The sequence below is a fragment of the Astatotilapia calliptera genome, chromosome 7, assembly GCF_964374335.1.
Source record: "Astatotilapia calliptera chromosome 7, fAstCal68.1, whole genome shotgun sequence".
NCBI classification, from domain to species: Eukaryota; Metazoa; Chordata; class Actinopteri; order Cichliformes; family Cichlidae; genus Astatotilapia; species Astatotilapia calliptera.
The window spans coordinates 15,786,880-15,996,076 of NC_137428.1; the positions used below are offsets into that span (position 1 = coordinate 15,786,880).

General features: G+C 39.9%; 5 protein-coding genes and 1 long non-coding RNA gene across 20 annotated transcripts; 2 read left to right on the forward strand and 4 right to left on the reverse strand.

Annotated features, from left to right (window-relative positions):
- Positions 1 to 633: 633 nt before the first annotated feature.
- On the reverse strand, positions 634 to 21,332 carry pik3r1 (phosphoinositide-3-kinase, regulatory subunit 1 (alpha)). 2 transcript variants are annotated; one of them, XM_026173191.2, is made up of 15 exons: positions 21,069 to 21,332; positions 19,405 to 20,036; positions 10,903 to 10,995; positions 10,739 to 10,813; positions 10,406 to 10,537; positions 9,542 to 9,743; positions 9,143 to 9,225; positions 4,645 to 4,846; positions 4,369 to 4,549; positions 4,139 to 4,264; positions 3,912 to 4,054; positions 3,646 to 3,822; positions 3,457 to 3,531; positions 3,200 to 3,370; positions 634 to 3,048 (listed from the first exon to the last, which is right to left on the reverse strand). In XM_026173191.2, exons 2-15 carry the CDS (start codon positions 19,742 to 19,744, stop codon positions 2,859 to 2,861), a joined length of 2,190 nt encoding a protein of 729 aa, XP_026028976.1. In that variant the 5' UTR covers positions 19,745 to 20,036; positions 21,069 to 21,332; the 3' UTR covers positions 634 to 2,858. The 2 variants fall into 2 exon arrangements, with proteins under 2 accessions (XP_026028976.1, XP_026028978.1); XM_026173193.2 differs by having other exon boundaries at positions 21,272 to 21,309.
- A 27,661-nt stretch (positions 21,333 to 48,993) lies between these two features.
- LOC113025459 (TOG array regulator of axonemal microtubules protein 1-like) lies at positions 48,994 to 51,351 on the reverse strand. The gene is made up of 3 exons (XM_080304147.1): positions 49,583 to 51,351; positions 49,332 to 49,487; positions 48,994 to 49,234 (listed from the first exon to the last, which is right to left on the reverse strand). The coding sequence occupies exons 1-3, from the start codon at positions 49,741 to 49,743 to the stop codon at positions 48,994 to 48,996; spliced, it is 558 nt and encodes a 185-aa protein (XP_080160273.1). The 5' UTR covers positions 49,744 to 51,351.
- Positions 51,352 to 66,127: 14,776 nt separating this feature from the next.
- LOC145429682 (uncharacterized) lies at positions 66,128 to 80,209 on the forward strand. The gene is made up of 3 exons (XR_013909954.1): positions 66,128 to 66,267; positions 68,971 to 69,055; positions 79,916 to 80,209. It is a non-coding gene; the product is annotated as an uncharacterized LOC145429682 (long non-coding RNA).
- Positions 72,778 to 167,885, reverse strand: mast4 (microtubule associated serine/threonine kinase family member 4). 8 transcript variants are annotated; one of them, XM_080303493.1, is made up of 30 exons: positions 167,324 to 167,885; positions 148,578 to 148,731; positions 142,772 to 142,899; positions 120,191 to 120,222; positions 99,455 to 99,543; positions 96,786 to 96,855; positions 96,514 to 96,534; positions 95,338 to 95,416; positions 94,036 to 94,172; positions 93,858 to 93,933; positions 93,565 to 93,774; positions 93,341 to 93,442; positions 92,374 to 92,506; positions 90,953 to 91,014; positions 90,741 to 90,832; positions 90,350 to 90,558; positions 90,122 to 90,260; positions 87,912 to 88,044; positions 87,665 to 87,830; positions 85,194 to 85,295; positions 84,448 to 84,570; positions 82,487 to 82,596; positions 81,743 to 81,864; positions 80,486 to 80,697; positions 79,910 to 80,110; positions 79,219 to 79,445; positions 78,593 to 78,715; positions 78,100 to 78,236; positions 77,235 to 77,419; positions 72,778 to 77,140 (listed from the first exon to the last, which is right to left on the reverse strand). In XM_080303493.1, the coding sequence occupies exons 1-30, from the start codon at positions 167,570 to 167,572 to the stop codon at positions 73,503 to 73,505; spliced, it is 7,461 nt and encodes a 2,486-aa protein (XP_080159619.1). In that variant the 5' UTR covers positions 167,573 to 167,885; the 3' UTR covers positions 72,778 to 73,502. The 8 variants fall into 8 exon arrangements, with proteins under 8 accessions (XP_080159619.1, XP_080159621.1, XP_026028986.2 ...); XM_080303495.1 differs by having other exon boundaries at positions 77,325 to 77,419; positions 94,036 to 94,190; XM_026173201.2 differs by having other exon boundaries at positions 94,036 to 94,190.
- Positions 167,886 to 177,715: 9,830 nt separating this feature from the next.
- Positions 177,716 to 192,976, forward strand: LOC113025463 (interleukin-31 receptor subunit alpha). The gene is made up of 16 exons (XM_026173212.2): positions 177,716 to 177,919; positions 178,051 to 178,104; positions 180,187 to 180,243; positions 180,366 to 180,477; positions 180,582 to 180,739; positions 180,856 to 181,001; positions 185,790 to 185,931; positions 186,036 to 186,124; positions 186,947 to 187,154; positions 187,235 to 187,420; positions 188,757 to 188,888; positions 188,996 to 189,157; positions 189,907 to 190,050; positions 190,139 to 190,220; positions 190,325 to 190,406; positions 190,563 to 192,976. The coding sequence occupies exons 1-16, from the start codon at positions 177,838 to 177,840 to the stop codon at positions 191,031 to 191,033; spliced, it is 2,307 nt and encodes a 768-aa protein (XP_026028997.2). The 5' UTR covers positions 177,716 to 177,837; the 3' UTR covers positions 191,034 to 192,976.
- On the reverse strand, positions 192,284 to 203,703 carry srek1 (splicing regulatory glutamine/lysine-rich protein 1). 7 transcript variants are annotated; one of them, XM_026173219.2, is made up of 12 exons: positions 203,106 to 203,239; positions 201,917 to 202,433; positions 201,331 to 201,460; positions 200,833 to 200,948; positions 198,163 to 198,309; positions 197,533 to 197,711; positions 197,318 to 197,448; positions 197,116 to 197,227; positions 196,923 to 197,030; positions 196,491 to 196,574; positions 196,264 to 196,378; positions 192,284 to 194,730 (listed from the first exon to the last, which is right to left on the reverse strand). In XM_026173219.2, the coding sequence occupies exons 3-12, from the start codon at positions 201,359 to 201,361 to the stop codon at positions 194,578 to 194,580; spliced, it is 1,176 nt and encodes a 391-aa protein (XP_026029004.1). In that variant the 5' UTR covers positions 201,362 to 201,460; positions 201,917 to 202,433; positions 203,106 to 203,239; the 3' UTR covers positions 192,284 to 194,577. The 7 variants fall into 7 exon arrangements, with proteins under 7 accessions (XP_026029004.1, XP_026029001.1, XP_026028999.1 ...); XM_080303499.1 differs by lacking the exons at positions 201,331 to 201,460; positions 201,917 to 202,433 and adding exons at positions 196,097 to 196,155; positions 203,416 to 203,703 and having other exon boundaries at positions 194,590 to 194,730; XM_026173216.2 differs by lacking the exons at positions 201,331 to 201,460; positions 201,917 to 202,433 and adding an exon at positions 203,416 to 203,700 and having other exon boundaries at positions 196,491 to 196,562; positions 196,923 to 197,027.
- Between the last annotated feature and the right edge of the window lie 5,494 nt (positions 203,704 to 209,197).

Genomic DNA, 209,197 nt, shown 5'->3' on the forward strand with positions numbered 1-209,197 from the left:
AAGCTACAGTTGTAGCCACAGCTGCCCTGGGGCAGACTGACAGAAGCGAGGTTGCCATATCACGCCATCGGCCCCTCTGGCCAACACCAGTAGGCGGTAGGGTAAAGTGTCTTGCCCAAGGACACAACGACCAGGTCAGAGTCCAGGGATCGAACCTGCGACCTTCCAGTTACAGATACGCTTCCCAACCCCCTGAGCCACGGTCGCCCATATACAAATGTTCCTTTACAGTTAAATGGCTTTCCTGCAGCAACTGCACCACTATTTGTTGAGGAATGTGTTTCTAGTAGTGGGAATTTCCATGTATGGATATGGCAAAGGATTTGTGATTTCCATGAATTTAAAGTTAATTGCTGTATTATCACAGACAGATGTGTAGATGTAATTGCCAACATTCAATAGTAGACCGACTTCATCTTGTTTTAACATCAGTTTACCAAATCTGCAGCACTAATCTCTGTTTTTGAAGCAACTGTTTCAGAGCAATAAGTTCATTGCAGTAATTGTAGTTGTCAACCACCCTCTTAAGCTACAGTTACTCTAGTTAAGAGAATAGAATCAGTTACATGGCCAAAACTGCCAACAGAGCAACACCACTAACATGAACTCATTTTACTCGTCAAAACAAAGCCATTGTTTCGTAAAAAGAAGAGTTTTATTTCATTTTTAACAAAGCCCAATACAGATTCAAAGCAAAACTGGGGAACACTGGCAATCTCAATCCAATCGTTTTTGGGACGCCAACACCAAAGAGGAGCTTCAAATAAAAAGGACAACAATAAAACAACAATACTACCCAGAAATGGGGTAAAGAAATAATGGTGCACGTTGTCAGACTTAAGAAAAATTGACAAAGGGAATCAAAATGTTCATGCCAGCAGCTGCTGAGGATCTAAATGTCAAATATGAGACACCTGTTAACAGCTTTGGAGGAAGGGAGGGGAAGAAAAAAGAAAAAAAGACAACTCCTATAAATGTGTTACATTTAAAGTTGTGAATGAGTAATTTGGTCAAATGTGTTAAAACTAGTCTGTGTGTAAATAACGAAAATTGTGAATTAAAACTAAGCTTTCCTCTGTGGTTTGTACATGTAGACCGTTCCCAAGAGAACAAGTTGTGTCCAAGATGGGAATTAAAGTAAACTGTCACGCCAACAAAAAAAACGGGAAACTATCAAAATCAGATTCTGTTAATGTCTCTACAACTAGTTTTCTACAGATACGTTCAACAGGTTCACCTGACAGCTGTGATGACATGTTGAAGGGTTACAAAATATATTGTGAGTAATACAGTTTGTGATTTTTTACGTCATAGTTTACGTAGTCTGGCGCACTTGTATCGTAGACTTGTAAAAGCCAAATTTAGGGTGTGGGAATAGAGCACGTGGCTTTGTTTTCCTTCTTTTAGGGGTTATGAAATATTAGGTTACCGTCTGAAATGAGCCGATCCACCCATGTAAACAGTGATTTTCTGATACAGAAAAAATAGTAAGTGTACAATGCATATTGATCTTTAATAGCAATATCCACCAGTTGAAAACACCAGTCTGCTTTGATATATTCTCATATGGGAACAAATATATTTTATAACAAAATAAATCTATACTGTTGTTTCTGTGATGGTAGATAAGGGTCGTACAATCCCATCAGCCTGACCTTCTTTGTCCATTTTAACAAAGAACTGCATGTAGGCTTAGCTCTGTCGGAAATAGTACTTGTGACTAAAGCAGCTCAAATACTCAAAAGGCTCTGCCTGAGAAGAAAAAATTAGTTTGAAGCCAAAAAAAAAAAAAAAGAAAAAAAAAAAACCTTTTCATCTGTATACCAGTTGTTAAAGTAATTTATAATAAAGTATGTTTCTATCATCTTCTAAAAATCATAAGCATTTTTTAAACTGTATCTTGGCATTTTGACAAAATATCCTCTTGGATATTTACACAGGAACAAAAAAATACTTTTCAAGCACTAAAACAAGCTTATATTGTGGGTTTGCAACAGAATAAAACAATTCTGAAATAAAAATGGAGAAAGGTTTGCATAGCAGATCAGGATACAACTAAAGAGGAACAAATCCTTTTTGGTACGAGTCATGACTGCACATTTTCACATATGTACATGAAAGAATAGTCCATTCATAGTTTCTCCCTGCCCACAGTTCAAATCAAGTTTACGTATGCACTGTAATGCTCATCAGTGAGAAGGCAGAGTGTGGGTACTTGTCCTCTCTGCTCTTCTAATAAAAGTCCATAGGAGTTTCTTTTGTGAAACTTTGTTTTGTTTTTTAAAAAGTGCCATTTTGCTACATTTGTCAGCTGATCCATGGTCTGCTACTGAACAGTTAATACAAGCAAAGTGTTACACAGCCCTCCAATATCACAGAGTTTCCTGATTCTATGAGATTTGGTCACATGGACAGTCACACACACACACACACACACACACACACACCAGGGGAAGAAGGGGAAAAAGGAAAAACAAAATTTGTAGCCGGTGAGTTCTGTTGCGATTTGATAATCCAGCTGGTAAAGCTTTTGGGAACAGGGGGAAAAAACAAAACAAAAACAAGCACCATAAGGAGAAGGCCTCAAATGTCCTCCGCTGGGCGAGTTCAGCAGTGTTCGCTCGATTCTGTGCTCCCACAAAAAGCAGAAAGGGGGGAAAAAAATAAAATAAAATCTACATTCAGACTCGCCTCAGGCTCATGGTTTAGGCAAAGTCACTGAAATGTTTCAGGCTTTGTTGTGACTTTTCCTCCAACTTCAAGTCCAATTCCGGCTATCGAAGCCTTAATCATGGTGGTCGAAACATGTCTCCAACTTCCATGGGGCCTTAATCGTCAATATGGATACGTCCGGGTCCTCATCGTCTCTGTTGAGCGTACACAGGGTACGCTAGTGTCACATTCAGAGAGTCATTGTGCTGGACCAAAGACGTGTGCTGGTAGTGAAGAACGAGTTCTTTTAATGAGTTGTACAGGTTATAAGGTTCAGCGAAGCCGTACCCTGTGGGGGTCTTGTTGATGACGCAGTGTTTCACCTCGCCGTCCACACTGCAAAGAGAGGACAGGAGTCACAACCTGCTGTGATGCTCTCCATCAACTTTAAAAGTAGTTCATTCAGTGGTGGCTGAAGCCGTAACAGCAGGAAGACATTTCAACACTAAAACTGCAATTCTTTGCTACGTAACAGCCAGATACGTACACCACACTGCAGGCGTAGCATCCCGCTTTGCTGCTGTCTCGAACCAGGAATGTTCCGTCTCTCTTGCCCTGGAGGATCGCCTCCGCCTGTAAGCGATTGATGTTGCCCAGCTTCCAGGTTCGCTCATCATGATGAGGAAGGTCTTCATCATCGTCCACCATAGAATATTGACTAAAAACACAAAACAAATATAAGTTGTCATGAAAAATGCACATTTTTTTGTCCAGCGAGTGGATGATTGACACTCGCTAACTTACTCTTCTGTGCTCTCGTTCTTGATTCCCAGCCACTCGTTGAGTTTTTTCTGCCTGACTCCCTTCTGGGTCAACCACCTACAAAGAGAAAAGTCATGGACATTAGAAAGCAGGACAGACCAATTTTGATTTCCCTCAGAGGGAAGACTAGTTTCCGATGTAGCCAGGATGCTGTTCAGGCGCTGCACTTACATGAGATACTGGTCTCTGGTCTTGCGGAGCTGGATGAGGTCAGGCTTGATGCTGTTCATCCTCTTGTCGATCTCCCTGTAGTCTGCTGCCTGTTTCTTCAAGTCTTCTTCCAGCCTGCGCTTGCTGTCTACTATTTCACTAATCCTCGATTTCAACTTCTCGTAATTTCCCATGATCCTGGAAGGAGAGGAAAAAAAGGATGAGTTCTGAGCAGAGCAAGCATTTCGTTATCAGCTGATGCACAACAAAGTGTGGTCTGCTCTTACCTCTGAATCTCTTTTTCATTGCCTTCTCTCCTGAATTTCTCAATATACTCCTTGCTGTAGCGCTCTTGTGTTTGGCATTGCTCCTCGAATATTTTGATAGTTTCATTGAAAGCCTCTATCGCCGTCCTTTTCATTTGGATTTCCTGCGAGCAGAAGCACAGTGTTAAGCACTTGACCTACAAACACTGCAGTAACACTCTTGATCCTAGGTGTGGGGTGGTACTCACTTGTGATGTTCTGGTGTACTCTTCATAGAGACGGTCGTACTCTTTGTTCTTTTCTTGGTATTGCTGGTGGTACTCGCAGAGCTTCCTGCCCACAGCTTCGATGTTGTCCTCTTTTACCACTTGATCCTGAAGAAAGAGTCATAGTCAAATACAGGAAAAAGTTGAGGTTCAACTGCTTTAAACACGCAGGTGTTTTAATTCTGCTGGGATGCATTGAGCTGCCACCTCACCTGCTGGTGTTTAGACACGGGGTACAGCAGCTTGACGTCTAGCTTGGGGTTGTACTGAGCCAGGGACTCGTTGCGATAGTGGTTGATGAGCTCGACGACTGAGTTGAAGGTTAGTGGATCAGAGAAGCCATATTTACCATCTCGATGGAATATCTTGATAAGCTTGTTGTTTCCTCCTTTCCTGTAGACGAAACAGCAGCGGCGGTTAAACCAACAGGTCACTAACTACAAATGGATAAACAGTCAATTTGAGGAAACAGAAGACAAGACACTTACCTCAAAGTCAGAGTGTAGTCTCCGTGCATTTTTGTAGAGGCGTCCCGCACCAAAAACGTACCATCTGCAGTGTCCCTCAGTTTCTCATTGACCTCCTCCCTTGAGATGTCTCCCCAGTACCATTCAGCATCTTGTAGCGCCATGTTGTTGTTCATACCGTTGTTAATCACAGATGTGGGCTTGGGTGGCTTTGGAGGTAGAGCTGCAGGAAAAGGCAGAGAACACAGAATGTAAATAAATCGACTACAACGCGATTAGGCTTATGAGTGTTTGTGTTAAAATAAAGCCGACTCAGAGCTCGAGATCTGGACATTTTAAGGCAGATTTTTAGGGGAACGCTTGCACTGCCTTTAAAATGTTTACTTGATCTTCTTGTAAATAATTAAAAATACAAAAAAAAAAAAATTGCTCTTTGAATTTATTTAATATTTCAAAAGAATGAACCCTCATCTGGATAGGCACGTAGGCACACATGCTCGTTCGCATGCATCCTTTTCCATGAATTGGGTTGTGGGGAAAGGAAAAAAAAAAAAAAAAAAAAAAGGCTTCCCATGTCTAACAGAGGCAGCATTGGTGAGGCAGTGGGAGGAGAACTGAAGCGTGAGTCAGGGAGAATGAATTTCATTCAAGAAATGGAGCCATCTATAAATATTTCCAGCTCCTAACGCAGCAGTGAAGCCTTTTTCATGCAGGAAAAAAAATGCAGAGAACAGCAGAAAAAGATGGCTGCACAACATTTTACAGTAAAATAGGACAGACTGAAATCCTAATGACCCTTTAAGCCTTTACCAGCAGGAAAGGCTGCGCTTTAACGCAGGATAACCAGATTCTCTTCTACCATCAGTAAATCAATTAAACTCTTAAAGCTGGAGCTCACCGTGAAGCTACCAGTAGCAGAGATAAGGCAGTCGGCTATTTTTAAACCCCACAAATCTGCACTGCTGTTGTTCGCTGCCACTGCATTCACAACCCTCCTGCTGCAATGGACCTTGCAGAACTTTGCACGCTGAAACCACAAGCACTGTGCACACAGCTACAACCGTGACATAGATTTCAAATGTTTCCATTCTGCGCAAATGCAACCTACCAATCCGACCACAGCGCTTCTCTGCATACCGCCTGCCTTCCAACCTGATCACACTTTGTCTCCAGATTACTAGAAATTTCTAACTCGCGTGAAGAAACCAGGCTTCTAAAACCAGAGCCAAACACCTCCACAGACAGACAACTTGCGCTGATCCAATCTCGCCTCTGCTCCACACAAATACTTTATTACAGCCACTTAAACACGTACTTGAAAAGCCATTAAGGGCAGCTTGCTCAGTAACGTGTTACATCACTTACCACAGCCAATCACACAGGGGGTCTGTCACCAACCGCTCCTGCATCTTTCATTTCCTGTGAGCGATGAGGTCATTGTAAAAGTGTCGCCTTTTTAGAACTCTAAATAGATAACTGAAACGACTGCGTCTCTGCATCAACCAGCACTGCGTCCCGGTGTGCATCCATCTGCGAAAGCAAGCGCGCCGCATCTCTCTGCTAGCAGAGGAGAGAGAAAGGACCTGCTCCCTGTTCCATGCTTCTCCTCTGTCATCCTCTCGCTCTCTGTTCAGCTTGTCCACTTGCTCCCCTGCAGGTTACTCGGCCCCTCCTCCCCGCGAGTGTCGTGCGGACATTTAGTCCGTCCCACTGCTTGCACTCGTAAAGCCTACTCTGCTGCAGCAGCACGTACGCAGCTAAATTATAATGCCTGGCCCGGTCAGCGGCACCCAGAGCTCCAAAATACGTCTATAATCCCACAGCGTGACGCTCAGCACGACAGGGATAGCTCCCTTGATTTCCTGAGTGAAATTAAAATAGCCCCAGTTCTTGGTAAAGGTAGAAGATTCAAGTGAAAGCAATCGTTGTCCTTAGTTCAATTGAGGAACAGTTGGTGGAAATTTTAGACGCTTAAGTTATATAGTTCACATCAACTACAAATGAGGAAAAAAAGAACAGGTTTTAATGTTTGAGTAAGACCTAAGTGAACAAACCTGTTCCACCGCACTTGGATAGAAAAAAAAAATACAACAGTGGATTTAAAAAGACTTTAACATCAACTAGCCATTGTCCACCATAGCTATAAACTACTTAAATGTTCAAGAGCCTCTTTTGTCTGATCTTAATGCAGAGGTTCATGCGCACTCTCCAAGTATGGCCCATAACTCATAAGCATGAGCAGTTGCCCGAGGCAAGTTTGCTGCTAGCAAAGATTGAAGTCTTACTAAAACACAAACCTATTATTCCTGTTCTGTCTTTTCTAAGCTGTGACATTTGTGTCTTAATCTTACGCACGAGGCCCATTTCGTTATAGCCTGAAGGCAAACGCAGCAGAACACACAATGTTCCACTTTTGACACCTTTATAAGACAAGACCTGAAACATCAAACTTACGTTGCAAGTTGTGCATGTCTCGAGGAATCAGTTCTCTCTTCTTTGCAGCTTCTCTTTTATTCCCAAACAATAAAGTAAATCCAACAGAGTTAGTTTCAAGTCCTTCTGTAAAGCTCCATTTCATAGTTTAGACCAGTGAGTACATGGACGTGGTCTGTTTTAATTCTTAAAAGGTCACGGCTTTGTGTGCCTCTTAATGAAATCCAGGTAATCCGCTCGACGTGAAGCAGGTGCCGCATGCGACTGTCTCACTGACTGACTGCTCAGTTCCTGCTGAAGGTGCGGTAAAGGGCTGAGTCTCTCTGTCTTTCCCTTTCTGAGCCCTGTGAGGCGGAGGCCTGCTCACGTGTAGTCACAAAGTTAATGATTAGCAGGAGCCGCTCCAGTGTCGATGCAGCCTGTTCTGAAAGCAGCCACTTGTGCCAGCTGCGTTGGTTTGTGTGTCTCTCTATGCTCTTTGGTCACTCCCTCTTTCTGTTTGTAAAGGCGGAGGCTTGGGGGTGGGGAAGGAGGGGGGCAGTCTTATGATTAACTTGCAAAGTTTCAAATATTTGCTGAGTTGAGCACTTTGAGACAGGGAGGACATGTGGACATCCACTGAAGGGGGAGGCAAGTGGCCCTAGAACTACAAGCAGTGCTCTGTGGAGCAGGCCGACTTTCCAGCCAACCAAATCTAAGTGGGCCTTTTGTCGCTTACTTAAAATAGGAACGCAGTAACTGGGAGGCACACACACACACACACACACACACACACACGCGCGCATACAGGTCATTCACAGAAATGCATGCATGTTCCGTACATGTGTGTTTAGAAATTAGGTTATTTACCCGTACTATTTGCATTAGACAGGTGACTGAAACCAGTCTGGCCCGACTAAACATTGCCATGTGTTACACTGGGTACAGTCTTTATGGGTATGTGCAGAACCAACAAAAAGCATTTCAGGGTTTCTCTCTTGCCTGCCCGACCATTCAGTCAGCCATCCATCAAGCCTACAGCCAAAGAGCTCCCTGCAGGTGCAAATCACTGACAGCTGAGAGCAGACCATGCACAGGAGCCTTATAAATAGTCCTAACAGGTAATAAAAAGTTTAAGCAGCCACAGTCAGTGCTGGGCCTGCCAATGACACCGCTCCCAACTAGAGCTGTAAAAACAGAACTGCCATGCAATGCTCTGCTGTCTCAAATCACCAGACCAGCTTTGTCTGTATGCAGTCCACTGCAGTAACACGAACAAAATCAGACTTGCACGAATCTGTCATCTATACCGTTGGAGGCACATGCTACATAACAGCAAAAGCCAGAGTAGAGACAAAAAAAAAAATAAAAATGTGCTCCAAGAACCACCCAGAATCTTACTGAAGATTTTACATCACATGCAAATTCCCCAATGTTCATATTCATGAGGCTGACAAAAATAAAGCTAGACAGAGAAATACTGTTCTAACACAAGTTGCTACTTTGTAGTCATTAAATTCCAGTGAGAACCTTTTACATAATACATAATACCATTTCATTGCATATAAAAAAAAATTTAAAAAAAACATTCATCTGCAACATGGAAATATGCTAGTTCAGAAAGAAAACTTTTCATGCTTTACAAACTGAGAAGACCTAATTCAAACCACTCCACAAAGACTCAACTAAGAACACTTGTTTCTACTAATAAGCACATGCTAAAAAAAAAATCAACTCGCTTTAGCGCCATAATATGAGTAACTTTCCAATCACTGGGTACTTTGTGGTTCCCTACAACTGCAGCAGCACTAAGTCTCGACCCTCCTCTTCAAGCTATTAATAGCTCAGGTCTCAGTCAGTGCTGTGCACAGTCAATGCAGAGCAAATTTATGTTCTCCTTTCAATGTAAATCCTGCACAAGTTCCTTACAGCTTTCAGTTAGATCAGTAATGCAAAGCACAACATCCTTTCCATCTACTTTTCCTTTTTAACTGAATGCATTTTTTTTTTAACCGTTTACTTTCATGCCCTGAGCACCCACAGTAGTAGGAACAGCAGTAGTTTTGTGATGGGTGAAAAATCGAGCGAAAATACAGCAGTCAATTACCTGGTGCAGCTTGACTGTCACTCCACTCACTGGTCACCAGAACCTCAATGATCTTGATGTGAGAATCCAGACTGGGTTCACAACTGTGAGGGGGACAAAAAAGCAAGGTAAACAAAGTTTGTTTCAGAGCCAAGGTGACAGTCACTGCTGCTCTGTGCGGTTTTCAATCAGATAGCAATTCAGGCTTAGCTACTTTAATTGTGCCGCACAGCTGGTAAGCAGAAAAGCTCCAACCTACATCCGTGTACAGCTAAAACACATGAATGTGTGATACACTGCAGTGCGTGTCTTGCCATTTCTTGACTAAGCCTGCATGCTTATCTGTCTGCTGACTGAGTGCCTATCTTTTACAAACCAAAATATGCAGTGCAGCATAAGCCTTACACTCCCAATACCCACCTGGTGGCCTGTTGTCTGAAAAACACAGGGCTGAAGATCTCGCCCAGCGATCTGGCACTGAGCAGGTTCTTGGAACCGTTTTGGCACACTCTAGCAAAATGCCTTAGCAGACAGTGGAGAGTCAGCCAGTACTGGGGAGGACGGCCTGGGGCGCTAGCAAAGCGACGTAGTAGCTGGGCACATTCCTCAGGATTCACCACCTCTGTTGAAGATGAGAATAGCCAAAACGTTCAGGAAGACAGGAGATAAAGTGCCCTACTTTAAAGTCTTCTGCAGTTGAAAAGCAGCACAAAATGAAAGCTCTCTTTACACAGTAAAGAAATGGAAAAAGGAGTCATGTGCAATAAAGACTTGGAAACCGCAGAGACACTGTGTGGTTGACAATGAGCATAAGGTACACTGGCAGGTGATTGGCTGCTCAGAGATGCTAGAGATAAACTTTCAGGCTTGTTTTAGTTCCTATTAACCGCAGATATCCTGTTTCTGGCCATGTGACAGCAAGAGAATGCATAACACTGAGAATTTCTTCTTTTCCCCTCTGCTTGCAACAGACAGCAAGACTAAGGTTAAGGAAATGTGCTAAAATACACAATTAGAAATAAATACATAGATTTCTATTTCTTATTTTCTTAAAGGACCCATAGATGTTTTAGAAAATAAAAGCTAATTTTACACAAACAAAAAACAAAGAAAAAAGAAGTCCTCAGACACAATGGGTACTGATGAGGTCTTGTGGTTTAGTGTTCATGAGTACATGATGTTCAGCAGCAGGGCACGAGTACATTACGTCAGCACTTCTCTTTAGGCCAACCTGTACAATCAACAAATGACCACTGAAACTGTGAGGGAACCTTCTGTTCTCACCTTTAGCACTGTGAACCATCTGAGCATATATTGCAGTGGGAATGATGGGTTGGGGAAGATCCTGCAAGTACCTACGCAGACCGTCACACAGGACTGGAAGCTCCAGGTGATCCAAGTCTGCAGATGGGGGGTCTGAAATGCAGAACGGCACAAAGACGCACGCTTGAACTCACTTCAGTAAAGTTAGGTTTAACTATAGCACAGACTCTTCTGGGCCAACAGACTCTTATGCACACACTTAGAAACCTTTTTTTATGCACCCCACTCATTTTTTCCACTCAGACTTCCTCTTCATATAGGCTTATAAAACACATGATAAAAAGAGCTACTTACCACAATCAAAATACTGCCTGACTTCAAGTCCAGCACCAGCGTTAAATGTTCTATATAATGTGGGGTTATCCAGACCTACAAAATAATTAACGAAACATACTGTAGAAACATAACATGCCAAATAAATGCCAACAAAAATATGAAATTGATTCAGTCAAGCTCACCTTTCCTCTCAATTGCTTCAAGCAGTTTGATCAAAATGGGTGGAGCAATCTCTGGAAGGGAAAACTGCTCCGTCAAGTCGGGCAAGAAGAAACCTAAAGATCGTTAAAAAAATAAAATAAAATATTTTTTAAATAAATAAAACAAGCAATTTCAGTTTGTGTAAACGGAGTGAAAATCCTCCCACCAAGGCTTAGTACAAATCCAGCGTCATACCTGTGAACCAAATTACTCAGTCCAATAAATATGCTGGCACCACACAATTTGCTAATAACAGTTGAATAATTCCATTTTAGCACCCCTGCCCTTCCCAAAACACAAAAGCCAGCAAAGCAAGAAGAGAAAATGTTTCTACATCCAACCTATGCTTTCCAAATCAAACAACACAATCACGACCAAGACAATCAGTTGCCCTATGCTGTTGGCTGTTTGCAAAACAGACACGGCTTTAAGGGGATTTCACTAAGCTCATTTCTTCGAGGTGAGTGCTGACAATGGCTGGTTTTACTTTCAAAACTGAGTCCCACACAGCAGAATTTAGTTACACTTTTTGGAGATTGTTCTATTTTTTACTCTTATGCTACTGTACCACAACGAATTCCCTTTGTAAGATCAAAAAAGTATCTATAGTTTATGTGTAACTAAATAAAGATATCAACTGGCCAGTCAGTTAAATACAGTTAATCCTGTGATGACTGTTCATGTGACCTTAAATGGTAAGGGGCTGCCATTCATCTGAACCAGCAAAGACTCATTAGATTCTTGACTCCTCAGAACTTCAAAGGAAGCAGGTACAAGACCAATGAAGTGGCTTCAAAAGTAAAATGTGAGTATTTATAAAAGGCTGTTTCAACAGGAGGTACTGAGCACTGAAGTTAAGGTTTGGCAGACCAAGGAACTAAGCAAATATCCTGTGATATGAGGTAAGCCAGGTCTGACTTTTTTTTTTTTTTTTTTTTTACTTATTTTTCCTTCAGAACTTTGCACCCAGGTGTGGACATGAAAGCAGGAGGGGAGTTGGCAAATCTAAATAAAATCTTCGCCAAGGCATATTTTGAAAAGGCTTTTTTCCTGAAAGGCTCAACTGTTCAACATCAGGTCTGCAGTTTCAAAATGCTGCAAAACTATGAATGGGACCCTTTCTCTTAACATTATTTTTTCTTTCCACCTAAAAGTGATTACTTTTTTGAATCAGGCATTAAAGGCCAAGTACTGGTGTGGCTAATACATAGACGCATAGGGGTTATTGAAAAGCTACCCTTTTGCATGAAAGAGGGTTCAGTCAGTTAAATAATAAATTCTGAACCACATTCTCTGGCTAGGGCAGGACCCAGGCTGCCTTGTTGTGTGTCAAGTACATGTATTAGTAAAGCCTTTCAAACCAGAGAACACACAAAAATCCACTTTGGACAACTGGTCATCTGGAAGATGTTATTGGAAATACAAACTGAAAGGGAATGGAGGGGGGAGGAAGGTTTCTCAGAAGTTGGTGTTCCATCTCAGACTTTGCAAAGTTTCCTGAAATAGAGATCGAGACATGCAGTGCAGCCATCACACACCTTGGAAATGTAATCTTTCTCCCAGACAAGATATCCAACACGATCTTCCTTCTACAGCCAAAAGGTTTTCTGAGAAACCAAATTCACAACCTGAAGTTAAATTTAGAACACTGACCCACCCGTTGTCACAATGTTCAAAAAGCACATGACAGCACGATGCCTGGAATTTTTAAACAATAAATCACAAATATGTGTAAGGAACAAGCAAATTTTCACACATTTACTTAGATTAAAAAACACTCAACACTTGAAAATGATTAATACATTGATATACAAACAGCTGCTCGTACTTCTGCACAGCTTGGAAACAAACCAAAAAACAAGGAGAATCTTCCAAGTGATCCTCCAGCCTATTTATTCCTACCACAGTCAGCCTCTGAGGGACACGGGTCAGGAAGGATATAGAGTTGCTTCTTGGTACTGTCGACAATGTGATAGTTTCGGCACCAATGGAATTGTATCAAGTAGCCGAAGAAATATGGCGGAAATGCCACAAGGTATCAGTGATGATTTCTGAGATGCCTTGGCATGAGATCAAGGCTCAACGTGCCCATACAGGCCAAACCACAGAAACATAAAGGGGAAAGGAAAAGAAAGAAGAAGAAACCTATAATTGATGTGTTCATGGAAGGCAAATTAATTCTAGAAAAACTTTGTAAAAATTGGTAATAAGTAAAAATTAGCTACAGTAAAAGCTATCCATTTCTTTTCTACTGCACATAGGTATACCTAACTGTGATAATGGCACAAGGTGAATGCAGGTTCTGCAAAACTCCTTACTGCAGCTTATGCAAACTGAATCTCCAACTCTCTCTGGAAAGGTAATTTTAATTCTATTAAACAAACAGGGCCCTCTATGTTTTACAGTAGCATTACGGCACTATTAACACAATGTGCTGGCATTTTGCTCCATTTACAACAGCTGACAGGCTACACTTCCTCAGACTCTCTCCAAGACTTGAATAGAAGCTGGTTTCTGTGGTAACTAGGGTATGGAGACAGAGGCCCCTTGGACGTGCCTCTACACGTCTGCATGTTTGGCAGACCTCATGATATCCCCCAAGGCCTCAGCCCGTCAGTAGTCAGTTAGACAACCGCAGGTTGAGGAAGTCGATGCAGCTGCCACTGGTTCTGCTGTGGTGTGGGGAACAATCTGTCCGGCTCAAACGGCACGTCTGAGCCGAAAGGACTGTGGGCAGAACAGAGCTGGGGCACTACCAGTGCACTAAAGATAGCGCTCACTTTGGATAAATTTAGAAGGCTGGAAAAAAGGTCTAGCCAAGGCACATTGGTGATAGATCACCACCTAACACATTTTAAAGTAAAAATTGTGCAAAATGTACAAAAAAAATTTCAAAGTTGTTTGTCTCTACAGTAGCATTTAGTAAGACTAGGTGCAGCTAGTTTATAGTATTACCAAAACCTAAAACCTTTGCAATGCCAAATTCTCTGGATTTTCTGTTGGCATGGGCAGCACTAACATGTCTGAGCATGACTGTGCTGAATAGTGAAGCCCTGAGCTGAATTAGGAAAAAGGGCAGGCAATGTCTCCTCCTGCAGGCTGGGAGATGAAGTGCAAAAGCAAAGTAACAGCCAATGAGGAGACTGTTGCTACAGCTTGGCAATTAACCCTATGAAGCACAGAGCATCAGTGAATCGCAAAAGTAATGCAAGCAGCCAGTTTCCCAATGTGAGATCAAATTTAAGAACCAATGAAGCCTCTCACATCAAATTAAAATAAACCAACTCCAAATCTGATAACTTAAATGGCTTGAGCACAATTGTACAACCTGCACTACTGCCTCACTTTAAATTATAAAGTAAAAGGATGATTAAACAGTGTCTTCATTCAAAGATTAGCCACTTTCAATGTGAACTAGCTTGTAATAGTGCACGGATTTATTAAAACCACAGCTAAAGTATATTATTTAATTTGAGAATATATTTAAGTTATCAAAAGGTCAAATCAAAACAGGACTAAAACTTTTTATTTTTGTTTGTTCTGATGCAAAAAGCCAAATGTCACCAGGGACCATAACAATCATAATCAAATTATTTTTGTTGGTTGGCAAATGACTTATTCAAGAACTTCACCAAGTTGGGCTTGAGCATTTCCAAGAAGAGATCATCTTAGCCTTGCACCTCTAATAGTATGAAAGTGGGGCATATCATGATGGCTGCTTAACCGCAATAGTTTTGAGATATGCAACTGCAAAGGCTCTTTTTCTGATGACACATTAAGAGGCACAGGAGGGAAAACACAAATATAGCAATTCTTGCCTTAACAGAAGTGACCAGGACTTTTGATGCAAAACAATGCAAACAAACTTCCAGGACAGATATAACTGAATGGAGGAGATGATTTATTGTGTCCACTCCTTAATGCAATGCAACATCTCCAGTGCACAAGAGCTGCCCGCACACCACACACATAACTTTCCTGGCACCAATGAAATTGTGTTACTCTCCAATCTCACCTTTGTTTAATTGCACAGAGTCTGTCTGCTCCTCCCTGCCTTATTTGCTTGCTCCATTTCTTAATCCTGCTAGCAGACATGCTCCGACTCCCGTAAAGAAGATTTGGCAATTCAGACTTCAGCCTCTGAACGGCCTCATGCAATGAAACAGTTATGCACACTTTGATGCACACAAGTCTCACTTGCTTAAACACACAATTTTTTTTTTTAATGAATCTGTTATTTTTTGAGTCCTAGTCTTTTTCCCTGTCATATACTGAGCAGCAGTAGAGTTGTCCCCTTAACTGTAGTGTCTATAACCTCAGTCTGACATTCTCTGAGGCAGACAGAAGGGGAAAAAAAAAATAAATAATTGTCATGTCTGGCACATCCACACAGATTAAGAACAGGTCAACCCCCCCCCCCCCCCCCACACACACACACACACACACACACACACACACACACACGTGTCACTGTTATTTAAAGCAGTTTAACAGTTTTAAGCAATGCTTAAAGTTCCTCTTAATTTTACATTTTAAACCGACCAGAGGAAAAATTAAATGCAAACAGTTATTGAAGCTACTACATTATTTGTCTCTGCATCATATCAGTTTACAATACAAACCACCCATGGAGAAGGCTACAAGAAAAAAATTAATTGATGAACACTAGATGGGAAAGGGTAGCCGGTTAATACAGACTAAACTTTAAAATGAAAAATGAAGGGACTGCTCAAAAGTAAACTGATAACAAATGGAAAAACTAAAAATGTGAGAGGAAAAACAACTTCGTCATCTTAGGTTTGAATCGGGATGCTAAAACAAACAAAAAACTAACAAATCGCCTTTCTTTAAGGACAGTCAAAACTAAATTTTATTATATCTGCAATTTAATGATGTGGATGCAAATTTCCTTTGTCACGTGGGCTGCTTTAAACACACTGCATGTGACAAGGCTCCCCTCCCCATTCTGGAAACTATGACAAGTCATAATATATTTAAATCCAGCTCAAGTCTGAGATTCACAGGCACTGAATTTGTCAATGACACGCTTCTCACCTCTGACTAAAGCTTTTTTTTCCTCTCCTCTCAACAGCTTCTAAACATACTAATATTCCACCTAGTACAAAAGTCAAATACATTTCCTTTTGCCAGCAGCTTGTCCACTCATAACAATGACAGCACAGAGCAATCGCTAGGGTGCTATTCATCATCCACCCATTTGTTGTATAGCTGTATTGTGCGTCGAGATACAGCAATCAGCACTTAGCACAATACAGATTCATCACAAAGGTACAAATCAGTCCACTATGCAGTCTGTACGTACCCCCGACTACCAAATTCCTGGCCCCAGCTGCCTTTAGTCCCACAGAGGAACACTACATCAGAGGAAACTATCACACGATAAACTTCTGCTGTGCTTATTCTGCTGCTGACTTGGATGGATTTAACGAACTGTGACTGTGCTCTGGACAAATGAAAAGAGCATACCAATTTGAAACCTACGCCAAGGCCATTACATGTATAATTTAAGAGAAAAGTGAGCTCTTAGCAGGGGGGGGGGGGGGAAGCAAAAAAATAAAAAAAAATAAAAAAAAAATAAAAAAAATAAAAAAATGACACTACCAACAGAAAGTGTATTCAATCCAGCAGATGTCAGCCTGAGTGCTAAAGAGGCCCCGAGAAGGAGAGCTGCATTATCTCAAACTCCAGCTATGCAGAGTGCTCTCCCTGAAACGTCTCCTCTGTACAGGCTGCACTCAGCCTTCCTGTAGCCAGCACAGATGCTCCATTAAGTACATCCATTACTAGTTATAAAATCCACATTTCATTTTTTGTAACCAAAAAAAGTCTGCATACACACCAGGAGGCATATTTAGCAGAAAGCTATAAAACATTTCACTGCATTTTTTTTTTGGATAAATACTGCGTACTATAATGTTGTGCACATGAAAACTTCAAACATACTGATAAGGCTCAGACAAGCAGGGGAACACAGCCTGCCATCAAATATATCCTTAAACAAGACCGAGCGTGTAGGCTGTACCTAGTGATAGCGTGCAGAGCAACAACCGGTTATTCATACTTATCTAACGTTTTGGGAAAAGAGGGGGGAAAAATGCTGATGCTGGCCAACAGATGGGAGGAGAAAAATAAAGTAATTACACACTGAAAACACAGAACTGAAAACACAGAGGTTAATATTAGGCCATAACATAGTCACTGTCTAAACAAATTTAACATGCAACGTGCTTGTTGGGCATCAGGAATTACACAATTGGCTACAGACTAAAAGTAGCTGCTTGTATTTTTTCTTTTAGTACTATGACTCAGTTAGCTTATTCGAAATTCCACCTCAATTACTTCTTTTTCACCATTAAAAGCAACATACTAGACGTGAAAGGTGTGAGAAGTTTTTAAACTTGGAGAATTTCAGTTTGGGAACCAACTGTGGATTTTTTAAATTAAATCAAATAAGCAAATTGAGCTCTGAGCTGGTTATTTGCTTTCCAAGTTCTTCTGCTTGGCAGCACCACACATGTATATTCAGTTAACTGAGAGGCCTAGTAAAAGGAGCAACACTTTAATGTTGTTTTTTTTTAAAGAAAGGCTGAATGCTGGAATGAGGACTAATAGTTTCCCAGCCCAGCCCTTTAGTCTCTCTCTTTCCCTCTCCACATCTGCTGCACTCATGTAAACCCCCCCTGTGGCTAAGGGAGGAGAGGCCCCTTTCCAAGCCCTCCATTCTCCACCCTTTTCCTGGGACCAGAGCTGATGGTAGGAGCTATCAAAACATTAAAAAAAAAAAAAAAAAAAAAAAAAGGAGGAAGAAGGAGAAAAAAAAAATCTGGAGTAGGAGGAAGGGAGCAGGATCCCTTGGTGGTGGGCAATAAATCACAAACACTCCGAGCAGAAGACCCTCTTCAAAGCCCCCTTGAGCATGCAGATCCCAAGCTCCTCCCAAAGCCTGCAACCTACCCCAATCCCAGCTGCAGCCCCTCTGCCAAGCCCCCAGCTCCACTTCAGCCTGATCCTCATGCACCCATCCTGAAACTAGCACAGGGACTCTCTTCCCCTTTCACCCACAACTCTGGGCCCTTTCTCTCTCCCCCCCCCCCCCACCCAGCTCACACCACCACCCAGGACACAGCAACTTTTCTTCTCTCAGTGCTACATTCACACTTGGCAGTGCTGCCACTCAACCACAACACATCCATTCAACATATGCCCCTTTTTTAACAAAAAAAAAAAAAAAAAAAAAAAAAAAAACAACAGCTCCTCATTCGCACTGTAGACCACAGCAAAGAATTTCACAACAGCACCACAAATGGCCTAAAAACTAGAAACCTGGCGACTACAGCTGCTCTTTAGGTGAGCAAAAAGCTTCAAGTGCACATTAACAAGCCACAGAGTCTTTAAAAAGACGAGTTTTAACTGCAGTTCATAGTTGCGGCCTGAGCTGTAACACTGACTCACATTTCAAAGGGTCATTTTGAACTGCAAACATCTCGAAATAATTTTTTTTTTTACCCACCAAAAGAAAAAAATTTAATTAAAAAATTTAAAAAAAAAAATAATAATAATAATAATATGGAGACACACCCCCCCCCCCCACCACCACCAAAATATTTCAGCTATAACTTAGATATTCTGTGATGTTAGTAATATGTGATTGATATTTTTACAGATTTAACGAGGTGTTTAAAAAAAAGACCAGAAAATTATTGGTTACATTACTTTTTTTTTTAAGCAAATTATAGTTTAAATGATGACACAATCGATCAATTTAGCTTGAGCTAGCTTAACTGCCCCCCTGCTACCAGTGTATACATTGAGCTACACAGGTACGAGAATTGCATTCCCTTAAGATGCAGTTTGAGGACAAAAATGGATGATCTCGGCTGGTAACATATGGCTTGCAGAAAATGCTCTGGTGTACTATATCCAGCATAAACACCAGAGCCCGTGTCCTCTGGGACTGAGCATGGTTCACATTCAGTGCAGCTGTACCGCACCAGGCAGAGTTGTTAAACAAAACCCTGTTTTGCAGCATCAGCATCCTGCTGATAACAGATTCACAACTCTGACTTGCTAAGGTTTTACTTTAACACTTAACTAGTTGTCTGTGTCAGTGGACTACCAGAGAATGCACAAAGCGACATAACAGGTTGTTTTTTTTGTTTTTTTTGGGGGGGGGGGGGGGGTTAATATTGCTAACATCAGTTTACACCCTCAGGATTTTAATACATTCAAATTGTCACAATTAATAATAATGTTAAGACAGATTATGAAAACTGTTGTAGCTTAAACTAGCAAGTTATACAGATAGCTCATGCATTTGTCCCCTTTTTCGTACAGAAATCACACTGCCGTGTATTATGCTGGTAATCCAGGAAAAAAAAAACCTTCAGAACTTTGAGATAAAGGAGAACACCCATGAATTTGATACCAATAAACATGGTTTAACAGCTCTTGTTTAAACTCACCTTGTTCTGAGTCCGAGTCCATCTCTGACTTGAAGGAGGAGGCTGGAGCTACAGGTAAGGGTCTCAGGGGCCTTGGCTTGGGTGTAGGGGGAGAGATCCATTTCTTCCCAATGTACTCTACATAGGTGCCAGGAAAGTCCCCTTTTTCCTGAGTGGTCTCGTTAAAGCCTGGCAACCAGCCAATCTCATCTGGCCGCTGCTCCAGGCCATCGGTGACCCCAAGAGCCACCAGCTCTCCTTTGCTTACCAACAATATATCCCCAACATGCAGATCAATGTCCTCCTCCCTCTCTTTTTTATAATCATAAAGTGCTCTGTACTGATACCCTTCAGCACTCATGTTTGTGTGTTTAATGTTCACTTGTAAAGATGAGTCTGAACCAGTCTTGTTATTTTTAAGGGTTTTTTCTGAGTAACTTAAGCCCAGCTACTCATTTGCTGGTTAAAATGGCTGTTGCTCCAACAAAGCTACAATTTATGATTTTACAGTGAAAACAGTCTCTAGCTTGTCTTCATTCTTTCACAGTTCCCGTCTCTCGCGAATAATTTGCAGCTCTCTTGGTGTGTTGCCTCGCAGTATGTACCCATCAGTAAATGGCCTGCAGCCGTGATCTTGATAATGCTGCCCAGACCTGTAAGATGAGAGGAAAGAGCATTTACAACAGGCAGCACAAGACTATGATGGGCTCCTTACAATGCCCAATGTGAATGAAATGGGTTATGCCAAGATTTTACAATATAAATACTGTAGAAGTCTGCAACTTCTCACAGTAGGCCCACAGTATACAGTAAATACATTTAAAATGTACACTTTTATAATGATACGCCATAATGCATTTGTGGCCCTACTTTGTCACATGGCTTCCAAATCATGTCTGCAACAGTTTTAATGTGTGCCATCACTGACCCACTCAGTATTTTTTTTTCTTAAATCAGCTGCCAACAAAATAACTATTAAAAAGTAAATAATTTACTGAAGAGCAGACTCCATATTGATGACAGTGTAGTTTTATTGGAACATTTACAGTTTCTGGCACACTGAAATCGACTTCTCTGCTGCCCTGCCAACATATAGTGGGCTAGCGTTAGCATTATACTTGACAGCTTTATTCTAATGCCGACAGAGTTATATAAATAAACATCACCCTTATTCATAGGTTTAGAGTTTTAAAACGCGCAGGGAGCGAATTTGTGCGTTTAAAAACGTATGCATGGGTCCAGTTTATTCTGCTGGCGGCTTTACAGCCCTGCGGTGCAACTTTACAGCCGCTGCAAAAATGTCGGGGGAGTAGTCAGCTAAGTTAGCTAGCCAACATCAGCCTGCTGCTAAACTAAACCACCACCTAATTAGCCATCAGCTAGAGGAAAACAGGATAAGGGTTTACTAAACGTCTCTATTTAAAACCAGAATCAGATAGCTTAGGCTATTAGCAAGGTTAGAGTTGTAACGAAAAAGTTAGCAGAACAGGGAATTGGAAAAAAAAATAAACTTCAATGAAAAAAAAGGAGTGCATGTTAAACCGAGGATGATGATGAGTCGCTTTAAGTAGTTTTAAATAACTCAACAAAATTTAAGTACTTAACAAGAACACGCTTTAATTGTAACTTCATAAGAAATAAATTCTTTGTAGCGAGGTTAAAAACACTGGAGAGCAATAACTTACTCGTACACGGATCCGCAGACGAATGCAACGAGCCCTCTTTCTTCCACACTAAAACACTTCCAATTCGTTATTAAGCTTTAGATCTGCGATGTGCGAAGATTTAATTGCAGCCGTTGGTGGATCTCTTACGCGCACGGTTGAAAAAGAAAAACTCTCGGCTCGACTTTAAATCCGATTTAATGAGAAGAACAAAATGTTACGACCTACACCCTGCCGACGTGACGGAACAGCTTCACCATCCAGAACAAATGTTCCCTTGAACGTCGCCTCTACGACCAAGAAGGGGGCAAGCACAGAGCGGCATCTCATTGGTCCATCTTTCTGTCAATCAAAAACGCCTCATAATCTATCCAATCGTATTCCTGTTGTGGTGGGCACTCCCCTCTCCGTGTACTCTTGCAACTTGAAACACCTGTGGAAATTACATAACTTTTGCACGCAGTCCTGCCATTACCTATGTTCTGTTGGCTGGTGAAATTAAACATCTAGCATATTTTTTCCAGAGCTGTATGATTTTAAATCATGCACACTAAAACAGTGTGAAACTAAAGCATAAAAGAGCAAAAATATATTGGGCTGGCCATATTCTTTATTGGCTTATTTTTTAATCCACATCTTGAACCTGAAAACTGAAATCCACTGAAAGATATAATTGGTATATGGTAGAGTTAAACTTGGTGTTTCGTCACCATAGTTTCACTTTTTTGTTTCTATAAATCATGATATCTCCTCAGAATGGAAGGTCCCATAATCTCAGTCACCATTAGAAACACATGACTGTGAATGTGGGTGGCCTAATTATGACAGGGAAAGAAATCCCTTATCAAGCATAAACCCTACTGTCCCGATTGCGCTAAAAAGAGACTGTAAGCAGCTTTGTGCAGGGCTAGGTGCCTGTAAGTGTTTCCACTGTCACACAGACATCAGGGGCCATGACCATTCAGAAAAGAGGAAGTAGTGTAGAAATCAGGAGTTGATGGTGTTGAAACTAACAGTAACTCGGAACTTCAAGCTGCTGATTGACATCTTTTTGACATCTTTCCTTGAGTCATATTAACATGCAAAAACAAGCTTTAAAAGTACAAAATTTCAGTCCACTATTACAACACTAACAGGAAATGTAGCTTTCTTCCTTTTCAATGCAAAAGTAACTAACCTGTGTCCACTGAATATTAAAGATGGGTTTTATATTTCTGCTGCAGATGACAGAAATGAATATTTGAACCACCAGACCATATAATCCCTCACTGTGCCAGCACCACACCTCATCCCCTGATTAAATAGTCAGGCTCTGGTGACCCATCTGCTCCCCCTGCAGATAACCAAACTACACCTCTGCCATAGCACATTTGCTGGACCGGAACTTGTTGATATTTTCCCAAAAGAAAAATTAAGAGTAAACCATGCAAATGTGGATTTCATGGTTCCCATAAATGCCTTATGGCTTATTGGCTTGTTTATGCAGCAGAATATCACACAAACATGCCAAGTGGTGTTTGCTCCGAATGAGTAGTTATTCATTATATGTTCTTCACTGCCACAAAAAGCAAGTGGTAGTGTAAATTTAGCAACCATGTTTTAGTAAAGACATAGTTAGAATTTAAGCCTTTAAACTTGTTTAAACTCGTGTTTCCTTTTTCACAGGGAATATTTGCCTGTCATTACAAACTGCTGATATTTCATTTGTTTTCAGTTCAACTTTTAATTCAGTTCAATTTAGTTTTATTTGTACAATATCAAATTACAACAACAAAATTTGCCTTAAAGCGTTTCATATTGTAAAGACGTAACAATAATGTATAGAAAACCCCAACAATCAGATGACCCCCTATGAGCAAACACTTGGTGACAGTGGGAAAGAAAAACTCTCTTTAAACAGGAAGAAGCTCAGGATCAGGGAGTGGCAGCCATTTGTTACAACCAGCATAAAACAAAAGCTTATCTTTTTCCAGCTTATCATCACTATCATCATTTGCATCTAGTTTGACCCACTGTTGATCTTTTCCGCTTTTTAGGGACTGTTTTCCCTTTATGCAAAGCTCAGAAGCTCAGAATACAAACCCTCTTTATTATTCATGACAACCTGCTCTTTAAATGGATACTGAATACTAGGTAATTATTGTGAACTTGATCGGTTCTGCTTTGAATATTTTGCATTTATATTGTATCCTTTGAACAGTTAAAAATATATGAGAGAAACTTTGCTCATTTTGTACTCAAGGTCCAAGCAGTCATTTTACCAGGGCTGGACTGGGATAAAAAAATCGGCTCAGGCATTTTGACTAGAGACCGGCCCACCAGGTATTAAAGCCATAAAGCCTTTGAATGAAAACAAAGGCTGTTGTGACAGTGATGCACGCTGTCTTGTTGGTATATGTATGATTTCTATACATTTTATGTCAGATAAAAACTTTGGTTGTAAGATTCAGATAATTATTTAATAAAAGCAAGACATTTTAAATTAGAATAAGAAAGAAAAGTATTTCTTTGTGCCCCCCTTTCCCTGTTAATGCCCTACCTGCCCCCCCTGGCAAAACTTTGCTAGATCTGCCCCTGCACAGTTACAAGCTGTCAGCTACTTAGAAAAGGATCCTGGTGTCATTTGTCTCTCAGAAACAGTTCATAACTTCCCTTCAACTCATTCCTGTCACCTAAAAGGTAAACCTGTTTCTCCATCACCTGTTCAGCTCTGATGATTCAGTAAGGACGTCTCCTGGTTTCATCTTCATGTTTCCCTCTCACCACCAGAGATGGGCAGTAACGCGTTACTTGTGACGCGTTACTGTAATCTGATTACTTTTTTCGAGTAACGAGTAAAGTAAGGGATTACTATTGCAAAAACGGTAATTAGATTACCGGTACTTTCCCGTAGGAACGCTGCGTTACTGCGTTACTAAAACCCTGATTTTTTGCAAGAATGTCTCATGACAGTGACGTAAGCGAGTGCGCCATTAGTGACAACAGCTGTGTGCAGATCAACAATGGATCATATATCGAGTGTGGAGAGAGTATGAGCGTGCAGCGTTTAAAGTGTGGAAGTACTGACCTTACTTTGAGTTTGATTCCATAAAAAGTGACAAAAACATTAGTGTCCGTTGTGCGTGGGAAGAAAACTTCTTTTTACAGCGGAAAAAAAAAACCCTAAACTTCCAAGCAAGCAGGAGTGTGCAACGATGTAATGGGAAACTCACAAAGAAGCTCGCGGATTCTTCAACTGACCGCGGCACACCTACACCAGGGTAAACCTCCGCCTACCGTAGTCCTGCTTTACAGGTGAAAATAGAGCAACAGGACCGCTGAGTCTTTGACTTTATTTATGTTCTGCTGTGTTTTACTTGCATCTATTTGAAAGAGTGAGTGTAAACACAAAAAATATTTTATTTTATGTGCTGGAATGTGCAGAAAATAGGTTTAAATGTTAAACTAATTTATTCAACTCAGAGAATGTTGCATATAATTAAATTTTTGCTTGATGCATAAAGTTAAAAGATTAAAACTGATAAAACAAGTTAAAAAAAAGAGACTTTTCCATTTGATTACATTTTGTATGATGGATTATGCAGAAAAAGTAGAATTGGGCTGAAAGATCTATCGCTTTATCACCTTTTCAGGTTGTAAATCGGAAGATGCCCCGGAGGCATCTTCCTTGGGGGGCTCAACCCGGGGTAGCGGTCACGTCCGGTTGTGGGCTCTGTTGGCTCTCAGGTGACTGTTTCCTCGCGGCTGCGTGCAGCTGGGCTAGGGGAGGGTCTGTGCTGGCGGACGTGGGTTACTGACCTGGCAACCTGGCTGCCCCTGGGTGGGTCCGGGATGGGCGTGAGGTTCTGGGGGCGCTCCGTCTCTGGGCTGGGGCCCGGGCCGGGCCTCGGGGGCTTGGGTCCTGGTTGGTGTGTTGCCGGGGTTGTGGGCGGGTGGGTGCATGGGGGCCCGGCCCTGGAGCAGGGTGCCGCCGGTGCGTCGAGCCACCTGGGGGGCTCTTCAACTGGTGGGGGGGATGGTCACATCTTGCAGGAGCTTTCTTCTCTTCAGGAACTCTCTGCAGGAGGGGGAGATACAGGAGAGGTGGAGGAAGATCTCAGCCTGGGCGTTTACCGTCTTATGTAGTCTGGAAGATGTGTGGATGGTGGGGTGGGTGCAGTTTTCTCTGTGGTGGGGTTGGGTGGACTGTCCCGGGCTCTGTGGAGCCGGAGGGCGCTACTGCACTGGGCCCCGGTCTGATGGGCCTGGGCCCCCCTTCCCTGGCGGGTCGCGAAGGGTGGGAGTGCCTACTGGGGTCAGCGGGGGAGCTGGCCCCAGGGAGGGGTTACCTGCCCCTCCCTTCCTTCCCTCCCCATCTCCAGCTGCCTCCCTCTTCCCGCTCCTCCACAACCACTCACACATGCAGGGCCTTGGAGTGGGGGTATGTCACCAGGGTGCAGAGGAGGCTACCCCCCCCCCCCCCCCCTGTCCCCTTCTGGCTGCCTCTGCCTCAATTTTATCCCACAACTTAGACATTCACATTATTCACACTCTCATTACACATACATATAGGATCTTGGGGGTGGGCACAATCACGGAGTCCAAATTACCATCAGGGTGTATACCTCACCCCTGACGTCGTTGCCCACCTCTCAATTTTAAATACACTTAGTCATTGAGGGCTAGCAGGAGGGACTATGCGCTTACCTGCTGCTCCTTGGCAGGTAGCTCCATGCCCTCCTGGGTTTTAATTGCACCTTAGAACACATATGCATCAACACTACAATGAGCGGGTGGAGGGAGGTTTGGAGTCTTCTCTCACCCCCATTCTCTGCGGCCTGCTGGAGCGGGAGGGCTAGTAGGAGGAGTTGGCCGTCCGACTGCGGTCTGGGGTGTGGGGCCTCCCTGCTGCTGCGGAGTCGGGGTGGTCTGCCTCTCCCCACCGCAGGGAAAAGGGTACCACCTGGGTCTGGGTGCAATTCCCCCCTCCAGGGGCAAGGGTACCTAGACCTGGTTTGTAGAGTACGCTTGGGGAGTGTGATTGTGTGTACAGCGTCTCTTTATGTCTGTCTCCACGTTGGTTGAGTGTGGAGTGAGTGCATATGAGAGCATGAGGGTGGGAATGGATGTTTGTGTCTGTGTGTGCCCGTATGTCTGTGTCTATATGTCAGGTTGGGTATCAGACGCCACCTCTCTGGGGACACCTCAGGCCCTCCAAGGTTTGGAGGCCTATCTCCACCCACCACCACTTCCCCTGCCGGTGGCGGACTCCCTCAGGTGTCGGTGTGTTGGTGGTTCTTTGTATCTGGGGGTGGGCGTCCGGGTACACACCGGCTCACTCCTTGGCGGCCGCTTGTCGGGGCCTGGGGCCTGGGGCTCGCTCGGGCCCCTTTGGAGGTGGGGTGCCCCCGGCCTCTCGGCCTGGGGCTCGGTCACTCAGGCACAGCTGGGGGCCGGCGGAGCTCACGGGCGCGTCACTGCAACTCCCCCTGACTTCTGCTCCGCGGCTGCTGGGCGAGCCCTCATCTGGGACTCTCCTCAGCTCTTACTGGAACAGTGGCGCGGCTGCCCCTCTGTTGGTCTTCCATGGTCTCTTGTGTTCTGGGGGCCTCTGGATGTCTGGAGTTTTGATCTCCTCCATACCCACTTCACACCCTGGAGGACGGGGCTGTGGCCCCCCCACACTCCCTAGCAGATCATTACATGGAGAAACCTTTGGAATGCAAGCATGCTGATCCACACAGGTATGCACACATGGGTATTCACAGACGCGGACTAAAAGCTTTCTTGGCTGCTGCCTAAAAGCACACTGTGCGCTGTCTATCTTGCGTGCTGCACAATATCATTTATTATTTAGTAAATATTGATATCTATGACTAGCTAGTTTATTGTGATGGTGCTTTGTTTTCTCTATTATTATCTTGCTCTTTGTTGTTTGCTGTCTCCTCTGTTTGTTTTTTTTGTTTGTTTGTTTTTTTTCTCCATACAGGTGACCCAGGAGTTCTTTTTTTTTTTTCTCTCTCTTCCCCCCCCTTCTCACCGTCTCTTCTCCCCTTTGGTTTTCTTTCTTTCTCTCCCCCTCTTTCTCTCATTCATTCCCCCTGTCCTATTTATTAAAAAAAAAAAAAAAAAAGACAAAGGATGAACTGAAGCTCTGCCATCACGTAATGTCGCATACTGCTGTTTCTGATGTCATTTAGAAAAAAAAAAAACAAACAAAAAAAAAAAACTGATAAAACAAGTTAAAAAAAAGAGACTTTTCCATTTGATTACATTTTGTATGATGGATTATGCAGAAAAAGTAGAATTGGGCTGAAAGATCTATCGCTTTATCACCTTTTCAGGTTGTAAATCGTGTTTTTAAAAAGTAACTAAGTAATTAATTACTTTTGAAAATAAGTAATCAGTAAAGTAACAGGATTACTTTGGGGGGGAAGTAATCAGTAATTAGTTACTGATTACTTTTTTCAAGTAACTTGACCAACACTGCTCACCACATATCCAAACCAATATCAGGACCAGCAGCTTTACAGCTGTGGCTCCAGCAAACATCAGCTGATACTAGAAATTGATATTAAATAAATTCTAACAACAGCTGATCAAGCTTAAACGTGCTGCTGTTGTTTAGCGCGACATCTGCTGGTTTCTGCTTTCTGGCGCAAAGTGGGCGATAAACAAACAAGAGAGAAAAGCCGATCAGCTGATCATTGATCAGTTTCATGATTGAAGTAGCAACAGGAGAGGGAGGGGAGAGAATGAGAGAAGAAGAAACAGCTGCAGCATAAAGACACAGAATAACTCCAGCTTTGTGTCTTTTTCTATCCTAGCTGAAGTCCGGGACAAACTGTGTTCCTTTTCAGCTCAATACGAAACGCGTAATATTTTCTCTGAATACGGGACGATTCCGTTTTTTACAGGACGGTTGGCAATTCTACTAACTAAACTTATGAATAAAATAAAGTTCACTATCTGTAACATCATAGCACCCACACAGCTGTATAGAAACTCTGTCTTTCTAGCTAGTACGCAGTAAGACTTATTGTAACTGACGGTAAAAAGTCAGCACAACAAAAATAAATTCCACCTAAACTTGGTTTCTATCTGACCCAGATAGACTGCAGGTCATAACTTCTTACCTGAAGTTCAGTTCACCTGACACTCGGACCGGCAGCCGCCTCGGGTCTCTCCTCCTCCTGCCTCCCCTTTGCCTCATCCACCTGTTGCCTCTGTGGAAGCTCCGCCATAGCCACCACCAAACAACTGAGTTATTTTTACACATCGACCAACATCTGGCCAATCTACCACCCGCATGCTTCTCATAACCCACTTCCAACCCCCGCTTAACTTAGCGTAAAAATTTAAAGGGAGGATGGAAGCCTAGGTATTTTTGTGTGTTTGTTTACTCTTAATGTTAAAATAATTAGCTACTAACTGGAACTTCCAAATGTAGTGAAGATTATCTAATTTCACACTTAAAGGAAGTCATAATTTTTGATTTCCAAAAAAATCCAGGCATATAGCAGAGGGGATTATTTCATGCTTCAACAGCACACTTCATTTTTAAACAGTCACCTCTGCTTGCACTGGGGCCCATAAACCAAGACTATGCAGTTTTATCAAAATCCTGCTCCTCACATACAAGGTCTTAAATAATCAGGCCCCAATCAGGCCCCCATTATCTTAATGACCTTGTAGCACCATATCACCCTATTAGAGCACTTTGCTCTCGCTCTGCAGGCCTACTTGTTGTTCCTAGAGTATTTAAAAGTAGAATGGGAGGCAGAGCCTTCAGTTTTCAGGCCCCTCTTCTGTGGAACCAGCTTCCAGTTTGGATTCAGGAGACAGAAACTATCTCTACTTTTAAGATTAGGCTTAAAACTTTCCTTTTTGCTAAAGCATATAGTTAGAGCTGGACCAGGTGACCCTGAATCCTCCCTTAGTTATGCTGCAATAGACGTAGGCTGCTGGGAGATTCCCATGATGCATTGAGTTTTTCCTTTCCAGTCACCTTTCTCACTCACTATGTGTTAATAGACCTCTCTGCAGTGAATCATATCTGTTATTAATCTCTGTCTCTCTTCCACAGCATGTCTTTTATCCTGTCTTCCTTCTCTCACCCCAACCGGTCGCAGCAGATGGCCCCGCCCCTCCCTGAGCCTGGTTCTGCTGGAGGTTTCTTCCTGTTAAAAGGGAGTTTTTCCTTCCCACTGTCGCCAAAGTGCTTGCTCATAGGGGGTCATATGATTGTTGGGTTTTTCTCTGTATCTATTATTGTACGATCTACTGTACAATATAAAGCGCCTTGAGGCGACTGTTGTTGTGATTTGGCGCTATATAAATAAAACTGAATTGAATTTTATCAACACACACTGCAGTGTGCAGCACTTCAGCTTTAAGCTTTTTCTTTCATTCTGTGCTCCCTACTCAGTTTTGCTTTTACTTTTGTGAGCAAGCTGAGAATTTTCACATGGATAATCCCATAATACTCACTAACATAAGATGAACTTGTGAAATGCATCACCCTTCTAGAAAAAAGGGAGGGGGGATACTTTCTCTTTATGATTTGGATCTGATTTTTATGATTTTTTTCAGAATATAAGAGAAAACATGAATGTAACATTCCCATCTAAACCCAGTGGCATGAAATATGCATGATGATTAAAACATTTTTCATCAACATGTAATTAAAATATTGATTAGACACTTTATCTAGATTTTAATCATGAATGGTTGCATGCTTAATCCAGATGGGATTTCATATCAGTTGCTTATCAAACAGATCATCAAAGTTGTCATTTTCTCATTGTTTTCATTACAGTTTGAAATGATTCCAGATCCTATACATTCCCCTCTGCTGCTCGGAAGTTTTCCCCAGCACTCCTGACATAGTGTAATTCACACTATAAGGATTTGGTCACTCACGAGTTGATGGTTTTCTGCTGCTAATTCCATATCCTGCAGTTCTAGGAATCCTCTGCAGATTCTTCAACAAAAGCACAGTCCTGCCTGTGTACTTGTCAGGAACAGCATTCCTCTGGCATGAAAGAACACTTCTCTCTACTCAACCATCAACTCATAAGATGTGGCAGGCAGTGACCTTCTCCCGACTACACTGTAAATCATTCATTTTCAATATTAGCCACACTTGAAGTGCTTTATGGCCTGAGAAGTTCTTATGTGCCTTGCAGAAGCATGCACTAGCTCTCTTCGTGGATCAGAGATAGGCAACTGAGGTTAGCATAAATGAGGAAAGCAATTTATTTATTTATTGTTACCTCTTTAAAAAAGAAGAATCTACTGTATATCCAAAAAGTAGAACTTAAACTAATACGAGTGTTGGTTGAAGTAGAAGTACCAAACAGCATTCAAGGAAGGCTCTAAAAGGAAGTCAGTACTCAAAGGATACTAAGTACTTAACTTTATAGGAGAAATAGGCTAAGTGTGTATACAGCCCAATTTTGGTACTTGTAGTAATATCCTCTTCAAATTGTGCATGGATAAATTATTATATAACCAACTAATTTAAACTGTATTAAGACTTGCATAGTTAGAAGCATGGCGATTTTGAGTTACGCTACTATTTCATGTTGTCCAGCATTTGGCTGCCTGCAAAGACACTGTACATATAACAGATTGCTGTGTAGGAACTCCAGTTTATGCATTTAGTTTTTAACCCCATTTTTCACGTACACTTTAATATCACCCTGAATTTATTACAAAGGCGCCTCGTGAGAAAGCTAGTGCTAGCATTAGCTGTGAACACCACACCTTTATCCTCCCGGCCAAATATGGTCATGTTCCTTCTAAAAATAAATAAATAAAAAGTAGTCTTGTATAAAGCCTGGATTATATTCAGTTGCAGACACTAACATGGAGAGCTGGAGACCTGACAACCGAGTAGTAATTCCTGTTATACTTCTTTGCAGTCTGGTTGAAGTCAGCTGCCTTCATGCAGATTTGCTTCACTGTAATGAAGTCTTTGCTGATAAGTCAACTCGGTCACAAAAAAAAGCCAGGCACGGACCCTCATACCTACTGTGAGATGATGAAATCTACGTCACTGGGACCAAAGTGGACCCTACTCACAGACAAAGGAAGTATAAAATCCATTTGAGACTGGAAGTCTTTTTGCATGGCCTCTAAAAGATTGCAGGTTTAGGACGCTTCTGTTTTAGCTTCACTTTTTAGACCCCGAAGCTACGTCCATCTTTTATACTGTCTATATCTACAGACTGTATTACTAAACAGCTGTAGCTCTAGTATTGTTAATTACACTATTTAAGTATCTTGAATTAGCAATTCAATAGCTAGCGCTATTAGCTAATGCTAATCTGTCACTGAATTAACCCAGACTTACTTTTGTAACGAGGAGTCCATTTTATTCTATTTTTTGTAGATCTTAAGTTAAATGCACTAATCGTGTGGTATTGTCTTACAACAAAAAACTTCATTATTGCTTTTGTTTACATGCAGACATTAAGATACCTGGGCCCTGTGCTTCGTACGTCGCTTACTACATCCAAGATCAAATGAAACATCCAAGACCAAATCATCGCGCTAACTCTGAGCTCGCTATTCCGGTTCCCCGAACACACCTGTTGTTGACGATTAGTATAGCTGGATGAAGTAATGTGAGATCACTGGGTGGCCCAACAGGGGCTACGCATCGATAGTAGAAACATTGATCGGCAACCCTTTGATTGGTCGGCGAAAATGTCGAAGGAGCGCGCTCGGTATTTTTCGGCAGCAGAGCAAGAACTCTTGAGTGAGGGATTTCAGGAGTTTCAGAGTTTAATTAAAACGCAAGGGAACACTGCAAAGGCTGCAAAAGCAAGGAGAGAGGGCTGGCAGAAAGTTGCTGACAAATCAAACTCGTAAGTAATTCAATAATAATAATAATAATGGATTGGATTTATATGCCACTATTCATTCACTCTCACATTCACACACTGGTGGAGGCAGCTACGGTTGTAGCCACAGCTGCCCTGGGGCAGACTGACAGAAGCCAGGCTGCCATATTGCGCCATCGGCCCCTCTGGCCAACACCAGTAGGCGGTAGGGTAGATTTATCATATCACACCATATTATCCAATATTATATTACATTATATTATATTATATTATATTATAATATGTTATATTATATCCCCTTTCACATTAGAGCCACAACAGGACCCACTAGAACATGGGAACAAGTAAAAGTGAAATATAAGAATATTCTACAGAATGGTAATATTTATCACTTATACTGCTTTTCGTCTCTTGGAAAGAGACCCTGAAATAATCTGTTTGTTTGTTTATAACAGCAACCAAGAAAAGGGCAGAGCAAAAAAAGACAGGTGGTGGTCCTGCACCCCCTCGTCAACAAGTTGGTTAAGTGAATAATACCCTCACGGGAAAATCGATATCTCTCTATGAGCACACTGTCGCGCTGAGCTAAAGGATCCTGTCTGTCCCGCAATATACGCTGAATTCTGAGGACTCTCCTTATCAATCTTGCACCTTCCGCAATGGGTTGCTCGCGTAAACGGACAGGACATGGCTGCGACAGACTTCCCAAATCCACCTTCGCTTTTATAGCCGTGGTCTTTCATCTTGATTACACGAAGTAATTTACAATTACTACTCTGAAATATGAATTACATCTGTAATAATCACATACATGTAATAGAATGTTAATAGTACATTTCCCTTTTTTAGGGAATGACCTGTATGTATCTGTGTGTGTTACACCCCGGCCTAGGCAACCGGGGTGCAACGTAGAAAAACAAAGATAAGGAAAATAAAACCACGAAGGCTCTCCACCAAAATCCCAAAACGAAAATATCCCATGACGAAAGTATTAACAAACCCATTCACAACTATTTACAACAGACTATTTACAACAAACCAACAGACTATTTACAACAAAACACCAAACTATTTACAACACGGGGGAGATCGCGACCATGACACACTGAAACACAGGGTTTAAATACCTAGAGGGAGCAATCAGGAAAATGGACAACAAGAGGGAAACACAGCTGGGGCAACGCAGAACTGACGAGACAGGGAAACGTAAACTGAAAAGACTAAGATAACACAGACTTTCAAAGTAAAACAGGAAACACATAACAGTCACGCCAAAAACAACACACTGACAACACCGAAACGTAACAGTTCCCCCCACCCAAAAATCAAACATTTAACACCAAGTGAAAAGTTTGATCCAGACAGACGAAGCCGATGAAGGCTGGAGCGGTCCCACTGACCCTCCAGCAGACGACGAAGGCTGGGGCGGTCCCACGGACCCTCCCCTCAGCGAAGGCAGACGAAGCTGATGAAGGCTGGAGCGGTCCCACCGACCCTCCAGCGAAGGCGGATGAAGGCTGGAGCGGTCCCACGGACCCTCCAGCGAAGGCGGATGAAGGCTGGAGCGGTCCCACGGACCCTCCAGCGACGACAAAGGCTGGGGCGGTCCCACGGACCCTCCCCTCAGCGAAGGCAGACGAAGCTGATGAAGGCTGGAGTGGTCCCACGGACCCTCCAACGAAGGCGGATGAAGGCTGGAGCGGTCCCCGGGCCCTCCAGCGAAGACAGAAGGCCGAAGCTGTCCCTCCTTCGGACCCTCCAGCAGACGACAAAGGCTGGGGCAGTCCCCGGACCCCCCAGCGAAGGCAATCCCGGACGAGCCCCCATATGTTACACCCCGGCCTAGGCAACCGGGGTGCAACGTAGAAAAACAAAGATAAGGAAAATAAAACCACGAAGGCTCTCCACCAAAATCCCAAAACGAAAATATCCCATGACGAAAGTATTAACAAACCCATTCACAACTATTTACAACAGACTATTTACAACAAACCAACAGACTATTTACAACAAAACACCAAACTATTTACAACACGGGGGAGATCGCGACCATGACACACTGAAACACAGGGTTTAAATACCTAGAGGGAGCAATCAGGAAAATGGACAACAAGAGGGAAACACAGCTGGGGCAACTCAGAACTGACGAGACAGGGAAACGTAAACTGAAAAGACTAAGATAACACAGACTTTCAAAGTAAAACAGGAAACACATAACAGTCACGCCAAAAACAACACACTGACAACACCGAAACGTAACAGTGTGACATCAATAAAAGGATCAAGTGCTGCATTATCTTTAGTTACATTGATGTTATTTATTTATGGTGAAACAGTGGTGGAATATCGCTGTTGCTTTCGTATAAATGAAGCGGACATACCTGCGTGGCCGCGATCTAATCCTGTTTACATAAAGTAAACCTGCTCCCCAGCAGGTTTACGCTTACGGCTCTGTTGCTATGACAGCAAGTCCCAGATGGGCTTCGGGGAACCGAACGATCCAGGATCACGCGAAATCGTCAACAATCTAATCCAGCTGACTCACTTAGCGCGGTACGAAGAACAGGCCCATGGGCTACAAGTATACTGCATTAGTATACTGAATGCTAAACAGTGTAGAGTTTGTGCATTTAAGCTGATGGTGTGTTTGTAGCTGACATGTTTGTGTCAGCTACATTTCTGTGCTGTTAAAGGTTAAACTAATTGTGCACTCAGGACGGAGCATGTGAGCTCATGTAACGCACGATGTGACAGTGACAAAGTTAAATACTGACTAAGAAGCTCCTAAATGCATTTAAAAGATTCTAAAGGTCAAAATACTCCAGCTGTGTATGTGTGTGTGTGTGCTTGTGTGTGTTTTAAATTGTGCAAATTTTAAAGGAGTAGTTCCTATAATTTGGAAACTGCTTTTTTATTTAAAAAAAAAAAAGAAGTTGCATGATTTCAAATGGAGGTTTTTATGCTGCCAGCGGATCAAATGTCAGTGGACTCTGTTCCAAAAATGCTCTAACTTCTTCCTTGCATTAACAAGATGTCTTGGAACAAAGTATGGCAAGGTGATTAATGAATGATGTTGGCAAGCTTTTGTGGAGACTTCTGGGAAATCAGTGACACAGATAGAAACCTGGAACATCATATACTCTGAGTGTTTATGATTTTTCTTTGTCGTTCTCTCTTAAGTTCTTATGTTCAACCATGGCAACTTTTTATGTGGATCTCTCAGTCCTCCTTAAGCTTGATTTAGACTTGTGTGGAAATCTATGTCTTAACTAACAATGTAACTTGAAGCCCCTCTTAACCCTACACTGCAGCCTTCCACACCATTCAAGTCGTTGTGGGCTGTGTTGAACTGATGTGTACTTACATTTCCCAGGAGGTGCACATCAGGTTACGTTGAAGGTTAAGGCGATGGGTTAAAAGGAGTTTTTGGTTATGGTTCAGAACACATTAGCTAGGCTGCTAATAACAATTAGCACACCAGCACTCTTGATTTCTTTCACTAGTTTCTAGTGAAATTCAGAATCCACATTACAATAGCAATTAAACTTTCCGAACAGCTGATCAGAGATCCTAACATTTCCACGCTCTTATTTTGTTTGTCTTATTGTAGCTTTTCATAGTCTTTCTTTTATTAATTCTGGGCATAGTCTACATCTACAGTTTGCATGTACATCTGAATGTTGGAATAAATGTAAGACTGCATGTTGAAGCACTTCATAACTGTGTGAAAGTGTTATAAAAATATACTATTATTATTATTATTGTCACTAATTTAATGTGCAGAGATTTTGGTAGTTAAGAAGATTAGCGGACTTGGCCATTATGAAGAAAAAGTTAATGATCTTTTTCCACAGTAGGCAATTTCCATGTGTTATGTAAGCAAGTCTTCCTGTTTCAGTTCCTCTAAGTTTCTCTTTATTCTCGCCATTTTGTCATACACACACACACACACACACACACACACACACACACACACACACACACACACACACACACACACACACATAAATAAATATGTATAACATAGAGATCCTCTCTTCCTCATTTACTGTAGCTGTCAAACTCTGCCTGTCTGGAGAACTTGTTAGTGTCCCCTCCCTTCTCTGTGCATGCCGTGAGAGCGTGAGGTGACATGTCACATAAGAGGAAAAATAGGCCACATCGTGTGGAGGTACAGCACAGAAAGTCGCAGAGCCTGCCATTGCTGCACTAGAGGACTCCGTTTGATGTGCATACACAGAGAACAGTGACCTAGTTGGGCAGTGACATGTTTATGGCTGATGAGCACAGGCCAGTGATTTTGCCAACAGAGATTGCACCCTTGCTTCAGGGCCCTTTCATTTAGAGCAGTTGGGCTTGAAAGTATTCCAAAAGACGAGACACGACTCTTGTCGAGTGAAACCTGAGCTCTCCACCTTCAAGCCAGTCCCCTTAACTTTTTCTTCTAGCTCTGTTTTTAAGTCACTCACATTTTTATCCATGCTTGCAGCATGACTCTAGAGATGGTATATGATGGTCAGTTTGGTAGTCAAACTACTGTAGGCTCAAATATCTGTGATGCAGAGGGAAAGTCCTTTGAAGTCATGAAGTTTAGTGTGAATGTTCATGTGCCCCAAACTTTGCTTTGATTGTACCACCTTCAGATCAAAAGTGAAAAGTTCTCTGTTGAAAACAACAAAAAAGAACTCAGCCATGAGCTGTAAGTAAGTCCTGTATGTTACACTGTAACAAACTGCTCTAGAAATACAGAAAATATAGTGCAGTAAACTCTGTGAATTCGTCGGAATATTGTAAATGCTCGTGGTGTTAAGGGTAAAATATTAACAGCAAGCTTCTGTATAATCTTACAGCTAAGATACTTTTCCTAGGATGTGGTTCCTCAGATTATGGACAGTTTGTAGACAGCGGGCGAGTGCAGAGACTCATGGGAATGTAAATGTTTAAAATGGATGTGGTTTCTAGTGTTTGTGTGGCCGAGAATATTGTTAGGTTTTAGCTAGCAATGGGTCCCCCACGCCTGAGACTCCTGAAGGGATTACTCACATCCAACCGACATTCATCTTCAGGGTTATTGGGTTCAGGGTAAAAAATACAAATGGATACAAGAGGCTGAATACAACAGAGTTCCTGCATCCATGCAGTGCACGGGTCAGGACATTTTGGGACAAAAGCAGATATGTGATGAAAGACATGAGACTGAGCACCCGTAGAGAATAGCGAATGGTGGTTTTATACATACAGCAACTTAATATGTTTTACAGCAATAGTATGCACATTATAATAGGAACACTGAAATAATAACATATTAGCAACCATTAAACACATAATTCCTTTCGCACAGTTCTGGCATATTTTGCTACATTAAGAAACTGTAAAATAACAGTTTCAAGCTTGGAAGCTAGCTGCAGGGACTTTTTTCCATAACGCACTGCACTGAATTGATGCCATTTTTACACAGTAAGACACAACAATTCAATGGAAACGATTGGGCAAGTACTGTACTGTGCTATTGTTTATGACTGCATACTTGCAAACGGCTTTGCGTTTGTTGTTAGTTAATAAATCCCGCCATATCAGAGAATGACTTTTATCACGTTTCAGTTTCTCAATTTTCTTTTTTTTCTCCTGGCAAAAGTTCTTCTTCATCCTTCCTCCTCACTACACCTCCTGCATGGTAGTTTTCTTAAGTGCCTGTGCAGAGAACTTCTCTACTAGCTTAAATTATTCATTTTTTCCCCTGAACATGAGACAAACACATCAGGCTGCCTTTCTAAGTTTACATGCAGTTGAACAATAAACTTACTGACCCTTTTAGTTGCTCAGTTCTTTTATTTGTCAAAATGAATCTCTTCTTTTCATATGAAACTGTAGAAATAAGTGATATCCATTGGCCTGTTTCGCTCTTTTTTTTCTTTTTCTTTTTTCTTCTTTTTAGAAAAAAGATACTTAAAGCTCATTTCAAAAGATCACAAGTTCAAGAGCAACAATGAGTCTTAATTCCTCTGGTCGCTCCCAAATGGTGTCCAAGGCCATGTGTGAGTTGCCACAGGGCCTTTATGACAGCCTGCACATATTCATTTTTCTGATTAGAGCCTCAGATCAAGAGGCCTGCTCTATAATTACAGCCAACTCCACACTCTTTGTGAGACTCAAGTTGCCAAGGAAACAGCCAAATTAAGTATGTCTCCAGGGTGGGGGTGGGGGGGGGGGGGTGGGGGGGGGGTAAATATACCCTAGCTCTATATATGTAATCTTGTTTGATGTGTTTGCCACAGCTCTCTGCCTGTGAAGGAGGAAATAATTCACAGACATTGGATGGGTAGAGGGCTGAGGTGGGCGAGACCATTGTGTTACTCTGTCATATAATCAGCCAGAGAACAGGAAAGACATTTTGCCCAGTTTTCTTTTGACATTAATAATACAGTTACAAAACCACAGAGAAAGGCCACTCCGTGCGATTGAATCAGCCTCAAGATCAATTTCCACTTGGTATTCAGTGGCAAGATTGTTAACCCTCTGAATGAACATCATGCGGGGAATTCTGAGGAATATGAAGTAATCAGCAAAAGTACTCCTTGGAAATATTTGTGAGACATCTGCTGCATGTGAAGCATTTTGGTAATAACTTCATCCCTAATAATTGCTATGTATCCATCCAGGATGCCCTTCAGTACTCAGGGAAGAACACACGCTGCTCTGTTCCACTCTCTGCATTGACACAGAGGATCTGTCCAGCTATTTCTCACCTGCGCTTCAAATTCGTCATCAACACATAGCAAGGGTTTCAAACTGTCTATTTGAATTACATGAGGGAGCTATAAGATCTGGCTGCAAATTGAATTTCCTGGTAGATGCCCATCCATCCCCCTGTCACTAACACTGTGGGTCTACTGTTACAGTTTCAATAAGATTACAAGATGCATACATTCCTGGAGAGACGCTGCAATCCAGCTTTATTAATGTTAACTTCTCCTTTCCTGAGTGAGGACACAAACATTCTAGAACTTCAAGTAAAAATACATTGCTATAGTTGATTTTCTATTGCTTTCTTAGTATAGATATTTTATCCTGAAGAATAGCAGAGGTCGCAATCAAACTGCTTAGATGTACAGAGAGTTCTAATTGAAGACTTCTGGCATAATGCTTGCTGAATATTTGATCACTCTTCTTGGCAGAATTGGATTCATTTCCTAGCACAGACATGGCTTGTAATCATTCCACAAGTTTTCATCAGGGTTAAAGTCAGGACTTTGGGAAGGCCAGAAGCTTAATGTTAGTCTGCTTTATGCTGTCCAAAACCCAGTTTTTCTATAAGCTTGCCATCTTTGTCCCATTGGAACACCCATTTGTGTCCAAGTTTCAACCATAGCTGTTGATTTGAGATGAAGCTGAAGAATCTGGAAGTAGTTCTCTGTCTTTATTACTCTATCCACTTTGTGCACGGTACCCTAAATCCCCGAGCATGATGCAACCACCACTATGCTTGACAGCTGGTACAAACTTCTTAGATTTGAAATCCTCACCTTTACTCCTCCAAATGGCTCAGTCTTGCAAATTTGCAAAAAGTGCAATTATCAGTGGATATTAATGGTCTCAGTTTTGTTCAGGGGCTTCCTTGTTGGTTATCACCCTCTCAGTCAACGGTGAAAACTGGCCTAACTGTGGAAAGTGACACTGGTGTTCCAGTTCCACTGCCAGTTCATAGCAGACTTGAGCCTTGGTCATGAATGTGTGTTCATAAACATCCTAACCAATTTTCTCTCATCTGAGGCTGACAATTTGGCTCTTCTTTCAAAGTGGTGACACTTCAGGCTTATATTGATGTACAGTTACTTGAAGTGATGATCTTGGATTTACAGTTGTTTAGAAATGGCTTCAAGAGACCTTCCCAACTTGTCTAAATCTACAATTCTCCTTCTTAGATCTTCGCTGAGTTCCTTGGACTCTCCCATTGTTTTAAAAATTGATAAATCCAATAAGTGCTGTCAAACAAATCCTTTTAATGCCAGCAAAGCAAAACTACTAGCTGTAGTCAATGAGAAGTTAATAGGCCTTGATCATGTCAAGTTGAAGGATGTTGTAGAACCTTCAGCATCACCTATTAGAAGATTGTGAAGTGAACACATGCAGACATGTATATGTATATGTGTGTGTGTGTGTGTGTGTGTGTGTGTGTGTGTGTGTGTGTGTGTGTGTGTGTGTGTGTGTGTGTGTGTGTGTGTGTGTGTGTGTGTGCAAATTCTCGTTTTTTTAAATCATGAAAGATGTATGCTGTGCAATCTTTTTATCCATCCATTCTCTTCTGTGGGGAAAGGGGGTACACCCTATAAAGGTCGCCAATCTGTCACTTTCCTAACACAGTGCCGTGACTAACACAGAGACCAACAACCATTTGCACCTATTGACAATTTAGAATTACAGATTAACTCCACTAACTAGAGGTCTTTGGACTGTGGGAGGAAGCCAGAGTACCTGGAGAGAACCCACTCAAATATGGAGACCGTGCAAACTTCAGAAAACACAAAAAGGTCCCAGCCAGAAGCCGGATTCAAACCCAGGACCTTCTTGTAACAGTGCTAACCATCATGCCACCTCACTCCACTGCAATCATCACACTCTGAAAAAAACAACAGCTCAAAAAATAATTAAAAGCCTAAAATTACCATGACATTCATGCCCATTTATGAGTATACGTGAACTTCTGACCTCAGCCGAATGTGTGGAAAAGATGATCTGAGATGACTGCAGTAGCTCATAACTGTTTTCTTTGTTTTTAATTTAATTGAAGGAACATAGACTTCATAATATCAAAGAACAAAACCCACTCTCACTGAACACAGACATCAGGACAAAAACAAAATATCACAGAAATGGTAAATGGCCTGTATTTGTATAGCACTTTACTAATCCCCTAAGGACCCCAAAGCTCTTTACATATCCAGTCATCCACACATGGTGATGGCAAGCTACATTGTAGCCACAGCCACCCTGGGGCGCACTGACAGAGGTGAGGCTGCCGGACACTGGCGCCACCGGGCCCTCTGACCACCACCAGTAGGCAACGGGTGAAGTGTCTTGCCCAAGGACACGATGACTGAGACTGTCCAAGCCGGGGCTCGAACCAGCAACCTTCCGATTACAAGGCGAACTCCCAACTCTTGAGCCACAATCGCCCTCAGAAGGAAGTGAAAAAAGAAACAAGGCTTAGTACGCATCACTGAAACAAAGATCTGCTCGACAAGCTGGTACTCTACCACACATGCAGTTACCAGGATAAGGTATCAGTGTACAGGAAATGATGGAATGGGCACTGCATTGTGCTTAAGGTCAACTATCTGGCATCATTCAAATAAAACTGGGAGCAATGAGACCCAACAGAGTGTCAATCACAGAAGGCAAGCACAAGCTAGACTGAACAGCAACTGTCAAGATTGACTTGTGGGTCTGCTTTAGCAACAATCTCTCATATATTATTCCATTAACCAAGACGGTAGTCAATTAATGTTTCTTAGCACAATGTGTTAAAACAGATAGCTAGCTGGCTCTGACCAGAGACAAGAAATTCATCCCAAAAACAAAAAGAGGAAGAGGTTGTGGTTTTGTTAGGCCTGCGCCAGTTTCATGACTTAAAGCAACAGCTTCCTCAAAGCATACTGTCAATGGGAGGTTACCAGGCAACCAGCTGTCCACTTCACTTACATACCTACCAATTAAGGATGTTAAGAAACGCTGAAGAAGATGGCTATTAATGATTTAGCAGAACTGAAGAAACCTATAACTAGCAGTTACAATAATCAGTCCATCATTTCTCACTCCAGTTTCTCAAATGTGAAAACAAGTTGTCTTTTTCTTTATATTTTTTGATTGAAAATGGCTTTGTCAGGCAAAATGACCAGACATCGTGCAAATGTAAATGAGTTGCATTTACATTTGCATGATGTACAGTGGGGCAAAAAAGTATTTAGTCAGCCACCGATTGTGCAAGTTCCCCCCCCTAAAATGATGACAGAGGTCAGTAATTTGCACCAGAGGTACACTTCAACTGTGAGAGACAGAATGTGAAAAAAAAATCCATGAATCCACATGGTAGGATTTGTAAAGAATTTATTCGTAAATCAGGGTGGAAAATAAGTATTTGATCAATAACAAAAATACAACTCAATACTTTGTAACATAACCTTTGTTGGCAATAACAGAGGTCTTTACCAGGTTTGCACACACAGTAGCTGGTATTTTGGCCCATTCCTCCATGCAGATCTTCTCGAGAGCAGTGATGTTTTGGGGCTGTCGCCGAGCAACACGGACTTTCAACTCCTGCCACAGATTTTCTATGGGGTTGAGGTCTGGAGACTGGCTGGGCCACTCCAGGACTTTCAAATGCTTCTTACGGAGCCACTCCTTTGTTGCCCGGGCGGTGTGTTTTGGATCATTGTCATGTTGGAAGACCCAGCCTCGTTTCATCTTCAAAGTTCTCACTGATGGAAGGAGGTTTTGGCTCAAAATCTCACGATACATGGCCCCATTCATTCTGTCCTTAACACGGATCAGTCGTCCTGTCCCCTTGGCAGAAAAACAGCCCCATAGCATGATGTTTCCACCCCCATGCTTCACAGTAGGTATGGTGTTCTTGGGATGCAACTCAGTATTCTTCTTCCTCCAAACACGACGAGTTGAGTTTATACCAAAAAGTTCTACTTTGGTTTCATCTGACCACATGACATTCTCCCAATCCTCTGCTGTATCATCCATGTGCTCTCTGGCAAACTTCAGACGGGCCTGGACATGCACTGGCTTCAGCAGCGGAACACGTCTGGCACTGCGGGATTTGATTCCCTGCCGTTGTAGTGTGTTACTGATGGTGACCTTTGTTACTTTGGTCCCAGCTCTCTGCAGGTCATTCACCAGGTCCCCCCGTGTGGTTCTGGGATCTTTGCTCACCGTTCTCATGATCATTTTGACCCCACGGGATGAGATCTTGCGTGGAGCCCCAGATCGAGGGAGATTATCAGTGGTCTTGTATGTCTTCCATTTTCTGATGATTGCTCCCACAGTTGATTTTTTCACACCAAGCTGCTTGCCTATTGTAGATTCACTCTTCCCAGTCTGGTGCAGGTCTACAATACTTTTCCTGGTGTCCTTCGAAAGCTCTTTGGTCTTGGCCATGGCGGAGTTTGGAGTCTGGCTGTTTGAGGCTGTGGACAGGTGTCTTTTATACAGATGATGAGTTCAAACAGGTGCCATTTATACAGGTAACGAGTGGGGGACAGAAAAGCTTCTTACAGAAGACGTTACAGGTTTGTGAGAGCCAGAGATTTTCCTTGTTTGAGGTGATCAAATACTTATTTTCCACCCTGATTTACGAATAAATTCTTTACAAATCCTACCATGTGGATTCATGGATTTTTTTTTCACATTCTGTCTCTCACAGTTGAAGTGTACCTCTGGTGCAAATTACTGACCTCTGTCATCATTTTAAGTGGGGGAACTTGCACAATCGGTGGCTGACTAAATACTTTTTTGCCCCACTGTAGATGCAACTCAGTGACAAGTAGTGACCAAGTAGGTGATTTGAAACAGTAATCCATGCTTTTATTTCATCTCGTTTGGATTACTGTAATGCTCTGTATTTTAGAGTTAGTCAGTGTCTTCTCTCTCGTCTGCAGCTGGTCCAAAATGCTGCTGCACGACTTTTAACCAGAACTCATAAAAGAGAGCACATAACTCCCATCCTCGCCTAACTCCATTGGCTGCCTGTATAATTTACAGAGTGGGTCATTTATATGGATACACCGTAATAACATGGGAATGGTTGGTGATATTAAAGTCCTGTTTGTGGCACATTAGTATATGTGAGGGGGCAAACTCCTCAAGATGGGTGGTGACCATGGTGGCCATTTAGAAGTCGGCCATCTTGGATACAACTTTTGTTTTTTCAATAGGAAGAGGGCCATGTGACACATCAAACTTATTGGTAATGTCACAAGAAAAACAATGGTGTGCTTGGTTTCAACGTAACTTTATTCTTTCATGAGTTATTTATAAGTGTCTCATTGTTCACAGCCATTGACATGTCGAGGAGGTTAACACGTGAGGAGCAGATCAAAATTGTGTTGATATCTGGTGAACGCAGTAACCGGGTCATTGCAGCAGATTTCAATGCAAGACACCCTACGAGACCACCCATCTCCCATACTACAGTTAGCAAACTGTTTGCTACGTTTTGTGAAACTGGTTCAGTGTTGGATTTGCCAAAATGTGGAGGCAAGAAAACTGTCACTAATGAAGAAACATCAGTGGCTGTCCTAGCTTCATTCAGCAAGAGCCCACAGCGTAGCACTTACCGCATGTCACTGGAGAGTGGCATTAGTTGAACATCCCTTCGGCGGATATTAGCTCCTCACAAATGGCACCCTTACAAACTCCAGCTACTGCAGCATCTAAACGAGGATGACCCAGATCGGCGCACAAAATTTGCAGAATGGGCAAAACAAAATTGGAACAGGACCCTCAGTTCACGCAGAAGATTTTGTTCAGCGATGAGGCAAACTTTTATGTGAATGGTGAAGTTAACAAACAAAACCACCGTTATTGGTCTGACACTAACCCACATTGGATGGATCCCTCCAAGACTGTTGGAACAACAAAAGTGATGGTTTGGTGTGGTATATGGGGTACAACGATAGTGGGTCCATTCTTCATCAATGGAAACCTCAAGGCCACTGGATATTTGAAATTGCTACATGATGATGTGTTTCCCTCTTTATGCACTGAAGCTGGCACGTTCCCTGAGTTTTTCCAGCAAGATGGTGCACCACCACATTATGGGTGCCAGGTCCGAGCATTCCTAGATGAACAGTTTCCTGGAAAGTGGATTGGTCGTCATGGGCCAGTTGAATGGCCCCCAAGATCTCCCGATCTGACCCCCTTAGAGTTTTATCTTTGGGGTCATCTGAAGGCAATTGTCTATGGTGTGAAGATACGAGATGTGCAGCACCTGAAACTATGGATACTGGATGCCTGTGCTGGCATTTCTCCTGCGGTGTTGCTATCAGTGTGTGAAGAGTGGGAGAAGAGGGTTGCATTGACAATCCAACACAATGGGCAGCACATTGAACACAGTTTATAAGTGGTCAGAAACTTGTAAATAACTCATAAAAGAATAAAGTTACGTTGAAACCAAGCACACCATTGTTTTTCTTGTGACATTACCAATAAGTTTGATGTGTCACATGGCCCTCTTCCTATTGAAAAAACAAAAGTTGTATCCAAGATGGCCGACTTCTAAATGGCCACCATGGTCACCACCCATCTTGAGGAGTTTGCCCCCTCACATATACTAATGTGCCACAAACAGGACTTTAATATCACCAACCATTCCCATTTTATTACAATGTATCCATATAAATGGCCCACCCTGTAATTAAGTGTGCCTATGCCAAGAGGCACACTTATTACTATTCGTCGGATTTATTATTATTCTTCTTATTATTATTATTTTCCTTTTTCCACCTAAAATTTTGCAGCGTAACTCACCCCGTACTTTTGGTGTTTATGACTTTTATAGTTTTTTAAATATTAATATTTTAGTGCAAATTTTCCCGCGCTTGTGTACCGCACAGTTTTGAGACAAGGGTTACATATGTTATATCATTTTGTGCGGCTGGGTCTGGACTAGTATGCTATGACTTTTGGTGTTTATGACTTTTGTAGTTTTTTAAATATTTAGATTTTAGTGCAAATTTTGGCCCATTTCTAGGCAACTTTTGGCCCCATAGAAACAAATTTCAAACTTCATTTGTGGTGTGTTGGCTCTCTCTAGTGGTATGCCGGGAGTAGTACGGCCTGTCTACCCGTATTTGGATTACCGTAATGACAACAATATCAACGGCTCGCACAGCGTCGCTGCTTTCAGGAACCATTGGAATTTTTAAGGTTGCGCAAACCGTTGAATAGTTACGGTAACCGCAAGGGTATGCTTGGTGGAAAACTCCATATCCCACAATTCATAGCACACCTCTGCCGAGTAAAACAATGGCGGCTACCTCTTCGTTTTATTAGTTTTTCTAGGTCACAAAATAAACTTTTAAGATATTTTCAGGCGAGAATGTAGGTGTGTAAACTTCAAATAGCTGCTCGTTTTCAAGACATCCCATATTAGCAAGTTCTCTTACGTGCTAGCTAGCTAGCCGGCTAGCAGCAACACGCGGCTAGCTAGCTAGCCGGCTAGCAGCAACACGCGGCTAGCTAGCTAGCCGGCTAGCAGCAACACGCGGCTAGCTAGCTAGCCGGCTAGCAGCAACACGCGGCTAGCTAGCTAGCCGGCTAGCAGCAACACGCGGCTAGCTAGCTAGCCGGCTAGCAGCAACACGCGGCTAGCTAGCTAGCCGGCTAGCAGCAACACGCGGCTAGCTAGCTAGCGCGGCTAGCGACCCTTCGCTAAAAAGCACCCGGGCTTCGCTTACAGTGAGGCGTCTCTAACTCCTTTCGCCCCCCCATCGCTCGCAAACAGTCTGTGTTTCAGTGGACTTATATTTCGTTTATATGGGCCGATGATGCTGGTCGATGTGGGAAAAATAACTGAGTTGTTTGGTGGTGGCTAACGCGGAGCTACAACAGAGGGCAGCTGGCCACCGGTGTATGTCTCTTTCCCCTCCTATGCGGGGAAAGAGACATACACCGGTGGCGAGGCGGCCGCCGATCGACCGGTGGTGGCTAACGTGGAGCTCAATCGTGGATAAGGGAAACCGAAGGCAGGAGAAGCAGGCGGCTGCCGGTCCGAGCGTGAGGTGAACTGAATTTCAGGTAAGAAGTTATGAACTGCACTCTATTTGGGTCAGATATAAACCGAGTTTAGGTGTAGTTTATTTTCATTGTGCTGACAGTTACAATAACTGGTTCTGCGCACGACAGCTGTGTTACTGATGTTGAACTTTATGACAGCCTCCCCTGTCATTCTCTCGCCTGTTGAAACTTCAATCATGAAACTGATCAATGATCGGCTTTTCTCTCGTGTGTTTATTGCGCTAAACTACGGAGCCCCCCAGTGGACATGGGAGAAAAAAAAATTACGGAGGAAAAAAAAAATTACGGAGGAAAAAAAAAAATTAAGACGGACTTTTGCGAGATCTCGCAAAAGTATTGCGAGCGCTGGCAAAAGTATTGCGAGATCTCGCAAAAGTTTTAGCCGCATTCTTCGGAGGCCGCCAGCTCGAAGCCGACCGGGAGGTCGAGGCACGATGTGCCGGGAAACGGTGTTCCTCCCGGCTGTAGTAGGTCTCGACTTCCCGTTAGCTTCGAGCTAGTGGCCGCCAGCTCGAAGCCGACCGGGAGGTCGAGGCACGATGTGCCGGGAAAGCGGTGTTCCTCCCGGCTGTAGTAGGTCTCGACCTCCCGTTAGCTTCGAGCTAGTGGGTGTCAGATCTCCAAAAACGTCGGAGCTCTTTTGCAAATATGTGATGTCTTGTAAACCGAGCAGTTATCTGACGTTTACACAACTAAATTCACGCCTCAAAATATTTTAAAAGTGTATTTTGTGACCCAGAAAGAGTAATATTACAACTAAGTAGCTGCCGCATTGGTTGGAGATCTCGCAAAAGTCCGTCTTAATTTTTTTTTCTCCCTAATTTTCTTTTTTTTCCTCCCTAATTTTTTTTTTCCCATGTCCCCTGGGGGGCTCCGTACTAAACAACAGCACCATGGTTAAGCTTGATCAGCTGTTGTTAGAATTCATTAAATTTTAATTTCTAGTATCAGCTGATGTTTGCTGGAGCCACAGCTGTAAAAAAGGGCTGATCGAAACCAGGAGATGTCCTTACTGAATCATCAGAGCTGAACTGGTGATGGAGAAACAGGTTTACCTTTTAGGTGACATGAATGAGTTGAAGGAAAGTTATCAACTGTTTCTGAGAGACAACTAACACCAAGCTCCTTTTTTTGTGTAGCTGACAGCTGGTAACTGTGCAGGGGCGGATCTAGCAAAGCTTTTGCCAGGGGGCCAGGTAGGGCATTAACAGGGAAAGGGGGACGCAAAGATATACTTTTCTTTCTTATTCTCATATAAAATATTTACCTTTTATTAAATAGTTATCTGAATCTTACAACCAAAGTTTGTATAATAATACACAAGATTGGCTGTAGACCATTGTTAATCATTCAGAACATTGTGTAAAAATAACAAAAAACAAAAAGTGAATGCAAAAGTGCATAAATATTTATTTTACGTGTTTGATGTGTGTGGCAGGGCGTGGTCTGCAGTGCCGCTGCAGGGGAGGTGGACCCACGGGCATAAAGTCTGTGCTCTCTCGGCTGTTTTTTTTTTTTTGGTGTGTGTTGGGCTGTGAGTTGAAAAGCTACAGCCGGCTGTGTGGGTACACCAACCATGTGTGAAAAGTGGTCCATAACGTAGTGCTTCAAAGCATGTTCATGCAAACATTGTTGGGTCTGCCGTGGTACAATGGGACTTCTGCTCATGAACCTCTGTGCACAGCGTCTGCAAATCGGGGCTGTATGAAGTCACCTCATCTTTACACAAAACTGTAAGCTGTCATCTGTGATGTGCGAGCAGTGTTTGTTTTTACCATAGTTCATGGTGGAGAATGGCTGCTCTGCTGAGTTTTGCTCTCTGTAGCCGTATGAATGGCAAACTACACTGATTAGCAGCGGCATAGGCACACTTCTGAAATTTTCGCTTTCTAGTATTTATTTAATATTTCTTTATGTTATAAAAATGACTTTGAATCCTGATAAAAATGCAAAATCATGGGTTAAAAATGAAAACAAGAGAACTAAGAATGTATTAATATTTGTTGACAGAAAAATAGAAACTGTATATGTGCCAACCAAAGTGCCATTTTAATTCAGATGAAAAAAAAAAGGGATTTATTCATTCATTGTCCATTCAGGATCTTAAAAATGTGACAATAATAATGAAATAATACAAATAATGTAACAATAAGAATGCTGTAATAATAATTAATGTAAATCTAAATAATATTGTCCTTCAGAGAAATAGTTTGTAGTCCTGGAGAAGTTTACTCCTGCAGAGCAACTGGGACTGTCTGTGGTCATGATGGTTGAACCTCCAACCACTTTCCCAGCTTAGCCTCAGAGTGCTGCTGCTACTGTAGCAGCCGCTCTTCTCCTCTGTACTTGTCAGGACTTGCATTGTCACATCTGGGGATCCCAGGCCGTGCTGGAGAGGAGAGCCTAGTCTGGATGCTGACCTGCTGCCTGTAATTATTAGCCTTTTTCAGGCTCTTCACCACAGGACGCCTGTCTTTTTCAGGGACAATCTTCATCCACAAATTCATAAAGTCCTTGTGAAGGGTCAGTTTATTGATGATTGTTCGCCCATGGTACCTGTGGAAGATTACAGTTGTCATTAATTTTCATTAATTGTGTAAACTCACAGAAAATAAAACATTGATGCACTTCAAACCCATTTAAAAGTACCCACCTGGCTTCAGATGCAGCATCCCCTGCCATTCTAGAGGCAGCAATTAGAAACCTTTCAGTGAAGCTTCCTGCTTTCAGGATGACGGCTGCTCCAAGTTTGTCAGCCAGCTGGTGCAGGTGTTGAGCCGTGCTATTCCTCACTGCGACACAGCGATGGCTGAGCAAGGACAATATTAGACACACAACTCAGTGAACATGATCTCTCTTTCATGTCTTCTAATAAAATCACTACAGCTTCTTCTCTCCTCTTACGTCAGTCCTGTGTTAAACAGAGCGCTCAGAATCCGTCCATGGCTGCAATTTTCCACCATGGCATCAAGTGCCAGATTGACCTCCTGATGAAGAAAGTTGTTGTTGGGCTGTGCAAGCTTCAGCAATAGAGCTCGGCCTGTTGTTTCAACTTCTGGGTCCATTGTTTTCTGGAGCTGAATGTAGAGCTCATCGATGGTATGTATGGCCTCACAGGCTACTGCTGAGCGTTGGTTTTTCACCTAAAATGTGAGTGAAAATCATCAGTTGAGGCTGTAGTATGCACTTGAAGGGAAACTAGCTGCATGAAACACATATAAGAAACATAAAGTGTGCAATACCTCCTCAATGAGGACCAGACACACTTCATGCAGTTTAGTCTTCAGGATGTCCAAGTGGTGCTTTGCCAGAGACTGAATAGTTTGCAACCCCTGTCTTTTCTTAATCCTGTATTTACACAACACAACATTGAACACGACTTCAGGAACACCACAAATAACACAGCCACATTATGCAGCACTGTTTCTGTGCAGTATTTAATGTCTCCTTACTACGTTTCTTACCAGTCGTCTGAAGACAGCAGACTAAAGCTGTGGGACAGGCTCGCTACAGGTGTAGCTAGAGGCGGGAGTTTGACCCTGCCCTCTCTTGGATTATTCTGACTGCACTGACTGTCTGCTTTCTTGTCTGATAATCAATGAGGTTAGGAAAGAGAAACTGTAATTTCTTCTAATTCGAAGCATTGTACATGTTGCAGTGATTAATTGTTCATTAAAATCTTTTTAAAAAATCTCTTAATTTAAAGTTTGATTATTCAGCATCTTCTACAGTTACTGAGGAAAACCACTTACCGTCTATAGGGACGACTTTTGCACGGCGCAGCATCGTCCCAAGCCGAGGTCCTCGTTTTTGCGGTATGGGAACTGTTGGAGGTTTTGGAGTCAAAGGCTTTACTGCAGTAAATGCTTTGGTTGGTACTGTGTGTCCAGGTGAGGTTACAATCCCATCCTGGAAATGCTGCAGTTTTTCCAAAATAGGCCCAAATTTGTCTTTTACCGTCAAGACTCTTATTCCACGAATGACCTTCGTGTCTGTTTAGACAAAAAATAACTACAAATTGACATCTTACTAAAAAAACCCAACAACAATAAACATTTTTCTTCCTGATTTTTTTTTTCTTCAAAAAAGCATATAAAATGAATGGACAGCAAGAATATGTGTAATTTAGCATTAAAATAGATAATCTACAGTGTCAAATTTTAAAATCTAAACTAACTGATTAACAGCAGGTGTAACCACTAAAGAAAAGCATCACCTTTGAACCGACCTTCTCCTGAATGTTTAGCAGAGAAAACAGGCAATTGCGATGGACAAGCTGCTCGAGGAGGTGGAGGAACTGGAGTGAGCGGTGTCATCTCATCAGGGCTAACAATGAGAGGAATGGCCCTCAGCTCACTTGGTGTGTGTGTGTCTACAGAGCTGAGGCTACACAGACTTCTGTTAGGGTCCTCCTGATTCCAAAAGGGGTCATCCAACCAGGGACTTAAGTTCCAGCTTCTCTGGACTCTCTGTGGAGAGCCTGGGCATTGCTTAGGTAAAGGTGGGAGTCGCACAGCATAATCTCTGGGTCTCTGTGCGGTATGCAATCTGTCTGCCTGTTGAAAGAACACATTTGTCTTACTGCTCTGAGCTTTGTGAAAGTCCAGGATCCTGGACTCTGTGGTGAAGCGCTGACAGTTGCTCTGTCTACAGTGACTTACACAAAAATTACACTGTGCAAAGCAGCAAAATATAACACATCTCTCAGAAACGTTTACATTTGAACAGCAGAGAAGTCAAAAATGAGTATGTTTAGTTACTTACATCTCCATTTGTGCGTTTTCTCTGACTCAAATCTTGAAAGCAATGGAAAAAGGTATCTGATGTCTTTTCAGGCATGACTGAGATAAAAAAAAGTGAACAAATTGTTTAGAAACAGAAAGTTTTTGAGTGCTTCTCAGTGTGTGAGTGACAAGTTCTAACTCAGCTGCTCAGTAAATCAGTTATGATGATGTCATATGGAACTCACGGTGCATTTTTTGAAAATATTCATATATATACACTATTTTGTGTTTTTACAAAAATATCAGACATGTCTAAATCAAAGGCAGCTTATGATCTCTAATTATGATCTTTAATCAACAAATTTAAATAGACGTCCTAATCACAGCTTCTAAAACTAGACAACACTATACTGATAAATTCATATAAAACAGCAAAAAGGAGATAAAAGCACCATCATAAATAGAGAAATAAGTACAGTAAATAAATAAATACAGTTTTTAAAAAATACAGAAAAAAACGTGTCATTTGCTACAACAACAACAACAAAATAGCAGTTTGGACAAAGCTGTTTCTTCAAGCTTCGCCTGCATTTAGGGGCTGCAAACCTCTGTCCCAAAGGAAGAAGCTGAAATCCTCCAATAAGGGGTGGGAGTCATTTAAAGTAGAGTAACTCATCCTCTACAACTGCCTAGTATTCAAGGACTCTATGTTAAGACGCTCTAACATGGTACAGTACCTTCAGAAACGCCCCAAATTTCTTATATACTGAAAATGAAATCTCTTCTCAGGAACCTTTTCTCGATTCAGTAGAAGTAGATCTAGTATTCATTTTAAAGTTCTAATGTTCGTTTTTAAATGTTTAAATGGTCTTGCCCCACCTTATCTCTCTGGACTTCTTCATCCTTACTCCTCCCCCAGGTTTCTCAGGTCAGCTGACAAGCCGCTCCTGGAGGTACCCAGGTCCAAGAAAAAGCTCAGAGGGGACAGGGCCCTCTCTATTGCTGCTCCTAATCTCTGGAACAATCTGCCCCAGCACATTAGGCCCCTTCACTGTCCACTTTTAAAATGCGTCTTAAAACCCATTTTGACTCCTTGGCATATGACACTGTATGACCCTGAGTTTATTGTTTTTAATCTATTGTACTCATTTTATTGTTTTTAATTCTAAAGATCATTTTATACTTTTTATTTTGCGCTATTTGTGCTCATTTTATTATTTGCTGTCACTCTTATTTATTTATTTTGGGTAAATCTTTTTATTCATGTATTATTTTTGGCATGCCAAGTGTACAGCACTTTGTGTTCAGCTGTGTTGTTCTGAAAGTGCTATATAAATAAATTGCTTGCTTGCTATAGTGACACATGCTGGGCAGTTTTGTGGTTAAGCCTTTCTCAACCCCGAGGCAAGTTATTGAAATGGCAACGGGAGGAAACAACCCGGCAAAATAACACATGACAGCGAGATAAATTTATATTGGCATGTGTATTCAGAGTGTTACCACTATTCTAGGATTTCTATTGTCAGAATAATATTGGTGACTTTAGACCTTTATTTAAACTGTAGACTTGCTTGAACTTAAGAAAGTAGAAGGTTGGTTTGTTATGCTTCAAGGTTGGATTTTATTAATGAAAACATTAAAGGGAAAAATGTTAACAAGCAAACAAACCTTACTAAAAATGTTCATGTTATTCATTGCATTATACAACATAGTGAAGAAAGCTGCAAGCTTGACTAAAATTCAAGTATTAGGGAGCTCCATTAGCATCTAGTCTGGCTTCACTCTACAAGCCAGGACAGGTTTGCGTGACTGGAGGCTCAGACTGTGTATGCAACCGGAATAGACCCATAAAACTGGATGGAGCATTGTTTGACATATAATATTAATTCAGCAGTGGAGTTCTCTGCCAGGGCATGACTGACATTTATGAACATCGCTGTGAGGCATTTTATCACTCTTGGAGCCATATAGAAAATATTGCAGCTCCTCTCCCTGTCAGATAATGGCACTAATTTCACCAGCGTGGTTTAAACCTCTGTGACTGCTGAAGGGCAAGAATTACTGGTTCTTTGTGCGTCTTAATCCTTACCAAATAATGAGAAAAAGTCTGTCATTTTTCACGGCTTATAATTCAAAAGGTGGGCTTTTTCAAACCCCACATTAAAACAAATGTTTCTTTTTTGGCATGTATTCATTTATTTATTTATTTTTGATGCATCATTCCAAAGTAGTTATGCAATATAGAAAAAAATCTGCAATGAGGTAACCAAGCAGGTCACCAAGGGACAGTCGCCATGGCATTTTGTCCTGATTGTGTCAAGAGCGTGGCTGTAAGCATAAAGGAAGAGAAATTCCATCCATCCATTCGCTTCCGCTTATCCTTTTCAGGGTCGCGGGGGGCGCTGGAGCCTATCCCAGCTGTCATAGGGTGAGAGGCGGGGTAGACCCTGGACAGGTCGCCAGTCTCTCGCAGGGCCAACACACAGGGACAGACAACCATTCGCACTCACTTTCACTCGCACATTCACACCTAGTGACAATTTGGATTTAACCTATCCCCACAAGCTGCATGTCTTTGGACGGTGGGAGGAAGCCGGAGTACCCGGAGGGAACCCACGCAAACACGGGGAGAACATGCAAACTCCACACAGAAAGACCCCGGCCTGATGGTGGAATTGAACTCAGGACCTTCTTGCTGTGTGGCAACAGTGCTAACCACCGTGCCCCACTCTGAGAACTGCAATAAGAAAAAAAAAATTCTTATTGCAGTTCTCAGAGTTACGAGATAATCTGAGAGAGCTACAGGAAGTAAATAAACCACTTTTTTTTTCTAGATATGTAATTACCTGAAAGAGTTGCTGAGACATGAACTCGCTTCCTGTTTAGTGGCTTCGCACACTGTTTCAGCTTACCGTAAGCCTGATAAGTTTTGTGAGGCTTTAAAACTCAAAATCATTTCTGACTGTGAAAATTTTTTCAGTTTTTCCAAAACTCCAAAATGTGGGAAGCTGAATATAATAGAAGCTAATTTCCTACGGTTATGTGGAAAAGAAAGCTGTCACAGGACTGTGAAAAACTAAATACACTTCATTATTCAGTAGCCTGTAGAGCTACTTCTGCAGCAATAACTTGAACTAATCACCTTCTGTATTGCTTCATCACTGTCACATTGTTGTGGAGGGATTTTGGCTCATTCGTCTTTACAGCATTGCCTTGGTTCATTAACATTTGTGGACATTCGTGCATAGCTCTCAAGGTCACGCCACAGCATTTCAATCAGTTTGAGGTCTGGACTTTGAGCCATTGTTGTACATTTTGGGGCTTATTTTGCTGTTGCATGACCCAGTTTCACTCAAGCTGTGGGACAGATTGGCCTTACATTTTATTCTAGAGTACTTTGGTGTACAGGTTAATGGTTGAGCTAATAACGGCAAGGTACCCGTGTCATGTGGTTGGAAAACAAACCCAAATCATCACCCCTCCTCCAACTGTATGTTGGTATGAGGTTTTTGTTGTGATATACTGTGTTTGCTTTTTTCCAAATGTGGTGCTGTGTATTATAGCCAAACATCTCTTTGGTAATCTTTGGTCTCGTCTCTGCAAAGCATATTGTTCCAGAGGTCTTGTGGTTTGTTTAGATGCAGCTGTGAAAGCCTGAGCCATGCTGCAGACTTTGTTTTAGAGAGAAGAACTTTAACATGCTAATTGAGGCCTGTAGAGTCTGGGATGTAGCTTTTAGGGGTTTTTTGCAGTTTCTTTGAGCGTTGCACAATCTGACCTTGAGGTGAATTAGCTTGGACTGCCACTCTTGGCAAGACGGTTGAATGGTCTTAACAGATCCCTGAATGCTCCAGACCAACAAACTGCTAAAATGTCAACTTTTAAAGAGGCGATCACACTTGCTGACGACTGCACAGGGTCCTGTCAAAACTCTTTGTAACATTTTGCTTAATCTGAGGAATCCCCTGCTGCTTTATTTGGCATGAAACGTTATGCGGTTAAACATTTTCAACTCCGAACAACTGGTGTTGCTGAAGTGCTTAAGACACTGCTATGATAGCTATGAGTGCCCCTTATCAGTGCACCAGATTTTACTATACGGCTGTGGGCTTACCACTGAACTCCAAAAGCAGAAAAAATAATAACACATTAAGGCTGTGTACAGCTTTGGATGTTCCCCCTGCCAAATATCTTTTAGAAAAATATCACAAAATTCAAGCCAGTCATTTCATTTCATATTTAGGATTAAGTCTGCCTTCACTTTGCTAAATTCCAAAGCTTCCAAAAATGCCAAAGTAAATAATGCTGTAATTTCCTGTGCCCCATCTAAAGGCCTACTCTGTGTTTACAAAAACATGTGGTTTTTATACTCTAAAAGACCCATGGCAACGGCAACGGCAACGCCTTTGACTGAATCCTCTCTTGGGACATTACCATATCTGATTCAGTGTGTGGAAAGGGTATATTAGAAGATCCAGACCCTGTTAAGAATCAAACATCCTGTTCCTCTAGCAATCTTCCACCAAAGTCATTAAGAACCCCCTTTCTAATATTAGAAGCTCCTTGACTCGAAATGATGATAACCCTGTCCTTTGGAATGGCAGTGTCTTAAAATTGTGTTTTGCAGGGTATAGAAAAATAGAAAAAGTGCAAAACTTTTCTTTGGAAATGCATGTCATTGTTAAGTTCATACCCAAATTATTCTAACAGGGTGCATATTGGATGGTCAAGCATTTGTGTCACTGCACACTCATCTCTTTGGAACCAACAAGCTGACAATTTGTGCATTTTATCCAGCTATTGTTCAAATGCACAAGAAGATGGCAAGGAGTTTCAAATTTCTCTACTTTTTCAGTCATTACAATTTCTGACAAGTTTGGCAGAACAAAAGTTGCCCTTTTTTTAATCAGATATACAGCTGTGACAGAGAGAGTACATTGAGTGAGGCTTGTAGTAAGAAATAGCTTTGAGTGCTCTAATTGAGTAGAAAAGTAGTATATGAGTACCAGTCCGTGGTGTTGTGCATTTCTGCCAGTCTTGCGGTCTGCTCATATGCAACTTTACAAGCCTAAGCCATGCTGTCATGTTCTATATAAAAGAAGAGGCTTTTTCCTGCTAACCCTTGGAAACAACACATACTTGTGCTCCTATGAATTTTAACATTTAGCATTCTAACTGAGGTCTGTAGAATCTGAGAGCTCTTGGGTTTTTTGGTATTTTCTCTAAACGTAGCATGGTCTTACCTTTGGCTGACATTGCTGGGAAATCCTCTCCTGGGAAGACAGCTGGCAGCTGTCCTGAATGTTTTCCACCACCTGTTAATAATCTTTTTCACTGTGGAATGGTGGACTGGAAATAACTTTTATTATAACATTTCCCAGACTGATTATCAATTTCTGCTTTAACAACATTGCTGAAGGCTTTCCTCTTTGACATTGTGTTAACATACCCATGAATGCTCCAGTCCAGCAAACTGATAACATTTCCATTTTTATAATAGACTTGATTAACTGTTTACCAAATTTGCTGGTGATCAGTTAATCAAGTGTATTTGACTAGCAGCACCCGGCTGCTGCCTACACTCTTACATCCAGTGGAAGGAGCAAAGGTGTACTTAGTTTTTCCTGGGACTGCATAGATTCCTTCATCCTATTGGTAGCCCAGTCATGAAAACCTGGGTAAAATATAAGAATTTTGGGGTAGTTTCTCAGGTTTCCACACTTGCTGGTGAGTCTTTCTAGACTAAAATCAGTAGCATCAAATCCAGGTAAATGCCATTTGTTATTAAAATACTTCAGCAGATTGGTAATTTTTTCTGACTAACTGGAAGTAACAAGTTAATTGTTAGTGACTTTATGGATTCATTTGCATGAAATAGCCTTTTTTATACTTTGCATTTTCCACAGTCTTGTGTTTTCTTCCTCGTGTGCTGCATGGAAACTGTATTAGAGATAAAAAATCAGTGCAACACTAAATGATGCCTCAGTGTAAAATCTGATTATCATAGCCCTGCATGACTTTGGTCAAAAGCCCAAATCAATTTTTAGATATTTCCCTTTTCACTCAGCTGCTCCTTAGACAAACAAGACAGCCTTTGTTTCAGTTTTTTTTTTTTTACCAAATTACATGTTCACCAGAAGGTAGGTTAGGCATTTACCTCATCTGATAACCTCATTCTTGATTGAACACTTAAGTGGATAATGTGAGTGGGAGGCTTTTCAGCACAAGTCCCCTGGAAACATTGGACCATGTTCTTGTCAACAACCAGTGTGAGTCATTCATTAAAGAAAAGTGCTTCCTGCGATCGAAGCCCAAAATAGATTGTGGCATTACAGATGTTAGCTTTAGCAGTTACTCTGGGCCTTTAATGCATTCATTTCACATAAATGCCTCAGTGCAAGTTCAAATGGTAACGCTTATATTTTCTTCCCATCATGTATGCCTCACATTCTGTTTTTCTTGTTCAAAAAAGAAACCCTGCATCTACTCTGTATGCTGAGTATTTTTAGTATTTCACTGTACACCCAAGGGATTCTAACTGCTTTAGCAATCTATTTGTCCCATCGTAGACCACAAATTTTCTGCTTTGCACTGCACTCTGTGTTTAGATACGCTCTAGGCAAATTTGGGTGAAGCAGTGCTCTTGTGTGACCCTTCAAATGAATGACTATATTCATGGGTTTGGGTGTCATATGCTACCTTTACAATGCTTAGAAATACATTTTTTAAGTCTTGGTGGCGTGTTTGTGCCTTAAGGAGCAATGAACGTAGCCACCAGCAGGGGACTGACAGTTCTTCAGTTTCTTACAGTCCACTCGCAAAACTGTCACAGAAGCACACGAACACGTTATGGTAGTTCTCAGTTGCATCGCATTACTTTAAGCTTGACTTCTCTCTTGACTTCTTATGTATCCTTTTGTCTTGCAAGTCTGGAACATGCAACTAAGGAAGAATCCTTGATTTTTCATGTTGTGAGCTATTGAGCTATCGACCCCAACTAAGCAGCAGACACGTCCTCAGAACACGACTCCAATATGTCGCATCAGAGGTGGCCTTTGGTATCCTTTTTTCTAGGAAAGGTTTTCTCTTTTAATTGATTGAAGGTATAATACTATTTGTCTGACTCCGACTCATGATTGTATGCCCAGTGTCTGTGCTTGTATTTGTATCTTTGCTAGACTTTGTTGCTGTGTACATAAGAACACGTGTTCCACTTGTTTGCTCATCTTTTCACATTAGTCAATAAAATAAACTTGCACTTGTGCAGTTTCCAAAGACTAAGGCCATCTGTGTATCTTTATCTGTCACACTGAGCCACTTGTAACGAGAGAGAGCGAACATGTCTCCACCAAGCTGATTATTGCACAAGCCTATAATCTGCGAACATCTGCAGCTTGACTAGTCTGTCGCCACTGGTCTCCACGGTGCGAGAAATCTGCCAACAGCAGATTTGTCGACTTTCTGCTTAAAAGAATTATCTCAGTTTGGAGCCAAACACAGTCTTGCTCAATTTCAGCGGGCAGACAGGGTTGAATAAAGAGCCATATTGATCAGGTTCAATTCAGAGTAATCTCTAATACACAGAAAGAACTATGACATACGTGAGCTAGAATTCTATTGCACCAAACTACCAGGTGAACTGGAAGGATGTAAGTGTTGGTCGGAGAAAGTATTAAAAAGTGTAAATAAAACACCCCAACCGGTCGCAGCAGATGGCCCCGCCCCTCCCTGAGCCTGGTTCTGCTGGAGGTTTCTTCCTGTTAAAAGGGAGTTTTTCCTTCCCACTGTCGCCAAAGTGCTTGCTCATAGGGGGTCATATGATTGTTGGGTTTTCTGTGTATGCGACTGTTGTTGTGATTTGGTGCTATAAAAGAAAATTGAATTGAAGTGAATTGAAGTGAAAAGCTAATAACACAGTTTGTTTGTTTGTTTTTCCACATGTTGAGTTCTGTGGTGATTATTTCCTTTTGTTTTGGTTACAATTTTTCAATTTTGAATATGTTTTGGAGATCCTTCCACATAACTACTTTTATTTAAGTTAATGACTTAAATGCATTTCATAATAGATTACAGCAATATTTTTAAAAGCGCCAGAATGTTAGAAATAGTCTTGTTGGTGGTTTCAGTGACAAATAAACTGGACAAACTGAAAGAGTTTTAAATCTCAGGCTTGTTTTCAATAATCGGGTGAAAATTACTTACTCGCTGAATGCTAATAATTGCATGTGGTGTTGAGATCAGATGACAGACTCGGCCATTGAGGATATATCCCATTTCTTTGACTTGAGAGATTTTGGGGTTGCTTTTGCAGTATGGTTTGACTCATTATCCATGTGCTCTGTGGAGCACCGTCCAATTGCTTTTGCAGCAACTGGATGAATCTCAGCAGAGAGTAATCACCCTGCTACTTCTGTCTGCAGTCACATCATCAGTAAACACTAGTAATTTAGTTCTAGTGGCAGCCATACATGCCCGTTCTCTGCCTCGGTCATGTTTGATGTTCACAAGCTGTTTCTCTCCTTCTCCAGCCTTTTCTCTTCCCAACAAGCTCATTTTGGTTTTATGTGTCCAGAGACAGACGAACTTCCAGGTCTTTTTGATTTTTTTTTCTGGCAAAGTCTGATCTGGCCTTCCTGCTCTTTAGTGTAACCAGGGGCTTGCACCTTGTCATAAACCGACTGTATCTCTTGATGCATCTATTGGTCTTTCGGGTCTTTTGGCACTGCTGAGCTGGCCAGTACATTCCTTCTTTTTAATAATGTACCAGATTGTTGACTTGGCGACTTCTGAAGATTTTCCTACCTGATAGTTTTGAGTTATTTAACCTCACAATCCCCCTCCGTTGTATTGACGTCTTTTTGGACATCATCCTAATTCCAGTAAAAAGCTACCAAATACAAGTTCAACACTTGGGACACTAAATCTTCTATCTTATCTTAATATGTAATGAAAAACATAAAAAATTGTATGTATGTATGAAATAATGAGGGAATGGGCCTGATCTGGCCATGTCAGTGAACTATCCAATTAATTTTGAACTTTTACCGTAGTTTTCTGCAGCTTTTTATTGAACAGTAGTTCATTGTTGTGCAGGTTCTACATTCTGAGCTGATGAAATCAGCAGCTGTAAGCTATGTGTTCCTGCGACCGTTAAGGCTGTGCTGGCAGACCAAGTGAGGCAAATCCAGTCTATTCCAATTATACTGCGGAGCACTTTACTCCACTTAAGTGCATTACCCCCTAATCAGTGCCTGGCTGTGCTCAGTTAGTACTTAGTGCATGACCTTTCCTTCATATTCATGAAAAGTAAGAGCTGCTGGAAAATTAGCTTCAGTCACAGTGAATTCTCTTATTCATATGTGAAGTTGCATTTATATGTGAAACGAAGTAATGTTTCTTTTAAGTTTTGATCAACAACAGTAACTGGCACAGAACACACAGTAGTTATAAATGCATTAAATCAAACAAGTGTAAATGCATTCAAGGTTCACTATGGATTTTTCAGCCGCTTTTTGTCGCTGTAACACTTCGTATTTTCAGTAACTGCCAATGTGAAGGAGCAGAAACAAGTTGAGAAAGCAACGCTGACATGTCATCATCTTCCTCGCTGATACGGTAAACTTGTAAGAAAGCGCTTCCTTATTTAGGTGTCACGTCCTTATTGCACATTTAAAAAACAGAGAGCAGCTTTATTGTACATCTGGATTTTTATTTGTAGACACGTGCTATTTGTTCATAAATCACAATTTGTTACCGTCCTGTTAGCTCTGTTTTTGGTCCCTGGGTAGGTTTTAACTGCCTCTCTGCTGTCATGTGTTGAACAGGCAGTGCACGGGGAGAGCTGCTGAAAACAAATGCAAAACAGGGAAAGAACAAAATCTGCAACAAAGTGAGCTCTTGGGTTGTAATTTTATTAAACTGTTACGGTCTGCTATGGTCAAAGTTTTGCTTTTTTTTTTTTTTTATTGGTCAGAGTTTTCTTATTTATTATTTTCTATATTCTTGTAATTGTTGTGCTTTAAGTTCTGTAGTTTCAGCGCAGGTTATATTTAAGTCCTTGAGTTTCCAGTTTATTTTGCCTCCCCTGTGTTTCCTTTATCCTGTTATCAAGTCTTAGTCCACAGGTGTCGAACTCCAGGCCTCGAGGGCCGGTGTCCTGCAGGTTTTAGATGTCTCCTTGATCCAACACAGCTGATTCAAATGGCTAAATAACCTCCTCAACATGTCTTGAAGTTCTCCAGATGCCTGCTAATGAAGTAATCATTTGATTCAGGTGTGTTGACCCAGGGTGAGATCTAAAACCTGCAGGACACCGGCCCTTGAGGCCTGGAGTTCGACACCCTTGTCTTAGTCTCTCTGGTAGGTGTTTTTCTGTCTTGTTACTTTCTGCTTTCATCTGATAGTCATTTATCTATGGTGCCATGTTTTAGTTTTACTTCCCCATGTTTTGTCTGATTTAGTTCAGCTGTGTCTCCCAGGTGTCTCACTCTTCCCCAATTACCCTTCTGTTAGGTTGTTTTTGCTCCTATCCTGTTCACTTTTCTCTGTCAGTTATGCTTTATGTATTTTTGCTTAAAACCTATGGATTCTGCATTTCAGTCTCTGTTGCATATTTTCATTGCAGCAGGCAGTGGTGCACAGGTGGCAGCTGGAAGAGCTGCAGGCCACCGGCATGCCTCAAACACCTCCAGGATGGGGCAATGAGCCACCAGTGTCAAGGGGCATTTTCACGGATTTCCACAGGCTATCCTAAAGTGGCTGGGGCTCTCCCCAGAAGACCATTGTTGCTGGTTCCAGGGTGACTGCATGGGAGCGAAGGAACAACCTTTCGCTTTTCTCTCCTCTCGCTTTTCGTCCTTGCCTGGGGGGTAGGCTAGGCCGGACTAAGTCAGGCGATGGCGGTATGTGGTCAGGTGTGGTTTGTCGCTCAGCTGCAGGGGAGGGGTGGAGCAATGGGTCCAGGGGTCTGTGCTAGGGGAGGCTAGCTGACAGCTGATTCCCATTGCACTAATCACCTAATCACCCATTCCCCTATCTCAGTAGCTGCTGGGGCCTGGAGCGGAGAGTTGTGCCTGAGAGCTGACCATGGAGCAGATCAGAGACTGTGTGCGAATAAAAAAATCACTAAAACGCAACTCCGAACTCTTCCCTTGTGTTTGAATGTGTGGAGGGCGGGGACAAGTAACAGAGTGTTACACCGTGTTATAAGCCAATTGGATTGCATGCTTTTTCTTAGTAAGCCTAAGTAATTATAATTTACAGTGGAGTCTCTTTCCAGTTTAACACAGATCTCTTCCTCTTATGACTTTCAGTAGCTACCACACTGCAGTCTCAGCATATCTACACATTTTATGGCCTAAAATGACATGCACTTTTCTGTGGTTGTAGCAACTCTGACACTGGAAGAGGCTAACTTCTCACAAAAGATGTTGGTGTCGTTGGCTTTTAGTGAAACAGCGACAACGGTTGAAATGTGGAAGACTTAATTCTTATTATTTTACTGTTTTGTGTTTTTTGTTGTTTTTTTAAATGCAGTAAATGTAGTTTTGCATCTGTGGACACAGCCGTGCTAACTGTTTCACTCTGCTTTAAAAATGCTAAGCTACGCACCCAGTGTCTTGTGGGTGGGAGTATAAAAGTATTATTAGGCATGTAACGACAACCACAGGAGCTACAAAAACTTTCTGTTTACTAAGCAGTAAGAACAAAAACTGAGTTTCAAATGAGATTCTTGCAGACCTCACGCTGCGTGCCATCAGCTATGTGCTTATTTTTCTACTCACAGTCCAAAGACATTCAAGGGAACTGAACAAAGTTTTAATGGCAAAAAACTTTCTCAGTGAGGATCATGTTACAGTCCAGTTCATAACCTTTAGACAACCCTTAAGAAAAGCGTCATGATCACCCAGGGCAGAATGGCTCTTTTGATTCTCGTTATCTGGGACAGCCTCAATCCTGCACTTATGTTAATCCATCGGTTGCAGCACCATGCAGCTGGTGTCTGTGACACAGGACTGAGCTAAAGCAGATTTCCAGTGATCTACAAACCCGGATGGCATACACAGAGTCTGAGCCAGGGCCTCTTACGCAAGTTCAGCCAGCTGTGGCTGTTTGGGCTGTGCGTGCAGGGAATGTGTTTACATAACGCTCATTTAGGCTTTTCCCTTCACATAGCAGGACCTAAAGAAAGTCAGAGGCATGCTGCTAGTACTAGACAAGAAGTTCCAAAAAGTTCTGTACAAGAGTTGTTGTTTTTTAATTCGGACACTGATGTTTATGAGGATTATGTAACAGTGGAAATAAAATATTGTGACTGTTTACTGAATAAAAAAACTATTATTCCTGAAAGTTAAATACAGCATAGCTTCAGCCCCACACCGGGTAACCTATTTTTCTGTCCTGTGGCTACGTTTGGATTAAAAAATGGAGTGTGAACTGCAGTGGTGCCATTGTAAGACATTCATATAGGAAAACAACTCTTATATTACTATTATTATCTATTATCTACTATTACTATCTTATTAATATTGTACTTACTCCAGAAGTTGATTCAGTTCATCTGAATGTAGCATTTTCAGTGGGAGGCTGAAGAAGTCACTTGGATAAGTGATAAAGCCTTTCTCCCAGTGAATACGCTGCATCAAGATGAGCAGAATCAACTATTACCTGGATGACCGAGCATGCATCAAAAAGTATTCTGCAGTATTTACAGTCCACCCCTGGCTATCGGTGCTCATAACACTCAAATATCATGTTTGGAAGCATCATTTTCTGTCCCAGATGGGATCAGGCAGCTCAGGTTAAGTCTCAGAGTATTTCAGGTACTGCTTTCATGTGAGATGACCTTAATGTGTCTCTGCTTCCATGTGCCACTGCAATCATGATGGCAGCACAGACTCCTGTCCTGCTTTTTCCTCAGGCGCAGAATCAGCTCCTGATCTGCACTAAGCCCTGGGCCTTAAATCCCTCTCAGACACTCAATAATGCGCTTCGCGTGGGACCACACCGGGGTCGTGTCACTCTTCTGAGCCCTGACAGAGGGAGAACCTTCTCCTCCCCCCCATCATCCTCTTTTATTTGTTCTCAACCACTTGGTCTCAGCTTTTTCTACTTTTTGACCTTCCATTCTCATTCCCCTCCACTGGCAGCTCTAAATATGACCGCAAATCCAAAAGGAAGCAAAGGAAAATCAAGAGGACCTCTGCAATGACTCTACCTTTTCTAACTGACATCACATCTAATTAGGCCAGTGAAATTGCTACAGTCATACGTGGCTCGACGGAACTGCATTAAAAAAAAGTCCTGCGGTCTGCTGAACTAAAAATAAAACAATGCAGTTGAATGTGAAACTTTCATGTGGCACATGTTCTGCTGCACTTTCAGATCAATGATTGACGAGTGTTCTGAGGAGCTGTGAAACTACAAAACAAACCTCACACGCACTAAGTGTGAATCACCGTCTGGCCGTTTCAAGCAGCGATGCACTGACTGTGCTATAAAAGACACAAAGTTCACATCAAGTGATAAATGACTTCCAAAAATATAGCAGCCAGTAATGATTGGCAAAATTCAAGCACCATGTGAACTGCGTGTAGTTAGCATGTGGGAGCCATTACTGCAACATGTACCAAGCCTTTTTCTGTTTTACTGATTGCTTATGAGGTGCACTCTAGAAATCTATTTGCACTGCATTTAAAGCTCTTTCTTGAAAAGATGCACTAAAGAGTATTTTTAATCTAACAATTGATTCAGTTGCAGTGTATGGCTTTATCATTGCTAATGACTTCCTTCAGGAAGTTTAGACTTTGACAATAAAAAGCTCTAAGTCTATGTGCAGCTTCTTGCACAGCAAAATTGGGTAGCTGGCGCACAAAGGTGCAAAAGTAAAAAGAAGAGAAACCGATACACAACGAGGGGGGGAATAAATAAAAAATAAAAATAAAAAGCAATTTATATGAATACATATATGTGAGTGAAACTATTTACATGGTGTATGTGTAAGAAACATTAAAACAGAAACATTGTGGGTCTGTATACAAGGGCAGTTATATAATGTAATAGATAAATAAGGGTGGAAGGGCTATGGTCATTTAGGGTGGAGATGGTAGTTCTACTGGGACCAAAATATTGCACATGAGCCAAAAGAATTGCACAGAACATGAAAAGACTGAGATGTTGCACATAGATGATCAACAGCAGTGTCAGAGTGGATGTGTTGGGGAAGTCTTTACACACTCTTAGTTTGCATTAAGAGTTCTGACAGCCCACGGGAAGAAGCTGTTCTTTAATCTGTTGGTTTTGCACCTGATGCATCTGAACCTTTTTCCAGGGGCAGGATGTTGAAGAGGTGGTGGTTAGGATGGAGGTGGTCCTATATAATTGCTCTGGCTCTGGAGAGACATCTTGAGCTGGGAATAAAGTCCAGGGAGGGGAGTGGACAGCCGATCCCCTAAGTTTGCAAGTTTGACCACATGTCTTTTAAACATGCTTTACAAATAAAGCTAACTTGACTTGGATCAACTAAAGACCCTTCATGGAGCTTTTACAACAACCTGACAGAACAGCAGAAGAATCACAGGGCTCAAAACCCCCTCCACCATCACTGCTGTGCCCATTTACAGAGGGAGAACGCAGCCAACGAGGTAGATCAGACATCTGAATGCCTCCTGGGTGAGGTGTTTCAGACCAACCACATCCAACAAAGACCCTGGAGCACACTCAGGACACACTGGAGAGATTAAATCTTTCAGCTGGCTTGGGAATGCCTTCAGGTGCTCCCAGAAGAGCTAGATGAAGAAGCTGGATAGAGGGAGGTCAGGGCATCTGTGGGATCTGCTACCTCCATGACCTGGATCCAGATAAGAGGTAACAAATGAATGATTTTGGTTGATTTGGTCCTGAAGACCACAAGCAGGAAAAAGAAAGAAATCTGATAGGTCACTTCTAGCAACTCAAAACTACTAAACTAATGACATTTTTTTAAAATCAGTGTTCATCTGATCGAGTTGAATTATGGGTAAAAAGGAATTTAAAAAAAACATTGCTCTCTTTTCGTACTATTCAAATCATTTTCAAAGTCTATGTAGAGAGAGGCTGACTTTATTACCACAATGAAACGATGCATAGATGGATGACAGCGAAATCCGAAAATAAATACATGAAAAAATGTGTTATACCACAACTTCCTGCAGAACATCGAGCCAACGCCTAAAATGCTAACACTGATATCATTTCTTGGTCACACACGAAGCTGAACTCGAGTTATTGTAACAAAGGTAGACGGGCCTAAAGACAGTATCCTCCGTTTCTGAGCTCAGAGTGTACACAGTTTGTCGGTACACCCGACATTTAGCAGCATTACACAGAGACCACAATATCGCCGAGTCATACACCATCCTCTCATTTCACTGTAATCCAGGCCGCGAGGGTTTTAATCACTGCGCTCGTTGTATTTTGCCACACATGGAGACGACTCCCGTGCGCTCTGAAGGAGCAGTTCAGGTCCCAAAAATCTATTTCAAACTCCAACTCAGCTGTATTCACTTATAACTGTGTTTGTTTATTTAATTGTTGCAACACAAGCGTTCCCACAAGTCCTGAAAATAATATTCTTTTATTGGTATTCCACCCTGTTCATAACCTCTGCATTGTGTACTTTGTGCATTCACTTGCCCGAACTCAACCAAACGCCACCCACACATACAAACACTTTTGCTTGTGTCCACATTGCATCATTCATGTGACTTTGCACGAAGAGCTGTATCAACAAAAGTCAGGTACGCTGCGGCGACTTGAGCAGGGCACACATGACAGTTCTCTTGCATAATCGTCAGGGATCTTTTTGCTTTAAGGAAGAAGAAATACTTAAATTACATGTCACACAATCTGGGCTGGGCGTCTATAATCAGCAGATCCAGGATAGTGGAATTCATGCTGCGATCACAGACTGACTTCATAGAATTTATTCCAGTGTACCGTGACACAGGCGAGTCTTTTCTTTCCTACTCGTTCCTCAGCCTGTTTGTGATGGCCCGCGCAAGCTCGGCCTGAAGCCATCAGTTGCAACATGAGATCTGAGAGCCGGGGCTGGAGTTTTGGCTTCTCCCCAAGTCACAGAATGTACTTGAGCAAATTCCAGCAGCAAAATTAATACGGGCCAGAGTGGATTTATCTATCTGCGTCTCAGATTGCATGCATCTAGAGGAACAAGCCGTCTTCCCGCTGCTGTTTTCATTGTCTTTATCTATAAAATTCTTTTTATTCTTTTGCTGTGTGATCAAGAATAAATAAATAAATAAAAAAACAGCCCACTAAACTCCAGCAACTTGTTACAAAGCTAGAGCGTGTACTGCCTGCATGTTTAAGTTACTTTTATTTATACAGCTACAACGGCAGCCCACTGGATGGCAATGATGTTTGGTTGGTCAGTCGACCGCTTTGCGCCACACTGATTTATCTCAGCAACAGTTTGATGTACTGCCATAAAACTGCATCGTGGCATTCAGGCTCCCCACAAGTTGAAACCTGCTTACTTTTGCGATCATCCAGCAGGCTCTGTAATGCCACCATGAACGTTTCACTTTAGTTTGTATATGAAGAACAATGACTGGATGGAAGGCCCTGCCAGAGATACTTTTAGTTTTCCTCACGCAACTCACTGTCCCCAGTCTAAAACAAAGACAAGTGTGAACTCTTGCACAGAAATTCATTGACATGAATCCTCATTTATTTTATACCAGTCAATTTGGCTCATTTGTTTACGATTAAACCCCCTGGAGGAACTTTAGTACAGCTTTGCTAGCAGTATGTAAACTAGCACTGTGAACAGGCTTTGCTAACACAAGTTAGTATTATTGGTACTAGCTATGCATGGACAATACTGGTTGTAATAATTTGACAAACTTGTTAGATGTCATATTTTGAACAATATAAATGCATAAAATTAAAAATATATTACATTAAAATAAATATGGATTGTAACATTCACAATGAAATATATAGAAGACTATAGTTGACTAAATGATGGTCATTATAGTCGCTTACTTTGATCGCTTGATCAACAACCAGCAGCCGCTCAGCTGCACAGGGAAGATTAAAAATTTGTTCAGACCATTAAAATACACAACAAACCTAAATGTCTACAATATAAACAAAAGTAAAAATGCGCACACTAAACATCAACAAACTAAACACATCGTGTCCAACTGAACTGCCACATGTGCAAATATATATACTGTTGGATTTGTATAAAATATTTGTATACACCACACAGACGCTACTGTCAGTGCCCTCAGCAGTGTTTATGCAAAGTTTTATCAAGATTCGTCCACTTGTCCCGGAGGAGAAAGGGAACATACAAACCTACATGATCATTAGCGTATGGTGAACATGCGAAAGCTTTTCGATATGATTTCAATGTCTACAATCTACATGTGCCTGTGAGCTTATGTGCCCCCTCCTTAAACTCAACACTCTGGTAATTAAAATGCACATGACTGTAAAAGCAGGGATGGTTTTGCAGGTGGTGGCCACAGACCACTGCTGTCACCTTCACTGATTTTTCTCTAGCTCAGACACGGCCTACCAGGAGGACTTGCAGCTGACTCAGGATCCGCTGGAGAGGTTTTCACTCTCGGCTGAGTTGGAAACACAGGTAAGCGCCACAAAACGGCTGGAGGTTGTTTTTTGTTTGTTTGTTTTTTAAGATTTATCCTCTGAGAAATACGACTGTCTGTAGAATACAATGTTCTGATCAATGCTGTTGATCATATCCATTTAAATGAATAGAAAGTGGAGCTTGGGGGAGGTTAAATGCATATTGTTGAGTACTCTCTACAATGTACGCATGTCTGTCAGCTCTCTCCCCCTTTAACCCCACAGCCTGCTGATAACAATGCACATGGCTGGTTACATCATCAGTAATAATATATTTAAATAACCTGGCAATCTATTAGATTATATTTTCAAAAGAAGCGATAGCGGATGGATGAATGCTAAAGGTGAAATCCCAATAGCCACTAGAGAAACTGATGATCTCCAATGAGAATTTGGTTTTCTCTTATATCGACTTCTTTCAGAGGCTACACAAAAACATCTGCATTTTTTCTCCTTTGTTAAACAAGCTAGTGAAAATAATTAAATGTGTCCCTGTAAAGCGGTGAGATGCTAAGAATGCTGAGGCTAAGCAGGATTTAGAGGTTCAAGGTCAACTAATTATTTCTGATACTGCAGCCATGAAGACGTTTTCAGAAATCTTTAAAGTTGAAGCATATGAAGGTTTTTGACCTGTAGCTGCACCAGCACATTTTCCCAGCACTATTCCCAAACACCATTTTTCCCACCAATTCCTTCCTCTAATTAATGTTTTTGCTTATTAATCAGGCTGTGCTTGCTGATCCATCTGCACCATTAATCATGAATGAAAAGACCAATGGGGACTTATTTCTCTGAGGCTCGCTCATCTGATTATTCCAGAAGCTCATAATATGTAAATGATAACATGCAGTTTTACTTTGAAATACACGATGAATGCAGATCAGTGTTCTTTGCATATTTATATTTGTTTAGATTTCTCAGTGCGCCACACTTCATTAATCGTCTGACTCTCTGCATGTTGCGTAACAGAGGACCTATTTGAAGAGCCCTGGCACACACACAGAAAGATGCTGCCCCCTTTTGGAATTGCATTACTTACCGTGATCAAGTGTAAACTTCCTGTATGTACATTTGATTCCAGTTAAACCAGCAAATAACCACAACTAACTGAAATGTGCACATTTCATCATTCAGAATATAAAATGGCATTCAGAAAAAAAAATATTGCTGTATTATATTTTGTCATGAATTTAGGTTGCACAACTACAAACTATTAAAGGGCTGCACATCTCATCCATAAACACAGTAACATTGTGTTGTGGCTTTAAGCATATTTATGGTAAATTCTTGTTTTTTTCTGATATATCTTTAACTACATTTTCAATTCAGGCTAACAAAAAAACAAAACTGCAAAACAGTAACTCATAATTCCATTTTATTTTCAGTATTACGCAACATTAGAAGTATAAATATCTGTTTTAATATACAACATGTATGACATCCATAGAGCTTTCCTTGGGCAAAATACAAAACTCAAAACACTTTTATTGCACATATTCTAAAAGACAAACCAACATAAGCAAGTTCATCTAATACTAGTTTTGCACAGAGGAGGAAATAAAAGGAAATCTGAAAAGACGAGAAGACAGAGTAGAACGTGACGTGAAGAGACATCGATTACTGCACAAACAAATCATGGTGGCGAGGAGGCAAACCTCGCACGACTAGAAACATTATCTGTAACACAGGACGCAGATTTGGCAAATCAACAATATACAAAATATACATCCATGACGCTTTGTAAACAAACACTGAATGTGCTTTAAAGATTTAAACGTGTGTCGTCACAGGAAAGGAAAACGTGAGTGTTGGGGGAATGAAAAAAAAAAAACCTAAAGTGAGGGATTCATAAACCGCTCTGCTGCACTCACCCTTTGAACTTAACATTGGTAAAGATTAAGGTGCATTTATTACTATCTCACGATACATTAGCAATACTTTTACAATATCCAATGCAGCTGAACATTAGATTCTTTTAACATTAAAATCTCTGCTGTCAATCTTGGTTTTCACTTTCACTCTTAGACACATACTGTGTGGAACATTTAGATTTAGACCGTGACCTCCGGACAACACGGTGGATCTGGTTTTATACAGCCAGCACAACAGAGCTAATGATGCTAATACTAGTGTCCTAGGCTACTTTGTGGTTTTCATTTAGGGTTTGCAATTTAAAGGCATCTACCATATAGAAAAGTGTGTAAATGGTAGCAAGTGTATGCGGATATACAACAGCCTATATGTGTAGTACCACGGTATTAGCACACCAACATGAAATTCACATTCATAGCTGAAAAGTTTGTGGTCACTTGATGAGTTGATGGGAGCAGTTAAACGTGACATTGTGATCAACTGAATCATCTAAGGGAATATTTGCATATGCATCCAGAAACACGTTTTAGGAAGCTATGGCACATTGCGTAATTAGAGCAGATCATTATCACTTTGAAAGAGCGACCGAATCTAAACAGCTGGTTAAAGGAGCAATACTTTTAGCGAGCTGATTGTCTGGAGCGTCGGCGTGGGGAGGTTTGACTAACGAATTTTCCTCTGAAATCGATGTTGATCCATTTCGTGAGGCAACACAAGATTTCATACAAACTGTGTGTACGACTCATCACAGAACAGCGCAAAGTGGCTCTAATGGCAATCGAAAAAGAAGAAGAAGTGCGTTTACAGCTGAATGAAAGGACTCGAGAAACAGAGTCCAGCTTCATTAAATGATACCTGTAACAGCAAACTGTGCAGCACTTTTCCCCCCCTTTCTTAGAACGACAGTAACGTGACATGTTTCACAGGAAAGTTCTTTTAATCTTTAGACTCAAATCAAACCCACAGCATTTATACTCCAAACATCATTCTAAAGTATTGCTTCTTAGATTGGTGAAACAATTTTTCAGGTTTGCCAACAGATCAGATAGTGTTTGAACAAGACAAAATTATACAAGGTCAGACAGTAATGAGCAGATATGCCATTAATGTTTGTTTAAAAAAAGAAAAGAAAAAAAATCCAGCTCAAAGTGACCTCAAACTTTCAAGCAGACATGAACTATGTTATGCAAAGCCATCATAAAATCTTCGCCCGGGTGGAGCTTCTTTATGAAGCATCCAAAACACCAAAACCCTGACAGCAAAGCACTTTAACATGAACCGCTTCAGATCGTGTTTTACTCGCACAAGTGACCTTAACGATAGCGTGGACGTAACCCAGAGACGAGGCCCACGGCTTCTAGAAATCTACTGCTGTGATTACTATGCAGAACTGCTGGTTCATCTTCCTCAAACACAATGTCCCGTATTTTACAATCTTCAGAGCTTAATCAGCCAGTGAACACATCATCAACAAAGACATTCTTGGAGAAACGCTGACAGCCCTCACAGTTTTGTTATATAATGCTACATTTTTTTTTCTGTTTTTAGAAATAGCCCCTCATGCCCTCTCCTCTCTTCAAGTTCATTTTGGAACATGTGAAAACATGTTGAAAGTCACACAGAAGAGGAAACGTTTGATGAGACACACTGCTGTAGCTTACTTTAGACCACACAAGCAGAACATGATACTCTTAATACTTAGCATACAAACATGACACTGCAAAATCTATACATATAATACAAACGACAATCATGTAAGCCCATGTATCCCTGTTTTACAATGGTATCTTATTTACACTATATTGCATAAAAATCAAAAATATATGTACAAGATGCCAGAGGAATGTGAATAAACACCACATCTTGCTTAAAAAAAAAAAAAAAAAAAGCAAGTCTGATTTCCCATATATCTAAGGCCCCTTCACTAATTTATGATTTTTAGAATCCTATCGTGATCCTATAGTTACTTTGTTTCAGGTTTTAGGTGAAAAGCACGAGATATAGTGCGTTTCTTTTGTGTACCACTGTACGAAACCCAACATTAAAACAATCTGATCATACTGAACGTTAACAACACAACTGCTCGACAACATTGTGTGGTCTACTGCATTAAAAGACTTCAGATCCTCCGAGTCTAGAAGAAAGAGTGCAATTCAAAACTGCTTATGGCACAGACTCTCGTACATCACGGCCTTTACAGGTGTCCTCCCCGTTGCCCCTTAAACACACTGATTGCACGAAGTGTTCTGCAACGAACAGAAAGAAATCCTCCAAACATTCGATTGACATGAAAGTAAAACTTCAGAAAGGATCGGCAAATGATCGCCTACATTCAAACCTAGAAACATCAACATGTTGTTATGAATAATCTTATTAAACACACACACACATGCACACACACACACGCAGACTTTCCCTCTCTATCAGCTTGTAACAGCTTGCCTGGTCCTCAAATAAACAAAAAAAGAAGGCATGATGATGATTGCACAAATCAATCCCAACTTTTTACTTTATCTGGATTATTTGAAGCAGTCACGTTTTTCTTTTGTTTTTTGAAATCATCACTTTCCTCTTTACTTTTTGTTACTGGAGCTACGCGGTGACTCCTTCAGCTGCTTGCACCTGCTCGTGTCTCTGTCTAAACTGTCTTTAGCTGCAGATGGAGAAGCCCTGGAAGTGTCTCTCTTAGTGTTTTTCTGTGCAGGCGTGACTTCTTGAGCGGTTTCCTTTTTCTTTCTTTCACCCTGCTCCTTCCGGAGAGATGATGCCGGTTTGTCTGGGGTGGTGGTTCTGGTGTCCGGGGGCTTGTGACTGTCCGGTTTGACCACTTCAGACTTGGGAGCATCCTTGGATATCTTGACTGCAGGCTCACAACTGAAGCCTTTGCATGAGGTGTCTGCGCTGCTCGGTGGTTCTGTTTTCGCTGGAAGTTTAGGCAGCACAGCTGGTGGGTCGGGCTGAGAGGACACATCTGATGGCGGCAGAGGCTCCTTCCTGAGCTGCTGAGATGTAGTGAGAGGCAGGGCGCATTCTTTTGTTTTGGGGTCACGGGGGTCTTTAATAACTGTGGGGTGGTTTTTAGGTGAAGTGTCTTTAGGTTTGGAATCGAGAGTTTGTTTAATTGCTGGAGCTGCAGCAGGCTTCAGAGCTGATGATGTTTTAGGAGGGAGAGATTTCAGCTTCGAGTTCGGGACGTCTTTGACAGCAGCAGAACATTTGGGCTGTATTTCTCGCTGCCTCGTGTCAGCATGAGTGGGCAAGGGCTTCGCTTGCACAGAGTCTTCACTCTTTGCGCCATCGCCGGCAGATACCGGCGAGGCTTCTTTCCGTTTAGCGTCGTGGGTTGCTTGAACGTGTGAAGTCGAGGGGGCAGACTCCTTAGGCAAATCCTTCTCTTTTGAACTTGGACTTCCTTTGACAGCTGGGACGGGAGGAGCTGCGCTCTCTTGTGTTTTTGCTTCCTTCTCTCTCTTCACAGACGTGGGCAGCGTGGGCTGCGGGTCAGGCCTCGACTTGCTTTTGGGACTCGAAACAGTTTCACTTGTAGCTGTCGAACCTGAACTTTTGAGCTTTGCTGAAGGGACCACAGTGTTTTCTTTAACACTGACAACAGACGTGCAAAGTTGTGCATCGGACGATCTGTGTTGTGCTTTTTCAGTCGGACACATCTGTGACGGCTGCTCTGAATCTTTCACAGCCGCTGTATTCTTCGTCTTTGGTGATACGTTAACGTCTTTCTTCTGCAGCGACATGCCACTGTCCTGTACTGCAGCAGCAGACACAGTGTTATGCTTTTTGTTCAGTGTGGCATCTGTAATAATATTCAGTGAAGTGGCCTTGTTTATCGTACAAACTTCTTTCTTCTGCTCCACTTTTGCAGCTGTGGAACTTGCACTGTTTTCCGTCTTGGAGCCCGAGCTGCCTGCATCTCCAACCAGCTTCACAGATGAGCTGACAGATGTTTCACTGTGCTCTGATTTACTATCAGGTAATGCTCCAAACGCTGATGCCGAGACAGAAACTCCTGGTTCTGTATTTGAGGAACAAATGTTTGGCACATTCGCTGGAACATGTACCGATGCAGAGTTGGTCTGCACATTCGCCTCAGAAGCGGGTCGTGAGGTTGTGTCTGAGCTCTGTGCTGCAGTTTTTCTCTTCTCACAGCTCTGAAGTTGACCTGTATCCAAAACTGAGTCTGCACTCTGCTTCAGTGGCCCAGTCAGAGGTTTACTAACAGCTCGAGCCTCCAGTGTTGTAAATGGAGGGGAAGTTTTTAAGTCTACCAAAGAGACTGCTGTCTTGGAGCTGTCAGTATTTTGTGATGTAGTGTCTGGTATCTCTTCCTGCTGCTCCACCTCATCCTCCTGATCTTCGTTGCTCACTTCCCGTATGGAGGGTGTTTTTCCACAGGAGGAGAAGTGGGAGCTGTGTCGAGGGCCTCTGTGCTCATGGCTGGCTTTCATACCGGTCCTTCCTTCTTGTTTAACACTAAAAGTTGAGGGATCTGCTTTGCTGTTTGAGGCCTTCAATGACTCGCCTTGTCTATCCTGTGTTTTCTCACCACTTGCATTGACTTTCATTTCTGTTGCTGAATTATTTGATTGCTCCTTGGAGACAACAATGCTGTTTACAGAAGAAACGGTTTCAGGGCTTAGAGAACAAGTTAGGGGACTCTTCATCTTGTCTGTGGTTTTTGTTTGGGGGATGGTTATTTGCCTTTCAGTAGGGCTCTGAAGTCGTATTGGTGGGTTTACAGAAACTGTGTCACTTGTGTTCTCTGCCATCTTGGACAAACAAGTTTCTGTTTTAGAAACTCTGGGTCCAGAGAGCAGACCAATGTCCAGGGTGCCCTCAAGAGGCTTTAGAGAAGAGACGTGGCGTCCTTCAAGTTTATATTCAGATGATGTTTTTCTAAGCGGAGACTCTGCAGAAGAGATAAGATGGAGTTTCTCCACAGCGCTCTCTCCTCTGCCAGAGAAAAGCTTAGGGGCCAGACCTTCAGGGCTCGAGTGGACGCTTCCCAGTCCGGCCTTCATGTGGTCGTGAGGCATGGCCGTGTCCAGCTGAAGGCTCTTCGATCTCGTAGAACCAAAGTGGAGGTTCTCATGGAGGGTCGAAGTCAACCGACACATGCAGTCTTCTCGTTCTTCGAATGACAACCTCTTCCTGGTGAACTCGATACTGGGAGCTTTGAAGTCCAGTCTGTCTGGCTTCATGCCGTCTTTACCCTGTCGAGAGTGCTGCCATTCTGGGTGACCAGAACACAGAGCCGATCGCAGCGCTCCATCACTTTCACTGCTGCCACCAGAAGGCTCAGCGATGCCTTCACTGACACGTGTGCTCAGCTTTTTATACAGAACGTCTTTAAGAGTTGAACTAGCAGCTTTAGCCTCCAGCGTTCCAGACTCCGGGCTGCTCTGCACTTTGTTTTGGCTTCGGACCAGAAAGCCTTCGTCCCCATCATAAGCACACGGTGCCGATGAATCGGACTCATGCAGAGCATCTTGCTTCTGTAGAGACTCCCTCCTCTCTGACCACTCCTGTCGTTTCACAACCATCTTGGACTTCAGTTTTTCCTTGTCGAGCTCTTCTATAGACTCCTGCCGGCCCATCTTACGGCTGATTGGCCTTTTTAGGCAGCCCTGCTCGACAGGCCGTAAACGAGTGATTGTCAGTGGCTCACAGGCTGCTTCATCCACACTCTGCAGGCCGGTGAAATCGCGCTCTCCTGTCCTCACGTCCTCGTCCTGCACCTCTTCTTGGGTCACTTCTAAGCTGCGTTTTCTTGGGCACAGGTGCTTCTTTTCCCCTGTGTAAGAAGGAGACAGCTTTTCTTCAGACTGAACACGCTTTAGGAGAGGTGAGCGAGGCGGTTCAGCACTCTTGGGGCGGACAATGTGTCTCACAATTGTGGGTGGGGAATGAATCTTGGCTGGAAAACCCTGGGTTGTTTTGGAAATGGCGACAGAGTGTCCACTGAGAAGGGGAGGGGGTGAGCGCTGGGGAGATGTTGGCTGGGGGGTAGGTGAAGGCGTGCGAGCCAGTGGAGAGAGGGGAATGCTACCGGCAGACTTGCGTCGACCCTGACGAAGCCTCTGACCTGGCAGTTTGGGGCCGAGGCCATGCAGGGTGCTGGGCCGAATGTGGCCTGAGCCAGCAGGGGAGTTGGGAGCACTGGAGCTGGGAGAGCTGCTCTGGGATGAGTTGCCACCTGAAATATATAAGCACAAAACACCCAAAGGATATTAGAGGATAAACATTAAGTAACATTCAAGCTGTTATCAAAAATGAGTTCAAATCTCCACCTGACTGGGTGAAATCTGGTGCAGGGCGGAAGGCGGCAGTAGGGGAACGAGGGGAGAGACTGTGGGTAGGGGAGCCGGGGAGACTCTCACCAGATGACAGCGAGTGGTTCAGGGAGGAAAAGCTGCGACTCGTATGCAGAAGAGGAGAAGGCTGCATGGCAAAGCGTCTGAAAAGGGAGCGGCGCCTGTGAAAAGAAAAGTGAGATGACGAAGTGTTAAATTCACAGTTTACAATGGACACCACAGGCTGCTGCTTTCTTACTATTTACATGTGTAACTGCTCTGCACAGTGCCAGGTACTCTTAACTGTTAAAGATGGAAAACAACCCACTGAATCTGTAGGATCGTCAGATTTTCAATGATTCCCTCAGTGTCATCTGTCTGCCCTCTAGAGGCCTACAGGAAATAGAGTAATGACTGCACACAGGAAATTGGATCACTCACCTCTTTTCTGAAGAACGATTAGGCTGCAGAAACAAAACTGCAGTTCCCACGCTTACAGAAACAAGTATCAGGGCAGGAATACGACCTTGTGGTCTTCAATAACTTATCAGGATATGCAGAACCTAGTGAAGCTGAACTATAACTGAGCTAGTGCTTGTAACTTACTTACGAAATTCCACATTGTGTGTGGATGGTTAGCTTTTTAAAAATGTACCAAATTGTCTTAGAGGAGGAAATGCAGCAGTTTAAATAAAACTCAGCAACTCAGATTTATTGAAACCTCCCTAACCAAAACAAAAAATCATTTAATAATGGGCCATAATGTTCCATCGAAGCACAGCAGCTGGTTGTCTCAGTCTCCCTTAAATAAAGGGGGTTAAGAAACAAATGATCCAAAGGTAATTTAAGGACTTATTTGTACCTTTCTGGGGTCTTCTCCTTCTTGGGCTTTTTGCCACATCGGACCATCTTGCTCCTGTAGCTGTTCCTTCTGGCAGGACCAGTTTTTATTGAAGTATTTTCAAAGGGGGTTGTAGAGATGGCCACTTTGCTGCCACTCTGAAAAAGAAAAAGAAAAACACTTGATGTTGGGAAGAGGATAGATTTTTTTTTTTTAAAAAAATCAGAACAAACATTTATATCTATATTAGTGGAATTTACCTAAACCCTTTTATGATTTAAATATCTTCCAACTAAAACGACTGTAGTCGCGCTCCAGTAAATCATTAGAGCTGAATTTTCTGCACTCACTTTTAAAAAAATGGAAACAACATCAATTTCAGTAGCACTTACTCCTCAACCTAAATAGATTATTCAGTTTATTCTAATTGAAATTACATCAAACGCAATGAATATCAGAACTATTAAATATTTTAACAGTAGCTGTTTAGAGATGAACACACATTGTGCGTTACCTTGAGCAGGAGCTCCACCACTTCGGTATGGACAAGACCGTGAACCGGTTCTCCGTTCACATGAGTAATGAGGTCTCCAGCTTTGAGTCCTGCTTTATGTGCAGGCCCACTATCTTCTACGTTCTGATCAACATAAAAAGGTATTGATTCATTATCATCCTTTTGTGTTAAAAGCATTTGAATCATTTAAAACTGCTTTTAAAGCTGTGTTTTAGAACATTTTGTTCAGACAAAGGAGAAAAATGCTGTTGCACGCATCGTTTTCAGTGGCCAGCAGAGGGCGACACCTGTAGTTATCAAGAGACTTTCAATTGCATCAAGTTAAAACATAAGCACACAAACTTCACAGTTCCCTGACTTCTGGTTGCATCTGTAAATTATTTTCACCGCTGTTTATTAAAATTAAAATGTGGAATAAAAGCAAGTCTATGTGATGCCTTCAGTTTTAACTGCTGGGGGAAAAAAATCCCATTAATGGACTAATATTATGTTAGGATGGTGCAGTTTTTAATTTTCATAATAAATAATTTATTACAAACAAACAAAACAAAATCATACATCTGCTATCATAGTCCTGTGGTCATTCAACAGGGTTTGTTTAAAGAAAAAATGCTTAAAGGCCTTACCCAGACCATGTGATAGACTGTGTAGATGTCACTGTCACAAGCGTACACCCGGATTGCCCTCAGCGTGAAACCAAACTTCTTCCCAGAACTGTGGATCACGACGGGCTGCCGTGGGTTAGAGGGACAGAGGGAGGAGTCTCGGCTCGGAGAGGAGTCTCTTGAGGAAGGGTCTGAGGAGAGGGAGTAAGGAGAAAGGGGACTGGCCAGCGGTGATGCTCCAAAGATATCTGGAAAAATAAGAGTTGACCAACGTCTGAGTTCTTAAATTTTTTCCAAAATCAATCAGAGTATAACGTGCCCTGAAGTCATCACCGAGGTATTGCCGTAAAAGCTTTTGAGCCAGGATTAATTCTGCTGCAGCTGTGGGTGAAACTAATACGATTTTCTCTCCCTGCAGTGAAGACCCTCGCTCTGACCATGCCTGATTATTTTCCTTGTTAGCAGCTTGTGCTCAGGTTTTTGCTCACAGCCTCTTTTTAACATGGAACTTGAGGCATGCCGGGCCAATTATGACAGCTTCACAGTGAACTTTCATCTTTTTCAGATTATTTTTAAAGTCCATTGCTTTTACTGTTATCCTTAACATGTTATTGCTCCCACATGCGTCAACAATGTAGCTTACAAAATTTTGAGGCAACATCAGCATGGTAATATGTGTGTGTTTTGTTTTTTTGTTTTGTTTTTAACTTACCTCCAGGGATCATAAGGGAAAGGGCACCAGTTGACACAGACTTTGGGACTTTTGGCACGGCTCCGCTCTTCTCTACAGCACTCTCAGGTCGCAGAGAGGTCGACGGAGGTCCGTGGTCAGCAGAGGTGTGACTGGTGCTGTCAGGGCTCTCCACACCCTCTCCCCTGGGTGTCAGCTGGTCCAAATGTTCTGAGAAACTCCCTTTTTTTTATGGATGGAATGAAGCAAACAGTTATTCTTCCCATAGAAATAACATGAATTAATAATAAATAATGAATAAACGTGCAAATTATACATTTAGGCCAACTGCACATCAATTACTTTTTTTTGGTCAAACGTCTGCACTTAGAGCCTGAATTCTTTCTAATGGCCAGCAGGGGGCAACTGACGTGGTTGAAAAACAATCAGTTGCACTGAGCTCAATTTAACACAGCACAATGTTCCCAATAAAACAAGCAAGAACATTCAATCATATGTTTTTGTTGTTTCCAGAGAACTGCACCTTAATGATGTTACAAAGTACAAACCAAGCACATGTACGGAAAGGTGTGTAATTCTAAAGACTGCGGCTCGTACCAGAGAGCGTGGCCCCGCTGTGCGTGCTGCCCGGAGTGGCAGCTTCAGGCTCGTCCTGTGGAAACTCCCCGATGGAGAACGAGGCTTTGCTGGGATCGCCGATGCCTGATGTCTCATCCCCTTCGCTTTCAGCTGAGATGGCAAACTTTGGTAGCAAACTGGGGCGAGGACCCTGATTCATACTGTCTGTGTCTGTCGAGGACAGCGAGGGTCTGGATAAAACAACAGATTTGCGTTAGATGAGTTTTGTAACTGTCAAATGACTAAAAAATATTTTGAGTCTTCATGAGAGAGCAAAAGCTTGTAAAGGTGATGAACACCCTAGACTTCTCAGAATGAGGGACAGCAGGAACAGTATGATTCAATTTATAAAGTGTTATTTTTACACCACTGCCATTACTGAGTTGAGCTTAACAAGGTTGATCCTCTTTAACTTGGAATGGATTTTTACATAAATATCAGATGCAATCAAGAAGCTCCTGGAATGCACCTAAAATGTGTGTCAAACACTTCACCTGATCACTGAAAATTCAGCAACCTAATCACTTGCACTGTGCAAGTTTGCCACTGCCCTCAAATTTGCACATGAAGCAAACATCAACTTTTTCTTTAAACTGAGCCAAATTTAGCGCGCAAGACCAAAGCTGCTGATCATAGCTGCGTCTTCAGCTACAGATTTTTAACATGTTTCAACCCCGAATATGCAGAAAGTGCTGAATTTATCCCCAAGGCTGAGACAGTCAAGTTTTACTTCAACTTTGCGAAGAAAATGAAGCTGGATGAGCCAATAGACTTGCCTGCTTGCTACTTTATCAGCTTCCTAAAACGCAAACACTGTTTTTTTGACATGCTGAAGATTCTGCATGGGGACCAGTGCAAGCTTACATTAAAGGAATTCTACATATATCTAAAAAGAGTCCAGACGTGCAAGAGAAGATGATCTGGAATGGGAGACAAGTTAAACAAGGTAAGTTTTTTTTAGTCTCCGTCTTTATCACATCTTGTAGTTTGGTACTTAAATACTTCAACCACTTCCACTGCAGTTTTTCTATGTTCTACAAACTGCAGCCACCTCACCTCAAACCAAAAAACCATGACAATTGCGTTACAATCCTTCCAGTATGTGTTTAGTATGCCAGCACAATCATCATCCAATGAACTGCTCACTTAATGTGTGCTCAGTCTATATAATGGTCAGGTGTAGCAATTAATGAACTCTGGTAATCGTTTTTGATTTAGAGATGGAGGTGTTCATACGCTTCAGCGAAGTCTGGCGTCCAGCTGAGAGAGTCCACAGTCAGCGGGCTCTCGGTCTTCTTCTCCTCAGTCTCTCCCTTCTCCTCCAGATGCCCACGGGACAAATCCAGACTGCTGTAAACCTGATAGCCACACAGCGACAATGACTCACTTTGTTACATGTAAGCTACAAAATGTGAACAGAGGTTTAAAAATAAAAGAGCCAAAAAGGTTTAGAAAGAAAATCTATCACATTCGGTACAGATACTGGGTAACCTCGTGACCTTTATTTTATATTTGTCTGTGCTATGCAGACTTCATTGTGTCCAACAAGCATCGAGAAGGTTCAGTATAGCTGAACGCTTCCTCTGAGACACCCTGCTGCTTTCTGAGACACACTGTAATGCTTTGTTTTGATGTGAGGAGAGCACACTGCAATGCAGCACAGCAATGACTCCCAGCTTGTCTGTATTGTGTACTGTGTCACACATTACTACCAAGAAAAATAAATCTCATTTGCAAGTGGAAAATGTATGCAAAGCTGAAATCTACGTTTGACACTATGGAGATAAAGGAAGAGCAGGAGGGAGGCTGTGTTTTCAAGACACACATTTCCATATGAAATGGCAGCCGCTCGTGTTTTTCCCCCTCCCATGAGAATGGGATCGGGACAGATGAGGGCTCGAGCTCATTTATATTGCTAACGTCTTTGGCAGTAATGATGATGACACTGGAACAATGTGAGGAGGGAGATTAAGGACATACCTTAGAGAATCTGTGAGAACAAGAGGAAAACTGCCGCAGGTCCACATTGAAGTCTTCATCATTTGTGTCCTCTTCCTCTGTCTCCAGATGATGGTATCTCTCAGAGCGAGCTGTGAAAGAGGAGAGAATTATATTTTATAAATTGCATTATTACAGGTTATTCTTATTACAGTGCAAAAAGATGACCCAAGTAGAAAAAGAGTATAATGACTAAGAAATGCAAGTGTTTTCACTGCTTTTAATTAGAGGCAGAGTCGCTGCTCTGCTGCAGACATACTTCATATGTAACAAAGTATTAAATTAGGCTGTTCAAAATGCCAATGTCAATTTTAATGAAAGATGTACTGTAATAGGACAGTTTTGTTAATAAAAGTGTAAAAAAAAAAAAAAAAACCTAAACTGGAATTAAAACTAACTGTGTTGTCTGCGTGTCCTTAGAGAGTTTTAGTGAAAACAGCATTTTAATAATGCAAAGTTTACTTTAACAGCATCTGGAGGAAAGTCATGATCTCAGATGGGATGCAAGGATGAAGCAGAATTTTGTCAGATTTGCTAAACTGGCATTTCTGGTTGTAATTGGATTGTTCACTTCTTCAGTAACACAAAGAAATGGAAAACTCAGCAGCAGACAGCTGTTGAAACATTTTGGACACCAGGCTACTTGATCGCAATGCTGCCACGTAATTCTGAGCAGGCTGTTTATCATTATTATGAGTATTTGCACTTCAGTGTTGTATTCTTAGTTACACCTCATATGTGGTGCATGGCTCCACAAAATACAAAGAAAGAATTAACACAAATATGTACACACAACTTTGTTTACAGCACATTTTCGCTCTGTTGTATTCAGGCACACAAGATTCTGCAGCTGAAATTGTACTACTGTATATTTATTGTATTTTATCTTTCCATTACATATTAGTCAAATAGATTAAAATAACTATTTATTTTTAAAGCTGCTGATGCTCCATAGTTATGACAGCATACATGCAAATTTCATATGTGAGCAACAAAATATTGCTAACATATTTACAGCTCACACTGCAGTCTCAAATACAGTTCTGGTTGTTTCTTTGACAGCAGTGGTTGAAATCTTGCTGCACAGCTGAGATGTGCGAGCAGCAGCGTGCTCACCAGGAATAATGCTCTACAGTTTCAAAAAACACATTTTTTCCTGACAACAAATATTTATGTAGTCTCCCGCTGTGTTTGGAGGAGAGACACAGAGAAATACAGAGTATGACCCAACAAACACCATCCCCACAGTGAAGCATGGAGGTGGAAACACTATGCTTTGGGGATTTTTTTTTCTGCTAAGGGTACTGGACAACTTCACCGCACTGAGGGGCCAGTGGGCGAGGCCACGTACCCAAAACAAAGCACCAAAGCAAAAAAGGAGTTGCTAAGAAGAAGTAGCACGTTAAGGTGATGGAGTGGCCGCGCCAGTCTCCAGCCCTCAGTTGTTTGAGTTGCTAAGCAGCAGCCAAGGAGTTTCTGTAAAGAGGAGTGGGCCAAAATCCTAAAGTGTGCATAAACCTGGTGACCAACTACAAGAAACATCTTACCGCTGTGCTTGCTAACAGGAGTTTCTCCACCAAGTTCTGAGTTGATTTTTGCTCAGGGATCAAATACTGATTTCACTCAGTGGACATGACATCACTTCATAACGTTTATGTAATATGCTTTTCATGGATTTTTGGTTCATATTCTCTCTCTCCCCATTAAAATGAAATTACCATAAAAATAGAGATTGCTTACTTCCAAAGAAATGAACAAATTTACAAATCCAGCATGCGATCAAATAATCATTTCCCCCACTGTATGTTGTTGAAATCGCATGAAAAAGAATTAAAATTAGCTGCTACTAGGTCCTGTTTACACTCCAAACATGAATGAACAATCAGCTATCAGTTATCAATCACAAAGAATAAGTGTTTTTATGAGGCCGTTTGATAACTTACTGTCGAAGTAACTCGTGTCGTCCTCGGACTCCAGCTGAGGGATGAACTCAGCCTTCTGCCTCAACAGGCCGTTCCAGTCTAGGTTGTGAAAAAACTGATGCTGCTTCACTTCGGCCGCTCCACCTGCAGGTCGGATAAATATGGAACAATGTGAAAATTGCTTGTGGAGAAAGCACACGCACAAATCACTCGACACTGAATGGTTCAAACACAGGAACAGAAGAAATGCTTACGGTGTGTTTCTCTTTTCCCTAGTGGCTACAGGACAAATCGCTATCATGACCATAAATTATGCAGAACAATTTCCTGCCTGTGACCTTTAGTGAAATAGCAGGAGACTTTGTGAATGGCAGCCCGCTGAGGGGAGATCTAGATGCCTAAGTAGATCCGGATGTCTCCAGACCAAGCTGGTTGTGTGCATTGCACTGATTAAAGGCCTTTGTCCAGGGTCATGGTCACTTTTACAGTCTGCAGATCTACACACTCAAAGTCCCTGATTGTGCATGAAGCTAGATTCATGGACTGGTGGGAAATAATTGCAATTGATCAGGAGGAAGAGGTGAGTAGGCCACAGGATAAACTGCTCCGCTGGTGGATGACCTCAATTTCTTCCCCAGTGACTTGGAATAATGAGCCGTGCTGAGGTAGCACATGAGGATTTATAGCGGCCTGTTGTGCATGCCTAGTTCTCACCCAGTCCCTGACTGCTCCACATATGAGAAGGTCTTCACTCTTTGTGTTTGTACCTGTGCCCAGCCTTTCCAGGGGATTCTGTCTCAGCAGCAAGGTGATGAGCTCCTGAGCGTCAGGAGGTGGAGCCTCATCCCCATCTGGCCAGTTGATCTCATCTAGAACCAGAAACAGTGTTATAGAATGACTTTACGTACCAACACCTTATAGATTTTATTTCACTGACAGACACTAAAACTAGATGTCATCTAGTCAGATAATGCCTCTAACGGCTATCTGACAATACACTAGAGCAGGGATGTCAAACTCATGTTACATCCTGGGCCTCATACAGGCCACTTTGAACTTAAGTGGGTTGGTCCAGTAAAACTACAAATGTGTAAAATTACAGAAGAATTTCTGGTTGTTCGTTGTTTTCACAAATTCACAGAAAATATCTTTTTTCTTCTGTGAACCAACTGTGGGGGGAAAATGCTGTAGTAGTAGTAAAAATACATTTAAACCAAAAAAGGAACTATTGCTTAATTAGTTTTTTGTAACAAAACATGTAAGTCAAATTTTATGGCTCATATAGATTTGATACATTTATTAGTCATAAATGAAAAACTATCCAAACCGATTTGAACCGATTTGAACAAAGTAACTGAATAGTAACTTGGAAAAATACACAAAAAACAAACAGACAAACCAAAAAAAACCTTTTTTCATAGCACTATGCACATGAAAAACTGGGAATGTTGAAGACAGCCGCCCTTCATTGAAGCAGATTCATTAATCAGCTATTATCTCAATAAATATGTGTCTATAGGATTTTATAGTTTGAAAAAATCCCAAAAATGACTTTAGCCTAATACTAAACCACTTTGTTCTCAAAGGTATTTTGAAATGAGCTCTTACAAATCAAAGCTCTATTGTGTGTAATGTTAAACAATAATAACTGAAAAAACAAGCAGCGAACAGAGCAGAGCTGTGTGCTTCATGCTGATTGTCTGCTATGTTCTCTCTGTACCCCATTCTAAGGAAATTTGGGTGTAAGCTATGAATACGTATGTGCAGCCGCAGGCCACCGTGGCATGGTTTCAGTGTATTCGGGGCTTTCTAATTAACAGTCACACACAGGACATTGGTACAGTTTGTTTACGAGTATACCAAATCAGTCACTGCACGCCACTCATTTCCATGGCACAGACAGAAGCTTTTATCCAACATGCCACACGCTGCTGACAAGCTGAAAGCTCGTATTTTTCAAGAAGATTTTCTCTGCTCTGTCACAATGACACTATGAGGGAATAAAGTGACAAAGTATAAATCACAATAATAAACTTCATTTGGGAACTAAAGCGAGCTAAAGGCACTTACTGCCATCTGTTTGCTGCTAGCCTTCAGGGAAATCTCGGTCTTCAAAAAATTGGAAATTATGCACAACTCATTCAATGTGGTCACTATATGAATGTTTAATTCATATTTGATGTAGCCTGTGAATTCCCCTGATGTGCAGGATAGCATCTAAATGCCAGATGTGGTCAAATCTCACCTTTAATCGCCTTCATTAGCAGAAAATATGACTTGTAACATTTTAGGTATTTAATAAACTTACATAAACAAATAAGAAAATAAATGAACTTTGTATTTTTTAGGATGCTGGAACACAGTACTGTGTAATAAAAAACTTAAGCCAACCCTTATTTTTCTGTATTTTGCTTCCAAAGAAACAGACTTTATTGTAACTGTTTTCAAGTGTAGTTAAGTGTTTCTTTGGATATTGGCTGCTTTTTCACTCATTTTCAGCTCAGGTGCCTGACGATTTTCAGGAGAGTGTTTTTACCACTTAAACAGATAACAGATAATATTTTTTCACCAGCAAGATAATTTCCAGGGAGCCAAAAACTTGTAAATCTCAGGCACGGTGTGCAGTTTGTCCTTGAATCTTTAGTCTGAAAGTCAAGTCCTTAAAAAATAGGAAAGGCATCCAGCAAAGACCTGACCTTCATCTAATACAGCGGTCCCCAACCCCCGGGCCTCGGACCGGTACCGGTCTGTGAGTCGTTTGGTACCGGGCCGCAAGAGTTGAGGCTCAGGTGTGAAATGTATAGTTTTCAGGGTTTTTATCGGTTTTCAGCGTTATTTTGTTATCGTTCACTCGGTTTTCCTGGGTCTTTTCACGTGTGTTATGAATAAATTCTCTTTTTTTCGGTACCGGTACTAGTTTTATTTTGTTGTATTTATCCACGACACCTTAAAGGCCGGTCCATGAAAATATTGTCGGGCATAAACCGGTCCGTGGCGCAAAAAAGGTTGGAGACCGCTGATCTAATAGATGGCTGTCAAGAAGTTATTCATAAGGAAAGGAAACATGTAGAAAGGGTTCCAATTAATTACACAGGTATCTCATTTTGACAGTTGCTGTTTTCAGGTATGTAAATTCAAATATTTTGAGCACGACTGAGATATCTCAGTAACTATTTAATGTAAGTCTAAGATTTGCTTTAATTATCAAATTGAAAAAGGAGGTGTTGTTAACACTGACCACTGATGACCTGTCCAAAAAGCTCCTCCGGTGTGTCTCCAAAGAAAGGCACACACCCCACAAGAAACTCATACAGGATGATGCCCATAGCCCACCAGTCCACTGGCTTCCCATAGCCTTGTCTCAGGATCACCTCTGGAGCGATATACTCTGGGGTGCCGCATACCTGTACAGCAGAAAACAAAAAGGATTCTAAATATGGTGAGCTTTGAGAAAGTGTACATCTGTAAAGCTCAACAACATTTACCTGCTTATCAGAGAACTCCCTGGCATCCTTCTCTATGTGTCCCTCGTACAGGTTGGTGGTCATGTTCATCAGCCCGACTTTGGAAAGACCAAAATCTGTCAGCTTAATGTGCCCCATTGAGGTCACCAGCAGACTAAAAGATAAACAAAGTTGGACAAAGTTTAATTATAGTAAAATGATAAATGCAGTCAGTTGTTCTGCGATTTTTGTTACAATGTTGTTTTTATGAAGGGAAAAAAAAACAAAAAACGTAAAGCATGACTCTGACATTTTTCTTCCTTTTCACAAAAGAAATTGCTGTTTCCATGCCAATATGTGTAAACAAAAAAATTAAAATTGCTCAGTTCAATCTTTAATGTTATTGAACAAACACAAAGGTGGCTGAGGTAAAAAAAAAGAAGACATTTCTATTATTTTTAGACATATTATGAAGTACAGTTAGGGCTGTGCAATATGACGAAATATATCGCATGATGATGTGAAAACATCTGTCGTTTCAAATTATACATTATCGTTTGTTTCATGGTGTCGCAAAATACACCGTTTACGGCAATATTTTTTCCATCTGGGCACAGAGAATACCAGCATAGCCAGTGAAAATGTGGCAGGACCAGGTAGCTCCAAACAGAACCAGGACCAGTCAAAACAAATTGAGGACCTTATACCTAAACGAGGGGCTACCTCTGTAGCATGGACATGGTTTGGAGTATGGAGAGAGTTTACGGATGCAAAAGAGCTGCCAGGTGCTAAAATATAAACCTTAGACTCAAATGTTAGAACTGGCTTTTTCCCGCAGCAGTTCCAGGTACACAGATGGAACCTTTGGTCATATCGCACAACCCTTAAGTACAGTTATTTAATTTCACTTAAATATAGCAAATATGGCTTCCCTTTTAAGCATCCAACAAATCCAGAGCAAAATCAGAACACATTTGGTGTTCTGTCTTGGTCAAATGATTCATTAATCCAATATTTACTGACTTTCTGCTCTCTTCAGCACCGAGCTGTACCCCTGGGGTTGAAGAAGACTCTCACAGCGAGCCAATGTCCACACCTCCACGTTAAAAAAAAAACAAAACCCTGACTTTATAGTAGAAATAAACATGTTTACACCTCAATATAAAAATGTTTTCCTTCCTATAGCAGATTTCCTCATTGACAAATAGTGTGTGAATGTGTGTGTGAATGGGTGGATGACTGGATATGTAAAGCGCTTTGGGGTCCTTAGGGACTAGTAAAGCGCTATATAAATACAGGCCATTTACCATTTTTACCATTTACAAATAAACTGTTCAAATTTTGATCAGACTTACAGTCTGCATTATCAGGAGCACTGGCAATTTGACTGACAGGTTGTTGCATTAGACCGTATGCAGGGTTTGTGCAGCCATTGCGATGTCCTTCACTGAAGTACCATTATGGGATGTCGAACTGAGTTTCTCCTTGCCAGTTTCAAAGTCATTAGCCACTGAGTAAGTCCTACATAATCATCCTTTCTGACTCTTAGAATTCCCATAACTTACAAAATGGACTTCGTGTCCTATTCAATGTGATCTTAAACCTGGAAATGACCCAATAAACCCAACAGAAACATGTTTACTGTGGTTACATACATAGCCAAAGAACCCAACAGCCTCTTGACTTGTACAAAACTGGATAACCCCACAGGTGTTGCCCCCTGGTGGATATTAAAAATGCAGGTGTAAGACTAGAAACGATGTCTCCTTTTTTTTTTTTTTAATACTGCCTATGTTGCTGACACAGGTGACTTTGGCAGCAAGCTGTCTTATCTTGTCTGCTAACCTGAATCGTGAACTTCCCTGGTCAGGTCTCGCACATATTTGTGCTACTGATACCTATTGGAGCATTTTAATGCAGGTATCTGACAAATAATACAGCTAGGTGTGCAAATGCACTATGCAAATTATGCCATAACAGCCATTACTCAAAACAGTAGGTCACAATGTCTTTTAAATACAGTACAGATGCATCACCAACTTCAGTTTAATTGTTAGCTATATTCAATAGCTCATGACTAACACCGTCAAGTCTGCTGTTTGGTGTCAATCGAGTACTGTACAGTTTTTTTGTTCCGTTTGTTTTTAAATGGAAAAGATGCCTGACAGAAAAGCAAGAAAAACAAAAGCCTGAAAATAAAATATAATTCTCTGAGTGCCAGCATTTATGTACAAATATTGTTTACAGCTCACTTGTCAGGTTTGAGGTCCCTGTGAACAATGCCATAGTTGTGTAGATACTCCAAAGCCAGTACTGTCTCTGCAAAGTACATCCTAGCCATGTCCACAGGTAGGGGACCCATGTTCTTCAGCAGGGTGGCACAGTCTCCTCCTGTAAAGAACAACACAAAGAAGACATTGTTCAAAGTAGACTGCTTTCAGCGGTCGCACTATGCACATAAAATAAAATAGAGTGCTGACCTTCAACATATTCCATAACCATGCACAGGTGCCTCCGTGTTTCAAAGGAGCAATACATGGACACAACAAAAGGGTTTTCAGCAAAGGTGAGGATATCCCTCTCCACAAAGGCCTGCTGTATCTGATTCCTTAACATCAGATTCTGCTTGTTGATCTTTTTCATGGCAAACCTCTGCTTAGTTTCCTTGTGCCGCACCAGATAAACAGCTCTGTGGAACAAAAAGTTTACCTATGAGCTGCACAAAGAATAGAAGAAAAACTGCAACAATAAGTGTGGTTTGATCACAGTATGGTTTTGTCAACTGCAAAACAAAGAAGAAACAAACAGCCTGTAACCAACCATCTATCAGCAGAGATTAGATCGTCCGATAGAGAAATGAGACGTCCTTACCCATAGGCACCGTTGCTGATGAGTTTTATCATTTCAAAGTCCAGCTCACAGGGTTTCCGCCGGGACCGCAAGGCCGTGCTGAAACTCTGAGACTGAGGACGAGAGCGAGATAAACGCTAAAACAAATCAAAGAGATAAAATCTGGATTTCACTGCTTCGCCTGCAGTAAAGATGAACTAGATCAATAATGTAATCAATGTCTAAGCACTTACAGAGTCATCTGTTTCTGGAGTTTCTGCAATTCCACTGTCACTGCTGGTCAGCTGAGCGATTTCTAGAAAAGAAACAGAGAAATAATCAGGAGCAAAGCTGCAGCGGGTTTGATGTGACAAAACTATGAATCTAACTTCATGAGAAACTGACACACAGGTTCTCAATTGCAGTTACTGAAACAAAGGCAGCCTAAATGAAATCAGGCCCTTTAAACAAAACAAAAACAGCAGACTTCAGCTTTTATTCACCTATTAGGTTTGAGGTGCTGACTTCAATATAAGCTGAATTGAGGACAAATGAGGCGGAAATCAAAACTGGCATCACAAATGCACATCTTACGCTCATTTTGAAAATCACCACCCCAGAACAACTGCTCATTAAAAACCACCTTGCATCTTTTTCAGTGCATGTTCGTCTGTGCAGCCATGGCAAAGTCCATGTGTGCTGTTTGTCTCGTCCCTGGAGAGCTTGTAAACACATTTTCAGTACTATTTAACATCTGTCCTTCCTCGTAGGTTTGCTTCCGGCACACGAGGTGCTGGGCAAACGAAACACGGGAGACACTCGGGGGAAATAAATGGAGAGACTGGCTGATGAGCCCGCCTGTGTAGATCTGTATAAGGTCTGTGGGGAGGCCATTCTTTTCTAATTAGTCATAATGAATGTTGCTGGTTACAGAGTCTGGAGAGACAGAGGGTCATTAGAAAGACGATCTGTTTGGTACAGGACATTCGTCAAGAGTATCTTTGTCTTTAACTTCCCTCCACAATTCAGTTCCAGCGTTCCTTTAGAGCAGGAGTGGGCCATTCATTTTCAAAAGGGAACCATGAAAAAGGGACTGTTGTGGAGGGCTGCACCAAGAAGCTTATTTAATTCAACTCTGCTTTATTTATACAGAGCCAAATCACAACAGCAGTCACCTCAAAGTGCTCTTATGAAATGAATACTGAGCTGAACGGTGTTCAGCATATTGTTGTGCCCCTCCACAACAGTCCCAGTTTCTCATTTGGCCTCTTGGGAAAACAAACTGCCAAATCCTGCTTTACAGCCTTACCCTGACAAATTATCCTGTGCTCTCTTTACTCCTTTGCTCTCCTGATGTAATAATAGTATGATGATAATAATAATAATAAAAGGATATATTCTAATAATACAACTTTACTGCGGTTATACAGGATACTACATATCATAGTATGATCGATGATTGGAGATAACATTTAACATTACACTTAAACTTTTTCTGTTTTTTGTTTCTGACATTAAATGCAAAATAATCTGTTTTAATTAGGTGCTGTACTTACATTCTTTATGTAAATATATATTTACTCTATATTACATGTAGCATTTAAATGTATTAATGGTATTAGGAATAACAACAATGATGATGATGATGATGATGATGATGAAGTCCTTCGTGTACCTTCAAGAGGATCTCGTGTGAGTCCCAGCTGGCTGATGATGTAACGAGGGATGTCTGTTTTGATGCCCTGGCCTTCTTTAGCGTGTCCTTCAGCAGCTTCCAGAAGGTGGTAAAATTCCTCTGGGTCAAACTCCTGAAGAGACAGCAAAACACTTTCCTATATATTGCTATGAACAACTTTAAATAAACAAGTAAACAGTAAACAAATTCCTGATCTTGTAGTTTGAGATCAAGTAGGAGCTCTATTGAGTGAAGGAAAACATACTTATTTACGCTTTATTTTCAGCTTAGAGGAAGTAGAAGTTGAACTTTCACTTTTTAGATCGCCATGGCAAACCTATAAGCAAACAAGTTTCTCAAGCAGCCTGAGCAACATTATAATGTGAGGGAAAGGTTTCTCTAAGTATAGGTTAGTCCAGAATTTACTTTCTTTAGGCTTGTTGTGGTCTCTACTTTCTCCTTTGAGATATTTCTTTGGCTGCTAAATTACTCCGTGTTTGTCAGCTTGCCATCAGGTATGAGGTAGGTACTATTCGGCTGAAGTAAGTCATAACAGCTTTAAATTTAATTCTGATTTTAGCCACTTTAACCTCTCTTTGATTCTGTAATACGACAGACACTTAGATGAATTGCAGAAAGTGTTACCTGAATAATGGAAACGTATAGAACTTTTATAGAATATTTTTTAGACTGATAGATTTGAGCTGCTGACTCCAGAGTCATTTGAAATAACCTTACATAGCAAAGAAACCAGATGTAGCAACACACACAATTATCAAACATTCAGACAAATTACCCATCCAGATGAAGTGCTCATTATGAACCATCTCCATCTTTTCTTGGGTTTTTTTGTTAAATTATTTTGTGCATTTAAACAGTGGCAGTCACTTCATATAAAATATTCAAGACAAGCACCCATCAGCACATTTTAGACTTAGGCAGAAAAAAAATAAGGCCATAAACATACCAGACATTCCAGCAGCCGAGCAGGTCGGGCTATCACTATAAGGATCTTCTTTACCAGCTCTCTGATGAAGTTTACCTCCTCGCTTTCTGACCTCTCTGTGGACTACATCAACAGAAGAAGAAAACAAAATGTTTGCAGTGCAACTCTAATGTTACGGTAAAAACATGTCTTATTGCTGAACTGTCATGAGGAAACATCTACTTGATTTCTGCAGATGTTCTCACCTCTTGTACAAGCCTCTCCAGCTTGTCGGTGAGTTCGCAGAAGTAGCTGGAGGTGATGAGTCCCAGCCGACTCTTTTCCAGGCAGTCGCGGGCCAGTTCAATTATCTGGTGATGGGCAAAGCCAAGCACGCCATCTGCCAAGGGGAGGACGGTCTCAGGAGAGTTGCTGCGGATGATCTCCTGAATCCTTTCCTCCATCTGAGCTGTGGCCTGCAGAAAGAAGCGACGGAGCAAGTTTGATAATGCAGATAATTTGTGGTCAAACAGAACTGTAAAGTCTTGTGGGTCCTCACTTTAGGAAACCGCTCCTTGTAGACGTGATTCATCATTATAATTTCGTGATCATAACAGGACGGAGATCTTCCAGGGCTGAAAAAGGAAAAGAAAAAAACCTCTGAATAAAATCACTGGTTCAGTCCCACCAATGCCACGTACATCTGAGAGAAAATATTCGCAGAAGTACATTAATACCTGAGACTGCGTGACCGGGGTCGCATTGCCGTCGCTCTGCGGCATTCATCCCCCGAGATACTCTCAGTGCAGAAGTGTTTGGAGAGGAAGTGCAGTTCATCAGGCGTAGGTTGGAAGGGCAGCTGATGCAGCTTCTCCTGTGATGAACAGGATGACTGGAAATGAAACAAATATACATTCAACGTGAAAAGAAAAAGAAAAATAAATTTTCCTTAGTGGGGGGGGAAAAAAAAAAAAATTGTTGTAGTGGGCTGTCTTTGTGGTTTCTTTTAAATGTTTTCCCCTGTAGATCTTCTGTCTGTGTGTTATATATGCGACTGCTGTTGGGAGACTGTTAGCTTAACCACTATAAGAAGTGAAAAAATGCTAACATAGGTTAAGACTGCGCATAACCAACAAATATGAGCGTATGAGACCGAAGTAACTGTTGTCAAGAAAGTAAGTAAGTAAGCATGTTTTATCAACGTAACTATCCTCAACAATCATGTGCACCATGGTCAACAACGCTGCTCTGAGAAATCACATAATGAAAAGGTAAACCTTTAAAACACTGAGCCATGTAATGCGCAAATTATTCAGCACTAATGGCAATAATAAAATAACACGTGGATTATAATATATTAAGGAAATCTGAGCCCAACCCTTGGCGCACACCAAAAGCCTTATTGTTTCTAATACAGGCTGACACACGCTGTATCTGCTGAAACTATGTGTGTGCCTTCCAAAGAGCATCTGAATAGCAGGAAAAGCACTAGGTGACCAAACGCCACACAAAACAAAAACATAGCATTAGTGCAGGTCATTTTCAGTCCCCCGGCACATTGTAATTCCTGTAAATGAGTGTTATTGTATACACACGTATTGTACAGTAGTCAAAGCTCGGCTTCCTGTACAGGATAATGCTGACATATGGGAACAGTTTAACATTTATACTCTTATAAATGTAAGAAAAACTAGACATAAAGGCTCTCCAAATGCAGTTCAGACATGTTGTCACTGAGCCACATGTAAAAACTTGAGTAAAGACTAAGAGAAAAAATTTCTGAAACTGTTTTACTTTGTTCTTTCTTGTGATTTACCCTCATCACCATAATGTTTTATCATTAGGAATTGCGGGGGATTGCCTCGTGCCTGTTTTACACAGGCAGCAATGATGACACAGCTTTATGACCGTTTTAAACATTTGAATCTTTTAAAATCTATTTAAACCGGGTCTGGCTCTAGGTTCAATTCTATGTCACACATATCTGTGATTCTGTTTATGAAATATTTACACTGACATCATGAGTGGGCGATGCTTACAGAGACAGTGGAGCTCGGTGTGTTGGTTCCATATCCAGAGGAGGGAAGGGAGGCCAGTGACCAGCGACGACCATCAGTCCTGCAACACAACACCAATGACAAACAAATGCACGCCATCATTGACAACATATGGGTTTAAATACATCAGCAAGTATGACGAATTTCTCTTGGGACAAAGACAAGTTCTTTTTCCAAACATGCTCATCTCCCCGAAGACACAAATTCTGGGTTTAAACATTTAAGATAATGTCTACATCTCCAATGATCCTAAGTTTGGAGATAAATGTTGAGCTTTCTCTTGTTAAAAAATAATCCTGTTAGTTACTTGACACTGTACAAAAAAAGCAGAAAATACAGAAACAGAGTTTGTGAATGTAACTAAAACTATTGGTTAAAATGAAGTACAACAAAGGCTCAGAGTTAAAGGGGACATATTATACTCATTTCAGCTCTGCTTTGTTAGTGTGGCGCTCCAATAGAGTGGAGCGCCACCTCTGCATGATTTACAGTTTTAAGTAAATTATACTGCTCATATACATCTTGGCCTGCCGCCCCTTTGTTGACCAATTTGAAAGTCCACTTTCTTGTCACTGGCCAACACTTGGTGCTTGTGAGCAGCACCTCATCCTCTTGACAGCAAACATTAATTAAAAAACTGATCCACATTAATTAGAACCATGTGTCATCTTCTCTCTCTTCTCCTAACAACCATTTAAGACCAAGTAGATCGGCCTGGTACCCGAGCCAGCTGAGATGGAAAACGCCTACTAAAAAAATACCAAAAGTTACACAGCAAGTAAAAAGTTACTCCACTGTTGCCAAATGACTGTAGCGTCATCCTTGCAACACTGGCTATTTGTAAAAATATGGAAAAATAAGGACAACTCAAAAGAATGTTTTGGGAGAGAAAACACAGCTGGTTGCAAAGTAGGAAAAAACAAGTAGCATTCGATCTGACTTTTTGGCTCTCTGGGATTCTGTTTGCATTTGTTTACTTTGCCAAATTTTAGCCTTATTTAATATGTATATCTGGCACTTAGACTTAAGGTAAGAACATAATGTGTCCCCTTTACTGTGAGGCACACTAATGAAGGACATGTGAATGATAAAGTGTACTTCAGACAGATGTGGGGTAATAAATATTTCACAAAAAATCGAAGCCTAACACGAGTTTACCTGTCTGCTCTGTGGCAATGACTGTGGATAGAGAAATACAGAATTATATGATATCGTGTTGACAAATGGTGTAAAATAAATGTTCCTGATGCTGAATTTGTAAGTATAAACAGACCTGAGCAGCTGAATATTTACACATATGCTGGCTTAGAAAAGACTTCTTTAATGACTCAATGACTTCACATCTGTTTTTAAAGAATTTGCATCTGTCTCACGATGAGCTTTACTTACTGATTTGTTTACGACGGGAAAAAAATAATTGGTCAGGTTACCTTCGTGCAAACGAGAAATGAGCAGAGGCACTAGGAGAGAAGTTTCTAGGACTGTCTTGTGGGCTTGTTCCTACAAGGGGGAAAAAGAGAAAAGAGGACACAGTGCTTTTATAGAGGGAAATGAAAAGCGAGCCAAAAAACATGAACAAGACAATACGGATGTCTGAAACAGAATTCCTTAAAAGATAAAAATGAATTGCAATACACAAAACTGTACGGAAAGTTAAGTCATCAGCATCGTTGCATCAGGTCTTGTTTGGAGTTTGGATGTTCTCCCTGTGTGTCTCTAGATTCCTTTTGGATACTCAAGCTTCCTCCCAGAGTCCAAAGACATACATATTGGGTTAACTGGTAATTCTAAATTTGTCATGTGTGTCGATGTGAAACCATCTGTCTCTCGGTGTAAGCTCCATTATGAACCAGTAACCTGGCTAGGATATACGCTACCGCTTACCCTATGACAGCTGGGAGTTTAATAAGAGTTCAATAAGTCGTTCAAAAATTAGGTGGATGACAGAAAGTTCAGTGAAAATAGATTAAGACGCAAACAACCATTGCTTTCCTGATATCTATCAATGTTTAGATAATTTTATTGATTTTTCCAACACTCAAAATTCTGAGGACATATGTTATAGCCACAAAAAAGAACATTTTCATATTGAAGAAGCTGGACTGCTGATTCTTTAAAAAAAGTTGATATTTTCTCCTGTTGATGTGCTGAACCAGTTTCCAAACTAAATATTTCATCTCTAAATCAACATAAACAAATCTGTCAAATGTTGGAGAGTTCTCAAAAGAAACCAAGACCGAGATGACTCCACACCACGTTGGTAGAAAAGAGATTATATGACTTAATCTCTTTTCTACCATTTAAAACACGCTTGCTCTGTCAAGCTGGAGGCTGTAAAAGCAGTATTTGTGGCAATACTGGATAAAATAGGGATACAGAGTTCATCACATTTGTCACGTATTTTATATTATTATTATTTTTTAAACAAAAGATATAATATCTATATTATCTATACATGTTTACACTGAGCTGAAAACATTGCATCATCTATTAATAATGCATTGTTCTCTGAGCTTAGTGAATTAAAACTAATTCAGTGAGTGAGTCGCACAAAATGCTTTAGACAAAGTGAAATTTTAGTGAATTTAGAATTCCAACACTGTTATTTACTTTTAGAAAACATCTGAAAAAACAATATTATTCAATGTATGCAACTGTATATATGGGCTAAATGTATTCTCTTTTGTTTCCCCTCTCAGATTCTATAGCAGTCATTCACTCCCCTATTAAATTAATTAAATGTAAGTTAGTTAATATTGCCTTTAGAAGAGAGCTTTGTATACGACTCCTCATATGTACAAGTTCTTTTTCCTTTTTAAACTGGGTCTATAAATGTCTGCCTGCTTTAGAAAAAAAGAAACTAATTTGTAAATTATACGCATGACTTACTTGTTTTTATCATCTATATAATGTTAAAGAAAGGAGTTGCGTTTCTACACACATAATGTAGAAACAAAGCCATGGTGTCGTATTAATCAGACATAATAACATTCTTCACAAAGACAGGGACTAACTAGCTAATTAAACACAATGCGACCACCTCATGTGCTGACACACACGGGCCTTTTCCCTATCGAGGAACAACGATGGAGCCACTGAATAATAGAAAGCCATGAATGTTACATATTTAAGTGCTTTAATCACAGTTCCTTAAAGTACAGTTTAAAGTGGCTTTTTTTAATCAATATTCTGCAAAAGGAACAAAATATGGTCTGAGTTTTTCTTTTATGAACAAATTCATGATCATGAACAGAAATCTGTTCTCCTACACTTCACTAAATAGAAAAATATTACATTTCTGTAGAAACCAATCTTATTATTTAACATAACCAGGATATATGTCAATGCACTTAGCTATCTGACAGCACTGAAAATGTGTTTTTCTTACCTTTTGAACTAATGCTACGTCTGAGCCACAGTGTTAAGTAATCCCAAAGCTGGATACTTTCATTAGCAGGAACACAGGTGCTTTCTGGGTCTGAATCCATCTTTAGAGCCTGGGCTTTCTCGTAAGCTTGAAATACAGACCAAACACTGAGACTCTGTTTTTCCTGACCAATGGCAGGAAATAAAACGCCCTATGGTAAATGAGGGCTGCCCCCCCCTCCCCAATCCTGTGCATTTCCTGTCTGCAGGCCACCACTTCCTCACACAAAATAATCACTGCATTTAATTTGCCACTGTGCTGTTAAACTGTTACCCAAACATGACAGGACAGACCTGACACAGACAATAAAGTGCGCAACATAAAAATCTGTATTTTTCAGTGTTTTATTTTATTTTTTTTAAGTAAAAGTTCTTCATCTTGGTTTAGAGTCAGTTAGCAGTACCCAGTGCTGATTAACCAGATTTTTCTGTATGAGGGTACCAGAAAGTGCATCCTGTGGATACAGATTATCTGTTGGTGCACAGACTGTACTATGAACTTTCCTGTGTTGTTCTTCAACCTTTTTTTGTGCGTTACACAATAGACTGCATTCCTGTTGGAGAACATATTGTATTAATGGCTCCTCTTCTATGAACCCAGTGCATATGTTTCCAACAATGGGGCCGTTCCACAGCATTCATACATTAGGAGATGTGCCAGACATGCATTTACCTGTGAGAGATGAGAGAGGGGAATGGGGTCGTGGTAAACCTGAAGGCTGGCCACTTCCTATCAGGCTTTTTCTGTTGCTCGTTCTGCAGCTGTGAAACCACAGAGCCATATTAGTCAGGAAAAATCATGGCTGTAAAACTGACAAGACAGATGAAGCAGAAAATAGAGGTATAACATAAAAAAGGGTTATGGGTTATTTAAAAGATAACAGTGCATGCTTCAGAGCCTTAGGCAGGTAGTTTTGAAATGTAATCAACAAAATCCTGACCTCACCACTGACACGAGCATCTCGCTTTTGTTTGTTAGCTCGACTGATACATGGACTTCAGCATGAATATTGTGCTAGGATTGTTCAATCAATATGAGATGCACTATTCACTTGATACTACACAAAGAGCCTTTCATCACACCATCTTGGACACTGACATGAGAAGCAAGCTTTGTGAAACAGAACATGAACTCTTTATTTCACAAGAGGTCAGTGTGTTGACTCAGATTTTGAACTTCCAGTTTGATTTGCCAACAAGGGGCTGACAGTGAGTAAATACCTAAGATAACTACTTATAATTAACTCTAATTGTTTGGAATTTAGCCGAGGAGAGCTGAGAGACACAGAGATGATGAAGGCTGCATGTTAGCGGTATTATACTGATTCTGAAACAAACTTACTGCAGACTTGCAGAATCCAGCATGTGAATAATTAAACACTGAATAGTAAAATTTACCTGTTACTAAATATTTTGAAATGCTTGAATATAAGCAAGAATCCAATAGCAATTAGAATCAATTCTTTGCCAGCTAAGAAGGCAAACCCCACAGCATGAAGCTTTGAAATTTTGATTTGATAAGTATAAATATGAAGAGCAGCCAAGAATAGTGAGCTAAGACAGGTCAGCAACAAACAACAAAAATTCTTTCTTGCAACGTTGAACATAGAACGATAACGATATGTATTGTGAAATAACTTTTTCTCGATAGAAAAATGTAACTATTGCGATAGGCCTCACCGCTCGAGGAGGAAGAGGAAGAGGAAGAGGAAGAAGAGGAAGAAGAAGAGTCACGTCACGTGATTTTGTTACGTAAAGCACAAGTGCCAAGCCGCTGTGCCGCCCGGGTAATGGAGGAAATGAGTGTGCTGACTAGAGAAAAATCAACCGAGCGTGACCAAAGGTTACTGAAGAGAAAACAGATGATGGTTCCAACGCCGGAGAGATTGTCGAACGGAAGAGCCATAGAAGTTCCGTAGTGTGAAGGTATTTCGGCTATTTCAAGTCTGACAAAAAACAGAGTAGCGTGCAATGTAAATTGTGCCGAAAGCAAGTCTGGAAATACAATAAAGCGGTGCATGCTCAATCTCTGACTGGAAGCGCTAATTCGTCATTCGGCTTTTGTCAGACTAAAGTAACTGTTAAAACTGTTTGAAAAGCTCAGCTATACAACAAGGAGAGATTGAGAATTTCCTTTGAGTTTTCAGTTTATTTGATATTGACAAAAGTTAGTCAATTTTGTCTGTTCTTCTGTAAAACAAACTAAGATTTATTTTTAGAATTAATATTTTGTTTCTAAGTGGAATTGACAATTTAGTCTGTTTCGTTTGTTCTATTTTGAAACTTAAACGCTTTAGCGGCTGCCTTTTGTGTAGTTTGCAATATTTGCCTTTATTTATCTGAAAAAGTCTCATGTTCCTTAAGTACATCTACCCTGTTGAACTTATTATGGGAAATAAATATTTAAATCAAAACAAGCTGCTGATTATTTCACATTTTACTTGTGAGCAACGGCACATTTAAATCTCACAAATATAGTTATTTGGCTTATATCGTGATAGATATCGTTATCGCCTGAAATGAAAAAACATATCGTGATATGAAAAAATCTTATATCGCCCAGCTCTAGTTGAACATATGTGATACTATCAGTTTTGTTCTGCAAAACATTTTCTCTTCTTAGTTCGAAACATGAGGAAATTGGTCCAGGTCTGAAAGGGATATGTAGATGGTATACAAACCCTAAATGTCACCAATATTTTTGGAAAAAATATTCTTAAAACTGTCTTGAAAGTGTACCTGCAGACACCAAAGGTCTGACTTTACTATCAATCTACACATCCATTCCACTTATTCAAAAATAAATGTATTTGCCATGTATTTCTGCCATAAAGATCAATTACAAAGCCAAAGCTTGCCGTCAACATAATATACTCCACAGGGAGGCTACAGTCCTCGAGCCAACAGCCATTAAAATAAGAGACACCTTTAACAATAAAATCATCTTTCAGTCAACAAAAAGCAGGTTCTTTGCACAGCCTTCATAATATTTCCATATTTGTTGGTCAATTTAATACAGGACTATGACTCATGAGGAGCCACTGTGACCAATACCATGTGACTCAAAGGAAGGGCAGCTTTTAACCTTGAGGGAAAAATGAAATATTTCAGTATAAAAGTACCTTCACTGTTCAATGAAGTTCGTGCTGGGTTTATAATTTCAAATTAGAGGCTGTCAGTGGAAACACATAATGCCTGAAGAACATGAATTCACTTCAAGGTCAGACATTCAATGACACCCTGTTACATAACCTCCTCAGAGATGTGAACCATTTCCAACTGAATTTTCAAATGTTATTTCATATTTTCCTACAAACACATTTCTCCTCCATTTTTTTCTTTACTGAAGGAGAGAAAATGTTTTGAGGGAGAAATAAGACAACTGGCATGGAAATGTTGTGAAGTACTTTGCTGCAGTAGAGGAAACAGCCATACATGTTGGAGCTACAGAGAGAAGTCAGTGTCATCCTGTGTGTTGCAGTGAATGCACAGATTGATCAAATTGCAATGGCGTGGTGCAGCGTGAGCAGGCGTCCCTCATGATTACGTTAACACCGCTGCAGACCCACTCAAAGAGGTGCCACTGCAGAGCTCTCAATGTCACACCGGCAACAGCAAAGAGAAACAAGAAACTTTTATCACAGCTGATGTGCTGCAATAAGCTCTCGATGCTCTGTCCTCTCAAAAGACACTATTTCAGAAACGCTGCTAAGGATGATACGGCCATATTTATACCTTATAACAAAATGTAATGTGGCTTAGAAATGCTGTCCAGCAGCAACATAGTCCTGTACTGGAAGGTGTTTTTTTTTTTTTTTTTTTTAAGTGTGAGTGATTTTTGCAGCCCAAAAAGTGACAATTACAAAACTCCACTACGACTTGAGAGCAACGCTGTAAATGTTAAATTATAGTACTGGGAGCTAGATTTACCAACAATAAACTGTCATTTAGTCTTCACTATCAGGCTCTCACAACTGCTTGGTTACAATTACACCATTACAGTTACCATGTACTGTAAAGTTCCTACAAAAATCTGTATAAATGACTAATGTATCAAAGCATTGTAGATTTATAAAACCAATCCACATGGTTATGGGAATGCTTCTGTATTCAACATTTAACAGCCACTGAAGATGCACACAGACTGCAGGTGATTAACTGCAGTCCAAATGTTGGTTACTGCTATCTAAACAATGCTGTCACTCAAACAAACACTGGAAACTACGCCACACATCCACAGAAATTGTAATCTAACTGTACAGCTACAATAAACACAACAAATCACCACTAAATTCATTCCAGCATTTATAGTCCCATTAATCTTTTTGTGCTCACTTTGCAGATGCCTCCTGAGGTTGCTACAATATCTTCCACTAACTTTACATTTCTTTAAAGAGGCTCAGTGCTAAATGAAGTAGTTGGACTTGATGGGACATGATTTTCCCAGATTAACTTTGGGCAGACTTAAGCAACTGAAAGAAAAAGTACTGAAAGAACGCACAGGAGCCTTCTTCCTTTAAAGAAATAAACATTTAAAGCACTCAAACTGATATATACTTAAAAATAACTAATTTATGTGTCTTCCACAATGCTCAGGTGCTGCTCGGTAGTTACCAAACAACATCTGAATATATCAGGCACAAGTTTATGGGCACAAATTAGATGCCATGTTAAAATAATATGTTGCTTTTATCAAGGTGAATAAAAGGTACAAAGGTCATTGTGGGTAGGTGGCTGGTAAGAAACACGGTGACATCATAGTATCAGATGTAGATAAGAACCTTCAGTTGTACCTGTGGGTGTATCACAGTAAGATTGGGGCACAAAGGGTCACTCTTTTTAAAGCCATCTGTTATAGTCACAATCTAAGTTAATAATATTCATTTATTTCAATTTAAAAGCGTAGCAGTTTTGGCTACAGTGTTTCTATTTTAATAATGCTGTTGTAGCCACATTAACCAACATTTTGCTACATTGTAGCACTGACTTCATTGCCAATTGAATTAACCAGACCTGGCAAGATATCGTTATTACAATGTTAACATATTTTCTCTCTTTTCAAGTGCAAAAAAACAGTCAGCTACATAGTTACATTAATATGCTTGCTCACTCACATGCTTGGATACAGTTTTACATTTTATTGACACCACAGAAACACCACAGGTAGCAGTTTTTACCTGAATATAACAGCCATCATAGTTTCAATGTCTATTCATATGTTGTGCTGGTAGGGAATGATGTGTCATAAAAGTGGTTTCTGTTTTGGTTTGTTTTTTTTCTTCCTCCAGCTAACTGGCTTCCATCCTGTTGTTTACAATACTTTCAGCACTGTTAGCACATTTAGCAGAGTAGCATCAAAGCTGAAATCATAGATGCAGGGGCATGCAGCAACCTCACAGGAAGTTGTTTAAAATAGCGCTGCAAATGTTCTTTTTTTCCCCCCCTTTTGGATATCCAATGAAGCACCAATGTATACGCAATTTATTTCAACTTCAATATTATGTGCCTCGTAAAACACAGATGTTCCAAATGTAATAGTTTTCTATCACAGCGGAAAACACGTTCAATTAAAGCGACCCCTCTAAAAGAATTTCCCCGGTTTCATAAACTCATATGGAGGATAACATGAACCAAAGTCAGAGCCGATGTATTGACAATTTTGAATGCCCTTTGGCCAACTTTCTTCTTCACCTTTTAAAGCCCAGGAAACACCTGCTCTGACAAAAAACAGGAAACAAAGCAGTGTAGCATCATAAGCTGCTTGTAGCTTCTTGTAGTTATAGTGCTACCCCACTGGCACTCAAAAATCCAAGTTTATCTCCCTACATCAGAAGGGAAATCCGATTTTGACTGAAATCCCAGTCATCCTTGTTTACTCTGGTTTCTAGAGCGAATCATGACTGTGGACATGTTCCATTAATCATTTATCATGATGGGGACTGAGTGAATAATATCTGGTACACAGGTTCTCGTAGAGGATCAAATTTAATGACATCTATTTATACCCTCTACGAGCATTCAGCCAAGTGAATGCCACACTGTCGCCCAATCAAGCTTCTTGTTGTTTCACCTTCACATTGCCCACCCCAGTGTTTGTACCTTCATGACTCCTGACTGCCACTCATTGAGAGATTTAAACAACTGCTCCTGGATTACTTCACAAAAAGACTTCCACAATTTGTGACAGCATGCAGTTCATCTTCATCACATTTGATGTTAAGCTGAGCTTTGGTAGAAGCCCCTCTGTGGCCACAGTGAGGGGGGGAAATCATGTTGGTATAGTGAAGCTTTAAAGGGGGGGATAAAGAAGCCCTGGGCAAAGATGATAGTGAGAAAGTAGGCCAGTATTTATGCTGTACTGCAGATGTGTGAGATTCCTGGAATGGATCCATAACTATTTGAAAAGTCTCAGTATTATGCAAACTTGTCCGGATCAGCAAACCATTGTTGGATTACGCACAAGCACTACTACAAATTTCTCTTTTAAACCACTAAAAATACTTTCCAAGGGTGCTCATAAAATGAATTCACAGCAGAGCTCATTTTATTTTTACCTTACTTTTAAGACTCCTTTTACAGTAACCTACATTACTCAAACACACAGTAGTTTCAATCTGTCAGAAGCAATTTCTTAGAATTCAGCTTGGTTACTTATTCGGGACACAGGAAGAGGCAAAAATAGATAAAGCCCTTTGATTTCCTTAGATTCCAGATAAATCTGAAATGTCTCATCCTGACCCATGTCAACAAAAAGCCATGTTTAATCTTTTTAACTTCCGCGAGTTTTGCTCCCCTGTCACAGCTGTCAGGTGAGCTGACAAAGCGCAATGACACAAATTGCAACTCTGTGCTGACAAACCCAAATTCAAAGTCAGACATACGACACACACCACTCTATTAATAGTATTTAAATACTTGCTGCTTGGGTAAAAAGCCTAGCTGCTCATTTTTGAAGGCAGCTGTTTCCTTTAAACTAATCCCAGTTGTATCTGCACCTTTTTTAAAAATATATATTTTCACATTTGGTTTATGACATAATTTACTTTGTACCTCATGTCAATTTGGCATAAATTAAATATTACAGAAAACAGCTTACTTTATCCTCCTTCCCTTTTTTCCTCATTACCAATGCTATAAGTAATGAAAAAAATATATAAATGGAAATCCATTCCAGCTCATCTCAGGTCAAAGATTTACTGGTATATAAAAATCTTAATATCTACATTACATTAATTATTTAATAATATTTGTGAATAAACGGGTAACTTGTCACGAACAGTGGGGGGAAAAAGACAAACACATTTATGAATAATGCAAGATGTCCAGAAAAACTGCCAGTCTCTCATGTTAAGCTATTCTGCACTGCAAAATAGGTCAGGACATGGATTAAAAATAAATTTCAGTATATGAGCTTCACCAGTACTGTAGCCATGTCATACTGTATATGAGGGGAAAAAAGGGATCAAGTGGCTTAGCAATAAACCAGTGTCTACACACACCAAATCCCATAAACCAGCAAAACATTTTTAATTCAGTCAGTCTTTAACATGTCAACTAATAACCGACATCAAAGCATGTCTTCTGGAGCTGGACTTTATACAATTTTTCAGAATAAAATACATTTTATTGGCAATGGACACATACTGAAACAAGATCAACAGCAAACAATTAAACAACCATCCCAATTGTCACATTCTCACTGTAAATTAATATGAATGATCCATGTGGGAAACCTGAGACTACCTCAACAACACATTCAACTGCACAAAGCAAATAACGCACAACAGGCAAGACGGCAACACCCAGCTTCTTATTCATGTTGGCCTCATACACCTACTACTGTAAACACGGTCCCTGCTGCCACTCAAAGCTCCAGAAACTGTGCATGTAAATCCATTTGGTAGAAAATAAAACGTTTTGCTCCGTAAAGACGCATATCTGAGCCTGACTACATTATTTGAAGGACCCTAACTAAAAAGCAGCACAGTACAAAAAAAAAGTAGCAAGTTTCTTCAATCTTTAGATGTTACCTTTGGGACCGACGCAGGCGAGCTCCACTGAAGAAATGTGGCATGTTAAAGTTGGACAGAACTGTCCACAAACTAGAATCCGACATTGTGTCCAAATCATGCCAAAGAGGGAGATGTAAAGGAGGCTTCTGAAGACTTGATGAGCAGAACCGATGGCTATCAGAGTTCAAGAGGTGGTGACCTCTGGAGCAGTCTTGACAAGTACTCTCCTTAGGTCCAAACTTCCTCTGCACAGGCACATCTGCAGGCAGCTGCGGCATAAACACACTAGCAGGGAGGACACGTTGTCCTCCTCTGTCCTCAAATAAAAAGTAATCCAGGGAGGATCCTGAACGGCACACAGTGTGTGATCCAGGTCAGGTGCTGACAGCCTCGACTGTTGCAGGTATATGACATCTAATACCAGCTGACTTTGTGTTTTCCCTTCTCACTGCGATTGCGTTCCGTATCCCAAACACTCACCGTCCTCCCTGCGCTCAACATGCTTCATATCATGTAACAGGCATCTACCACTTCACATCCTGTGAAGGGGGGTTGTGAGACAGAGGGGTAATGCATCATCAGCAGATGCTGCTGGGCATTCGCTACGTTCACAAACTGGCACCCCTCCAAAAGTCTGGTGGGTCAGTATTAAGCAGGACCTATTTGAAATTGAAACGCTGTGCTTCTCAATGGATTCTTCTGCTATTGCATAAATTCTTCGCTCCATAGACAGTCTTACCTCATTCATTTATTGGTGCTTCACCTTAACTACATCACCTTTGATCTATGACTCTTTTTTTTTTTACTATGTAAAAAGATAAGTAGCTAAACACAATGCATACTGGGAAATCATCAAACTTTACAATGTTCAAAAAAATATGAATAAAAAACAATGGCAAGCTTTATAAGTCTGATGTTTCAGGCGAGCAAAATAAATAAAATCTCAGAGCTAAACTTGGGAATTCACATGCAAACAATTCGCTCCGTCAGTTCAGTGATGAATGTAACTTCTGAGTGCTGCGCGTATGTGTGAGAGTTCAGGTCAGCTGATCACCGCAGCCTGTAACGTGCAAAGCATGCAGGCAAATTCTCTGAAGTAGCTGTCAGGTCTCCAAACAAAACAATATCTCAAACAAGAGGAACCATTAAAAGCTTCTCCCAAAGTAGTTTTATTCAGTGATAATTCTACACAGGGAAGAGCAGAGTTCAGCCCTGAAAACACACTTTACAGCTCCAGAGCAACGATAAGAGTCCCACAATCACATGCACAGTTTACAGTCAGTATACTGAAGATGGCACTTTCACAATCCAACATAAAAACATCTGTCCTTTCTCATCTGAGCTTCAAGTTGTAAAAAAGATGTGAACCTCATGTGAGCACATGCACACAAAGACTAATGTACCTTAGAAGATTGATTAAGAGTAACTTGCATTTTAATAAAGAGGACATGTCTGTTTTTGCTGATAAATCAGAGTTGACACTTGAATAATGTCTCAAAAATATTGCACGTTTAATAAGAGCGTAAGTTATTTGGTTAACTATTTGTATATTTGTTTAGTTATTTATTTCAGTTATGTAAAGCATTATTACACCTAGATTTCTAACTATAAAATCTTGCTACAGCCAGTGAGATTAAGATAGTATATCATTCTTCAACCAGGACAACAAAGCAGTTCAAAGACAGGCTGCAATCCTCACTGAGGAAGTTCCAGGTCAGACCTGAAGACCATCAGGAAGCAATGAGCAATGAGTCTAATAACTTGCCAAGTATGCTGTCTGGAAGGGATTCAAAAGCTAAGGAAGAGAGATGGAATGCAAAACCAACAAAGACTGGCACCTAACCACTGCTACTTCACATGCACAATCTTTGGCGACTGTGTCGTCATCAGAAGTTATTTTTATCCGTGTAAAACCTGAGTTTGTGTGTGTATTCTGTCAGAGTGGCTCAGTCCTTCTCCCTACAGGCCAGCGTGACAGCCTTCACTCTAATTATGGCCCTGCTCCGTTTCTGTGTTCCACATTAGAAATGGCAGTTCAGATGGTTCAAAGTCAAACTTGCATAGAGCAGCATGAATAGGGAGGTCACTGCTTGTGCTGACATCACAAGTAGAAAAATCAGGGTTGCTGTGCCTCTTTTTCTAGTAGCTCTTAAAAGAAGGAATCAAAACCATTAAAGGGAACCTATTGTATTCATTTCTAGGTCCATATATTTATAATTACTATTTCACTCTTTCTATAATAGCACTGAATTACTCAGTTTAAAACTAATATGGAAACTATCTTTGTTTATGTTAAAGCGGGTCCTTGGGTAAGCTCGTCAGTTCATCCAACGGCTAAAATTAGTCATTTTAAAATTCTTTTGATTGGCTGCCCCTTGTAAAAGCAACATCTGAACAGCAGGTAAGAGAAGCGCTCACTGTAAGATCACTGTATTTGGCATGTCACAGTCTCTGAGAACATGAAAAGCCAAGACTAAGAATAAGTCAGCCTGAAACTGAGGATTTAGAGGAGTCAGAACACTTTGACTCGTGTGAATTGCCTGTATGTTGGATTCTATTAATCTAATGGTGACCATATTAACACTAATGGCGGTAAATTACTCCATAGGGTAACTTTAAACCAAAAAAAAACATTTTCAGAAAATGTTATTAAGTGCAGGTTCCAGTGGGTTAACAGTTCAACCAGCAATATCTCTGATTTTACTTTATTAGACCATATAGTCTAAATCTTCATATCTCTTAAAGAGCAAATACTCTGCAGTTTTCAGACCATGGAGTCAATATCTTTTAAGGCCGGATTCACCATCTTTAGCACTGCGTGAAAAGCCCCAGTGCCCTCAAGGATTTGAGGCCAGTGTTGACGCAGCAGTGTTGCTGACTCAGAGATCTGGCAAACAACTATGTTGTCAGGCAAAGAAGTTGAACATGGCTCAACTAATACTGGGACTAATATTCAAAGACAGATTTTGCAACTCTTGCCAGATAATATCGCATTCAGACACTGCTGTGCAGCCTTTAAATTTATACATCTCTTATTAAATGTCAGCAAATGAAAGGTTTAATTTCTCAAAAGCACCTAAAATCACATTTTAATCAGCACTAAGGCAGGTCACGACTGTCCATCTAAATATGAAATTGCAAAAAACATGAAACAAAACATTTTCTTTCTTTCCCCTTCCCACCATCTCTTCTCCCCTCTATTTTTCTTTCTCTCCCTCTCTCTCTTTCTTTTTCCCTGTCCTATCCCTCAGTCCCGTCTGTAACAACTGAAAATAAAAAAAATACATAATTAAAATAAATGTCAATCAAATGGACCAATATGGCAAGGGCATGATGATCCACTTGGTACAGTAAATCCGCTAGGCATCTTCCTTGTCCTTCAGACAACAACAATTCTGATGGCTAAAGATCCAAAAAACAAAACAAAAACAAAAAAACAAAAACAAAAACAAAAAAACAAAACAGTTGATATATATATTGATATACATTATGATGGTACATGTGTTGCTATGTAATGGTCCTATAGGATCACCACAAGTGTTCTGATTTGGCTTCTTAACTGTGACCATGTCCACTGGCACATGAATAAAATCTGAAAATGTCAATAAATATATATAAAAATAAAACCTTTCTACATTCTTGTATGGAGCTGACTCACTTAAATACCTGCTCCACTTGACTCTCTATGAAAGCTGAGCAGGAACAAGAGGAGACCAGAGGTGAAATGGGTGGGTGTTTTCATGCTATTCATTGATACAGAAAATTCTCAGAATTGAGCGTTTTGAATGAGCTGCAGAAAAATTCATTCCAAGTTTGATTCCACCCATTTTTCTTGGCACGTGTGCTTTAGATTCAGGCTGAATAAACCTGACAGAAGACCGTGGCACTCTTCATATCAGTAAAACATATATGTTTAATGAACTGACTCTAAGACTGTTCACTCAAAGTGAGCCAATGGTGAAAGAATATGCTGCAGAATGTTTGTCTAAACTTAATATAGGAGGCAAAAAAACCTGCTTTCGCTAAAACTGTACAGACTCACAGACTGTAGAGAGGACACAAGGACACAAAGATCTCATCTAGTGCTTTCATGCCATGTGTGCAGACTGCCTGATCAGCTCACCTGTAGTTATACAAACATTACCTCACCAGCAAGATGGCTTCAACCCGACTCTGTCATTTCAAAGTGAAGCACACATAGTTGGCCCATGAACAATCGCAGTTTTAAAGCATCTGGCTAGGTATAATGTGGAGAACGGAGAGAGGACAGAGTGACACGCATCATTTAAAATCTAATTATAAACTATTTGAGATCTAACCAATAAGCCCTGATGTTGAACCATTACCAGCTTTTACTGTTTTGAATACTCTTCAATCCTAAATGAAACAAGCCTGGGATTCACACAGATTGAGACCATAATTAACTTTGATGTATTGCAAATGCCACAAATCCTACTTAGCACATGAAAGAGAAGCCTAAACCTCAGAACAGAGAGGGACAAGATGGGGGAAGGGGTGACATTATCAACATTATATAAGTATCACGTCCTCCCCTTTCAATGTCATTTCAATGGCAGATGATTTTGTTGTCGCGCTTGAGCCATATGACAGGTGAAGACAAGGTAACATGCACCAACAGGCCCTTCAAAACAAAACATCCATGGTTGAAGAACTCTTGCTTACCTCCAGAAATGAAAAGCGTGCAGTGGGCTGCACGGACTGCAAGGGCTAGTGGGAGTAGGGCTCAAGCTTCTGGGAGTGAGGCTGCAAGTTAAATGGACTCTAGTGAATAGTTGTCTTTTATCACTCTCTCTCACACTCACGCACACAAAGACAAAACCCCCACAACTCAGACACATGCCCAGATGAAAACAGCAGCATCATGAAGAGTAAATGATCCCTGTCAAATGAACTTAAGTTGTGTTTGAACAGCAGGTCTCCGAGGCATTTGTCTAGTTCGCCAGTTTTCGTTTAACATTGGGGATGTCTGACCTTGTAGACTATTCAGACTAAAACAAAACATGTCAATCATGTGCGTTCGCTAAAATGCTCATAAAAGCAGTTATAGATTAACCAGTCTTAACTGATTTTAGAGACGGTGAATCTCCTGTTGGTCAGCCCATACAGAATGACTTTCACTTTCTCTACTGTAGTCTATGTGGCCTCGTGTATCGAGTCATTTTTCAACATAACTGTCTGCTCTGCAGAATATTTGGTCCTGTAAAGGTGAGAATGTTTTACGACAGACTCTTCTGATGACTGGTACAACCAGAACTCTCCATGTGGTTTTTACAGTGACATTTCCCTGCTAAGCTTAAAACCACTAATCATTTCATCACAACCATTAAGACTTCATTCATATTGCCCAAGAACCACGACATGTGAACTGTAGATACTTTGAATCAGTAACACATGTATTAATTATCCAAGTTAGTTAGCTCCCAGATATGTGCCTTTTGCACAATATAGTCTGAATTTATTATTTATTTGTATATTTTTCAAAACAATAGAATTGTCCAAAACAATAATAACCATTTACAACTGGACAATCCCCTTGCTCTTATTCTGAAAGTTCATCACTGCTAACCATGTTGCATCTGATATCCTCATGTTGCTGTTGTACCTGCATTATCATAATAATCTTGGTATCGGGATCAAAGTTGCAACTGACCAATCATGTTGGAATAGCTTTGCAATGTAGGGAAAAAAGGAAAAAAGTCTACATTACTTAATTTGGCTTGCTAGTGATTGGTTTTTTTTGTGTGTGTGTGTGTGTGTGTGTGTGTGTGTGTGTGTGTGTGTGTGTGTGTGTGTGTGTGTGTGTGTGTGTGTGTGTGTGTTTTATAAATAGCACTAGCAAACAATCTTGGCTTATGGTAACGGAATACTGAGACAATGTCATTGGTCAGCTGTAATATTGATCATAGACCACCATTATTACGATGTTACAGAAACACCACCAGCACAGGGATATCATCGTGCACTAACCACCCAGCTGCAGTTAAGCAAAATTAAGGACCTGAGTCTGTCATCCCACAGTCTCGATGTACTCAAACTGTACTGGATTGCAGCTTGCAACAGCAGACCTTGTTTTGGTCTGAAGACCTGCTGCAGGGTCTAACAAGCACCTGCACCAAGCAGAGAATTGGACCTGCTACACCGAAAGAGCAGAACAGCGACTATTTTTATCAGCTGCAGTCCAAAACAGTGGAGTTGTAATCCATCCATTGAACGAGGAACTTACTTAATACTCAGTATCTGCCTCTCTAGTGTTTGTGACAAATTATATCAGGTATTATTTATTTTTTAAAAGCACTTCCTTTCATGCACTCCTGTCTACCTTCCATCACTACAGTTTAAATCTTTGGGAAACACTGGAGAGGAAATTCAGTTTAACACTTTTGTTGGGATTCGCTGCCAATGTGAAAAATTATATCATTGGTATATCACCAACCTTATTCAGAACCACAATTTGGTATGCCCCGACATCACAAGAGTATCACAGCAAATATAATTAGTGGGCGATGTTTGCTTGGAGATTTTTAAAATATGACATAATATATTATACAATCATTATCTGCTAAATTCCATTCCAAACATTTTAGAAAAGTCTAGTTTGATGGATGACTAACACTGTAAAAATGTATCCTGAAATGCAGATTTTAAATCCTCAAATGGAGGGAACCATAACAAATGCCTTGTTGACCTAAATAAAAAGTGTATGAAATCAAACCAATGACAAGAGCTGTGATAAAAGCGGAAACTGACATTTAAACCACACAGCCTTCAACGCTTCATCTAACAAACATCGTCTCAACACTCTTGATAGGTGTTGCTCTGTGAATGCTTTCTACGTGTGCACTGTTTGCTTGTGTCACACCAGCAAGTAAAACATATTGTGCAGTTGCGGCACTCCTTTTTCGTGGCACGTTACAGTATCTGTCCATCACATGCCCGTGCATGATAACATAAATCTGTGAACACGAACATAAACACAGACACGCGAGCACATGTAAGCTGCTGTTACCTAGCTGTTAAAGATCTGGCTTTAGACTTCCTGCTGCAGGTGCTGCTGCTGCTAATGCTAACACAGCAAACAGCATAAAGCAACAGTAAAAGACAGCAACAAATAAGACACAGAGATGGATCAAGCTACATACTTCAGAGGAGCCGTCTCCTGGGTAGGATAACGGAGGAAAATACTCACTCTAGCGTCAGCCCTGGAATTCTCAGCCTCTCCCGCTGGGCTTTCATGGCTGAACTGTGCTCGTTTGCTCTATTGTGGTCATGATATGCATTCACACTGCCTGTCTACTACCCCCCCCCTGCACTGACAAAGAGCCAAACCCCGCCACCACAGGACGATGAGACGGATTGGTTTTCTCTCCCCCGTATAAAAAAGGGAGGGGGTTTAAAAAAAAAAAAAGGGAAAAAAGGGGGTGGGGGGGCTACGGCTCTTGTTTTGGTCTTTCCACGTTCCACCTTGAAGCTGTCAAATGAGATCCTCAGTTGCCTGCGGAGGGCATGGAGGCAGGACAATACCCCTTCTCCCCTCCCCTAATACACGCCTCCTGCTCCTTCAAACACATGCACATTTGTGCCCCCCCACCACCACCACAACCCCTTCACAAGCTGGTGACTTGCTACGGAGCAGAAATTTAACGCAAGTCTTGGACGTGCAGTCACCTTGACAGACGCTAATGTGAGGCTGCTCCGTGCGATGTCAACACAAGCACAGGGATGATGTCATCTTCAGAAGAGAAACAAAATGCATCGCTAACTGCCAGTCTGCCTCCGTCAATGTACAGGAAGCAGGACTGTAAATCAAACTCGCAGAAATAACTGCAAAGATGTTTTTTGGTTTTGCTTTGTTTTTAAAGGGAGACATGCAGCGAAACTGAGAAATGATGAAGTGCTTGTGTTTAAGCTAGGGAGCCATAAACTGAAACTCAAAGAAGTACAGTAGGATGACGCACCCAGAGTGTCCTGGAGCAATTTAAAGCACCCTGAAAATTATTATTCATCATCAGCAAAATTATTCGTACTGCCAGACCATCAAGATCCCAAGAAGTTGAAATGAGTCAATGACTCACAGGAAATTATCTGTGAATGAGTTGCTGAGTTACAAAAGATTGAGGTTATTAGGAATAATTTGACATCACTCTGTAAAAGAAACACATTTCCAGAAAACGTGTTTGCAATGAGTCAGCTACAGGAACTGCAAAAGATAGCTGCTGTAGGATGATGCTTTGTGCAACCTGGATTTGGCTGGAGAAATATAGAGGGCAAAGGAGACCTCACTCATTCAGACAGTACACTAATGAATTCTTTATTACTACGAACATGTCTGAGGAGCAAAGAGGTACTGCAGATGACACCAAACACTGCATTAACTGCAGACGTAGAAAGCAGGAAGTGCCACATAAGGAGGTGTAAAGCTGTATCTAGAGTATAAAAGGTCAAATGTACGGCTATTTAAAATGTCAAATATTTATTTTTTATTTATTTTATATTTTTCCAGATGTGCAGACACAAGACATTAGCCAGGTTTAAATTAAAATTAAAATTCACTTTTTTCACAATACTTTGTGCGCAAGGGTAACATTTTAATTCACTGCTATTGTAAGGGACAGTGTACTGTTACATGAATTATCACATTGGCTTTCTTGGCCGGCTTTTAAACTGTAATTTCTTACAACAGCTACAAAACACTTTCAGATGTGGTTGGCAATATGTTCTACATGCTAAATCCAATAGATTTATACTACCTTAATTCAAACTAGAGGTTACAGTCCTGGTCCTCTGCTAGAAAAGGGTGAAGTGCCCACTCCAGCTCAGGGACGATTTCCTGCCCCAAGTAGAGGAGTTCAAGTATCTCGGGGTCTTGTTCATGAGTGACGGGAGAAGGGAGATCGACAGACGGATCGGTGCTGCGGCTGCAGTGATGCGGATGCTGTACCGGTCCGTCGTGGTAAAGTGTAAAATCGAAGCTCTCAATTTACCAGTCAATCTACTGCTGTGGGCAGTGACCGAAAGAACGAGATCACGGACAGGGGTGAGGAGTTCAACCATCTGGGAAGGGCTCAGAGCTGCTGCTCCTCCACATCGAAAGGAGCCAGTTGAAATGGTTTGAGCAGCTGACAAGGATGCCTCTTGGGAGAGACCCAGCACACGCTGGAGAGATTATATCTCTCAGCTGGCCTGGGAACGCCTTAGAACATCTAACCATCCATGCATACTTTCCTCTTACCTTTCTCTCAGTATATGAATACAAATATGTAAACCTTATTTAAAAAGACCTGAATTCAACAGCTTGCTTAAAGTTGCTCAGTGCTGGAACTTGATTCCTGGGACTGTCATCTAAATGATGTCACATTAAAAAAAAAGACTTGTTAGAGAAGAAACAAAGGTTAGGTAATGATATAACCAATAACAAAGAATTTCCTTGAGAAATTCAGTGAACAGCTTCTGTACATTTTGGAGGACAAATTATATTAAATGGTTTGGGACTACACTGATTAAACCAACCTTTGATTTACCTTTAAAAGCTGACATGTGGAGATATTTTTCTTCTTACGTTTTTTTCGAGATTAACATCTTTTTTCCAATAACCTTTGGGCTAAAACCTGGTTTTTCAAATGATTTCCTATTTGCTTGTTCAGCTTCCCTTGGGTACTTATTATCCAATTATGTTCTGCCTTTACTGCAACAATGCTGAGTAAGAACTGAAGCACAGCATCTGGGTATTCTCATCAAATCTGCAGTGTAACCAGTAGTAAACAGTATTGTTGTGTTTCCACACTGTAAAACTGACCTTTATGGTTATTGTGTGTTAAAGAAAGTTAATAGCGTGTATAAGTAAAAGAATAACATTACTCTTGATTAAATTTGCTACCAAAATAACATATATTTTGTTGATACGATACAGACTGAATGATAGTAGGTTAATATAAGGCTAATGTAAGCTAACATAACTTAACCCTATTAGTAACATTAGCTTAATATTAGTTACATTAACTTACCCACCTAGCATATGGCCTTCCCAGCTGCCTCAAACAAAATGTACCATGTATGTCAGGATAACATAAGAAGAATAATGCTTGGATGTTCAACTAGAACTCAGTAACCTTGAATTTCTTAAACAGATCTTTTAGGTACTTTGCTAAATTGGAGGCATTTCCATCGTTGATCTGAAAAGCACAGTGGCACTGTTTGAATATTGACTTTTGCAAATCAGTTTTCTCTACTGAAACACAAAGTAATTCCACACCCAACGTATCCAAGTTATCACAGCAGCTAAACTATTTGTCACAAATAGTTTTTAATGTGCTTGTATGCATCTTTCTTCTGTACGCATAGACTAGAAGACTAGAACACACACTAATCATTATACGGTATGCCATTCATTTTCAATAGAACTGCAGCCTTGACATACACTACCTATAGCAGTAAAAAAGAAATACTTTTACATTTTCAGAATTTTGCAAGTACTCGTTCTGGTGACTAACATAATTGATTACTACTGTTACAGCAGCCACTGTGAAATATTTCAGCTTACTCTGTGCTGTTATTGTATATTTTACACATGTTTGTATGGGATATTGTATTTGTTTTAAATGTTATATACCTATGTGGTATGTGACTTTTGTTGCTATGATGCCAGGTCTCTCTTGGAAATGAGATTTTTAAGCTCAATGAGATTTTTTACCTGGATAAATAAAGGATTAATAATTAATAAACTCTAAGAGTACTTGAATACAAAATAACTAGCTGTTTTCCGTATCTTGTATGTTGAACTGTTCAGTGTGTAGACAGATACCACTAGATGCCGCTAGCGTTTGGTTACATCATTTAAAAAAAACCTGCTTACTGTGCAAATAAAAATGAATCTAAGAATCATAAAAACTTTGAAAATTTTCACGTTTTTTTTTTTTTTTCAAGTTAAGGGATTTAACTACACCCAATTTTCTAGATACGCTGCCTTCCTTTTCTTTCTGGAAGTAAATATATTTCTGTTTTGGACTGTTGGCCTATACAAACAAGCAATGTCAAAGGAACTCATTTATGGTTTTAAGAAATAACTACTGATCTTTTTTAATGGTCTATAACATTTTGTCGACTACCTAATTAAAATTTAGCAATAGCTGTGAGCTAGGACTCAAACGTCTCCGTAAACACTAGCGACTGACTTAATGAAGCATGGTTGAGCATCTGTTAAACTAAATGTAATAGAATCTACAGTCAACAGAGCCACTTAATATCCTGTTGCATGGCAAAGCAGCTGATGATGCTAGACAGAATGACATGTTTAGTACACTAAAACTGCAAAAGGCTATAATTTAGGCAGGGGATGAGAAACAGGATCTAAAACCATGGTCAAGAAATCCTGTGATCCATGTTGATCTGCATACAAATAATTGATTTTCAATTAGTCTCAGAACCCAGCAAAAGACTTCCAACTATTAAGGTCAGTCTATAAATAGGTTAAACTGATATCTCTACTAGAATGACTCATACTGGAAACAAGTGTAGATATGGCTGTCTGAAGAGGTGTAATCCATCACTTCTGCTGCCATGGAAAAAAATAAACACAAATGCCCTCAGTAATGAAAAGAAAATGTGGATAATGCTAATTAAAAGGCATCAGCCAGCATGTTAATGACATCAAATGTTCAGTAGATGGCTCTCTGTCACAAGAAAACCTCAGAGACTACAGAGATTTAATCAACACTGAGCCAGCACTAAGGAAGCACTTTGAATTCAGTGCACTTTTCCTTACACTGATTAGAAGATGTAGCCAGAGCATCTGGCTTTCCCCCCCCCCAGCATATTCTTTAATCGGCTCATACATGTCATATCAACATGTGACCCAACCACACATAATAAGCACCAACAGTGAGGATATAGCTCTAATACTAATGAGAATTGATATTCTCTTCTTGTTTTAAAAGATAACAAATTAGTACAACCATGTTTTGGCTTAGTAAATAAAAGTAAGCTTTGATACATCTGAAGCCACCATATGAAGTTTGTCATATCCAAACAGCATTACTATGGTTACCAAGGTCAGTAGAGGTTCTAGCTCGCTAAATATACACCAGTGCAGTTGGTGATCTCACAGCAGCATGTTAGTAATGGGTCACCTCCATTATAGTACCTGCCCTCTCTGGTGAGGTGGCAGCGAGAGCAGCAAGGTGTCATGACAACTCTCTCACCACCAGGAAATAAATCAAACTAAAGTGGATCGATGTCGAGGAAGTCTTTTATGGCTTCACATGGCTTGAAGCTGCATCTCATCTGCCCATGGAGCACCTTCGATAAGCTTGTGAACACAAATGTGAACAGCCAGCCTGAGGAGGATAGTCTGAATAAGTGCAAATGTCTGTTCTTTTCTGATGACAACACAGACCATTATAAAAATAGAGGTCAATTATTTCACCATGCAAAATGATATTCCCTCTATTTTCCAAAATGATAGTGTGTGTGTGTGTGTGTGTGTGGGGGGGGGGGGGGGGGGGGGGGAGGCAAGTACTCCATTCCAACAAAACAAATCAAGAGCTGTCATATATACGCTGACATGTCAAGATGATTACATGTATAATATGGTTAATTTATATGCCATGGGTTAACAAGATCCATTCTTCTCCAGCTATAAAAGGATTTTTTAAGGAAAATTGACTTGTTTTTCCACTTACTTACATCATCTTAAGAGAGAGAGACTCTAGAGAGTATATGACCAAGCACCTTCAATATGTAAAACCTCTTTAAGGTAAGAACTCATATAGGTATTAGCTAAATAGGTTACAGAACAGCTATTTTAGGCAAACAACACAAAATACAATGAGCCCAAATGAGGCTAATACTTTATCAACTAGCACAGAACAGCTGGGAAAGAAAGAAAATCTGCATAGTAAAACTACTGAACTCACACCTTTGTCCAACAGTTTTCTACATGTTGAGAATCAGACATTCCCAGGTATTTCAGAGTTTTATCCTCGAGTTACAAAGCACTCAAAACACCACTTTTCATGTACTGTAGTATTATTGTAGTATGGGTAGAGAGTTGGGGAAAGTCCATAATAATATTAAAGTACATTTTTAGATGAAAGACAACATGTCTAAAATGTAAGACAGTCTGAAAACCTTCCAAATACCATGAATACTGTTCAGCTTTATGTTCAGTGTACACGTATATCGTGGCATCTTTACAACTTTATTTAAACTTTCATGTAAATATTTCCTTTCATTTGAACAAATCTAATGAATGGACAGCTTCTAAGAGTTTCATGTTGCTCATAAGAATGGACAAGCACACCTTACTATTTCAATGAATACAGTGGGCATCAATAAAAGAGGTAGTTACTTTATATCTCTTTAACATTTAAGATGGTACTTACAAACTGCCTCTTCTGGGAAGACTCAGCTCCTTCTGCAAATGAAAACAAGAGAGTTATAAGCATCAAAATTAGCACTACAATGTACTTTAACTCATCTTTTACCAACAAAGACCAAAGAAGAAAGTCAGCATTATTAAAAGGTTACTTTGGCTCATTTATGCAGAACTACCAATTACTTGTAGAAGATATGTCATATATGTGCATATTTATATCCTGAAAATGACAAATGCAAAGCAAAACTTGAAAAACAGCATTAATTTACAAGGACCATATTCAGCATAATATTTATGTTTAAAAATAAATGAAAGGAGGTGATGATTAAGGCAGCAACTGAAGTTCTATCATAAACTTTAATCTGTTCTGCTTTTCAGCTGCTCCAGCAGGTTAACACCTTCAAAAAGAGCCAACATATGGACGGAGAACACGGAGCAGGTGTGAAGCTGTTATATCCATTCCCAGAGAACTGGAATAATCTGCATCTGGATTTCAAACTGTTCACTTTAATCAGGTAACAGCTGCAATAAAATTAATGACTCAAATGATTTAAATTGAATTTGCCTTACTTGAAGATTGTTTACATTTAGTGTGGATTAAGGAAACACGATAACTCAGTCAAACACATCAAACACAAGCATAAAAATACATTTCACAACCTCCTTATGCTGTAAATGCAACTTGATGGCTGCCTAACTTCTTCTACACGTGTTGGTTTTAATACTTTATATGTATAAAAAACAAAAGGAGAAAAAAAAGTGACTGAAAATCAGTTGTATAGGGCAAAAATACACAGAGGTCACTGTGTGTACTGAAACGGCCCAGCAAACAACAATCCCCTCATTGATTTCTGGAGCGATTATGTTTTCTCACAAGATTGTTGCATGAAAAAAACAAAAAAAACCTGCATGCAAACATTTGCAGAGATGCAAATTTCTTGCAGGCAAACAACTTACTTATGGTGGTGGGGGTTTTTTTGTTTGTCTATTTGTCTATTTATTTATTTTAATCTGTAGCTGTGTCCACTCTCCCAAACACAAAAATCAAATTGTATTGTGACATCACCAAAGAGATGGCACAAACTTTAGATATATTGAAGATTTCCCAGATTTCAAGATTGAAAGCCCTGTTGGTTTTCTTCCTAAAGGTAAATACAATGGTTTAGCTGAAGGACTGGATACAAATCTACATCGCATTCAGAGCAAAGTAACTCTGTACTGTTGGCAACCTTTGGGTGCTGGCAAAAATTGTGTATTGCCCAACCAGTTTGTGAGTAGTTGCTGAATGCTGCTGGGAGTCGCAAGGTGACAAATTTCAAGGCACAATTTTCCTGAGCATGTGTGTTATGGTGCTTCAGTGAGGTGATTTTTTTATTTTTCCCCACAGAAACATAACTGGCGAAGTGAACACCACTGTCAAACTTTGTTTGGTTATTTGTCTTGGATTGACTGAGGTCCATTTCAATTTTTTAGAAGTATTATGACTGTGCCTCTGGGAATAATGTGTTGAACTTGTCCACAACTGAAGTTATATATACATATTTGTCCGTATCTAAGAGTACAATTAGTCCCAAGGATTTTAACAATTCCAGAGAGTGCTGCCACTTTCCTTATTTTTCTGACAAGATGATGTGCATTTCTTCTGGAGCATAACTGATGGACAAAGCCAAGCTGTCAGTCTTGAGCTTTGAAGGAAGCATTTTTAATAAGATGTAGTGTTGCACTTGGAAATTTCTATGTTCCATATTTGGAGTACTAAGGCAGCTTCACTGGAGTGAATGGTCCCTAAAATTGGGTGCTTTTTTTTTTCTTAAATCAGAAAGTAAGACCTATAATGTTACAATATTTTAGTTCTAGAGCAGTCAAGGAAAATGAAACCTTACTAAACTACATTTTTACAGCAACAAAATGTTTGCATTTTTTATGTGGAGCTGCAAATCCCCTGAATCAACGGCAACTGCTGACACCATCGGTAGAGAAAAAAACTGCAATTGAAGCTTCAAAAAAAGAATATCAGGCTTGCTGCCCTCTTGCTTTGTTGACAAGTCACACCTAAACACCACCTTCAGTGCATTAACCTGTAATACAATCAGCTCCTACAAATATTCAGCTCCTTTAGAGAAATTAAATTGCATGTTTCAGGAAAATGCTCCAAAGGATTTCTTTCTCTAAAAGCTGCCAGGAACAAATAAGTAAAATACAGCAGGCTACAAATGAAGCCACTGCTGCTGCTATAACATCTGTTGTACGAGTACCACATGAACAGCCATGCAAGTCAAGGACCAACATGAGACAATGACAGACAATCCCAGTGTACAGATCATTATATCCCCCATAGAATTAATAGGACAGTTTGTTCACACACTCCTGCAAAGAACTCAGGTGTTTTATTGCCCTCAGAATAATTCTGTGTGCAGTTTCAGCTCTGATTGCCTCAAATCTTTCAGTGTAGTTTCAATGTTTAAAATTAGATAAATAACCAGGTTTGGCTGCATTTTGTTTTGGGGCTACAAATCCCAAAGATAGGATAATAAAATGTTTTATTGTCTAATAACAACAGCCTGATAAGAGCAGGTCCTTTGTCTCACACAGCGTAGGACATTGAGTTGATATGTATCGGCTGCTACAGTCAGCAGAAAAGATGCTAAGCCCCACTCTCCCTTTGCTATCAATTAGGGCTTAATGTCTGGTTTCCCCCGGTGCCTACTGAAGACCAAGGGCACAGTGTTTCCTTGAGAGACATGACCGACGCGAACACAACACTAATTACCAGGCAGTGAATGACTTACAGTGATGGAAAAGCCACCAATCATAGAACACCAAATCAATGTGTGAAGTCTGTAACATGAATGTATTCATTCATGCCTCAGGAACATATTTACATAGGTAAAAATAAATGTCTCATTTCTTCATGCTTTTGACACCTTTCTGAGTAAGCAAAGCTGTGCAGAGAAAGGGCTCCATTACTATCAACAAACGCTTTCAGATAGCACTGAATGCGGTTTTAATGAAACCATAGTGAGACGAGTTCTACCTCAAACCAATGTTCGGCTTTTGACAAAATCACATTTTCTTGTATAAAAAAAGCAGCGCTGATCTAACACGAACTGAGAATTGACATTGACACTCTTATTCCACAAAACAGGATCTTTAAAAAGCTTATGAAACTCTGAGCTTGCAGAAATATAGAAAGTTACAACTCTTAACATTTAATGAAATCACATCCGACTTTTTAGAATGTTTTTATTTCACATTTTTCAGCAATATGATTGTCTCAGTGCGTTAGAGAGACTGTATCAGTTAAGAGTCGTATTTAATGAAATAGCTCTTTAATAAAGTATTGCAAAGGCCTGCAATAGCTTGAGATCTGAAAGCACTGAATATGTGTAAAACACACTGGAAGGAGGATGATGTATAGACATGCATGGCTTATAATGGCAATGGACCACTGGTGCTAACTGATATACTGACCTAACACTGAAGAAATAGCTGAATAATGAAGTGAACAGAGCTCTACTTAATGCCAGATTCAAGCAAATGCAGAAAACACATCTTCATGGAACATATAAGCAATCAATCCAGGAATTTCGGAATATAAACTCGACAACGGCTAAATGGAGAACTCAAGCCTTGTATTATGAAGTGAGTTCAAAATATTGAAGATTTCTTTCAGTTATATCTGGATTCACTTACCCCAACATTGGTAAGCTTGATAAGTGGTCACACAAAGCTGGAATAAAGTTGCAGCTAAGAATTTCTTACTGAGAGATGAGGAGACAGTTGCTTTTGAAAAATATCTTTGACCCTGCTCCTGTCCAGACACAGAAGTCTGAGGGATCTCCCAGGAGTGGGGACACAATTTTGCAAACCAAGCAGGAACATATGTAGATCTCAAAGTGACAGATGGACAAAACCAAAGACAATATTAGTTATTTGTCATAAATTCCACTAGTATTGTTAATTCATAACATGGCAAAGCTCAGTACCTCTACTCATACTCAAGTTTCCTTGAATAGACTTAAATAACAAACCAGAATGTATGAGAAATGCTTTTGTCCTTTTTGTTATTTGGTGCCATTGGAGAGCGGGTTTTTATAGATTGTTACCATGGAAACTGGCTTTTAGTTAGCCTGTAGCCTGGCTAACTTTTAGGCCTAAGATAAATCGGTCTTTGTGTAAACCTGCACAACTTCAAACTCATTTAAGGACAAAACCAACCAGTCTAAAAAATAGGCAAATAGATTTTCTGTTCCCCCAGTTTCAATTGTGTTAGCTGTCATCGTGGAAATTCTTCACTTTTTTGCCCCACTTCATCATTGCACCAGTAGACCTCACCTCTTAGATTTCCCTTACAGATATTTCTCTGGGTGTGGTCAGAGTCACACAGGAGCCTGTCATTGTTAAAGTCATAACATGGAAGTCACACAAACCCCAGCCAGATCAGGTAGAATAAAAACAATGATTGACTGGCAGGAGACATTTGAACAAACAACCGCAAAAACCCTACATTTTACCATTTAGCAGCCTTACTTTTTATAAGTAATTTATGAGTAATTTCTAAAGTTAATTTTCAACTAAATTATTGAATGATTACTTTCATTACATGCATTTTAATTTATTTTTTAAAATTGTAAAATTTACATTTAAAAATTATTTTTAAATTTCCTTTCATAGCAAATAAGATCAGAGTGTAACGCCATGATGAAGTGGCAATCTAACAAATGAGCAATGAAAGTGGATCCTGTACATGTACTCAGCTGTTTATACAGTAACATATTTGGTACTGAAAGATAACATTTGTGACACGATGAACCTAAAAGTTGGTTTTGTTCCACAGAGTGAATGTCAATGAATGCCTTCTAGCAACAACATTTCATATCTAAGACACCACATCAAAGTGGTGGTGATACTCTTGTAAAAAGGCCTATGTGTAATGCTTCATTAATAATTCCCCTTGATTTATTTTGGATTTTCCCTACACCTCAAGATCAAAAGTGTACTTATTTTAACTGTAGTTTTCTGCTGACTAGCAAGGAAATTCCCATTCTTGTATCAAGTCATAATGTCATCAAATCAAACCCTGAGTGGAATCGGGGGAAATGAAGCCTAGTCTCCTGAATACTTATCACATCTGGAGGCTGCTATAGCATGCCAGAATGATCACTCAGGATTGCTGCTCAGATCTAGACTACTTTAGAAAAAATACCAATACTGTTTCAGCTGCAGAAACTCTCAGCAAATTGCAGCTGTGGGCTACGAGTCATGTTGCTAGTGAGGAAGACATTCACTATGCTGACTTAAAGTTTACCATGTACTACGTAATAAATCCCACCATCATCTTGCTGGCTGCAACCACAGATAGCCAGCCGGCTGAGAAAATGGATGGATGAACGGGCGTTGTTTGCCAAGCCTAACACATGAGTCAAACAACAACAGGAAGGCATACAGAAGACAAAGTTCAGCAGCCCATTCAGTAATATAATCAGTTAGAAAAAGCAAGCTTTTAGTGTGGTTTTTTTTTTTTTTTAAGATAACTATTTACCAGTGGTACCATAGGAGTGACTCCTGTGAGATAATTTTAAACTTCAGATTGTCTTCAAAATACTAAAAGACATAAGTTTCATACAGTTGGTTGAACAAAAGCAAGCTCCTGCTCCTGTTTTTTTCCCCTCTTTTCAACATTTTTCAGACTGATAAAATGAGAGCTATGTTAAAAGTAATTATTAGATACAACCCCCTGTACATGTGTGCACACTCTTAAGCACTGCACAAAACTGAGGAAAGTTCACAGAAACAGAAAAAAAAAATACTTTGATCACCATGCGTTCAGTGGAACTGTTAATGGGCATGCTGCACAGGCTTTATAAGTCATGTTAAGTGGGGGAGAAATGTGATTTGAGGTTCATAACTAGTCCTCTTTTTAATCGAACACAAAGCACAATTTTGTTTGACGTTTGTTGGTCAAATTCTCTATAAAAAAAATAAAAATTAATGAACGGAGGATAGATTATTTGTTCACAGTTCAGTTGTTTTATTCATAACATACATGAAACAAAGAGTTGGTCTTCAGAGTGGCAAAAAAATCCTAATCAAAGGTTTTACTCAAAACTAAATTTTACCTTCATCATTGCAAAACGCTGCTTCAAAGTCAGAGACCTCAAGTGAATCTGGAGATCAGGAAAGATCAAAGAGCTCCAAACGTGGTGTAGGAAGGACTACATACAAGACCTTAAAGTGCATTCACCGCCCCTGACGAGCAAACAAAAGACGCTACGTTAAACAACGACATTAAATAATAAACTTGATGTTTGACCAAAGAAATGAAATCTGAGCAGCTGGCTTTACATCAGTAAAATCAGGTCTACAATCTCAGTAATAATTTCTACCATGACGCTTAGCTCACTCTGAAAGACATCGATTTCTGCGCCAGTAGGAGGAGATTCATAGTGAAGTGCATCTACTGTTAGAAAGCTTTGCTGATTAAATCTGTTGGCATCCTCGTAGTTTTGCTTGTAGCAGGATGTTAGGTGTCATAAATGCTTAACCCACTGCCTCATCCAATGCTGTAAGAATGAAACGCCTCATTACAAGACAGATACCCAGCTTAATGTTCTTTTAATTTGATGACCACCATTGTTTTGAGCAAGGAGTTCTTTTCAATCTGATAACAGTGAAACCTTAACACCAATTCATTAGGGACACCTGCTCAACTCCTCTTTAACATAGTATCTAATCAACCTATTACACTCAGCGCATTTAAGAAGTTGAAAGCAAGCATATTGCAGAAAGTGAGATAATCTACACAGAACAGAATCTACACAGTAATTACTCTGTCCAACAAATAATTGAACAACGTACTGCATTACTTTTAAGAAACATAACAAGTAATGTGTAATGTACTATTTTTTGTGTAACGTTCCTGTGTCTGTGAAATCGGTCCAAATATCCAAATCAGGGTTGGTGGAGGGACAACTTAAAGCTGTTTTACTGTACTGTACAATTAACATGTTCAGGCACTTCTCATTTAAAAAAAAAAAAAAAAAAAAAAAAGCTAAAAGAAACACCTACAAATATGTGTTTAGTAAAAGTGACTTGCATATCAATCGAAAGTTTAGAATTTGTAGAAGTAAGTTTTATTTACCATATTTAAATATGTAAAATAACAAGTTGACCAATTTAGGAACAGAAAACGATCATTTAAAGCTGTCGCGGCTGTTTCAGTGAAAAACTGTGACAGAAATACAGGGTGGGCCGTTTATATGGAGACACCGTAATAACATGGGAATGGTTGGTGATATTAAAGTCCTGTTTGTGGCACATTAGTATATGTGAGGGGGCAAACTCCTCAAGATGGGTGGTGACCATGGTGGCCATTTAGAAGTCGGCCAACTTGGATACAACTTTTGTTTTTTTTCCAATAGGAAGAGGGCCATGTGACACACCAAACTTATTGGTAATGTCACAAGAAAAACAATGGTGTGCTTGGTTTCAACGTAACTTTATTCTTTCATGAGTTATTTACAAGTATTTTATTATGGTGTATCCATATAAATGGCCCACCCTGTATATTCAAAACAACACAGAGATCTGTGCGTGCTAATCTGCTAACAGTGCTTAATTTAAAACATAAAAGTTAAAGTTACTGATATAATATAATAAGAACATTTCTTTGTTCACAAGTTTAATTGCTGCTGTCATTGTTACTGCCTTTCAGATTGTTTAAAAAGATGCCCAAAGTGTCCATGTCACATTTGTAACTGGGATTTGCATATAGCTCATTGCTCCCTTCAATATTTAAAGTGGAATGGTTTGTTGATGTTTGATAGGAGCAAACACAGATGATGGACGTGATGTACAAACTCAGACAAAAGACGGTATGAACAGCTGGAGATGAGAAAGGACTGGCAAGCAAAAATAACAAAAGACATGAGCTGAGTTTAAACAGTAGGTAGGCCTACTGTAAGGGCATTGGAAAAATGTAAAAGTAGAGGCTAATGCTACATGATATATATTAAAGCAAGAAATGAAAGGACTGAAAAATTGTTATAAACCACAAACCTTTAGAGAAATTGTGCCTTTCAGAACAAAAGTTTAAAAGATAAAGTTTTCAGGTCACCATGACAAAATTTCTCCCTGATAAATTACTGTACAGTATGTCTCCTAACTGCTCATTTGGAGTTATACTTCCTCAAATGCTATTTCTCAGTAATGATTTTATGTGGTTGTTCTTGTTTAAAGGGGAAAAAAAATTTCTTAATGTGACTTCATTCATAGCGAAACGCAAGTACTCTAGCACAAGGACACTTTAGCAGAGAAGCTGTTTGCGTCTTCTAGCAAAACATCATAAGAGCTTTCTCTTTGGCACTTCACTAAAGTACTTCTGCTTTTGAGAAATTAGCAAATAAAGGGAAAAAAATATTTCAGTGTTTACTGCTCTCATGGAGTATAATGTCTATCCATAGCTATGTTAATATAAAAAGGATTCATGGGTAAGCTTTAATGAAATGCACAAAATGTGAAAGCAAATGGACTTTCTGCTTCGGCACGGTCATAATTTGTTGGCCAGGCTGCATCTCACCAGCTGGCTCACACCACTTCACACAAACGTCTCTTTGGAGGCACACAATGTCACTGCATTTCTACTGGGCCCTTTTATTATGAGGTGGTGTTAGATGGATGTCAGAAGTACAGTAAAACTCACAATGCAATGCCAGAGCTTCTGAAAGAATGATCCTAATCAAGATGAAGGGCAAGTGTGGCTGCTATAGACATCAATAAAATCAAGAGAATTCCAGCAAATTTTATGTAAGGCAAGAAACATGGCAGCTATATAGACATGGAAACTACCAGGAGAGCTATGGACAGGTAACACAATACAGACACACGCCTCACTTCTGAAAGCTGCACACAGACACACCCCTCACTTCTAAAAGCTGTGCAATGACACACCCCTCACTTCTACAACCTGCGTAATGACACACCCCTCACTTCTACAAGCTGCGCACAGACACACCCCTCACTTCTACAAGCTGCGCACAGACACGCCCCTCACTTCTACAACCTGCGTAATGACACCACCCCTCACTTCTACAAGCTGCGCACAGACACACCCCTCACTTCTACAAGCTGCGCACAGACACACCCCTCACTTCTACAAGCTGCGCACAGACACACCCCTCACTTCTACAACCTGCGTAATGACACACCCCTCACTTCTACAAGCTGCGCACAGACACACCTCTCACTTCTACAAGCTGCGCACAGACACACCCCTCACTTCTACAAGCTGCGCACAGACACACCCCTCACTTTGCAGTCCGGTGAATTGGTTTGACAGTGTGAGCAGTTGTTGGTAGATGTAAAGCCCATCTTGAACATCCGATGACCTGTATAGTGCACTCTATGTAGTATTTTATATTGAATTAATTAAGGACTGGGATTTCTAATTAAATGAAAGGTTTTTAAGCAAATCTGAGACCAGAAGTTTAGGTCTAAGTTAACTGATAAATTCGCTTCCCATTTTGCAATAGGAAGTGATATTGATTCATCTGTCTTAGAAAGCATTCTGTATATTTTAGAAAGTAATTTTGGGGTTTTAAGAGTAAGAAATTGAACCACACTTGTTTGTAGTGTTTGTAGTTCAACTTGACCCGGTTTAAATCTCTTTTTTATTATTATTGTTCCAGATAGGTGTACGTTTGCATGGGATTAATAAAGACTCCGTCAATTTTAGAAACTCCCACCATGCTGTCAGAGAAGAGCTGATGTTGATGCTTTTAAAGCATTCATGTCGTTGGATGTTTGAGCTGATAAATGGTAGGTCTGAGATCTCTAGATTATTGCAAAGTGCTTGTTCTACATCTAGCCAAGGTTCATCTAAGAGGGTATGTTTTAGCCATCCTGAGATAAACTGAAGCCTGTTGGCTAAGAAGTAGTGCTGAAAGTTAGGCAGTTCTAGTCCTCCTCTATCCTTGGTCTTTTGTAGTGTTTTTAAGCTTATACGTGGGGGTTTATTTTTCCAAAGGAATTTGGACATGAATGAATCTAGAGATCCGAACCAATCTTGTGGCGGTTTAGTTGGGATCATTGAGAATAAATAATTTATTTTTGGTAAGACCATCATTTTTATAGCGGCAACCCTTCCCATGAGTGATATGGGTAGACATTTCCATCTAGCCAGATCATCTTCTACCTTCTTTAAAAGTGGGATATGGTTTAATTTAGTTAGATCTGCAAGCTTGGGAGAAACATTAATACCTAAATATTTTATATTTCCCGATTGCAGTGGTGTAGAAGAGGAATTATGGAGGGAGCAATTAATCGGTAGGACTGTAGATTTTGACCAGTTAATTGAGTAATCTGATATTCTTGCAAAAGAGTTTATCAATTCAATCACCCCAGAGATATTGGTTTGTGAGTTTTGGAGAAAGAGTAACACATCATCCGCATAAAGGCTGATTTTATGTTCCACGTTCTTGCATTTTATGCCCTTAATTACTGAATTCTGTCTAATTGCTGCTGCTAGTGGTTCAATAAAAATTGCAAAGAATGAAGGGCAGAGTGGGCATCCCTGCCTGGTGTCCCTCAGGAGACAGAAGCTGGAGGATGTCTGGTCATTTGTTTTGACAGAAGCTGTTGGGGAATTGTATAATATTTTTAACCAGTTAATGAAAGAGGATCCAAAACCAAATTTGTGTAAAGTTGCAAATAGAAATTTCCAGTTAACTCTGTCAAATGCTTTTTCTGCGTCTAAAGAGAATATTGTAGTTTTAAGGTTTTTACTGTATGAGTAGTCTATCAAATTAAGTAATCTGTATTTGTTGATGAGTGCCTACCTTTTATGAAACCAGTTTGTTCAGGATGAATTAAGAGGGGGATTATTTTCTCTAATCTCTTTGAGATTGAGCTTTGCAGATTATTTTAAGGTCTACATTTAAAAGGGATACTGGACAAATAGTACCTTCTCAAAGAGCACGGTTACCTCTGCTCTTTGAGACTAGGTCTGAGAAATAGGCAGCCCTCACATCTCGAACTGAAAAAGAAACTAAAGAGAAACTAAAAGTCCTTTAAATGAAGGAGATGAACATTTAAACAAGTTTTCCTCCACAAACGCTCAACTTTACGGCTGGAACGCTTTAAACGGCGAATGCTGTCATTTATCCTGGGGGACAACTGAGACACAAGCTAGTCTGGTTTTCACAGAACAAAAATTATCTAAGATAGAAAGACAATGATTATTAAAAAGATTTGTTAATAAATCTAACTGTTATAGGAAAGTAAAACTAAATTAAAAACATCAGAAAATTTAGCAGCAGTAGAGGAATTTAAGGTGCGAGAGCTAATCACATGTCAGCTAAACAGAAGAGAGACAGATGGAAAGACGAGTTAAAAAGAATACAACAATGGTCCGAAATAAAAGTGTCCTCGGAACAATCAATGGTTAATCCGAAGGTAAAAACAAGGTCCACTGTGTGTCCTTTGGTGTGTGTGGGGCCAGAAACATGCTGTGTAAAATAAAAAGAATCATTAAATTCAGAATTATTAATTTTTTTAAATTACATTTTTAATAAATTCAAACTACTGAAAACAGAATTAGCAAGATCTGGCCAACTCTGAACCTCTGAAGTCCTGTTTTTACACTCAACAATCAAGGAATGATGTCATCCCTTCCTTGTCTGGGAATGAATGGGGAAACTGCAGCGCGGACAAACTTCCGTGTTTCCTTTTGAATGTGAAAGTTAGAGTGCCACCGCAGCCTAACCCACAGTCCACTGTGTTTGGTGTAGCTGGTGCATGTGAGGGAACATAAAGAAGGCTTGTGTGGAAGAAGGGGGGAGGTGGTAGGGGTTTGCCACAAAGGAACAGAGAGATTAGGGCAACTGTGCACAAAATTACTGTTGGGAAGCTTTTTGAAAAATTAAACAAAGTATTATTGGTTTCTCCACAGAAACTCATTAAGACCTTGAAAATTTTTTCGTTTAAATTAAACATCAGTATTTCTGCTGTCTAACTTTCAAAAAGATCCATAATCACTGAGCAACACATTGACACCAATTTTGTGAGTATAAAAGTCAAATCTTAGAGATTCTTTCTTAAGGCTTCCTCAAAAGCTAAATAAATTAAATTTTTTGAGGAAAAATTGCAAAATATTCTCAGTATGTTTTTTTTATGTCACATTATGAAAGCAGTTTTACTGGTTAAATTCATCAGCCATGGAACAGCATAATTACCATAGATTACACAGAGTTTGTAAATCAAAACACATGTACAAGTTTTAAAAAAGCAGTTTTCTTTTTTAATGTTTCCCAATTACTCTGTACCTGACTCTAGCTACAGTAAGCAAAATTATAAATTAAGCCTAATTAAAGATAAAAAATATAGCAGCTGCTGCAGTGTTTGTGGGGTTGGTGGAAGAAAATGAACAAAGCTTAAAAGGTCTTTGATTAAAAATGATATGACATATGCTATAAAACACACATGCATCCCCTATGTCTTTACTTTTTCATTTTTATCTTATGGTATTGCAGTGTTGGCAAACATAATTTACTAAAATACATCATTTGTTTTGACTATTGTCCTGATCTCTGCTCACACCTCAATCATGATTTCTGACAACAAGGAAAAAGCCTCAATATGAGCTCGATTATCATAGAAAGTCAATAATAGAATAGAATAGAATACTTTTATTTGTCAATTTCTTCAAATGTACTTGCCATACAAAGGAATTGAAATTACGTTTCACACTGTCCCATGCGTAGACATTGACAACAATAAGGTGCAGATGCACAACAAAAACAGCCCTAACAATAAAGTAATAAATAGTAATATAATAATATAAATAGTGCTAAAATAAATACTAAAAAAAAATATATATATATATATATATATATATATATATATATAGCAGCAGGTGTGTGCAATTGCAATGCAATAATCCACAAGAAACCCCCTCTCAAAACATACAGTAATCAATCTTTCACCAAGTACATGTAGCTCTTGTTTCCCCTTTCAAACAGCTAACACAAATAAAATGTGAAAATGAATTGATTTGTTGTTTAAGAAGTAACACAGCTTGGATGAAAACACAGCCGTGAACCATTATTTACAAATCTTTACAGAGAAAAAAAGACACAAGGATTACCAACTGCTATGGTGAATTATGTGCAGACAGTCCTGCCAAGAGATTCTCTCAAACACAAGCATGCATCAATATGCCAAGTGTTAAAGCAGAAAGGTCTCAAAGTCCTGAATGTGCTCTGTTAAAAGAGCAACCAATGCAGAAGCCTCACAAACAACATGCAGATCCAGGGAAAAAGTCCCAACAGACACAGCAGCACATGTAGGCATAGCTTGATTTGCTTTCCTACCTGTAGCCCCCGTCTCCTCAGAATGCTGGGCTCGTCCATGGTACAGAGCCCCGACTTATCATACCTCCTTACCGGTGCACAGCCATGCTGCACTGACTCGCCTCCCTGCACCCTCCCTCCCTCAGGCTAAATCTGATCTTAGCAGCTGCTAAACACTTCCATCAGAACTTATCTGATTGGAGGGGGGCAGTCAGCTGACACCTCCCCTTGTTCCTCAGCTCTCCAACTTCAGGAGTGAAGGAGAGAGACAGAGCAAGAAAATGGGAGAGAAAGAAAGAGAGGGAGAGAGAGCGTGAGGGGAGAGTCAGAGAGAAGATGGGCAGTTCTAATTTAGCGTAGCGACTGATGGGAGTGAATGGGAGGTATGGTGGGTGCCAGGGGCATATGGGAGCCCCAAGACTCATTTCTCTGAGCAGCCATGCTTTTTGGGCACCCTAGATGACCATGAAAATGAGAGGATATCCTTTCCAGCATTGTTCTGCTCCAAACTCAACAATGAATCTGGCATCCTGGCTGCAGTATGTAGGACTAACTGTCCTCACTGGTCTTATTGCAGTCAGTGATTACTCACCTGAAGGTTAGGCCATTGACCAAAAAACAAACATGATAGCTGACACTGCAGCTGGTGTGAAAGAAAAGGAGAGGGCTACAAAAAAGCAATGCATCAAGGGAGGGGAAAGAGGGGGGGGGAAAAAAAAGGAAAAAAAAAAGGGAAAATTACAACCAGCCTCACTGTAAAGTATACTGTTGCTGCACTACACCATTTTAAACTAGATGTGAAAATGTTACAAATGCAAAAATGCAAGCCAATTCGCACGCATGCAATGCATTCTTCATTCTAAAGAACCCAATACAGAAATCAGCCAGCACAACCTGCTACATATATCCAGTGTCAATTTCCAGCAATTTCATGCACTGGTACAGCTCCAAAGAAATGAGTTTTGAGGCAGTCGGTAAGTGATCACAGATCTTCACACTCACTAACTCCATGTCTCCACGCCATCCTGAATTATTAGCATTTGTAAAATAAGTTGTTTCCATGTACCACGCTGCCAATTTGATCTTGCAATTTTGCATTCTGTTTCAGTCTGTGTTTTTCGTGGCCCCCCTCCTCTTTATCACCCTCTCTCACTCATTTCCATTCACTGTGGTACTGCTCTGTGAATATTAAGTGGGCCCCTTCCATTCTCCTCATCTCCAGCCAAGCTCAAAAGATTCATCTTAGAGACTAACGCCTGGAATGATGGCTACCACAGCTGGTGGAGAAGGTGCAAGGGATTGTCGCACAGGTGACCACTACATCAACTTTTTCTCATCTTGAAACCTGTACAACAGAAAGCTGATGAACTGGTGCAGGGGCTGGGGGGCAGCAGTCATTTGTATTACTGTGCTGATAAGGAAGAGACCAAAAAGTCCAGGTCTGTGCTCGGGTAATCAGGTTGTTTTTGAATAAACCCCATAATAGCTCAGAGGACAAGGATTACAGTAGTCAACTTTTTCAGCTTGAACAATGGCCTCCAGATTACCTGCGGGAATTAAAGAATCCTGTTATGTCTCAAGCCGCTGCTCAGTCTGTGACTGCTTGAAGGAACAATTAAGAAAATTCCACATTGGGCTCACAATGAAGATGAAGGGCAGCAGAAACACAAGGGAGGGGTCATTTGTCTTATTTAGTGCACAAAGCCCAGATTTTTCTATCGTACACAGCCACTGAAACAACCTCAGCAGCTATGAATGTCAAAACAATTAAGCAACACCCAATGACAACACCTGACAGACAATTAGCAAATATTTTGATTAGAGCAGGGCGATATGACTAAAAATATTTATCACGATATACATTCGAAAATTTGCGATAACAATATAACTGACAATATAATTGACACTAGAGAAAATACTTTACAACTCCACAACTTTATTAGTGCAAAAAAAACCCAAAAAATCGATATATTTTCACTTACACAAGCAGCTTTTTTAAGTGCATTAAAGTTATATAAAAAATTAACAGTGCAAATGCAAATTCCTTGCTGACAGTTTACCCAAAAGGCATTTCCAGTGGAAACCGGCCAACATATCCTCAGCATAACCATGTAGAATATCCACAAAACTTAAAGAGGTTATACACACACAATATTATGTTGAAGCACAGTACGTATGACTCCGCCAGGCTCCTGCCTACGATAGCCGTAATGCTCCGACAACCCATCAAGCGGTGCGACAGATTTTCGAGCGCTGTGTACATAAGATCGCTTCGAGGTCAGTAAACACAACCAGAATTCATACATAAGGCACACGGGGGTATAAGGCACACTGTAGATTTTCAGAAAAATCAAAGCATTGATTTTAAGTGTGCCGTATTTTCCAAAAAACACGGTAATAACGACGGCCCGCTAGCATGCGCTACCAAAAATATAGCTTTGTTGTATATCTGAGGGATGAAAGCCAAACCAGTTCCACACCACTGAAGCTGCAGCATTTTTACAAACCAATTCTGGTTCATCCGTTTCATTCAACAATCCGCTTTCCCTCTTCTCATTCTGCGTCACCACCATGTGCATATGTAAACAAAGGCACTGCGCACGCGCGTTTTACCCATATTCTATCGCGATATTTCATTTTCTTATCGTTGCCCAACATTACACCGGTATTACCGTGAACGGTATGATATAGCCCAGCCCTAATTTTGATAAATACAAGGAGCAACTCTCATCTTTAATTTATCTTCACAAGCACATTTACACTGCTTTCCATCATACTGGATGTTAAACTTGTTGCTTAGCATATTTTTCTGTCCAAGCAACAAGTATTACATAGTACACCAGAATTAAGTGGCCAATAATGTTCCATTAAAAGACAACCACGTTGTCTCTAAACGCTGCTCTCAAAAGCAACTCTTAGTTTTAAAGGTAATCTCATGTAAAAGTTGACATAATGGGTCACCTGTCTGAAATTCCCTTGCACCTTCTCCAGCTGTGACAGCTGTCTTGTGCACCTCTGCACCACTTTTTGTGCTTCTGCTTTTTTCAGTTCCCTCTGTGAGCCCTTTTTTCTCTTCTTTAGAGTTTTCAAGGGAAGAGTCCATAGCTTGAGCCCAAATTCAGCACATCAGATCACAACTTCATCCAGGAGCATGCTCATTCTACCTAGAATTCTACTGTAACGCCCTGAGACGTCTGAGAACATTCTATGAAAACAAACCAAAGACTTGTTGCATGCCATTGTTTATTCTCTTGCACACAATGACACTGAAATAAAAGAGTTGATTTGACCAAGTTGAGAAATTCAGTCTCTCTTTCTCTCTCTCTCTCAAGAAGAAGAGTCCAAGAAATGCACTAAGTGTTCTTAGAAGCAATTTCAAAAGATGAGAACAAAAGTGGAAGTGGCCCAGAGGTGCACAAGAAGAAGAAAGTGAAGAGATCAGACAAATAACATCAGGCAATAATTCTGATTTTCATAGGTCCTGTCCAAGGACTTCAATTGCAAATTCAAATTATGGAAAGGAAAATGCCAAATACTGGTTTAAAGTACACATGTACAGTTATAGTTTATAGTTATATAAAAACTCTGAAGACACCAATCTAAACATTATGTGAAACCGTTTCTCAAAAAGAACATTTCTATTATCTACTTATTACACTGTGTCATTGACACAGTATAGATGCGAATATAAATGCCTAAATTGTCACTTATAAAATTCTAAAATAAATAGAAATCAAAAAGCCCATTGTGGACAGCTTTCAGAAAATAAAATCAGACGAAGTAAAGCTGCTTTGACATGGGTTTAGGGGTTTTGAGGTTTTGAGGCAGACAGTTTGAGCCAATGGCCTCAGAGCAGGGCTACAGAAAAGCCTCTGGGAAAAGTCCAGGGGTTGTCTGTGACTCATTTCCTCCTGGCAGGTGGACAGCTGAGGTTGTTTTCACTACCTTTGGAGAAAAAAGGGAGAGCTGGCACTGAGAGTGCTGATTGAGTGACCCACAGCCTCTGCTCTGCCCGGGCTTATCAGACCAATAGGTAACCTGCAGATATAAGGCAGGCAGAGGAGGGACATGGCATGTGAAGAAAGCAGTAAGACTAGAAAGAGTGTATTCCCTCCATACAAATCAGTGTCAGCCATACTAAGGCCCAAAACTGACAACCTGTGAATGAATTAAGTAAGCCTTAAACCTTTAAAACAAGGGGAAAAGGTGACCAACAAGAAACAGAAGCCACTCAATTCCTCTCTATTTTATTTAATTTGGACAATACTGAGTGACCATGTAAATACAAATACAAATCCCTTCATAAGATGAAATTTAACGGTTTAAAGGTCAATCTACGTTCCTACTCTCACCTATGGTCATGAACTCTGGGTAGTGACCAAAAGAATGAGGTCGCAGATATAAGCTGTGGAAATCCGTTTTCCTTCGAAGGGTAGCTGGGTTCTCCCTTAGCTTAATTTGGGCGGTTGGTTGGTTATTTATATTCAGGTTTAGTGTAGATTTTGGTCAGTAAGAGAGTTGTGGTAACCCAAACCATCACCGCACATACCAGCTGTGATGGTTTGGGTAGAAAGGTAGAGAAAGCAATACGTCGCTCAATGTCCTCAAAAAAAGGAAGTACAAACATCTCAGCATCTGGTTTACAATAGACAATAACATCTGTAATTTTCTATTTATGGCACAACTCTTCCTTGTGTGCCTTGACATAAACTGCATTTCCTTCCTTTGCAAACACAAACTACTCCAACTACAATGATATCAGTAAAGGACATCAGTGACTGACGAGAGTCCACAAAGGCACAACATCAGGATTATGACAGTCTTATCTCCATATCACACCAGACGTGAGGTATTGATTTTCTGCCAAAGAGCATCACAGTCAAGAGAGATGGGCCACGCTACTCAAAAAACCATGCACACTCAGGGGAATGATGGAAAACCATGATGGACAGAAAAGGCAAAGACCAATAACAGCAATCCAGTGAGGTAAAGGGGTAAAACATTGCTGTGAGATCTTGAGGTCATCTGTGCAAAGAAGGTGCTTTTTTGCACAGATAGAAAACAAATAGATGGAGACGAAGTAAAAAAAAAAACAAAAAAAACCAAAACCTAAGTATAGGATAGGAGTATTAACATGGAGCCTGCCTTTAGCTAACTTCTAATGTGAGCAAGAAATAACATGCTGATTCTTGGCAAGTTAAATAATATCTTAGTTTAGTATGTTTGTATATTTGCATTTGCTTGGGTATTCTTTCACGTTTGTACTGTATTCTTTGTAAACAATTTCAGATGAGGTGCTAGCTCCTGTTCGTATGGGGTTTGATTACACTAAATACAAGTCAAACTTACCAAAATGGAAATCCATCAAGCAGACATTTGACTCAAACCACTAAACAATATCAACCCATTGATGCCGGCAGAGCAAAAGTCAGAAGATGAACAAAGTCCCTAGACTGTCATTGGATGAATCCTCTGCACATTGGAAATGTCTGCAAAAAGGAAATTATCCAATGAAGATCCAGAAAAGAAACCAATGAGCTGTCTAACCACAGGCATTGTAGAATTATGTCTTTAGTGATATGTTAACTGTATCTTGTACAGTTTTAATGCCATTTCCTGATAAACATATTTATACAAAACCCCTGCCAGAGTACAAAGTAATGAAAACTACCTTTGTGGTAGTCATGGAAAACCACCTACAGCTGGCAGAGGACCATTTTAAACTAACAAGAAAGCATCCAATTCTGGCAGCAAGTCTGTTCAGACAAGAATGCATCTGCCAAATCTAACCAGGGTTACAACTGACCACAATGACAGACTATAACAGAGTTTGTATTCTGGCAGGCCTCCATTCATTCATTGTGATTATAGCCGAGGACTGGAGGGCTTCCCGATCATAACCATGACTATGACAAATGTCATTCTGCCTGCAAGGTCTAAGTGACAGGAATAATCGTTTCATGTTTAAGTAAACTGTTTAAGAGTTTTTACCCTAAAACGGTATTCAGGCAAAGTTATCCTCCAAAGCAGGGAAATATTCATTTACAAAAAAGTGTGAAATTACCAAAATTTAATCAATTAAAACTGTAAGAAGAAAACCAAGAAAGAGCATGATCGACAAGAAGCTAAGATATTCATCCATTTTGCTCCTCTCTCAAGGTCAGCCAATTCAACATGTTTTCTAAGCTCATTCTGCAGGCAGGCTAATACAGTGGCTGTAGATGAACCCCTGAGGTGTCAGTGCAGCAGACTTCAAAAGATACTGTTAAGATATAGCCATTCAGCACACATCAGCCATTCAGCTTGTGTCCACACAACACCGTATCCGGGCAGCGGTCACCAGTATTTCATTTTCTCCTGCCGTTAAGCACTGAGTCACCAGAGTCATGCAAACAGTGTTAAGAATAAGAATCAGCAGAAGAGAATGGCACAATCTTTGTTCCTAAAGGAACAACAATAACACCTGGCCATACGTTGTGTACATACAAAAAGAAGATGGAGCTGTAAAGACGTACACGTTTAAGAATAATCAAGTCTTTGTTAGACAGATTTTAAGACATTTGTCTGAACTTAAAATTCTATGTTTTAACCAGTAAATATAAGGGGATAGAGGAAAAAAATCAATATAGCATAATATCGTAATATTTTGCATGGTGATAATCATTATCAATATTTTATTAAATAAATTAAAATACTACAAACAAGAGGGCTCATCTCATGCGTCACTATCCTGAGATAATGTTAATAAAACCATAAAGCACTGGAACATTAAATTCTTCTATCTTTAAAAGGAGAGCTAAGCTAAGAAAATTTAAATAGTTTATCTCATTTGATAAAAGCAGTATTGACAGTTTGACTTTAAAAACATAATTTGCAGTTGAAAAAGGGCGATACGTTTTTTGTAAAGTCATTAACAACAAATGATGCACATTAATTTTCATGAGTGCTAAATAATTTACAATACTTGTCCAGTGTCATTTTCAAGTTACAAATATAAACAGCACTATACAGCAGCAGCTTTTTGAAACACATTATGAAAGTCTGTCACAGCTCGATCACGGGACTCAACACTCAACCACTTAACATTGTTCTTCCCATATTACATTTGTATGGGAGGCACCACGTTTCATCAAGCTAAAGGAACAAAAGACGTTTGGTTACACTCGAATAATTTTCAGAGGTTGAACCAAGGCCACAACCTTTCACTGACCTTAAACATGTCCTGGGAGATCCTACAAATAACATTCAAAAAAAAAAAAAAAAAAAAAAAAAAACCCCACACAAAACTATCGCTTGAAAATATTGTACGTTAGCCTCTTAGGACCTCATGGCCTTATAGACTGTGCTATGAGTGCACAAAATTGACTTTTGACTCCATCTGGGCTCACAATGACACAAATGCACTTTTATGTTAACACACTGGATAAACAGAACCTGATAAATGTGGCACTGTGTCTTGGTAGCCTAATACAAATCTGCCGAGACAGAAAGATTTTTGTCAATGATAGTTTAACCAAGTATTTGACCTAATGCTCAATGTGTACAAGGGCTGTGTTACAATAACACATAACATAAAAGTCACAGATGTCAAACTGATTGAACACATTAGCTGAAGGACATCTTCACACGAGAATTAAGTTACAGCAAATCATGTACAGAGCACAATAACCAAAAGGAAAATGTGAAGCTTTTACAAGCACAAGGGCACATGTATTTAAGTTCCACATAGTGAAAACACACTAGCGCCCCCAAGTGTAAGGAAGCAGGCCGGCTATTTTAATACCTGACTTGTACCAAGACAAAATTTGTTAAGATTAAAAACAGCAGAATATTTAAAAAAAAAAAATTGTTTATCAAACTACATAACATATGTCTATTTGACAAAATAGTCCATCAGTTTGACTGCAGCACTGTTATTAATGTAAACACTGTCAACATGAAATAATGAGTCGTTTGAAAAACAGACACCCTCAAGTGCCTGTTTTAGGGTGAACACACTGTGATCACTGAGCATCAGTTAGCAAAAATGTGCTTTCACGGTAAGTAAGCAGAGACACACCTGTGCATACAAACATACACCTTACTTTTTTTTTTATTACATTAACCTTTTCTGTAACCGATTGCAAGCACACACAGAAATGACTCATAGGTTAACAGCATTAGATTACCCTCTTCCTTTGATTGCATCTTGGTCCTGAGATAATAAGATCACAATACGGCATCAGAGTATCTATCAGTGTCATCTGAAAGAACCGAGCGGGAGCACAGTGAAGGTCAGGTCTGTCTTCATGACGCAATTTATGTCAAAGCACTGATGCACCTGGACCTCAATCAACATCATCCCCTTTTTTTAATGTTTAGACTTTAAACTACACAGATATGCACCAGTTTAAAATTGCCTTCGTGCATCTGGTACGATATCTCTGATCAATATGAATACTGATGTTGCTGATGTGCAGTCCGTCATATACTGTATCAACAGAAAATGCAGAAATGTAAACCGGTTTATAAACAGAAATAGAAACATTTACAGAACAAACAACGCAGTTAGGCGTTTCATTATCTGTCAGTAGTGACAGGATACAGTCATTAAGAAAAACATACAGGTCATTCGCTGGACCACAAGTTAGTGGAAATACATGAAACTAAAAATAAAACCCATGAAAAAACTGTTAGTCTCAGTCACTGACAGCAGGAGGTACACTTACCTGAAAATCTTGATATTGGCTCACACTAGTAAGCAACTAATTATACCTTTTTTGGTTTTTGCTGTTGTTTTATTTTTTGAAGTATTATACACTTGCAAAAACAAATAGCAAGCTAGCTTTATGTATTAAGAAGAAAGATGTTCAATTATTTGCGATTAATTTGATTTTGGATTGATTGGATTTATAATTTTGTCATTTCAAAGTTTTTGTTAAAACATACTTTAAATTTTAGTAGGATTTAGGGAAGGTTTGGCTGACGGGAACATTTAATGACATATGTGCTACCATGTTTATTTCTGACTGCCTGCAGGAGGAAAATATAAGAAAAACCCTCTTACTGTATCTAATATATTTAACTGTTATTCAGACACTACTTATATGCAGAGTGTCTTCTATGCAGTGCTTATATGCGAGGGGCGGGGGGTCCAATATTATGGAACAACTGGTTTAGTGAAATTTACAAAACAACGGCTTTTGTGTCTGCCTGAATCAGGGTAACAGATTTCACAGTGGCTGACATAATGAATTACTCACCAGGCTGGAGGTGAGGGAGGGGTCTGACTTTCCAAGGTTCAGGGAACGCATTCGAACCAGGTTAGACGTCTCAGATGATGCCTGGCCAGCTGTCTGCTGAAGGTTAGTGGGTAGCAGAAGATATTTGCCTGCAAAACAAAACAGGAGAGAAAACACTGAACACAAGCACAGTGAAAATTTGAATTAATTATATTTGAGAACTACAGAAAATAAATGACTAGTTTGATAAGTTTGGACAACAATGTAAAAGCGCCCATCTTGCTAAGATTCAATGTTGTTTGATATAATTTCAAAAAAAATTAGAAGACAAAACTTGAAGCATCTTTTTATCTTTCATCTCAGATTTTTACCTCAGTTTTAAGTAAAACAACCCAACACAGGTGAAACGGTTAAACGAGGTCCAACTACACCAGCTCATTCACAAGCATTTCCTAATCACTCATACTATCAGTATTCTGAGTTACAGGCCCTCAAAGCAACCTTTTGACCATTATTATGCACTCATTTGTTTTTAATTAATAATTTACTCTCATAACCTTTTGTAAGAATAACATTTGGCATTTAATGCACAGAATAGTTACAGAGTGGACTGGAAAGCAGGGTGAGAGTCGGACAGGAGTGACACACACGGAGCCTAAAGAGGCTTCTGCTCAACCAGGTAAGCACAAAACTTCTTAACAGGGACTGGTTTAAAAGAATAAATAAATAAATTTATACAATTGTGTCTAAATCTAAAGCCAGAATCCTTTACACAGCCTGATAATCCATGACCACAGGAAGAAAACAGGGAGACTACAGGTCAAATGTCGAGTAACAGGAAAGACAAGAAAATCTTTCTGCTCTTGTTGAACGTGCTGAGCTGAATTTCCAACAGCCAGGCGGGATGTCGAGGATTTAGATTAAGAAGGGGGGGGGAAACTAACTAACAGTGCCACCACAGTTTACTAAAAGTAAACAAATGGGTTGCCTTTTAAGTTTTAAAAATATCAGCACTCCTCTACAACAATATTCTTTGCAAAGCTGAATATGGCAGCTAGATGGCAGCAATTCTACTTTTACCTCTCACCCACTTTTATCTCCCATCTTCTATCATAAATCTTCAGCACACAAAGGCAGGGCAAAGATGAAGGCTAATTCAGAGGCTCACCATTTAAATTAGTGGACTTCACTGTGAAACTGGATTTTCATGAATTTGAAAAAAAAATGTCTCGTTTGTATCCAAAAGTGTAATGTTCAGTTTACAGAATAAACAGAAGAACAGTGAGAAGGAAGGCAAGATAAGAAGGCTGAGCACAAAACAGAAAGGGAGGAGGTATGTCAAAAACATTTAGCCTAAGGCAGGCCTCCATTTATCAGGTATGTTTTGCTCAAGATAAGCTAAAAAGGGAAGTTTGTCAATTCACTGCATTGCTAACAGCAAAATCTGAATTCAAACAATAATGCTATTTAAGATGCATCTATGTCCAGAAGACGTTTTAATTTCATTTTCAGTTTGAAAACCTACACTCCTGCTAAAAAGCTCTGAGTCACGTAACACTGTTCCTGTTTTCTGGAAAGAAAAACACATGTTGACATTAGATAAAACAACGAGTGTAAGAGGAGCTGAAAAGGCCTCTAAAGATTTTCCATTTAAATTAATGAGCTACGGTGCCATTAATAACTCAGTCTTATTCAACATTCCCAATTAATTTCATGTTAATTACATAAATTCAACAAATTTGCTTTTCTGTTGAGATCAAACACTTTTCTAAATGAGCTTTATGAGCGCTACTGATGATGATTATCAAAATGATTAAAGCAATCTTATTTTAAGCAAAAACATAAAAATCTATCATCATAATAGTACATGGATTCTATTATTTTTAGTCTCAGCTTTAATACCCTCACTAGTTAAATGTCTCTGTTGTGCCCAACTACAGCTATAGCTGTTGCTGGGCACAACACCAGATGTATACATGCGAGTAGCAATTACCTGCCCTATAACCAGGTACGTGTAACATTGTGTCTGTGACATTTCTCTCAAATGTTTTATCTTAATTGCATGCTGGTGAGTAATGCAATACAATTATGATTATGCAATCTGATGTATCAGAAGTGGACCACTGTATAATCTAGGATAGGCAGTAATTGCATTATGGCATTACTCTCCCGTTACAAGCGTGCAATGCAATGTTCAGAAATTTGGAACATTTACAGAATTAATTAGATCAGTTACATACAGTAGACATTTCTGTTATGTTCATGACAACATATTATTTTACTTTTCAATATTTTTCTAACCACTGTGGTTCATTATATAACTGTTGTTCTCTGAAACCCAGTTGTTGATTTCACTCCCATGTGGGAGTAAATCAGCAGACCTGACCCTTAAATAACCTTTAAAGTAGAAACAGTGAAATGTCAGCTTTTATTGTTGTTGGGCAATAAAGATAGTACTGGTGCAGTAGTCTCATCTTTCTTCTCAAGGTTCTACAGAAAATTAAAGGGAAAAATAAGCTGTTTTTTGTTTTGTCACATTTCTTTTCCATAGCAGACTAATTATGAATATCCGTTTTAGGCTTTAGTCAGACAACCGCTTTGTAATAAATAAGACTATCTGCTCATATCTGCCTATTGTGCTGCTGTAATCCTGACAGTTGCACTGTGATCACTGCTTCAAAACCAAGCGAACAGAGGGGAGACCAAACAGGATGAGGAGGGAAAATTAAAGTCCTTCCTTCCTTACCAGCAAAAGTTTTCCTCACTAGAGCCCATCACATCCCAGCACAAAGGAAATCTGTCACACACTAGTCAACACTTTCAGAAACAGGGGTGTCGGGGGGGGGGGCAGTTTTATTTAGATTTTGAACAGGTATTTGAAAGGTCATTTCCTAGATCTTTCAACCACACCTCTTCGAACCATCATGTGTAATACACTGAAACAAATTAGAGTCTCTACACACACACTGCTTCAGTTTAACACACTGTTTAAAGCTAACTTATTGCTATGTTCATGCATGCTTCCAGAACCTTGAAGGGTAAAAGAGGTAACCTGTTTAACCTTCAAATTCAATTTAGTCCAACTTGTCTAAATTTAAGCGATTAAGCTACACTGTTTAGTCACAATGTTCACATTACCAGGACAGAAACACTCCTCATCCTGTTTATATCTCAAGCACTTCTGTATTAAGTATATTCAAAGCTGACCGTAGCTTTTATATGAACACAAAGATTTGACTATACTAGTCTTAAAACCTAGTGTATGATATGGATTTCTGTAAAGATTGCAAGTACTGCCCTGACCCAGGCATGTTGGGTCTGCAGTTGTGCTGTTAACCTAAAGACTCACTGATTTCAAAAACTTTTCCATTTTGATACTAAATTTCTGGTGTATACATCACTGAAGCACACAGTATTCAACAACTTTTCAAAAGCAGTCAGTACCCTGCAGGCTGCAAGCACAAATAATCTATAGCAAAACCCAAGAAAAATACATTTTGAGTAAGAAACCAAAACATCACACTCATCTTGTTCTAGTCAGGAAAAGAGAACTTGCTGTGTGCAGTTTGTTTAGCCTTATGTTTTATGCAGCCCTATTAGTAAAGGCTAATCCTTTTATTCAAAGCTGCACCTGATGAAAACAATTTTCTACTGAATGTTAAAAGGTTAGCATTTCAATTAGCGAGCTGGGTCTCCATAAATACGTCACGAGGGAAAAAATAAGCTGTTCAAAGTCAAGGGGCTTCCAATTACTGAATCGAAGCAAACAAGGCCAGTGAGCACAAAAAACCCCAAAACAAAACATATTAATACAAAGTGGTGCTGGCCACCACTTAAACTGGCCTAGTGTAAGGATGAAACACCATTCTTTTAGAAGACATTCATTGTGTGTCTTGATGAGTGAGCGACACCTGATCCCATTTGGATAAAGCTACTGTAATCCCAGATGATACATTATAGAATAAAGGTACTCACTGAGAATGACTTTGTACTTGTTAGCAGCAACTCTTAATTCCAAGTAGATCCAAAATATGAGCAAAGTGCCCCTCAGAGCATAACAGAACATACAGTGGTTTTCCATTTATCTGACACCTGTCTCCATCTCTAACAGTTCACCCACTGATATATCCAGACAGATACTGAAACTTGAAGCTGTTTGTTGCATTTTATTTTCCATAGCGCTCTCTCTGAGAGTGACAGTATGCTGTTTCTATGATTTTACTTCCACAGGGGTATGCACTGACTAAATATTTGAGCCTGACTAAAAGATTTGCTATGGGTGAAAATGGGCCATGGCAGTGTTATAGTCAAGCGTGATATTGTCCTTCACATAAAATAATGAATGTCGGTCTCAGAGTGAGGAATTAAGGTTATTTATTTCACACTTGTATTGTATTTATATTGTATGTATATAACACAACACCAGTCACCTTAAGGTGCTTTATATTTTAAGGTAAAGACCCTTCAATAATAAAGAGAAAACAATGAAATGACCAAACACTTGGCGACAGAGAGAAGGAAAAACTCCCTTCTAACAGGAAGAAATGTCTGGAGAAAGAAACCACTGAACCAGGCTCTGGGAGGTGCAGCTATCTGCTGCCACCGGTCCGCAGTGATGGAGACTTTGCTTCTAATGCCAAATATTTTTCAAATAGCTTTCTTGTGTTTAAATGTACAACAGCTATTCCAGTACAGCTATTTCTGCATGTATTCAAATGGTTAAAAGGCCCGAGTGCTTCTCTAAAGTGTATGACTTCACCCTTTTCCAACCACATGCCACATGATACCAAACATTTTTGAACTCACCGTTCATTGTGAGAAAAAAATGTTCTGTAAAACCACACATAATGCCAGCAAATAGCCTGCGCATAATTCCATAACGATGCTGTTATGTTTTACAGTTTCGCAAGGTGTCCAGTTTGGTGGTATTTAAGACGGATCTGTGGTGTCTGCAGATGATGATGTAATCGTTTTGGCTTTAGCAACTGATGCATCACTGATGCATTCTCAAATTTCTTCCTGTAAAAGGGTGAAACTTTTGTTGAATTCCTCGGGCAATGCTCTCTCAGAGTAACACACAGGCACACACTAACACTGAAAATTGTTCACAGTAGGATCTGTGGATTATCCTGATTATTAACCAAGGCAGCTTCTGGAAATACATTTTAAAGTCACTTTTCAATGCTCTTAACACCATAAATTAAATTCCACTGTACTATAAAGCCACTAATAATTGAAAGCAAAAACATCTCCATAGCTGCTAATCACTAATGATAAGAGGGAAAACATGTTCTGGATTAAAGACCTATTCATGATGGCTCAGCCAACTATGTTTGAATGATTAAGTGTTGCCTCTGTCTCTGGGGTCAACCACTCTGAATACATTTTCAAGCAGTGGGAAGTGGTGAAAATTACACATGAAGGTACATTTCACTGAGTTGGGAATTATTAAGTGATTTGATGAGGGACTTTTATGTTTGCTTACTGGATCCTTCATGTGGAGTTTTTATTAATGTTTTGGTTACACAGAGAAAACTTAATTACAGTGAAGGAAATCAGGCTGAACAAAAATACACAAACTCTCCTCTTAAGTGGTTTTAAAGAGTGTATGTCATATGTTTATTATTTGTGTACCCAGACTATGAGTCATAATATTATGGGAATACAGGAACAACCAAAAAGGCAGCCCCAAAGGAGAAAACTTTCCAGAACCAAAGACGTTTTCATCTTTGCTAGGATCTGGCTAGGATCTGGCAGCACTTGCTCATAGATGATGTCAATCTTTCAGTGTAAATCAAACTAGTGAGAACTTTAAAAAAAACATTACCTGTGAGTCCACCTCCAAGGCTCCTCCTTCTAATGTTTCTTCCATCCTCACTGAGATGTCGTTTAAATTTGAGTGCAGGACTTAACCCATGTGTCAGCTCTGGGTTACTGGACTTCCTGAGGTATGTGTAGGGTGGGTAGAGGATGTTATCAAACTAGGAAAAGAACAAAGGCACAAAGAATTGAAGAATTAAGTTTAGCAAACTTTCTTGGAGGCAAAGCAATACAAGTGCAAAAATCCAAAATAAACTTTTATATAATGAAAAAAAGAATTTAGCTTGTATAATATTTTTCAGCATTTAATCAGTAATGCAGTAATAGTATGTTGCTTTTTAAGAATAATTTTCTATCTTGAGGTGGCTGTAGCTCACGTGGTAGAGTAGGTCACCTACTAATCAAAAGGTTGGCAGTTTGATCCCATCTGCCCCATTCTGGATGCTTGGATAGTATCTCGGGCGAGATACTTACCCCATCGAGTATAGGGCAAGTATCCATCTCACACACATCCTGTATGAATGTGTGTGTGTCAATTTACTTCTGGTCATTAAAGACTCTTTGCTGAAGGAGACCTGCAGAGTCTAAATACATCAGGCAAACCCAAGGACAGGCTTGGACTTCTCAGACAATTTTGAAAGGGAATTGCCAGAGTGTTTTCCAGAACAGAAACGTTCAGCAAAAAGCTTGTAGCAACATCTGATTAATTCCAAATGTCATTCTTAGTTCAAGAATACTGAATGTGAAAGACTGTCATGTAAGCACGCCCTAAGTACTCAGTGTGCTTTCATTATTCATAATTCATGAGAAATGTTTAAAAGAAAAATGCCCAACTGTTTATGTCAAGAAATATGACAAACCCATTGCTAACACTCCTCATGATACAAGCACAACACATTACAGAAGTCCATTGTATTATCAGGAGATAATAACTTGTATGAAGCTCAGAACAAATAAAACCTAGGAAGAGGCCCTCCCTGAGAATACAAAGACATACAAGGCTCAGAGCACTCTGTGGAAGGAAGTGCCCTTTGCTTCTCTGTGGGATGATTCATGATCCTAAATCTATGAAGGACAATGAAAACGAACCCTCTGTAGGGTGACATGAGCTCACAGTAAATACAGAAGTCTAAGGCAACAGCTATATAGTAAAAAGAAAGAAAAAGCATAAGCAAATAATAGCTGTACTTTTGAAATGCTAAATACATAAACTTAACAATAAAGTTACCCACTGGTACTAAAACACATTATTAACAATAAGCACACAGTAACAGGACAGTTTACAGGACCTTACAGGACTGTACCATCAAGATCTCATGATTTTGAAACGCCCAGGCTCTACAACAGTAATGGTCGCTGTTAAAACATAATATGGTATTTGTGCTGAGGGCAAATATCACTGTGCATATCAGTCTGAGTTGTAGAACTGCTAGACATGATGAACAGCAAACCACGTGCCGCATAGTGGAGAATGCATAGACTTTTAGCTGTGTATAAGCACACACATCAACTGCATTTATACCAAGGTGGCACATAGAGTTCAGTACATGGAAAAGGATGGCTTAAATCAGATATCACCCTGCGTCCACACACCTGAATCAAATGATTAGTTCGTAACCAGGCCTCTCGAGAACCTTAAGACATGTTGAGGAGGAAATTGAGCCATTTAAATCAGCTGTGTTGGATCAAGGACACATCTAAAACCTGCAGGCCACCAGCCATTGAGGCCTGGAGCTGGACACCCCTGGCTTAAATGTACTGTGTGTATTCACAGAATGAATTTGCTATACAATGTAAGCACATGTAATGCTGAGTGTATTAAACAAACACAGTGACAAAGACTTTTCATCTGTACTTCAATATTTGAGTTACACTTACACATTTTTTTTGGTCCTGATTAAGTCGATCCTGGTTAGGCTACCAGTCTATCACAGAGCCAACACAGAGAGACAGACAACCACACAACTACAGACAGTTTAGAATCACCAGCTAACCTAACAAGCATGTATCTGGATTGTGGGAGGATGTCAGAGTAGCCGAAGAGAAGTCCAGCAGGCGCAGGAAGACCATGGACTCAAACCAGGACATCCTTGCTATTGGTATAGCTCCACTGTACTGCCTACAAGTTATCTAGATATGCCTCAATTCCATTATTACTTTGATTATGTATAACAACAACTCATTCTTTAATGCAAACTGTACGGTAGCACTACATACTAATAAGCTTTACATAAGCTAAGTGAGCGAAAAATACAAGGATTTCAACTTGAATCTCAATACACAGTACTCAGTCTCAAGCATCTTCATCACACTATAATTGCAGGAACCCTGTAGTTCACTGCAACCTCCAGTTTCCTATCTGAATGTCCTTTGAAGACTAAAAGGTTCAGTCATCTGTTAAGCTCAGGATTTGGCTGCACCAGCTTTATGTGGATTGGATGCACAGTCTCTGCTAAATCCTTATTTACAACATCAGGTTGCACCATTAAAAACAGACTCACTCACTTGAATAATGTGCAAGATAGTTGCTAGGAAACTATCTGTTTCTCAATCTGAAACACAGGCCCATCAAAAGCAAACAACTGCGCAAACAGGAAGTATCTGTGGCATCATTAAAATGGTTTTAGGGGCAAAAGATGCAAATCATTAACATGCGTACATGAAGAAATATGTTTTAGAGGTAGTGTTGTGCAAGCTGTTTACAATGAAGTCACTGATCATATTAAACAAAAACTAATCCTTAAGTTAGATATGCTTGGGTTTTTCTGTCTGATACTGATTACAGTTTAATATTGGTTCACTCATGTTTAGTTTCTAATACTGAATGGTAATGTTTTTCCCAAAAGATACTAATAATCAGGTGTTCCAGGGAGAAATCAGAAGCGACTGTAGAGCTGACTCTCTGTATAAATGGAATCGCGCAGTCATTCAGGAGCTAGTAGCTTGAAAGGAGTAACTCAGGAGTAACTGCAATTTCCCTCATAAATATCTACAACAAGCTATAATTCTCTGTTCACGGGTCTGCTACAAAAAATAAAACTGTAGGTAAGAATCCTGATATTTAAGTGGCTTTATTGAAATTTCAACCATGTGCAGTGGTACAGTACACAGTGAAGCGAGACAGTTTTCCTCCAATGGTGCTACATGTCACAGACAATCAACACAGGACTAAATACATTGCAAATTCTTGCAAATCTAATTTAGTGAGCTGTCCTGATTACAGCTAGCATTTGTGTGTGTAAAATTCAGAGTAATTAATATATGTAAACAAAAGTAGCAGCTAATTAAGTATGATTAACACTAATTTAGTGATGTTGAAATAGTTGGTAAAGACTAAAACTAATGTGATGATATAGCAAATTGTGACCTTCCTAACAGCTGGTGTAACAGTGCCCAGGTGTTTAAAGCCAAATACATTTAAAATAATCACACATGAACAGATGGTTATGCAACTTTCAAGCACACAGATAATAACCAGACACTGCATAAATAAGCAGCTTACGGTTATGCCGTAAAACAATTTGTGAAAACTCCTGCATCATTCAGTCCTAACTTCTGAATGCCAGCGATGAAAGGTGGCACACGTACAATGACCTGATGGACGTCCTTTAATCGATTAAAATAACCACGTGACTGCTTTGTGCTTCTACAGCAAAAGGAAGTTGTACAATTTTGCAGAACTTCTGTTTCTCAATAACTTCTTTTGCCAGGCGTCATCTTTTACTCAAGGCTGTTTTTCTGCACTATTCTGGCCTTTTCTATTGTACATATGTATCAATTATTTTAAACGAGAAGCAGTGTAGCAGTTCTCTTCTGTTAGTTGGACCCTATTAACTATAACTAGCAGATTACTTGGATTTATATGTTCTGCTTTATTTTGCTATTGACTCACTGTACACCACTGATCTTCAGACTTTGACCCTACTACTGTAGTCTAAACATTTGCCTTTCACGAGACTAATCAAACATGAAGTATTGTGTAATGAATCTTTTGGGAAAGAAATTTTTAAAAAAAAGAAAAAAAAGAAGAAGAAACAAGGCTACGTGTGAACCAGTACAGGATAGAAGATGCTACTTAACCCACAGAATATGCTTTTTAACCCACTACCAGATACCATTAGTGATATCCTCACTGTCGGTCTAGAGCTACTAATAACATAGCAGATTGTACATCTGACAATTTTCGACCCAACGCTCTACAAAGGCTTAAATGTGTAAGACTTGTTATCCTTCTAACCGTTTTCCTTCATGTCACATATGATGCACCATCTGAGGCAGTGCAAACTTGTGGAGGAATGCCAAAGCTGGCACAAGTTTTATATTTTCTGTTTTCCTTGTTGAGCATATCAGTTATCAGTGACTATTTCCCAGACAATGTATCTTTAATTTACGTAAATTATATCCCATCCACTCTGCGCAATAGCTTATTAAAAAGGTACAAGTAAATAAAAATCCAAAAGACTAAAGCATCTGCATACATTTTATGAGACACAGCAGCCAGCCATTTGCAGCTCCCTTTCTGTGTGGACACATTGCAGTTTTGGCAGCAAGCAGTGCCCTTTCACCCATCATTCCTTTCTACCTGCAGCAGAGCCTCGCTGAACTCTGGAGAGCAGGATCAAACCTGACCTGTAGCCTCCTTCCTCCATCATCCTGTTCGCCCTCGGCCTTACACAGAGTGTACAGTACCAATAGGCTTTTGTTGCCAAAGCAAAAACAAAGAAGGTGGGCTACACAACACAATGCTGGTTGTGTTTGCTAACTAAAGAATGAGGCAATCTCAGCCTGCATGTATAAAGACCATATTTTTTTTACTGACATGTTTTCATTATCATTGGCTGTTGTGCTACTTTTACTTCAACTGAGACTACTGTCCAATACTTGCCAAACAACGCTGTAACCTTGATCGTATTATGAGATTACACGATCTGGCACCATGATACCCCTGTGGTCTACAAACCACTGCTTGAAACTAAGCTTTCAATATTTCCTGTCATTCAACAAACTTAAAAACGTGTAACACTAATAATCAATCCTTGCAACACCTGCACTTTTAACACTTTTAACAGTATTGGAGGCAAATATATTAAGAACCTGACAGCAGATTTTCAGATAAATTAATGCTAAAATATTGATATTTATACAGTATTTACAGCATTACTTGTATTCATTTGGAGTTCTGTTTCCTCTGTTTTTTAGCTCATTTAACATATCGCCAGCTAAAATTAACCATTTGCATTCACATTCAGTAATATGACTTTGGACTTGAGATACCTCAGTAAACACTGAGCCAATGTGCTTTGCTCTACAAGCTGTAAAAGAGCAGGCACTTTAAAAAAAAAAGAAAAATAACTGGCAGGAGATTTCATGAACCATCCATCTACAAACAGGCTACATTCACAGACTGTGAACATGGAAACACAACAGGTCACAGGCTGAGGAGCTTTGCACACTGTCAATATACTTGGCTTATGAAGAAATACTACCCATCATTTACTTTGCAACTAGCTACCAGAACAAACAATTCAGCTTCATCGCTTCACCACAGACATTTATTACATATAAAAACACACCCTTAGTTACAACTGGTTCCTCATAGGATTCTGACTGGTACGGACCGTTGTGGTTCTCCCACACTGGTCTACATCTAATCTTGCATGTATTTGAGAGCACTGTGAGAAGTGAGGTTAGAACAAATTAACATGAAGTTGTTATTACAGACTCAGGGTCAATAAGGAAAAGCAATGAGCCAAGAACACAAAATCAGATCAGATGTCAAAGAATGTAACAGAAAACAATCAGAGTTCAGTCCTCTACCAGGGCCAATGCACCATACTGTAATTCTAAATTGCAGTATAATAAATGATTACAAGCATAATGGTTCCTTCCTTTGCCCTGACTTCACCTCTCAAATTTCATGAAATCTGGCCAGGTGGTTTCTGTGTAACCATACTGACTTACAAACAGTGCTAAAAACACATGGCTGTCTTGGCAGAGAAATTAAAGTATGAGCATTTGCATTAACTGTGCACAGCTGAGAGGGAACAGTTTCACTGAACAGTGACTCAGGCTGACAGTGCAGAAAACAGAGTTAAAATTCAGGACAGCCTCTGGGTCTGATATGAACCTTTCCCGGACAACACGACAAAGACTAAAGGCACTGCAAGTGGGAAGGACACCCTTTCTGTACAGGTGCACAAGCATTAAAAAAGAAATGACAAAGAATGTAGGAAGACTTTCATACATTACACTGACAAACATAAAGACTAAGGTGCAAGAGTGCTAACAAAAACTCCAACCCAGAGGTGGAGTAATGAATCTTCCAGTAGTCCAGGCCAAGAAAAACTGTGTTGTTCACATACTTGTATATTACTAGACGTCAAAGCGTAGCTATGAAAACACAAGTACAAACACGTAAACACCAGTGTTAATGTTTTTCCACTAATTTTATCAACTTCTTCACTAATTTGCATAGTTCCCTCTTATCAAAGTGGATTCAGTGATGATTTCCACACTGAAGTTAGGCATCAGTTGTACAAAGGGAGAATTGGCAAACATTCACAAAGGAGGACATTAATTCTCTTTGAAGGCTTTGTGGTGAAGTCGTGTTTATCATTTCACTTAGATGAAAGGAACCCTTTAAAAGTAGGAACAAATTGTTATTACTGTCTTCATTGGTTACTAAGACACCCTGAATACACATTTACAGTAAAACAGGAAGAGAAACCTAGTAGATCAAGAGGCAACACACTTTACCCCTTTCAGTTTGTGCTATCCTGTGTTCTACCAGGCGCTCTCTCTGCCATTGTTTTCTATCCAGCAGCCACTGAGAACACCTTTCACTTGCTGTAGTCACACACAGAACATGGTTACAGCTCAAAAAAGAATTTCCCCTTCAATTCTGTAAGTTTTCATCAACAAAAAAAACAACTTTTGCCGAAAATGGCTGGAGCCTCTATGACACAAGGCAGCTTTAGAAGTCGCAATCTACATCTTCTAATACAGTTTTATTATAAACATGATAACACAGGTGGTATTTTGTCATCTTACACAATGAAGTGACTTCAGCTCTGATAGGGCTACAACCACTCAAGTCATTTGAACTCTATTATAATGTTGCGCTTACCATACGAGCATTTCACCCACATTTGAGCCTAAAAATAGATATGCAGTACAAACTTATGTAGGAGCCCACGTGTAAATAAAAAAAATATTACAACATTAAGCCCATGAAGCCCCCAGTTTTTTAAGAAAAAACAGAACAGAAGCAGAACAGAAACAATGATGTCAGAGTTTAATGTGGAAATCTACCCAAACAAGACGAAGAGCAAAAAGGCAGAGCGCCACCAAGATGGTGAGCTCAGGTGGAGACTGTACTGTACACACCACTAAAACGGTTATTAGGCAAAAGCATAAATAAATTTTACTATTATTAATTATTAACATCTATACCAGCAATATCAAACTGATTTTACATTGTGGGCTAAATACAACACACTTTGATTTTTGGTCAGTGTAGTTTAAATGCAAGTCTAATCCCCGATAATCGCTCTCATTCACACATAAATTGTCAAATCCAGACCAATGTTCTCACGTGTGATAAGGCTCCGCCCCTGAACACATTTTAACTGCAATATTTGACAACAGCGTTACATAGTGGGTACAGGAAAAGCCATGGTTTACACTTTGGGGTTTGTTTTGAGGTGGCTGAAAATCTTAATTTGTCCAGGAAGCCCTTAAGGAGTTGGCTTTAGGCTCCTTTGAAAACGTTTTTGTCAAAGAGCATGACCCCAGCGGCATGGTGAATTTTGATGCTTCGAAATGAAGCACAAAATTGCTCTAACTCAAAGAAATCTGCCCCAGTCTTTACCAAACTTCACAGGCATGATGACAGTCCAAACCTGAACAGATTAATATGCCCATTATGCCCACCTAGAGTGGGACCAGGATACATAAATATTTACATATCCCACCTAGAGGGGGACCAGGATATATAAATATTTATAGTCTGATGCACTCCTCACAGGTTGACTCCATCCACCTCAAAAGTGGTGATTATAACCATCAGGCCCTTATGATGGTATTGTGCACAAATTGTGAGTTTTCATTGAAGGGCACACCTTAGTGGCATGGCAAGTTGGCGGGCTCTTGAAAATTCAGTCTCCTTCTGACTTGTGTTAGCTTTGTTTTTAAGGAGAATGCTGTGGAAAGGCACTCAGTTGTACAACTGATAGATACATATGCAAAACTGCACTAAAAGATTAAAGTTTAAACCTGTGTGCCCCCTGTCAAAAAAGGGCTTCATCGCATGATGATCCAGGAGATTTCAGAACATTAGTCACAACATTTATTAGTCATGGTATTAGGTTACCCTTGTTTGTTTGACTGACTGCTTACCCAACATGCCATTCTAAAATGTTCTTTCAATTTAACCATTACCAACATGATCATTTTGGTAAGAACCAAGCAGCATGTTCAGCAAATGTAACATTACCTCATTTTATTTCCAGAGGAGTTCGGATGGGGAATTCAGGGTGTCAATTTTGCTAGAGTTTAGCAAATACATAGTCTCATTATAGTGTGTAGCTAATACAAAACATTTCTGTGAAGTGAACTCAGTGGACCTCTGAACATGTTCGTTCGTTTCTTTCTCAGGGTCAACTGCAGTACAGCAAGCTCTGTTCTGGCCGACCTCATCACCCAGCATCTGCCTTCAACTCTTCCCAAATTCCAATCGGGCCTGAAACTCTCTTCCCTCACAGTCTTTGCTCTTAGGATGTTGATGTTTACACAAAAGAATAACGGTGCCTAAAATTTTCACAGCTCAAATGCAAAACACTTTTCCAAATGTATATTTCAGTTACCTGAAATGGACACTTTACACTGAACAATATATAACTTTGGTTTAGATTGTTTGACCTTTGTATGCTTACACATGGGAATTCAGTTTCCTGTGTTGACAAAATCTAAACTTAGAAAAACACAGTATAGTAATTTCCTTCTCCAGTTTCATACAAGCATCTGTGTTAAGATACGAAGCGCACTGTAAAGAATCACACCATGCATTATTACTTCCACCAAGGAAGTCATATTTTCTTGGAGAGTGTCTTAGAAAAACATTAGTGGACTTTGAGCACTCAAAGCACTTTCATATAAATGGTAAATGGCCTGTATTTATATAGCGCTTTACTAGTCCCTAAGGACCCCAAAGCGCTTTACATATCCAGTCATCCACCCATTCACGCACACATTCACACACTGGTGATGGCAGCTACATTGTAGCCACAGCCACCCTGGGGCGCACTGACGGAGGCGAGGCTGCCGGACACTGGCGCCACCGGGCCCTCTGACCACCACCAGTAGGCAACGGGTGAAGTGTCTTGCCCAAGGACACAACGACCGAGACTGTCCAAGCCGGGCTCGAACCGGCAACCTTCCGATTACAAGGCGAACTCCCAACTCTTGAGCCACAATCGCCCCACATATCACGCATGTTCACACTCCAATGAATGCATCGGGAGGAACTCTGGATTCACTATCTCTTTATCTTGCTCAAGGATACTTTGGTGTACATAGTGGGGGACCCAGGCCTTGAACGACGAACTTTCTGATTAGGAGATGACCTGCTGTACTTCCTGACCATCTACCACCACAGCATCCAATACCTGTGGCTCAGGAACATCTGTAAATCTCTTATGCCCATGTGAGATTTTGTGGCAAGAAAAATACTATAAGACGACAAGTGAACAAGTACTGTCTTCAGAGTTGTGTTTGATGATAACTAGAGTCAGCAGCAGCTTAATTTTGTCAAACATATCATGTTACAGATAAGAATTTATTTTTCTACTTAGGCAGAAAGGCATATTTTTAGGAAAGAGGAACAGACCTTGCTAGTGTTTATTTGACCTTAACACTTCACCTTGACAATCAGTCCTGCTCTTATCTAGGGCTCTCTTTAATATATGCTTGCAGTTCAAAGTTGGTTTGGTTACATAAGGTTTAACTCTTACTTGGATTTTATTTACAGCCTACTGTAAACTCCTATAAAATACTCTTCATTAATTGTATATAAACACTATATCAACATCAAATATGAAGTTATAACACAAAATGATGTGTTTACAACTAAATCTACTATACTGTAGAGTTAAAAAAAACAAATTCCACAATGATAAGGTTCAAACAAGCTTGTTTGTTTAACAAATGAATAGGATCAAATTCATATAATTTAACAAACCAAGAATAAAAACACAGAAGAATACATTTGAATACTTCCCAATCCAATCAGTGTCTTACCTTGCTTCCCTCAGACGATGTACACAAACTTACAGGTAAATTCCGACCAAGTGACATTTTGTTTGGGTAGCAACAGACTTAAAGACATGGAATACGGATTAAACTGCAAAAGACATGAAAGGGCACGAAAGAAAAGTCAAAAATCACCGATGGATCCCAGAGAGAGAGAGAGACAGCCTGTCGTAGGAGGAAAAGAGTCTTAACCAGATTCTGTTAATCCTCTTAGACTCAAAGTATACACTGACACTGGATGTCCGTCTAATCACCCTGACTGGCTGCCTGCTTAAATGAACGACTGCTTATTTAGGGAAACACTAGAGGGTTAGACTCGCTGGTGAGAGAAAGAGAGGGAGTTAAACATGAATCTGAAGCAAATATTGATACGCAAGCAAACACTGATGCAATCTGCAGCAGATGACCTCACTTCAAGGAACAGGCCCTCACAGAATAAACAAACAAGGATTGTGTCAGCAAGTTGAGATGGAAGTGGACGTAGCTGCTGAAAGTTAAGATTTCAATTTGAAACATATACAAAAACGTGACAATTTAAATTTTATTAAGGAATCCAAATTTTTCACATACGATCATCTACTTCTTTCCTAAAGTGTCTACTACACAATCCAAAGCAGAACTTGAAAATTACTGCACCCAAGCCATCAGTGTGTGTCAGCTGAGTCATTACTTAAGCAAGCACAGCACAGCCCAACCCAGCTCCAGCTACACTGCATACTAATTTTTACCTGTCTGTTCTTGTCTGCAGAATACTTTAAAAGTTCACTCACTACACGCATCATGAAAAAACTGTTAAGCCAAGGAAATAACGCAATTTGCAGTTAGCAGCTGGTTTCCATTAGTTTCATAAGGTAAAAAGGGCAACCTTGAAACTCACTGGCTGTCTAAAAAAAATACTTGCTGCAGGGTAACAAGTATGAGGACAGACACTAAATTGTGGGATTTTTTTTTTTAAATCAATATATAAATAAAACAATGAATTGCTTTGAGAGTCAGCTATAGCCCTAAGCAGTGTCAGTTGCTATTGCACAATCTACAACAGGGTAAGAGGCAGGGTGCACCCTGGACAGGTCACCAGTCTGTCGCAGGGCTAACAAAGAGAGACAGACAACCATTCTCACTCACATTCACACCTGTGAGCAAATTAGAATTACCAATTAACCTGACCCCACTAACTACACATCTTTGGACTGTGGGAGGAAGCCAGAGTACCCGGAGAGAACCCACGCAAACAGGACACACAAACTCCACACAGGTGTTGGAATCTTGCTGTGAGGCAACAGTGCTCATCATTGAACCACCATGCTGTCCAAAAAAATGAAAATAGTGTATAAAAACCAAAAAAAGCCAAAAACTATACTATGTACAGATGATTACTGTATACAGCAAAATACACCAAGATTTTTATATGTACATGAAGTGTAGTGGGAGTGATAATAGCCTGTATTTCTTTAAAGTATTTTAATAAGTATTTATTCTGTGTGGGTATTGTATAGTCTAACTGCTGTCAGGAAGAAGGACTTGTGATAGCACTCCGTCCTACACTGTGGCTTTAACAGTCTACCACTGAAGGAGCTGCCCAAGGGGGTGAGAGGTGTTGTCCATAATGGATACAAGCTTGGCTGAAATCCTCCTTTCACCCACCTCCTCTATGGGACTAGCCAGGACAGAGCTCGCCCTCTTTACCACTCTTTCAATCTGTTTCCTATCCCTCTCTGTGCTGCCACGTCCCCAGTAGAAAACTGCGTAATAATTCAAGAAAGAATCCTTATAGAACCCTTTTGATTAATTAAGTGGCTGATAAAAGTCAGAAAACTATGAAAAACACTTCCTAAAATGTCAACTCATATCAGAGAAAAGCAGCTTATCCCTGTGGTGTTGAAACTCATAATTAGTCATTTATCAGAATAGCTGACTTTTGATGAATTCATTTGAGTGCTGAAACAGTCAAACTATGAAACTAAAGGCTAAGCCAGTGGAGGAAACTGCATTTGTAGACAGAGGTGTAGTAGAAAGCATATCACATGAAGCACTAGTGTATGCAGAAAAATTCTTTGGCTATGAAGTGTGTTTAAACAGACAGAAAGGTTATCTAATATTTATAAAGTGTATCTAAGATGTGAGAATAAACCAATTTCCATACTTGTCTCAGTGGCTGCATTTTTTATTATTTGCATAAAGAATTGTTTTGTTTTTTTCTTTAAAAGCAAATAGCCAAATAGACACATCTTTTCATGTCATACATGATACATGTTGACATAAAAACACCACCCTTACAGCTGTTTAATCGTCTCGGTGATGAAATTTGCTTAGTCTAACACATGGTTAGTCCTCATCTGAACAAAGTTCATTCAGACTTTACTGCTCCATAGGGAAGTGCTGAGAACGAGCTGTTTGTTTTCACAGCTGACTAACAAGCTAGTTGTAAATGATTTGACTGCCCCATACATTACACCATTCATGGTAATACATATACTCATGGACACGGCTCCGTGTCAAGAGTCACCACCATCACTAAGCAGCATATAAAGACATTATAATCAAATGTTTGTGCATGTGGGAGGTATTCCCCTCTTTGTTTTCTACTGCAGAAACAGGTAGAAACGGAGGCTACAGCCTCATCAATTTGTTACCTGTTGAACTCCCAGAAAGCCTCAGATCAGCTGAAACACTCAGTTTATTTAAATCTAGGTTGAAGACTCACCTGTTCTCAGCTGCATTTGAATAAAGCACCAAATCCACACTTTAAGCTTAAATTTCAAAACTTACATTTAACTACTGATTTTATCTACTGTTCTGATTTTATCTGTTTTGATTTTATATACTGTTGTTTGTTTGTTAATTAGTTAGTTAGTTTATTTGCTTGTTTTAATCAATTTTAAATCATGCTTTTTATTTGTTCTTGTTTCTAATGTCTCTGTAAAGCACTTTGAATCACCTTGTTGTTGAATTGTGCTATACAAATAAACTTGCCTTGCCTTGCCTTCAGCGTCTGGCTGTTGGGCTGCAGTTTGCAGTCACTCAGCTTTAACATCACTCTGGGTTCTTGGCTAGCTTAGTGTTAGGATGCTGTCTGTGCAGGTCCTTGCAAAGAGCCAAAGTTGTGTTAGCAGCATAAGCAGCCGTTGAGCAACTGTTTCTTTCCTGGTGCAGTTTCTATTTTATCACTGCACTCTTGTCCTTGGTGTAATAAAAAAAAAAAGGAAATGTTCATATCCACGCTGCAGACTCCGCCACTATTTTCCTCCTCCGGCACATAAACTGAAATCAGCTGATTGTATTGCAAGTACAACTGGAACCAGTAAGCAGGATTGATAGACAGACTAATCATTCCAAGAAATTGGACTACTGGGAACCGGTTCTCTACAAAATCAGTTCTCAATTCCTATCCCTAGTGAACAATGAGCTGAAGCTTGCTATAAATGTCCAGATTGCCAAAGTGAGCTGCAGACACAAACAATTCTCTGTGCACCCTCTTTCCTAATGAAACATTATCAAATGTTCTTTTACAAAAACCATTTCAGTCACTTAAGGATTGTTTAATGACTAAAAATGAAATATTTTCTTTATTGAAGTCAGAAAGTGCCAACTTCAGTATGTGGGGAGAATAGCAAAAGTTGTCATTTTTCTTCTTAATTGACTCAAGTCCCTGCAATCTATCCACATCGTATACTAGGGGGAATACTGATTAAAAGTGTCAGAGTTGGGGATGAATTCTAAAGATAAGAAATATTTAGTATCCTTCTGCAGAAAGGATATTTGTTATGGCAACAACAGCCAGGGAAGAACACTATTAAAAAATGAACAATTGGAAATATCCATATTCTGCTGACCCAACAGGATAGTTAGAAATGAGAAAGTAGGAAACAGAATGTATGATTATGAGAGGGCATAAAAGTAGCAGGATATATAAAGACAAAGAAAACACAATGATTAACAAGCTGACAGATTTCATACTTCAGGAAGCAGTGAGTCAAGACTGTGTGGACAGTAGCTTTGGATAGCTGTCATCTGTAACACCTCTAAAAGCAAGTGAAGCACAGAATGTTGGGCCATGGTCTAAAATTTAGGGTTTGTTTTTTCCAAAGCTTTAACACTTGTTAAATAAAATTCATATTTAAGTATTTTGATTGCTTCCTCAGTAGAAGTGAACCTACTACTATTTATACTATTGTGTAATAGCAAGAGTAATTAACCATAATGGAGTCTTCTCAGGAACGTGGCTCCAGGGACGAGCACAGAAGCCCAACCCACATGCTGTTTAAATCTTTAGTTAGTGAGGGGCAACCAATCCGAACTCAACTGGCTCAAAGCGAGGGTGGCCTTAAAAGGAAAACATACTAAAAAAAGAGACTTCACAAAAAGACTCGTTTCAGAGAGAAGACGACGTAAGGGACTAGACCAAGGCTCAATATCAGATAAATATGAATCATGTAGAGCTACTCTGGGAACACCCAAGAACAAAAATATTAAATAATAAATAAAATCAAGGAAAGAAGTGATTAATTAATAGCAGCTATTCGCAGCCCTAAATCAGACTGATGGGAAACTGAAAAAGGTCATGTTAACAGCTGCATACTCCAGATACATTGATAAACATGCTGGCCTCTCAAGTGAATGCTGCAGAACTATGAAACACATACAAGTGCTTTATAAACATCCATACAGAGTGTTTGGACAGTGAATTATGGGTGCAACCAGTAGCAATACTTCCAATCTTAACCTTTTCCCAGTAACTGTTTACATACAGCAAGCTTGAGCCAAACTCTGTTAATAAATCTGAACTGTATGTTGCTCATTTTCATCCATTTCTGTTGTCTTGTGCAGAAAAGAGAAGAATTATGCGTGGGATAATCTTGTCCTGACTGTAGATAACGTTCTCTGTCACTGCCCACAACCCTGGACAGATTTAGACGTCTGGAACGAAGCACTATGCAATTGTACAGAGATCTTAGGAAGACAGGCATCATACTATCAATGTGGAAACTTACTCTATGAAACATGGCCATACCATCTAGGGCTGAACGATATATCGCATTTGCGATAATATCGCGACATGATCAAGTGCAATTTTCTAACCGCAAAGGCTGCGATTATACTCTGGACATGTCCAAATTCATGGGCTGCATCCTCCTGAGGCCGCATTTGTAGACCGATTACGTCACAGCGACGCGCCGAAGGCTGTCCAAATTACTACCATATCCCAGAATTCATAGCGCGGCCCAGCCAAACTCCAGTTTCCAACAATGGCGGCCGCTACTAAGTTTTAAAATTACTCATACTAATCTTTCTGGGTCACAAAATAAACTTTTAAAATATTTTCAGGCGAGAAAGTAGCTGTGTAAACATCAAATATCTGCTCGGTTTATCAAGATATCCCATATTTGCAAAAGTGCTTCGACGTTTTCAGAGGCGTCTGCTACCCACCAGCTCGACAGCTAGCCGGGAGCTCGAGGGTTACTGATGCGGCCGAGAACGGCACAACTCCCGGCACATCATTTTCAGATCACCGCGGAGTTTCGCTGCTCGGGTTAAACGTAATATATAAGTCACTTAGACAACCTAAAAATGTTATTGTTGGGCTTTTTTCAGTGTTTTGTTTGTTCGTGAGTAAATCGGTTTGGCTGAGATTACAGTTATTAGATTAGATAAAATAAAACTTTATTAATCCCCCGGGTGGGTTCCTCCTTGGTTTTTACACAGCTGACTAAACGTCAAACAGAAAACTGATTAAACAGAAGTATGAGACAGTCGAGAATTTACGCCAGTGTCCCGTTATATTTTAGATAGCAAGAAGCAGACGGCTGAGTTTATTAAACTCCACCGAGACAGCGGTGACGCTAATCAGAACTAGACTGTCCAATTTCACGCCTTTAAACTTTAAAGGTGTGTTTGTGTGTGTATTTATACAATTGCTATTATGTTTGCACTTTATGTGTAATGTTACTGACTGCAGAGATCAGTAAGATGTGTGTATTTTTTTATTTATTAGTTTTATTTATTTAATATTATTTTTTAATTGAATGACTGTCTAGTAGTTCACAGATGTCAAAAAACTGAGTGTGGTAAAGCCACTGATTTTGTTTATGTATATTTCTGCAATCTGCACATTGTACTGACTTTCATTTTAATGTTTACACCAGGGTTCCTTGTCAGCACTTTATGCTCAGATGTTTGTAAGCTAAAAATAAACTATTGTGTATGTTCAAATATACTGTTGTGATTGAAGAAGTTAAATAAAAATGTCAGTCATCAATTCATGCATCACCTCATGTCATCATAACAGAGGTCTGTCTTCCAGGAAAGAACAGTTTAAAATTAATGTAATATAGTATTGGCCATACTATATGATGTATTGCTTGTCTTTGTTTAATAATACAGAAGACAAAGACCTTAAAAAATAATCGCATATCGCATCGCAATCGCAATATTGGGGCAAAAAAATCGCAATTAGATTATTTTCCATAATCGTTCAGCCCTAATACCATCTTTGGAACTTGAAACAGTAGTAAGTCTGGAGACCGAACAGTAACTGAGCTGCTCAGCCTGCTGAAGTCATGTCACACGAGTTCTCAGAAGACTTTCCTTCTTTAAACCCCCAGGGGCAAAAAAAGGTCATTAGTCAGGGTTCTTGATTAACCCTACAGTAATACCACTGGAACGCTTCTCTGCACTGACAGGTTATGTGACCTGCTTTGAGGAGTTCCAGGCAGCAACACGTTGGCTTAGTTCAGTATACCAGGTCAAATTACATTGTTTCTTCTGTGGCCAGCACAGTAGAGGTCAACAGTTTAAAATGAACCTCAAAATGGCATTTGAAAGCAGTCTGGAGAAATGTGCACAGGCTTTGTGTGACTCTTTTGCAAAATTAAGGCAAATTCTTTTTTTCTTTTTAAAAATGGATTACATTTGGTTTAAGTTCAGTAAAGCTAAAGTGAAATAAGAGACCAATCTCAGGCCTGCCTCCTCGTCTGTAACACTTCAGCTCTATTGAGGTAATGAACTGTCAAACTGCTTTTCACCCCAACTAAATTAGCTGAGCATCACTGTTACTAAACATGACACCAACCCAGGGGCATCGTCTTTGGGCTCGTGTGTGTTGGAAAGTCTGTTATGCTTTCAATTACTGATTTATCCATTTTAAAAACCAGCAAATTATAATTAATGAAAATAATTACACACAGAAATCAGGAATCTGATTGGTGTGCAGGAATCAGTTTGTATTCTGATTCCAACACAGATATGAGAGTTAAAACGTGTGAAGTAAGACATGCAAATCATTACACAAATTTTCTGTATTTCCCTACTGCCTCAAAAATGAGACATATGGCATTTTTGTCAACCACACCTACAGCCCTAAGTAATGTTGCATGATATCATGACTTGGAAAATGTTTATGGGTCAGTTGGGAGCTTGCAATAGTCAAACACACCCAGGCTACATTGTGCGTACTGGAGCAAGTTAAACCAGTCTGCAGAAGAATCCATGTAAAGCCTTATATAAATTAAAAGGCTGATACATGTATTTTGTCTTCCTCATTTTTCTCATCTGTTTCCTGAATGAGCACCACTTGGGGTCACAACAGCAAGTCCCAGATTGTGCCATTTGTGTGTTAGCGTTACAGCATAGTCACAGAGCTAACAATGAAACAATTTACACACATTTGCTCTAAAATCACATTTTGCGATGAACCTGCCCTCTTTCATTTAATACATAACTTTTTCAAGTTTTGGATATAAGCCATACCCAACATTGTTTTGGTTTATAAAATAGGGGCAGATTTGGACTGGATGCAGTCCAAATCTCCATCCAGACAGTCTTTGTCTTTGAGGTTTGAGAAAACACCTCCAAAGCAGTGGGGAAGACTGACAGGCATTTAATTACAGATGATCTATTTATGCCTCTGAAAAAGGCAGGAGCTGCAGTAAAACAGAGCAGTGCGCATGTGCTGAGGAATGTATCTCGACTTGAAAACTTGTAAATTGAGTGGATGAAGACAACTGGGCACACAGCATGAATAATAGTTTAACTTTGCACTGACGTCATGACGGAGTGTAACCCAGCTCAAGCACAGCTGATCAACTGGTTCACAAATATTTTGACTGTAGGACCAAATGTAATGAGTTTACCTTCCTCAGGAGTGGTTGCTTTCTTGCTGGATGAGGGGGCAATTAATTGGATGTGTATATCAATGGAAATAACTTTTATTACGGACATTTTATTTGAATGTCTAACAAAAACGAGAATGAAAGTATCACATTTGAGAAGCTGGAATCAGTTACTATTTTGGTATTAGCTTTCGCTTTGAAAATTAAATGAATAACCGGTAACCAAAACAGTTGCCATCTAGTCTCTATGTGCTTATAATTAATTAATCGGGTAATCGTTTGGTTTTCTGCGTGTCTGAGTCGACCCTTGTTTTGTTTAGCAGATCACTGTGTTTACCTTTTCGTCTTCCTCTCCTTCCTCTTCGTCTTCTTCCCCATCTCCTGGGGTCTCCTTGTCAGATTCCACATTTCTGCCGTCCTCCACCTCGTTCACATTTTCAAAGTGCAAGCTGAGCCTGTCTTCGCCATCACCATAAACTTTAATGTCCAGAGCAGCCGTCATTTCTTCCCCCTCAGACAAGGTTTGGGAGCCCGACGACAACTGGCTCTCGCCGCTTTCAGACACCACAAACTCTTTCTTCTCCATTGCGTCGCCTTCTGCTACTTCAAAACAAAAGGTAGCAATTAATTAACCTGCAAGCACACCTGTCCGGTTCATTATGGTCAGGAGCCGCGAGCCCATTAAAGGACACGGCTTTCTTTTTTCCTCTCTCTCTTCTGCTTCTCCTTGTTCGAGTAAAACCAAAGTCACGACGTTGTCGAAAGTTGGTGATATCGACTAAAACATTATTAGACCCTGTTTAACATCAGCGTTACCGCCAAGCAGACGTGTCCGCTTCGGTTAGGAGCCTCTGTGGATTTTTACGCTCATGACTTCCAAATCAGCGCGTGCACATGCTGTCTGTGTCTTCCTATCGCACCAGTACAGCTTGTTGCCCAAAAACTAACCCCGCCCACAACGTGCGAGGGTTTACCAATCAGATCGCAGCAGCCGCCAAACTCTCTACAGATAGCTTTAACCAGCTTTAGATGCATTGGCGGTTCAAGAAGAAATTTGCGAGGGGGACCAGGGTGGGGCCACGGTTTTTTAATGGGACCACAGAAGAAAAAAAAGGGGGGGCAATAATTAATTTTTTAATATATTTAGTGAATTTATTTGGAGCACAAACGAAAATAACATGTAAAGATTAAACATAAAAATGAGTTGAACCAAGGGATTTCTAAATCTTTTACTAGATTACTAAACATAAATAAATCTTTGAACAAATTTTACTTTTTATTCAAGATATTTTTCTTTTTATGTAGTTATGTATTTATTTTGTTATATAGTTATTTTTTACAGCATGAAACTTAAATGTACACTCATATTTTCTGTTCAGTAGTGTCTCATCTTTTAGCATTGGCAGCGCAGTAGTATGTAACATTATAATAAAAGTATTCTTCATTACCGATTCATTGCAAAACAGTCCACAAATGCATTAATTTTGAAACCCTTGGCCTTTCTGGATTCAATGCCTAGCACCCCTATTGCTAAGACGCTCATCAGTAATGGTGGACAGGAGGCAGGTTTTTACTCATTTTAATGTAGAGAAACTCTGCTCACAAGTGACAGAAGTCACTGAGAGCGTAACAGCTATTTTGCACAGTCTAAAGAGCTCATCAAACAGCTTTTTTATGCATCAGTGAAACAGATCAATTCCACTATAACAGATAGCTTTTGAATCACACCTTTATATAAAATGTTGTGATGTAACAGCAAAAGGCAGACGTCACAGGACCCTGCCAAATGTCCCCAAATAAATAAATACATAAATAAAATAAATATTAAAACACTTTCAAGACTATCCTTTTGTTATTTATTTGAAAAAAATGTATGATTTAGGAAGTTGGGATATATAATAATCTGTTTTTTTTTTATCATGGTCAAATGATCTTGTATACTAGTCACCAGTAGTTAGAAATGGTGTATTTTTCAAAGTGATAGTCAATAAATATCTATCACTATCACAACGTCTCAGACTTTATAAACTTTATAAATCTGTTTATAAAAGAGCACATCAGAAGAACAGAAGATTAAGGGGTTTTTTTTTTTCCAAGAAACACATTAAAGTACATGTGTACTTGAGTGCATACACATTTTTCCCTTCATGAATAGCTCCATTGCCTCCTGCTCTTTCTGTTTGTTTTTTAACTCTCTTTTTGGGTCTTGTTTTGTTGTCCCTGTATGTGTGACTCATAGGTGTGGCACTTCCTTACCTGTCATTCCCACTCTTATTCATTCTTCAGATGTTTTGATATTCAGAGGTTTTTTCTCCTCTAGACATGCAAATTATAAAATAAGCATATTCCAGAATAGCATTTGTTGGCATTCAGATATCTGTGCTCACTGGCATGTTATACTGTTTTGAACTTTTGTAAAAATAAATAAATAAATAAACACCACATCCACACAAGTTACATGACATTCCACATCCAACATGTGGTGGCAGCAGATCAGGAGCAGGGCTTAACCAAACACAGGCCACTAGGGGGCCTACTTGAACAAATATTGTATATACTGTGTTTTAGGATTTTATACAGTGTACTATGTATTCATACTAAGAATTAGTCTTTCATTTCAAACATGCATTCAACATAGCAGAGGGAAAAGGCAACAAAATGACATGTTTCTTTCTCAAAGCTCCAAATTAAAATACAAACACACAGAAGAAACAAATATATTTGTAGCATTAATTCTTTAACCCTGTTTTTACTTTGCCCTTTATGACACACTCTATAACATTCAGGTTGCCTCACCCAAAGCAGCATTCTATTATCATGTAGTCAGAATCCAGCATAATTGTTATTCTATCCTAAAACCCTAAAACCTTTGATGGCTTTTTGAGGAAGTCAGGTCCAGACTAAAAGTCCTCACCCCATTGGTCAAAATCTCAACCAGACACACACACACACACACACACACACACACACACACACACTCGGACCGTGAGTCGTTTGGTACCGGGCCGCGAGAGTTGAGGCTCAGGTGTGAAATGTATAGTTTTCAGGGTTTTTATCGGTTTTCAGCGTTATTTTGTTATCGTTTTTATCGTTAACTCGGTTTTCCTGGGTCTTTTCACGTGTGTTGTGAATAAATCTTCTTTTTTTCAGTACCAGTACTAGTTTTATTTTGTTGTATTTATCCGCGACACCTTAAAGGCCGGTCCGTGAAAATATTGTCGGGCATAAACCGGTCCGTGGCGCAAAAAAGGTTGGAGACCGCTGACCTAAACACACTCAGCAGGGTGAAGAAGTGACAGAGCATAAATTTACACAGCATTTTGCCTTTATATTTTTATGTTTCGTTTTGGTTTTCCTCCTGGATATTATGGGTGTTTTTTTTTTAATCACAATCCACATAACAAAGACTTCCCTCCCCTTTTTAATGCTTATCTTCAATATTCCAACACAGCAGACTGAGTTTCATAAAGTAAACACACACATGAGTTTTGAGTCATGACTATGCGCCCAGTTAGACTTTTGTCTGGTGTTGATAGTCTGATATGTCAACAGAGACAGTGTTGACATTCAGGTCGAGCTGGTATAAATCAGCCCCAACAACATAATAAGCACTTTTACTGCCTCTGATCACATCTTATTGAGTTTTTCTGTCTTAGCACAGAATCAAGCCTTTGGTTGTGCAATAGCTTAACTATATATGCTTTGTATTAACCTGCAACTTGATTTTAATTTTAAACCTGCTTTAGGGCAGCATGGTGGTTTCCACTGCTGCTGACAACAAGAGGGTTTGAATCCAATAGTCAACTGAGGCCTTTTTGTATGGAGATTGTATGTTCTCCCTGTGGTTATGCAAGTTCTCTCCAGGTACTTTAGCTAAAGTGGCAATTCTAGATTGGCTTTAAGGGTGAATGTTTTCTTCGTTCCCATGTAATAGACCAGCAGCCTCTCCAGGATATACCCTGTCTTTCACCGTATCACAGCTGGGATAGCCCCTTCCATTTGTGCTTCATTGTCACCTAATGAATTGGTTGCAGTGGAAGTTCATACATTTGTGGTCACCAGAGGTTCAATATTATTGTTCATCCGCATCTTTTACACTTGATTTTGATTTAGTACTTGTTGTTCTTACTTTGTTTTGCCAAGCTACAAAGGTGTGGATATACCACACATTGTTCCTGCTAATGAACAAGCAGATCACGTGCCCTTGGAACACAGTGTACTGTGGGTTGCACCAGCCACGCTGTCAAAAAGTTTCCATTAATTCTCTTCTTTCTGTGGCTTCTGCTGCCAATCCTGTTGCTACTGATGACGATGACCCTTGAGCTTTATTTGGGAGTTTACAGCGTCATCAGGTTGTTCTGTTCTCAGTCAGTCGACCTAAAAGCAGCAAGTAATCCACTCATCGAAACTGGGGTGCAACACACCAAGACCTTGATTGGCCGCAGTCACGTGAGGTGGGCGTTTTGAACTACATTTCAAAGCAGTGTTTTGAAACATCGCCCCCTTATAAGCTTGATACAACATCCAAATATCAATATCAAGATTTCTATCCCTACTTGTTACTCTCGATGGATAGTTTTTTTTCATTGGTTTTGTTAGGATGATAGAGAAAGTTTGATTGGAGGAAATTCTCCTGTTTATCCTGGAGTTACAGGGAGTTGAGGTGTAGGTGTATCTTCTATTATTCTTTTATTTAAATTGTTTAGCCGGTGAGTTTTTTTCTTAATAAGTGAGGCTTGGCATTTATTCTTTCTTTAAAACAATCTGGCAATAAACAATTTCAAACTCACCCAAAACAGTCTCTCCAAGTTATTCGCTTTAACCCTAGACCAATTTAGGATGTGATATCAGTACCAGGATCCCCGAGCCCTAATCCAGGATTAGTTGGGTTGGAACCTATTTAAGCTATCATGAGACACGAGACAGGGTACACCCTGGATAAGCAACCAAATTAAAGCTTAAAATATTTTTAAATTGTTTACTTGGAAAGCTATTTTATGTTAGTCGAAGGTATGTGTTTGTGTATTTAAGTGTGGTATTGTATGAGTAAGTGTATGTCGGCTGGAATGAAGCAAAGCGAGCATATCAGCATTCTCAGAACTCAGGTTCGGCCTGTGCTTTGTCACAACAGCATGCAGAAAACAGATGTTAAGATGGTGTACATTTCAATTATTAATGTTAGTAATAACTCGGTGTCCACCCCAAAGGCCCCAGTATACCCACTGCTTCTCTCTTTCCAGTCTTACATCTTTCTCCATCTCTGAGAATAAAAATGTCAGTTGAAAATATAGCAAATGTGTCTTTAGCTTGCAGACACATTTGATAAAATGGAAATTTAAAGCTCACATGTAAAGTTGTAGTTATTACATAAGCCTTTAAAAAAAAACAACTATAATTTTCATATAATTAAATTAAACCCTCTAGAGCTTTTGCTTTTTAAAAAGAAAAATTGTCTGTTAATACTATTGTGTGTGTTTATGTAGTATTGATTCAGATAATAGATAGTAGATATTAGATAATATTGTGGGCTTTGTGGTAAAACAAATATTCAGTTCATACTGGTGTAATAGCACTAGAAAAGAAAAACTAGCTGATAAATCTTGTGTGCCAAATTGCGTTGGAGTTTTTCTTTTCTTTTGTGGGTTTAACAGGACATTTTACATTTGATTGAAAACAAAAGTGTCTTGAGAGCAACTTCGATCTTTTAGCTTTCATCCCTTCCAAAAAAGCACCTCAAATAAAAAAATGAATCCAGGATGCGCTCATTCTCAAAATCTTCTCTGTACATGAATATTTTTTTTATGCCTTGATGAGCATTGAAATAGAAGTTAACATACATAATGCTTTAAAATAAAAATTATTTCAATGTCACTCAATTTTAAAAGAACTTGGGTCCAAGTCACCAGTTTAAATTTAAGGTGTCGATGTTTTTTAGTAATGCTCTCTTAGTGTCTGCCTTCTCCCACTGGCTGTGGACTTGCAAGTAGTCATGATGGCTCATGTAACATGTGATTATAGATTGAACCTCAAGACCAACACAGCTCAGCTGATTACAGCCTTTCCACAAAGAAATCAAATCTACAGGAACTCGCAATAGAAATTACAGTGTGACTTATTTCTAGTCACGAGAGTCGAGTCAACTCTACTGAAGTGAGTCAGTTCCCTCCACTGTACTGCTGTCTGAACTTAGGGTTTTCCCCCGTCAACACTCGCTTTAACCTCTGGCTACAACAGCTTGGGACAGATGTCAATTAACCTGTGCGAATCCAACAGGCACGCAAACACATTTTATTTAAGGTAAAAATTACATTTAAAAAAAAGACAGAAAGGATGAAGCATCAGGGGTGTTTGTATCTCAGGAGGTAGAGCAGGTGTTCATTCCCCGGCTGCTCCAGTCTGCATGTCAAACATCCTCGGGCAAGACGCATCCATCGAAGTACAAATGTGTGTGAATGTGCGACGGAGAGCACTTACATAGTAAAAAAAAAAAGAAAAAGAAAAAGTACTTGTATGAATGGGTGAATGAGGCGAGTTGCATAAAGTCCTTTGAGTTCTCAAATACAGTAGACACGCGCTATATAAGAACCACTCCATGTACAGTAGATTTTTACTGTTCAGTATTAGTCACAGTTAGGCTTTCTAAGAAACGCCACGTAAAAGGGAAACGCTGCAGAGCACTTTTGCTATGCACCGCTGCTACGTCAGTAAAATTTAAACACAACTTTATAGTGTTAAAGTATTTTTTTGTTCTTTCTGCTGTGTCTCTATTATAAAGTTTGTGCACACACAGTCTTACCACAGGAGGGTACTGTTTGCTAAAGAACAAGCCGCGATAGCAGAGAACATTAAATGCAAAGGCTCCTTTAGCTGTTTACCTGAGGGTATTATAGTTTGTATGTATGGAAATTAACGTGCTAAAAATTGTTGGAACCTGATCCTGATCGCTTTTGAATGTAAACTAATAGGAAAATACTAATGCAACTTTATTCTTCAAAAAAATGCACAAAGATTCATTCCTTGTCCCAGCCTATATTGGTTGTTGAACTGAAAGCATGGTTCCGTTATTTTCTTTCACTCGATATTAGTGAATATTAGGGAAATTAGATGTACAATGTACCTTCATTTGACCTGTAATGTTTATGCCATTGCTTCAAAAACTATATTTCAATCCTTCTGTACAATGAACAGCATTCAGCTATCATCCATGAGTATCAATACCAGTTTACTGAAAAGGTGACTATTGAATCCTGAGCCTGCTGGTAAAACACTAAAGATCTTAGATCAAAGCCAGACTCTGCGAGATGAACCCACATATGTAGCATTTCGACACTTGTAGGCCACAATAAGTTAGAGCATCGCTGATTCAAGGTGGTGATAAGAAACAGGTTAAGGTGGGGAAATTTACCGATGAGAAAAACATGGGTAGGCAGGCAGTGAGTTGTTTAGCGGAAATGAATTTCCTGTGGCTGGGATCTTTAAGTGTTCTCTTCTAATTTTAATCATCTCTTTTGATTCAGTAGGTTTCAGGGGCCTGTTTTGTCATCAGCTCTTTCTATGACTTTAAGAATCATTTGACATTTTTAGCTCGTGGCAGTTCAAAGCAGAAGGCAGAAGGCTTTCAGAGACAAAGGTTGTACAGAAAAACAGTAATAACCGTACCTCAGACTTTGCTCTGCAGCTGGTACAGAGTGTAATGTTAAGATAAAGATCACGATACACAACATTAATGACGTTCTTGGGGCCCAACTTAAGTCAGTGAGGTGTGAACAAAACTTCCTGTGTGCATACACTGCTGCACAGAAGGAGGAACATGCAGCAAAATGTACATTTGTGTGTTTGTCCGTCGTCTACGATAACACGCAGAGGTGACTGTACATAGTTAGTGTTGTTTATTTCGATTTTTCGCATTACAACAGCCTGCTTTTGCCTCTCATATAACAGTTAGGCACAAAGTATTGTAGCCGAACACTATAAAATATTGGTTGAACAAATCTTCACCGGGTAAGACTGAACAAGGTATAGGATCCACATCGCAATTTTTAACTGACAAGATATTAGTTGGCAAAGTTTTTTCCACTAAATTTTACTTTTGATTTTTTCTTGTTATAGTTAGCCCGTAACTAAAGATACTATGTTTATCATTTTAAATGATTTAGAATTTAAAATCCATCCAAATCAATGACATCTATAAATATGCAAATACATTATTATCGAACACAAGATGTTTTCTACTTTGCTAAAAAGTGTGCGATTCTTCTGCGAACGTCTGTGTTACTTGAAATAGATAAGGATTTTTACTTAAGTGAAAAAAACTTCTTTTTTTTTACCAAACAATCATTGTCAATTCAACTCAACTCAATATAAAAAACCCTTTTCAGCCTCTTTTCATGTAATACCATCTGTCTGAGAGCACAGGGCTGTAAATGAGCTAGATTCTTTTATTCAGTAAAAGTTATAACCGAATATAAGTAATAATACAAATGTTTTAGCATGAAAATACACTGAGACTAGGTAAAGCAAAAATACACATTTTGCAGAATCCTATACAGTACATATACATTTCCCACCAGGGAGGAAAAGCACAAGAAAGGCTGCACTTTCTCAGACAGCTGCGTCAGGCCCAATTACCCCAAAAACCGCTCCACCATCGAAAGCCTTCTGACTTACTGCTGCATTCACAGAGCTTTACACTGCATTTATAAACCATATTCATTACATTATAATGCAACTAACATTGCTACCTCTATTTATATAACTGTATTTATTATAGTAGCAACCAGCATTCCTACCCCTTACTCAATGTGCAGTACTGCTGATCACATTGCACCTTATACTCCACTGATCACTCACTTGCTCCTTACATTGCACCTGCTCATTATGTGGCATATATTTTTATATATAACTTATACATATCTATCGTTTTTGTGTAGATACTTATGTTACTGCTCTTCTTCTTTTTTTTATCTTCTTTTCCTATCCTAAAAGAATCTGAATGTAAATCTACATGTGTTTCATTGTTCTTGTAACAGTGACAATAAAGATCTATTCTATTCTATTCTAGTATGTGACTTGATTCTAATTATTGATTCATATATTCATTATTGTTTTTATAACTTAAATGTTGCAGCTGGAAGTGATTTTAATTACTTATACTATTGGGTAACTTTCTCTATAGTAAAATAGAATTATAGCAGATTCACATGTAAAAATCTGCAAAATAAGAAGTATTAGTATGGAAAACAAAGGACAACATTCACATCCAAAATCAAGCTGTAGGGCAGAGAGTAGAAGCAGAAAGCAGTGCAATACAGAAAAACTAAAACAGGAAAAGTATTAAGTTGCACTCTAAAGCAGGTTTCTATTAATGCTGTGATCCAGCTGCACTGTGTGAGATTAACAGCACTCTAGCTCTCTAGCTTTTCCTGTTCTGCCTTTTTGAAGCTTTTTATATTTTTGTGTGAGCTCCAAAGAGGAACAACGATGAGGTTTAACAGTCTGAACCTCCTGGGTTACGCATGCAAACACTCCCTGAACGGACTCCATCCTGTGGCTGGCAAATCAGTCTGACATAAATGACTCATCAATCATATCCTAACTCTCAAACATCAGCACATTTTTCAGATGCACTACAGAAGCACTATATTAACCTCTTGTGTTAAAAACGCGTGCTAGAGAAGCTTAGAGGGTGTGAAGGTAAGGTAAATGGACTACTCATTCAGTTTTGGTAAAATTCTGATGGCACTGTAGATTATTGGAAAACAGGGCGATCTGAGTCACCACACGTCTCTCACAGAGCATGTGGCAGTTAACGCACAAAGGTTAGCTTGTTTACTCCTATGTCTTTTTATTTTCATTGTTCGTTTGTTTACTTCACCTAGATGTTTGAGCTTAACTGTGAACAGAATGAATGATCGTTTTTACAATAAGATGAAGCAGTTTTTAATTACGAACGTGACATTTCTTGTGACTCAAGCTTCAAACATGCTGTTTTTTTCCTCTTCCTTCATGTTCATGCTCATGTTTCCTTCATTTAAAAACATGATTAAGATGTTATCTATCTGAGAAATGTCCGCTTTTATATTTCAGATAAGGTGAAATGTGTGAATTTTTAAATTTTATTTATTTTAGTGACGCAATTTGTGCGTCACTAAGTGCCTTTTTGATTTTTGCTTTCTACTTCCCTCTAAACTCGTTTTGGTTAAAAACAGCACCGAAATATGATATAAAAATATTATAATATTTGTGTTTGTAGGCTATAAATGGCAGAAAGCAGTATTTCTATTTTCTTTTAATGGACTGTGTAGGTCTTTTCTTCAAAACTGTTCGTTTACTTCTGACTTCTGATTTAGAATTTTTATTTTAAAAAACATATTTTCCAGTCCTAGCGGATTGATTTGTAATTTTTCAGATCACACACAGTTCTTTGAAAGCATGAATAGAATTTGAATTTACAGCACACAAAGCCATCCCTGCTCTTCTTTTGAGTCACAGTCGCTTCTCTTGCTTTCTGTTGCCTCCTGCACTTCAGAGCGAAGCTGTTGTTTGAGCAGATACAACATCTTCGACTCAACAGTTCTATTTGTGGAAAGAAGAAGTACAAACAAGGCTGTTTCTGCATACTTCAGGGGACCTACCGTTTCTTGTCAGTCTATGAGTCCTATGAACTGTGTCACACACTGTGACCCCGCCCCTCCATGCTCAGTGTCAAAACTCCCCGACAATATTTCCTTCTCACACACGCTGGAGAGAGCAGCTACTGTGTGAATCATGATTGTGAATGGCAGAAGACTGTGGGTGTGAGGTTACGAAGACACCGTCTTGGTTTCAGTCTTTCAGACAGACCCGGGCAAAATGGCTGGTTGTAAAGTTCAGCTGGATTTTTCAGACTCTAGATGTTCTTCATGTGCAAGCCATCCATATTATATCATCCTGGGTAAGCGTCCTTTTTTTTAAAAAATCTGCCTTTCTACTTGATAAACTTCTTGTCTTGGTACAGCTCAATCTTTCTTGAAGGATTTAAATCCATGAACATCTCTGTGATAACTCCCGTTGTTCACATTCAAGGTCTGATTCTTGTTCACTACGCTACACTCTCCATGCATTCTCAAGTAACTCAAGGTAGGATTACCACAACATTTCTAATAATTCATTGTCTTATTACTGTTCATATATTGGTTAGCGCTGTGTGTACTGCAATTTTCCAGCATTCTGATTCATGTGAACTTGTGGAGCATTTGTCTCATTTGGCACAAGATGAAGAGTGAAGGACGGTAGTGGTAGTACTATATTTGCCCTACATTTGCACATTTAACCCAGAGTGTCACATGCCATTTATTTTAACCTTCATTCAGTCTAATACAACAACTCAGTCCAACAGAGTATTTCACTTCATCGATGAAATAACAACTTATAAATATGCTTTACACCACCATGATCACTAATGAAGAGAGCAGCAGTATGTCAGGCTCTGTTTACTGTACTGGACCCCACACCCTACATGTAAACTTCGCACTTCATCCTCCCTTTTAAATGATAACTATAGCAGAGCACTTGCATGTTGTTTTTAACTTCCATCATACAGTCATGTTAAAAAAAAGAAAGTGCACCTTCCGTCAGTTGTACTTGTCAGAACGTAACAATAATTAAAAAATAAAATCATAAATCGAAATCTTAGCTTAATATCAGAGTTTTCTGGGGCACAAAAACAGCTCTTTCTACCATCAGGGTAATGCTGAACGTGTAATCTGGTCTGGAGCATATTATATTTAGAGTTTAGGTTTGAAATCATCCAACTGTGCCACATTATCTCTGATTGTTTTATTTGCAACTTGTGTTTTAAGTGCAATGCAATTCTCTCTGCACGTGCAGCTTGTTAAGCTGTATTTTACTAAGATCGCACATGAAGCCCAGCTGTACAGTTACAGCAGTGCAAACGTCGCAGTCCCACTGGAGTTTGCATATTTAGATGAGATGCGCGTGCTTCAGTAACATCTATTAGATCATTGCTAAGGTCTGTTGTAATCTGTAAAATTAATTTCATTTAGATCTGTTGACCAACTAAAGCGAAGCCCCACGGTCTTTACTGTTTAAATGGACCCACTTAAAGGTTTCAGAGGTCTAATGCGCAGCCATTATAAATAAACAGCAGCGTAGAGAGCGCACTCAGCAAAAAAAGTGATTAACTTGAATTTAAATGTTTATTTAACACTCTAAATGCACTAAATCCCACAATTCAGCATCCTTAACATCCTGCCTAATTTGCACCAATATCGCATTGTCCTGTTATAGTTTTTTGTGTTCTTTATAGATTTTTACCAGCATGTTATCTTCATCATCTGAGATGTGTTTGATTGGAGTAGATGCCATTCATAGTGATCTTTTTGTGCGGTGCAAGAGTTAAATGAAATGTGCAACATCCCTTTTTATGAGAGCTGTACAGGCCCTGAAGCAGAAAACCTGGGTTATCAGAGAAACTTAATGATCTGCATTTTCATATCCATCATATCTGACGGAGGTTTTAGCTTTTATCAAACCAGCTGACGCAAAGAAAAGAGAGACTGTGTCGAAATTCCCCCATGGTATAACTCTCAGGTCTTAAACTGAGGTAAATGCAACTGGAGGTGAACAAAAAAATTACATGAAATGGAGAAACAATGTGTGAAAACATAACTACTGCTTACTGCTTCCATAGAAATGAAAGGGGATCATCACCAAGTGTGAGCACGTCTATAAAAGCAGATGTTTGGCGGTTTGCACAGTATTCTCGAGTCAAATGCAAGGTGATCTGTCGGACAGCTAAAGCTTGGCCCAACGTCAGTCATGCAGCAGCAGGGCGATGATCCCCAGGACGGCAGGAAATTTAGAGTGACTGAAAAAGAAAGGCTTAATGTGCTAAAACAACAATGTAAGAAGAGTGGACCAGAATTCCTTCGTAATGCATCGAGAGACTGATAAAGTCCCAAGCCAGGTGTACTTAAGGAAAGGAGGGAGTTTGTAATTAGTTGTCTTTGTTTGTCTGTCTGTCTGTAAGATATTGTTTTCAAATTTTGTGTGATGGTAGATGCCAATAACAGCTTACACTGCTTTAATTTTGCTGGGAAACAGGACCTGTAAAAATTGTATCATTAAAAAATCTACTTTTGTAACAATTTCTCATGAATTTACTAAATATTTTGTGTCACATACCATATTTATGTGCAGAGAAGTGCAAGGTAAACGAGATTTCTTCCAAATACGAGCATTGTGGACTTCACCCAGGTAAAGAAAACACATACTGGGTCATCCTGAGGTGACCCATAATCTTTGAAATCAGATTTGAGACAGGAAAACGGTTTTTTTCTTTCTTTCTTTATGGTGACTGTGCACTGCCTCTTTTACAGATGGAGTCCGTGATTTGGACTGTTTTACTAAATATCCATGGTCCAAATTAAGATGTATGTGGAAACCTGGAAAACACGCATCCAAAAATACACATATACTCGTAATACAACCGTAAGTAGTTTTGTTTTTCCCTTTTTACCTTACAACCACACGTTTTAAAAATGCATATGAAAATGTCCTTGTTTGTAATTAACATCTCTTGTTTCTTCTTCTAGACAAAAAAGAAACTATTGCAGAGTTTATAAAAACATCAATAAATCTCGTGAAGAGATCACCTTCTATAAAAACCACTATGTGACTATTCAGATTTTTGAAAACAGTGAGTCAAAAAATTGCACCAAGACAGATTTTCAAGGTTCACCGGAGAGCCTGCGTAAGTAAAAAAAAAAAAATATATATATATATATAAATAAATAAAAATTTAAGGAGCAGCACTTTGTTTAAAATTTAAAAATTGATGAAATTTTGGGGATAATTTTCCTGTTTCAGAGCGATGTGACCCTCCAAATTATGTGAAATTCACACGGCACTCTGGGAAACTGGACATAAATGTGAGCTGGGATCAAAACGATGTCAAGCATATCATGTCTTACTCTGTCAGATACAAAGCACTGGGAAGCCTTCAATGGAATGAGGTCAGTTATTTACTAGGTAACGATTGATATCAAAGTTTGCATTATTGCAGAGCACTACTGTTAAAGACCAGAGGGTTATCCACACGCGTGCACAAAACATCAGGAAAAAAAGAAAGCTGCTGGTCTTTAGCTTGCCCAGCTTAAGTCATTGTTAACAAAAGACAGACATGCCCAATGTTCCCTCTAAGCTGCGCACTGCTGCCACAGTCTTTGCGCACAAAAAAATCTGCGTTGCGCACAAAAAGAATCTAACCTGAATTAAAATTAAAATTGAAACTAACAACTCTGTTTTGCAGTGTTAGTCAGAAAGTGACTGTCTGCTCCTGTATGGGATTAGAACGATGCTACCTTATCCCATAGTCCAGCCAATCACGCGATTTACATTCGTGTATACCGAGCTAATCAACGTCGTTGACAGGCTATGACAGCGTCCTTAGCTAGCAAAGCGGCGTGGCTGATGTGAAGCCACGTTAATGACAACGTGTAAAACCATTGGAGATGTGAGAAGGACCGACGGAGCAATTGATGGAAAAAGTGTGGACTTTATACCAGTTTTTAAATTGTGTTGATAGGCCACGTAAAACCAGAGTTATGATAAAAATATGCAATGTTTGGTTTTCTTCCTGAATACTGTCATTGTTTATATTTACTGCGGGAAGAAACGGTTAAATCGGCGTTTAAACATGGAAGCACTCTGCTTTTGAGCAAAACCAAAAAAAAAAAACAAAAAACCTCACCCTTTCCTATTGGTGGAAAAATGTACCATGTCGACCAATCAAAAATTATATGGCAACGTGGCATTTAGTTGTTTAGGAAGGGGGAAGTTTTAGGAGTGACAGCAGTGTTTTGAGATGTGAGAGATTTGCTACGTTTAGCGCAAATCTTGTGTAGTCAGTGTGTAGTGTTGTCAATAGTTTTGTTGTGTGTGTCAGAACAATGAGGCGACTGCTGAATGTTACAGGTGTTACAGGAGTGATACATCTCCTGTTGTCAGGCCTGCAGGTATCAGGCTTTTGTTCTCCTTTATCTCATAGTGGACAGAGATTATTTTTGGAGTGGCACAAATAGTTTGTGTGGCATCAAATTTGATGCAGAACAGCTGATTGTTCTGTAAATAGTTTGAAATGTTTGTTTAAAAAAAACGCCTTGGCTGCATTTTTAGGTAAACAGCTGCAAAAAACTTTGTTGTTTGCAAAACTCAGTAACTTTTTTGGAGAAGTAACTATATAATTATTTGCCCAACATTGGTCTTTATATACTGTGTTTTGCAGACAGAGAGTTACAGGACTCTCTCCCAGACCACAGACTCATAATACAAGTCAGAGCTTTATAATAAATAAATAAATAAAGTTGTGTTTTCAAAATTGGAGTTCAAGTTATTTTTACTTCCAATAGTGTTAACATACTACACAGGTCAGGAACAAGATTCTTTAAAATTTTCATTGTAAGTGGGCTAAAGCAGTTAATTAAAAGTAGTCTAACATAAATGTAAACGCTGTAATTTGATTATTTTAATAAACCATGTAACTTGGATGGATTAGATGCCGGCGTGACCACAGTGCACACGTCTGCTGTTGCTCACAGTGGTCCAAGGGATCGCTCAGGGAGTTTGTGCGTTCGCTCAGACACATGAAAACTTAGAGGGAGCATTGGACATGCCCTAAAAAAACCAGAGACATCAGAGACAACTATAAATCCCCATGAGCAAAAATAACCGCATCTTTATCGACTATAGTCAACTGTGGCCTTGTATGTGTTGAGTATGTTGGTTTTGCCCATGAAAATCTTCTCTCCCAATGTCCATGCAAAAAGGGTTATTTTGTGACCAAACACATCCACACTGGCTGATTGCAGGCTATTGTGTCTGTGCATGGTTCCTCCACATGCTGACGAATCATATTGTTAAATTGCCAGTATATCTTGTTTCTACACACTCAACCACGTTTGGAGATGTAAACCACTTTGACCTCAGGACTAAGTCCATGGCATGAATGGACCTGTTCTTGGTCCTCTTCTTTCAAGGGCTTCTGCTGCCTGAGGTATTCACTCAGCATATAAACAGTTGTTGCCATCTTTTAGATGTGGATCTTTGTTATTTCATCTTGGATAGCAGTTCTGAGACTCAATAGTCCTTCTCTGTCTTCCTGTACTTAATATATAGTCTCAGGGTGCTGGATTTGAGATTAAACCCTTGATGCAAGGCAAGTCCCTTCTTTTTTGATATCAATGGCTTCTTCCTCCTTTGGTGAGCATACTATCCCAGCAGGCTATCTGATGACTGGCAGGCATAATTGTTGATTGCCCAGATAGTCTTCGGACTTATTCTCTGCAGGTGTGCGACAATATGCAGCTTTCCTGGCAGCTTTACAAGTTGGTTGTGGGATTTCAAGGTTCTTATAGCTATCCTCAATGTCTTTGTTGCCTTTCGACTACACTTTTCTTGTTTGAATGACATTCCTATGTCATTATTGTAGGTCCTAGTAGTGTGGATCAGTGAAGTATCTTGTTCACTCCTGGTATACAGCTCGATGCCATCCATGTACAGGAAGTGGCTAAAGTTTGCTTCATACGATAGTTGGCATCTGTAGCCAACTACTCTATCTTGTTAATGATGTGATTGAAGGGGTTCAAGCATATGCAGAACAGCACTGGAGACAGAGCATCTCCTTGGTAAATCACACACTTTGAAGCGCCTTGAGGCGACTTTTGTTGTGATTTGGCGCTATATAAATAAAATTGAATTGAATTGAATTGAACTTTGTTCACTGAATTCCTCTTAGGGTCCTGTTGGTCTTGTATAGTTCCAGCCAGTAAGTCGTAATCTTTCTTGTAGTCAATCCAGGCAGTGCACAAGGTGGTCACTCTGGTCTTCCAGGCTCAAGTGACTGGTCTGTCCAACCACAGGCTGCTGTTTCGTTCTGAAGTTGCTGCCAATTCCTTTCTAGGCCCCACCCATGTATTGAGCCATGTTTCTGCTCATCTTTGCCATTACAATGATGGACAAGTTTGTGTGAGCTTGGAGGTTGCCAGAAGAAATGTACTTGTTTGATTGCATTGTGCCATAGGAAAAGTGGTGGCGGAGTCGGGATCGTGGTGTGAGGATGGGTTTTGTGTGCGTGTATACATATAACAACCAGCAGAAATGACACAGACCTACACACATACAACAAGACTGTTGATTTGTGTATCTATGTTTTTGCATAATTTTCTCGTGCAGGTGTTGTTTGTATTTGTGGGTTTTTTCCTTACAGGTGGAGCAGTTGATGAGCCATTGTGGGGGGTTTTGGTCTTTTTTCCCCCCCTGCCTGTCAGCTTTGACATTGCAATATTTCACATGTAGTGTGAATAATGATAGAAATAATAATAATAAGAGTTGGCTCAAGAGTTGGGAGTTCGCCTTGTAATCGGAAGGTTGCCGGTTCGAGCCCCGGCTCGGACAGTCTCGGTCGTTGTGTCCTTGGGCAAGACACTTCACCCGTTGCCTACTGGTGGTGGTCAGAGGGCCCGGTGGCGCCAGTATTTGGCAGCCTCACCTCTGTCGGTGGCTGTGGCTACAACGTAGCTTGCCATCACCAGTGTGTGAATGGGTGGATGACTGAATGTGTAAAGCGCTTTGGGGTCCTTAGGGACTAGTAAAGCGCTATACAAATACATCATTTACCATTTACCATAACAGAAGCAAATGAATAAATAGATAAAATTTAATTTAGAAAATCACAAGCCTACAGATATTTTATAGAGCTTGACTTGAAAAAGAAAATATGGCACAGCAGTGCATTCAGAGGTCAGTCTGCCTGGCTAAGACAGGCAGTTTTTTTTTTACTTTTAACATCTTGTACATAACTACTGTTTTCTTCTACTTTGAAAATCTAACACACACCATGCCTGTCTTTGTATTTGCTCTTCGGGTCTTTTCACCATTGACAGTTTTCCATCACTATACTGTATTAGAGTGAAAGAGGCATTCAAAAGCAGGTTTGAAATGTAAACAACATCTGAAATAGCTGAATCTTAGATTTGCCTTTAAAGTGCAGCATGATCTGAGCTGGACTTTTATGATTTCGAAACACTGGTGCTTTCCTTTCCGATGCAGTATTATCCATAATAAAGGATTAAAAAAACAAAACAAACATTGATAGACAGCAACTCTCATAGACAGACACATTTATCTGAGGGAGACAAAAAGTAGCCTACGTCTAAAGGTCTACGTAAAGATCTCCGTGAAATGAGTCAGAGCTTACCAACTGACGTTAACTGCCCACACTTTAGTCATGTAACAGTTAAAGTTGCCAGATGATGAGATTATGTCTAACTGAAAGTCAAATTTCTCTGAAATATGGTCTCAGAAGCTTGAAAAGAAAATCGACTACCATGAGCTGGGTGATTTTTGCTTTGCAACATTCGCTCTGATTGTATTTCTCTTCCAGTCTAATTTTAAATCACAGCAGCTTTTATATCAATTTCTGCTAAAGAAAACGATCCATTTTAAATCCAGCCTGAATCCTTACTCACACTCTGGAAAGTACACGGTGAACATTAGGTATATTAAGGAATTCATTCAGGTAATATACAAATTACCTGAATTACTTGTAACTGCAGGCGTACTTGTTTTTCCAAACTTTAGTTCTTAACCTCTTTCTGGAGGCATTCTGATCGGCTCTCTGTGACTTTGTCGGCTTGCATTTTTGCTCTGAACCAGTTTCTTCCACTATACTCTACAAAAAACAAAACAGATGTTTATTTCGGATACTTCCCTAACGCACACACTGATTTCTGTGCTGCTTGCAGTCACCTGGAATGTCCCAGAATAAAACTACATGCAGAGTGGAGAATCTAAACTCCTCAGTGGCCTACGCTCTACAGATACACTGCATCACCAATACTAAATGTACACAGTGCCCATGGAGTGAAGCTTACACTGTGCCATCAGGTTAGTGTTTGCTTTCTACTTTGTTTTTCTCCTAAAACCGGATAAAGGATTACCTGCTTATGTTCGAAGTAAAAAACCAAAAACAACCCAGTTTGCTCTTTCAGAGGTGACATCACAGCCGGTCATCGTCAACTTTAAAGAAACTGACGTCGCCAATGAAAAGGGTACTCGCCTTGTTTCAATAACCTGGAAGGTAATTTTTCTTCAAAAACATCTTCTGAGAACATGCTATTAAACAAAAAGCAGAATGTAGAAAACACTCAGCAGCCACTTCATTAGGTACACCTGTTTTAATGTTTGCTCGCAAAAAATGTCGAATGTGACAATCGCATGGAGCAGCAGTTCTCTGGGATAAAATGCCTTGTTGATGTCAGAGGGGAATGTCCAGGATCCTCTGAGTAGATTGTAAAGCAGCTGTAACTGAAATGCTCAGTTGTTACAACCACGGTATGCAGAAGAGCTCTTCTGTGAGGCTTGAAGCAGTTGTGCTAGCAGAGGACACCGGGTGATATTTCTGTCAGCTGGAAACAGGAACCTGAAGCTACAGTTCACACAGGTTCAACAGAAGATTGGACAAATGCTGCCTGGTCTGATGAATTTCAATTTCTGCTGTGATGTCACAATTTGCTGTAAGCAACATGAAGGCATGGGACCATCCTGCCTTGTATAGATGTTTCAGGCTGCTGGTGGTGTAATAGGGTGGGGAATATTTTCTTGGCAGGCTTTCGGCTCTTAATGGTTTCTGGAACATGATCTCAAACCAGACCTCAATCCAATAGAGCATCTTTGGGATGCACAGCCAACAAATCTGCAGTAACTGTGTGATGATGTCATTTCGACATGGACTAGAATCTCTGAGGTGTGGTTCCAGCACCTTGTCGAATCTGTGCCATGAAACATTAAGGTAGCTTTGAAGGCAAAGGGTGGGCCAACCCGATACTAGTAGCTGGTGAATGTAAATGCAGCGATTAGTCATAGCTGCTTGTTTTGATAATAAACTGTTTTTGATCGTTAGGTTTCTGCCAGAGACCTGCATGATGGCTACATCGTGACCATTGGGAAAGAGTCAGGAGAGGCCCCAATTGAGCGGATCGACACCATTCAGCCCAGCATCACACTGATTCTCTCCTACTCAGCCTATAGTGTGAGCATCCAGTCTTTCAACAACGTCAGCATCTCTCCAGCTGTGAGCCATATAATACCCCTCCGCGAAGACATGGACAGTCAGTACTCATTTCCATCCTTACAGCTCTCTTAAAGGTGTCGTTTTCACCACAGATCTGAACAAAGTATACATCCACAGGTATGGGAGATGATGAGCTGAACGTGACAGTCCACAATAACATATCCTTCAAAATCTACTGGAAAGACTTCCTTCTCAAAAAATACGTGTGCTATTGTGCGGAGTGGAGGGAAGAGAAGACTAAAACAGCGTACAAGTCCTTTTACCTTAAAGGCAAAAACTACTATACTTTCTCTCTTTTAAAAGGTATGTTAATATTATGAGTTTTTGGTCAGCACCGTTTAAATGCAATTTGATTTGACTTGCCTAAATGATTTTATACACAATACTGGATTGATATTGGACAGCAGAGATCACTGCATGTTGTCAGATTTAGCTGGGAAAAACACTTTGGATATGGCTAGGGAAAACTTTTAATTCAGTTAAAGTTAATTGTAAGTATGCAACTATGGCCCAAATGTTTCAAGCATATGTTTCTTTATAAAACGTGGATACTACTTCCATAACATTGTCCACTGATTTGTGGACTTGAGTTTAAAGCTTCTGTGTTAGAAAATGTACTGTCCCAATCTGTATTTATTTACTTATTCTAGAGCTAGAAAAACTGATTAGGTACTCGCATAGATACCTGGTATGGCTGTAGATGTATGTGTCTCCTCCTGCAGATACCTGTTAATTAGAGCTATGCGTAAATAAAATAATACTAGAGCTTGGAACTTGAACACTGAAATAAGCGTTTGTGTAAGTGCTAAATCAGCTTCAAAACCAAACCTGTCAGAAGTCCATTGCAGAGGTCTGTGCAACTGACTAACGTTCCTTAAGTGGCTTAGTGGAAGTTACTGTTAGCTTTCAAGTCACTGCTGATTTTTTTTTCCTGTGTTCAGCCCAATCAACAAAAGCTAATCTGCTGACTTTACAAGTTGATTGTGCAAGATTAGTCATTCTGTTTTGTTTGTCTGCCCTTAAAAAAATAAATATCAGCTAATATAATGGATTGGATTTATATAGCGCTTTTCAAGGCACCCAAAGTGCTTTTACAATGCCACTATTCATTCACTCTCGCATTCACACACTGGTGGAGGCAAGCTACGGTTGTAGCCACAGCTGCCCTGGGGCAGACTGACAGAAGTTAGGCTGCCATATCGCGCCATCGACCCCCCCCGGCCAACACCAGTAGGGTAAAGTGTCTTGCCCAAGGACACAATGACCAGGACAGAGAGCCCGGGGATCGAACCGGCGACCTTCCGGTTACAGATATGCTTCCCAACCCCCTGAGCCACGGTCGCCCCCATATATTGGAATGCTGGATTTTTAAATCACCACATGCCAGTACAGATTACAATCTGTGTCTATACTTTGGACCCATACAATGGATGTATGCCGCTTGCTGACCAGCTTGGAAGCCAAATTTGGCACTCCACCCCAAACCTGGCTCCAAAACACTAACATGGTGGAAACTTGAAAAGATATATATATATATCTACTTGCTTGTGAACACTTGAGTTGCTTTGCAAATGTAATACATATATTTCGTTTTCTTCCAGCGATCAATCATAATTCATTTGATATCTCAAATATCCAGAACCCTTGAAGCCTTACAAGAGATACACCGTCAGTCTGCACGTGCGACCGAATAAGGACACCTGCAACATGAAGCATCTTAACAACAGCGAAGGAACGTTTGCAAGCACAAAGTTTTATTTCATGGAAGGCAGTAAGGCACAGGCACTCTTCTCCAAAACAAGCAGACACACATACATTACAAGTCACCAACAAAACACTCTGACCTCTTGAAACTGCTTTCCCGTGTCATTCTTAAAGCTCCTGTGAGTGGTCCCGCAAACATCAGCAGTTACAATTTGACACAGAATTCAATGGTGCTGCAGTGGTCATCCATCCCAGAAGAAGACACCAGAGGCTTCCTACTGGGTTACACAATCCACTACACTGAGAACCACCTGAGGGGAACAGAATCTGAGAACAGTAAGACACCTCCACTTACTCCATAAGCTTATTCATAAACTGCTGAATTTTGTTGAATATAATAATAGCACTGGCATCACATCCACTGGTTGCTCTACAGCACATGCATCATCCTCACTGAATTTCCTGTTTGTCAGCTACTTTGTTTACTCTTCTCAGTTTTCCTGAAGTTAATGAATGCTGTAATCACACTGCAGTTTTTAGTCTTGATTTTAATGACCTCATACACTACTTGATGTAGCTATGACATCATAACCTAATTAACTCTCTGGATAGGACTAGTTTGTCAAGATGGCTGAGCAACCTAAAGATAATCTACTATCAAATGTTACTGTTACATTATTTCTTTCAAAAGTCTTCCACTCACGTATTAAAATACTCCAAAATCATTTGACAGGAAAGCCATTCTAACACCGCTGCTGCTATTTCAGCAAGTGAATATGCTCATGATGACAATATTTTCATATGATAATACTAACATACTCATAAAGACAACACTAACATGTTCACCATGACACTGCTAATATGCTATGCTCATAATGATAATGCTAATATGTTCATAATGTCAATGCTAACATGTTCACAATGCTAACGCTAACATGCTTATAATGTCAGTACTAACATGCTTTTAATGTCACTGCTAACATGCGCATAATGACGATGCTAACATGCTTGTAATGTCAATGCTAACATGCTCATAAAGACAATGCTAACATGCTAATTATGACAAAAACTCATTTTGATTGCAGACATTACAGTGGATCCAAATGTTAACAAGTATGAACTAAAGGATCTTACAAGTGGCACAACATACCAAGTCCAGATATCAGGTTTCACCTCTAAAGGAACAGGAAAACGAAGTGAACCCAACTTTTTTACAACGACTCAAGAAGGTCAGTCAAGTAATATTTCAACCATCAACTGTACATATAATTAAATTTCTAATTTTTTATTTGTGCCTTTATTTATTTATTTGCACAGGAAGTTTTAAATTCACTAGTATTATTGCAGCCATTGCAGTTTTGGCTGCTGGACTGATATTTGGACCACCAATAATAAAAAGGTACAACTTGTCAACCAATAGCTGGAACAGGATTCCACCAAAGTCGCTAATTAGCTATGTCTGTGCACAAGCTTTACCTTAACCATTCCTTTAATGCTTTTTAGAGCAAAAGTTGTCCTCTGGCCAAGCATACCTAATCCTGGAAAGAGCAATACAATGCAGAAAATAGACAGGCCCTGTGAACTGGTAAGTGTCAGCTGTGACAAAGCACACAGTTTTAATGTTGTGGAAACCTAAAACAACCTGAAACTTATTTTAGGGGACTGCTATTATAGTCCCAGTGCATCAGATGAAATATGTTGTATAAAATTAAATACATCAGTGTGTCATTTGGTTACATAGGAACTCCTTGAGGTAATCAATACTCTGAAGGCTGAAGAATGGGAAACAAAAAGTCTCCATATAATTGAGAAAGAAGCTGTCGCCCCTGCCACGATATTGCCAGCAATGCTACCGCTTCTTTGTGGCTTAGACAAACGGGGAGATTCACCAGGAATTACTTGTAACTGGATCCAAACAGAGACAGATGATGCAACTGGCAATACATCTCCCAACAATACTACAGACACATTGTTGGAAACCCAGCAGACAGACCTACAAAGTTTTCCTTTTCCCTTTCCAAGTGGCTATACCACGATGGAAATGTTTCAGCACGTAATGCCACAGAGCATCACTGCCGTTACTCAAGACATGGAAAGTGACCCAGAGGACGCAGACCTGACTGTATTCAATCCTAAGCCAGGACTGGACTATGTAAGACAATTTAGCACCAGTCCAGTCTCGGACAGTGACCACTTGTCCACTATTTTGTGATGAAGGTCAAACTGCAGAGCATAAAGAGGAAAAATCACTATGTGAACAACTTAGTCTAAAAGGCCAAAGTAAGAACTGCTGCCCCTGACTGTTTCTGCTGTGACTTATGAAGAACAACAATTCAGTTTACCAACAACATGGATTCATTTGGCTAATAAAATCAGCAGAATTACCAAGACAGTGTTTACATCACATTTATGTAAAAAACTTAACCAAAAGAATGGCATGCCAGTTGTTAGAATTGGAGTAAAAAGACAAAACATCCTCCCAAAAAGTGCACTTAACCATTACCACGGTCAATGAATTAGCTATTAATATACTGCTGCATGGGCTGAGCTGAAGTTACATGGTAAGGTTTTAAAAACTGAGCTTTAAAATGATTAGCGGCAATAAAAAACAGAGAGAGTCCGACAGTGATTACTGACTGTTTTTAGGGGCTTGTTGAGATTAAATATAACAAGATACAAAGCATTAAAACATGTAAAAAACACAAAGGCCTTATTAAACGCAGAGTCGTTTGGGCCCGGAAGCAGGATTCATGACGTCATCACTTAAAGACCGAATAGAGGTAGTTGTGCAAAATCTTGTGGCCTTAAGTCATGGGGAAAAAAGGCACCATTCACCAGTTTAACACACAAAAACATTTTCAAACTTTTTGAAGGCTGTTCATTGTCAGCTGGTCTGAAATGTTCAATCAGTGGCTGTTCTCATAATGAAGACCTTACTTTACGTCACCCTTTTGCAGAAAGCCTAAACAAAGCTTAGCAGTCTACAACCATAAGGTGTTACTTGAAATGCTTGTCTTAGCCATGCCGACCTTTGCTAAATCACAATAAATGGAAGGTATGACTGTGGCTTATGCGGTTTTCATCATGTGAACAGATTACTTTTACTTGGAAATAAAGAGCTCTCTTGCCCGGCATCTTTTGAGGAGCATGAATGTCTAACAAATTTTGTGCCTTTTTATCTCATTGAAGTTGGGGTATGTCACAGCAGAGGTCAGACGTTTGACCGGAAGACAAATGGTTGAAGCTCAAGGTGTTCACTTTGGTCAGACACTATTCAATTAACAGAGATTTCTAAAGGCAGATCATATATCGCACACACAGATGAGTGAAAGTGTTATCCGTAAATATGAATTGTTGCTACTCTTTCAAAGCACAGATAATAATATAACTGGGCCCATATCGAGAACTGGTGGTGCACCACAGTCAACACAAAGCCCAAGTTACAAAATCAAACAAAATTAGTCAATGAAAAATCTCTTTTATTGAGTGTTTTTGGAAACGGATGTACTGTTAGATTTGAAATTAAGAGGATTTATACATGAAAGCTCTTCAAAAACAGTGGCACCACACTTTTACATAGAGTCCAAAATCCAGCATCAAAGGACCACTCCTCATGGACTGAACCGTCAAACATGTTTATACATAATATACCTTCAGAAGTGGGTAAATGTTTATAAAAATAAAATTCTTCACATACTGAAATACTTGGATTTTTAAAACTACATTTTAAGATGACCACTTCAGACTGAAGATTTGTTTTGTTTTTTTAAATTGTAAAAACAAAGTAAGAAAAAAAAAAGGCAGAAGGCAGGACAACAAAATACAAGCAATCATAAAATCAGGTCTGTAAAATCCAGCAAAGAGGAATTTGGCCACACACAGCCATAAAGTATCCTTTTAAAAACACGTTCAAAAAACAGAAAACACACATACACAAAGTCACATAGATCTCAATCTGGGGCCAGCTTGCAAAATCTCGACCGAATAAACTGAAATAGTAAAAATTGAGAAAAATAGGTCTAGGTCTACTTAATTATTAGTATACTCTGTAACGAATTAATGAGGACAGCTAAAACTTTAATATAATGTCTCGATAGTTTTCAACATCCTAAACAAGTCTCCATATTTTTTCTTAGTGTAGGCACTTTTTGGCCCTAATGTGCTTACATGCAGTTTGTGGACCTTTGACGTTTCCTGTTCAGTCTCTTCTTGGCTGCTTCTGAGAACTTTAATCGCCCCACTTTCTCCAGTAACATCAGCTGACAGACATTTATAGCACATCACCATTATTTTACAGTATAGGCATGTGACTTATATACAGTATAAAACAGTATATAACTTTTTTTCTCCTCACACAGTATTAGAACAATAGCAGGACGTGATACTTTGTGACCTTGTTGCAACTGCTAACCAGAAATAAAAAAAGTGATTCAATGATGTACAACCAAATGAGTTCACTGTTCACAGCATAAGATAACACCGTTCTCTAATATTGTCACTATGCTACTTCAAGCCATAAAATTAAAATGCAGTTTGCAGGTTGCAACCATTCCCGGACCATAAAACAAATATGGTGCAAAAAGGGGACTTAAAGGTAACTTCACTGACATCACAGCCCACATTTTCCTTCACCAACATACAAAGGGGCAAATGAACTTTTCAGCATAAGCAGAAATGTTATTTTAAACTCAATATTCCTCTAAGGGACTTTGTGTTTATCCATTTCCTGAAACATCACATATATAATGTGCCATTGCTTCACTTAGTGAAAAGGCAAAAAAAAAAACCAAATATGGGAAGTTTCTCGCACAGCCATTGTGTGACCACAGCCAGCGCATTAAAAATAATGGGAAAAACAAGCCAGACTGTGTACAAGTCTGTGGGGGAAAAGAATTAGAGTTAGCTGCTTTAAGGTAGGCCTAGCTTCTAATTAACCAGTCTCTAGTGTAGGAGTGTAACCTTCAGTTTCTTACTTGCATCGCCTTCTTGCTCACCATGTCCTGTTTAACAACACCAACATGATGATGACAGAAAGACTCAGGTTGAGGGTCTAAGATGGGATTTCACGCTATTTTTTTTTTTTAATATTCAGATTATGGGAACCCTGCTTTCACTCTGGCTCTCACACAGGACAGGCATGCAACGAACCCTTTATGTTCCTCACTAAACAATTTAAGACAAACATTTGACTCCTGCTGCAGATTGTTGCTGCTTATTTTTACTTCAAAACGTTTTTGAAGTACTCAACTTTACAGTTAATAAATATGTAAATATGTGACAGTCACAAATAACATATCTAGCTTTAAATGAATCGATAAATGAGTATGACCTCTATTCCTCATCTGTGTATCTGGAATGTGACCAACCTTCCTGGAAATGCGGGAACATTACAGTACTACTATACTAGCTGTCAAAAGTTTAAGAACCTATACCATAAGGACATAAAAGCAGAAGAAGAAGAAGAAGTTGTCAGTGGAATAGCTAAGCAGAAAAAGTGTGGCCTTCTCTATGATGCTGAGCACTCACTTGCCCTTAAGGTTTGATAGTGAGATTAGGCTGACTTAGAGGAGCCATGTGTGTTACCAGTCAGGGGATGATAATAGGAAAGAAAAAAAAGTAAGATGCCATTCAGTGCTTCTGTATGTACACACTCACGCACACACTCACGCACGTACACACACACACACTCACGCACGTACACAATGGGCAATAAGATACCTGGATGAACAATATTAGTGTCCATGGTGTTGCTGAAGTCACTTTGCACCAACATATGCTTCCTCCTCGTGGTTAGTCTTGTAGCTGCCGTTATGCTGGGCGCAGGGTGATGACGTCATGTCCTCACTTGGTGTGGCTGAGCCTTCTCTGTCACTTTCTTCCTTTCCTTCTCTGACATACCTCGCTTCAGCCTGAAATGGCAACAATGAACGATCAACTTTGACCAACAAAAATATTCAAAGAGAAAAACGCTCAAGTGCAGGAAAACTATGCTGTGCACATTAACAATTATTTGATACTTCCATCTTTTTCAAACAGGAGTTTATCTGACAGTTGTAAACATCAAGTACTTAAGCTTATAGTACAAATATGTACCTAATCTCATACTAATTGATAATAAAAATTAGTATCTGGAATAAGCTGAGGCATCCCCTCATGTTGTCCAAGATAAGGACAATTTTGGACAATACCTCCCACCCAACATGCTGGACAGCCACAGGAGCATGCTCAGTGAAAGACTGATTTACCCAAATGCACCACTGAAAGACACAAGAAATGATTCCTGCCTGTGGCTCTCTCCCTATACAACTCCATCTATAATTACACCCTTTTGCACATGCTCTACAGTGAAAATAACAATGTTTTACAGTTTACAGTAAAATGTCAATCATATATATTTAATCTCTGTAATATTCTGCATATTTATAATTGAGCTTTCCGTATATATTAGAGCTGTTTCTTAGATTTTGTAACTTTGTAATATATTACATTTAGTTCAGTCTGTTACTGTTCTTATCGTCTTGGAGCAACTGTAAATAAATAATTTCATTAAACTATTCTGATTCTTGTGCTTTTTGTTATTATGTCTGCTTGCTAAAAATCAATATTTCACTCCTGTAACAGCCTGCATATCATCTGGAATACTGGTTTAAATCTGGTTTGCATAACTTTGCAGCAATCAGCACCAGAGCTAAGAGCTCTGATGTTACTTGGAACACATAGGTCAAAGGGAGGAAGAGCAGAAATGTTAATCAAGATGCATTGTATTTTTATAACAAGTTTTCTTTTCTTTTTTAAATCAATATTTGTACCAGCTTCACTGTTTATTAAATTAACAGTGACTGTGTTGATTCTGGTTGCAGTTTCATGTAAAAAGCTGTTAACCAAAATACGTGACAAACCCATACGGATGCTGCAGCTCGTCTTGCAGAAATGATGGTGGTTTTTGAGGAGAACATTTGTTTGGCTGTTACTTGTCAAACAAATGTTCAGATTGTTATCAACAGAAAGGCTCAAGTGTCACAAATCTAAATCACCTTTTATCTCTTGGCTATCATTTGGGGGATCTATGTAGTAAACTTCAGAAGTAGGACAGTCGTGTGGTTTGATACTCAAGTTGGAGACGAATGGAAACATTCACTTGTGCTGGTGTGAATGACATGCAACAATGCCACTACTTTTGAGGTAGAAACTATTCAGAATGGGACTTTCAGAGTGATCTGCAAACCAAAGTGTGCTGAGAACTAAACCATACAGCAAAAGATTGATGTCACATACCAGAAAGACGAAGCTCGTGCATGCAAGTTGTATTATTAAATGCTTCCAGGCCTATGGATCTGGAATAATTAGATAACTCCAAGTATAAGCAACATAATGTGCACATAACTGAGTCATTCCTTATTTGTAAATTATTAGATTTGTGACTGAAGCGTAATCTGTAATACCTTCCCTGGCTTGGCTTTGCTCCTTATCCTGTCCTCGTCTTTGCGGCTCCTTTTTCTGGACGTGGACCCGTCCCTTCTGTCCCTGCTGCGTTCTCTCTTCTTCTCTCTTTTACTTCTAAAAGTAAGAACCAACCTTCAAGCAAACATAACTGAACCTACAATTGTATAACACAGTAAAAAAACTTACCTACAAAAAATGTTTGGCAGCATGAGATGGTTGGATTTACCTTTTTGGTGACGGTGATTTGGCTTTCCTTCGAGGGCTTCTTGACCGATCCTTACTCCTGCGCTTGTGCCCCCTGGTAACAACACTTTATTAAGTGCATGGAGATAAAGGTGTTATAAATAACACATCTTATTTTAGTTAAACAATCAACATCCTTTTTTGCACCACAATAACATACAAACAGCAGCAAATTTAGGGAGATATGAAGATTAAGAATCTGGTGCCCTCTACTGCCAAAGGCAAGAATCACAGGTCTTATTACAGCTGATCAGATTATTTTATTATTGTTATTATTAAACACGTAATAATCCAGAAATATTCCAGGAGTATGTTGTAGGTGGTCCCATGTGTTGAGCTAAACGACAGTATAACAAAGACATGCAGACTCTTGGGAAGAAAAAAAAATCAGTGAGGTTTTTGCCTCACTGCATACCTCGAGCGACTCCGACTGCGTCTCCTGTCTCTGGAGCGAGAGCGTCTCCTGTGACTGCTTCGGGAACTGTGTGAGTCACTGCCCGGCAGCAACCTCTGTGATGTTCTGCTTCAAACAGAAGCAAAAGGGGAAAAGTGTCAACAACTAAATTGTAACGCAACACTAAAACCCTGATGCTAAAAAAGCCAGTCACCTGTGTTTTGAGTGGGATCTTTTCCGGCGTGCCTTTGAGTGTGAACGGGAGCGTGAACGTGAATGTGACCGCCGTGACCTTTGAGACTGGCTGGAGGAACGCTTCTTTGTTTCTGTGAGAGGAACAAGCAGTAATCTCAGTACACGACAATTACTTCAGCAACTTTAATCAAGTCTTCATGCAGGAAGACCAAATATCGTACCAGGTTCAATGGCAGCAGCAATGGTAGACTGTGCTTCACGCACCCTCTTCATCACATTTTCTAACTCTTTAGCAGCAGCCTGAGGCGTCAGCTCTGGGGGTTTCACAATAGCGTTATTGGAATGATTAACCCTGAAAGACAAAAGTATCAACCGGCTCTTAAAACCACGTTATTTTACGCATTTTCCCATTTTACAATTTTAACTAAATACATACTTCAGCGGTCTGTCTCCAAACATGACTCCATTTAATGTGAGGGCTCTGGCAACAGACTCTTGCTCAACAAACTCTACAAAGGCAAAACGAGTTGGCTGGGTCTCATCTCCGGCCATTCGGACAAACTTCACATCTCCCACCTGTTTAAAGAATTCCAACAGCTGCTCTGCAGTGGTGGTCTGCGGAAAGAAAAGATCAACTCAGTTTAAAGAAACATACAAGCCCCAAAATACAAAGCTTTTTAAAAACTGCTGAACCTAGAACTGGGCAATTTAATTGGTAGAAACTGTTGTCAATGCTCTCAGATTTTGTCACATCTTTTTCTTAATTTTTATTTTCTCTGCTTAACCTTCGGATGTCTGCACTCATCACTGCATTCTGTTTTTATCTACATTCAAAAAAAGCAAACCAACTTTTTTTAGAACTGGGGCTGTACATGTCATCAATTTACAGATGTTTCACAGATGTTTAAAACAACAGTATTGGCCCAGAATTTTACAACTGAGCTTATAGTTTCCTCAATATGGTGAAGGTTGTACAAGCAAACCCAAACAAGTAAGTAATAATATTATCATGAGCCTGTAGAATGAGGTCACATGGCCTTTAAATATACGAAGACTTTTGTGTTACCTGTGAGTTCAAGTTGCCAACATACACTGTCCTCCTGATCTCATCAATTTTTGAGGGATCCACATTTCCCATGAGCGGCGGCTGGGCGAGTACTGACGACGAGGGGTCGAGATTGGCTGGAAGTCGATTCACTAAGGGAAGGTTCAGCTGCAGGTGTGTGAAACAAAGACACAGGTTTTGTTAGTACTGCACGATTATGGTGAAAGGCATGATCATTTTATTATACTGTCATGTAAACTTAAACCTGCTTTCACATCCATGCTGTGCCACATTTCTGCTAATGTACAAATATCTGCAGCAAAATAAAATTTGCCCCCCAAAACACAAATAAAATACAGTAAAAGTATAAAAGTACCAAAATCAACCACTGCTACAGTTCCTGTTAGTTAACCTTTGCAAACAACAAAAGGTGTTTGTTAGCATGACTTAAGTGTATCACCTAGAAACACATTTAAACAAAATAACTCAATTTACTGTTTCCTACACGGAGGATGTGACTAAAACTAAAACTAAGATCATCATCACATTAACACCTTTGCAAAGGTTTTGACACTTTGGACCAGAGAGCCGTTATTCACACGTGCAATTATTGTTCCATTTACTATTTTCTTAAATCCGCGGTGACTCTACGATGTTTAGTTCACATGTTTGACCACACAGAATGACATCAAATTGGCGATTTCAATGCATTGTTAGCCACACCATCGCACCCTTGCACAGGCTCGCTTTTACGGACATCCGACTGCAGGTGATCCACGTTAGCAACCACAGCGCTGTTGTCTTTAAGTCATGCATTCTTTATCCTGCAGTTTGTGGTGAGTTTTCAGTAAAGCCAAAGTATTTCTAAACAGCAGATGATGATCTGCTTCAGGAGACAAGCTCTTCTACTCGGCTCCACATATGAATTATGTTGCACATCTGTCTTTTAGCATAGTTACTCATCCACATTATTTCAGGAAACTTAAAGCTGCACGCTGCGGGAAAGTATCATGACGTATCATTTAGAGAGTGCCTGATTTGTTTTTGCTTTGTGTTCTATTGGTGAAGCACACATTTTAAACATCAGTTGGTAATAGTTATTCAACAGTGCGAAGTAAAACCGTGATCATGATTTACATGATCATTCTGACCTCGTGAAATTTTAAAAATCATGCAACTCTGGTAAAATAAACCCCACCCTCTCACATTTTCATGGCACGCCAACCATTAATCTGAAATACTCGCATTGTCCAATTTTAGTTAAAATTAGATGAAAAATAACAACTTTGACATCTTTGTCCTCTCTGCTGTTGTTGTAGGATGGGGTCAAAATGACACTTCCTAGTGTTACAGTTTTTCTCAAATGTTAAAACACAAAAGCCAATCCTGTAACCCAAATGACCAGTAGTCTAAACACATTTACTAAATGTAGCCACCATATTCCAGTACCATAAACACATGTCACATGAAGACACAATTCACAAAACACAACCCTATGTACTCATAAATCTAAACACATTTTTCCTTGCTAAAACACATGTTGCAAAACAACTCTGCTCATATTCTCAAATGAAAGCCCATGTGATGCAAAATGCTTGCCACAGTCACCAATCTTTGAACACAGGGAACACACCTGGCGTCATTCACTACACACAATGACTCAAAATTGAAGACACTTGTTGCTAATGCTGTACCCACATGTAAAAGCAAGTTCAGAGTGCACAGTATGCTGAAGATTCCAAACAAACACAATGGATGAAGGCAGAGTCAGGGGAAGAGGAATTTGATGCAGAGGAGGGAGAAGAGCTGGCCCTGGAAGAAGAGGAGCAGGCCAATGAGGAAGAGGAGTTCAAATGAGAGGAGGAAGAGGAGCGACCAACGAGGAAGAGGAGAAGGCCAACATGGGAGAGGAGAAGGTCCAGGAGGGAGAGCAAGACAACCTCGCACCATCATTACGGACGAGATGCGAGCAACAGCTCAGCGACATGATGCCGCACAGTGATTGTGGTGTGTGTGTGGTGTGAATAACGTAAATAAAAAAACTTCACACCCTGTTCATGTTTTCAAGATTACTGTTGTGTGCAATAGATTCTGTTTTTGCATTGAGTTGTGTTACAGTAGTGTACGTACATGCAGGATTTTCTATAGATTTATACTACTCATATGAAACTCACAAATCTAAATGCCTAATCCTCTGCAGAGATCTACGACGATCCGTTACTGTATAGTTTCTAAAATATGCATTGGCAGTTATGAAACAAAGAACCTTCTCACAAATTAAGCATTGTATTTTCAATTGTTTTGCTGTAGTGTGTAATGCTGTGTATAGTGTTTACAGTTTTGACAGCTTCGAGCTGCTCTCTTGGTGTGGGAGTTTGAGTTTTGCAGTGGGAAGGTGTGGTTGTGTTTATGTAGCTTTAGAGAAGGGTGTTGTGTTTGGACATTGGGGGACCTGGTGGTAACGTTTGTGACATGTGTTTTAGCATTTGAGAAAAACTGTAATCTCAATCAAAATTCTGACTTCTTGACTGCTACTGTGTGATAATGAAAATGGATGCTTCACCAGTAGACCACAAAGCAAAACCGAATGAGGCACTCCCTAAATCACTACCTGATGACATGCAACTGTATATTATGATTTACTTGCATGAATAACAGGCAGACACGAATTATGACAGTGGCCAGACTTACATTCTGAAGTGGAGCTGGAGTAGGAATTGGCAGCAATCCCCCACCAGGAATCAGACTGGGTACTGGAGTGGCAGGTGCCAAAAGTGACAAAGCCTTGGCCTCTTCTGGGATTTTCCCTGCAGGACAAAAGCAGATATTAGTGAAGGCAATAGAAAAACTCTCCTCTTTGTCTCCTCTATGTCTGCACAATTAGCCCACTGTACTCTAGAGAGAAAGAGAGCATACACTTCCCATACAGCCTACAAATCTTCTACTGTCTACTCATGATATGCTGGAGACCGAGCATCCTTACTTTGCTTTTATTAAAAAAAATAAAACAAAGAAAAAAAACATTTCTCTCAGTGAATCTGAATTATTCTCAATGAAAATCCTTACTTTCTCAAAAAAAAAAAAAAGAAAACTTATTTTGTCCTTGGTCTCTTTTCAAAAACAAAGAAAGGAAGAAAGGAGAAACAAAATAATGCAGAGAATGAGTCAACACTTTGATGTATGGGTCACCTGTACTGGAAACATATTGGTCATGAACCATACGATATCAAGCATGGACGCTTTTCCGTGGGGGGAGGGGGCGATCGTTTCGGAGTGTCGGAAAGGTGTGCAACACAAGACAACCCCAATGGCTGCATCACTAATAGCACACAGAACATCAGATACAGAAAAGAACAACAATTTTAAGAACTGTAGGAAAGGTTAGCCAAAACTTAGCTATAAAAAACACCTAATTAGAATTTTCTTTTTTTCCTCTCTGCATTCTAATCTGCTTCCTTGCTGCAGAAGTTAATAAAAAAAAAAAACAGCTACAGGTTTATCACATCATAGCTGGTGGCACTGAGCATAAAAATGACACATTTCCCCTTCTAATGTTAGAAGGGGAAAAAAAGGAGCATTAATGTCACCAAGCATTAATGCGTTTGACTCACTGCTAAATACTAAACATCCACATTAGAGTCGTAGAGCACGAATATGAGGAAAAAGCCCTAACTGCTGCCTTTTACAACACACTTGAATTACAGATGTGAAGTGCACTTATAGCTTGAAGAATTTTATGCTCCGATGAGGTAAAGTTTTCACTGCCGACTCTCACTTTTTCACAAAGACTAGCCCCTCACTACAACGAGGCGTAGTGGACAGGAGAGTAAAGTGTTAGGGATCCTCCTAGCATCCCATGTGTGACACACATCCCCATCGGTATGCCGTAGCAACCTGGACAGAACTCAATCACACACAAGCTGCAGCTGTAGCGGAAAGAGAGAGGGGGGTGGGGGGGTTGGACAATAATCAAAACAACAAACCAAAATAACAAATATAAACACAACGCTAGAGATAAGCAATATTGTAGTATTCTGGATAGAGACAGTAGAGAGTGGACAACATGGGAAAGTATGAAAGGAAACAAACCAAAAGAAAAAAAATTTCAAAAGGAAAAAAAAAAAAAAAAAAAAAAAGAGACAAGGTGTCCATCTTGGAAGGTTCAGCGGGCTATTCTCCTGGTCACATTCCCCCCTTGAAGGCTGCGTTGGCCCGATCGGGGATAGTGGCTTGGAAAACAATGCCTGACTCAGGCTAGTGTAGTAGTGTAACAGCTGGGCCACTCTAGTCATCTGATATGCACACATAATCACACAGAAAAAACATACAAAACCAAATTAATAAACTCAGTAGCCATCCAGCACCAAGTCACGTGGACAAAAAGCATCAAGTCAGAGGTGATATCATTTTGACTGTACACAAGGAACAACAGTGGCACCAAAGAGGGAGGGAGATTTAATGAAAAGAAGCACCGAAACAAAAACAAATAAAAATATGTATCTATGTTTTTTTTTAATGAAGAGAGAAAAGGGTGAGTTATTGAGTAATATCCATCAAACAATATTTAAAATATGCATAAAACTATTTTCTGCAGGCAGTCCAGTGTTTATAGTGTGGATTCAGCTTCAAAAACATTCAACCTAGCTTTAATGGCCTGTGTGGAAACCATTTTGTGAAACCAAACAAGAGACCCTAGCTCGGTGCTATGGGAATTTCTTTTTTTGTAAATGCTGTGGCGATACAACCACTAACCTGTACCAAATAATTGTACACAAACAGTTAAAAAAAAAAAGACCTAACCAGTGGCACAACTCGACAATTTTTCATGTGGGTTAAAAAAATTAAATTAAATAATCACAATTACATAAAAATAACCCAGAATTCAACCACAACAACTGAATTCAGAGGAAGGAGGTCATAACAAAGTCAAGGTTGTTTCTTTAAACGTAAAGGCCTGCACTCACCTTCCGCACATGGTACTACTATCAAAGCTCTGTCAATAAACACAGTATTAGTGAGATGTTGCGCCACACCAACACTGGAGGGGTCTCGGTACTTTATGTAGCACACTTTGGACGAGAAAGAGAGGGGGGCGTTGCTGTAAACAAAAAAAAGGGAAAAGGAAAAGAAAGGAGAGAAAGAAGCGTGGGAACGCGGGTTAGTCATTTAATTTTGTTTCATCTGGGACTTTTTAGTTTATAATTTAAGAACCGCGACAAGGCCGCAGGTCCGCAGAGTTGCTTGACTAGCCATGCCGAGGCAGACTGCTCTTACTCGGGCGGGTAGAGCCGCAACTCCTCGATGTCTCCCAGGAAACCGAAGAGAGTGCGCATCTGCTCGCTGCTCACGGCCGAGGACAGGTTGGTTATCTGGACGACGGGTGTCCCCGGTATCCCGCTCATTATGCAAACTACTAAACGCGACGCAATAAATAACGTTTTTTGTTTGTTTTTTTAAAAATTAAAATTATTTTTATTTTTCAGTTACCCTACTGTGTTAAATACACAGAGCATCCAAGAAGGCGGAGCGACAGGGGTTCTTCCTCTTTATTCCCAACAGGAGTGAACAGTACGCTTTGAGGTCCGCTACCGCCCCCTGGTGCATTGTATGGTACAATGCATTTAATCAGTTTAAAATGATTCGTTGGCCATATCGCTCATGGTCGATATCAAGCCAGGAAAAAAAAAACATTAGTCATTTCTGTCAACTGGCGAAGAAGGTAGCAGAAATCGCAAGGAATATAACATTACAGTCCTATTAAGATATTTTAAGTGGCCAAAAAGGACAGGATTGATTCTAATATAGGTAAATAATGCATAATAATGATAAAATATAAAATAATCTTAAAGATAGTTGCAAAAACAGGTCTTTTTAGGTTTTATCTGTCATTTATATGTAAGCCCTTCGCAAATCCTTTTGATTATAGTTACCAGTATAAGAGATTATATATAGAAGTCACTATTTTAGGACAATACTGGCCTGGTTCAAAATTAACTTTTATTGCTCACCTCAATAAATAAAGTAAATGTCAATGATAACAACTTTTTAGCATAATTGTACCTAGGAAAATTAAACCTTGCAGGCTGTGAAAAGAAGAAAAGGAATCAAGCAACTGATCTTCAAAGTGGAAGTAGCACAGCATGTTGGATCTGATATGCTCAAGTTATTCATCCACAGGAATAAAATATTTAGGGCCAAGCAGAATATATATCACAATGACTTGGTCATCGACAGGACTTATAGACTTTAGTGAAGTTCATGGGTCACTTCAATAACATGAGACTATGACATTTACTTAACCCTTGTGTGGTGTTCGTATTTTTGTTACTCAGCCAGTGTTCATGGGTCTGGTGGACCCGCTAGAGTTTTGGCTTTCCAAATTAACACTATCAAACAATTTTATGTTAAATTACTCAACAGATGTTTACTTCATCCCAATTACAAGACATATGAACAGCAAACATGGTTAATTTTTTCCCTTTACCTTTGTTAGATCACATTTATGAATTAATGTGCTTCTCGTTTTTCTTTTATATAAAATGTTATAAATAAATCAGTTATAATCAAGTGGAGTGAGTGGAAAGACACAACACATTTACACGTGAAAAAATAATTAATTGTTTAATTTTTCTTTTGAAAAAAACTGAACACGGGTCTCACAGACCCGAACACCATACAAGGGTTAATACAGCCAACAAATTTGAATGTATGTGTCCATGTTAGTTAGTTACTCATTTATCTTTTTCTTCTTCTTCTTCTGGATGCTTCCTTAAGGGGTCACCACAGTGGATCACCTGCCTCCTTCACAACCTTTTCCTAGCATACTTTTCTGTCACACCAACCCTCTCCATGCCCTCCTTCTCTACATCAGTGAACCTCCTCCGAGGTCTTCCTTTTTTACTCCCGCCTGACAGCTCCATTTTCAACATCTCTTGTCCAGCATATCCACAATCCCTCCTCTACACACGTCCAAACCACGTCAGCCGAGTCTCTCTAACGTTTTCTCCAAACTGAGCCGTCCCTCTGATGTACTCATTTCTAAATCTGTCCATTCTGGTCACTCCCAGTGAAAATCGAAACATTTTAAATTCCACCATCTTTAAACCAAACGTCATAGCATCTCTGTACATACTGAACGACTGAAATTTGTATTTCCATTTTTTAACTTTCTCAGTGAAGCCAGGGCTTCTCAAAATATTCTATAACCACAATCAGAATACTTTATCCCTAATGAAATTATGTCGAATATTGTGCCGAGATCGCCACAGCAATAATTAAATTAGAAAGTACTGAATATTAGTATCCACTGGGTAACAGATGAAGTTAAACGTTTGAAACACAACTTAAATGCAGATAGTGTGATTGTATAAATCTTCAGAATTCATTAAAAACTTTTCGAGCTATTGTGTTTAAAGACATTAATGCACCCAAGTGCAACCAAAAACATAACCTTCAAAAAATATACGTTTGGCAATTTTGTTTTCATGAAGTCCGAATCTATATCTGTACAAAAGCATTAAAGAAGCATATATTTATGTCATTGTGTGTGTAATTGACATGACGTGTGAGGTCCGCACACACACACACATGTATTTATACTGTACAGTGAGGTCCACAGTCAAGATGTGAGTGAACTGCAGATTTTTACCGTTAATTCAATGGCTTTTACAAAAAAATCTACATTGACTCTTTATGGATGACACTTTGATACACTGCACCCAGAGGACAACTTTGACATCATTTTTAATATAAAGATTGTTTTTAATACTTGGATAAAAATCCTGAAGTGTAGAAGCCACAGATTTTGCCACATCCTCCCTTGAGATGCTGCCAGGCTCTTACTGCAGCTGCCTTCAGTTACTGGAAAGCATGCTATACTGTGCCGACATTTGGTGACACGCTCGGTCACTGAAGCGGCTTTGAATGGGAAAATCCTGGCTTGTGCTGCCATCCCACTAGTTTTGCAACTTGATCCTGCTGCTTGTGTCAGCAGTCACATCATCAGCAAACAGCCGCTCTGCTAGATGATGTGATCTTCTTTGGATCATGAGCTCTTCCCATCATTCTGGTACAAGTTATGTTGTTGAACAGTTTCCAGAACTGTGCTGACTCTTTTAGATGCTTTCTTACAAAATCTAATCGGACCTTCTTGTTTTCGATTGTAACCAGGTGTCTTCGGTGGTCTTTCTGGCCAGTGCATTTCTCAGTTTTAATAAAGTAACAAAAAAAAATTCTGTTAGGTTTTTTGGTCTAAAGATGGCCTCCTTCACTTGTATAGGTATCTCTTTGGACCCCATATTGAGTGGGTGGGGTGGCTGTAGCTTAGGTGCTAGAGCAGGTCACCTACTGATTGGAAAGGTGGTGGTTCCATCCTTGTCTGCTCCAGTCTGCATGCCAAATATTGGGCAACATACTAACCCCAAGTTGCTCACAGATGAATCTATCAGATTATGAATGCGTGTGAATGGTAGATAGAAGCACTTACATAGAGCATAGGAAGAAAAGTGCTTGTATGTATGAGGTAAGTTGTGTAAAGCGCTATACAAGAACCAGTCCATTTACCAAGAGTTGTCAGATACAAGTTCAACAAATGGAATCAACTTAAACTTTTATCTGCTTAATTTGTCATTAAATAATGAGCCTCATGTGGCCATGAAGCAGTTTATCAACTATCCAATTACTTCTGAGCCTTTTGAAAATGGAGCACTGACTACAAAAAAAAGAAGTTATTAGTTACGTTGGACTTGCACTAAAAATGTCAGGCAATGCAATCAATACTTTTGTTACACCTACTCAATGTAAGCCAAAGGTCTGTACTTTAATGATACCGATTGTTTACCATCCCAGTGGATTTTAAACGGAGGCAAAATTACTCCCCAAAAACTTAACAGTACAGTCTGTTATTTATGTAGTGATCCAGTTAATCTAATCCTAGTTTTGCATTCATCCTTTTATATAAACCCACAGTATAATAAAAGAAAATGACACAAAAATCTGTGTTAAACAGCATTAGTTTATTTTCCACAGGTTACTTCAGAAACAGGTAATTATGTACAAAATCTGGAATGTTGGATAAATGCATATCAATCATCGTCATGATCATCATCTCACCGTGACCATTTAGAAAGAGTAGCTATACATTAAAACTGGTGCCTCTGAATTGCAATTTATTGCTGGTTTTACAATCGCAAGTCACTAATGCCATTATGACCTCTTTTCTAAAACTTTTTAAGGGTATTTACAGTTTGATTAGGAAGGTCTGAAATCCAAAGAAGGCTGCTAAATAAATAAAACGGGAGCGTGAGAAACAAACCAACATGGATGAAGAAAGCATGAAAACAAGCTTGATCTCCCTAGATTGTCTACAATGTCAGACTTTATTTTTTATTTTTTGCCATGATTATAAAGTGACCATTAACCATTTCCCATTAAAAGTCAGAGACAGTACAGAAAACAACCCACAAAATTAAAACAAATAAAATCAATAATCTCATCAGTGTGAAAACAAAAAACAGGTTGTGAGAAACTAAAAATGTCAGAAGCACATTATGTTGTCACTTTCCTGAAAACAAAAGTTGCCCAAACTAGACTGAATTTAAAAACTAAAATGGTACAGCTTCATTTAGATCAGCGTGATATTCTAAATATTATTTTATTAAAAGGGATAAAAATGTCGTCAATTTCCACAGTGTTGTCATTTTGGTTTGTCAGTGCCACAGGAATCAAATACTTTCCCACTGTTGCCACGTACAAGAAGAGCCCAGCAGACGACTCCTAATCTAATCGGCCGTCGTGAGTCGAGGGGATGCTTCTTGTTCAAACAAGAACAAGAACATTGTTAAAATGCAATTTATATTGTACAACTCAGTGGTCACAAATGTGCGGCTGCAAATGAGGCATTCACTGTCCCAATCAGAGTCTAGTTTTTTACGCTGACGACAATGCTTTAAAAACCACAATTTTCCTTCGGTGACGAACATTACAAATGTTTCGACCTACATTAAAACATTAGAAGACACGGTATGCTACGCAACACACGCTAAAACCTGCTCTTACACAACGCAGAGTTTTTGTTTGTTTTTTTAATCTTTTTTGAAACACTACCATATATTTATTTCCTGTGCCATTTCATTACAAAAAGATTCTTTTCACAATATAAAAAATCATGTAAAATCATCAGGGAATACTAAAAGGTTGTGTTGTTTAAAAAAAAAGAAGATTTGTTTTGTGTGAATGAAAATAAAGGCTTTAAATATTGCTTCTAAGCCATTATGCTGCAAACGTACTCAGGAGGTTGTGAATATGTGAGTATTGCTTGGGTTCTGGCGTCAAAGGTCCCCCCACCACCCTGTTCAAACAGTTCAAGGTCTATGGCACTTGACAACTGGTTTCTCCTAAATCTATTCTCTGTACAGCGAAGAAAATCCCCAAAACAAAAAGGTGATTAAAACAATGGCTAAACATTTTTATAGACACACAAGGCAACCTATGGTCCATTTAAAAAAAAAAAATTATAATAAAACTGCCAGATGTTGAAACCCTCTCAGCTCACTGTCGGCTGCCTGAAAGAGGAAGCCCCTAAAAATAAAAATTAAAAACATGACTCAAGTCTCTCTTAAGATACCTCCTGCTTTTCTTTACCGTCTGTCCACGGTTTCTAAACTTGCTTTGGTTAAACTAGCATAACCGCCACATCGTCCTCAGAGTCAAACAGCTCTCATGATTCGAGAAATGCACCTAAAAACAAGGAAACAACTTCGATGTATCCATCTGCAACAATCTACCTACTAACCAAATATGAATATTTCCCAATAATCTGTGTTTTTCTGTATTGCATGCAGGGTGCATTTCTTCAGCTCCATTTATATTGCAGATTTCCACAATCCAATGTGGCAATGTGATATGCCCAGTTGGAGTGATGAGGTCAGGGATGAGCTGAAATAGTGAAGTGTCTGTATGATGGTGGAGATTCGCAGGTTTGTGGAAGCAAACTGTTTGATCTTGCAAGAACAAAATAAAAACGGGATGGGGGGTGGGGGGCATCTCTCCCACAAAA

What these genes read in the sequence shown, in the direction of transcription:
- srek1 (XM_026173213.2), bottom strand. Translation starts at nt 203,543, where the DNA reads ATGAGCGGGATACCGGGGACACCCGTCGTCCAGATAACCAACCTGTCC. An exon ending in AGATCCCACTCAAAACACAG is followed by an intron (nt 197,031 to 197,115) that starts GTGACTGGCTTT and finishes TTCTGTTTGAAG; the next exon opens with CAGAACATCACAGAGGTTGC. An exon ending in CGCAGTCGGAGTCGCTCGAG is followed by an intron (nt 196,575 to 196,922) that starts GTATGCAGTGAG and finishes CACTTAATAAAG; the next exon opens with TGTTGTTACCAGGGGGCACA.
- LOC113025463 (XM_026173212.2), top strand. Translation starts at nt 177,838, where the DNA reads ATGGCTGGTTGTAAAGTTCAGCTGGATTTTTCAGACTCTAGATGTTCT. An exon ending in TCCATATTATATCATCCTGG is followed by an intron (nt 177,920 to 178,050) that starts GTAAGCGTCCTT and finishes TTCACATTCAAG; the next exon opens with GTCTGATTCTTGTTCACTAC. An exon ending in AGCTTACACTGTGCCATCAG is followed by an intron (nt 185,932 to 186,035) that starts GTTAGTGTTTGC and finishes TTGCTCTTTCAG; the next exon opens with AGGTGACATCACAGCCGGTC.
- mast4 (XM_026173201.2), bottom strand. Translation starts at nt 167,572, where the DNA reads ATGGAGAAGAAAGAGTTTGTGGTGTCTGAAAGCGGCGAGAGCCAGTTG. An exon ending in ACAAGGAGCGGTTTCCTAAA is followed by an intron (nt 93,775 to 93,857) that starts GTGAGGACCCAC and finishes TTCTTTCTGCAG; the next exon opens with GCCACAGCTCAGATGGAGGA. An exon ending in AGGGACCTCAAACCTGACAA is followed by an intron (nt 88,045 to 90,121) that starts GTGAGCTGTAAA and finishes TTTATCTTTTAG; the next exon opens with TCTGCTGGTGACCTCAATGG.
- LOC113025459 (XM_080304147.1), bottom strand. Translation starts at nt 49,743, where the DNA reads ATGGACCCAGAAGTTGAAACAACAGGCCGAGCTCTATTGCTGAAGCTT. An exon ending in CTGTTTAACACAGGACTGAC is followed by an intron (nt 49,488 to 49,582) that starts GTAAGAGGAGAG and finishes GTCCTTGCTCAG; the next exon opens with CCATCGCTGTGTCGCAGTGA. An exon ending in GATGCTGCATCTGAAGCCAG is followed by an intron (nt 49,235 to 49,331) that starts GTGGGTACTTTT and finishes AATCTTCCACAG; the next exon opens with GTACCATGGGCGAACAATCA.
- pik3r1 (XM_026173191.2), bottom strand. Translation starts at nt 19,744, where the DNA reads ATGAGTGCTGAAGGGTATCAGTACAGAGCACTTTATGATTATAAAAAA. An exon ending in TTCAGACAACAGGCCACCAG is followed by an intron (nt 9,226 to 9,541) that starts GTGGGTATTGGG and finishes TCCCCCTCACAG; the next exon opens with TTGTGAACCCAGTCTGGATT. An exon ending in TGCTACGCCTGCAGTGTGGT is followed by an intron (nt 3,049 to 3,199) that starts GTACGTATCTGG and finishes CTCTCTTTGCAG; the next exon opens with TGTGGACGGCGAGGTGAAAC.